Source organism: Trichomycterus rosablanca, chromosome 8, assembly GCF_030014385.1.
Source record: "Trichomycterus rosablanca isolate fTriRos1 chromosome 8, fTriRos1.hap1, whole genome shotgun sequence".
Lineage (NCBI taxonomy): Eukaryota > Metazoa > Chordata > Actinopteri > Siluriformes > Trichomycteridae > Trichomycterus > Trichomycterus rosablanca.
Window position 1 is genome coordinate 3,027,773 of NC_085995.1, and position 278,941 is coordinate 3,306,713.

Sequence of the window (278,941 nt, forward strand, 5' to 3'; positions counted from 1 at the left end):
AGGAGCTCATGCGTAACAGAGACTGGCACAAGCGTCCGTCCATCATACACAGTAAGTCACAGTAACCACTCCGTTATGAACAGTCAAACTGTCTGAAGAACTGGAGGAAATAAGGACGACCCCCAAACGACGCTCTGCCCACATCCCCGACCACAGACACCCAGCCAACACCGACGTCAGGGTTCTGTGTCCCAGCTTCTTAAAAGAAAAGGGGTAAGTCTGATACGATCAGAGTCACTTTTTGTAATCAGACTCTTTCTCCTCCTTCTCCTCCTCCTCCTCGGTGGGAGCAGGTGCTTCCTGATGCTCTCCCTCTGTGCTTGCTCTATCTATATACAACACAGGCTTAAAGACAGCGAATTTAGGATCTTTAAGGCATCAGTTCAAAAAGGCCGTAATCACAATATTCCAGTATTATTATTTATATCCAGATATGCTCAGAGTGTCCCACGATATCCATACATCCCCACAATGTCTTCCCAATATTCAGATATGCTTAGATTGCTTTGTGTCATGTTCCCATCCTTCTCATCACTTGATAATATGGCAGGAAGGTTTAAGAATGGCACGAACCACCTCAGTAGATTTTGTTCCCCCTCAAAGGCTACGGCTTTGCCATATGAAATGGATATTGTTTTGATATAAGGCATGTATAGATATAGATAAATGTATAGATATGTAGATATATGTCATTAGAACATTAGTGTTTATAAAACCTGCCTTAAGTGTGTGTGTGTGTGTGTGTGTGTGTGTGTGTCTGCCCTGTGAAGGACTGGCAATGATCAATCCTGTGATTATGGTTCAGACTGATTTAAATTAAGTGAAATGCAATGCTTGCTTTATTTAGAATGCATTTATTTATCTTCAGTAACTGCTTTATTCTACCCAGGGTCACAGTGGGTCCAGAGCACACACAGGAACGGTAAGTGCACAGCAGGAATGCACACCAGGGAATACGTTTATTGCAGGGTGTCACACACCCTTTTATACCCTTTGTACCCTTGTATGCCCATTATCTCAAAGCTAAGGACAATGTAGAACATGCAGGGCACCTTCCGTGTGCTTTTGGGAAGTAAAAGTTCATCCAAGTGGATGTGGAAAGAACATACCAACTCTCTTATCTACCTGCTGCACCACCGTGCCACCTTATATTAGAGCTTCACATTACTGACTCACATAATTAAGTGGTGCATCATATTTTTGTTTTCAAGACTATCCTGGACAGGCTGCCAGTCCATCACAGGCCACCAAACACTCATCTGATTATCTAATCACCTATGGGCAACTGAGAGCAGCCAGTCCACCTTCTGCATGATTATGGAAGAGTACAAAAACTGTGCACAAAGCAAGGGATGAACAGAGACATTTAGCCTGCTCATCCAACACCAGATGCTCTCTTGACCACAGACACACTCCAAAAACTTGTGGAAACCATTCCCACATGTGTGGAGGCTGTAACCAGCCCATAATGTTGGAACAGGATGTCCAACAAGTCTGAGGACATGGAACGATCAGTTTTGGATCTGATCCACACTAGATTTAGCAGGTACCCGCTTGTGTCAGATCAGAACACGCCGGTGAAAGCCGTGCATTGTTCCACGTCATTTTAAGAGATGTTACATAAACAAAGACGCATTAAATTAGCCATTAGCTACAGAAACATATCCCTGTTAGACTGTGAGTCTAAAAATAAAGAGCTTACAGGGATACGATTTAAAAGTCACCGGTGCAGATTTATTATTTTAGGAAATCCCCAGCCGCCGGCTACATTCATCTGATTGGCACCAAGACAGAGCGGAATAGTTTGTTTTATAAGCGTAACAATGCTTTGATAACTAATAACACCCTGCGCGGAGGGGCTTTGTGTGCACCTGGTCAATATAGTAACGATACAACAATTTATACAGCAAGATAAAAGCTGTGGTCAGTCATGCCCTCAGAAACACGGCCCAGTAAAAATGCACCAGTGTTGACTCATGCTCTTACACTCATCTTAAAATGCATTTCAAATCTTTTGATGCATATCTTATAATCAGATCTGCTCTTAAGAGCTACACTATATGCCCGAAAGTATGTGGACACTCCTCCGTATAAACCTAATGGACATTACTGGAAGAACGTTGATTGCTTGACCTCACAAATGCTCTTTTGCCTAAACTGATACACATTCCCACAGATATGTGCCAAAATCTTGTTGAAAGCCTTTCCAGAAGAGTGTTGGCTATTCTAGCTGCTAGGTTTTGAACCACATGTTCAAGTGTCCACATCCCCCTTCTGCCCTGTCCAGTATATACGTACATCCCAACATCACACACACCACCATAAAACACTAGTACCAGCACCTCACACACACTACCATTATAAACTCAAACCATCACACACCACAATAAAACACTAGTACCAACACCTCACACACACTACCATTATTTATTTATTAGGATTTTAACGTCATGTTTTACACTTTGGTTACATTCATGACAGGAACGGTAGTTACTCATTACACAAGATTCATCAGTTCAAGTTTAATTTCAAACGCAGTCATGGAAAATTTAGTATCTCCAATTCACCTCACTTGCACGTCTTTGTACTGTGGGAGGAAACCGGAGCTCCCACACAGACACGGGGAGAACATGCAAACCTGGAGATTGAACCAAGGACCTTCTTGCTGTGAGGTGACGGTGCTACCAACTTAGCCACCGTGCTGCTGCACACTACCATTAAATACTCATACCAGCACCACACACCACAATGAAACACTAGTAACTGCACCACACACACTATATTTATACACATATACCAGCACCAGGGTGGCACGGGGGCTCGGTGGGTAGCACTGTCACCTCACAGCAAGAAGGTCCTGGGTTCGATTACAAGGTAGAGCGGTCCAGGTCCTCTCTGTGTAAGGTTTGCATGTTCTTACCGTGTCTGTGTGGGTTTCCTCCGGGAGCTCTGGTTTCCTCACACAGTACAAAGTCGTGACTTTTGTGTTTAGAACGAGTCCCCACCCAAACAATATATTTTGAGTAATGGTCCATTGGTTGTCCCTTTTTATCCATTGTCATAGATAGCTGAACTAGAAGGAAGTGTGACGCAGATGTACCTGATAACATGTTTAAAGCACAATATTAATTCCAGTCAGTCCCAGAGTTCCCGGTGTGTGGATGTGTTGTTTCTTCTACAGTTTATATCTCCACCTGTGTACCTCCATCTGTTTTTCCTCAGCTCTCTTTTGTAGTTAATGTGGTGGATTTATGAGTTCTTAGGAAGGAAAAAACGAGGCATAGAAATGTTCTGAGCGGTGAGGAATAAAGATAATGACTGCAAGGCTTGTGATTAAACACTTTATTTATTACAGTAAGAGATTTACGCTCGGTTTATCGGTGGTGTGCAGCTTGCTTAGGAACTTCAGGTGTTAAATTCCAAGATAAAAGAGAGACGAAACATTACAGTAGAGCTACGTTACAATGAGTTATCATCAAATGGATGGGTACTTGTATTTATATTGATGTTATATACTTGTTTGTTTATTTGTAAGTTAAATTTTTCATATTTGACTTGCTTTATTTCTGAGACACCGATTCAAAATATGAAAATCACCTGCATGCAGTGCACACACTCAAGGTAGCAAGTTTTTTTAATAAAGCCATATGACTTTTGCTTTTTGCACATTATTCTTTAATATATCGGCTACTATACAAACCCTAAACTGTTCATATTCATCCAAATATGTTTTAGTTTTTTGGTCTTATCCCCTTCACTAAACATGTCTGAACATGCCCCTTGTATTTATTGTAATTCTTTGTATTTATTGCACTGCACTGTCATATAATCATATAATGCATTTGCAAGGCAGTACCGGGTGCCAATCCATCGACTTTCTCAAACAAAGCCAATCATGTCTGTGTAGATTCGAGCCCGGCTCTAGCGCAATACACCTCCCAGCCACCCAAGCGCCTCCAAACAATTATAGGGATTTATAGGAATAGAGAAACATGAATAACAAAATGTGGCTAACTTTAAGTCCATACTTTTTTAAATACTGAAGTATGCCACTCAGGTGGCGCAGCGGTAAAGTACGCTAGCACACCAGAGTTGGGGTTTCGAATGCATCGCATCGAATCTCGACTCTACCTCTACGACTGGGCTGGGCGGCAGCATGAACAACGATTGGCTGTTGTTCAGTGTTAGGGGTAAAAAGTCGGATCATAGGTCCTCATAACTGGTGCAACTGCAAGGCTGAGGAACAATGCTGATGGGGTGTGGCCCTCCGCACACAGTGCCCGTCGGTGTATGAACTCGACTCGTGCAGGTGAAAAATGCAGTCTGTACTGACTGTACGTGCCGGAGGGGGCGTATGTGAGTTGAGAGGCGTCCTCAGTCAGCGGTGAAGGGTCGAATCAGTATAGAGGATGCAATCAGGGTAACTGGACACAACTAGATTAGGGGAGAAAATTGGGGGAAAAAGTGGGAAAAATATATTAAATAAATAAATACTGAAGTATTTAAGTATTTAAATTATAAACACTAGAACATTAGAGGGTTAAACTGATGTCTTGGTATGTGAACACACCCAATGTGACCCTGTCAGGGTCCAAACAGACACGGTTTGATGACTTTGGTGTTAAGGAACACCATTAAAAATCTTGCAGCCTGACTTGGAACGTCTACTGTGAGACGTAAGGGTGGCCTTGGGGGGGGCCCGGTCTTAAAGAACGTCAGAACCATGGTGCATTTAAATCCGAATCCCCCTCTGGTTCCCGTGCTGGCCTATGATATCATCTGTTCTTATTTTACTTCTGTATCAGGGCCGTGGCCCGAAAGAACACTCCACCACGCGGAGTTATTTGCAGAGCTGGATTCTGTGTTATTTTATTCCGTTGTGGAGACATAACACGCTGGGTCTCCCCTTTCATGCAGGTGGTCCTCCCCGGCTCAGTCAAGGCCGGGTGGGCGCGCACACCCCACGGCTGAGTGAAGACACGGACAGATGCATGTGAATTTAAGTAACGGTGTGGCGTTTCAAGCGCTCGCTCGGTTCGGCCGTCCCGCACCCAGATAGTGTTAATTAATTTGTTTGGCTTTGCCTTAAGCCCTGAAAAATGCACTCTCGCCCGGCCACGGTTCTCATGTAAACCCAACATTAGTTATACAAATTAGATTCATACAGCTTATTCACAGTGAGGGAGGATGGATCGTCAAGAGCAACCCCCAAAGTTCTGCCCCGGTAACGCTGCCGCTACTTTTTCTTCAGTTTGAGTGTTTTATGTGAGTGTCGCTTGAGAATTCGGTCTGAAAGTTGTTTCTTCTACTCCTAACTTGTGGTTGGATATGTTTCCCGCTGTGTCTAGAGAAATTTAGAGGAACGTTGGGTGTAAAGTCTGAACCAGACATGAGAACTGGTGTGTTTTTTGATTGGCAGCATGACGTGCAACCGTCCTGATTCAGCCTCTGAGCAAGCGATTGTGCAGAGCCTAAAATTCTGTATTTTTATTTTTAGTCTGATTGTTTTATCCCATTATCAGACAGACAACTGTTTGGAAGACTGTGTTCCTGCTGACAGTCTGACCTGCAGGGGTTTTAACATCCATAAAAGTGTACGAACTGATTTACTAACAGCTCTATACAGACTCTATATCGCATTTTCCCTCAATCTTTCTTCCAATTTTTGTAGTTTCCAATCACCTGATCATATTTCACTTGACCGAGGTGGGCCATGACATGTGTAGTAGCCAACCGCTTCTTTTCACCTGCGCGAGACAGGTTCATATGGAGAAGCCAATCATTGTTTGTATAGGCGCTTGTTGCAGAGCTGAGATTTGAACTTGCAAGCTTGAGATGTTAGCTCTGGTGGGCTACTGTGAAAACTATGAAATGCCCGGTGCTCTACCAGAACGTCCTGCTTCATCCTGCTAACAAACTGAGAGTGAAAAACATCACCGTCAACATGATCTCCTTTAAAGCCTCGTTCCATATCTCAGTTTGGATTTGGACTTTACTGGTTATGCCCAGTAATGGACTGGCGACCTGTCTGAGATGTTTTCTGCCTCTCCCACTGAATCAGACCCACCATGACCCTGACTGGAATAAGCCCTGGTTAAACAGACAATGAATAAATGAATTATCTGGTTATTTAAAGCTAGTTTGCATGGTCATGAGGACAATCGTAGCCGAAATTGTTCCTCAAGCAGATGAGCTACAGTAGCTCGTCTGTTGGATTGGACCACACGGGCCAGCCTTTGCTTCCCAAGTGCATCAATAAACCTTGGCCGCCCATGACCGCTGTTCCTTCCTTGGACCCCTTTTGATAGATACTGACCCCTGCAGACCGGGAACACCCCACAAGAGCTGCAGTTTTGTAGATGCTCTGACCCAGTCCTCTAAGCCATCACAATTTGGCCCTCGTCAAAGTCGCTCAGATCCTCACGATCGCCCATTTTTCCTGCTTCTAACATCAACTTTGAGGATAAAATGTTCACTTGCTGCCTAATATATCCCCCCCACTAACAGGTGCCGTGATGAAGAGATAATCAGTGTTATTCACTTCACCTGTCAGTGGTCATAATGTTATGCCTGGTCGGTGTATGTTCGAAGACACAGCCTTCTAGTTGCTAACCCACAGCCCTACCCACTAGGCTTCCACTGATCCAAATAAACAATGGTATTGTTCCCACAAAAACCCAAACTGTCGCGTTATATGGTTCTTTCTCAGCCTGTAAGCCCATGGCAATTCAAGGCTTGCTTGACAGTGGACAGGATCACTCATGTTTCATCAGCTTCTCACTTAAGGCAGACCTGATTTTTGTTGGTTCTTATTGGACAATTCAGATAAATTTCCTTTCAGCGTAATGCAAATGTTTGGATTTTCTACTTAACCTAGACAAAGAGACCACTGTTCCATGTATTTGGTAGTGGGTGCATTTAAACTAACCCTAGTTTTTTAGACAAATTCTATTCTGTGTGGAGTTTGCATGTTCTCCCTGTGTCCGTGTGGATTTTCTCTGAGTGCTCTGGTTTCCTCCGACAAGTCCAAAGACGTGCAGTCAGGCTGATTGGAGCTACTGGAAATTGCCCCGTGTGTGTGTGTGTGTGTGTGTGTGTGTGTGCTTTGTGATGGACTGGCAGCCTGTCTGGGGTGTTTCCTGCCTTTCCCCCAATGAATCAGACCCACCGCAACCCTGACCAGGATAAAGTGGTAATAAAACAGGTGAATGAATGTAAAACATTAAGTTTAATTGCACCTTTTGGTTCCCTTTGAACATAATGAGCAGTTAGTGAGATCATTCCAGTCTCAAAGTGTTCTCAGTCAGCATTCCTGCCTGTAGCTGTAATTTCCGCTGATGGAACCGTGGGCACATTCCTGAAGACGTGTTTTACTTTACACTATATGAGCAAACGTATGTGGAAACCCCTCCTCATGCTCGAGTTCAGGTGTAGACATTAATAAATAGTCATGAAAAATAACCTTGGTCGTATAAAGGCGTGATTTTATGAGTTTGGTACGGAGAAGCTCTAGTGATCTGCTGAACTGTGATGATAGGATTACTGGAGAGGCAAGATGGCTCGGTGGGTAACACAGTCACCTCACAGCAGGACGGTCCTGGGTTCAAATCCCAGATGGAGCAGTCTGGGTCCTGTAAGCTATAACTACCTGTCCTGTCTTGAATGGAACTGAAGTCTGAAACATCACCTTAAAATCCTAATAAACGTGATACTTCCCACAGACACACTCAAAAATAAGCTTTTCCAGAGGATTAAAAGCAGTTATTAGAAGGATGCCTGTCTTTCCCCATGGGTTTTCTGTACTTCTACAGCAAAAGGCTACAGATCCACCACGTCCCTGATCAGGATGAAGCAGTAACTGAGTATGAATGAACGAACATGTTATTAACTGATTTTTAGTCAAGTCAAGTCAAATTTATTTGTATAGCGCTTTTTACAGTGAATATTGTCTCAAAGCAACTTTACAAAATCCAGGACCAACAGACCAAAAACTCCCTGTTGAGCAAGCCGAGGGCAACAGTGGCAAGGAACAACTCCCTTAATAATACAGGAAGAAACCTTGAGAGGAACCAGACCAGAGAGATTTTTAGTCATGTGCACCACAATAGCACCAAAAGCAACATGAATCCTGGGGACCTGTATGTGATACTTGCTTCTATTCACTGTCTGTGAACAGTTTGTCATGTTCTCCCCACATCCATGTGTGTTTTCAAGGGGTATTCGGAAATGAATGATTCCTTTTGGTTGCTCCCGTTTACACCAGGGCATTGCCCCCCCAAATTGTGTCTTTGCCCCCCCAAGCACAATGCAAGCAACGGCTATTTTTAAAATTATCTCTGAACCAATCACAAAAATGCATTTTGTTTTACAGTGTGAAGATATTTCCTTGCTTATTCCTGATTGGCTCTTTGAGTCATATAAAAATCGGCAGACTGCCCCAAACAGTTCAGTTCGGCAATATATGTTCTGTTAGTGTGAGCGAGAGGCAGGTATACTGGTAAACACTCTTCTGAGTTTAAACTGACTTCCACATGGTAATATTTGCTTAACTGTGGTTTTTCGTTGCTTTAATGTTACTTACCTCTTACATAGGTGTTGCTTAAATTATTTTATTAGCCGTTAGCGGTTAGGCTAATGAACTAATGGCAATTTAATGAAGGGGGCGTATTAAAATGAAATACAATTAGATAATCTTTTTTCTCCATTTACATAATCAACATGTATTTTTTAATCATTGGGTTTTAAGTTTAAGTTCGAAAACATGCATTTTTATTTCTTTACCTAATACATCACTTTAAGCCAGTATCAATAGCTTGGCTGTCATCATTCATGCACAAATCAAGCCTTGAATATATTTCTGGCTTCAAAAACATGACTATCAACATGCCCCCTCATTAGGTTTTACTGCCCCCCCAAGCAAAGCAGTCCAGAACTGGGGCTGGGTGTAAATATATAAGCAGGTTTCTACTGCACAGAGATGGTGACCTGTCCACTGTGTCTAGTGTTTCTGGGCTGTGGACCCACTTTGACCCTGACTAGAATACAGTAATTACTAGGGATATATAAATCAGTGATAATAGGTTTGAGTATAGGACTATTTCATGTTCTGGATTTGAAGCTGGTCACCCTGATGTCACTGTGAACAGGTCGGTCTCTATAAATGCACCTCATTTCCACTAGAGGGCGCGAAGTGGCTCGTTCTTTTTAAAGTAAATAAACTCAAGATCTGCGGTTGCTCCAAAACCACGAGCTGTCAGAATATAATGAACTGAGGCTTATTAGTTCATTCTGGTGGAAAGTTCACACGAGGGTGCTGCATGTAGGCTGTAGAATTCCAGAGAACCACAGCCGACTCACTCCGACGTTTTTTTCTCTCACCAGCTTGACCGTCGTCCACGTTACAGGGTTTATGCGGCTTAATAGTTCTGTCAAACACCTTGACCAAAATGCCTGGGCATTAAGGAGACTCTTTTGGGTTGGCTTTCCAGTGAGCATATATGATAGGATTTGTGGCCATTCAGTCAGGCCAGGCACTAGCAGAATATTAGTGGGGCGGCATAGTAGTGCCACAAAGAAATATTGGATCTTGAGACCTGGGTTTAATCTGGGAGGGGATCTTCTCTGGGCTTCCCTTGGTTTATCAGTCACTAAATTTACCTGAGAGTAGTAGGGATGCCACACAGCGCCACACAGCGCCCTGGAGAACTGATCATGAGCACCATCTGTAGTCACTGACTGTAGGAATTGCTCTTCATGTCTGATTCCTCCCAGTACTCTGGTTTCCATTCACCATCTAATAACATGACAGTACGTGGATTGGTATTGGACAGTACGTAAGTTGTCCCTAGAGGTGAGTGAGTGAGTAAGTAGGTAAATATATGGGAGATGTCTGTGATGGATTGGCACCTTTTTGTGCCCTATGTTTCCAAATGGCATCAGGCAAATTAAGCAGTTAGTAAATATTAATAAATAAATAAATATTTAGCAGAGGTGCACAGTGTAGGTTCTACTATGCTGTTTTTACACCCTATGCACTGACCTTATGTAGTAAAGCATGTAAAAAAATGTAGAAAACAACTTTTAAAATAAAAAAAAAAAATAATAAGGATAAACGTCTACTACTGCTTATGTTCATTTTGTCTACGCCATGGTGCTATCAGCCAGCAAGGCACCTATACAGACTGATTGGCTCGTCCGAGGGTGGGAGTGCTGGATGGGATTCCTCATAACTGCTGCAATTATGTCCATCTAAACATTAAAGTCATGATAATGAGGATCAAAGTGTGACTCTCTGTGTGTGATTAGGATCCCCATATGAATCCGCCACATGCAGGTGAAAAGAAGTGGCCTGCAGCAGTAGAGGTGGAAATATGGGCTCGTTACCATTCTACTGTTTAATTACTGAACCTTATGAGATCAAATTCAAAAGTGTTGTAAAGTACATTATAAACAGAAATTCAAGCCGACAGTGGTGGGGCTTGAACCAACAACCTTCTGCTTAGAAGTCAGGTACCTTAACTACTGAGCTATCACTGCCCACAAAACCTTCCAAAGCGACTTAAAGTATACGGTCTAAGCAAATGAGGGTTAGGGGCCTTGCTTAAGGGCCCAACAGTGGCAACCTGGCAGTGGTAAGGTTTGAACCAGCAACCTTCTGCTTACAAGTCAAGTACCTTAACCACTAGGCTACAATAAACCTTACCTTTTACTTACCTTATCCAATTAGGGTCGCAGGTGGATGGGTGGGTGGGAGCTTTTCAATGGGCGCAAGGCACATAGTAACACCCTGGACGGGGCGCCAGTCCATCGCAGGGCAAACACACATACACACATACACACCCATTCACCTATAGGGCAATTCAGTGTCTCTAATTAACTGCACTGTGGGAGGAAACCCACACAGACACGGGAAGAACATGCAAACTCCACACAGAAAGGACCCGGACCTCCCCGCCTGGGGATCGAACCCAGGACCTTCTTGCTATGAGGCGACAGTGCTACCCACCGAGCCACCGTGCCGCCCACTTTTATGTTTAGTAGTTTAATATCTTTGGAATGAAAAAGAACGCCGATCACCTGAACTCACAAACGCTCTTTTGAGGCACAAATTCCGACAGACACTCTCCAAAATCCTATGAAAGAAGTGGAGGCCAGTACAGCTGGTCTATACTAGTGGGCATGTTTTTGGAATGTGATGTCCTACAAGCGAATTCAATTCATATTGAACAAACACACAAACACTAGAGTTTTAAAAACAAACGCATAGACAAACATCACGTGCACACACTTTTATTTACACTGTTGCTATCAGAGACATAAAAACTCGTCTGTTTTATCTTAAACTCTGTTCCTGGCTACTCAGACGCCCCCCAGCACCCACTACTCCACCGGTTTTCTGAAAGACCTCATCACGAAAAATCCTATCATGGTTTTTGTTAGATCCCACAACTTTTTTTTTTTGGAACAGGCCCCACAATTCAGCGCACCTTTAAACAAAATTAAACAACAGGTGCCTTTGTCAGACTGGAGGGACGAGAGAGGGGCTCTGGGGGGATTTGGGTTTCACCCTTTGAAAGTGATACGGGGTGGGCTGCATTTCTCAGGCCTCCCCCTGCTTCCAGATCTGCCGCTGAAGGACGGACCACCCAACTCTCAGCGCTTTAAGGGAACCGTCAAGCACCGACTCCATCACTCGGCTTGGAGGAAGTCATTCATTTGGGCATTACATACATCACTGTGTGGCTGGCAAAACAGCCACACACACACACACACACACACACACACACACACACACACGCTGTGCTTAATACTATTCTATGAACATTATTCTAAGATTACAATCAATAATAATATATAGGTAGCACATAGCAACACAGCTTCTTAGGTACTTGTCTGTCAGGAGTTTTGTATGTTCTTCCTCTGCACACACCAGTGTTTTAGCTTAGTGCACTGGTTATCTTTCACCTTTCACATGCAGAAGGTGAAATGACGAGTCTAGATCGGTGTGAGTGAGTCCAGGATGTATTTCTGCACTGCGCCTTGTGTTTCCAAGTGGTGCTGGACCCACCACAATCCTGACCAGAATGGCGCAGTTAGTAGAAGTGAATAAATAAACATTATTTATGTATTTCTGTTTGATTTGACAGTTTAACTGGGCAATTCAGTGTCTCCAATGAACCAGACTGCATGTTTTTGGACTGTGGGAGGAAACCGGAGCTCCTGGAGGAAACCCGCACAGCACAGACACGGGGAGAACATGCAAACCACACAGAAAGGACCCGGACCGCCCCACCTAATCAAACCCAGGACCTTCTTACTGTGAGGCGACAGTGCTACCCACTGTGCTGCTCACAAAAACTTAATAAACTGAAGGTGTATTCAGCACTGAATACACACTGTTTAATGTGTGTGAACTTTAGCGCCCCCTAAAGTGCTTACCCTCTAACCACTTTCACCCCAGGTAAAAAAAACCTCGACTGTGTTATAAGAAAGGTTGAGAGTTTGAATACCCTCTCTGATCTTTAGCCACTGTTGGGCCCTTGAGCAAGGCCCTTAACCCTCTCTGTACGCTCTTTGACCCCAGATTCCAAATGAGCTGTGATTATATATTTAAAGGGGCGGCACGGTGGCTCGGTGGGTAGCACTGTCGCCTCACAGCAAGAAGGTCCTTGGTTTGATCCCCAGGTGGGGCAGTCCGGGTCCTTTCTGTGTGGAGTTGGCATGTTCTCCCCGTGTCTGTGTGGGTTTCCTCTGGGATGTGCAAGTGAACTGGAGACACTAAATTGTTCATGACTGTGTGTTGACGTTAAACTTGTGAACTGATGAATCTTAGTAATAAGTAACTACCCGTTCTGTCATGAATGTAACCAAAGAGTGTAAAATATGACGTTAATATCCGAAATATATATTTATTATTATATATTTATTATTGTACTGAAGACGTAAATCTGTATATATGACAAACAAAGGCGTTCTATTTTATTTTAGCTCTGTGAAATATACCTAAAGGGTGAAGCTTGATACTCACTGATCCTCCTGTTTTTGAAGCTGGTAAACATAAAAGACAGAGCGAGAAGGACCTGGACCGAGCGAAGGTCTGCTGTCTCACTGCGAGCCCACAGCAAGCCAAGATGCTCTCAGTCGTCCCGCCTGTAAAGCGAACCTTCGCCTGTGACAAATGGCTGTGGCATTTTCAACTCTGGCACCGGAGCCTCCTGAGGGAACCTTTTATGGTGCTAAGAGGGAACGGTGCATGAGGCAGAAAGTCATTATAAAGCCTACCAAAGACACCAGGGCTCTGCAAAAAGCCTCCGGCTACGTTCCACATTTTCCACGTCTGATCACGCGGCATACTGTTAGAACACAAACTCGATTTTGGACGTTAACCCTCGAAATGGATAATGCTGTGTTCAAGAACATCGTTATTTTTGGAGGTGAACAGAGTAGCTGAAAACCACTGGGATGATACGGAAAGATTAATAAGGCATAAATTCCCACAGGCACACTTCTCTTAAAATAATTCTGTGAGTTTGGCCTGCACAGAACCCCAACCTCAACCCCCTCCAACACATTTAGGATGAATTGGAATGCGGTTAATGTGCCATCAGTGCTAAGATTAAAAATAGAAGTAAATCTTTAAAGTCATAGTCCAAGGTTCCAGGTTTGATCCCTGCCAAATTAAAGTGGATTGGCCGCTCTGAACTGCCCCCTAGGAGTGAGTAAGTATGTGTGCATGGCATAGGATGAATTAGGTGCCCTGTCTGGGAGGTGCTGGGCCCACTTTGACCCTGAACAGGTTGTGACTAAATGGTCAGATTCTCAGATTTCTCTCACAATATGTCCGATATGTCCGACAGCAACACGGCCTCTAGGGACCTGGGTTTGATCTTTGTCTTTGGTTACTGTCTGGGTGAAGTTTGGTATGTTCTCTCTGTCTGTTTGGTTTTAATATCTATCTATCTATCTATCTATCTATCTATCTATCTATCTATCTATCTATCTATCTATCTATCTATCTATCTATCTGTGCCTGCCTGCCTGCCTGCCTGCCTGCCTGCCTGCCTGCCTGCCTGTCTGTCTGTCTGTCTGTCTGTCTGTCTATCTATCTATCTATCTATCTATCTATCTATCTATCTATCTATCTATCTATCTATCTATCTATCTATCTATCTATCTATCTATCTCTCTGCCTGCCAGTCTGTCTGTCTGTCTGTCTTTCTGCTTGTCTGTCTGTCTGTCTGTCTGTCTGTCTGTCTGTCTGTCTGTCTGTCTGCCTGCCTGCCTGCCTATCTATCTATCTATCTATCTATCTATCTATCTATCTATCTATCTATCTATCTATCTATCTATCTATCTATCTATCTATCTATCTATCTATCTATCTCTATCTATCTATCTATCTATCTATCTATCTATCTATCTATCTATCTATCTATCTATCTATCTATCTATCTATCTATCTATCTATGAATGTGTTTTCTGGTGGTACCGAAGCCACCGTGACCCTGATCAGAACACATCAGCTAGTAAAAATGAATGCACAATAAGCCACAGCCAGCGTTCACAGGTGCTCTAACTTTGTTCTGTAAGTCAGAACGGCGCTCGTGACACTCAGGGATGATGGATGATGGCTTAATGGAGGTTTTCACACTGCGTGCCAGCATTGGCATCCAATATTGAGTCGTTACTGTGATCAAGCGCAATAATCTGGACCAAAACCACGAAAAACTCTCACCTGATACGTCAAAAAAATCCGACAACCCCGTCGATGCCAGCAGGGAGATTTCTGCTCTGTCAGAAAGATCTGCTTTCTAAGCACCTTGGCACGGTTTGTATCAGCGCTTTTAGATTCGGACGCTTTTATCAGGCATGAAAATCTCATCCTGTTTGGGAAACCTGTCGTAATACGGCTCGAGCCGAAGACTCTGTCTGGTAAGACGAGCCTCGTCGTGAAATGCTAACCATATGTTCCGTGCCCGGCGAGATCAGAAACGCTGCTAAACACTTTCAAAATGCTTCAGAGTCGTTTAAGTTTCTAAACACCTCGCTAACACTTAACATGTTCCACCTGAAACTGCATAAACAAATCGTAATCCTCTCTGATCAGACAGGAAATCAAGTAAAAGCCTTTTTATAATGGAATGTTAAAAAGAAACACCCCAAAAATGAAAAGTCATTTCTGAATATTAAACTCAGGTGTTTCGGTGAGAACTCACAAACTTGAATCTCGGCTCTGCTACCGGCAGGCTGGGCGCCCGTACAGACAACGATCGGCTCGTCCGAGGGTGGGAGCGCTGGAATTACGACCTCTGCTGGCTGATCGATGGTGTCTGCATATGAACCCATCTCATGTAGGTGAAAAGGAGCGGTCAGCCAGTGCACACGTCAGAGGGGGCGTGTGTCAGTCACGGCTCTCCTCGGTCAGGAGTGAAGGTCTGTTGAAGGTCCTGGGTTTGATTCCCCAGCCGGACGGCCAGGGTGCTTTCTATGTGGAGTTTGCATGTTCTCCGCATGTCTGCATGGGTTTCCATCCACAAGAAACATCATCTTTTACACACCTTGGTCACATTCATGACAGGACAGATAGTTACTGGTTACACAAGATTCATCAGTTCAAGTTTAATGTCAAACACAGTCATGGACAATTTAGTATCTCCAGTTCACCTCACTTGCACGTCTTTGGACTCTAGGATGAAGCCCGAGCGCCCGGAGGAAACCCACACGGACTCGGGGAGAACATGCAAACTCCACACAGAAAGGACCCGGGAATCTAATCCAGGACCGTCTTGCTGTGAGGCCTGGAGATACTAAAAACTGCCCTAAGTGTGTGTGTGTGTGTGTCCTGTGATTGACTGACAACCTGTTTGAGATGTTTCCTACCTTTTGTCCACTGAATCAGACCCATCACAACCCTGACAGGATAAAGAATCAGAACCACCACTGCCGTCATGTCAGGATGTAACATATTGGGCTGGACGTGACGAGAGGGGGGCGGACACACACGCAGAGATGATTTAACAAAACGTTTAATAATAACAAAACACAAAACACACGACCTAAGCTGAATGCTAATCTAAAAACACAAGAAACATTAACCTAAACCGTCCTAAACCTAAGCTAACAATGCTAAAGCTAAACATGAATGAGACAATAACACTAATCAAGACCAAACCAAACTAGTCTCCACTGAAGGATACACAGCTGTACACACCTGTAACGAGGAGCAGCTGTGGATCATTAGCATCATCGACCTATCCCAATTGAGGAGGTGTAGACCTAAACAAAAGCCTCCTTAAACGTGTGTGCTCCCAGAGACATGGGCGTGGCACCTACACACTCAACATGCCCTGGGAGCACAGAGGGGGCTTAATTCGTGACCCTTGTCCTGCTTGAATAATTTTGGACTCACTGGCGTGATTATGTAGAGAATCAGGTAAATGATTTGGTGAACACACAATGTTAAGCATGTTAAGCGTGTTCATGGGAAGGTTTGTATGATGGTTTGAAAGCTAGACGTTACACACATGTGAATATGATGTGCGTATTCAAACCACGAATATAAAAAAAAAAACCTAGACATGAAGGAATTTTGTTACCAGAGTACCGTCCCAGCTGTACAGAATAGATGGCGTGTAAAAATCGAGCGAGACGTAAATCATTTGGCATCCGAAACAATAGCTCTGCTCATGGAAAGTCATGTCGGCGATTAATTTCTCTCTCTGAGAATTTTCTCATCAGAACGCTTACTTCACCGCCGCACTTTGTTCATTACAGCAGACATCTGGCCCACAGGTTTTTCTATCCTTCACAGCGCTGAGTTTCGACGCTGCGTTTCCAGAGCTGCGAGAGGAAGGTACTCGATTTACCAGATCTGAACAAACACCCATCTGCATTTACATCACAACACAGAGGCACATAGAGAAGACCAGGAAGCATCAGAAGAATCTGTGGGAGCACTGTCGCCTCATAACGAAAAGGTCCGGGTCCTTTCTGTGTGGAGTTTGCATGTTCTTCCCATGTCTGTGTGGGTTTCCTTCAGGAGCCCCGGTTTCCTCCCACAGTCCAAAGACGTTCAGGTGAGATGAACTGGAGATACAAAATTGTCAATGACTGTGTTTGACATGATGAATCTTGTGTAACCAGTAACTACCCGTCCTGTCATGAATGGAACCAAAGTGTAAAACCTGACGGTAAACCTCGCTAGCACACCAGAGCTGGGATTTCGAATGCATCGTATCGAGTCTCATCTCTGCCATCCGTTGTTCAGGGATGGAATGAGTCGAACCAGGGTTCCTCATAACTGGTGCAATTACGACCTCTGCTGGTTGATTGATGGCGCCTGCACAGAGTCACGGTATAATGCTGATCAGGGTGTGGCTCTCCGTGCACAAAGCTGATCTGCATATGAACTCGCCTCGTGCAGGTGAAAAGAGGCAGTCGGTACTGCACACGTGTCGGAGGGGGCGTGTGTCAGTTGCGAAGCTCGTCAGTCAGCGGTGGAGGGTTGTATTGATAGAGGTGAAGCATAACGCAATCAGGGTAATTGGATATGACTAGATTAGGGAGAAAATTGGTGGAGAGACACCCTAAGCTCTCAGGATCATCCTTCCCTACTGCAGGTCCCCCACCTATATATATATATATATATATATATAGTATATATACAGTATATATCCTATTCATTTTTAAGGCTTTAGGGCTTTACAGAACCTAACATGCTGTCAGTGTCGATCACTTTGGCTTGATGATAGTTTGCTATTACTACATTGCGCCTGGTGATTCCACGGACCCACTGCAACCCTGACCAGGTTAAAGCGGTGGTAAAACATCAGAAATTACAGCTGGAATTCAAACTCTGGATCACCAGATCTAGGCAGTAGTGGGGTAGCGTACTTTACTGCTGCGCCATTTACATTCACATTGTCGGCATTCGGCAGACGCTTTTATCCAAAGCGTGACAGTATATTGTTTAAGTAATTGAGAGATAAGGGCCTTGCTCAAGGGCCCAACAGTGGCAACCTGGCAGTGGTGGGGATTGAACCAGCGACCTTTGGATTACTAGTCCAGTACCTCAACCACTAGGCTACAACTGCCATCCTTCAAGAAGGAGAAATTCAGTCAAGGAGTCATTATAAACATCAGTCAGTCTGGTGTGAATAAAAAAGTGTTTCTTATACATCTGTGGAACAGAGCGGTGCAGAACAACACGCTCAGCGTGTTTTTCTTTTCATCTGTGGATGGATGAGAGAAAAGCTGCTATATGTTTGCATCTCAATTTCCAAAAATTTGTATTTAAAACAACCCCCTGGCTGTGGAAATGTGGAAAGATTAGAAGCTGTGGTATTTGATAATACAGAGGTACCTCGAAACTCGACGTCAATTGGTTCTGGGAGTGGCGTTGAGTTTTAAAGACGTTGAGTTTCAAGGTATTTTTCCCATAAGGATGTTTGGGAAACCTGTTAATGCGTCCATGGTCCCGTGGAACTGCAGATATTTTAGACTCATGTAAAATGATGGGGATGTTTTTGACACTTATAGACTAAAAATAACACAAATATAAAATAAAAACACTGGAATACAATTAAATCATAGCTTCACTTCTTTATTGTTTCCTTATGCTTCTTAATGGTGGAGATGCTTGATCTTGGAATACCGTATTCCGTTCAGTACCGGCGCATTTACATGAGAAGTGACAAAACCGCTTTTGCACTGCTGTGTCATTATTTCTTATAGAGCTTAACGTGACTTATTGTACACAAGTTTAAAAGTGAAACAGGGAGGAGAATCCAGATAAACACAGATACATGTGGAGCTTTCAGACTGGATCTGACGCTTATACCACACTAATGAAGATTCGTCTCATATTCACACTTTGATGAAGTTTTACCGCACATGCTGAGCGCTGAACAAAGCAGATGTTTATTGCTAATTCGAAAGAAAATGAATAAATAATAAAAGTAGCAGTCGCACACATGTCTAGTTTAAAGGTACAAATTTCTTGACAAAGGGCGTCGAGTTGCAAAGATTTCGAGTTTAGGGGACGTCGAGCAACAAGGTACCATTGTACCTTGTAACTTCAATTACAAGGTTTAATTACAATTACAACCAATAATTTCCCCCAGGATATCTATCTATCTGTCTGTCTGTCTGTCCGTCCGTCCGTCCGTCCGCCCGCCCGCCCGCCCGCCCATCCATCCATCCATCCATCCATCCATCCATCCATCCATCCATCCATCTATCTATCTAACTATCTGTCCGTCCATCTATCTATTTGTCTGTCGTCTGTCTGTCTATCTATCTGTCTATCTGTCGGTATATCTATCTGTCTGTCTATCTGTCTGTCTGTCTGTCTGTCTGTCTATCTGTACTTTACTTTCATTGCATTCAGCAGATGCTTTTATTGAAAGCGACTTCTAACTGGATACATTTCCTCACTCAGGGACCCAGCAGTGGCAACTTGGAGGTGTGGCATCTGACCTCTTACTATTTAGTATCTTAACCACTTTAGTTAAGGGACCTTGCCAGCATACTTCAGTAGTCTTGGACTACTTGGACTCTTTGCATGGCCTAATTCTTCATTAGTGGTGAGAAGGAAACCACAGCTAAGCAAGAAAAGCACCTGGATGATCCCCAAGACAAATGATTTAAAATCGGAACTTTTTAGCAGCGTCTCATTATTTCTGGCGGATACAGCGAGTTCTGAGTTAAAACGTTATACCAGCAGTCCAACATGGCGATGGTGGCGTGGTGTGTGAGGATGCCATGCTGCCTCATGTGTTTACATCCGAATGGCTAAAACAAAACTGATTTAAAGGTTTGGAGTGGACTAGTCCTGACTTAAACCTACCGAGCAGTTAATGCCTGGAAACCAATATTTGTCTGCAGCTCTGCAAAGAAAGTTGAAGCTACATTTCCTCTACAGCAAGGCCTTAATCACAGTATACACTGATCAGTCATAACATTAAAACCACCTCTACAATTACTGACTGTAGTCCATCTGTTTCTCTACATACGGTGTCCAGTCACTGTCCACTCTATTAGACACGCCTACCTAGTTGGTCCACCTTGTAGATGTAAAGTCAGAGACGATCGCTCATCTATTGCTGCTGTTTGAGTCGGTCATCTTCTAGACCATCAGTGGTCACAGGATGCTGCCCACGGGGAGCTGTTGGCTGGATATTTTTGGTTGGTGGACTATTCTCAGTCCAGCAGTGACAGTCAGGTGTTTAAAAACTCCATCAGCGCTGCTGTGTCTGATCCACTCATACCAGCACAACACACACTAACACACCATCACCATGTCAGTGTCACTGCAGTGCTGGGAATCATCCACCACCTAAATAATACCTGCTCTGTGGTGGTCCTGTGGGGGAAACAGATGGACTACAGTCAGTAATTGTAGAACTACAAAGTGCTTCTATATGGTAAGTGGAGCTGATAAACTGGACAGTGAGTGTAGAAACAAGGAGGTGGTTTTAATGTTATGGCTGATCGGTGTATATAAGTGAATGATTAAAAGAAAAAAAATAATTATGATAATTTACGCTATAATAATTAATAATTATATGGGGTGTGTGTGCCAACACTGGGCATTGATTTATTAGTAAAATATTTATACGTTTTTTTGAGTCATTGAGTCATCACTACCAACCTACTGCTATTAGTTAAAAATACATTTTTATACATACAAAAATTGTGAAATAAAAATCATTATTTGTGGTGTAGTGGTCTACAATTTAAACCTGTTTACCTCGACCCCGCTAGTGTTCTGGTCAGGTGGACGAGGACAGTTCCAGCCTGATTGAAGAACCACATTTGGACCAAACAAAAAAGTCTGAATTTACATAACAGCGTTCTCGACATAATGTTCACGCTAATGATCCTGTCGGTAAGTTGGCTCGCTATACCATCCTGACAGACAGCGACTCTAATGAGTGTTGGGAACAGGGTTTGGGATTTCGGGACGTTATAGTGATGAGCTAACGGTGTGTGTCAGTGTGAAACTATGAGTCGAGTAGCTGCATAAATGTAGGCGTACGATCTGTGCTTTCACTCGGGAACCGGCCGTTAATTCCCAGCAGCGCTGATGTATTTTCCACCCTCCATGGAAGTGCACTTTAAACAGAATGACCCAATGGAAAGGAAGATCCGAGCGCAGAAATTTGATGGAAAGATTTGATGGAAACCTTTATTGTGATGGAGAAACATCTAGGATAAAGGACACAGTGGGGAGAAAAATTAAAAAAATAAACTGCATATTTTTATGATGGAACAAAACCCAAAACCCAGTACACAACACCGCGTGACCACAATTCAAAGCTCAGAGTCTGATTTACTAAAGGTTTACATTTGTGAAACGTCTTTAATACATCAAAAACATGATAGATAGACTGACAGACAGACAGAGAGACAGACAGACAGACAGACAGACAGATAGATAGATAGATATAACTTTGTCATTGCTCAGTACAGGTACAAGGCAACGAAATGCAGTTAGCATCTACCAGAAGTGCAAATTGTAGCATATTCCAAAAAACAGAGAGTATCAGTATTATATACTTATAACTATAGCTATTTACGTCTGTGGTATTATGTCTATGTACATAATACTACATACATAATACAGTACAATCCCGTTATAACGGACTTCAAGGAGATAGTGTGGATTTCCACAATTTCTTGCTGTCATCTGTAAACTGCACGGTTGATTTGTATTTCCCAAGACCGTACTCGCGTACAATGTCCGCTTGTGTTTTATTTCTGTTTTTCAATAAACTAACAATCTTGTGTTTTCATTTTAATGTTTTTGAACGCCGCTTAATAGCAGACTCGCCCGCCATTTTTACAAAACACAGCACAGATCAGAGGTGTGCGCATGGGCAGTGTGAATTTTAAGACTGATGGGTCTTACTTTGATGAGTCAGACTGGTGCAAATGTTCTGTATGACACTGTCCGTTATAACCGAATAAAACAATGTGTGTTAGTGGCCACATGTACCTACATTTCAGTAAATTCTGTTATAAGCCAGTCCGTTATATCCGATGGTTTTCCTGAATATTTATATAGGCGATCAGCCGGGATCTCCGGATCTTGTCCGTTATAGCCAAGGTTCTGTTATAACCGAGTCCGTTATAACGAGATTAGTAGTAGTAGTAGTAATAATAATAATAATAATAATAATAACAATAATAATAATAACAATAAGCATTTGAACAGGAATTAGCTAAGTATGTATTATAATACATACCGAGCTAACCGAGCTAACACCGGATGCAAACGTTTCCCTAGACGGCTTTCAGATTCGGCGAGCGGACAGGACTAAAGACAGCGGTAAGAGGAAAGGAGGGGGACTGGCTGTGTTTATTAATGATAGATGGTGTAACCCAGGACACATCACTATTAAAGATCAAATCTGCAGTATGGATATTGAGCTGTTAGCAGTTAGCATGAGGCCATATTATTTACCTCGGGAATTCTCGCATGTTATCGCGATAACTGTCTACATTCCCCCCTCTGCTGACGCGAACTCGGCATGTGACGTCATCCACTCAGTCACAAGCAGACTGCAGACACAGCATCCACAGGCTCTCATCCTGATCTCTGGGGATTTTAATCATGCTCCCCTGTCCTCCACGCTCCCGAATTTCAAACAATATGTGAACTGTCATACAAGAGACAATAAAACACTGGACCTGTTCTATGCAAACACCAAGGAGGCATATAACACTTCACCTTTCCCCCCCTTAGGCAAGTCGGATCACAACCTGGTTCACCTTGTGCCTGTTTACAAACCAGTTGTTCAAAGACAGCCACCCAGTTTACAGGATGTAAGAAGCTGGTCTAACGAGGCTTATGAAGCTTTGAAAGACTGCTTTGACACAACAGACTGGGATGTTTTTCTTGAATCACACGGCGAGGATGTTGACAACCTCACAACCTGTATAACGGACTATATTAATTTCTGTGTGGATAACACTGTACCAACCAAAACAGTACGGTGTTTTTCTAACAACAAACCCTGGGTTACTCCGGATCTTAAGGCTCTTCTAAATAAGAAAAAGAGGGCGTTCAGATCTGAAAATAAGGAGGAAATGAGAAGTGTACAGAAGGAGCTGAAAAAGAAGATCAGGGAAGGCAAAGACAGCTACAGGAAGAGGATGGAGGACCAGCTGCAGCAGAATAATGTAAATGGAGTCTGGAGGGGCCTAAGAACAATCTCGGGACTTAAGGAATCCAACAGACAGTCTGTCGGAGACTTACAGTGGGCAAACGACCTTAACATTTTCTTTAACAGATTTGATCAGGCACTTGCTCCCCCCACAAACACCATGGATCAACTCTTGCAGCTGCCCCCAACATCTACTGTTTCTGTTATGCCTACCCCTGGGCTATAAACACTTCACTCTCAACTCCTTTGTTCATCTTCACTGCAACCTTCACCCACCACAGTTCAATGCTTCACACCTCCACCTTCAGCACCCAGCACCCAAGCCTGCTCTTCTCTATCGTTCACCAGTGATCAAGTGAGGAGGGAATTGAGGAAGATGAAGGTGAGGAAGGCTGCTGGCCCTGACGGCATCCACCCCGGGCTCCTTAGACACTGTGCGAACCAGCTGTGTGGGATAGTCCAGGTCATCTTTAACCTAAGCCTGAAACAGGAGCGAGTTCCAGTCCTCTGGAAGACATCATGTGTAGTGCCCATACCAAAGACTACACATCCCATTGATTTAAATGGATATAGACCAGTGGCACTGACCTCTCATCTGATGAAGGCCATGGAGCGACTTGTTCTGGACTATCTCCGCCCACTGGTCAAACCAGCGATGGATCCGCTACAGTTTGCCTACCAGCCAGGCATTGGGGTGGATGATGCAATCATCTACCTTCTTCAAAGATCCCTCTCTCATCTTGACAGGGCAGGAAGCACTGTGAGGATCATGTTTTTTGACCTTTCTAGTGCATTCAACACCATCAGGCCCACTATACTGAGGAACAAGATGGAGAGTGTAGGGGTGGATCATAAACTCACCACATGGACAGTGGACTATTTAACAAACAGACCACAGTATGTGCGGCTCAAGGACTGCGTTTCGGACACAATCCTCTGCAGCACTGGGGCTCCACAAGGGACAGTCCTGGCCCCATTCCTCTTCACCCTTTACACCGCGGACTTCACCTATAACACAGCAACCTGTCACCTTCAGAAGTTCTCCGATGACTCGGCTGTTGTTGGCTACATCCTGGATGGAGACGACAGTGAGTATAGGGAACTCGCCAAGAACTTTGTGGACTGGTGTGGACAGAACCACCTTGAGATCAACACCAGCAAAACAAAAGAGCTGGTGGTGGACTTTCGAAGGTCTAAACCACATCCACTGAAACCAGTGAGCATCCAGGGACGGAATATCGAGATTGTTAACTCCTACAGGTACCTGGGTGTTCACCTTAACAATAAACTGGACTGGTCAGATAATACACAAGCCCTGTACAAGAAGGGCCAAAGTAGACTCTATCTGTTGAGAAGGCTCCGCTCTTTTGGAATACAGGGGGCCCTTCTCAGCTCTTTTTATGACTCGGTGGTGGCATCGGCCATTTTCTATGGTGTTGTCTGCTGGGGCAGCAGCATGACAGCAGCAGACAGGAAGAAACTGGATAAACTGATTAGAAAGGCGAGTTCTGTCCTGGGCTGCACCCTGGACTCGGTGGAAGCAGTGGGGGAGAGAAGGATGATGACCAAGCTGTCATCCTTAATGGAAAACACTGATCACCCACTGCATGAAACTGTGACTGCACTGGGCAGCTCCTTTAGCGACAGGCTTCTTCACCCGCGTTGCTCAAAGGAGAGACATCGCAGCTCCTTTCTTCCTTCTGCTGTCAGGCTATACAACCAGCACCGTCCCAAACGTAGACAATTACCATCACAATAATTCACTTGGTTTTTAGTACTTCTCTGTGCAATTACTTTTAAATTATGTGCAATACTTGCTGTACCTGCTGTACTTTGTGCAATATTTTTTAATAACTGTGCATTTGGTTAACTTCATCTATAAATACTGTTTATATTTTTGTAATTTTTACTTTTGTAATTTTTTGTAACTTTGCACTTTACTGCTGTACTTTGTGCAATATTTCTAATAACTGCAATATTTGGTTTAACTGTTTATATTTTTGTAATTTTTATATATTCTTACTATTTAGTATATGTGTACATACATGTAAACATTTTGTAATTTTCTATTTTTTGTATTCTTGAAAGCTGCTGTAAACACTACAAATTTCCCCCTGTGGGATAATAAAAGGCTATCTTATCTTATCTTATCTTATAATAATAACAGTAATAATAAAGATGTGTAAAATAAATAACTATACAATTATATCTACACCGACAAAGCGTAACATTATGAGCACTGACAGGTGAAGTGAATAACACTGATTATCTCTTCATCACGGCACCTGTTAGTGGGGGGGATATATTAGGCAGCAAGTGAACATTTTATCCTCAAAGTTGATGTTAGAAGCAGGAAAAATGGGCGAGTGTGAGGATCTGAGCGAGTTTGACGAGGGCCAAATTGTGATGGCTAGATGACTGGGTCAGAGCATCTCCAAAACTGCAGCTCTTGTGGGGTGTTCCCGGTCTGCAGGGGTCAGTATCTATCAAAAGTGGTCCAAGGAAGGAACAATGGTAAACCGGCAACAGGGTCATGGGCGGCCAAGGCTCACTGATGCACGTGGGGGCTACTGTAGCTCAAACTGCTGAAGAAGTTCATGCTGGTTCTGATAGAAAAGTGTCAGAATACACAGAGCATCACAGTTTGTTGCGTATGGGGCTGCATAGCCGAAGACCAGTCAGTTAGGAAGGTGGTCATAATGTTATGCCTGATCGATGTATGTATTATAATAACAGTAATAATAAAGATGTGTAAAATAAATAACTATACAATTATATCTATAACTGTATGACGAGATCTGCAGCAGTAGAGAAACTAAAATGCGATCAGGTGATTAGATAAGACTAAATCAGGAGGAAAATTTTGGACATACTGTATAGTTCATGTCCTTTATTAAAATGTTATATAAATAACTTAAATACATCAATATTTATATGTTCTGTATATAAACTTTTGACCTCAGTTGTTTTTCATTTTGTTTTTTGTCCTTTTGCCCTCGGCTGGTATGTAAAACATCGAATGTTCCAGCTTGATTGTTTTGGTTTGATCTGTTAACACTATTTAACACTATTTATAACACTATTTAACACTATTTATATAAAAATGTGGAACACGTGAGTGATCGTCTGTTGTTTTCTGGCCCTCGCCGCCTTTCATGTGCCCGACATCTTTTAGACGGTGTAGGTTGTTTAAACGAGTCGAGGTTCTGTTGATTTTGATCTGATCCTCCGTTTTGGGGCGTTCGTCATTTTCCACCTGTTACCAGTAATGTGGCAAACATCTGCGCTGCTCTAGTGTTTGGAAAATCCACAACGTTGGCCAGTCTGGATATTGATATTTGTGCGGTATTGAGTTTGCATATGTCTCAGCTAGAAATTCATCTTAAAAAAAAACCTGACAAGCAATGACAGAAGCGGCAGCCCTGCCAAGCATAATCAGTATCTGAATTTCTCTCAGTGGGCCGCCGGTTCAAGCAGGCGCTTAATGAGTCGGAGCTTCCAGTTCATCTGTTGATTCAATTTTCTTTGGTTTTTTAAAAAGACAGACATGTTCTCAGGGCTGTGAGTCATTCCACTATGTGCTATGTGAACTTCTCCTCACCTGTTTAATCCTCTCCAGGCTTCCTGTTTGGGTAGAGAAGAATCTCAACCCTGTGTCTTCTGGAGGGCAGCGGTTCGTCAAAAGGCTTTGTGTTGGCACAGGAGGCGCGGCCGCGGTGCCACGACGAGCGTGGGATGACTGAGTAACACATATGGCGAGATACTCAGAGTCTCCTCCGACGTTCTCCAGGTCCGTCGGTGTCTCTCTAAATCATCGGCTCTCATCGCTCATAGCTGCGGCTTCACAGCTGTTTCGGAGGGGCGCAGTAAATTTGTCGGCTCTCGCGCGCGAAACCCCGCTGCCCTTGATGGATGAAATGGAGGAATGTTTATGATGGCAGCGTGCGTGTTCTCATCAGCTTGCGTGCTTCACCTAACGTGAAGATTATTAATGACGCCCTTCTACTGTAAGAGCGCTGAATTTAGTTCTGACTCTTGCTAGATGGCACGAGCCAAATTTAGATCTTTTTTTCATCGTGGCTAATTTTCTTCATCGTGGTTTCACGCGGGAATAAATATAGCCTGTAACTTTGTACAAAAGCTCAAGCAGCAGCCAGCGTTTAATAAAACAAAAGTCAACCTAACTAAAGAGGAGAAATAAAATAATAAAAAAAAACACTAGAATGGAACACCATTATAAATCTTATAGATAATAAACCAACAATTGGGGAAAAAACCCTTGTTTACAGTGACTACATCCCATAATGCCACAGCTAATAATGATTTTAGCACTCCAAATACACCGTAGCTAAGGCCCTACCTAATTCACGGCTGTGAAAATCACATCACGGACCACGAAATGATCCGTTCCCCGTGTAATACACAATTTGCTGTGAAATTACAAATTTTGTGCTTGTGTTTTATGATTTAACATTTTAATTTGTGTAGTGTATAAAATATGAGGCACAATGTGCAATATGAGGCGTCCTAGCAATCGTACGGTAATTACGTTAGTGTAAGAAACATATTAAGTTTTTTTTTCTCTTTGTCCATAATCAGTGTAAAAGTGTGCTTCTCTACACATGTGATCATCTCTGTGCTGCGCCTCAAAAGAACAAACCAGTAAAGTATTCTGCTCCCCATAGTTCGCCTATGTACAGTTTATTTCTTACTTTATAAACTCAGCAAACTCTGAAGACGCTCGGTTACACCAGCAATTGGTTAGACAAGATGTCAAAGTGTAAAGCAGCTATGAGGTAGCTTATGAGGCTGAGCGGCCACATGAACAACGATTGGCCTGTTGTTCAAATATGGGCGGGACTAAGCCAGATGGGGTCTCTCTCCCATGACTGGTGCAATTACGACCTCTGCTGGCTGATTGATGGCGCCTGCACAGAGATGAGGAAAGAGTGCTCTCAGGGTGTGTCTCTCCGTACACAACGCTGAGCTGCACTGCACTCGTCAAAGTGTAGGTGATAAGATGCATACGGCTGCTGCCCACGTGTCGGAGGGGGTGTGGGTTAGCTTCGTTCTCCTCAATCAGAGAGGGGATCGGCATTGGTGGAGAGGAAGCATGATGCAATCGGGCAATTGGATGCGCTTAAAAGGGAGCAAAAGGGGAGAAAATGCATGAAGAAAATAATAATAATAAAAAATCATCAGTAATGTTCTTTAATGCAGTTTATTTAGAATTGTGTTTTTCTGTCCGTTTGAGTTCGATCTCATTATAGGTGTGAACGCTGGCATCAATGGACTGTGATTTGAATTAGATCATCATGTATTGGAGCAGGTTTTGTTTTTTATTTGCACCAACACATTTAAAACGTTTGTATATAAACTAGTAAAAATGCATTTCAATTCTTTTGAAGTTAGATTTTTTTTTTTTTTAATGCACCTGCATTTTATGTGAACGATCCGTATCTGGACGTGATCCTAATGCGCATAAAACGTCCAGGTGTAAACAGGGTCGATGGTTCTGCTAAGGCTTTAAGGTCACCAAGACATTTAAGCAAACTATGAGAACTATGAAGGTTGAAAGCGGCTTCAAATCATCGGTTCAGGGTTCAGGACTCGAAGCTCCCGCTTTCATAAAGCATGCAAACACCATAAAAGGACAAACGTCATTAACTCTGCTTTGTTCTTAAACAGAAAGAATGTTTGCGCTCATTATCATCTCGTCGTCCTCCTGCTCGCCGCTCAGATCCGTCAGGTATTTGTCCAGCATCTGCATAGGTGAGGTTACCCGGGGGTCAGCGCTTTCTTTGAAGTGCTCGCTCGAAACAAATCTGGAGAAGTGCAGCAGCATGATGTCACTTTCATACAAATACAGCGAACAACAGCGTGAGGATAATGGCCAACATTAGTTACCTTTCCGTGCCTTCAGCTCGTTTCTCTACTCCCTCATCTTCGCCGCGCCGGGGTTTTTTTTTTTGTGTGTGTGCTTGATTTCAGATGCTTCCTCTTCTCTTCAGGCGTCGGAATTTGGATTGTGTTTTGGAATTTGGACCCATTCACATTAAGGCTCGTCATCTTTTCTAATGTTCGTAATAAATCATTTAGACTTTTATGTCTCATTTTTGTCTCGTTTTTGTGTCGATTGTTTCTGATTGGCTGGCAACCACTTCGCTTAATCACAGTATCATGAAATAATGAAATGCAAGTCATTTAACAATATATATATTTTTATTTATTAGGAATTAAAGATCATTCTTGAATAAGTGGCTTTTTGATGCCTGTGTTTAAACGTAAACAAGCCGGCTTGGCTCTGTGTTTCAGATTCAGTTACTCAGTGTCATGATACTTAAGCTTTACTTACATTTCTCACTCACTCACTTTCTTAACCGCTTATCCAATTAGGGTCACGGGGGCGGGGGGTGCTGGAGCCTATCCCAGCTTTTCAATGGGCACAAGGCACACAGTAACACCCTGGACGGGGCGCCAGTTCATTGCAGGGCAGACACATACACACACACACACCTATAGGGCAATTCAGTGTCTCCAATTAACCTGACTGCATATTTTTGGACTTGAATGCAACCCACACAGACAGACAGAGGGAGAACATGCAAACTCCGCACAGAAAGGACCCGGACCTCTCCGCCTGGGGGTCAAACCCAGGACCTTCTTGCTGTGAGGCGACAGTGCTACCCACCTAGCCACCGTGTCACCCCTACAATTCTACCTATTATCTGAATAATTCATTCATTCATTCACTATCTGTTTTATCCTGGTCAGGGTCGCAGTGGGTCTAATTCATTGGGCAAAAGGCAGGAAACACCCCGAACAGGTCGAATCACAGGGCAAACAAATACACACACACACACACACACACACACACACACACACACACACACACTTAGGGTCATTTTTAGTAGTTCAAATTAACCTGACTGTATGTCTTTGGACTGTGAGAGGAAACCGGAGCTCCAGGAGGAAACCCACGCAGACACGGGGAGAACATGCAAACAGAAAGGACCCGGACCACCCAGTTTGGGGACCAATTTGGGGCAATGTCTAGCAGCCCCAATAGCCCTCATTGCACATCTTTGGACTTTTGAGAGAAAACCGGAGCACCCGGACACAGGAGAACATGCAAACTCCACACAGAAAGGACCCTGGCTGCCTGGCTAGGGAATCAAACCCAGACCCTTCTCGCTGTGAGGCAATAGCACTTACTACTGCACTATTGTGCCAAACAATAAAACACTTTTAAATGCAAAAAACATTATTAATAATAATTAATTGTATTATCATGTTTATGTTAATAGGCAATTTAAACAGACTGTGTCATGACAAACCTGAAACCACAAGTTTTTCAATAAAACACAAATAAAAACACATAAATCAAATTCATACGGCCACAAGGTCAAAAGTATAAAGTCAGATCTCCTCTCTGGTGCTTCCTCACAAAGACCCAGACAAGTATGTGCTTTGAACATGACCCGTTCTCCTCGGAAAATGATGGTTCAGACCGAAAGGAATGTGTTTATAAAGAACTGTCAATCGCACAGATTGAGATATGAAGTAGCATCTTTCAGCGCCTCCACCGTCGTGCTAACGTCTGCTGCACGCTGCTCTTGTTCCTCATGAGCTCTTACAAACATCTTCAACAAGGACATGGAAAAACCTGCCAGAGAAACATCGTGACCTCTCGGGTCAAACAAAGTGTTCGAGACTCGAGTGATGATGCCTCTCGGGTCAAACAAAGTGTTCGAGACTCGAGTGATGATGCCTCTCGGGTCAAACAAAGTGTTCAAGACTCGAGTGATGATGCCTTCCAAAGAAATACCTCCAGCAGAAGTTTAATCTTATTAGTAAATAAGTATAAAAGTGTTTCTGTGAGAAATCAGTGGGACATTTTATTATAATAGAGAAATGATTTGTAGGCAGTGTGAACCGTGTCTAGAATTTCCGAAAAGTACAGTCATAATTAGGAACCTACTAAATTCACAGGAAAATGTGCTTAATTTATCGGACCTCGTTTTTCAAAAATCACAGATTTCACTGATTTTTAAAGAAAAGAGCCACCTTTCATGACGGTCATTAAATAATAGAATGAATTTGATGTTTTTGTTTACGTATTGAGTGCATTTTGTTTCTTTGTGGATTAATGTAAAAGTGTGTTTCTCTACACACGTGATCATCTCTGTGCTGCGCCTCAAAAGAACAGAGTAAAGTATTCTGCTCCTTTGTCTATGTTCAGTTTATTTCTTTCTTTATAAACTCAGCAAACTCGAAAGACGCTCGGTTACATTAGGATGCCTCATAGTGCAGATTAACCAGTAAACGTGAGGCACTTAACCCTATACGAATGAAAAACTATAAATCGCTAAACACAAACCTTACATTTTGAATTTCACAGCAAATTACATAGTACACAAGAAAAGGCTCATTTCATGGTCTGTGAAGCAATTTTCACTGCCGAAAATTAGGTAGGGTCTTAGTTATTAAGTATTATTATCATTATTATTAATGAATGAATGATGAAAATGATATACAACAAAAATTTTCAGTGAAACTCCTTGGAAACAAGAACTTATACTGTCGCATTCTGCAAAGAGCTCAGAACTCCAACTAAACATGTTTGGGACGATGTAAAACGTCTGCGATGCATTTTTCCAGCGCCGTACCAACTTTTTAATGCCATCAGCATAAAACGTTTTTGGTTGAGCGAGTAGCCACTGATGCAGCGCTGCTTTCACATTTCACTGGATCCTTTCCCAGCTTTTCAATGGGCACAAGGCACACAGTAACACCCTGTATGGGGCGCCAGTCCATCGCAGGGCAGACACATATACACACACACATACACACACACACACACACACACACACACACACACCTATAGGGCAATTCATTGTCTCCAGTTAACCTGACTGCATGTTTGTGGACTGTGGGAGGAAACCGGAGCTCCCGGAGGAAACCCACACAGACACGGGGAGAACATGCATACTCCACACAGAAAGGACCCGGACCGCCCCACCTGGGGATCGAACTCAGGACCTTCTTGCTGTGAGGTGATAGTGCTACCCACCGAGTAGAGAAAACAGTAGCAGTAAAATCACATAAAAAATGTACACTCTGCATAAGTACATGTACAGTATATGCATATTTATAAATATTAAATACTGTAAATAGTTAAAATAGTGTAAATAGTGTAAAGGTTTGGGTATATTGAATAGCTGTTCTCGTTAGCTGAGCAGTTCTCTGTGCAGCATCAGTTAAAGGTTCAGCTTAGGCAGAAGGTCCAGACCCCTCGTGATCTCTCGCTTCATGTTTCCAAAATGTGCAGATGGGCCAGAAGTGGGCTGTACTGGATAATGTCCAGAACTGATAGCGCTATCCACTTTCATACAAACCAGTCTGTTAGCCGAGGGTGTAAACTTAATGTTTGCTTTTTTAAAAACAAAAAAAAGCGAATCTGCATGGAAGGTTATCTATAGCTCGCTAATAAGATCCAGCGGAGGGTCAGAAGTTTTCTTCTGTTTCACTTCATGACTTTTGTCCGACCCAGTCACTGGAAACAGATGTCCATGAGATTCTTATAGTGTTGTTTTTTTATTATTTAACCTGGACTGAAATAGACGCTCGGGCTGACGACATCGCGTTTCGTCTTCTCTCAAAACACCTGCTGCACTTGGCGTGAGAACTCGGCACGCTCGAACTTTCCTTTCTTTTGTTTTTCTTAAGGAAACAGTGACCTTCAGGAATGCTGATAACATTATTCAGGATAAAACGGCTGCAAATTAGTTTGTACATGTAAATGATTTTAAGTGTGTACATCTGTGCACGCGCTGAGCCCAGAACCATGACGTAAAAGAGAAATCATACAGCAAAACTCCATTAAAAATGTACCGGGTGACATGAAATTACTCTGCGTGCATTAGAAATACCGAGGTGCGTCAAACTTCACAGCCATGTGTGTTATCTTTGGACACTCGTACTCACCCGTACCCGTAGTCTTCCCAAGACAAAGCAATTATTCTAACAGACCTGCCATCTTTTAATATTAATTTTAGTCCTGCATAGTTTTAACAGCTTTACAAAGTACAATAGCTCATATGAAACTCACCGACACAGGAAGGTAACAGAACAGAAACACTTTACACTCCACTTATAACAATGATAGTAATAAAATGTACTTTTCTGGTCACTGGGGTGGTACACTGGTGCGCATTCACATGAGAAGAAGCAAAAGCACCTCCAGTGAGACGAACTGTTTGATATGATGCAGTAAAAGTGACTCAGGCAGTACGAACAAAACTTAATGTGACATTGTACTAAAACAGCGAGTGAGGTATTTCATTAGTGGAGGAACTTATGAGCAGTAATAATGAAGAGAAGTTTAGTGCTCCTGTCTCCTTCTTTTACTACATTAAACCACGTTAAGCTTTATTTTGAACCAGAAGCGTTTTAGACTCTGGGAGAAGCTGATTCTAATTCTCACAATTTCTCAGAACCTCGAGCTGTAACACAAGTTTAAAAGTGAAACAGGGAGGAAAATCCAGATAAACACAGATACACGTGGAGCTTTCAGACTGGATATTCGCACTTTGATAACGTTTTACCACACAAGCCTCAGCACCCTTAAGGGTCTACCTTTAGTTTGGAGTACATTAATTTTATTTAAGGTGCACAATACACTATAGTGGGTGGCACGGTGGCTCGCTGGGTAGCACTATCGCAAAAATGTCCTGTGTTTGATTCCCAGACGGAGCAGTCATGGTCCCTTCTGTGGGAAGTTTGTATGTTCTCCTCATGTCTGCGTGGGTTGATTGTAAGTCAGGAGTCTCAGCGATGCCGTCCGGCTGGGCTGGGACGGCTACACGAACAGTGATTGGCTGTTGTTCAGGGTGGGATGAGCCGGACCAGGCTTCCTCATAACTGGTGCAATTACGACCTCTGCTGGCTGATTAGGGTGTGGTACTCCATGCACAAAGCTGATCCGCATATGAACTCGACTCGTGCAGGTGAAAAGATGCAGTCGGTACTGCACATGTGTTGGAGGGGGCGTGTGTCAGTTGCGAAGCTCCTCGGTCAGCAGTGGAGGGTTGTATCGGTAGAGGTGAAGCGTAACACAATTAGGGTAATTGGATAAGACTCGCTAATAAATCACATACAGGTATAAAAGTCAGCATGTAACATGAATCATGAACATAAACAAACAAACTGACACATGCCGTCAGGATTCCCCCTCGGTCCGGAGCAGACAGGATGACCTTTTCTCTTCACACGTTATGCAAACCATGTGTTTGTGCTTGATCAGGATAAAGAGGGGGTCTTTCCACACTTTCCATCGAACAATCTGCCATGTCACCGGTTTAACAACTCAATCAAATCCAATCTTGGACAACCATCGGCTGGATGTGTTAACGTGTCCAGAACGTTTTCCACAGGCTAATGCAATAATCCCACTCGGAATCCAGTGCGGTGATTTCTGAAGGACTTTTATCATGAACGTGGAGCAGATCTGAGCTGGAAAGAATGCTGGACTTGCTTTATTTCTTTAAACCGCTGATATAAAAGCTTTTACGATATGTGAAGGACAGTGCGGTTCAGATTTGTTGCTCTTTTGTGCGTACTTATAATACAACACATGGACTGATAATTGGGGGGAAAATATGCCGTTACTGTCCGGTTGCCATGAGATTTTGCTGTTATTTATGTGACGTGTATCAGACTTGAAAGCTAACTTTGTACTTGTCAAATAAAAGCGGTACGTGTGTTTGAAATTCAAGCTGTTCCCAAAAGCCCTAAATCATTCAAAGAAAACAGAGCAGACAGAACAAATTAAACACGAATTTTCAGTCCTGAGCACGAGTATTAGTAGTATTTCCATGAGAAAGTCATTACGGTGGGTTTTCAGGGGGCTTCCACTGGGCTGATGAACGTCATAAAGCATGCATGTGCTTGTTTTTACTGTAAATGACTTACAAATTACATACAGAATCCAACCTAAAGCCCAAAGCATCAACTGCCTCCGCCGGCTTGCCTCCTTCCCATAGTGCATCCTGGTGCTGTGTGTTCCCCAGGTAAGCGACGCACACGCACCCGGCCATCCACGTGATGTAAAAGAAAACGTGATTCATCAGACCAGGCCATCTTCTTCCATTGCTCCGTGGTCCAGTTCCGATGCTCACGTGCCCCATACACAACAAACTGTGATGCTCTGTGTATTCTGACACCTTTCTATCAGAACCAGCACGAACTTCTTCAGCAATTTGAGCTACAGTAGCTCGTCTGTTGGATCAGACCACACGGGCCAGCCCCGTTCCTTCCTTAGAACACTTTTGATAGATGAGCCACTGCCAGACCGGGACACACCCCACAAGAGCTGCAGTTTTGGAGATACTCTGACCCAGTCGTCTAGCCATCACAATTTGGCCCTCGTCATTTTTCCTGCTTCTAACATCAACTTTGAGGATAAAATGTCACTTGCTGCGTAATATATCCCCCCCACTAACAGGTGCCGTAATGAAGAGATAATCAGTGTCATAATTCACCTGTCAGTGCTCATAATGTTATATACGTATATATACATATATATATATATTGTTATCAAATGTAAACATAATACAAATGTAAACATAATACTTCTGAAATGAGGTTCCAACAAGGTCCTGGTCAGGGGTCTACATAATTTTGGCCATGTAGTGTAGGCTTTTTATTCCCTATTGGTGAAAGCATTGCTACTGGTCCCAAACCATAAGGGAGGCCAAATACTTCAACACATGTAAGCCATACAGCAACTCTGTTTGTCTGGATTGTTTAACAATTTTGACTTATATTATAATGAGCATTACATAATTGTATAATGTACAATAAGGTGAACAAGCAAACCACCCCCCATTCCTAATTCTAACTGCCTCAATAACTAATAACTACCCCCACCCCCAGCAGTCCCACTTCTGCAGCGTCTAATAAAGACTTTCTATTCAAAGACTTCATGTCAATAATCTTATTGTTTTTGGAAAACCCCACAAAAACCTTCGAAAGAGGTCAAATTTGAGGACATGGACTCTAAATAATGCATCTCTGAATAAATTGCTTCATGTCTGAGATGATAAAATAACTAGGAAATGTGCTTATTTACACCATACATCCTAAAGTGACCTCAATCTCCAGGCTTAACAGGCCAAACAAGCCTTGATTTAGCCAGCTAGCCCTTGTTAGCTCCCTGAGTGTTGGCCAGCCTCAGTTTTCAGTTTAATTTGTTTAAGAGGGCGATATAGTCACTTTGGAGGGAAAAAAGTTGAGCGATATCATCAGTCTGTCAACATCCCTGCTGTGTACGCCTTTAACTGAGGAATTTTCTCCTCCATTCAGAAAGAAACGCCAGTGAATCGTACAACTGTTAAACGCTGAAGGAGAGACGACACCCACACGACACCCAGAGCAGAAAAAAAACCTCAACCTCAATGTGAGCGAAGCACCCATCAGCTCTCCATCAACATGTCTTATTCTTCTTGGAACAATCTGGATCAGGCCGCTGCCGTGTGGCCAAACAAACCACGGAGATGGATGGGGAGAGATCAGACAGACACATCAGGCAACGACTGGACAGCAGCTAGCCTGGATCGGCCAAAACACATAATTATACAGAATATTTGATCTGGCCGATACGCCTAAACCTCGCTGTGAGTTTATCAGAGAGCTCATAAATCCTCTCCTTACTAATGTGTTGAATTTAAATAGTCGTGGACCGCGCTGACCACTCCAGAAGCTTTCAGAACGACGACTGCAAACTAGCAGAACCTTTGGTACTTAATTACTGTGCATGTGTGTGTGTGGCCTTTTTAAACCTCGAATTGGCATTTTACATTCACCACCCACCAGGATTATCATATCTTTTAGCATCGATTGTCCAAACACCTTAGGCGCACTATTATTACGTACATCATCGGCACTCTCTGCTCGCGTCGCTGGAGTACGATTTAGGACCACCTCTGAGTCCTAGCGGGATAATAGCAGGAAATATTTATCATCTGCCAACATACACCCCGAGAATAAATACACACTGGACACGATTCTCATTCCTTACGGTGTATAACACATCTATTATCTCGCTCGCGCATGAGGGTAAATTAAACAATCCACCTGCTGCTGTACTTTTGGCAGGTGGGAGAGACCGGAGTGCCAGAGGAAGCCACCCATGCGCAGGCCAGGAGGTGTAAAACATCCACAATGACATACACTGATCAGCCATAACATTAAAACCACCTCCTTGTTTATACATGCACTGTCCATTTTATCAGCTCCACTTACCATATAGAAGCACTTTGTAGTTCTACAATTACTGACTGTAGTCCATCTGTTTCTCTGCATGCTTTGTTAGCCCCCTTTCATGCTGTTCTTCAATGGTCAGGACCCCCACAGGACCACCACAGAGCAGGTATTATTTAGGTGGTGGATCATTCTCAGCACTGCAGTGACACTGACATGGTGGTGGTGTGTTAGTGTGTGTTGTGCTGGTATGAGTGGATCAGTTTTAAACACCTCACTGTCACTGCTGGACTAAGAATAGTCCACCAACCAAAAATATCCAGCCTACAGCGCCCCGTGGGCAGCGTCCTGGGACCACTGATAAAGGTCTAGAAGATGACCGACTCAAACAGCAGCAATAGATGAGCGATCGTCTCTGACTTTACATCTACAAGGTGGACCAACTAGGTAGGAGTGTCTAATAGAGTGGACAGTGAGTGGACACGGTATTTAAAAACTCCAACTCTGCGGCTGTACCATGCAGACTGGGGTTTGTGTTACGATCGTACCCGGTGTTTAGCGTCTCCAGCTCCCCACCAGTTGTGCCCATGCAGACGCGTGATCCTACCCGCTTTCCCTCCATTGTCTGCAGTGACAGGTGATGGCTGTGCGGGCGGCAAAATATTTCTCTCGGTTACCATGAGACGCTTGTCCTGTCAGAGCCGTGATGAAGACGGACTTCAAGACTGACACGGATCTACAGCGATAATCCCTGCACACTTCAAAACATCATGTGGGTGTCGAGATCCTGCCCGCTGACAGCGCCAGGCCATGGAGGATTAATAACTCAGCTCTGTGGAATGGAAAATCTTCTGTACAACAACAGACTGACTGCAGAGCTTCACTCATTCATACACTTCACTCACTGCTTCATCCTGATCAGGGTTGCTGTGGGTCCGGCACCAGCCTGGAAGCAGCTGATGAAAATAAAATGGGATTTAAATAAAGGAGCAGTTTCAGTCTCAGTGATTGGTCTTGGTATGTGTCAATCAAGTGAGAGGAAAAACAAACTGATGCTCTCCACATCACAAGCCGGATAAACACAGCAGCTTTCTGAATCCCTCCAGAAACGGTGCTTGCAAGCATTTTTGGAGAGAACTTACTGCAGATGTTTGTAATGTTTTTCAGACAGAATGGCATTTGTTTATTTTGAAACATTATTTTTGGATGAGCTTGAGGCCGTACGCTCTGACTCTGCTCTCACACCGTGTGTTAGAACCAGAACCGCTTTACTCTGTGTTTTATTGGGTTTTGGCTGGATGCCTCGGCGTCATCGAGCACACCTGCAGAGTGTGTTAGCTCGGGCGAACCGTGGGACCGGCGTTCTGCGTGGAAGTGCTGAGAGTTCCCAGCTCAAATGAGAGCGCACATGCTAATGTACTCACGCTCACTGTGCTAACTATGCTAAACCATGTATGGCTAGAGGAACTGGGTGGGGGTTTGTAGATGGTGGTGTTTGATTGGCCGTGAAGCGTTCTCCCAAGGCTCTCAGCGCTGACGGAGGTGCTCACACAGTAATGCTAACACACCCTGTACTGTGACGAAGAGCTAGCTTTATTGGTTTTAAGTGGGCTTGCTGATAATAAAAAAGAAAAAAGAAAATTAAAGTGTTCCCTGAATGTTTTAGTCCATATGAATTCTGGTCCACATACCAGACGTGGCACTGTTTTTATGCCGGATGCCCTTTCTGACGCTACCCTCATGTTTCAATCTGGGTTTTGGACTGACATTTGAGGTCGCATCTCAATGACTAGGCTGTTTTGGCCACCCCTCACCACCCTGGACATTAGGTCCATGCATGTGCCTGACCGGCTCATATACGTTTGACCACAATGTGTAGTTTTCAGCTGAGCCAGAACAGCCACCAAATACATATTGTATAATAGATAGTAATAATAGTTTGGGTTATTATGAACTGGGCGGCACAGTGGCTCAGTGGGTAGCACTGTCGCCTCACAGCAAGAAGGTCCTGGGTTCGATCCCCAGGTGGGGCGGTCCGGGTTCTTTCTGTGTGGAGTTTGCATGTTCTCCCCGTGTCTCGAGATCGTGCCGGTTCCTATTCTACAACATCAGAACGATTTGTCCATTTTTCTCCATGGAAGCTACTCAGATTCTGGTCCAATCTTGTAATCTCACCACTGGACTACTTTAACTCCCTCCTGGCTGGTGCTCCTATGTCCACTATTAAACCCTTGCAACTCATTCAAAATGCAGCTGCCCGCCTGGTTTTTAACCAACCTAAACACTGCCACATCACCCCACTGCTGCGTTCTCTTGACTGGCTTCCTGTAGCTGCCCGCATTCAGTTTAAAACACTGATGCTTGCCTACAAAACCAAAAATGGACCAGCCCCAAGCTACCTTCAAGGTCTAATCAAAGCCCGCTCTGTACCATGAAACCTCCGAGCCACTAGTCTTGCTCGACTTGATCCTCCACCCAGAACTTGAGGAAGACAAGCATCAAGGCTCTCCTCGGTACTGGCACCCTAGTAGTGGAATGAGCTTCCCCTGTCTGTCCGAACATCTGAGTCTCTTGCTGTCTTTAAAAATTTTTTAAAAACCTTCATCACCTCTTGACATGTACTTACTTACTTACTAACTTACTTACTAATGCTCTTATAAAAAAATCTATCAGGGTTTTAGCAGATTTGTGTTCTTGGACTGTTGTTTACCTAAACTAGAGTAGGGTAATGTTCACTATGGAAGCACTTCAGTAAGTCACTCTGGATAAGAGCATCTGCTAAATGCCAAAAATGTAAGTGAGCAAAATACCCTCCTCGGACACGACTGGAGTCTTCAGCAGTGGAAAACGAATCAGCTATGTTAAAATTGGGAAAAAGGGGGAAAAATGCATCAATAAAATAACAACAAATATAACAAATTAGGGTTTTGTAGGATGATTTCATGCCTGGTATGAGACAAGACTGTACTGCTCCATTAAAATGTCCCTCCATTATAACGTCCTTTTTGACTCTGAGTTTCCGAACTGTCAAGATCCTGCCATTCCCATCACATCTGCTGATCCCATCCACTCTCCTGCCTATTTATGAGAAAGCCATCCTTGTTCGCGTTTCTTAATCCCCCAGGCTTTCATTGTTCCTGCGAAGCTCGCTGTCACCATAGAAATCGCCAATCAGAAAGAGCAAAACAAAACAAGAGCGGCGCAATAATAACTGAAGGGGCAGGGAAGGAAAAAGAGAGAGAAGACGTCGTAACTCCAAAGGAACAATCGTGAAAATCTTCTAAAGGTCAAATCACCGGTAAAGAAAAGAAAGTGTCGGCATGGAGCATGTGACGTACCGGCGCAGCAGATCTGGCCTGCTGAGCAAATGGGTCTCATGGGATCTTTATATCTGATGCTTGACTACAACTTGGAGCGCCAACACAGTGATTGCATGTGCTAACCTGTGCCAGGACTGACAGGCTGGTTGAGGAACGGCGTAGGAGGGGATCGGAGGACTCCATCCACCCAGATGAACTCCGAAGGTGCTTGATGTCTTCACCACCCGTGTTAGGGTAGTTCAGCAATCTAGGTTTACATCTAGTCTGCCTGAGTAATTCTGGTTCCTCACACTTACATTTATAAATACCATTAGGACTCATTTATAAAAAGTATTGGGACGCCCCTTTCAGATTATGAATTCATGTGTAATAAATCATTTACGCCTTCATCCAAAGCAACTAGCTGAAAACCATAGCTGAAAAGATCATAAAGAGCTCACTGTCCATTTTATCAGCTCCACTTACCATATAGAAGCACTTTGTAGTTCTACAATTACTGACTGTAGTCCATCTGTTTCTCTATATACTGTTTTAACCAGCTTTCACCCTGTTCTTCAATGGTCAGGACCCCCACAGGACCACCACAGAGCAGGTATTATTTAGGTGGTGGATCATTCTCAGCGCTGCAGTGACACTGACATGGTGGTGGTGTGTTAGTGTGTGTTGTGCTGGTATGAGTGGATCAGACACAGCAATGCTGCTGGAGTTTTTAAATACCGTGTCCACTCACTGTCCACTCTATTAGACACTCCTACCTAGTTGGTCCACCTTGTAGATGTAAAGTCAGAGACGATCGCTCATCTATTGCTGCTGTTTGAATCGGTCATCTTCTAGACCTTCATCAGTGGTCACAGGACGCTGCCCACGGGGCGCTGTTGGCTGGATATATTTTTGGTTGGTGGACTATTCTCAGTCCAGCAGTGACAGTGAGGTGTTTAAAAACTCCATCAGCGCTGCTACCAGCACAACACACACTAACACACCACCACCATGTCAGTGTCACTGCAGTGCTGAGAATGACCCACCACCTAAATAATACCTGCTCTGTGGTGGTCCTGACCATTGATGAACAGCATGAAAGCAGGCTTCAAATGGACAGTGAGTGTAGAAACAAGAAGGTGGTTTTAATGTTATGGCTGATTGGTGTATTTGAAATGGGATGTTCGACATGCTCATGGTCAGCTGTATTGTGTACATATTTCATTTACATAAAATACCGAAGCCAGCAGAATGAGCTCAGTAGTAAATGAAACTGAAGCAGGTTGCTTGGTTGGTTGGTTTGTGTAACAGCTCAGTGTTGAAAGCATGGTTGCACTTTATTGTATAAGAGCTTTCAGAAGTCATTAGCTTGTGGTTAGAGTTTGTGGTGAATGTAAAACCCGCAGCTCTATAAAAGACGTTTTCTTTTCCAGTGGAAATAATGTAGTTTGATTTCTTCAACAGATCTTATAAAGTAAAATATAAAAATATCTTTATACTGCACTATCTCTGGCGAGTAAAGAACCAGGTGTGTTAGCAGCTTGAATCCATTGTGCGTGATTATTAACTGATTAGCGTAGCCTAGCACGTTCAGTGGAAGTCATAGTTATATAGAAAGGACCGATTTGCTCTCTCGCCCCTCTCTTTAAATAAAAGTGAATTTATAGGTACATGTGCTATAATGGAGCAGCCGGGCTTTGCTATGAAATTCAAGCAACAGACCTGCGTTCTGTTTTATACACGACGGGGTGAGGATCATACAGGACCTGAAGGAATACAGAGATCAAGAAGCTAAAAAGCACAGTCGCGATATTTTAGAGCAGGGGTGCCAACACTTTCGTGGCTTGAGATCATTTCAATGTGGATAAGCTTTGTTTACAGAGAGTCACACCCAGTTCACCATCAATGAGGAGGCGGCATCAATCAGCCAGTAGAGGTCGTAATTGCATCAGTTATGAGCAATCCCCTCCGACACCCAAAGCTGAGATTTCAACCAACTAGTTCCTTCCTGTTGCCCTTTCTGACGCCACCTATTTCTATCTGGGCTTGGGACCAGCACTGGTCTAGGCTTTTTGGCCACCCTGCAGATGCCCGGCTGGTTGAAAGCACCACTGACATTCAAACACTGGATCCCCAGATCTCAGCAGTAGCAGGCTACAGCGTACATTACTGCAGCGCCACCAGGTGTTTAATGATTTACTGTTGCAGTTTGAGTTGACGTCAGCGCTGGAGACGAGCCAGTTCTGCTACGGCTCTATTTTAGTGAAGGAGCACAGAACGTTTCTAGATCAGACCCCAGAACCAGCGCAGCACCTTATTGGTGTAAAAAAATGTTGAAGTGTTTAAAGTGCTCCGCTGTTCTGCTCCAGCTCTTCATCTGCCACATGCTTTCTGCAGATCCTGAGCTTTATGGCGGGTCCATCAACGTTTCCACATTTCTCCTGCAGGGAAAACATTAGGACATTTGAACATAAATAAAGGTAAAGCACGCGGTTTAAGTGCTCTGTGACATTTTGGAAACAGCAGGCCGCTAAAGTACAAACTCGGTGCCGCTCGACGGAAACATCGCCGCTTCTGAGCAGCAAGCAGCGGAGAAACGCATTAAACGTAACGGCCGCATCTTAATTTTTACGGCCTGTTTTAGTGTTGTGCGCCACGCCGATGCAGGAATGAGGCAATCCGAGCGGTTAGGAAAGCAGGAATCCGAATTCGCTTTGAAGTTCACACGAACGCTCTGGATTTTCCTTGTCAAAACCGGAGTATTGTGAAGAGCTTATGAGGTCAATCAAGCAATCGCAGGTTCCTCTGAGTGCTATTACACCTGCTGGCAGGTCACTGATAAAATACACTAAATGGCTAAAAGTATATGGATACCTGATTAGAGCTTGTTGTATACATTATTCCAAAGCTGAATTCCAAACTGACCACTATGGGTGGTCGATGTGATGCCTCCTCTCATTCATTCATTCCCTGTTAAAGGCTTTATTGTTTTCGTTACACCTTCATGATTACGTATGAACCTAAATTTGAGGGTTCTTCAAAATGTGTGTGTGAACGTCATTGTTTTACCAGCGCTTTATCCTGGTTAGGGTCGCAGTGGGTCTGTTTCACTGGGCCAAAGGCAGGAAACACCTCTGACAAGGCGCCAGTACGTCACAGGACACACACAGGGCAATGAACTTGTAGGAGAAAACCGGAGCACCCGGAGTAAACCCATGTGAATACAAGGGAGAACATGCAAACTCCACACAGAAAGGACTCTGGACGGAAAATATCAAACCCAGGCACTTCTGTCCGTGAGGCAGATGGCAGTTATATCCTGTTCACGGGACAGTTCACGGGACAGTTCGTGGGACGGTTGTGGCCTAGCGGTTAAGGTACTGGACTAGTAATCCAAAGGTTGCTGGTTCAAGCCCCACCACTGCCAGGTTGCCACCGTTGGACCCTTGAGCAAGGCCCTTAACCCTCAATTGCTTAGACAGTATACCGTCACTGTACTGTAAGTCGCTTTGGATAAAAGCGTCTGCTAAACGCAGAAAATTTAAAATGTTTTCACACCTTTCTAATTCTATTTATTAAGAATTTCAGAAACAAATGGCATCACTTCTACATTATCACCTTCAGATGCATTTTTCCAGCGTCGTACTTGCCGTCAGCAGTCTTCTTCCCTTGAAGCTTCTTTAAGTGTCCAAACAGGTAGAAATCAGACGGAGCTAAATCCGGACTATCCGGTCTCTCAGTCTCTCAGACACGACCGATTACTCCTCCTCCACCCTCGCCGCTTATAACCAAAATATAACTTTTTGAAGACCCGAGTCGTGTTTTTAGCTGCTGTAGACTTCGACATCTTGGCCATTTTGACTAAACGATTGCGAGCTGAATGGCCGTAGGATCGCTAGGAAGTACACTTGAATGCAACACGAGCAAAAAATATTACATCGCTAAACACAAACCTTAAATTTTGAATTTCACAGCAAACTGCATATTACACGGGAAAAAGCGTGTCGGGACTTTAACGGCCGTGAATTAGGTAGGACCTTACTTATAACACCTGTAATGTCATTTTGTTGTTTTTCTTTTAAATATGCTCATGTTCCTTGGTAGTAGAGCATCCTTGAGCATGGGAAAGCTGCTTTTTAAATTTAAGTGATGATGCCTTAATAGGAATTGGCACCCTGTGTACAGTGGCGATTTCTCTAAGACTGCAAGAGAAGCTCAGCTTCCCCTAAAATGTCAAAAATTAAATGGTCAAATATGTACAGTTGTGTTAACATTTCATTGACTACAAATGCGTTAGAACACGTTCATCTCGAAGACGAGTTCATTCAGAATCAGCTACAAATCGACTGACTCAATTTTGTTAACTTCTCATACATTCCCGGAGCGTCAATGCATTTTCCCGTAGAAGCTGAGTGTCTCTTCACTTCAACGGGGCTGCATGGAAGGGTTTTTTTCATTGCTTCGAAACTCGCTGGTCATTGGATAAATGCCACGATTTTGTGCCGCCCCCGGACGCTGAGCGTCTCTGGGAGTGAATGGAGCTGTGAGCGGGTCTGGACGTGGAGCTTCTGCAAGATGATTGGAGGATCAGTCGAAAGGCTGAATCCCGTTTTGATTGACAGCTATTTTGAGATCTACACCATCACTTAATCACTGGGAGCTTCAGTCCCATCGCAGATTTTGCGAAGTCGAAAGACAAACTGCAACCCATTTCTTGGTATTTGCTTGGTGAAATTACTCGACCATTTCCATTGTTCATTGTGTAAATTAAACACACTCATAGTATTTGTTTTAGTTTAACATAATTTCAACATTTCCTTGTTCGAGTTCAGGCCATTTTCTTGAAAAGGAACGGAGGGCAGAATTTATGTATAAATAAATTGACAAATTTTATGATGTAAGCCGACAATGAGCTTCCCCTCTTTGAAAGACCAGCAGCCGCCACTGCCTGTGTATTTTGGAATGTGGTGAATGGTTGTCCTGTCCAGGGTGTATTTCTGCCTTGCACCCAGTGTTTCTGAGAAGCACTAAATAGGTGACAGTAGGGCGGCACGGTGGCTAAGTGGGTAGCACTGTTGCCTCACAGCAAGAAGGTCCTGGGTTCGATCCCTAGGTGGGGCGGACCGGGTCCTTTCTGTGCGGAGTTTGCATGTTCTCCCCGTGTCCAAAAACATGCAGCCAGGCTAATTGGAGACACTGAATTGTCCTATAGGTACCCGGCTGCTATGATGCATAAAGCAGTGCATTGTGGTGCCAGTCTCTGCCTGGATAAATAGGGAGGGTTGTGTCAGGAAGGGCATCCGGCGTAAAAACTGTGCCAAATCAATATTGCGGATCACGATCCCCCGGCGACCCCTAACGGGAGCAGCTGAGGGAATAGAGATGCTGACCTTGTCTGGTGTATTCAAATAGAAGGGACACTAACCAGGATAAAGCAGTTAGTGGAGATAATTAAATAATACATGAGGTAATACATTAAACTCAAGATAAAAGGACAAAAGATTAAGAAAACAACTAACTTAAAATCTTATAAAATTTAAAGCAGTGTTATTTGTGATCTACTGTTCATATTGTTCAAAGTCGTGATATAAATAGACTCTCTAATCCCATTTGCAGCTCCAGGTTTCTGTACATACATGCATACGGGTGTGTGCGTTTGTGTGTGGGGTCCTCCTCCTGTACGCAATGATAACCCTCCAAGGCATAAAATGGGTCTCGCTGGAGTCCCACCATCACACGGCCCAGCACTCCATTACCAGCTATCGGAAAAACAGCTGTGCTGCAGGCCTCGCACATTTCTTCCTTTTTTTTAACAGAAAAATCCCTTTAGAACCGATTCCCCTCGTTTCTCCCCTTATTTTTATCAGAAATATAGAAATACCCACCCAGTTCTGTCATGTGTAACTGGTTCTCCTCCAAGTATGACATGCTGCACCTCATCTGGTTCTCGTTAGGGTGGGGCACGCTGTGGAGATGAAGTGAATAAAAAATGTCATTACAGAATCGATAAAGCCGCGTTAGTCCACTCGCGTGTTAATGGGACACGAAAGCGGCTACTTCGCCTTGATCACCAGAAGCTCTGCAGTTTATCTGAAAGGCCTCAGAGTCCTCGACTGTGCACTGGCTTTGGTTGATAAACAAACGTCGTTGCTGAGCACAGATTTCTCCGTAAACTGGATTATTTTACTGCAGGTGCCGTGAGCTTGTGTTGCGTAACGGTAACAATGCTGGTAACAGAGTCCCGGGGGTTTGAATCCTGGGCTGGGCTCACAAATACAGAAGGTCATAACATGTTATAAACCCAGCCATCGGGGGACACATATCAGTGCACCCTTAGTGTTGATCCCAAGCCCGGATATATAGAAAGACTTTATAGAACTTATTTTATTCACAGGGCCACAGTCCTGCTGGAACAGGATCTAGTAACAAATATTTAGGTCTAGTGTTTTAGATCACAGATTTTAAATATCTGTAAATATGGGCGTGGCTGAATCACCTGAACTTGATAATTATGTATTTACGTGCATTTGGTCATACAGAATGGATGCAAATAAAAACACAGAGTTTCTTTGGTATATTTTGACTTGGCAGGTATATAAAAACAACGTACCTGGCAGGGGCAAGACCATGATGAAGAAGGAGGTTCACCCGGGGCGAGGTGAATTCCCCAAATGTGTGAATCTCGACTGCACAATTTCTGATAGTGGGAGACTGTGTCCACAATTTATCTATCTATCTGTCTGTCTGCCTGCCTGTCTATCTGTCTGTCTATCTATCTATATATTTATTTATCTGTCTGTCTGTCTATTTATTTCCCTGTCTATCTATCTTTATGTCTGTCTGTCCATCTGTCTGTCTGTCTAACTATAATCTATCTGTCTGTCTGTCTATCTATATATTTGAAACACAGTAACTTGTGAAACACTCAAAACCATCTATCTGTCTGTCTGTCTATTTATTTCTCTGTCTGTCTATATATCTATTTATCTGTCTGTGTCTGTCTGTCTCGCTATCTATCTGTCTGTCTGTCTTTATTTCTCTGTCTGTCTATCTATCTATCTGTCTGTCTGTCTGTCTGACTCACTATCTGTCTGTCTGTCTGTCTGTCTGTCTGTCTATCTATCCATCTACCTGTCTGTCTGTCTGTCTGTCTGTCTGTCTGTCTTTCTATATATGCTTCTGTCTGTCTCGCTATCTGTCTGTCTTTCTGTCTGTCTATCTGTCTATATATCTATCCGTCTGTCTATCTATCTATCTGTCTGTGTGTCTGTCTCTATCTGTCTATGTATCTATCTGTCTGTCTGTCTGTCTGTCTGTCTTTCTATATATGCTTCTGTCTGTCTGTCTATTTATATATTAGTCTGTTTATCTGTCTGTGTCTGTCTGTCTATCTATCTGTGTGTCTGTCTCTATCTGTCTATCTATCTATCTGTCTGTCTGTCTGTCTGTCTTTCTATATATGCTTCTGTCTGTCTGTCTATTTATCTATCAGTCTGTCTGTCTTTTTGTCTGTCTGTCTATCTATGGTAAACCTGTGAAAAACTTAATAATCAAATCTAAAATTCTCTAGTTGTTGTTGTTCTCATGAGCAGGAAAGCTCTGAATGTGCAGAACTGAACTGAAATGGCAGCAGGTACACATGGCAGCCGACCTCTTCACCTTTGCATATCTGCTGTTCATAAAGGATGCGCTTTTATTTTGACCTGCTCGGTACACAAAGCTCTGGCAGTAAGATCTATTATCTTCGTGTCGGTTGGTGTTATCAGTGTTGATGCTCTAAACTTTTACGCTGCTCTGTCCACGTTTTACATACTGACACACTGTGTGATTGGATTGTTTGGAGATGATGAACCTGCTCACTCTGACTCTCACTTATGCAAGAAGCCCCCCCCCCCCCGCCCCGCATCTCCCCTTTGATTACGAGTGAGAGGAGCTAATAAGACGTCAAACTTGTTTTTCCGAGTATGCGAGTTCAAATGCAGGATTCGTTCCCGCTCTCGCTGTCAGCCTTTGATGCCAGCAGTGAGCAATCATTCTAATTGACCGTGGCAATACTGATGAAAACAGTCGAGCGCGGCCCGAAAAACATTGGAAATTTGAATCGATATCATTAATCATCTAAAGGAATCTTAGATTTAATCGCTTTGCCTTATAGTGGGAGCCAAACAGACAAGTGTGGGGTGACCTCAGCTGAGAAACGTCCCAATTTCAACAGAACGCAAAAAAATTCCACTAAATCAGCACCGGGCCAACAGAAGTGTGTAAAAATGCATATATAAAACGGATAGTTCCGGTCCGTAAAATCTGATTGGCTGAGCCGCGTTCAAAGCCGTTGTAAAATCCCTGATAAACGCACACCTAGGACCACCTCACATCATTCCATATTAATACGCCACTGAAAAGAAAAAGTTAATGTTATTTTCACTCTCATGTTGCCTAGCAACACTGTTAATCGAACTACCTGGCGTCGCGGAAGAATGCTTTATTGTAAGTTTATACACAATAAATACATTTATGAATTAAACATTGTTGTATTTATTGTATTTTATGTTGACCGCCATTTTATAAAAGCAATAAGCCACTCGAGACCGTGCATTACTGTTATGATTTTAGCACGGGGAAAGAACGTCATCCCCGTGCTAAAATCACAGTAATGCACGGCCTCTCGTGGCTTATTGCTTTAATATTTACTCTGTAATGCTAAAATTAGATGAGGTGTAGCTGTATTAGGTATATAAGGTACGCTACACTGCAAAAAGTATGTAGACACGCCCATTGCTAACAGGTGCATATTCAAGCACACAGGGACACTGAGGGTAGAACAGGTCAGACTGAGCAACATTTATACTTTTAATATGGTACTAATCATCATCTCCCCCCCTTCCCAAAAAGAAGTAGTCTAGCGGTTAAGGTACTGGACTAGTAATCAGAAGGTCGCTGGTTCAAGCCCCACCACTGCCAGGATGCTGCTGTTGGGCTCTTGAGCAAGGCCCCTAACCCTCAATTGCTCAGACTGTATACTGTCACACTACTGTAAGTCGCTTTGGAAAAAGGCATCTGCTAAATAATTTGGACTCCAGTCCAAAGACTCGTGACTTGACTTGGACTCCAGCCTAAAGACTCGTGACTGGACTTGGACTTTAGCCGAAAGACTCGTGACTTGACTTGGACTCCAGCCTAAAGACTCATAAGACACTTGACTTGGACTCTAGCCGAAAGACTTGTGACTTGACTTGGACTTAAGCTTAAAGACTCGTGACTTGACTTGAACTCCAGCCTAAAGACTCGTAAGACTTATGGCTTGACTTGGACTTTAGCCTAATGACTCGTGACTCGACTTGGACTCCAGTATTGCAGTCTGACTTTGTTATGCCTTATACTGAACCACATTCTGCTTAGCTTAGACCTGTTGTCCTCATTAGTAAACACTTTTATCTGCCATCTAGTGGTAGTAAAACTACTAGACAGTAAATGCGATAAAAACGAGATGAAAAATGCATAAAATGCATAAAAATTCAAAGCTCGGGAAGAGAAAAATTGTGATCTGAATTTTTAGTGCTCATGGGCGTCGCTCGGTGAACGACAGCGCTTCCTGCTCCACTTCGTTACAGATGGGACACAACGTTGACTTTGGAAGGCAGATGATACGGTCCTTTATCAGATCCTAAACAGGCGTAGTCGTCCTTCCTTCCACTGTCCTGGGTCGGGATGTCAGTAAATGGTTATTCTGGCACCACATATGAGTTATAACGGCTTTTAATTTGATCTGATTGACCCGAACGTTCTTAATTATACTATCTGTGAAAACAAGGCTCTCACATACTAAAGTATCTGAACAACTGGGCCAGCCAACAGCTCACACCTTCTGCACTGAACCAGGGATGAAGTTCTGGAACTACAGCTGATTATTAAATTTAAATTCATTTTTATAGACTTTTTGTCAAGTTTTTTTAAAATGTATATGTGATAAATCACACAGCCCGACACCCACTAGACAGGTACTAACTTCTCGAAACTAGAGACTAGACTCAAGTCGCACTTAATTCAATGGTTAGAATTACAGAGGGAATGGGGAAGGGGGGTTATACTTGTGAACTCCAGCCTAAAGACTCGTGACCTGACTTGGACTTCAGCCTAAAGACTCGTGACTTGACTTGGACTTCAGCCTAAAGACTCGTGACTTGACTTGGACTCCAGCCTAAAGACTCGTGACTTGACTTGGACTTCAGCCTAAAGACTCGTGACTTGACTTGGACTCCAGCCTAAAGACTCGTGACTTGACTTGGACTCCAGCCTAAAGACTCCTGACTTGAATTGGACTCCAGCCAACGTTGCTGGCACTCATCAAAACAATGTGCACACCTAAATGCCAACGATTATGCTTAATATAACCTGGGTGAAACCACACAGTCATTACAGGAGCAGAAAAAAAGGTAAAAAATTAATATGAGAGATCTTGAGCAAGGCGGCAAGAACCTGAACATAAAAGACCTTTAACAAGCTGCGCAGGTTTTTATGAGAGAACCGGTGTGCCTTGCATAAAGTGCCATAGCAGCCAGTGCCCCCATTTGAGTTCATCTCTAAATATCATGCCAGGCATGTAGGTGACCGGCGAGTCAGCCAGCAGGACAATAGCAACGACCAGGCGCTTCTTAACGAGACCCCGGCCACCTCCTTCATAATTCTGTCTGGAAACTTAAAGGCACCTTGTTAAAAGGGAGAGGCTGAGAAATGTTCAAATGCTGAAACTACCTCAACTGGAAAGTTCCTATGCAAATGCAGCTCGAACAGCTGCGCAGAACCCGAGCCGTCCGCTGCGCCCGCTGCCCACCTTTGAAGTGCGGCTTCTTATGCGCTATTTTTCTTGGCTTCCACCCGTGCATGGAAAATACACCGCAACAAAGTACTTGTCGCTGCCCGAGTTCATATTTCTCACTTTTATTTGTCTTTAAGGCACGCCATTCGAACATGCCACAGGCGGCTAATTCCCCCTAATCCCCCTCGACACCAGAACTTCACTTTAGCCAGATTTTAACAGAAACTTTTCACGTACCCTCGAGCAGAGATGTTGTTGCGCTGAGAGGATGTGCGGTTCACTCTCATCTGCCTGCGGTACTTATCCCAGGATTAATCCCACCAGTGTGATTATAGTGAGGTTACCAGCCGTAACATTAAAACCACCTCCTTGTTCCTTTTATCAGCTCCACTTACCATATAAAAGCACTTTCTAGTTCTACAATTATTGACTGTAGTCCATCTGTTTCTCTACATACTATTTTAGCCTGCTTTCACCCTGTTCTTCAATGGTCAGGACCCCCACAGGACCACCACAGAGCACGTATTATTTAGGTGGTGGATCATTCTCAGCACTGCAGTGACACTGACATGGTGGTGGTGTGTTAGTGTGTGTTGTGCTGGTATGAGTGGATCAGACACAGCAGCGCTGCTGGAGTTTTTAAAAACCGTGTCCACTCACTGTCCACTCTATTAGACACTCCTACCTAGTTGGTCCACGTTGTGGATGTAAAGTCAGAGACGATCGGTCGTCTATTGCTGCTGTTTGAGTCGGTCATCTTCTAGACCTTCATCAGTGGTCACAGGACGCTGCCCACAGGGCGCTGTTGGCTGGATATTTTTGGTTGGTGGACTATTCTCAGTCCAGCAGGGACAGTGAGGTGTTTAAAACTGATCCACTCATACCAGCACAACACACACTAACACACCACCACCATGTCAGTGTCACTGCAGTGCTGAGAATGATCCACCACCTAAATAATACCTGCTCTGTGGTGGTCCTGTGGTGGTCCTGACCATTGAAGAACAGCATGAAAAGGGCTAACAAAGCATGCAGAGAAACAGATGGACTACAGTCAGTAATTGTAGAACTACAAAGTGCTTCTACATGGTAAGTGGAGCTGAAAAAATGGACAGTGAGTGTAGAAACAAGGAGGTGGTTTTAATGTTATGGCTGATCTGTGTATATTTGAATGATCATATTATTATCATATTATTTTATTATACATTAGGCCTTTCAGTAAAACTCACAGCAGCACAAAAGCACCAGTTTTCTCTCAATAGAAATGTAATTTTGTAATAATCTGAGGAACGAGGTTCAGTGCTGCAGCTTGATGTTTGAGTTTCACTTATGAACAGAACAGAAGAACGACGTTCCGCTTCATCCAGACATGCTGAGTAAAATCTGCTCGCATTCCTTTCCACTATCATGTCACTCTGTGAGGAATTTAGTTTACCGCAGTGTACAGATCAAGTTTACACCCTCTTTCATGGGGTATGTGAGGTCAACCATCGTATGCTTTGTCTACCAACCGGCAATCCTGCGGCTAATACTACTACTACTGCATCTGCCAACGCTCACCACCGCACGACGGCCCATTGCTTTAGCAGTCCAGGAAAGCGGCTTTAAGGTTTAATGCCGAAGCCGCCACATTGTGTGTGGTTAACGACTCTTTGAAGAGCTGTGAAGAGCTGGATCGACATCTCATACCTGCTGCCTGGCATTAAGTGTCCTCTTTTACCTTGAACCACATTTGTTTATTAGATAAACCAACCACAAACTAATCTATCCATCCATCCGTCTGTTTGTCTGTCCATCTATCTATCTATCTATCTATCTATCTATCTATCTATCTATCTATCTATCTATCTATCTATCTATCTATCTATCTATCTATCTATCTATCTATCTATCTAACTGTCTGTCTGTCCTTCCGTCCATCCGTCCATCTATCTATCTATCTATCTATCTATCTATCTATCTATCTATCTATCTATCTGTCTGTCTGTCTGTCTGTCTGTCTGTCTGTCTGTCTGTCTGTCTGTCTGTCTGTCTGTCTGTCTGTCTGTTTATGTATCTATCTATCTATCTATCTATCTGTCTGTCTATCTGTCTGTCTATCTATCTGTCTGTCTCTCTGTCTGTCCGTCCGTCTATCTATCTATCTATCTATCTATCTATCTATCTATCTATCTATCTATCTATCTATCTATCTATCTATCTGTCTGTCTCTCTGTCCGTCCGTCTATCTATCTATCTATCTATCTATCTATCTATCTATCTATCTATCTATCTATCTATCTATCTATCTATCTATCTATCTATAGGTCTGTACATCCATCTATCTGTCTGTCTGTCTGTCTGTCTGTTTATCTATCTATAGGTCTGTACATCCATCTGTCTGTCTGTCTGTCTGTCTGTCTGTCTGTCTATCTATCTATCTATCTATCTATCTATCTATCTATCTATCTATCTATCTATCTATCTATCTATCTATCTATCTATCTATCTACCTACCTGTCTGTCTGTCTATCTATCTATCTATCTATCTATCTATCTATCTATCTATCTATCTATCTATCTATCTATCTATCTATCTATCTATCTATCTACCTACCTGTCTGTCTATCTATCTAGCTGTTTAACATGTTCAAATGCATGAATTGTCAGGTGTCCACACTCTTTTGGTAATGTACTGAACTATTTCTGTACCATTTTAGTTCCTGGGAGAATGATAAACAGAACTCTGTCCTTCAGTTAGAAGTAGGTGTGATAAATCAAGGCAGTGTGGGTGTCCACGTCTACACACCTGCTTTGTGCTGGATTATGGTGGAATATGTTGCACCTTCGGAACACAGGTGTGGACAAGTGTCAGTGATTCAGACGTCCAGATGAGATCCAGATGTAGTTCTGCGGTTTGGAATTAAATCCCTGTACGTGGAGGGTCGCTGATCCGAATGCAGGGTGGATCGCAGGTGGTGTTCAAAACCACCTTAGATAGGTGCAGGTGTCAAAATTACTGGCTGTAACCAGAGTGAGGGGTAAAAGAAAGGGCAACAAAAAGATGGAAACCTTGGATGAGTGGTGGAAGGTGAAGGGAACACACAGTGTGATTAGGGTGCGGTGGTGGGGTGTGCATGTGCTTATGTGGCATTTTATATACACTGATCAGCCATAACATTAAAACCACCTCCTGGTTTCTACACTCACTGTCCATTTTATCAGCTCCACTTACCATATAGAAGCACTTTGTAGTTCTACAATTACTGACTGTAGTCCATCTGTTTTTCTATATGCCTTTTAGCCTGCTTTCACCCTGTTATTCAATGGTCAGGACCCCCACAGGACCACCACAGAGCAGGTATTATTTAGGTGGTGGATCATTCTCAGCACTGCAGTGACACTGACATGGTGGTGGTGTGTTAGTGTGTGTTGTGCTGGTATGAGTGGATCAGACGCAGCAGCGCTGCTGGAGTTTTTAAATGCCGTGTCCACTCACTGTCCACTGTATCAGACACTCCTACCTAGTTGGTCCACCTTGTAGATGTAAAGTCAGAGACGATCGCTCATCTATTGCTGCTGTTTGAGTTGGTCATCTTCTAGACCTTCATCAGTGGTCACAGGACGCTGCCCACGGGGCGCTGTTGGCTGGATATATTTTTGGTTGGTGGACTATTCTCAGTCCAGCAGGGACAGTGATGTGTTTAAAAACTCCAGCAGCGCTGCCGTGTCTGATCCACACTGACCACCACCATGTTAGTGTCACTGCAGTGCCAAATAATACCTGCTCTGTGGGGGTCCTGACCAGCATGAAAGGGGGCTAACAAAGCATGCAGAGAAACAGATGGACTACAGTCAGTAATTGTAGAACTACAAAGTGCTTCAATATGGTAAGTGGAGCTGATAAAACAAGGAGGTGGTTTTAATGTTATGGTTGATCTGTGTATCTAACATTATAAATTAGAAGCTGTGTCCTTATACTTTTGCCATCATGTGGTACATGTCTCTTACAAGTTTATGTGTTTACTTTTCCTTTTTTCCTTTGTTTTTCAGTGGGTTTGTTCCTTTTTTCTGGTTGCTTAGGTGCCTGGTCAGGTCGATAGCACCACTGACTTAAACTCTCTGCTGTTTATGTTGAACTTTAGCCCAAAACGACACCTTTAGGTTGATTTAAAACTTCACCTTTGGGAGCAGACAGTGTAAGTTCTTGCTACAGAACTTTTCCCTCTGTAGGTTTGTCAGTGGGTTTGTTCATTTTCTGTCTCGTTCTTACTGAAAATGTTCATTTCCTGGTAATGGAACCCGTTCAATCAGGCTTTCATTTCCTTATCAGCAAATGTGCCACGGCGAGTGCTGACTGATGGTGCTCCGGTTGCTTCAGTAACATCTAAGTTGTGGAAAAGAAGTGGTAAGGAAAGAATAAAAGAAGGTTAGTGCAGGTAAACCAGACTGCTGAGACCTAACATCATCAGACAATGAGGCACTAACAGTCTGTAAAGCTCCGGCATGATGGACTTTCCAGTCAGCTTTCTTCTTTCTATCCCAGACGCATTAACGCGGCCCTCACGACGGCCCGGCTCGACTACAGCCGCTATTGTTGCTTCACTTTCTCGTCAGTCAACGGAGCGATGAGTATCAGCGCTACCGGCCACTTTTCTGGAAACATGATCAGGGTGCGCTGAAACTGCCATGAAGAGGTCGGATTCCTCTTTTGTTCCTGCCTGTCCCGGCACATGGAAGTATTATTTTTAGATCATATTTTCCAGTTGGTATTTTGGGTCCTGACGAAAGGGCTATGTTTAGATGTAGATCCACAATCAATGTTTCCAACGATGAGATTTTCAAACGTGTAAACAGGGATCATGGGGTGTCATTTTTCCCCCTGTGGCTTTTTCAGACAAATGCCAAATTTAATCCCAAACACAAAATAAATGTTGTGGATTAGTGAAGCGGATTTGCTTATAGAATGAACTAATGTGTAGAACAAGTGACTATTTGAATTTCAAAAATGCCACGGCAAGTCATCAAACACTACACAATGTTCCTTTTGTGTTTATCCAGTGGTCTTAATTATAAGCCTTTAATGTTGGATGGCATTAACTTGTGTTGGGTTCAAAAAGAGAGCGAGCAATAAACTGGTACCAGAGTTTGGCACATTTGGACATTTATGTCTTTGCATCTATCTATCTATCTATCTATCTATCTATCTATCTATCTATCTATCTATCTATCTATCTATCTATCTATCTATCTATCTATCTATCTATCTATCTATCTATCTATCTATCTATCTATCTATCCATCTATCCATCCATCCATCCATCCATCCATCCATCCATCCATCTATCTATCTATCTATTATCTGTCTGTCTGTCTATCTATCTGTCTGACTATCTACCTATCTGTCTGTCTATCTATCTATCTATCTATCTGTCTGTCTGTCTGCCCGCCCGCCCGCCCGCCCGCCCGTCCGTCCGTCCGTCCGTCCATCTATCTATCTATCTATCTATCTATCTATCTATCTATCTATCTATCTATCTATCTATCTATCTATCTATATGTCTGTCTGTCTATCTGTCTGTCTGTCTGTCTGTCTGTCTGTCTGTCTGTCTGTCCATCTGTCTGTCTGCCTGTCTGTCTGTCTATCTATCTATCTATCTGTCTGTCTGTCCCTACCTGTCTGTCTGTCTATCTGTCTGTTTATCTATCTATCTGGGTTTAACCTCTTTACTGTCTGTGCTCTGGATTCCTTGCACACTTCCCATAGATGTAAGTTAGTGTGCAAATGTAGTGAGTAACTAATTCCAGCAATGGAATGGAGGTGCAATCATATTTGGAACAAGACATCCATCAAGCCCAGGCTCAGATGTCTACAAACTTTTAGCCTCATTGGCGTGTGGCATGGTGGTTCTGCATGTATCTCCACTTTTTAATTTTAAGCTCTGGTTTCTATCTGTGTGGAGGTTGTTTGTGTCTCTGGGTATTCTGGTTTCATCCTGAAAACATGCCAGCTGATTAACTGGCCACTCATTCATTCAACATCCAGTATAAATGAATGCACAGTGGTGCAACCGGTAGTGTAAGAGCTGCCCAGCACCATGGTCCTGGACACTGTGTCCTTGTGCATTTATTTTAGTTACTATCCTACAACCTATCCAGCAAATAGTTCTGCCTTGCAAATATGTGAAGATCTTATGAAGATGAAATAATAAAAATGAACCAATCAGGAATAACTATAAAGAAAACAGACATTAAGGCCTTCATCACCTGTGCAGAAGGGTGACAGAGGGTCTCGATGAATACAAACTTTCCAAACTGAGTTCCATCCTGACTTGGATGATGAATTCTGTGTGCAGACACCGGAGCATGCAGGGAATGAAATGGGAATGCTATCACTCCGCATTCTCCATCTCCGAGTGATTCGAAAAACACCAGGCACGGACGTGAACCCGTGCCAAGGCACCGGTACAGAAGAGCCACTCAGGCAGACAGCTGAGTCTGGGAATGTAATTAAAACCTGACACTCGTTCGCCCGGACACTTCTTCATCCTGTCATCCACACCAGCACTCACTGCTTTATTCGTATGCATGTCATTAAAGCTGCAGTAATAACGTTTACTGTTAAGGGTAAAGGTCACAATTTGTTTGTTTATTAGGATTTTAACATCATGATTTACACACTTTGGTTACATTCATGACAGGAACAGTAGTTACTGCTTACACAAGGTTCATCAGTTCAAGATTTTAATGTCAACCACAGTCATGGACAATTTTGTATCTCCAATCCACCTCATTTGCACGTCTTTGTATTGTGGGAGGAAACCGGAGCTCCGGGAGGAAACCCACACAGACCTTAACATTTACATTTTTGGCATTTAGTGGACGCTTTTATCCAAAGCAACTTACACTACCGTGACATTAAACTGTCTAAGCAATTGAGGGTTAAGGACGTTGCTCAAGGGCCCAACAGTGGCAACCTGGCAGTGGTGGGCCTTGATTACTAGTTCCGTGCCTTAACCACTAGGCTACAATTGCCCTACGGGGAGACACGGGGAGAACATGCAAACTCCACACAGGGAATCCAACCCAGGACCTTCTTGCTGTGAGACGACAGTGCTACCCACCAAGCCACCGTGCCACCCCCGGGTCATCATTTGTTTTAACTAGCAGAAATTGGCACAGCATATCTCGAACTCATAAGTTTGAATCTCAGCTCTTCTGCCGGCCAATGATTGGCTCGTCCAGGGGTGGAAATGCCGGAGGGGATTCTTTATAACTGCTGCAGTTACGCCTCTGCTGGCTGATTGATGGTGTCTACACAGAGACGGGGAATAATGGAGATCTGTGATTGACTCTCCATGAATGGCATAGATCCTCATATTAACCCGTTTGTGCAGGTGATAAGAAGCAGTAGGCTACTGTAGGACCAGTGATAGCTCAGTGGTTAAGGTACTGGACTAGTAAACAGAAGGTTGCCGGTTCAAGCCCCGCCACCACCAAGTTGCCACTGTTGGGTCCCTGAGCAAGGCCCTTAACCCTCAATTGCTCATTGTGTAAGTCGCTTTGGATAAAAGCGTCTGCTAAATGCTGAAAATGTAAATGTAAATGCACACGTGTAGGAGGGTGTGGAGGTCTGCAGCAGCAAAATGGGTGATTGGATACCCACAAATAGTTTTTGGGTGGTAAGAAGACACCAGGGCACCCATGTGGAAGCCCATGCAGACATGGAGAGAACATGCAAACCTTTTGCTGATGATGACCAGTAGCAAGGATTGAACCCAGGACCTCAGGGTCCAGTTATTGACTTGCTACTTGACACAATCAGACAAAGACATATAATAATTACCTACAACTGATTTGACTAAGTGTTCTTAAACTAATAATATAAGGACAGTGGTGGCCTAGTGGGTAGAGCTTTGTGCTTTCAACCGGAAGATTGGCGGTTCAATTCCAGGCTCTGCTATGCAGCCACTGTTGGGTCCTTGAGCAAGGCCCTTAACCCTGTCTGCTCCAGGGGCACCATACGATGGCTGACCCTGCGCTCTGACCCCAGCTCCCAAACAAGCTGGGATATGCAAAGAAAGAAGTTCATTGTACTGTACACCTGTATATGTATATATGACAAATAAAGGATATCTATCATTAGTTAGTTGGAAATCTCATTTTAAAACCATGAACGTTTAATCTGTTGAAAATATTTTTGAAAAAGAGCATTTGTAAATTCCACAGAGTTCATTATGCATCATGAAGTAAAAAATTCTACCCAGGTAGACTTCAACAGGTAAAACACTAATGTTGGAGGTGGGAGGTGTAACATTAAGGCCGGTCATCAGACACTTTTCCTTCACCACATGCATCAGATCAATGGGGCCACAGTGTCTCCTCCACCAGTACATCAGCCATGGATTTGCCCAGACCTGCTGTACGAGCTGTTTATGTTTCACTTTACTGGGTAAATGTTTTGATTAAGTCCAAGTTACTATTATGATAGGAATAAGCGGATTGTGGTAATGCAGTAGTTGACGGGTTGATAGATGGCACCCATTTTTCCCTGTCTTCTCCCCTAAGGAAAGAACCAGAACACCTACCAGCAGAGACTGGGATTCATTTAAAAGAAGGAAAAATACTGATGCCTTAACAAAAGATGTCACATATTATATCATAGATCATACACCGATCAGCCATAACATTAAAACCACCTTCATATTTCTACAATCACTGTCCATTTTATCAGCTCCACTTACCATACAGAAGCACTTTGCAGTTCTACAATTACTGACTGTAGTCCATCTGTTTCTCTGCATGCTTTCACCCTGTTCTTCAATGGTCAGGACCCCCACAGGACCACCACAGAGCAGGTATTATTAGGGTGGTGGATCATTCTCAGCACTGCAGTGACACTGACATGGTGGTGGTGTGTTAGTGTGTGTTGTGCTGGTATGAGTGGATCAGACACAGCAGCGCTGCTGGAGTTTTTAAACACCTCACTGTCCCTGCTGGAGTGAGAATAGTCCACCAGCCAAAGATATCCAGCCAACAGTGCCTGTGGGCAGCATCCTGTGACCACTGATGAAGGTCTAGAAGATGACCAACTCAAACAACAGCATAGATGAGCGATCGTCTCTGACTTTACATCTACAAGGTGGACCAACTAGGTAGGAGTGTCTAATAGAGTGGACAGTGAGTGGACACGGCATTTAAAAACTCCAGCAGCGCTGCTGTGTCTGATCCACTCATACCAGCACAACACGCACTAACACACCACCACCATGTCAGTGTCACTGCAGTGCTGAGAATGACCCACCACCCAAATAATACCTGCTCTGTGGTGGTCCTATGGGGGTCCTGACCATTGAAGAACAGGGTGAAAGCAGGCTAAAAGGTATGTAGAGAATCAGATGGACTACAGTCAGTAATGCCTCAATCAAACCAAAAGCTAGAGTGAAAGACATGGGTGTTAAAAGTTATGCATCTTTATTAGTTCATTTCTATACAAATAACATTAAAGAACTTTATATTATCATTTAAGAATATATATATATTTTGGAGGATATCAGAGTGTGTATTTTGAAATTTGTGCTATTCAGTCAAAAGGGGCGGCACGGTGGCTAAGTGGGTAGCACTGTCGCCTCACAGCAAGAAGGTCCTGGGTTCGATCCCCAGGTGGGGCGGTCTGGGTCCTTTCTGTGTGGAGTTTGCATGTTCTCCCCGTGTCCACGTGGGTTTCCTCCGGGTGCTCCGGTTTCCTCCCACAGTCCAAAGACGAGCAAGTGAGGTGAATTGGAGACACTAAATTGTCCATGACTGTGTTTGATATAACCTTGTGAACTGATAAATCTTGTGTAATGAGTAACTACCGTTCCTGTCACGAATGTAACCAAAGAGTAAAACATCACGTTAAAACAAACAAATTCAGTCAAAAGAACAGTCGAAAGACCAGGCATTAATGTTCATGTGCCCTGTAAACAGGGTTGAGGGTTCAGGGCTCAGGGCTCTGTGCTCAGTCCACACAACTTCTCACACCAGAAACATTCTACCACAACCAATCCACCTACATGCATGTTTTGGAGGTGTGGGGGAACAGGGGTAGACAAAAGTCATGGTGGGAACATGAGAAACTCTTCACAGTAAGGATTTTTAGCCATGCTACTGAACATCACTGAACAGGAGAGCTTTCACCAGCAGTCTCCTGCTGTCACCTTTTGGTTTGAATGTGAAACACACCTGAGTCTCTAACAGTGCAGTTCAGGTTATTTCAGTAGGTTTACACGAAATAAATCCATATATGTTTTATTAATAATATAAATAATAATTGAAAGTTCAGGATTGAGAATGATCCACTGTAGCGACTCCTAAATATGGGAGCAACCAAAAAAAAAAATAATAATAATAATAATAGTAACTAAACTAGTAATTAATAACAATAAATAAAACAATTACCAATGATTATGTAATATTAATGACAACTAAAAATAACGATGATGCTACTACTACTACTAGTAATAAATACAATTAACTTGATTAAATTCTAATTTATGTGATACGTGTCAAATTATCCACCTAACAACAATTATTCTAAATAATAATAATAATAATAATAAACTTATAATGGTAAAATGTTAATTTTAAATCTACTTCTGTGTCATTATTAAGCACAAAGTTATGTTACACCTAAATATCAAATACATTTTTATTACTAAATAATAATAATAATAATAATAATAATCATAATAACAATAATAATAATCAAAATAATAATCATAATAATCATAATAACAATAATAATAATCATAATAATAATAACAACAATAATAATAATAATAATAACAACAATAATAATAATAATAATAATAATAATAACAATAATAATAATAATTAATACAATTAACTTATAATGTTAAAATGTTAATATTAAATCTACTTCTGTGTCATTATTAAACACTAATTTATATTACACCTAAATATCAAATTTATTTTATTTCTAAATAGTAATAATAACAATAACAATAAGCATCATCATCATCATCATTAATTAATTAATTGATTAATTCATTCATTCATTTATTCACTGTCTGTTTTACTACCGCTTTACCGTGGTCTGGGTCGCGGTGGGTTTGATTCACTGGGCGAAAGGCAGGAAACACACCGGACAGGTTGCCAATCTATCACAGGACAAACACAAACACACACACACACACACACACACACACACACACACACACACACCTAGGGGGACTTCAGTATATCCAGTTAATCTGACTGCATGTCTTGGGACTGTGTGAGGAAACCCACACAGACACGGGGAGAACCTACAAACTCCACACAGAAAGGGACCCGGACCACTCCACCTGGGAATCGAAGCCATGACCTTCTTGCTGTGAGGCGACAGTGCTACCCACTAATTACAGAGGTACCTTAAGTGACGTTGAGTTTAAAAGGCGTTGAGTTTTAAGGTATTTTTTACCCATAAGGATGTTTGAGAAACCTGTTAATGCGTCCATGGTCCAGTGGAACTGCATATATTTTAGGCTCATGTAAAATAATAAGGTTGTTTTTGACACTTATACACTGAAAATAACACATATCATATAAAAACACTGAAATAAAAAGCTGATTCTCACAATTAGGTATGTAGTTAGGTATGTAGGGTAGGTAGATAGGTTAAGTAGGTAGGGTATGTAGGTAGGGTAGGTGGGTTGGGTAGGTAGGTAGGGTAGGTAGGGTAGGTAGGTAGAGTAGGGTAGGCAGGAAGGGTAGGTATGTAGGTAGGGTATGTTTGTAGGGTATGTAGGTAGGTGGGTATGGTAGGGTACATAGGTATGTAGGTAGGGTAGGGTATAGAGGTATGATAGGGCAGGTATGTAGGTAGGTTGGGTAGCTCGAGCTGTTACACAAGTTTAAAAGTGAAACAGTGAGGAGAATCCAGATAAACACAGATACACTTGGAGCTTTCAGACTGGATCTGATGGTTATTCCACACAAATGCAGATTTGTTTCATATTCACACTTTGATGACGTTTTACCGCACCGCTCAAGCCAAGTGCTGAACAAAGCGACTGTTCATTGTTAATTAAATATTGTTAAATAAATTTAAAAAAAAATAAAAAAAACTGAACACGTTGAGTTTGAGGGAAACGTCGAGTTTAAGGGTACAAATTTCTCAACGAAGGGCGCTGAGTTTCAAAGATTTTGAGTTTAGGGGACGTTGAGATACAAGATGCTACTGTATATTAATTATTTAAACGCGTTAACTTTTTTAAATTTAAAATGTAAATAAAAATCTACATGGGCGGCACGGTGGCTAAGTGGGTAGTGCTGTCGCCTCACAGCAAGAAGGTCCTGGGTTCGATCGTCGGGTGGGGTGGGGTTGGCATGAGTCCTTTTTTGTGTGGAGTTTGCATGTTCTCCCCGTGTCCGTGTGTGTTTTCCCACAGTCCAAGATGTGCAAGTGAGGTGAATTGGAGATACAAAATTGTCCATGACTGTGTTTGATATAACCTTGTGAAATGAGTGACTACCGTTACTGTCATGAATGTAACCAAAGTGTAAAACATGACGTTAAAATCCTAATAAACAAACAAACAAGCTACACTGAATATAGTGCACTATGTAGTGTCAGTTCGCACCCTATCTAGTGCACTCCGCTTATAAATAGTGTGTGAATTGAGCGCTGTTCAGTCTGACTGAATCGATCTCAGATGCGCTTGAGTTGAGTGATTGGTGAGGATGGTGAGTAGATAACAGAGAGCGTGATGATGGGCTGATAATGACAGCGGTTGAAGATGGCGCTATCTGGAGGACTGAGGCTCTGTCAGAGGATTTTCTCCTGGATTCCTGTTCTTATCATCACCGCTGTGGCTCTGTGGTCTTATTACGCTTATGTGTTCGAACTCTGCTTGTGTGAGTATTGATTTAAAACGTTCATTAGTAAATTATTCATGTAGCTAACGTGCTAATGGCTGCTAGCTGTGGCTGTGTTTACATGTATAATAAGGAAGTGATTGAGGGAATGAGATGTGACCAGTGAGCTCAGAAATGTATTTATAAAGTTTATTAATTGTGTTTAATGTGTTTTTCTTATTACTAACAATATACGATATATATAAATAAGCCTAGTTTTAGTTCTTGGATCTTTTATTGTGCTTTAATAAAGTTTTTCACCCCCCTGATCTCTCCCAAACCCTTTAACAGAATTAATTCGTATAAAATAAATACATTTCACAACATAAATTTATGTTATACCTAAATATCAAATGTATTTTTATTACTAAATAATAATAATAATTAATAATAATAATCATCATCATTAAATCATTAATTCCTTCATTCATTCCTTCATTCATTCACTGTCTGTATTACCACCGCTGTATCCTGGTCTGGGTCGCGGTGGGTTCGATTCACTGGGTGAAAAGGCAGAAAACACTTCGGACAGGTTGGCAGTCCATCACAGGGCAAACACACACACACACACACACCTAGGGGACTTCAGTATCTCCATTTAACCTGACCTCATGTTGGAGGAAACCCACGCAGACACGGGGAGAACATGCAAACTCCACACAGAAAGGACCCGGACCCGGACCGTCCCACTTGAGAATCGAACCCAGGACCTTCTTGCTGTTAATCATAATTAATTAATTCATTTACTGTCTGTATTACCACCGCTGGATCCTGGTCTGGGTCGCGGTGGGCGAAAAGGCAGGAAACACTTTGGACAGGTTGCCAGTTCATCACATGGCAAACACACACACCTAGGGGACTTCAGTATCTCCATTTAACCTGACCGCATGTCTTTGTACTGTGGGCCTGGGTTCGATCCCCAGGTGTGGAGTTTGCATGTTCTTCCCGTGTCTGCGTGGGTTTCCTCCGGGAGCTCCGGTTTCCTCCTACAGTACTAAGACGTTCAATGAGTTGAATTGGTGAATGTAACCAAAGTGTGTAAAACATGACGTTAAAATCCTAATAAATAAATAAATTGGATTGTGGGAGGAAACCAGAGCTCCCGGAGGAAACCTACGCAGACACGGGGAGAACATGCAAACTCCAAACAGAAAGGACCCGGACCGCCCCGCCTGGAAATCAAACCCAGGACCTTCTTGCTGTGAGGCGACAGTGCTACCACTAACTACATTAATTATTTAAACGATTTAACATTTTTAAATCTAAATTGTAAAAAGAAATCTACAAGATACAAGCTACACTGAATATACTGCACTATGTAGGGTATTCATTTAACTGGAAACTTTTCTTAGGGTGTGTTCCAGGCCTTTTGGGTAGATTCAGGACGCACAGCGACCCTCGTTATGATGTAGTTCATGAAAATAAATCTCGTTAATGAAAAATTAATAAGAAATGTATTAGAACATACACATGATATAAAGCCAACAGACACTGGTCGATTTCATAGTCATTTCATTTAACACCTCAAGATTGGAGTCACTGTGGGGATGGATAGCGGTGCTATTAGCCGGCCAGGTGTCTACACAGACACGATGTCTGATGGACCGCGCCCTGTCCTTGAAATTCCTCCTTAGGATTCATTGTTACTTGGTGAAAGCAGACTCCTCAGAACAGGGGTGGGCAATTAAATTTTCCAAGGTGCGAAACTGGGACTGTTGTGAAGGGCCGGACCAAGAGGGTGAACTTAATTCTGCTCGATATTAATTGTAATTTATAACATCAACATTATTTCACTAATCAGCCGGAGCACGTTCAAACCCATGAAAATATTTTATAATACTTTATTCTATTAGATTGTCTATTTAAAAAAGGTTTACAATTCCAGGCTTATTTTAAATGAATGAGCTAATATAGCTCACAAACCATAGGCAGCCTGTTTTTCTAATCATTTGTTGATTAGTGTGTTTAATAATTATTTGGTGAGACTAATCTGGACCTTTTGTGTTGCAGTTACTGTACAAAATACATTTGAAAAGGGTGAGTACCTGTTTCACTGCTTTTTGCAACACTTATGGTGAGTGTCATCTGGTGTCGGTGCTTTTCTAACTGAGTAATTATTGACTGATTAGAAATTTAAACCTATTTGTCTATGAAAGGTTTTCATCTTTCCTCATTAAATGGGATTTTTTTAAATTAATGTGATCAACTTCTTTAGGAATGCTCACTAAACAGCAAAAATATAAAATCATTTGACTTATGTATTGTACAAATGCCTTTTTGTTCTTTTTTTTTGTGCCATTTTATCCATACATACTCTATTGGCCGGTGGATAGATGGAGCATCTGCATGGACATGATTGGCAAATGTCTAGGGAAGGGGGTGCGGGTGGCTGGCCGAAACAGCCTAGCTATTGGGAGGCATACTTGTTAGTGTGGAAGGGCACCTGGCGTAATAACTGTGTCAAATCTGGTGGTGTGCAGTCCATATCCACGGTGGCTGCCTCTATACTTAAAATATACACCTACTCTGAGCTTAGTAACGACATCTGATCTGGCTTTTTCTGCAGCGGCCTACCTGTCGTTGTTCCATGTGTGCTTTGTGATGTTCTGCTGGACATACTGGAAGGCCATTTTCACTCCACCCGCCTCACCATCCAAAAAGGTGAGGCCCTGAGAACGCTGCTTAGTTCGTTTAATTTATCAGTAAATTAGAGTAGCAGCTTTGATGGTTTGTGTTCTTGGTTTCCTGCAGTTCCATCTCAGCTACAGGGATAAAGAGAGATATGAGATGGAGGAGAGACCCGAGGTGCAGAAGCAGATTCTGGTCGACATCGCTAAAAGGCTTCCCATCGTCACACGAGCTCAGTCAGGAGGTGAGCACACACGAACATGACGTCTCATTACGTGTGGATTTAGAAATATGAATGCAGGGATTTGCTTCCATTTAGTCACAAGAAGATAAAAAGAAGGCTGAGCTCACAGTCAGCATTCTAATTTACTCTAAAGGTGATGGATGTGTTTGAGGTCAAGTTGTCTTATATTAAATTTACCAAGCAGATACTTGGGTGGAGCAGCGGTCTGTTACACTCGCCCACCACTGCTGAGTTCAGGGTCCAAATTTCAGTTGTACTACAGAATGCCTTTATTCGTCATATATACATATTCAGGTGTGCAGTACTAGAATATTAAATGAGGCATTTCATTTAAGGTGACATTATTTATAACATGATTTGTTTATTTTTACAAACCATTACTATAAAGTTCTGTAGAGGAAAATCCAGTTTAACATTTCCCTAGCATGCCTAAACTGTGTTTGGCTGGTCAATCTGGGTTCCTGTCATGTCCTTTAATAACAGCTTATTTTACTTTCCAGAGAAGAAAATCACTTGGCTAAGAATCTGCTAGGTAGGGTAGGGTGGGTAATTAGGTAGGTATGTAGGTAGGGTAGGTAGGTAGCTTGGTATGTTGGTAGGTACAGTACAGGCCAAAAGTTTGGACACACCTTCTCATTCCTGTGGTTTCTCTTAATTTTTTTAAATTTTCTACATTGTAGATTAATACTAAAGACATCCAAACTATGAAGGAACACATATGGAATTATGTAGTAAACAAAAAAGTGTTAAACAAACCAGAATATGTTTTATATTTTAGATTCTTCAAAGTAGCCATCTTTTGCTTTAATGACAGATTTGCACACTCTTTGAAATGTTCTCAACCAGCTTTATTAGGTTTCCACCTGGAATGGTTTTCAATGAATGTTTGTGCCTTGTCTAGAGTGAATTTTTGGAATTTGTTGCTTTTTTAATGTGTTTGAGACCATCAGTTGGGTTGTGCAGAGGTAGAGTTGGTAAAATATAAAACATATTCTGGTTTGTTTAACACTTTTTGGTTCACTACATAATTCTTCATAGTTTGGACGTCTTCAGTATTAATCTACAATGTAGAAAATAAAAATAATCAAGAAAAAACATTGAAGAGAAGGTGTGTCCAAACTTTTGGCTGGTGTGTCCAAACTTTTGGCCTGTACTGTAGGTAGGTTGGTGACGTTTTGTAGGTAGGGTAGGGTAGCTAGGTAGGCAGGGAGCATAGGGTAGCTAGAGAGGTAGGGTAGGTATGTAGATAGGTAGGTATGTGGGTAGGGTATGTATGTAGGGTATATAGGTAGGTGGGTATGGTGGGGTACATAGGTATGTAGGTAGGGTAGGGTACATAGGTATGATAGGGTAGGTATGTAGGTAGGGTAGGTATGTGGGTAGGTAGGGTAGGTAGGTAGGTAGGTAGGGTATGTTTGTAGGGTATGTAGGTAGGTGGGTATGGTAGGGTACATAGGTATGTAGGTAGGGTATAGAGGTATGATAGGGCAGGTATGTACGTAGGTTGGGTAGTTAGGTAGATAGGTTAGGTAGGTAGGGTATGTAGGTAGGGTAGGTGGGTTGGGTAGTTAGGTATGTAGGTAGGGTAGGTATGTGGGCAGGCAGGGTAGGTGGGTTGGGTAGGGTACATAGGTATGTAGAGTAGGTAGGTATGTATGTAGGGTAAGGTAGGTATGTAGGTAGGGTAGCTAGGTAGGCAGGGAGGGTAGATAGGTTAGGTAGGTAGGGTAGGTAGGTGGGTAGGGTACATGGGTAAGTAGGGTAGGGTAGGTAGGTAGGGTATGTATGTAGGGTAGGGTAGGTATGTAGGTAGGTGAGTAGGGTAGGTAGGTAGGTTAGGTAGGTGGGGTATGTATGTAGGGTAGGGTATGTAGGTAGGGTAGGGTACATGGGTATGTAGGGTAGGTATGTAGGGTATGTAGAGTAGGTAGGTTAGGTATGTAGGTAGGTGGGTAGGGTAGGTTAGGTAGGTAGGGTATGTAGGGTATGTAGAGTAGGTAGGTTAGGTATGTAGGTAGGTGGGTAGGGTAGGTAGATAGGTTATGTAGGTAGGGTATGCATGTAGGGTAGGGTAGGTATGTAGGGTAGGGTAGGGTACATAGGTAGGTAGAAAGATAGATAGATACTTTATTGATCCTGAAGGAAATGAAAGAAAAGGAATTTTCAGCCTTTATTATGTGGTCAGCAGCCTAAAGACGCTGGAGAAGCCCTGACATCATGCCTGATTGCACATATTGATCTGTGTGATAGTTAGAACAGCGCCTGTGGTCTGTAGTAACACCGCCGTACTTACCCGACTCTCTGTTTGTGTTCAGCCGTCAGATTTTGTGATTACTGTCAGCTGTTGAAGCCGGACCGCTGCCATCACTGCTCAGTTTGTGAGAGGTAAGTTTCACCTCTTTCGCTCGCTCTGAAACCTCCAACCATTCTGCCTAATGAACAGGAAGAGGATCGGTGTACACGCTGTACACGCTGTACCGGTGTAATCATCAGAAGCTGTTTGTCGCACAGGAACCTGACCTTATCAGAGCAAGAAATCTCACTTCAGCTCAATTTAATTACTGCTCTGTGTGTTTCCTTATTGCAGGTGTGTTTTAAAAATGGATCATCACTGTCCATGGTGAGTTTTCGCACAGGGTTCATGTCATGTAGCATTATTCATTTATTAATCTTCAAATCGCCGGGTGTCTGCACAGATATGATTGGATATGTCTGAGGGGGGGGGTGCGTCCAGTGTTTCCTGGTAAATTCGGACCTGCCATGACCCTGAATTGTCTGCTACAGGCGACAAGAGGCCTAATGACTTGAAATTAGGAAGCATGTACACAACACCACGATTGTCTGTTTGTGTGGTTACGCAGAAACACAAAGACAACAAGTACACAGACAACACCTGAACAGTTTTAATCTACCTCGCAGCCATTAAAATAAAATAAAAAGATAAAATGGACCAAAATATAAAGACAAGATGAAATGAACAGACCTGTTAAATGACACATACACTGATCAGCCATAACATTAAAACCACCTCCTTGTTTCTACACTCACTGTTCATTTTTTGTAGTTCTACAATTACTGACTGTAGTCCATCTGTTTCTCTACATACCTTTTTAACCTGCTTTCACCCTGTTCTTCAATGGTCAGGACCCCCACAGGACCACCACAGAGCAGGTATTATTTAGGTGGTGGATCATTCTCAGCACTGCAGTGACACTGACATGGTGGTGGTGTGTTAGTGTGTGTTGTGCTGGTATGAGTGGATCAGACACAGCAGCGCTGCTGGAGTTTTTAAACACCTCACTGTCACTGCTGGACTGAGAATAGTCCACCAACCAAAAATATCCAGCCAACAGCGCCCCGTGGGCAGCGTCCTGTGACCACAGATGAAGGTCTAGAAGATGACCGACTCAAACAGCAGCAATAGATGAGCGATCGTCTCTGACTTTACATCTACAAGACGGACCAACTAGGTAGGAGTGTCTAATAGAGTGGCCAGTGAGTGGACACGGTATTTAAAAACTCCAGCAGCGCTGCTGTGTCTGATCCACTCATACCAGCACAACACACACTAACACACCACCACCATGTCAGTGTCACTTCAGTGCTGAGAATGATCCACCACCTAAATAAATAAATCTGTGGTGGTCCTGACCATTAAAGAACTGACCATTAAAAAAAAGTATGCAGAGAAACAGATCAGATTCAGTCAGTAATTGTAGAACTACAAAGTGCTTCTATATGGTAAGTGGAGCTGATAAAATGGACAGTGAGTGTAGAAACAAGCAATAAGCAACAAACAATTTGATTTTTTATTTACATCTGTCGAATTCACATATGACCAAGCAGATTTGGTTATATTTTTAAAACAAAAATAATAATCACATAAAATAACTCAACACATCTTTTAGTGATTGTCATAAACAAGGAACCTGAAATGATTAATGTCCTGAAATCGTACTGCACTTTCTCTTTTAGGGTAAACAACTGTGTTGGCTTCTCAAACTACAAGTTCTTCTTGCTTTTTTTGTTCTACTCGATGCTCTACTGCGTCTTCATTGCATCCACCGTGTTTCAGTATTTTATTAAGTTCTGGGTGGTGAGTATTAACAATCACTTCAATTTCTCCAATGCACAATGTTCTACTTGAACCTAAAGTTTTAAAGTTTGTTATTATACTGTGTGTTTATGTTTAGATAAATGTAAACCATTTTCTATATTATTTTATTATACAGTACACGTATGAGGCATAACATTATGACCACCTTCCTAATATTGTGTTGATCCCCCTTTCGCTGCCCCATACGCAACAAACTGTGCTGCTCTGTGTATTCTGACACCTTTCTATCAGAACCAGCATGAACTTCTTCAGCAGTTTAAGCTACAGCAGCTCGTCTGTTGGATCGGACCACACGTGCATCAATGCATCAATGAGCCTGTCGCCGGTTTACCACTGTTCCTTTCTTGCTGCAGTTTTGGAGATGCTCTGACCCAGTCGTCTAGCCATCACAATGAGTCCTTTGTCAAACTCGCTCAGATCCTCACGCTCGCCCATTTTTCCTGCTTCTAACATCAACTCTGAGGATAAAATGTCACTTGCTGCCTAATATATCCCCCCCACTAACAGGTGCCGTGATGAAGAGATAATCAGTGTTATTCACTTCACCTCTCAGTGCTCATATTGTTATGCCTGGTCGGTGTATGTAATATGTTGACACCTGCACCAAGATAAAATATTAAAGAACTTTAAGTATTTTTTCCTTTTATTTTATTTTCCAGGGGGAGATTTCAAACGTTCACGCTAAGTTCCACGTCCTGTTTCTCTTGTTTGTGGCTGTCATGTTCTTTGTGAGTCTCATGTTCCTGTTTGGTTACCACTGCTGGCTGGTGGCAAAGAACAGATCCACACTGGGTATGACCTCTTCTGGGCATTATTTTATTATCAGTACATTAATGATTTGAACCTATTTACCCATTTAAGTCAAATAAATACTAACTGAATGTCCTAAATACTTACAGCAACGAGAGTCTATAGCAATTCCTAAGACTATGAGTAAAAAATTGGTCTGAAAGATCACATCTAAAGAGCAACACTTGACAAGGACTATAAACTGAAATATGAGAATTACCTACCTTTCCTGTCGTGAATATAAATAAATGACTTGTTATTAGAACTTATATAAGTATAAATGTAGTACAATTGTTGTCCTAATAAATGTACATGCATTGATGAGCCAAAACATTAGGACCACCCCCAAATATGCTGTCAAAACAGCTCTGACCCACTGAGACATGGACTGTGGTACTATGTGGTACCATGACATTACCAGCAGGTCCATTAACTTATGTAAATTGCGAGGTGGATCGTCTTTAGACACTGTTTGTAGTCAGTTCGGCTCGTGTCTGCATGTATTTCCTTTCAAACACACTGCAGTACGGGGATTGGCTCCACCAAATTGCCCCAGGTTTCAGAGAGTGATTGAATGTGTGTGTGTGTGTGTGTGTGTGTTTAGTTGCCCGTGTAAGTAACACCTAAACTGAGTAAATAAGTGATTGGGTGAGTGGCTGAGTGTGACGAGTCTCTGCTCAATATTTCTGGGTTGGGTCTAGACCAGGGGTGTCCAAATTCCTCTTGTTGGGAGCTTGATGGAGTAAAAAATACACAAACTCAGGGCCACACAGGGACTCTTATAATAAAACAAATAAAAATATACCAGAGCTCCTGATTACTAACAATTCCACTTCCTCTTTATTTGAGTGACTAATGATATATTGACGACAGTGTCGTGATTTCACTCACCAGTTTATAATCCTAACGGGAAGATTATTCTACTTCTTTAAATTAAACATACCCACTTCCCTCTGAAGTTCATGAAATTAATTTTGTTTCATGAAACTAGTTTTTGTTTCTTCGGAGCCGCCGCGTTTATCCAAAAACTCGTGAGCGTTAATGTAGGTGTGACGTTAATGTTTTGAGTCGGGGAGAAAGAAGACGGGGAGAGTTTTAGACTTGTTTTATGTGAGAGCGCCACCCAGAGTTCAAACAGTTCAAGCAGTGGGCCAACTTTAATTTTATTTCTAAAATACCTCGCAAGCCGTTTTAAAAATAACGGGTAACGGGCCACAAATGGGCCGCAAACCTTCCTCTAACAGCTCAGGTAAAGTGGTTAGTAAAGATGAACGCAATTTTCCACTAAATATATGTTATAATTGTTATACTTGTGGCGCCACAGTGGCTCGGTGGGTAGCACTGTCGCCTCACAGCAGGGGTCCTTTCTGTGCAGAGTTTGCATGTTCTCCCCGTGTCTGCGTGGGTTTCCTCCGGGAGCTCCGGTTTCCTCCCACAGTCCAAAAACATGCAGTCAGGTTAATTGGAGACACTGAATTGCCCTATAGGAGAGTGTGTGTATGTGTGTCTGCCCTGTGATGGACTGGCGTCCCGTCCAGGGTGTTACTGTGTGCCTTGCGCCCATTGGAAAGCTGGGATAGGCTCCAGAACCCCCCGGCAACCATAATTGGATAAGCAGTTAAGAAAATGAATGAATGAATGAATGAATGTTATACTTGTTGTATTTGACCAAATTAAATGTACAAAACAGAACCATGTAAGGCAGGATTACTTGGACAGGGCGCCAATCCATTGCAGGGCTTTGTACACACCCGGCTGGCCGATAGCACCACTGAGATTTGAACTTACACAAATAAACCCAGAAGTAAATAATACAGAAGTGTTTATCGTGTGTTCCCAGAGGCGTTCTCTGCTCCCGTGTTCCAGAACGGTCCTGACAAGAACGGCTTCAATGCAGGAGTGCGCATGAACCTCCTCCAGGTGTTTGGAGACAATAAAAGGTTCTGGTTGGTTCCGATCTTTACCAGGTGAGTGAGAAACACGTCACTCTGGTAGTTTAATCGTTACCTGCAGTATAATACTGATATAATCCATTTCCCAGTATGAGAGCAGTGTAGGTGTGGAGAGGATTAACAATACGCTTTCGCTCTTTAGTCAAGGTGATGGGCACCATTTCCCTCTGCGCACCCTGAACGAATGTCGAAATCCTTTATTGGCCAGTGAGGGGAGGTGGGAGGACGACGGCGGCTCGGATGATGACAGCTCAGGTAAGTGAGATTTAACAGGGGGGCAGAAAGTGCAGCTTCTGGCTCTTTTCACTAAAATAATAATATATTATCATTCTGAGTAAACTTTGCAAACCACAGTGGGACCAGATTGCCACTGTTTTCTTTAATGAAGTATGATTTGTTCTGTGTTTCATTTTGATGCATCGTTTGTGTTGCCTGGGTCGCAGTAAACCCCTGGGCTGGACTGCTGTGCTACCCAAGCGCCAGTGTTAACCATTTTGTCTCTGTTTTGTAGATGCTGAAATGGGAAACGGCCTTTCAGTCGCTGTCGATGTTGAATAATCCCAGTTGAGCTACATTCCTTAGTAAGTATAAACATTATTATTATTATTATTCATACTGGATTAGAGAAAATGTAATATTGTAGAAGGTTTACATGCTCAGTGAGCTAGAATTGATGTCCAAAAAACTGATGTTTAATGTTTTGGCTGACCAACTTGATTGTATTTTATGAAAGACATTTGAAAGCACATTTTAAACCAGGTGTGTCAAACTCATTTTCACCGAGGGCCACATCTGCATTATGGTGGCCCTCAAAGGGCCGATTGTAACGTATCCTGCTTTGATTGCAGTCGCCTTTTAAATCTTGGAGGCTAAATTCTGTGTTTGGTGTCAAAATGCCAAATTTATCCTGTATATTTATAACGTATATCTACATTTATATTGTCCTCCTTTACCACAGACACGGCCTCATAATACAAAAGACGTATCGGTTTCTCTTCTCGAAGCACAAACTTGTTTTCACTTTCACATCTTTCATTAAATTTCCTCCTTCTGCTTCAATTGTCTCTTCCTTTACATTTTGGGATCATTCTTCTCATATTTCTCAACATCACTTGTTGGAAAACCGCCTCAGTTAAACGCTGATGTAGAAACACTGCCATCTAGTGGCGGGATGCGGTCGCTTTACGGGTCACAAAATCGGCATGCAGTTTATGTACGATTTTACAGTGTATTTTAGAACAATCATAGAATCAATAGAAGCTCTCGGCCTTGAGTTTGACACGTGTTTTAAACAAAACGGAGGCAAAATAAGTGTGACAAATGTATAGAACATTTAAGTAGCACTATTCTGAAACGTCCTGCAATAAGCAGGTGAATTGGGAACAGGTTAGGGAATCCTGAAAGGATAAAAGGAGGATCAAGTGTTTGTAAGCAAATAATTTGTGGCAAACTTCATGCATCAGTTGAAATAGAACGTTTTCCAGTGCAAGATTGCAAATTATTTAGGTCTGTTACCATCTACCGAACATAATATTGTGAAAAGATTTAGTGAGTCCAGAGAAATCTGTCTGTGTAAGGCCAGTGTTGATTTGCATGATATTCGAGTCTTAAGACGCATTAATGATTCGAGTTAAAATTCAGATCTGTTTCTATTCAGCTGAGAAGCACTTTAATCTGGAAGCCAGTAAAGAAAAGCATGAATGTGGGACGAGCAGACGACGTTCCAGATGCCGGACCACTCCAGAACCAGAGGTTCAAACGGTTGAGGGACCATTAAGTGGCTTGTGTGTTGTTTTATATTTTTAACTTATTCGTTCTGGATTTTTATCACTCGCCAGCACTTCTGTCCTCTGAGAGAAGCCAAGAACAGTTACCGACCGGCTGGTTCTTCAGGCCTGGACTTATTAAGCATTATCTCTTCATTTAATAAATGTACATCACAAATTCTGTTCTGTTTTGGCATTAATACTCAATGGCAGGAGTTAATACTCTTATTTCGATGTCTTTTACTTTAAAAAACACTAATAAATATGATCGCCTAAAGTATGTGGACGACCCCTGTGACCCCAGCAAAAGTTCTATAAGTCAATTTGTTTTTTCAGTTGTGCTGTTATTGTCAAAATGTCTAGCTGGCACAATTGGCAGTGCCTGCAGCAGACACACTCACTCACTTTCTTAACCGTTTATCCAATTAGGAGGGTGCTGGAGCCTATCCCGGCTTTTCAATGGGCGCAAGGCACACCGTAACACCCTGGATGGGGTGCCTGTCCATCGCCGGGCAGACACAAATACACACACATTCACCTGTAAGGCAATTTAGTGTCTCCAATTAACCTGACTGCATGTTTTTGGACTATGGGAGGAAACCGGAGTTACCGGGGGAAACCCAAGCAGACACAGGAGAACATGCAAACTCTGCACAGATCGAACCCAGGACCTTCTTGCTGTGAGGCGACAGTGCTACCCACCGTGCCACTGAAGGTACAAATGTACCTCCACTAGAATCCACTTTCTAACATCTATATTTGATTATTGTGATCTTAATTATTTTGATTTTTGAGCTTCTTGCACCTTATCTGCTGCCATCTTCCACTCGGTACTCTTTCACATTAAAAACAGTATTTCTTTATGCAGATTTGCATTTCCTGCCTTTTTGTTCCCCAAATTGTACCGGATTCATTGTGTCAGAATGTATTGAGTCAGGAACTGAATCAGAAGACGGTAGTAAACGATGTAGTACTGAATGAATGACCGACTGACTGACGTATTCCAGGTAAAAGCAGACCTGACCCGTATTTTCTGACTGACCGACGTATTCCAGGTAAAAGCAGACCTGACCCGTATTTACTGACTGTCCTCAGATTTTTTCTCTTTATAGAGGAAGTCATTTTTGCACTGCAATTATTATTTAAAGAACCTTGACATGCACTAATGACTGACTCACACTGACGTTCAGCCTGGTCTCGTTTCTTAAGAAGTCTTTTAATGTCATTTTGTAATTGTGTAAGTTTATGTACTTCCTGTTACTGAATACTGTATTTCTGTATGTACATCACATGTTCCTTTGTCATTTTCTCATGGATTTTATTATTTTTTAACATTTTATTTATCTGTATAACCGATTCTGGTACAATTTATGACATTCTTGTACATTTATTTTCAACGGTACAGATTAAACATTACAACAAATAAATTAACGTGATTTCAAGTTCTTTCAAGCCTAGCGGTTAAGGTACTGGACTAGTTTTCAGAAGGTCGCTGGTTCAAGCCCCACCACTGCCAGGTTGCTGCTGTTGGGCCGTTCAGCAAGGCCCTTAACCCTCAATTGCTCAGACTGTATGCTGTCACAGTGCTGTAAGTCGCTTTGGATAAAGGCATCTGCTAAATGCTGAAAATATAAATGTAATGTAAATGACTGAGGAATATAAGATAAATATAGTTCATTTATTTATTCTTCTATTTATTATTATTATTTTCTTGATTCTGATAGGGGTTGTGATGGGTCAGGAGGTAGAAATGAGTTATCACAGGGTATCACACAGGAGCAGTTTAGAGCTGAAGGCATTTTTTGCTGGTGTGAGGAAGCTTAAGTAACTGAAGGAAACCTTCATGAGAACGATTTCATCTTTAATATAAACATTGATCAGCCATAACATTAAAACCACCTCCTTGTTTCTACACACACTGTCCATTTTATCAGCTCCACTTACCATATAGAAGCACTTTGTAGTTCTACAATTACTGACTGTAGTCCATCTGTTTCTCTATATACTGTTTTAACCTGCTTTCACCCTGTTCTTCAATGGTCAGGACCCCCACAGGACCACCACAGAGCAGGTATTATTTAGGTGGTGGATCATTCTCAGAACTGCAGTGACGCTGACATGGTGGTGGTGTGTTAGTGTGTGTTGTGCTGGTATGAGTGGATCAGACACAGCAGCGCTGCTGGAGTTTTTAAGTACCGTGTCCACTCACTGTCCACTCTTAGACGCTCCTACCTAGTCGGTCCACCTTGTAGATGTAAAGTCAGAGACGATCGCTCATCTATTGCTGCTGTTTGAGTCGGTCATCTTCTACACCTTCATCAGTGGGCACAGGACGCTGCCCACGGGGCGCTGTTGGCTGGATATTTTTGGTTGGTGGACTATTCTCAGTCCAGCAGTGACAGTGAGGTGTTGCTGATCCACTCATACCAGCACAACACACACTAACACACCACCACCATGTCAGTCACTGCAGTGCTGAGAATGATCCACCACCTAAATAATACCTGCTCTGTGGTGGTCCTGTGGGGGTCCTGACCATTGAAGAACAGCATGAAAGGGGGCTAACAAAGCATGCAGAGAAACAGATGGACTACAGTCAGTAATTGTAGAACTACAAAGTGCTTCTATATGGTAAGTGGAGCTGATAAAATGGACAGTGAGTGTAGAAACAAGGAGGTGGTTTTAATGTTATGCCTGATCGGTGTATGTAATGTATTACACTTCTAATGAAATAAAAAGGCTCTTTAAACTGGTCTGGTCTCGCTGGTAAATCAGTTGGTCCCAAAGTATTTCTGTCCGAAGTGAGTAGGAGCTGCAGAATGAACCTCAGTGGTCAGGATTGTGATTTCTGGAAACTCCTGGATGATGGACGTGGCTCCTGGGACGACAGAATGAAGCGTAAATAAATAAACCGGTACAGATTAATGCTGCCTGATGGGACGTGGTGCAGTTATTTTACCATGAGGGGTGGAGAACAGACTCAGGAGGATGATGTGTGAGGGCTGGACACCATGATCAATCAACAATCGCACTGCTTCAATAACGACGTTTCCGCTACCTGCATCACAGTCACACAGAGAGGTGATGGTCATGGTATATACAATTCATGGCTTAAAGTATGTGGGTTAAGGGCCTTCCTCAGGGGCCCAACAGTCAGAACAGGTAATTGTCCCTTTAAGCCAAGTTTATATGGATCATTACTTATCACATTATATAATTATCTTGTGTTATTTTATGATACCGGACGATATAATTGCACTCAATGTCAGATAAATAAACGTACAGTGGTACCCTGTAACTTGTACCCTTAAACTCGACGTTTTCCCTAAAATGTATGTGCGATCTTGTCGCTTCTCATGTGAATGCGCCGGTACTGAACGGAACATGGTATTCCAAGATCAAGCATCTCCACGATTAAGAAGCATAAGGAAACAATAAAGAAGTGAAGCTAAAGTGCAGCTTTTATTGTATTTTTAACCTTTTTTAATTGTATTTCAGTGTTTTTATATTATATTTGTGTTATTTTCAGTGTATAAGTGTCAAAAACAACCTCATTATTTTACATGAGCCTAAAATATCTGCAGTTCCACAGGACCATGGACACATTAACAGGTTTCCCAAACATCCTTATGGGAAAAAATACCTTGATACTCAACGTCTTTAAAACTCGACGCCTCTCCCATAAACAATTGACATCAAGTTTCAAGGTACCACCGTATTTTGAATGAACACTTGTTTAAACAATGGTATTACATATACACCGATCAGGCATAACATTATGACCACCCTCCTAATATTGTGTTTGTCCCCCTTTTTGCTGCCAAAACAGCCCTGACCCGTCAAGGCATGGAGTCTGACACCTTTCTATCAGAACCTGCATTAACTTTGAGCTACAGTAGCTCGTCTGTTGGATCGGACCACACGGGCCAGCCTTCGCTCCCCACGTGCATCAATGAGCCTTGGCCGCCCATTGACAAGCTCCTCCCGTGTAATTCTGGACTGACCTCACCTTTCTTAGAATCATTCTTACCCCACGAGGTGAGATCTTGCATGGAGCTCCAGAGTGAGGGTGATTGACTGTGATCTTGTATTTCTTCCATTTTCGAATGATCGCACCAACAGTGGTCTCTTTCTCACCAAGCTTCTTGCTGATGGTCTTGTAGCCCATTCCAGCCTTGTGCAGGTCTACAATCTTGTCCCTGACGTCCTTTGATAGCTCTTTGGTCTTGCCCATGGTGGTTGAGAGATTTGAACGGAAGAAACTGATTCTGTGACAGGAGTCTTTTATACAGGGACAGGACTAATTTGTGTGCCTCATGGGCACATAACCCGTCTGTGGGGGTCAGAATTCTTGCTGGTTGGTAGGGGATCAAATACTTATTTTTCTTAATTAAATACAAATTAATTTATAACTTTAATTTAATGTTTTTTTTCTGGATTTTTTGTTGATATTCTGTCTCTCTCTGTTAAAATAAACCTTCCATAAAAATTATAGACTGTTCAAGTCTTTGTAAGGGGGTAAACTTACAAAATCAGCAGGGGATCAAATACTTATTTCCCCCACTGTATATATTGTAATAACTCAGGCTCGATTACTGATGCTTTAGTTTGGTTTGATCAGGGGTGGAACTTGGTCTTTTCCTGGAAGCACTGCTCAGTAGCATTACAAATGCTCAGTGTTTAACTGATCCTAAATATTATATTTAAAAAATCAGTGCTTATTGTTTATTTAAAACTCGTCCCATAATTAAAACTTCGTTCCACAAAGAAAAGAAAAGAAATCTTGGATAGTATCTGGAACAATGATATTCAGTAATAATCAGAGCCATTGTTTACACATCTGATTCATACCTACAGTAAATTTGAGGTAAAAATGTCTCTTTAGTGACGGATCTGGGTCGTTTTAATCCAGCATTGTTGCCTCCTGTCCTGCACACTCACACTGGTGCTTGTTTTGGATAGACGTTCCCACTGAATGGATGAACGTAACGTAAATAAATAGCTCTGCTCAGTCTGATCATGGTGATTTTTACAAACACTCAGTCTGATTAATCAGATTAGACGTACGTTGGAAGGATGAGTGTGTAGTAAATACGCTCTCCTCACCTCACCGTGAGTGAGTGAATGTTTTTGACGCGCTGTGATGAAGACATTTTACATGCTGGCGCTCGACTCAGACAAGAGTACAGCGGTTAAGTGTATTAACGGAGGGTATAAACCAGACTATTTTAGGGATCTTCCATGTGCTATTCAGCACTTTGTGCTTAAGTGGTGGCGCTGTATAATTTCCTCCTGATAGCTGTAATTACACTGGGTGGCTGAACGAGCTAGAAACACCGAATTATACGTAAAGGTCAGCTGAAGCGACGGCCGGGACGGGGAGGGGGAGGGAGGTTGTACATTTTTAACACTTAGCAGCAGGCTGGAAGGCAATTACATGTCAGGAAATGATGGAAAAATATTAGATTTATTAAAAATTATGCTGACGATAGGGAGGAAGTTGTGAATTGCTTTTGCTGAACACTTTAGAAGGACATCACGGTAAAAAACAGACCCACTTAACACTGTGGGTGAGAAATTTGTAGATACATTTAAAAAGTAAAGAAAAAAAATTAATTTTTGGTTGTGGATTTTGACCAAATGGATCAGGACTAGATCTAAGTTAGAACTGTAAACACACCGGTGTGGTCAAACGTTCTACTGACACAGTTTACTGTGTCTAAAACCGGATCATGTATTAAAGATCTTATTAATTGTGCTGTCACAGAATCCAAAAACAATTCTTATAAGCAGCACAGATACTTGTACCACATTACATCAACCAGTCAGTAGTGTGGACGCACCTAGTTACAGTAAATGAAATGTTTCTGAAAGAATGGAGCAATGGAGTGCAAATGATGGAACTTCTTTAAAAAAGACAGGTGATGTGGGTGGCACAGCCGTCTCATAAGCTACCAAACTACCTTTGACACTCAGGTTTGAGTCTCTGAAAATATGCAGGTGCCACCAGCCTGGTCGGGCACTCTTTTCCAGCCAAATAATGCCATGTTCAACACATATGTGTCATTTTAACTTTTTAATGCCGTCAGCAAAAAGTGTTTTTGGTTGAGCTCGTAGCCACTGATGCAGCGCTGCTTTCATCATCATCATCACATGAAAATCTTCTTCCCCTTAAAGCTTCTTTGAGCGTCCAAAAAGGTGGAAATCAGATGGAGCTGAATCCGGACTATAAGCGTCTCTCAGTCTCTCGGACACGACCGATTACTACTCCTCCTACTACACCCTCACCGCTTATAACCAAAATATAAAAGTGCGGGAACTTTTTGAAGATCCCTCATACATTATGTTTCTTATATCTAGTCTTCATATTTTGGGGCCAAGGTCGCCATGTAAAAAACTAAAATATTAAGCGGTGTAGCACTTCTGGTTCACTGTATATTTTCTCAGGTTATTCTATGGTTTGACAGGTAGTGTATGTACTATTTATTCCTTTATCATTTGACCTCCTGACTGAGGAGAGCCGTGACTAACACGCCCCCTTCTACACATGTGAAGTAGCTGACCACTTCTTTTCACCTCCACAAGGCGGGTTCATATGGAGATCCGTATTACGCACGGAGAGTCACACACTGATCTGCATTAGTCTTTGTGCAGACGCCATCAATCAGCCGGTTGGACAATGATTGGTTGGTCCGTTTTACCCAACCCAGACCAATCATTGTCCAGCTGGCTGGTAGCAGAGCTGAGATTTGAGCTCACAAATTTGAGATATCAGCTCTCATGAGCTAGCATGTTTCACCGGAGGAGGAAACCCGTACAGACAGGGAGAGAACATGCAAAACAAAACCCAGGTCCCCAGGTGAGGCACCATCAGCACCGGATTAAAATCCATTTCCTGTCTCCTGTTATAGCTGTTTCTGATTTGATCATGCCATACTCACTCAGGTTGGGATACATGAGCAGGATCTTGCGTCTGTAGATATCCGGGGGGAATTTAGCGTAGTAGACTTTAGCTTTTAGCGTTTCCTCGTCACTCTGGATGAGAATCTTGCCAATGCGGATGGAGCGGCAGCAATCCCGCAGACCCTGCTCCATCGCCTCGCCTGGACATCAGTACAGAAACGCACCACGTCAAACCAAAACTTGTATTCAACCATGTGTAGAATTGTTAAATAAAGGAGATTTGACTGACCGCTTCTCATTATACTGACACCACAGTTTCCTCTCTTGAACCTGACACCTTCATACTTGTGTCCTGGAACACAGAGTGGTGAAAAAATCAAGAGATCTAGCACTCAGAGCAGAAGAACGCATCACATCGTCTTGCTTTTTACCTGCAAAATGAAAGCGAATCAGTTTAGTAATCAGTGTACTTACCAGTAGGTGTGATCACTGAACATTCAGTATAAGGCAGCTGGTTTAATCCTTCCTCGACTACCAGTCTAATCTATAAACAGACCAACAACAGTGTTCAAATCAGTGTAAAATCATAAATTACAACCACAATCCACACCCAGGACTGGGCACCAGTCCATCACAGGGTTTGGGTTCACATATTTACACACACCAAGGCTTACTAACCAGCTAATTCACCTTCACCTGGGAGGGACACACAGTACCTATAGAAAAGCCTATGTGAGGTTCAAGTCCCTGTCCCCAGAGCCCTGGTGCTTTGCTGCACATACACTACCAGTCGTCCCAGTACGCAGCTTTCTGTGAACCTTGTGCAGGCACCTCGACCAGCCAGCAGAGGCTATCATTCCTTCATCGTGGACCTTCCTTCCATCAGGCAGAGCCAATTATGTCTGGGTGGGTGCCCGGCTGGTTAATAGCACCACTGAGACGTTAGATCTCAGCAGCTTTGGATTAAGTCATTTACTTATAAAGAATCATATTTAGCATTATGTAGAAGTGCTGCTTGCTTATCTTTAATTATAGGGGCAAAAGTGAGTGATATGCCGCAATCAAGCCCTGCTAATGCAGCATTTTGTGACAGCTCCTCCTAATGACCACATAAATAACACTTTAACTCCAGTTAGCTCTGTGACAACCAACCCCAATACGCCCAACTCGCTTAGACGCAAATAATTGATTTGATTAATCTCACCAATCTGTCAGCACAGAAGACAAAGTCTCCTCTACTTGTGCTCCTGTTGGGAAAATGAACACGTTATATTAAATTAGATTAGATTCAACTTTATTGTCATTGTGCAGAGTACAAGTACAGAGTCAACAAAAAGCAGTATCAGCCATAACATTAAAACCACCTCCTTGTGTCTACACACATTGTTCATTTTATCAGCTCCACTTACCATATAGAAGCACTTTGTAGTTCTACAATTACTGACTGTAGTCCATCTGTTTCTCTTCATGCTTTGTTGGCCCCCTTTCATGCTGTTCTTCAATGGTCAGGACCCCCACAGGACCACCACAGAGCAGGTATTATTTAGGTGGTGGATCATTCTCAGCACTGCAGTGACACTGACACTGACATGGTGGTGGTGTGTTAGTGTGTGTTGTGCTGGTATGAGTGGATCAGACACAGCAACGCTGATGGAGTTTTTAAACACCTCACTGTCACTGCTGGACTGAGAATAGTCCACCAACCAAAAACATCCAGCCAACAGCTCCCCGTGGGCAGCGTCCTGTGACCACTGATGAAGGTCTAGATGATGACCGACTCAAACAGCAGCAATAGATGAGCGATCGTCTCTGACTTTACATCTACAAGGTGGACCAACTAGCTAGGAGTGTCTAATAGAGTGGACAGTGAGTGGACACGGTATTTAAAAACTCCAGCAGCACTGCTGTGTCTGATCCACTCATACCAGCACAACACACACTAACACACCACCACCATGTCAGTGTCACTGCAGTGCTGAGAATGATCCACCACCTAAATAATACCTGCTCTGTGGGGGTCCTGACCATTGAAGAACAGGGTGAACGCAGGCTAAAAAAAAAGCATGCAGAGAAACAGATGGACTACAGTCAGTAATTGTAGAACTACAAAGTGCTTCTACATGGTAAGTGGAGCTGATAAAATGGACAGTGAGTGTAGAAACAAGGAGGTGGTTTTAATGTTATGGCTGAGTAACGAATGAGAATAAATAGAGTATATAAGTATAGCAGATATATACAATATATACATTATTGCTTGTGTGTGTATAAATAGATATATATAGTGCATGCACACTAATTATCACAGTTATTGCTCACTTGTCTCTGATTATGGTCTGCAGCTCTCGGATTTGGTCATTAAGGGGCAGCAGTTTGAGTTGAGGAGGGATCTGAAGAGGTGAATCACAGCTCAGTACGGATTCACTTTTTAGATCCCGGGACCCTGAAACTCCACCGTTAACAAACCTGACCTGCTTCATTCCTGCCTGTCCACCTTCACTCCAGTCGGCCAGGACCTGCTGATCAGGACACGGCATGATGACCGATAAACCGAGCAGCACAACTCAACTCACACCGATCACACTGACCTGAACTGTAACCACGTGTTTCCGTACCAGCACTTGACAGTCAGGGCCACGTGTTTAGTGCAGAGAGTCACTGCTGCGCACATTTACGCATACGATTATTAAAAATCTTACATAAATGTGTGTTTTTATGATTTATGTTTTTTTATATTTTAACTGTTGTTAAGTAATATATAAAAATGTCCGAAGAAGCACAAAAAAACGTTTTTACTGCACAATATTTACTGCACAAGACACTTTTATATTACATTTCTTTATTATATTTATTACCTACAAGTATTGTACAGTAATACTTACCTACTTAATATTTTTTCCTAATGTACCCTGAGCCTTTTACTTACTTACTTACTTGGGCGGTACAGTGGCTAAGTGGGTAGCACTGTCGCCTCACAGCAAGAAGGTCATGGGTTCGATCCGCAGGTGGGGCTGTCTGGGTTTGCATGTTCTCCCCGTGTCTGTGTGGGTTTCCTCTGGGAGCTCCGGTTTCCTCCCACAGTCCAAAGACATGCAAGTGAGGTGAATTGGAGATACAAAATTGTCAATAACTGTGTTCAATATAACTTTGTGTAATGAGTAACTACCGTTCCTGTCATGAATGTAACCAAAGTGTAAAACATGATGTTAAAATCCTAATAAACAAACTTACTTACTTCATATTTTTTTCTAATGTACCTTGAGCCTCTTACTTACTTACATATTTAATTTTTTTTCTTACGTACCTTGAGCCTCTTATTTAATTACTTACTTGCTTACTTACTTATTTACTTAATATTTTTTCTAATATACCTTGAACCTCTTATTTACTTACTTAATATTTTTTCTAATGTACCTTGAGCCTCTTATTTACTTATTTACTTACTTAATAATCTTTTTTTAATGTACATTGAGCCTCTTATTTATTTACTTACTTCATATTTTTTCCTAATGTACCTTGAGCCTCGTATTTACTTACTTACTTAATATTTTTTTCTAATGTACCTTGAACTGCTGTAATGCTTCACTTTCCCTTTGGGGATCAGATCTATCTATCTTTTTGTTTTTTTTTAGTATATAAAGTTGTTTAAGTAAAAGTTCAAATTAATATGACTTGTCATTTATGTTTACCAATGTTGCAAACAATTTTGGATCCAACTGTACAGAGCATACTTTTGTACAAATATTAGATATGACTATGAACTAATATGAATATTTCTCAATGCATAAAAATCATAGATTATTGTAAATTCTCTATTAGTTTACGGAATAGAATATTTTTTATATTCTTTGTTGTTTTTCATTATGTATAATATCTAATATCGTTATACAGTAATGTTTTCTTTAGACTGTTTGAATTCCCCCTGGTTAAATTCCATGTTTTGGACTATATGCACAGGATAAATTTCTGAGAGAGACATGTTTTAATGCAATATTACTTTAAATTTGCTAGCAATATTTAATACAGTGAAGAAAATAGACCTAAAGAGTTGCATTTTCCAAAATGTTAAATTCACTAAATAAACAGAAAATTGTGCTCCATCCCATTTAGAAAAAATGCATTATTGCACTTTGTGGCCTGTAAATGATGTTATTTAATCAGTTGTATCCAAAGGTTTTAATTAAACTGTAAATATTAATTTGATGTTACAGTAATATATTCACCTCGACATGTTCGGTTTGCATGTCTAATACGCATGCGCAAATTTCTACGCATGCGAGTTTGGGCTTCAAGCTTCAACTTTTGACAGCTACAACAATTTGCATTACAGTGGAGTTTCTCTCCATCATGGCGCCGCTCCTGGTCCCGCTGTGGTGCAGTTCACACATTCAGAGACGGAAATTAGCGCTTCTTCTTCAAAGATCTTCTTCTTATTCTGTCTGGAGCCACACGAATAAGAAACAGAGGAGAACATATCAGGTACGCTGCGTAAACCTTTAATAACCTACCTGAGCTAACGGCTAACTTTGCTACCCTGCTAACTTAGTGCAAGGACGGATAAGCTAAGTGCTAACTGGCGTTACCGGTGGTTTTGTCCTAAATCGCGTCTTCTTGGAGACGAAGTGAACCTACGTAGGGAGCGAAGGACAGTGTGTTGTTTCATATGTAGTTAGTGTGCTACAATGTATTTGGGATGCAGCCTAGGTGAACGGCTGTAAATGTGTGTACTAAACGTTTTAAATGATATGTAACGATGTCAATAGATATTTGATGTCATTATTGTGTATTTACACTGTTAGTAAGCTCAATTTAGTTTTAAAAATAGAAGTTATTTGTTATCTGGGAAGTTACTTTTCCAGCTAACTTATTTTACAAACTTCTGAAACTTATTGCATTTTATTATTTTAGTTCTTTAGTGATTTTTATTTTATCTCGGTTTGGACTAAATAACTGACACATCAGTCTTTAAATCTTGTTCATTTTTATAAGTATAAATACTATTAAAGTTACTTGTTTACTGCTATTACAGAGAATACTATTAAAGAAACATGTGACCTAATGATTACATCACATTCTGCTTAGTACTTTAAAAATCATTATACAATTTGAGTTCTGTTTAAGTTCCCTGAAAAATCAAGGTCTCAAATGTACATCCAGCTACTAAGATTATAAATGTGGTGTTGAAGAAAGATCTAGGATGTCGTTTAATTTTGTGCACAGCTAATACAATAGAATAGAATAGAATAGAATGCATTGATTTATCATATATACATATACAGACGTACAGTACAATGAAATTCTTTCTTCGCATATTTACCCCAACATCAGAAATAAACTAAAAATGCACCAAGGAAAACGCACAGATCAAGTGATATATAGTAGATGCAGAATAGGCCATAGTAGATTAACACACAAACACCTATTATTAGGAGAAGGACCCACACCTTGCATAGACTGCCATACACCAATCACCATAAAACACATCCTGACAGAATGCCCAAAATATAACTGTGAAAGACGTAAACTACATATGCCCAATACATTAAAATAAATCTTCACTCAAGATAATTCAGAAATAATCCTAAAGTACCTTAATAATATAAAACTGAACACACACACACACACACACACACACACACACACACACACACACACTATATATATACAGTGTATCACAAAAGTGAGTACACCCCTCACATTTCTGCAAATATTTCATTATATCTTTTCATGGGACAACACTATAGAAATAAAACTTGGATATAACTTAGAGTAGTCAGTGTACAGCTTGTATAGCAGTGTAGATTTACTGTCTTCTGAAAATAACTCAACACACAGCCATTAATGTCTAAATGGCTGGCAACATAAGTGAGTACACCCCACAGTGAACATGTCCAAATTGTGCCCAAAGTGTCAATATTTTGTGTGACCACCATTATTATCCAGCACCGCCTTAACCCTCCTGGGCATGGAATTCACCAGAGCTGCACAGGTTGCTACTGGAATCCTCTTCCACTCCTCCATGATGACATCACGGAGCTGGTGGATGTTAGACACCTTGAACTCCTCCACCTTCCACTTGAGGATGCGCCACAGGTGCTCAATTGGGTTTAGTCCATCACCTTTACCTTCAGCTTCCTCAGCAAGGCAGTTGTCATCTTGGAGGTTGTGTTTGGGGTCGTTATCGTGTTGGAAAACTGCCATGAGGCCCAGTTTTCGAAGGGAGGGGATCATGCTCTGTTTCAGAATGTCACAGTACATGTTGGAATTCATGTTTCCCTCAATGAACTGCAGCTCCCCAGTGCCAGCAACACTCATGCAGCCCAAGACCATGATGCTACCACCACCATGCTTGACTGTAGGCAAGATACAGTTGTCTTGGTACTTCTCACCAGGGCGCCGCCACACATGCTGGACACCATCTGAGCCAAACAAGTTTATCTTGGTCTCGTCAGACCACAGGGCATTCCAGTAATCCATGTTCTTGGACTGCTTGTCTTCAGCAAACTGTTTGCGGGCTTTCTTGTGCGTCAGCTTCCTTCTGGGATGACGACCATGCAGACCGAGTCGATGCAGTGTGCGGCGTATGGTCTGAGCACTGACAGGCTGACCTCCCACGTCTTCAACCTCTGCAGCAATGCTGGCAGCACTCATGTGTCTATTTTTTAAAGCCAACCTCTGGATATGACGCCGAACACGTGGACTCAACTTCTTTGGTCGACCCTGGCGAAGCCTGTTCCGAGTGGAACCTGTCCTGGAAAACCGCTGTATGACCTTGGCCACCATGCTGTAGCTCAGTTTCAGGGTGTTAGCAATCTTCTTATAGCCCAGGCCATCTTTGTGGAGAGCAACAATTCTATTTCTCACATCCTCAGAGAGTTCTTTGCCATGAGGTGCCATGTTGAATATCCAGTGGCCAGTATGAGAGAATTGTACCCAAAACACCAAATTTAACAGCCCTGCTCCCCATTTACACCTGGGACCTTGACACATGACACCAGGGAGGGACAACGACACATTTGGGCACAATTTGGACAGGTTCACTGTGGGGTGTACTCACTTATGTTGCAGCTATTTAGACATTAATGGCTGTGTGTTGAGTTATTTTTAGAAGACAGTAAATCTACACTGCTATACAAGCTGTACACTGACTACTCTAAGTTATATCCAAGTTTCATGTCTATAGTGTTGTCCCATGAAAAGATATAATGAAATATTTGCAGAAATGTGAGGGGTGTACTCACTTTTGTGATACACTGTATACTGTATAATGCAAAACAAATAAAACTAGCATGAAACACCGATTCCTGCCGTGACTATCATAGATATGACAACATGACGTTACAAAAACAAACAAACAAACTTTCTTCGCATATCCCAGCTTGTTTGGAAGAGAGCAGGGTCAGTCATTGTCCGGCGCAGATGTCATGTAGGCCGATAGCACTATGGAGATTCGAACCAGGGCTGCAGTAATATACCACATTATATTATATTATATATTTTTGCATTTCATAGTCTCTTGGGATTATACCATCAACATACAATTAGTGCACACAGTATCTTTACACTTACATTACATTTACATTTTCAGCATTTAGCAGACGCCTTTATCCAAAGCGACTTACATTAAGTCAAGTCAAGTCAAGTCAACTTTATTTATATAGCGCTTTTTACAATATACATTGTCTCAAAGCAACTTTACAAAATCCAGGACCAACAGATACAAAAACCCCTGTTGAGCAAGCCGAGGGCGACTGTGGCAAGGAAAAACTCCCTGAAAATTACAGGAAGAAACCTTGAGAGACATTTACAGTTACAGTATACAGTCTGAGCAATTGAGGGTTAAGGGCCTTGCTCAAGGGCCCAACAGCAGCATCCTGGCAGTGGTTGAGGGCTTGAACCAGCAACCTTCTGTTTACTAGTCCAGTACCTTAACACTAGGCTACTGCTTGCCCCATCTTTGATGACCCTTTACCAAACAGTTGAGGTGATTGTAATTTGACATATAGGTTTCTTAAAACCATCTACCAATATTTTTAAGTTTAACACACAACCAAGGAGTAGATACGGCCCAAACAAGATTATTTAAATACAGCTTATTATTTTAACCCAAGTATTTAGACTCGAAGTAAGACCATTAAAGGGTTAAGTAGGAACCCACTGTTACTGCTTTGTTTATCAGCAACACACTTTTTAAACCTTTATTTTTTAGGTTTCTGTTTTAGAGCAGGAGTCATGCAAGAAAAAGAGCCAGACTCTAAAATCACTAACTACAATTTATGGGTAATCAAGTGAACACGGACAAAGCCGTCGGGAGGAGAGTTTTTAGTCAAATGAAAGCGATATTATGGCACCACAATGAGCAGAGGTTTGTTTGTAGGCAGAAGGAGAAAGGTGCAATAGGAGAACAATTATTAAATCTGTCTCAAAGACAAATTGTTACCTTAAATATTAATAGTAATAATAATAATAATGTTTTGACCATGGGTGGCACGGTGGCTAAGTGGGTAGCACTGTCGCCTCACAGCAAGAAGATCCTTGGTTCGATCCCCAGGCGGGGAGGTCCGGGTCCTTTCTGTGTGGTTTGCATGTTCTCCCCGTGTCTGTGTGGGGTTTCCTCCTACAGTCCAGAAACATGCAGTCGGGTTAATTGGAGACACTGAATTGCCCTATAGGTGAATGGGTGTGTGTGTGCGCGCGTGTGTGTGTGTGTGTCTCCCCTTCTATGGATTGGCGCCCCGTCCAGGGTGTTACTTTTGAACCGCACATTAAAAACATCTGCAAGACAGCCTTCTTTCACTTAAGGAATATCTCTAAGATTCGACCCTTCATCTCCCTTCCTGCTGCTGAGGCTGTCATGCATGCTTTTGTTACATCTAGAATTGACTATTGTAATGCTGTGTTGTATGGACTCCCGGCTCGGCTGTTGAACAGGCTTCAGTATGTGCAAAACTCAGCTGCGAGGGTCTTAACTAACACCAGATCCTGGGAGCATATTACTCCTATTCTGGAACATCTTCATTGGCTCCCTGTTCAGTACCGTATCCAGTACAAGGTAATTATCTTGGTGTTTAAATCTTTGTATGGTTTTGCACCATCGTATTTAAGTAGTCTGCTCCAGACCCACTCTCCTGTACGCACTTTGCGCTCGGCCGAGCAGCATTTGCTTAGAGTTCCTAGCAGTAAACTGTGCACGGTTGGTGACAGGGCTTTTAGTGTAGCTGGGTCAAAGTTGTGGAATAGTCTGCCACTTGAGTTGCGTGCCTGTACATCATTCACTGTATTCAAGGCTCACCTAAAAACCCATTTTTTCCAGCTGGCCTATAGCTGAGTTTTATTCTCACTTTTATCTACCTTATTTTATCTACATTTTCTATTTTATCTACATTTTCTTTTATTGTCGATGTTGTATTTTATTATAATTTTATTATACATTATTTTGTTTTTATTATATGGTCTTATTGTAAAGTGACCTTGGGTGTCCTGAAAGGCGCTTGTTAAATAAAATGTTGTTGTTGTTGTTGTTGTTACTGTGATAGCTGGGGATAGGCTCCAGCACCCCCGTGACCCTGATTGTATAAGCGGTTAAGAAAGTGAGGGAGTGTTATGACCATCTTAAGCACAATAAAACTAGCAGCAAAATTAGGCGCTATAAAGAAAAATAAAATGCCAGTATAGTATTTGGAGTTCTTATTGATTGTAACTGTTAGATTTGTGCTCTTGTGTTTTTGTTTATTTCAAGTGGCTGAACAGTTGTGGATGGTATGACTGTATCAAACAGCACTTGCGTCATTGGCTGTGTGTCGGTACATTGTCCTGATCAGTTTGCATATATGTTTGATCAAGAGCATTGACTGGTCTAGAATTTACCAACTTACGTCACATTCTACTTTTTTTTTTAACTCTGAGCAAAGTGCACGCTGAACCACAAGCGAGCGAAAATGTCCAAATCAGTTATTATTTACAGTGAACGTCTGCTGAAACGGAAGTGAACTGTACATTACTTGGCAACCGGGACACTGTATTACAGGAGATTTTGTGATATGGCTAGAAAATACCACCTATCTGCTTTAAGTTCTGTTTTTACATTACAGTTGTACACCTTGACATAAGACCAGTTGCCTTTGCACGCGTTTGTCACAGTCTGGGAGCTGTACTAGGAGATAAGTGTGTAAAAGTCGTCCCTCCCTTCTCAGAAGAGATTAAATAGCCACTTTATATTTTGCTTCGTGTCAGCAATGTTCTCTGCACAAAGCACAACATTGTACAGTATCTTTTAATAAAGACTCACAGATTATGAACTGTACCAGCCAGATACTTTCATTTATTGGTGGGTTTTGCTATTTTTGCCACTTTTTATTAGGTTAATAATTAATAGGGATTGTTTTTTTTTAACAGAGTGGAGCTTCTTCTGAGCTTCTGAAATGCAAAACCACCGAGTAGAAACATAAAATTAACTGTATAGTCAAAACAAAAGTCTGAGTCACCTTCCTTACACACCCAGTCACGACAGGTTTCTGATGCAGAAATCCAAGCATGAAATTCCGTTCATTCCAGTGAGATTTGCGGCTTCAGTGAGAATAAAATCGGAATAATAATAGTACGTTCAATTTATATAGCGCCTTTCGAGGAACCCAAGGACGCTTTACAATCATGGTGTGACACAACGAAGAATCACAAACATCTAGGGGAAAAAGGCAGGGAGAACAGGTAAGAGTTCCAGAGATGAGGGGCAGCAAAACTGGAAGATCTGCCACCAACAGTTTTTAGTTTTACTCGAGGAGCAGCCAAGGAACCGGAAACCAGAGACCGATTTGCATGAAAACAAAGTTAAAATTTGTCAAACTTCATGCAAGTTCACATCTACACCCAGTAGGACAACCAACGTTCTGTCGCGTTACCAGATTTACTGCAACACTACTCACTAAGTACACAATCCTGAACAAAAAGTAGGAACAGGTTCTGATGATGGTGCTTTAACTGCCGTCAGGGCGGCACGGTGGCTCGGTGGGTAGTACTGTCGCCTCACAGCAAGAAGATCCTGGGTTTCGATCCCCAGGTTGGGCGGTCCGGGTCCTTCCTGTGCGGAGTTTGCATGTTCTCCCCGTGTCTGGATGGGTTTCCTCCGGGAGCTCCGGTTTCCTCCCACAGTCCGAAAACATGCGGTCAGGTTAACTGGAGATACAAAATTGTCCATGACTGTGTTTGATCTTGAACTTGAGAAGTGATGAGTCTTGTGTAATGAGTGACTACCGTTCCTGTCATGAATGTCAGTCAGAGTCAGAGTCAGAGAGGTTTTATTGTCATTTCAGCTACATACAAGTACATATTGAAACGAAACAGCGTTCCTCTAGGATCACGGTGTAACACGGTACATGTAACCAGCGTGTAAAACATGACGTTAAAATCCTGATAAATAAACGCCGTCAAGTGGTTTCCAACTCATCATGACCGTATAGATAATGATTCTCCAGAAGATCCAGTCCTCTGCTTGGTTCTTTAGTCTTCTTCATGGCTCGTTCATGACCAACTTACGTAATTAATCAATACTTTTGAACCTTGTAAATTTGAGCTCCTCATCAAGAGCAGAGTTACTCGAGGTTGAAACAAGACTCTTGTTGAGGGCTGGCGTTTGCGTTCAGGTTTCTTCTTTAGCGTGTTACCTAATTAACCTTTTCTCGGCGCTTGTTGTTAGTAGGTGAGAGTCCATACAAGATAAAAACAAACGTACAGATAGAACAGATGTGCCGTTCCACTACGTACAGGAACTGAAAACTGGAGATCTGTGGTCACTGTGGTGTAAAGGTCAATCTTTTAGACAGATTGCATAAGCAGCCATAAGATTAAAACCACCTCTTTGTTTCTACACTCACTGTTAATTTTATCAGCTCCACTTACCATATAGAAGCACTTACTGACTGTAGTCCATCTGTTTCTCTGCAGGCTTTTAACCTGCTTTCACCCTGTTCTTCAATGCTCAGGACCCCCACAGGACCACCACAGAGCAGGTATTATTTAGGTGGTTAGCTATTTAGTGGGGCTTATGTCTAGAACAGGTCAGGATAGGGCATCCCTAAACTGTTGCTCCTAAACGGAGTACTATAAGCTGTATAATAAACACCACAGCTGAAACTGTGCTTCTGTCCATCCACACGCACATCAGAATCAAACCTGACAGTGATTTTAATGAGCTTGTCAAACTGAAAATAAAATAACTACGTGCGTCGTGAGTCTTCTGGCACTTTGTTGCTGAAATGATCCATGTAGAGCAAATAAATGATTTAAAATAATATTTGCTGGTCACGGTTTTGATGGGTTTTATATAAACACTGGGAACAAGGCAGCGGAACGATCTGGACATGGTGCCAGTTCAATGCAGGGCGTCACTTACGTACTCATCCATTACACATTAAGGCAGCGAGAGACATGGAGAACATGCGTAACTCCTCACAGGTTGTGACAGGGGGTGGGAATCGAGCTCAGGTCTCAGCTCTATACACTATATTGCCAAAAGTATTTGGACACCTGACTGTAAACTTGTTGGAGATAGTTAAAAAACAAATGGCAGTAAAATAGAGTGACCTCTATGTGATCTTTACCTATAACAACAGCCACTCTTTTGAGAACGTTTTGCATAAGACTTTGAAGTAGGTCTGTGGGAATTTGTGCTGGGCACTGATGTTGGTCAGGAAACCCTCTATCTAGCCTATACACAGATAGTGACAGGGGGGCGAGAATCGAGCTCAGGTCCTCACATTTATGTTGCTATACAGCCTGGCCGAGATCCTGCGATGGATTGGCGCCCTGTCCGATGGATGGATTACGTGTCATTACATTGCATTCCGTGATTCAAGGAAACACTGGACCCACCGAGATCCTGATCTTGGTCATAAAACATGAAAATAAAAGGGGAAAAAATAATGCCTACACGCCGATGAACAGGAACGCCTTATTTTTCTTGTTTTTGAAGTAAAAGGTCAATCATTCTTGCCTCCTTTTTTTTTTTTGGTAGTTACAGAGTCCATATCTGACGTCATCGACATGGACGACACATCGAGGAGAAACCAGCCGGCAAATACTGGAAGCTGTAAAAGTGAGTTCAGTGAACTTTCCTCCTTTAATTCTTTCAGCATAAGGCACAAAGTGCAGTGTGAGGAAATTCTGCATATCGCAAGAAAATAGTGCATTTTTAAAATGTATTTATTATTAATGCATGTTGTGAAGTGAGTTAGATTTAGTGTTTTTAATGAGCTCTTTATCTAACAGTTATCAGCTCAGTTTCATCCTCTCAGTACTGGGAAATTTAATAAAACGTACATTTTATTTTACAAGGTCTAAATCACAAGATTATTTGTTTTCATTTGCACAATACACGCATCAAAATGATTCTCTGGAACATTTTGGCTGAATAACATGTACAGAGATAAAAATCATAGTAATTCACCTCATTTACCTCTTACAGACAGAGAGAGAGAGAGAGGTAGGTAGGTAGGTGGGTAGGTGGGTAGGTGGGTGGATGAAGGGATGGATGTTACTGAATCGTGACCAGTGATTCTGAGGAAGCTGGACCCACTGTAACCAAGACCAGTATTAACATTCGAAATAAATATGATACCCAGGCGCACCCCACACACAATGTGCCGTGTCTGAGGGAGGGAAGGAGAAGCTCAGCAGGTTCCTCTGCTCGGTTAAAACTGGGAACTCCGAGTTCATCACTGTACAGTAAAACAAAGCATCTGTAAGCTGTGTGTGTCATCAAATTCTTTAATAAAATAAGACTAAAAACATATATATATATATACTGTATATATAATACAATACAAGACCAACAAAACAGCATAAAACACAGATTCCTGTCATGTATATCACAAATGTACTGTAGTTTACTTTTACATTTTCTTTAGCAGACACTACTGTGACAGTATACTGAGCAACTAAGGGTTGAGGGTTCTGCTCAAGAGCCCAACAGTTGCAACCTGGCAGCGGTGGGGCTTTAACCTGAGACCTTTCGATAACTAGTCCAGTGCCTTAACCGCTAGGCTACAACTTTAGTACTTTATTATGTAGAATATTAGAAACACTGAATAAGTTGCCTGATTGGAACCTTTTTCTTTTATTGGTGTTTTTCAGCATTTGCAGATCCCAGAGAGAACATGCTGGCATGGAAATGCTGGGGGCAACCTGAACGCAGATCCCAAAAATGTGGTAAGTTTGATTATATTTAGGGTCCTACTGAATTCACGAGAAAATGTGCTGAATTTCACTGACTTCGTTTTTCAAAAATCACAGATTTCACAGATTTTTAAAGAAAAGAGCCACCTTTCACAGCGGTCATTAAAGTACACTCATAAATTGAATGATAGAATAAATAGAAGCTACAATACACAGCACAGCCTACCTTAAATAGTTGAATGTAAACCTAGAACATCCAGCGACGGTCTCAAAGACGAAAATTCCCGTCCGTGTTTTGACCCCTCTCTGCATCCACAGAATCGGTTGTTAGTTTTCCAAACTAAGTTACCCGAGTCGTGTTTTTAACTGCTTCACATTTCGACATCTTGGACATTTTGTCTAATGCAACCGAGCGTCTTTAGAGTCTGCTGAGTTTATAAAGGCAGAAATAAACTGTACATAGACGAACTATGGGGAGCAGAATACTTTACTCTGTTCCTTTGAGGCGCAGCACAGAGATGATCATGTGTGTAGAGAAGCACACTTTTACACTGATTATGGAATCCACAAAGGGACAAATGCACTTAATACGTAAAAACACACATCACAGCACACTACAGCACAGAAAAGTCTGTTACACTAACTGCATTACCGTATGATTGTTAGGATGCCTCATATTGCATATTGTGGCTCATACACAGATTAGGCATAACATTATGACCACCTTTCTAATATTGTGTTGGTCCCCCTTTTGCTGCCCCATACACAACAAACTGTGCTGCTCTGTGTATTCTGACACCTTTCTATCAGAACCAGCATTAACGTCTTCAGCAGTCTGAGCTACAGTAGCTCGTCTGTTGTTGTTTTTTATTTGGGGTGCACTTGCCAGTGCGCTTTCAGTGCTGGTCCCAAGCCCAGATAAAAAACATAAGGATGGTAGTGTCAGGAAGTGCATCCGATGTAAAAACTGTGCCAAGTCCCGTAGTACCGGAGCACCGAAAGGAAAGCAAAATAACAACGGTTACAGTTTTGCCACAGCATCAGCAACAACAGTGAAAGGAGAGACTGCAAGAAGAAAAATGCTTAACAAAACAACACTTTACACCAGGCTCATTAGGAGTGTGTGTGTGTGTGTGTGTGTGTCAAACTCGTTAAAGTGCAGCAAGTAATAAACAGTACATTAAAAGCTGTTCTTCAAACTGATGTATTCATGTAGGCAGAAATCACACTTATTTAATACGACCGATTTATTCCATGAGTTCATTATCGAGCCCGTAATAAACGGAACCAGGCGTGTTTAAAAATACTCAACAACACACGCTGCGAGTTCTGCAGAGCCAGACTTTGACACCTACGTCCTAAAACGACTACAGACAAATACGTTTAATTAAAAAGAAAGAACGGCACAATCCGACGCTCTGTTTGTCCAGATCCTGAGTGGAATCATGGTTCATTTTCGTTTTGTAGAAGAGATGTTAAAAAGCTTAGCTGTGTAAAAAGTCAACAAGTAATCAATGCTATTTATTATTTTCAGTTCCTTTTATTTAAATATGTGAACATATTATTTTGCTCTAGTTAACAGAGGTCAATTCGACGAAGATCCTCTCGGCCATGTTGGCGTACGTTTGGCCCAAGGATCGTCCGGACTTGCGAGCCCGGGTGGCGATCGCGCTCGGCCTGCTTGCTGGAGCCAAGGTGAGTTTATGTTATTAAATTGTGTAAAATATATATAGTCAAAGGTATCGGGACATGGTGCCCAAAATGATTTGCTATGAGCCGGAAGCTTTGAGTGTTTATCAAAGCAGCCGGTGTCGGATTCACCTGGGAAAACAAACCGTGTATGTAGAGTCGCGCTGTGAGTTATTTGTACCTCCAGGTGGGTAGCACTGTCTTGTGTAATGAGTAACTACCGTTCCTGTCGTGAATGTAACCGAAGTGTAAAACATGATGTTAAAATCATAATGAACAAACATAGGGTCAAAAGAGCATTTGTATGGGGCGCCCAGGTGGCACTCCCGAGTCCGAATCTCAGCTCTGCTACCGGTCAGCACCCTCTAGCAGGCACAATTGGCCTTCGATCTGCTTGCTCAACAGGGTAAAGTTGATTTGAGACAATGTTCATTGTAAGAAGCACTATAGAAATGAGTCTGACTTGATACACATAACTTATTCTGTACAATATCTGCACATCTGGACATTATAAAATTATTCTAATTCTAAACTGAAACGTTATATGCCGGAATAATACTTGAAACATTTACATTTGCATATCAAAAATATGTTTTTTCTACCTCACCCATCATTTACCATGTACTGACCAGTCCGATCCTTCCTCAGAAACGCAGTCCGCTCCTTCCACAGATCCTTCCCCATTTGAGAGCCATGAGAGAAACTTTAAATTAAACATGTTCGCCTGGGAGCGTTTTCACCTACCCATTTCATGACTTTTTATAATTGCGACATTATAGGCGTTCGGGTGGCGCAGCGTAAAATCATTAACATCTTGGGCTGGCACGTTTGAATCTCGGCTCTGCTACCTGCCAGCTGGGCGCCCACGCAGAGAACGATTGGCTCGTCCGAGGGAGGGACGCCGTCGGGATCGATGGCGTGTGCACGGAGACGGGGGATAATGGAGATCAGTGTGCGACTCTGCGTGCGTGATGGCGGGTCTCTATACGAACCCCTCTTGTGCAGGTTAGTTTTCGGCAGGTCTGCAGCAGTAGAGGCGGTGATACATATCGGGTATTTAAATATGAGATGATTGGGAGGACAAGCTGGGGGAAAATTATCCACACCAACTGTGTAAAGTCACAACTCCATGGGTGAGGAACCCCCCCTCCTCACAGTCTTTATCTTATTTTATGGAGTTCCGTTTTAACCACAAGGATAAACGAGAAGAGCTCTGAGTGACAGCAGGCACCCGTTCTTTATCTTTTCTCGACCAATTGTTAAGCAGATCGGGAAGCTAGTGTAGGAACGTTAAATGACTGGACCTTCTGACCTCTAAATAGCTTTCAGAGTTTAATTATCCATCAGACTTACAATTATCATTGAATACAATTTGAGCAATTGAGTGTTAAGAGCCTCGTTTAGGAGCCCAAAAATGGCAGCTTGGTGGCGGTGGGGCTTGAACCACTGCCCTTCTTTGCAGTTATTGCCTGTTATCAATATAAACACGTCCTCTAACCAATCGCAGCAGTGCTACGACTTCGCCGCTCTGTTTTGCTCGTTACGATTCGTTGCTAATTTGCACCCGGAGACAGATCGGCATGTTGGCGCCACCCCCCATGCGCTCGTATCCGCCTCTTCTCACCCAGCGTGATTACGGTGACCCTCTGCTGCTCCTCACTCCGCTCTATTGTTCTCCAGCGACGAGTCCAATCACTGTAAATACGCCCCGCGTCCGACGATCAAAATAAAAGATAGTGATTTTTTTTTTGCCCCCCCGGCGTGCCACCTCTGTTGCGCCCCGAGAGATGCGGGTGGGGTGGGCTTCGCGCCTCTCAATCCGTTCACGCCGTGGTTCAGGAGAGGCCGTATCTGGAAAGCAAGATAAAGATTGACAAGCATGCCAGGCGCTGATAACCCCCCTGTAGTTTATCAGCCTGTCTGGGTCTCTGCCACCTTATCACGCTGGGCAGAGCCGAAAGCGCCGAGAGGAACGTCTGTCGTGTTGTTATTTAGGTATAGAAGCAGGAAGAAAAATCTTAGGAATTTTGACAATCCAATGTTACTGTCACAATGAAGTTGAGTAAGTAATTAAAGCTGCACTATATGGCCAAAAGTATTTGGACACCTTAAAATATAGTAGCTATAACTTTAAAATATGTTGGTGGGAATTTGCCACATTCAGTCAGAAGAGCATTTGTATGGGGGATAACCTCGACTCTGGGTTCGAATCTCGGGTCTGGGTTTGATTCTCACGCTCAGATCCACTGCAGTATGGGTGAATAAGAAGGGATGGGTGGACTGCACACACGTCGTGTTTGATATAACCTTGTGAACTTATGAATCTTGTGTGATGAGTAACTACCGTTCCTGTCATGAATGTAACCGAAGTTATGTAACACGTCGGAGGGAGTGTGTGTCAGGCGAATACACACAAATGCATAAAAAGAGTGTTTGTATATGGCTGGGCAGTGATATTGCTCAAGAAGGCCTCGATTGAGCGCAGTTGTAGCCTAGAGGTTAGGGTACCCCACCACTGCCAGGTTGCCACTGTTGGGACCTTGAGCAAGGCCCTTAACCCTCAATTGCTTAGACTGTAATTCGTTTTGGATAAAAGCGTCTGCTAAAATGCCGAATATGTAAGATTGATGTTCCGGTCCACTCCAAAGCCGTTCATTGGGGCTGAGGTCAGGGCTCTGTGCAGGGCAGGCCGCTTGAGTTTCTGGCACAAGTAAGGACCCTCCTTAAACGTTTTGCCAGTTGGCGCAGCGGGATAATCTTGGCTCTGGGTTTCGAATCTCGGCTCTCGGCCGGTCGGCTGGGCGACCTCTAGCAGACACAATTGGCTAATTTAGCCTGCAGCGGACAAAATTGGCTTCCAGTCTGCTGGGTGGGAAAGATTGGACTAAAGGGGTGGGGTTATCACCCCAGGGACCTTGATTGCCCAGGGTGCCTGTACTGAAAGTAAAGGAGCGCAGAGATCGGGGCGTGGCTCTTCATACACAAAGCTAACCTCACGCTCAGTATGGTTGAATAAGAAGGAATTGGTATGTGCCTTCTTGGACGCCGTCGGGGTGCCCAGCGGTGGATTGGCTATGCTAAGTTGGGAGATAAAGGGGGTTAAATGCATAAAAAAGAGCGTTTGTATTGCTGGGCACTGATATTGCTCAAAAAGGCCTCGATTGAGGGCAGGTGTAGCCTAGAGGTTAAGGTAATAGACTAGTAATCAGAAGGTCGCCGGTTCAAACCCCATCACTGCCAAGTTGCCACTGTTGGGACCTTGAGCAAGGCCCTTAAACCTCAATTGCCTAAACTGTAAGTCGCTTTGGATTAAAGTGTTTGCTAAAATGCCGAATATGTAAGATTGATGTTCCGGTCCATTCCAAAGCCGTTCATTGGGGCTGAGGTCAGGGCTCTGTGCAGGGCAGGCCACTTGAGTTTCTGGCACAAGTAAGGACCCTCCCTAAACTTTTTGCTGCAAGGTTGGAAGCATATAGGCTAATTTCCTTTATATAATTGTATCATTGCACCGGTTTGCAGCTGTCATGGCTGGAAAACACATGAATTCAGTAATTAGAAGGTGCGTCCCAATACTTTTGTCCACATGCAGCCTGTTTGCACCTGCCTGAAAAGGGCACAGTGATAGAATCAGCGAGGTGAGACTCAGTGGTGATGGGTTATTATGGTGCAGGGTGTTGGCAGCACCGTTTCTGTTTCTATTTTTTATTTATTTTTTTGTATAACCAGTAAATCTCGGCTCTGATTGGCTGGTCGGATCTCCTTTGTTTCCTGCTTGTTTCCAGAGCAGCTTATTAGATGCGAAGCTCTTCATGAACCTGTATTATTATTATTATTATTATGGTTTAACCACAAGAGGGAGATATTAGCATTGTAGTTTGTGTGCGTTGCATCAGTTAGAGTGTGTTAAAATGGTCTGCACGTAAAGATACGTACTCTGTATAGGGCACTCGGGTGGCACAGTGGTAAATTGTGCGAGCCCGCTAATGCTGGGATCTAAGGTTTGAATCCAAGGTTCGGTGCTATTGGTTGGTCGGGTGTCCACATACGTACATGCTTGGCTGTGTCTAGGATTGGCTTAATCCTGATCAGGGTCGCAGTGGGTCTGGTTTCTTCGGAATCACTGGGCGCAATGCAGTAACACACCCTGTACAGGCTACTAACCATAACATAGCCAACCGTGTCTGTATGTAGACATCCGAACGTCCGAATTCGAACCATGAATCCCAGTGGTACTGGGATAGATACAAACCTCAAATCCCAGCGGTACTGGGACAGATACAAACCATGAATCCCAGCAGTACTGGGACAGATACAAACCATGAATCCCAGCAGTACTGGGATAGATACAAACCATGAATCCCAGCAGTACTGTGATAGATACACAAACCATGAATCCCAGTGGTACTGGGATAGATACAAACCTCAAATCCCAGCGGTACTGGGACAGATACAAACCATGAATCCCAACAGTACTGGGACAGATACAAACCATGAATCCCAGCAGTACTGGGACAGATACAAACCATGAATCCCAGCGGTACTGGGATATATACAAACCTCAAATCCCAGCAGTACTGGGATAGATACAAACCATGGATCCCAGCGGTACTGGGATAGATACAAACCTCAAATCCCAGCGGTACTGGGACAGATACAAACCATGAATCCCAGCGGTACTGGGATATATACAAACCATGAATGCCAGCGGTACTGGGATATATACAAACCATGAATGCCAGCGGTACTGGTATAGATACAAACCATGAGTCTCAGTGGTACTGGGATAGATACAAACCATGAATCCCAGCAGTACTGGGATATATACAAACCATGAATGCCAGTGGTACTGGGATATATACAAACCATGAATCCCAGCGGTACTGGTATAGATACAAACCATTAATCCCAGCGGTACTGGTATAGATACAAACCATTAATCCCAGCGGTACTGGGATAGCAAGCACCTTGAAAGAATACTCACTCACTCACCCACTTTCTTAACCGCTTATCCAATCAGGGTCGCGGGGGGGTACTGGAGCCTATCCCAGCTTTTCAATGGGCGCAAGGCACACAGTAACACCCTGGTCGGGGCGCCAGTCCATCACAGGGCAGACACACACACACACACACACACACCCATTCACCTATAGGGCAATTCAGTGTCTCCAATTAATCTGACTGCATGTTTCTGGACTGTGGGAGGAAACCGGAGCTCCTGGAGGAAACCCACACAGACACGGGGAGAACATGCAAACTCCGCACAGGAAGGACCCGGACCGCCCCACCTGGGGATCGAACCCAGGACCTTCTTGCTGTGAGGCGACAGTGCTAGCCATCAAAAGTCTAAGATTTTAGATTCCGGTTTTGCCGAACAGCTGCTGTTGGGTTGCAAGGTCCTAAACCCTGTCAGGTCCAGGGGCCCCAAACAACGACTGACCCTGAGCTCAGTGGGTAGCACTGTCACGTCACAGCAAGAAGGTCCTGGGTTCGATCCCACAGTCCAAAACGTGCAAGTGAGGTGAACTGGAGATACAAAATTGTCCATGACTGTGTTTGATATTAAACTTGTGTAACGAGTAACGACCGTTTCTGTCATGAATGTAACCAAAGTGTAAAACACGACGTTAAAATCCTAATAAATAAATAATAAAATACTGGAAATAGCTCTTCTGCTGGATTCTGTCACACACACAAATGCTCACACGAGACAAAAGAGCTAAAACTAATATAGGGCTGCAAATGAAAGTAAAGTGGCGTAGCGCGCGCACGCTCCGGTCCGTCTTAATGCGAGGCGGAGCTCGACAGTCGAGCAGCTGTCCCCAAGCTTTTAATTAGCTTTAATAACCATTTCAATTGCATTAGCGAATGCATCAAGCTACTCATTTTCCGGAGCGTCTGTAAGATCGTGCACGAAAACGGCGCGTCCCTAATTCGGCACAGACTCTTCACGTCGTCACGTCGGCTTCTTTCTAACCGTCTTACCGTTTCTGTTTCTGTTTCTGCCCCGCAGCTCACCAACGTGATGGTGCCCTTCATGTTTAAATATGCCGTGGACGGCCTGAACCAGATGTCCGGACACATGTTGAACCTGAGCGACGCGCCAAACACGGTGGCCACCATGGCAACAGCGGTCCTGGTTGGCTGTGAGTAGCACCCACACCCCTCTCCCCCCCCCCCCCTCCCCTCCTGGCAGGTGTTTGGCTTTATCTCGGGACGAGCGGCGCGGCGTACGAACCGGCTGACCTTTACCTTGAGAGATTCTTATCCGTATCGCATTTAAAGCTGTTATTGTTTTACTGATGAGTCTGCACATCTGTCTGAGCAGCTGTTAACCTGATTTGCTTTATTGGAGTTTTATTTTTTCATTTGATTCTGTTCTATTTCTGATTATTATTATTAAATGCCATCAAGTCCGTTTCGTGTTCCGCTCGCCATATGGATGGCGTTTCTCCAGAACATCTTCAGGATTTGTCCCGGCTCGTTCATTGTGTCCATCCTTCTCGCTGCTGGCCGTCGTCACTCTCTCTCTTACCTTCTACTTTTTTTTTTTTTATGAATTGGTCTCCTATTACCATACAAATTCATTAATGCAACTGGGCAGAAAGTTCGACCTCTGATATACAGTTACAAGACATGGGAAGTATTCAATTACTTTTGTATAAATGTAATATACAACATAACATTATGACCACCTTCCTAATATTGTGTTGGTCCCCCTTTTGCTGCCCCATACACAACACAACTGTGCTGCTCTGTGTATTCTGACACCTTTCTATCAGAACCAGCATGAACGTCTTCAGCAATTTAAGCTGCAGTAGCTCGTCGGTTGGATCGGACCACACGTGCATCAGTGAGCCTTGGCCGCCCATGACCCTGTCGCCAGTTTACCACTCTTTCTTCCTGGACCACTTATGATAGATACTGACCACTGCAGACCGGGAACACCCCACAAGAGCTGTTGAGTTTTGGAGATGCTCTGACCCAGTCGTCTAGCCATCACAATTTGCCCCTCGTCAATCTGGCTCGCCCATTTTTCCTGCTTCTAACATCAACTTTGAGGATAAAATGTTCACTTGCTGCCTAATATACCCCCCCCCCCCCCCCCCCACTAACAGGTGCCATGATGAAGAGATAATCAGTGTTATTCACTTCGCCTGTCAGTGGTCATAATGTTATGCCTGGTCAGTGTATTTATAAGCATAAATGAATGTACACTTTATGACCAAAAGTAATTGGACTCTTGACCATGAGCTTTCAAAAAGAAATGCTATTAAAACAGAGTGACCGCTTTGAATAGGCTTTCTGTCCAGGCAGTGCTGTATTCGTGCCACAATTACAAAAAGTAATTGTATTTGGGGCGTGATTAATGGGCCTGCACGGACCAAATCAATCCTAATTGATCACAGTTTACTAAAACACACGGTTCCGCTGCAATGAGGGGTCCATTCTGTAGGTCAGGGTTTTTCAAACCCTGAGCCAAAAAAATGGGTCGCAGAGAATCAGAATCTTTATTCTTTGCCAAGTACCAGATGTGCAATGAATTTCTCTTGGTGCAGGTGTCAACAAACATACATAAAATATAAAAATAGAAATAATACAAAAGGAATACTATATATAGGCATAGAATAAAATAAAGAAATGTGGCAGTGACATGAACAGCAACAGGCACTGTGCAATGGAGATATAAAGTATGGTACACTGACGGTACACTGACAGACCTAAGTATAAAATAGAAATTGTATATTATATATAAACATAGATAAGAATAATTTAGCAGCGACATGAAACGGCATCAAATGTACAGTGAATGTAAGCTGTACGTCCACTGACAGACTTCAAGTAATTTCAAGAAAATTGTGCAATAAAGATTATTTACTGTAAATAATCTTTATTGCACAATTTTCCTTAAATGTACTACTACTTAAAATTTACTACTACTTGAAGTCTGAGAAAAATTATAATTAAATAAATTCATTTTAACAGGCGCATAAACAATAAATTAACTTGTACACAAGCCCCCTTGTGTGGAGGCTTTACGTTACATCTTGTAAACCACAGTGGGACCAGATTGCCACCAATTTGATCAGTTAAGTATATTTCATTTTGTGTGGCGGCACAGTGTCTCAGTGGGTAGCACTGTCGCCTCGCAGCAAGAAGGTCCTGCGTTCGATTCCCAGGTGGAACGGCCGGTGTCCTTTCTATGTGGAGTATGCATGTTCTCCCCGTGTCTGTGTGGGTTTCCTCCCACAGTCCAAAGACGTGCAAGTGAGGTGAATTGGAGATACTAAATTGTCCATGACCGTGTTCGACATTAAACTTGAACTGATGAATTTTTTTGTAACCGGTAACTACGTGTCCTGTCATGAAGGTAACCAAAGTGTGTAATAGATGACGTTAAAATCCTAATAAATAAATAAATACATTTCCACTGTAGCAATTGCATTTCAATTAGGCACAAATTTCTCTCTATACAGTTACCTACATTGATAGGAAGCAAAGGCAGGAGAAACGACCCCAATTAGCAAGTTTTTAATGTATACAATTCTAATTGGTTCAGAATTCTACACTTTAAATCATGTTTAAAATAGAAATACTTGAATGTTTGAGGTTGTGCATTTCTGATTAGCTTAAACTCAGAACAGTTCCATCCTCACTGCCTTTTATTTTCCTGCTCAGATATTTAAATGCTGCTGCATTAGGATGTAAATATTTACCGTACGCTGTATATATTTATCTGTTTGTGAACACACAGGCTGACACCCCTGTGAACGTGTCCCTGCGTCCTTGAGCAAAACTCGAGCGGCTTAACGACCGACGCTAACGCTAGCCTTGCAAGTCATTGTAGCATGCGGTTAAAATGTATTGTCACTTCTTCCTGTAGCTGCAGATTTAATGAGAGCCATTAGGGTCTGAGCACACAGACGTTAATTAAAGCTCCCCGTCTGAGCCCCTGCAGATACTCCAGCCTTTTCTGATCCGGCGTACCTGAACAGAATTCGCCTTCACAGTTATTGTGTGAGATGTTCAAAAGCTTAAATCCCGAGGCTGAACGCTTTCATTCCGTCACATTTATTTCCATATTTCTGGGTAACTGGTGCTGAATTCATTTCCTAGAGATCACAAAGCGTTGAAATTGAAGTGCTAGTTTAATATGTCAGCTGCTTTGCTCTGGACTAATTCAGTAAGATCATTATTAAAAGTGTCGATCTGGATCTGATCTTTCATTCGCTGAGCTCATTCTCTCGGGGTGAGGACGACTGAAGAGCATTTGCCTTTTAATAAAATCATGATTATCAAAATTACAGAATTAATTTGATGCGTTTTGTAAATTAAATGTTAAAAGTTTATAGAACAGTTTCTATTTATTTGAGCATTTTCTCCCTTTTTCTCCTGATTTAGCGCCATCTAGTGGATCCCGATTGCGTCCGAGAAGGTTATATTCGCTCGTTCCACGCCCCTCCGACCCCTGTGCAGTCCCTCGACCCCTTCTTTTTTACCCGTGCCTCAGTGGATTTGCACATTGTACAGCATTTAAAGACCCCGCCCACTTTTATTAGTCCGGTCTTTTCCCACCCACCAGACTTGATGACCGATTTGTATCTGCTGCACTGTCTGCACTGCCAGTCGTGCCCGCTAGATGGCGCCCAGTCGACCGGTAGCAGAGCCGTGATTCCAACCTGGAGAGTTCAGAATCTCAGCGCCGGTGTGCTAGCCTCAAGTTACAGTTTTGATACGTTCCACAATAATAAAGGTATCATGACTGGTTATAAAATGACGATCCGGCAGCACTCGGGTGACACAGCGTGAGAGATAAACTCAAACTGGCCCCGATTTGATTGGGTGATGCTGCCTGTTTTGGGGCAGTGGTAGCTAGCGGTTAAAGTACAGCACTAGTAATTGGAAGGTCGCTGGTTCTAGCCCCACATCTGCAAGGTTGCCACTGTTGGACCCTTGAGTAAGGCCCTTAACCCTCAATTGCTTCAGCATTTTCAGCATTTAGCAGATGCCTTTATCCAAAGCAACTTACAGTAAAGTATACTGTACAATCTGAGCAATTGAGGGTTAAGGGCCTTGCTCAAGGGCCAAACAGCAGCAACCTGTTGCTACGTTGCAAGCCGTAGCCTAGTGGTTAAGGTACTGGACTAGTAACCAGAATGTCGCTGGTTCAAGCCCCACCACTGCCAGGTTGCTGCTGCTGGGCCCTTGAGCAAGGCCCTTAACCCTCAATTGCTCAGACTGTATACTATAACTATAATGTAAGTCGCTTTGGATAAAGGCATCTGCTAAATGCTGAAAATGTAAATGTATCTGGCAGTGGTGGGGCTTGAACCAGCAACCTTCTGATGACTAGTCCAGTACCTTAACCGCTAGGCTACAACTGTCTTGTATACAATGTATACAGTCTTGATTGTAGGCGTCTGCTCAATGCTGAAAATATGAAATGTATACTGTATGTTTGTGCAATCTGTGTATAAGTAAAGGAAGGCTGGAGGTGGATTGACCTCCTTGTTTCTGCAACAGCGACACCTACTGTCCCGGAGAGTGTAGTGTGGCTCAAGCCGAACAGAATGACAGAAATACTCTTTAATGCCAGTCTGGTTCCTCCAGCCTTGTAGGAGTTAATCCGGTGAACACATTTGCACATTTCTCAAGTGTCTTAACTACAGGGTCTCATTCTAGTTCAGAGCCGAGTGTCCTTTCGTGCTACGTTTAATCCTCCAAGCCGTTCATGCCAATTCACCTCTAGTAATCCAGACCGACTCGAGATGGAACGAGAGCTCACGGATGCATCTGATTTGCTGAAACCGGGAGAGGTTTTAATGAGCCGGAGGGTGAGGAGTGCCACGGCTCCGTGCTCAGAGGAACAGAGGAATATCCTCGCCCTCATCACGCTGGGCGTTCGAGCATCGTTCAGCTCTAATTCAGTCGGTCTGACTTCCGGCAGCAAGATTTTCTCCTTAAACTCGGTTTGGTCCTTTATTGTGCTCGTGGTGGAGTAGTGGCATCCTGTCAACACAGGCATCATCTGAGAAAAAGGGGAGAAAATACTTAAATAAAAATATAGAATAAAAATTCAGGCTCCTGTGATAGATGTCGCCACACCAAAGAACACCAAAGTGTTTAAAGGACATGTAATGTGACATAGTGTTAAACATGATCCTGTCCTAAGTTTTTTTGGAAACATGTTGCAGTCATTGAATTTAAAGTCAGTGTGTATTTTAGCGACAAAAAAACTGAACCAAAACTAAATTAATTTTTGTACCGTTTTCAATAAATTAAATTAATATATTAGCCTTTAACATCCTGTCCTACTGTATTTCAGAATGAGGGTTTGTATAAATGATGTTTAAGTAACGGTAGATGATGTACGAGCCTCACGACGACCTCTCCTGTGTGCAGACGGCGTCTCCCGAGCAGGATCGGCGCTCTTTAATGAGCTGAGGAACGCCGTCTTTGGCAAGGTGGCCCAGAGCTCCATCCGGCGCATCGCCAAGAACGTCTTTCTGCACCTCCACAGCCTGGACCTGTCGTTCCACCTGAGCCGACAGACGGGAGCCCTGTCCAAGGCCATCGACCGGGGCACGCGCGGCATCAGCTTCGTGCTCAGCGCCCTCGTCTTTAACCTCGGACCCACGGCCTTTGAAATGGCTCTGGTCAGCGCCATCCTGGTAAATGCCCGCCGGTGGTTTGACCTCTGATGTCTTGTCATAGCTAGGGATGAGAGGAAGTGTTTTGAAATAGTGAACAGTGCTGGGTGGGATTATTTCAGTCATTACTGCCCTAAATGTAATATGAGTGTCACTGGGCCAGATTTATACTGATGAGATTCTGAAGAATCTGTCATTTTTGATGCAAACCGAGACTCCTTAGACAAGAAACAAGCCAATACGTAAACCTCAGATGGTAGTGGGCAGCTGTAGCTTTTAGTGCTTAAGGAACTGGACTAGTAATCAAAAGATCACTGGTTCAAACCCCACCACTGCCAGGTTGCCACTGCTGGGCCCTTAAATTACATTAAACATTAAAACCACCTCCTTGTTTCTACACTCACTGTCCATTTTAGCAGCTCCACTTACCATATAGAAGCACTTTGTAGCTCTACAATTACTGACTGTAGTCCATCTGTTTCTCTGCATACCTTTTTTAGCCTGCTTTCACCCTGTTCTTCAATGGTCAGGACCCCCACAGGACCACCACAGAGCAGGTATTATTTAGGTGGTGGATGATTCTCAGCACTGCAGTGACACTGACATGGTGGTGGTGTGTTAGTGTGTGTTGTGCTGGTATGAGTGGATCAGACACAGCAGCGCTGCTGGAGTTTTTAAACACCTCACTGTCGCTGCTGGACTGAGAATAGTCCACCAACCAAAAATATCCAACCAACAGTCCACTGATGAAGATCTCAAAGATGACCGACTCGAACAGCAGCAATAGATGAGCGATCGTCTCTGACTTTACATCTACAAGGTGGACCAACTACTGTAGGTAGGAGTGTCTAACAGAGTGGACAGTGAGTGGACACGGTATTTAAAAACTCCAGCAGCGCTGCTGTGTCTGATCCACTCATACCAGCACAACACACACTAACACACCACCACCATGTCAGTGTCACTGCAGTGCTGAGAATGACCCACCACCTAAATAATACCTGCTCTGTGGGGGTCCTGACCATTGAAGAACAGAGTGAAAGCAGGTTAAAAAAGGTATGTAGAGAAACAGATGGACTACAGTTAGTAATTGTAGAACTACAAAGTGCTTCTGTTTGGTAAGTGAGTCCATTTTATCAAGTCTATTTACATGACTTGATTTGGCTTGTTCACGCTGTTCTAATCCAAGTCTTGACATCCTGACTGACCTCAGGCGTTAAATCTGGTATTACGAGACTAGAAATGAGAGTGCACCTTTAATATGTTCTCTTCTGAATAAGAATAATCTAAGGAGTCGTTAACTGCTTAGTAGATAGCATGTAAGAGCAGGGATTCACTGCAGGCTTGACCGTTCATCAGATAAATCTCAGTGTATTCATGTGTGTTTTCTTCCTGTTTGACAGTATTATAAATGTGGCGGTCAGTTTGCGCTCGTCACTCTGGGAACCTTATCGGCGTACACGCTCTTCACCATCGCATTTACACAGTGGAGGTACGGTAACATTCTCAGATGACGTTTTCCCCCCCTATTTTCTGTGTTATGCTTGTTTCCCCCCATTGTTCCACCCAATTTAGTCATATCCAACCACCCGATCATATTTCACCTCTACATTTATACATTTATAATTTACATTTTTGGCATTTAGCTGATTTTTTTATCCAAATCGACCAACAATTGTGACTGTATACATTGCAAGCAATTAAGGGTAGGGGCCTTACTCAAGGGCCCAACAGTGGCAACCTGGCAGATGTGTGGCTTGAACCAGTGACCTTCCGATTACTAGTCCTGTACCTTAACTGCTGAGCTACCTCTACTGCTGCAGTCTTCCACAACTGACTGTGGCAGGTAACACGGCCCCTCCAACACGTGTTTCTTGTCTCCTTCATGAGGTGGGTTCATATGGGGATGCGTATTGCGCACGGAGAATCACGCACCGATCTCCATTATCCCCCGTCTGAATGTGCAGGAAACCCTGTTCAGCCCGTGTCCCACCAATTGTGTGTCTGTGACATTCAAGCTTTCATTAGTCTGACAGTTAATTCTCTGTTCTATACCCTGTTTTTGTAGAGTACAGTTTTTTATTATTGTATTGTGGCTTATAGGTAGATTTTATTGCATTTACTCCCCTTTGCATCCATATCCATGTGATTGTATTCTTCTCTGAGTTTGCTTGTGTTTTTATTGCTTTTACAATTATAGAGGCCATTTAGAGTTCATGTTACCCAATATTACATAGTACACAGTGTGTGTGTGTGTGTGTGTGTGTAAGTACACATTCAAAAACACTCATCTGTATATTCTATGTTCGTGATCAGGACCCAGTACAGAATAGCGATGAACAGAGCAGATAATGAAGCAGGAAACGCCGCTATCGACTCGCTGCTCAATTACGAGACTGTAAAGGTGAGTCTTTGTTCCTGTCCCGGCTTTACTGCTACTAATACAAGTATGTCGAACCCCCTCCTTTAATTTTTGGATTTGGGTGATTTAACCACAGACTTTGCTACCAGAGTATAAAATAAATTACAAGCCAAATTCCAAAAAAATAAGACTACTGAATAAATAAATAAATTGAATAAAGACAAAGAGTGGTGATTTGCATGTTTCATATCTGTATTTAATAAAATTTGCATTGTTTGTGTAAATTTGATGGCTGTATAACAAATTTACTTTCATAATTACACATCCAAAAGGATTAGTAAATTTTTCCAACTCTTTTGGAATTAAATTTGTACAAAAAACAGTAAAGTTGATTAGATTAAATATATAGTCTATCTTCTATGTGCTGCTTTTAATTAAATACATTTTAAGTAATTGCCCCCTTGTTACTTGGATTTTATTGGTAAGCCAGTTGAGCTTATTGTTTTTGAAATCTATTAATTAACTAATTAATTTAGTTTTAATTAACCTTACCTGCAAAGTCAGTCACTAGTACCGCTTTTCCACCGATGCGGATCCGGCTCGGTTCCGGTTTGCGAACTTGATTTTGAACCGGTTCAGCATGTTTCCACCTAAAAAAAAAAAAGAGGTTCCAGACAGCGCGAACCGTGACATCATCTGTGGGTGTATCAGAGTGTAGAGGTTTGGACACTTTCAAGAGACGTTATAATTTTATATAGAATTTAAATCACTTTCATCTTTCAAGTTCACCTGATTAAATTTTGATCCAGTTTGCCGCTGATATTTTCAAAGAGATAAACTGTGTGATATGACGTGGTAAAAGTGACCCGGACAGAGCAAACGACGCTTAACGTGAAAAATAAAGCGTAACGTGGCTTGTTGTACTAAAACAATGGATGTTTGTGTCGTGGAACTTTGATGATGTTTTATTGCTCAAATCGAGCGCTGAGCAAATCGGCTATTGGCGCCGAGGGTCGTGGTGAGAGCGAAGCACAAAACGCTTCTCACGTCAATGAACTAAAGAAAACAACAAGCTGATAGCTGATCGATGCTTTTTGCATAGAATGAACATCTGTAACAACAGCACAAATCCCCACAGGTAATCTACACGCTCCATCATCATGTTACTCTTTACTTTCGTTGTGTAACGCCCACCGTTGATGACGCAGGCTTGGTTCTCAAAAACGTGGTGGAAACGCGGGTCGATTCTCCACAAAACACCAAGGTTCGAAGAAACCTGAACAGAACCGGTTTAAGAACCAGGGTTCTTTTGGTGGAAAAACGCTATCGGATGTTTCTACAAGACCGGTATGTCACCATCAGTCAGATCTGGAGAGGAAGGTCCAGCACAACAATCCAAAATACAATCGACTTCACATCTGAATGGCTGAAAAGCGAAAAGCCATCATGTTTGTGTAATTGCTTTTTCCAGTCTTATTAATCTATCTTACAGTCACGAAAGCTTATGACAACACCAACCCCCACCACCCAGCCCCCCCCCCCCCCCCTCCTGTCCTCGTTCCCCAACACACACACACACATGCACACAGAGGGATTTGAAAAAGTCATTTCCCGCTTTTGATTTCCTCTGGTACTGAATAATTTCAGTTCATTAAACAAAACGTATAACAGGCGTTTGGGTGGCATAGCTGTAAAGTACCCCAGCCCACAACCTCTGAGATCCGGGGTTCGAATCACAGCGGTGCTATCGGACGGGCTGCATTGGCATGACACAATTGGCCAGTGTCTTGGGGGGGTGGCCGAACAGTCTAGCTATAGAGAGGCGCAACTGTCAGTGCAGGTCCCAGGCCCGGATAGAAATAGGAGGGTTGTGTCAGAAAGGGCATCCGGTGTAAAAACTGAGTCTGGTATGTGGATCAGATCCACTTTGGCGACTCCCAATAATTAAAATATAGTAATAATAATAATTAATAATTTGGCGACTTTTAATTGTAGATTTTGTAGTATATATTATAAAAAAAAAAAAAAAAAAAACGAAACGTATAACACTAAAGCTAATTCAAATGCCTCTAAAGACTATTTACGAGAATTTTGCTTTCTGTACCTGAAACTGGGTTTGCATGAGCATCGATTTTTGTGGCAACAGTTTAGGGAAGGCTTTTTCCTGTTCCAGCATCACTGTGCCTTTGTGCACAAAGTATAGGATACAATAGAACGCCTTTATTTATCATATGTACATATACAGGTGTACAGTACAACGAAATTCTTTCTTAGTGAACCTCAGCTCGTTTGGAAGCTGGGGTCAGAGCGCAGGGTCAGCCTTTGCACAACGCCCCTGGAGCAGAGAGGGTTAAGGGCCTTGTTCAAGGGCCCAGCAGTGGCTGCATGACAGAGCTGGGATTAAAGTAAGCTCTATAAAGACGTTTTGATGTGACTGAGCTCCAGTAAGGTTGAGCTTAGGGCTCAGTGAGAACCACTAAACACCTTTGGGATGAACTGTGTTGTCTGACCTCACGAATTATAAGCGTCGGCCGCCCCCAGAGGCTCAGCAAGAAGGTCCGGGGTTCAATCCCCAGGTGGGGCGGTCCGGGTCCCTTCTGTCTGGAGTTTGCATGTTCTTCCCGTGTCTGTGTGGGTTTCCTCCGGGAGCTCTGGTTTCCTCCCACAGTCCAAAGACGTGCAGACGTGCAAAATTGTCCATGACTGTGTTTGACGTTAAACTTGTGAACTGATGAATCTTGTGTAACCAGTAACTATCGTTCCTGTCATGAATGTAACCAACGTGTAAAACATGACGTTAAAATCCTAATAAATAAATAAACAGACACTCTGAACTACAATTATTGGTCTCCATTAAGGCGTGGGGGCCTGGTTTTGCCAGGGTATGTTCAACAAGCTCACTGTCAGGTGTCCACATACTTTTGGCAATACAGTGTACTCCCTCTGTTATAAAGCCGTGTTTTATTAGCATGCCTTACTGAAAATAAATCTGATGAGCATTCGCTTTTCTTAGCCCAAAGGTTTCTGTCTTACCTTCTGTAGCTTAACTGCAGCTAATCTGCCTTTAGAATTGAAATCTACAGCAGTGTGAAGCGGCGCACGGACCGCAGCTCCGTTTATCTGCCGGAGCTTTTGATGAACGCTGTGCCTGTGTGACGGTTCTCGACTGGTTCTTCCCCTCCGGCTCTCTTTAATTCCCTCGTCGCTCTCAAGCTCAGATATTTTCTGGCCTTTATTTCGAGTTGGCTGGATTGTGTATCACTGTTAGCCAGTGTGCATACATAATTACATCTCCACCCACTCTTAATCCGTTCTACATTCACACACACACACACACACACACAGCTGTGAAAAAGTAAGTGCCCCCTTCTGATTACCTTTCCATTTACATTTTCAGCATTTAGCTGACGCTTTTATCCAAAGCGACTTACAGTACTAAGACAGTATAGTGTCTAAGCAATTGAGGGTTAAGGCCAGGGCCCAACAGTAGCAACCTGTAAGGGCAGTTGTAGCCTAGTGGTTAAGGAACTGGACTAGTAATCTAAAGGTCACTGGTTCAAGCCCCACCACTGCCAGGTTGCCACTGTTGGGTCCTTGAGCAAGGCCCTTAACCCTCAATTGCTTAGACAATATACTGTCACGGTACTGTAAGCCGCTTTGGATAAAAGCATCTGCTAAATGCCGTAAATGTAAACCTGGCAGTGGTGGGGCTTGAACCAGTGACCTTTCTGATTACTAGTCCAGTACCTTAACCACTAGGCTGCAGCAGACCTTTCCCTGCATATCTTCAATAAATCTATTCTAGATCTATTGATTCAAGAAGAGTGAAGCTCGACTTCCTCCACAGTGATGTAAAAGATTCTGGATGTGTTTAGTAGCAGGTTTTCACCTCCTCTATTACTGCAGACCTTCATTCTTTTTTTTTTCTTTTTGTCTTTAGTGTATCCAATTACTGCCCGTCAATCATCCTCTCACTAATGCTGGTCCACGCTCCTGTTTGGGGAGAACGAGGCCACCCCACGGCCCCTTTGACACGTGCACAGCAATCGAACATCTTATCACCTACACTTGACGAGTGCAGTGCGGTACAGCGCTGTGCACGGAGAGCCACACCCTCTACCGCACTCCTTTCCCATCTCCGTGCAGGCGCCACCAACCAGCCAGCAGAGGTCGCAATCACACCAGTCTGAGAGAGAGTCCCCATCCGGTTTAACCCGTTCTAGGGCAGTGGTAGCCTAGTGGTTAAGGTGCTAGACTAGTAATCGAAAAGGTTGCTGGTTCAAACCACTGTTGGACCCTTGAGCAAGGCCCCTAATCCTCAATTGCTTAGACCTTATACTGACGTAGTACTGTCAGTCGCTTTGGATAAAAAGCGTCTGCCAAATGGCGTGAATGTAAATAAATCCCTATGGCTGGACTTCCTTGAACGAGCCAATCATTGTTCGTGTAGGCACCTGGCTGACCAATAGCAAAGCTAAGATTCAAACTTGTGAACTTGAGATGCAGCATGCTTTACTGCTGTGCCATCCGAGCACCCTTAAGGTTGCAAAAGTTGGACATCTTGTCAAATTCAGCATGGAATTGTGCACCAGGCCTTTTTATTCAGTATCAGTCTTTGAACTTATGAATGTTTTTTGACACAAATTGGGCACAAATCCTCACAGAGACACTCCACATATGGGCCAACTCTGGAATAGTATGTCTAGCAATCTCAAGGTTAGATGTCCGCATACTTTTGATCATGTAGCGTGTACCAACACGCGTTCTTTTCTTTAGTGCACGATTATCTCCTGACAGCACAGAAATTGTTTATGAAACACCTTGACATGCACCTTTGGCTCCCACAGCTAATTGGCGCAAGACGTTCTCACCGAGTTTGACGCACTCTAATGAATTCTTCTGATTGTCATTACGGTCCAGGAGACATTTTGATCACGATGCCAGCGGAGGCCGCCACGCACACACCCAGTGCGCTAATGAACCTGACGAGCACTCTCTGCATGGGAGTCTCAAAACACACTCGCCGTGGACCGATATTGGCACGTCGTCTTTCTTTCTCTCTTTGCACTGCGTTTTTTTTTCTTCTGATAAGAGCGATTCGTTGAATAAGCCACGTTATCGCCTCACCTCCGTCCGTCGTGTTTTGAAGCTAATTAATTTGGCCGTAATGCAGTTCTATTTTTGAACGACAGTCCAGGGGAAGCATTGTTTCTTGTTTGCTTGTGTATTCAGCTTTCTGGATCGGCTTTGGGAGCCCACAGACCTTTGGCCATTTAGTGTAGTTTTTTTTTCCAATGCTGTTCATCCATACAGATGTTCTTTGCATGATGTAATGGTTTAGTTTCCAACCTTAGCAAGAGACTACTCTTCCATGTACTTTGTAGTTAGGGATAATTGTTGTATACCAGCTTTGAATCCTCGTACGGTGTGGATTTTTCATATACCGCCATATCGTAGCACAGTAAATTTTAAGAGCTGTAGGCTTCATATAATATTGTTTGCTGCTGAAAGCGCTATGCAGATTAGATAAAGCTCACTAGTTAGCCAGGTAGCTTTAGCATGACCGTGTTAGCAGATGAGAGAGGTTTCCTCGATATGGTGGGGAAAAAATATAAAAAAAAGACCTGTGGTCAAGTTGTACAGTGGAGTTTGCAAACGTGGTTTTATTTGTTAAAGGGAGAGTTAAGGGTAATTGTACAATACTTACATATTAAATAAACAATGACAATTGTATTTATTGCACCTATTACACACATACTGATTCCATCATATATTGTGTCATTTTGTGGGGCCAAGCAAAGCTTATAGTCCTCAAACCTTCATTATATACATGGTGAAATTACAACTGTTTATATATATATATATATAATATGTACTTATGACCGTAGAATCAGTCACAGTTCCCGTAATCATTAAAATCCCAAAAGTGCTATGCCACATAAATCCTTTCAACAGTATGTAAACTTTTTGGCTCGACTTGCCTTGTGTTTGTCCTTCTGTGTCCTCAAACATCAGAAGGTTTTCTGATTCGGCCCTCCGGCTACCTGACCCGCCCTTTTGTTCCCTCGTTCCTGACCGGACTCTTTCTCTCTGCCTCCTGTTAGTACTTCAACAACGAGAAGTATGAAGCAGAAAGATACGACAACTTTCTGAAAATGTATGAGTCCTCCTCACTGAAGACGACCACCACGCTCGCCATGCTGAACTTCGGGCAGAGCGCCATCTTCAGCGTCGGTCTCACAGCCATCATGGTGCTGGCGAGCCAGGGGATCGTAGCAGGTGAAATATACCTATATTCTACACCGAATTATGACACTGATTATCTCTTCATCACGGCACCTGTTAGTGGGGGGGATATATTAGGCAGCGAGTGAACATTTTATCCTTAAAGTTGATGTTAGAAGCAGGAAAAATGGGCGAGCGTGAGGATCTGAGCGAGTTTGACGAGGGCCAGATTGTGATGGCTAGACGACTGGGCCAGAGCATCTCCAAAACTGCAGCTCTTGGGGTCAGTATCTATCAAAAGTGGTCCAAAGAAGGAACAGTGGTAAACCGGCGACGGGGTCATGGGCAGCCAAGGCTCATTGAAGTTCATGCTTTTATGTCTTAATAAATAAGGTGACATTAAGCCCTTGGATTTGGACAGTTCAGTCACTTCTGGGTAGATTCACCACTGTTCCAAGTTTCCTTAATTTAAAAATTATATATTATTGGTGTAGTCTGGCGCAGCGGGATATTCCGCTAGCACACCGGCGTCGAGATTCTGAACTCCTCGGTTCGAAACTCAGCGTTGCCACCGGTTGGGTGGGTGCTATCTGGTGGGCATAATTGGCAGTGCCTGCAGCAGATACTAATTGGGTGGGACGACCGGACTATGTGTGGGTGGGTGTGTGGGTGGGTCTTCATACACTGTGTAAGGACCCTGATTGGCGGAAGAGACGCCTGTGCAGAATGCAGGGGCGAGAAGAGGAGGGCTGTGCACGTGTCGGAAAGAGGCGTGGCCAGTGACGTGCTCTCCTCAGATGCAATCGGGTATCTCTCAGCAGCGGAAGACAAATTGAGTCGCTAAATCGGGAGGAAAATGGGGAGAAAATGCATAAAAAAAAGAAATTGGTGTAGAAACTTTAAGGCTGAACAAAGGTTGCATTTGCGGAGCTGGTGGATGTGTGTGTGTGTGTGAGAGATAAATATGCAGTAGTTGAGGCAATCAAAGAGGAAGCAATTTCTCCCAGACATCACACTGTGTCCTGGTCTTTATTTATTTATTTATTTATTATTTTTGAGTGTGTCGAATGTGCTTGCATTTATTCCAATGATTTAATAATGACAGCGGTACAAATCCTGACGTTGTTGCTCATGTTCACCTACAGGAACCATGACTGTGGGGGATCTAGTGATGGTAAATGGGCTACTCTTCCAGCTTTCGCTACCTCTGAACTTTCTGGGTACGGTGTACAGAGAGACCAGACAGGCCCTCATCGACATGGACACCCTGTTCACCCTGCTCAGCGTGGACACCAAAATCAAGGTGACATGATCTGGTAACGTCACATGACCTGCATTCACACTTTCTGATTTGACTCGTAACCACTGTATTTATTTATTTATTTATTTATTTATTTTAGTCTGATCGATTAGTAGGAGCTGCTTGATCAAGTCACGAGGGCATTCTCACATGAGAAGTGCGGCGATTAAAATTAATACTAAAGCAAATGTTATGCAAGTTCTTAATGCCGTCAAGAGTTCGGGTAAGAACACGTGACTGTTGCTGGAAAGCTCTGACATTTCAGAGGATCCAGAAGAATAGCGTCGAGGCTCGAGCCATCGTCACCAAAACAAGCGATTCAAAATCATTTCCAAGGGCGCGTTCACATGAGTGCAGCAAAACCGCTTTGTCGTAGGCTGTGCCGTTGTTTCCTATGGAGTGTGGCGCTGCTGCTTAGTTTGCCGCTGTGCTTCCACTTTTGGCATGTTGGGTTTATGATCACCTGATTTGACTTTGACCCAGTTTGCTGCTGACTTTTCAAAGCTCCTCCAATAAGATAACTGTTTGATATGACGTGGTAAAAGCGACCGTACAAACAACGCTTAACGTGACTTATTGTACTAAAACAACAAGTGAGGAATCTCATTAGTGGAGGAACTTCTGAGCAGTAAGAATGAAGAGAAGTTTAGTGCTCCTGTCTCCTATTTTTTTTAATGTGTTTTCTCCCATTTTATTGTAGTCAATTTGTCTTCCGCTCCTGGGGGGTCACTGATTACAGTCGAGGAGGGTATATTGCTGCTCACGCCTCCTCCGACCCGCGCGGAGCCCTTGGCAGAACCCTTTTTCACCCATGCACTCTGCACAGGTGCCTCTCTATCTGCTAATCAGGGTCCTTACACAGCGTTTGAAGACCCCAGCCACATAGTCCGGTCATCCCGCCCAGTCTGCTGCAGGCACTGCTAATGACGCCCAGCCGATCGGTGGCAACGCCGAGTTTCAAACCGAGGAGTTCAGTATCTCGGTGCTGGTGTGCGAGCGGAATATCCCACTGTGCCACCTGGGCGCTACCCTGTGTCGTTCTTTTAGTACATTAAACCACGTTAAGCTTTATTTGAACCAGAAGCGTTTTAGACTGATTCTGATTCTCACCATTTCTCAGAAGCTCGAGCTGTAACACAAGTTTAAAAGTGAAACGAAGGAAAATCCAGATAAACACAGATACACGTGGAGCTGTAACACTGGATCTGACGCTTATTCCACACGAATGCAGATTCGTCTCATATTCACACTTTGATGATGTTTTACCGCTCAAGCCGAGCGCTGAGCAAAGCGAGGATTTGAGCGAGGCACCAAACGCTTCTCATGTGAACGCGCCCCCTAGAAATGATTTTACATTTTCAGCATTTAGCAGACACTTTTATCCAAAGCGACCTACAGTGCTGTGACAGTATACTGTCTGAGCAATTGAGGGTTAAGGGCCTTGCTCAAGGGCCCAACAGTGGCAACCTGACGGCGATGAACCAGCGACCTTCTGATTACTAGTTCATTACCTAAACCACTAGGCTACAACTGCTGCATTTTGATTTGATATAGCTTGTTTTGGTAACGATGGTATGAGCCCTGAGACGTTATTCTCCTGGATCCCCTGAAATGTCAGAGCTTTCCAACAACAGTCACGTGTTCTTACCCTGGCTCTCGCTGGCATTAAGGATTCGCATAACATTTGCTTTAGTATTCATTTTAATCGTCGAACCATTTTTGTTGCTTTTTCCTTGTGATGATGATGGGGGGTGGAAAAAAAGCTGTCGGAGGGAAGGTGGAGGGGGGTTCAAATGCATTCAAGACTGATGAAGCCTGGTTTTCATTGGCTAATTCACTATGAAGCTTGTAATTACTGCGAATAAAATGTGTCCAATTGTTCCCAGTAATGTTTTTTTTTTTCTTTGTTTTCCTCTTGGCTCTCTGCATGACTGAACAGCCCATCACACCATTACAGGGAGCTTAAATTTGATTTCTCAAATAACACGGCTATTTGTGACACTTTTGGATGGGGGAAAGCACTCAGCATGTCCGCTAATTCTGCCATCGCAATCTCGCTCAAACAGCAGTTGGGATAGTGCGAGCGGTGTTTTTTTCTTCTATGCATTAGCGATACGGGCTTTTAATTCAGTTTTATGGCTGTGAATGAGTCGTAAGGCTGCACAGTATATTGTTTGGCTGTTATGATCACAATATTGACCTTTCTAATACTGACGGCTAGTCCAGCGGTAAAATATGGTAACGCACCAGAGCAATGATTTCCAATACAGCGTATCGAATCTCATCGGGCAGCCACTTGAACAACGATTGGCTCTTGTTCAGGGATGGGATGAGTCGGACCAGGGACCAGGAGTCGAGGAATAATGCTGATCAGGGTGTGGCTCTCTGTGCACAAGGCTGATCGCATATGAACTCGCCTTGTGCAGGTGTTCGTGTGTGTTGTGCTGGTATGAGTGGATCAGACACAGCAGCGCTGCTCGAGTTTTTAAACACCTCACTGTCACTGCTGGACTGAGAATCATCCACCAACCAAAAATATCCAGCCAACAGCGCCCCGTGGGCAGCGTCCTGTGACCACTGATGAAGGTCTAGAAGATGACCGACTCAAACAGCAGCAATAGATGAGCGATCGTCTCTGACTTTACATCTACAAGGTGAACCGACTAGGTAGGAGTGTCTAATAGAGTGGACAGTGAGTGGACACGGTATTTAAAAACTCCAGCAGCGCTGCTGTGTCTGATCCACTCATACCAGCACAGCACACACTAACACACCAGTTCTGTCATGACAAACCCGTCCCTAATGGAGATCAAATCAAAACTTTCTTCAATGATGGGTTTCGAATGGAAAAACAGAAAACCGTGTGTGTGTGTGTGTGTGTGTGTGTGTGTGTGTGTGTGTGTGTGTGTACTGTGTGTTGTAGGAGAAAGAGCTGGCCCCTCCCCTGCTGGTCACCCCTCAGGATGCCACTATCAGGTTCGAGGATGTGTACTTCGAGTATTTAGAGGGACAAAAGGTGCTCAATGGGGTTTCTTTCGAAGTGCCCGCGGGGAAGAAGGTGGCTATTGTTGGCGGCAGCGGATCTGGGTAAAAGCACAGCTGCACACTTTACTCCCGGCTCACAGAAAATAATGTTTGGTGATTTTTTTCCTCAGTACTATTGATAGACATGTTTGTTTTTTTTACAGAAAGAGCACAATCATGAGGCTGCTGTTTCGATTCTACGAACCGCAGAGAGGAAACATCTACATCGCGGGTCAGAATGTTCGAGAAGTCAGCCTGGAGAGTCTGAGGAAAACGTTGGGCGTGGTTCCTCAGGTGAGCCGTGCGGATATACCACAACGATAGAGGCTTGTTTTAAAGATTTAAGTCTGATCTGAACTTTGCTTTGTGCTTTAGGATGCAGTTCTCTTCCACAACAGCATCTTCTACAATCTGCAATACGGCAACATCCACGCTTCACCAGAGGAAGTGTACGGCGTGGCTAAGCTGGCTGGCATCCACGATGCCATTCTGAAAATGCCACACAGATACGAGACGCAGGTCGGAGAGCGAGGCCTGAAACTTTCAGGTAGACCAAACGAAAATGTGCCTATGAGCCGGTGATATTCATATTAAAGTAATTATTTATTGTTTTTACATGTACTGCATTTCGCAGATGCTTTTATCCAAAGTGACTTACAGTTGTGACAGTATACAGTCTAAGCCAATGAAGGTTAAGGGCCTAGCTCGAGGGCCCAACAGTGGCAACCTGGCAGTGGTAGGGCTTGAACTGCCAACCTTCTGATTACTGCTCCAGTACATTAACCACTAGGCTACAACTGCCACATTACATTTCTTACATAACACACACTTCATATCTCAAATTCTTTACATTTCTCTCAAATTGCTATCAGCCGGCTGGGCACCCACCCAGACGCACAACTGGATGTGAAGCCTGCCTTGCATTCACTGTTTCTGGCTGGTAGTGCCCACCCACAACCCCGATGTGGATGACGTGATTACAGAAAACAATTAATATTGTTCTTTAAGAAGTGTATTTTTTTTACTTACCTAGCGGTTAAGGTACTGGACTAGTAAGTAGAAGGTCGCTGGTTCAGACCCCACCACTTCCAAGTTGCCACAGTCGGGCCCTTGAGCAAGGCCCTTCACTCTCAATTGCTTAAACTGTATATTGTAAGTCGCTTTGGATGAAATCGTCTGCTAAATGCCGAAAATGTAAACGATAACCTGTAATAATCCTGGGTGCAAACACTCAAACCTTACAGTGTCTTAGTGTGTTTAGTTTCTTTGGCTTGGTGGGTAGCACTGTCACCTCACAGCAAGAAGGTCCTGGGTTCGATTCCCAGGTGGAGTGGTCTGGGTCTTTTTTGTGTGGAGTTTGCATGTTCTCCCGTGTCTGGGTGGGTTTCCTTCGGGAGCGCCGGTTTCCTCCTACAGTCCAAAGACGTGCAAGGGAGGTGAATTGGAGATACTAAATTGTCCACAACTGTGTTTGACATAAAAAAAATTACTTGAACCAATGAGTAACCAGTAACTACCGTTCCTGTCATGAATGTAACCAGTGTGACGTTAAAATCCTACTAAAATACAAATACTGACCACTGCTCACTGCAACAACGATCCAAGTAGTTATGTTTTGATATTAATATGTATACATACAATGGATATATTTGCACACATCATGTCTTTTGATTTACATGAAAAATAATGTATGGATTTAAAAGCATTAATCAGTGTTTGAAGAATAAATTAAAGGAATGTATTTGCTCTCTATGTTGGTGATTCTTGGTGCCCTTGGTAAAACACTTTTGGTTAATAAGGACCTTTTTTTTTTTTTTTGTAATATACCACTTATTGATGGAGTCATGTGTTTTGTTTGGTGTTTTGATAGGTGGAGAAAAGCAGCGTGTGGCTATCGCCCGGGCGATCCTAAAGAACCCTCCCATCCTCCTGTACGATGAGGCCACGTCTTCCCTCGACTCGATCACTGAAGAGGTGCAAATTTACTCATCTGATTCGTATTTACACCAACCAGGCATAACATTATGACCACTGAGAGGTGAAGTGAATAACACTGATTATCTCTTCATCACGGCACCTGTTAGTGGGGGGGATATATTAGGCAGCAAGTGAACATTTATCCTCAAAGTTGATGTTAGAAGCAGGAAAAATGGGCTCGGTCAGAGCATCTCCAAAACTGCAGCTCTTGTGATAACAGTGAGGAACAGTGATAAACCGGCGACAGGGTCATGGGCGGCCAAGGCTCATTGATGCACGTGTGGTCCGATCCAACAGACGAGCTCAAATTGCTGAAGAAGTTCATGCTGGTTCTGATAGAAAGGTGTCAGAATACGCAGAGCATCTCAGGTTGTTGTGTATGGGGCAGCAAAAAGGGGACCAACACAATATTAGGAAGGTGGTCATAATGTTATGCCTGATCGGTGTATAGTGGTAGTGGATTTCATGTAGACTATATAGATTAAAGTACGTATGAAGAGCTTTTCTGGTGGAACCAGACCTGCCGTGACCCTGACTAGGATAAATCTGTTGATAAAATGAAAAAATAACAACAATAATATCAGTTCTAGAGCTTTTTGTGTAATAAATTCCATATATTTAATTTATTATATTTATTATATTTAAATTTCCTCTCACTATATTTGATACTTTCACTGCCATTGTGCACTTTTAAATATTAACGCTCAGGCAGCAAGGCAAGTTTTACTTATTTGGACGAGGCCGTATAGGTTATTACACACACACACACACACACACAGAGGCAGTATTGACTCCAATGCCTTTCACTGTTTTATTGATCTATTTATTTTCATAGCCGCATCGTCAAAGAATCCCTCATATAAATCCTGTCAGTCATCTCTGAGCTCGTTATTGCACCCGGGCGGAGAAACTTCAGCGCTCTAATCCAAACACGCTCTGATAGACACATCAGTGTGGGAGCGTGTAGGCTTTATTCTGATGCTTCTAAATTTGTTCTACGAGCCTGACCTGATTCGAGGTGGTCTCCCTGTTGCTTTCTAGAACATTCTGAGCTCCATGAGGGAGATGGTGAGGAACAGGACGTCGGTTTTCATCGCTCACCGACTGTCCACCATCGTGGATGCAGATGAGATTATTGTACTGAATCAGGTAAGATCACTCGTCCGGCTCAGCGTAAATAAACAAAGGATGTGTGTGTATGCTTAAACACTTAATGTTTGTGTCAAATAATGGTATTCATTACTGTATGCCCAAAATTATGTAGACATGCACCCTAATTATTGAGTTGAGGTGCTTTGGCCACAAGAATTGCTATTAAATGTAATTAAGATTAAGATTCCTTTATTCATCCCCATGGGGGGAAATTTGAGTGTTACAGCAGCTCCAGCACAGAGTAAATACAATTAAAGAAAATAAGAGAGTAGAATACAATACAAATATTGACTATGTAGTGGCAATTACTATTATACAGTATACGACAATTGATATATATTATTAAATGTGTGTAGTATGTAATGTAAAGTCTAGTGGAGGGAAAAAAAGGTGGAGGAGAAAGATATATGAGATATTGCTGTGGGAGGGGGACTGTCTGGTCAGTGTGAGGACAGCCTGTATATTCTGCTATTGTTATGATTATATTGTGAGTATTTTATAATAGAACATTAAAGTCAATGTAAATAAGGTCAATAATGCAATCGTATTGGTTTATAACAGGGTTCCCGCCAAGCTTAGGGTCAGGTGTCCACATATTGTACCCATATGCTACTCATTAGTCATTACAATCATGACTTTTGCGCAATACTTACGACTAAGGCCCTATTTAAACTGTGTAAGGAGTTGTTTCTCGTGTAATATGCAATTTGCATTTGTCATTCGTGTAGCGTTCAAGTGTCTCACGTTTGCTGCTTAATTTGCACTACGAGGCGCCCTAGCAATCCTACGGCAATTCAGTTAGCAATTGCTTAGTCAAAACATCCAAAATGTCAAAGTCTAAAGCAGGTGTGGAGGGTCAAAACACGTACGAGAATTTTCGAACATGAATCCTTGCGTCGTCGCTGGATGTTCTAGCTTTACATTTAACTATTAAGGTAGCTGTGCTGTGTATTGTAGCTTCTAGTTATTCTATCATTCAATTTATTAGTGTAATTTGGCATGAACAACAATTGGTTGTCATTCATAGGGTAGGATAAGCCGGACAGGGACTCCTCATAACTGGCTGATTGATGCCGTCTGCACATAGTCGAGGACTAATGCGATCAGGGTGTGGCTCTCCATGCACAAGGCTGATCGGCAGATGAACTCGCTTCGTGCAGGTGAAAAGATGCAGTCAGCTACTGCACACGAGTCAGTCTCGCTCTCCTCAATCGGGGCGGGGATCGGCATCAGTAGAGAGGAAGCGTAACGCAATTGGGTAAAATTACAATTAAGCACATTTTCTTATGAATTTAGTAGGGCTCTGGTTATGACCTTTGACTGTGGTCAGTCTGGAACATTGCTAACACATTGCCAGATTTGCCAAACTTTCATAGTCAGGTGTCCACATAGTTTCAGCCATGTACTGATTGTTTATGTGATGTTACTACAACTGTAACCAACTGTAATACTTTAAAATTAATAATGAACTTTTCAGACAAGTTTGAGAGTAATATTAGTTTCATTTACATTCGTGGCATTTAGCAGACACTGTTCTTCAAGAACTTACGATCAGGTATAAATACAATTTGAGTAACTGAGGATTAAGGGCCTTCATTAGGGGCCCAGCAGTAGCAGCTTGGCAGTGACAGGGCTTGAATTGGCAAACCTTCTGATTACTAGTCCAGTACCTTAACCGCTGAGCTTACCTCTGCTGTATTTTAATAAAAACCATGTGATAGCAAGCCGTAAAAATTTCTTTATAACTATTTATAAAGAAGCAGAGATAATTAATTGAGGCAGAGACGTTACAGTCTGTATCAACATGGGATTTAAAGATCGCAGCTACACTGAACTAGCCAAAACATTTCGACTTCCATTCACACTCGATGTGTAGAGTTTGCAAGTGGGTGAAAATTGGCAGTGACAAGATTTGAAGAAAATAATAATGAAATAAATAATATTAAAGTTACTTCAGGATGCACTGGTTGCTGTTTTGAGAGAACGTTGCATTTTTTAGCGCTGCTCATTATTGCAAACTGAATTGGACAAATGATTCAAACTATTTTGGTCTTTGATTTTAAATCCAACTCAGTCGTGTGTAAGTGGAGGCAGTCGCTTCTTTTCACCTGCCAGTGACGTGTGCAAAATACGCAGTCACATACACACTAAAACCGTGAAAAATACACAACAATTGGGAGACCAGGTGTCGCAGTGGGATATTCCGCTAGCACACCAGCGCCGAGATTCTGATCTCCTCGGTTCGAAACTCGGTGTTGCCACAGATCTAGCGGGCATAATTGGCAGTGCCTGCAGCAGACACGGTTCTGCTAGGGCGGCATGACCGGACTATGTTGGTGGGGTCTTCAAACGCTGTGTAAGGACCCTGATTGGCAGATAGAGGCGCCTGTGCAGAACGCATAGGTGAAATGGGGCTGCGTGCGGGTCAGAGGAGGTGTGAGCAGCAATATACCCTCCTCGACTGTAATCAGGGATCCCCCAGCAGCGGAAGACAAATTGACTATACTACATTGGGAGAAAATGCATAAATAAAATAGAAAAAAAATACACAACAACTTAGTCAGCTGGGCGCCATCTAGCGGGCACAATTGGCAGTGCCTGCAGCAGACAATATTGGCCACAGAGTCTGCTGGGTAGCGAAAAGGCCGGACTAAGTTTGTGGGGTCTTCAAGCGCTGTGCAAGGACCCTAGTTAGCAGCTCGAGGCGCCTGTGCAGAAGTGGAGGAGCCTCATGGGTTAAAAGAAGGTGTTGAAGGACTGCACATGCATCAGAAAGGGCGTGGAGCAGGCAAATATACCCTCCTCGAATGCATTAGGGATCCCCATGACCGGAAGACTAATTGGCTACACTAAATTGGGAGTAAAAGGGAGAAAATGCTTAAATAAATAGAAAAAAATATATAAAGTATAAGTATAATGTAAGTATATAAAGAAGTGTAGCAGCATTGCACATGTGCAGTATTATTGCACGCTTTGTAAAGTTATTGCACTTCAGTTTACAGTGATATTAAGGTGGGGCAGGGGCAGGAGGGCAGGTTTTACTAATGCAACAAATAGCACTTGGAAAAAAATATATAGAAATGACATTTAGCAGAGAATGTCATTTCCAGAGTGCCATTGTCCCTCCCTCAACAGACACAGCCGATCGTGTGTCTGTATAAGCGCCTGGTCGGCTGATATTCAAACTCGAGACCTCAGCGCTGGTGGCCTAGCGTTGTTAACCGCCTGACATGAATTGCTTTGATTGCTACAAACAGCAACGTTCTAATGCGTGTTTCTCATTAATCAGATGCAGCTGGAAGCGTTGTGCTAATTTATTCCTGTTTACAGTGATTTCCTTCAGAATTAATGCTCAGCCGTACAGGTTTCCAGGCTAAGCCGTAATTGAACTCGTTTCCAGGAAGGTTCTTGTTTTTTTTTTTTTTTCTTTCTGTGCTTTACATAAACAGCTCGGAGACAAACGCCCTTCTTTCATTTGCAGCAGCTCATCTGAGACGTAAAGCTGATCGTTAAGGGAGGAGAAACATTTCTTTTATTCTTTTATTCTTTTATTTTTTTATTTTTTTTATATTTTTGATCAGAGAACAGCGAGCGTTTTAGCCTGTAGCAGTGAGACAGCCTTGAACATGGAGCCGAGGAGACCGAGCCACTCTGTGAATCATGTGTACTCTGTCTCTTCTAAAGCCGACCTCGAGGAAACAAAAGGGCCTTTTTTCACCCATTTTATTAGCGAAGGTGGTTCAGACCGGCAGCGGGAGGAGGAAGGACGTTTTCTCTGGAAACACGTTTGAAAAAGCGGAGGCTAAAGATTTTAAATAGTTTTGTTCCACACTGGGGGTCCGCTTTGTCTTTCTTAGTATCTTATCATCAAAAGCTTTAATGGCATGTTCTCAGATTCGGTGTCCTTTGGTAGGTTGCTTTATTATTAACGCTGGCTTTGATGATTTGGTTCTTTTGCTTCTTTACTCATTCATTACCTCTTATTGCACACACGGTTGCATCCATTACACCAGCCAGCGAAGGACCGGTGTGCCACGTATGGAGGATCACACTACTGTTTCTGTATTCCTCCTTCGCTCTGTCAAATACCAATCTATATATATATACTGTATACAGTGGTATGTAAAAGTTTGGGCACCCCTGATATTTTTCATGATTTTCCTTTATAAATCATTGGTTGTTCGGATCAGCAATTTCAGTTAAATATATCATATAGCAGACGAACACAGTGATATTTGAGAAGTGAAATGAAGTTTATAGGATTTACAGAAAGTGTGCAATAATTATTTAAACAAAATTAGGCAGGTGCATAATTTTGGGCACCCCAACAGAAAAATTACATCAATATTTAGTACATCCTCCTTTTGCAGAAATAACAGCCTCTAAACGCTTCCTATAGCTTCCAATGAGAGTCTGGATTCTGGTTGAAGGTATTTTGGACCATTCTTCTTTACAACACATCTCCAGTTCAGTCAGGTTTGATGGTTTCCGAGCATGGACAGCCCGCTTTAAGTCACACCACAGATTTTCAATAATATTCAGGTCTGGAGACTGAGATGGCCATTCCAGAACGTTGTACTTGTTCCTCTGCATGAATGCCTTAGTAGATTTTGAGCAGTGTTTAGGGTCGTTGTCTTGTTGAAGTATCCAGCCCCGGCGCAACTTCAACGTTGTCACTGATTCTTGAACATTGTTCTCAAGAATCTGCTGATATTGACTGGAATCCATGCGACCCTCAACTTTAACAAGATTCCCAGTACCTGCACTGGCCACACAGCCCCACAGCATGATGGAACCGCCACCAAATTTTACTGTGGGTAGCAAGTGTTTGTCTTGGAATGCTGTGTTCTTTTTCCGCCATGCATACCGCCCCTTGTTATGTCCAAATAACTCAATTTTAGTTTCATCAGTCCACAGCACCTTATTCCAAAATGAAGCTGGCTTGTCCAAATGTGCTTTAGCATAACTCAAGCGACTCTGTTTGTGGCGTGTGCGCAGAAAAGGCTTCTTCTGCATTACTCTCCCATACAACCTCTCCTTGTGCAAAGTGCGCTGAATAGTTGAACGATGCACAGTGACACCATCTGCAGCAAGATGATGTTGTAGGTCTTTGGAGCTGGTCTGTGGGTTGACTATGACTGTTCTCACCATCCTTCGCCTCTGCCTATCTGAGATTTTTCTTGGCCTGCCACTTCGGGCCTTAACTTGAACTGTGCCTGTGGTCTTCCATTTCCTCACTATGTTCCTCACAGTGGAAACTGACAGCTGAAATCTCTGAGATAGCTTTTTGTATCCTTCCCCTAAACCATGATGTTGAACAATCTTTGTTTTCAGGTCATTTGAGAGTTGTTTTGAGGCTCCCATGTTGCCACTCTTCAGAGAAGATGCAAAGAGGAGAAACACTTGCAATTGGCCACCTTAACCCTGTCTCATAATTGGATTCACCTGTGTATGTAGGTCAAGGGTCAATGAGCTTACAAAACAAATTATGTGTTCCAATAATTAGTGCTAAAGGTATTCAAATCAATAAAACGACAAGGGTGCCCAAAATTATGCACCTGCCTAATTTTGTTTAAATAATTATTGCACACTTTCTGTAAATCCTCCTATAAACTTCATTTCACTTCTCAAATATCACTGTGTTCGTCTGCTATATGATATATTTAACTGAAATTGCTGATCCGAACAACCAATGATTTATAAAGGAAAATCATGAAAAATATCAGGGGTGCCCAAACTTTTACATACCACTGTATACACATTAAAACCACGTCCTTGTTTCTACACTCACTGTCCATTTTATCAGCTCCACTTACCATATAGAAGCACTTTGTAGTTCTACAATTACTGACTGTAGTCTATCTGTTTCTCTGCATGCTTTGTTAGCCCCCTTTCATGCTGTTCTTCAATGGTCAGGACCCCCACAGGACCACCACAGAGCAGGTATTATTTAGGTGGTGGATCATTCTCAGCACTGCAGTGACACTGACATGGTAGTGGTGTGTTAGTGTGTGTTGTGCTGGTATGAGTGGGTCAGACACAGCAGCGCTGCTGGAGTTTTTAAATACCGTGTCCACTCACTGTCCACTCTATTAGACACTCCTACCTAGTCGGTCCACCTTGTAGATGTAAAGTCAGAGACGATCGCTCATCTATTGCTGCTGTTTGAGTCGGTCATCTTCTAGAACTTCATCAGTGGTCACAGGACGCTGCCCACGGGGCGCTGTTGGCTGGATATTTTTGGTTGGTGGACTATTCTCAGTCCAGCAGTGACAGTGAGGTGTTGCTGATCCACTCATACCAGCACAACACACACTAACACACCACCACCATGTCAGTGTCACCACCACCTAAATAATACCTGCTCTGTGGTGGTCCTGTGGGGGTCCTGACCATTGAAGAACAGCATGAAAGGGGGCTAACAAAGCATGCAGAGAAACAGATGGACTACAGTCAGTAATTGTCGAACTACAAAGTGCTTCTATGTGGTAAGTGGAGCTGATAAAATGGACAGCGAGTGTAGAAACAAGGAGGTGGTTTTAATGTTATGGCTGATCAGTGTATATAATACAGAAGTATGACAACAAACGAACGTCCTTCGCTCATGCCGGAACTTTAAACTGATAGTAGGAGTTACGATAGCCGCAGGATTGGGGTTATTCCCCATAAAGCCTTCCCTCCCTTAGACACAGCCGAGTCTCTTGAGCGCCGTGTCGGTGGCACCATTGAGACCCAAACTTTAGCCTTGGCGGTGGTCAGCTGGCACGTTTGACTGCTGTGCCACCCGAGTGCCCTGAATTATTGTATTATAAAATGCATAAAAGCTAAATAAATGATTATAATATATGCAAAACTAAAAACATGCGCTCAGCCTGTAGTTCTCGGTCCGGTGTGTCCTGACATGCTGCAGTTCAGATTGTTAAATGTTTGAATTGTGGGAAAAACTCCCACACGCGTCTCTGTAGACGCACACAAATATTTGTGTTATGGTTACATGAGAAGCCGGGCACGATGAACTGCTGGCTGCGGCGGAGCATGCGGCAGAGCATGCGGCAGAATTGGCAGAGAATGCGACGGTTAATGGCGTTAAACATCTACAGACATTTAGGCTGATTTTAACATCTCATAACAGAAATGTGAGATCAGTCCAGTTATAGATCCTCGTTTCTCGTTACTTTTCCTGTACGAGTTGTTGGAATGAATTTACAGAAGCGTACACACACACACACACACACACACACATACACATACACGCACACACACACACACGGGGTGTTCAGGAGGGATGGTGTTGCTGGAGTTCATTAAAATAATGAGCAGTCCTTTGTGTCTGGTAAATCTGGCACCTCTGTGCATCTCTCCTGGGTCGAGACCTTTCGTGGAAATTGGTGGAAGAATTGAGACGAAGGTCAAAGGTCGGCCGTCTTTTGTTCTGAAGGTCACAGATCATCTTCGCAATCGGTTAGGGATGCACGGGTGCCATTGTTCTGTTTTCAGCACCGAGATCAAATCACTGGGTATTGACGGATACACATAATGAGCGTGTGATGTAGCCAAAAGTATCTGGACACCCGTTTTGTATCGATTTATTTAGATTTTGCAGACACACGCATTGCTAAAGTGAGATTATTATCAGTTATATAATTTATATTTATGGCACGAAGCGGATGCTTTTATTTATAGTGACTTACCAGTGGGACAGAATGTAATGCAAGCAGTCGATCACTGGTCCAGTATCTTCACCACTAAGCTACCACTGCCCTGTATAATAAACTGTATGCCGGAGAATCTCTTTACTGTTCCATCATGACTATGCATGAAGGAAGGTCCATAAAGACGCAGATATTATGTAGGTTACTGGTATGGAGGAACATCAGTAACCCACATAGCGCACGGATTGTTCCCGTCCAACATCAGATCAGTATTTGACCTCAAAAATGCTTTTTAGACTCTTTTTAATGGGCTCAAATTTCCACAGACACACTTTCTTTTATATCTATCTGTCTGTCCGTCCGTCCGTCCGTCCATATGTCTATCTGTCTATCTGTCTGTCTATCTATCTATCTATCTATCTATCTATCTATCTATCTATCTATCTATCTGTGTCTGTCTGTCTGTCTATCTGTCTGTCTATCTATCTGTCCATATGTCTATCTGTCTATCTGTCTGTCTATCTGTCCATATGTCTATCTGTGTCTGTCTATCAGTCTGTCTGTCTATCTATCTGTCCATATGTCTATCTATCTATCTGTCTATCTGTCTATCTATCCGTATGTCTGTCTGTCTTCTGTCTGTCTATTTGTGTCTGTATGTGTGTCTATCTGTCTGTCTCTATCTATCTATTTTATCTGTTTTTCTATCTTCTGTCTGTCTGTCTCTATCTATCTGTCTGTCTGTATCTGTCTGTATCTTTATCCAAAGCGACTTACAGTACTGTGACAGTATATCGTCTAAGCAATTGAGGGTTAAGGGCCCAACAGTGCCAACCTGGCAGTGGTGGGGCTTGAACCAGCAACCTTTCGATTACTAGTCCAGTACCTTAACCGTTAGGCTACAACTGCCCATATCTGTCTATCTAAAGTTTTGTAAAAAGCCTTCTCAGAAGACTGGAGGTTGTTATGGATGGAAATAGATTGTACTACAAGCTCACATTCAGGTTTTTACACACGTTTGGCCACATAATGTGTTTCAGACTGCTAGATATGTGGGGCAAAACGTGGAAAATATGCCAGATTCAGTACCAGTTTAGTCCCGATTTAGTGGTGTGAACCAACAATGAACTGATTCCAGCGTTCAGTATCAGGGCGTACAGACGTGTGTTTACTGCTGCGTGAGCTGCTCTTCCTGTGAAACACTTCCAGATTTGTATCTGAAAAGGAAGGCTGTGTATCACGAAATGGGTCAGAAGCTCCTAAAAATACACTCCGTACTATAGTGGAGTAGCAATTTACAGCAGTAACTAGAAAACAGCCCAGAGACACATTCGGTTGTCATTGTGGGAGATAATTCCATACATTCTCTCTTTCTTTCTTCCCTTTTTTTGTTGCTTTGTTGCTGGCAGTCTTTTAAGCTCGGGCGCTGCGAGTGCGCCCACACACAGCCTGCGAGAGCCTGCTCAGGGCCGCTGTGTGCGCTCGCTCTCTCTCTCTTTCTATCATACAGCCTCTCTCTTTGGCACGTCTACTGTTGCTCCTCATCTCTCATTCGCTTGACGTTTATATTCGCTTAATGCCGACGATGCTCAGGTGAACGTCACCATCACACCCTTACACCCTTTCCAAATGCCGCCAATGCAAAATCTGCTTGATGTGTGTGTGTGTGTCTGTCTGTCTGTCTACATTAAACACCTTATAATCGTGAACATTTTCAAACGTCATCTCTTTCTCCCCTCTCATCTCCGTCTTATTTTCTGTGATGTTTTAGGGTAAGGTGGCAGAGCGAGGGGATCACCACACCCTCCTGAACACCCCCGGCAGCCTGTACGGCGAGCTGTGGAACACACAGAACAGCAAAGTGCTGAACAGTAACGGCGCACAAAGCCGGACAGCCCCGCCGCACGTGTCTCAGAAAGAGGAGGAACGGCGAAAGCTGCAGGAGGAGGTCCTCAACAGCGTCAAGGGCTGCGGCAACTGCTCCTGCTGACGGGGGCACTCTTCCACTCGAACATAGGGAGGCAGACTTTTTGAGAATGAATGTTTTTTCTGTGATAAACATGACAAAGGTTCTGCAGATGTTTTCTATTTTAAAACCATAACGTGGTGCTCTGCAGCGTCGGTGAACTGTCTGCTCAGATATCTCTGTCACTGAGGAGAAACGGCCACATTTGGCTGTTTTTATTTGATAGAAACTCTTTCTAATGCCAGAACTTTACTGTTTTCATCTCAAATTCATAGTAGAGCCAGAAATACCTGGACCAGTGATACATGCATGTGTAACATGCGAGGATAGAACTGTGTCTGACTCGTGCAGGATGGTGCAGAAGGTCCAGACAGGGTTTTTACTTTCTTTTACCCTGTTTAAAGCAGACACCATGATGTCCTTGGTCTAATTGTCTTCTTAATCCACATTTCTACAGCTCTGACATTACACCACATTTTCTACTATTATAAAACAGCCAAATTGGACTCGTTCCCTTTAAATCTGTTCAGGACGTGCACACCAAGGTTGCTGTTCATTCTGAAGTGAACATTCCTACGGAAGGCACTTTCAAGTGGGCTACCCAGCATTATGCTAAGTGGACATTGATGTAAGCTGAGATCGTACATGCACTCGGCAGGCACGTGTTTACCTGGGTAGTGTTCGAAGTTCTGTGGTTTCTGTGACTAAATATTATAAAAACAAACAGCAACAGATCATACGAGGGTTCTTCACTGTTTAAACTCAGTTTATTAAGAATTTCCAAAACAAATGACGTCACTTCTCTACATGTTCACTTTCCGATGCGTCGTACCAACTTTTTAATGCCGCCAGCAAAAAAAGTTTTCAGTTGAGCGCGTTGATGCTTTCACATCATCATCTCACAAAAATCTTCTTCCCCTTAAAGCTTCCTTGATGGAGCTAAATCCGGACTATAAGCATCTCTCTGTCTCTCAGACACGACCGATTACTCCTCCTCCCACCCTCACCGCTTATAACCAAAATATAAAAGTGCAGAAACTTTTTGAAGATCCCTCGTATTATATAGGCCGCCGCTCTGTTGGCGCCGTTATCTAACGTGCTGGCACATCACGGCCGAGCGCTGGAACTTGAGAGATCGGATCGAAGCGGAGTCGCTGACCTGGCCGGGCATCCACACAAACGCAAATGGTCGTGTTTCGGATACGCAAATGAAGCATAGCGTGATACGGCTCTGTCCGGAAAAGCAATACTGGCGGGTGATGAGAAGTGGCCGCAGATTGGACGTGTTAAAAAGGGCGTGGAGCAATCAGATCCGACTCCTTGATCCTTGATCAGATCGGGACTCGCAGTCAGCAATTGGAAATGACTAGATTGAAAGATTATTATTGTGGTGACCTGTCCAGGGTATTTTATACCTCTCGCTGGGTAAATTGTACCCACCCGGACCCTGATTGGATAAAGTGGAGGTAAAACGACCTTGAGTGAGTGAATGAATAATATGGTGGTGCAGAGAGCTTTATAAATCATTTAACTTGGTGGCACAGCCTTCTAACTCAATAACTGTTTAGAAATCATATTTGGTTAGAGCTGTAAACTTGACTGTCCATATAAAAAAGGTTTGTCCGCTCACGGAGCATCTTAAAGCTCGATGAAATTGATTAAATGAAATTGTTACTGCTTATTAAAAACAAGAATAATAATAATATTAGAGGCTCTTTTCTTTCCAGAAGTATGTGGTCCAATCAGTCACAGAAAGCTCTGAAATCCTGAACCTGTCATGTGTCAGACTGCTGAAGAATCTGATTACTGAGTTAGAACGACCAAGTGTCAGTTTTTCCAATATAATAAAAAACAACGTTCAAATCAGCCTTATAATCAGATCGTGGCTAAATTAAGATCCTGTATCAGTTGTCGGATTTGCTCGGTACAAACAAACACGCTCGTTTGTTCGGTGAGATTAGAACCCGTCAATGTACAGTAGGTGTGTGTGTGTGTGTGTGTGTGTGTGTGTGTGTGTATCATGGATGTGTACATATTACCGAAACATGGTGAGTTTGTACTGTACAAATGCAGTTGCGTCTGATAACTGGTTTGTGATTAAAATATTTACTGGATTTGGATTAAACTGTGAAATATTCTGTGTAATATAAACCGACATTATTTATTTACACAACTGGAGGAGGAACAGAGGTTCTCTGTGTATAGAAATATACTGATGTGCTATTCATCACAGTCCAGACGGGTTCAGTTCTGTTCTGAATACGATCTATCAGGCCAGGAATTTGATTTGGTCTTTATTATTATTGTTATTATTTTTGACCCATTTGATAGAAATTCTGACTAAATTAATAATGAATACACAGTTTGTGTGTTATTTATCCAAAAGTAAATTATATGTATTTAAATAGTCCTTAATGGGTGGCGCAGCAGTAAAGTATGTCATGCCAAGTTCACACTACACGACTTTCAAGTGGTCAGGTCGCTGTACAGTTTACACTAAACGACTGGATCTCTTGTAATCGGGAGTCTTTTATATCGTTGTGGATTTCACACTACACGACTGATCGGCAATAGTGGGTCACACACTACATGATCTACCATCATGAGGAATCTCAGACGAGTCTGTCCGGTCTCCCAAACACACGCAAGAAGTGACGGGTTTAATGATACCACGTCCAAAAATGCACGGCAGCAATAAGCAAGCGATCAAAGTTGTTTGGGCGCCGATGTGCAGCGTAAAAGCTGGGTGAAGGCGCGGATTGGGCTACGCAGCCAGCAGGGATCGTCTGCTCTGTTCTGCAGAGAGAGTTGAAAGTCAGATAAATATTTTTTGCATTACAACGTTGGTATTATGGTTTGGCGTGGACGACAAGTCACAAATACTGTAAAGCTTGTACTGTAAAGCTGTAAACTCCTTCACCCAGGTTTCCCTTTCTGTATCTTGCGTTTATAACAATCACAACCTGATCGCAACACCTTTCACACTACAGGATTTTGAGTCGCCGACAGGTCCAGATATTTAACATGCTAGATATTGTTCTTGAGTCTGCAAGCCATCGTCGAGCTGCTCAGATCGAGTCGTTAAACAGTTCACACATAGCGATCAAGTTTCGATCCCAGAGTGAACGCAGGGTTGCCTCAGAGCTGCCACATCTAACCGAGCGAAAATCATGGGAAAATCGTGTAGTGTGAACTAGGCATCAGCCCACTGCTGCTGAGATTTGGGAATCCAGGGTTTGAATCTCAGTGGTGCCGGTGGGACGTCTGCATGGACGTGATTGGCTAATGTCCTAGGGAGGGGGGTGCACCCGTCAGTGCACTCTCAGTGCCGATCCCAAGCCCAGATAGAAATAGGAAGGTTGCATCAGAAAGTGTGGATTGCAGAACACAAGCCTTAATGAAGCGAAAACAGGAGTCTTACAGTAATATATTGTTTGTTAAAAGCTGATTTAATTATGCAGGCATGTAAAATAAATAAAGAGGAAAGTGCATTAATGGATGTAAAGACAGAAGCGAAAGTTCCTGCTGTTTTACACAGAAAATAAATCATTAAACGCAAATAAAAATGTAATTGAAAGCCGAGCTGAGACGAACGTATCGCTCCGGTTAATAATCGATGTCTGAACGTCACTGTAAGTCTAATTCGGGAGCACTGGGTAGGTGTAGCGCTGGATGTTATCAGACCAGATGTTCTCAGATAATTGCACACACACACACCTTCAGGAATCCATATGTTTACAGGCCAAAGAGGCACAATTAGTCTGCTTTTGATTCTATAAAGGATTAATTCACTGGGCTAGAAACACCACTTTTATATGAAATGAAGTTTTAATTAAACTTAAACTTTATTAGTGGGGGAGGCACTATTGTTTACAGCAAGAAGGTCCTGGGTTCGGTTCCAAGGCGGAGCGGTCCGGGTCCTTTCTGTGCGGAGATTGCATGTCCTCCCCGTGTCTGTGTGGGTTTCCTACCACAGTCCAAAGACGTGCAAGTGAAGTGAACTGGAGATACAAAATTGTCCATGACTGTGTTTGACATTAAAAGACTTAAACTGATAAAAAGAAAGTGTGTAAAACATGACAATAAAATCCAAATAAATGCTGCTCAGGTGGCGCAGCGGGAAAAACGCACGCTGGAACCAGAGCTGGGATCTCGAATACATCGTATCGAGTCTCAGCTCTGCCTGCCGGCTGAGGCTGAGCAGCCACATGAACAACGATTGGCCTGTTGTTCAGATATGGGCAGGACTAAGCCGGACGGGGTCTCTCTCCCATGATTGGTGCAATTACGACTTCTGCTGGCTGATTGATGGCGCCTGCACAGAGATGAGAAAAGAGTGCTGTCAGGGTGTGTCTCTCCATACACAACGCTGAGCTACACTGCACTCGTCAAAGTGTAGGTGATAAGATGCATACGGCTGCTGCCCACATGTCGGAGGGGGCGTGGGTTAGCTTCGTTCTCCTCAATCAGAGCAGGGATCGGCATTGGTGGAGAGGAAGCATGACGCAATCTGGCAACTGGACGCGCTAAAAATAAACAAATAAAAAATCCAAATAAATAAATAAATAAAACAACTACATAAGAAATAAGAAAGGGTGTCCACATACTTCTGGCCATATGGTGTAGGGTCATGTAGACATGGTTATTGCGTAAAAGATGCCGTTATACCCAGACATAGGTCAAAGTATTGTGAGAAGCCTTCTCAGACGAGTGGCTGTTGTTATTCTCTTTAATATTGGTTGTTTTTTAAATGGCATGCCTGATAAGCTCATGGTCAGGTGTCCAAATACTTTTGGCCATACAATGTACATGACCCTCTTAAATCTCATGTGCAGTAAAGTACGATGATAATGAACTAGCCGTGTCAAATGTGGGATAAAAAAAAGTATTAAATTCAACCAGAAATGGGTGAATAAGAATGGACCTAGAATAGAGCCTTGTGGAACTAAACTAGAGTTAGATGCAATAGAACAGAAAATAGTGGACACTCTTAGTTGCTGATCTACTGTGTTCACTTGGGTTGCTTCATTCATGTGTTCATTTAAGTAACATGACTCTTAGAAGCAAGAGTTCATCCAGCTTAGCACGAGTAAACACATCACAAAGAGTTTTTCACTGATGTCGAATCTTTTATTACTCATTCATTCTTCTTTATGTCATTCATATTGTACCGTCATTTCATTAAAAGGAAATCTGGCCCTAGGTGGAAGCCTTGACCGAGACATTTCATTACATTCTCAGCTTGGAGGTTAAAATGTTGAACAAAATGTTCACCCAGGAAAACACAACACGGCTAATCAGGAAGAGACAAAAGCAGAATCTGAGAGCAGAAGCTGAGCATTAATTAAAACATGCAGCCGTCGTTACCAAACACATCTGATTAAAATTCAGCAGTTCATGAACTCGGGTTCACCGAGTCACGCGTGTTAAAGCTGCAGAACAGAATAAATATTTAGGATTATATAATCTACATCAGTTATTGTAGCTATAGCATGTTATTAAGTGTAAGATTTTTGATATCTGGATTTTTTTGGCTGATCTGGTCATTCCAGACTTGGCACAGTTTTTACATGGATGCCCTTCTTTACACATCCCTCCTATTTTTATCCGGGCTTGGGACCAGCACTGAGAGCGCACTGACACTTGCACCTCCCAATGACTGGGCAGTTTCAACCACCCCTACTTCAGGCATTAGCCAATCATGTCTGTGCAGACGCCCAGCCGTCTGATCCCCAAATCTCAGCAGTAGTGGGCTAGGTACCCCTGCGCCACCCAAGCGCCTCAATAAATATTTTAAGGCTTCGTTAACAGTAATAATCTAATCATAATATAAACAATAATAAAACCCACTATATGAGTTCCGTTTAACAATCTACAGCATCTATTTACTGACCCTTCCAAGGTCCAGCTTGTCTTCCAGCACTTTCTAATGAAGTAACCGAGCAGTGGAATTGAATCGTGCGATCATGCTAATGCAGTTATGTCCCCTGGATGGAATTTAAAAACAGTGAGGAGGAACAAAAAGGTAAAAATATTGTGAGTGAGAAGAGGAGTGAATTAAATCACTACATTATTTTTTTAAACTGTTGTGTGTTTGTTTTCATTGTATAAAGCAGAAGGTTCTCAAACTTTTTATCAAATGAGCTGAGACAATAGCAAAACAGGCCACACACCTGACCATAAGCTTGTCACATCAGTGACAATAAAAAGGGGAAAAGTGAGAAAGAGTGAGAGAAAGTGAAAGTGAGATTTAGAGAACAAGAGTGAGAGAGTGACAGTGAAAGTGAGACAATGCAGGAGTAAGAGATAGAGTGAGAGCAAGAGAGTGAGAATGAAAGAAAATAAGTGAGAGAACTAAAGAGAGTGAAAAAGAGTGTGGCTGTAAAAAGAGAGATATAAAATGAGAGATAGAGTGAGTGAGAGTATGAGAGTGAAAGAAAATGAGTGAGAAAATAGCAAGCGAGAGTGATGTAGTGTCTGTAGAGTGAAATTGAGAGTGTGAGAGAGCAAAGGTGAGAGCAAGAGATTTAAAGTGATTAAGAGGAGTATAAGAGTGAACGTGCAAGAGCAAGAGATTTAAAGTGAATGAAAGACTAGTATGAGAGTGAAAGTGCAAGAGAAAGAGATATAGAGTGAGAGAGTGAGAGTGGAAGAAAGTGAGAGTGAGAGAACAATAACAAGCGAGAGTGATCCAGTGTGTGAAACGAGTGAAAGTGAGATTGTGAGCAAGCAAAAGTGCAAGAGCGAGAGATATAGAGTGAGAGAGTGAAAGAAAATGAGTAAGAGAAGGACAACAAGCGAGAGTTTGAGAGTGATGTGGTGTGTGAATAAGAGTGAATGTGAGAGTGTGAGAGAGCAAAAGTGCAAGAGCGAGAGATATACAGTGAGAGAGAGAGTGAAAGAAAAGGAATAGTGTCTGAACAAGAGTGAAAGTGAGAGAGCGTGAGATTTAAAAAGAGAGAAAGAAGAGTGTGAGAGTGAGAATGAGAGCAATAGTGAGTCATATAATGTGAGTGAAAAGAGTGAAAGTGAGAGTGTGAGAAAGAGAAAGAAAAAGTGAAATTGAGAGAGTGGGAGAAAGTGAAATTGAGAGAGAGACAGAGAAAGTGAAATTGAGAGAGTGAGAGAAAGTGAAATAGAGAGAGAGAGAGACAGTGAGAGAAAGTGAAAGAGAGAGAGACAGTGAGAGAAAGTGAAATAGAGAGAAGAGTGTGTGTGTGTGTGTGAGAGAGAGAGAGAGAGAGAGAGAGGCAAATGGGTGCAGGCGCTCGAGCAGCCGGTAGAAGAGACGGGAGCGCGCGGGAGGTGGAACCGTTGCGCGAGCGAGGACGCTTTCTGTGAAGGCGGATTAAAGACGCGGAGCTGCTCGTCCTCGCACCGCTGTTCCTCTGGCATGGAGCGCTGATCCTCAGGGGAGAAGGTTCGGACTGGTTCGGTGTCGGGGTGTCGGTCTCGGGGTATCGTTGTCGGTCGGGGTCTTCATCAGTGGGAGGCGCGTGCACCTGCTCGGAACGGAGGCCCGCGCTCCCGGTGTGAGAGGGAAGAAAAAACAGAAGAAGCAGAAGCATGGAGGAGTGGAGGAGCTGAAGCAGAAGCAGATTTGTATTCCAGCGGGCCCCGGGTTTGGGTTTATCCGAGGAACAGCGACATCCGAGCGGCACAGAGGTAAGAGCACAACCGCGTCTGCTTCACATCCCATCAATACAGCTTCTCTCCTGGACAAACACACGCATTATATACATGTACTGCATGTGGAGGAGCTATAAACACTTTATCCTGATGGATTAAATATCCAGTGTGCATCTATAGACAGGAACAATCCCAGACTGTCCCGTTATAACGTTCCATGGTTGCAGCTCTGGTTTGGTGCTTTGGTTGGTCTTCATAGCATCCTGTAAGAGCAAACATCTACACAGGACCTTATTAAAGGGCTAATTTGAGGTGCAGAACACCTTTCAGAGATGGGAGAAGTACAGATGCTCCTACTAAAACCCACAAATCACCCCAAGAACCAATGAGGAACCTTTATTATTCCGTATCTGCTTTGTAAAGGGGCCGTTTCTTTTGTATGTAGAAACCTAGAACAGTAAATGCTCCAAGCAGAACCATTTAGTGACAATTAGAACCCTGACATTGTGGGAAGGCTCAAAGCAGAACTCATAGTAGATCTTTAAAGGTGCAAAGAACCATGTGGGAATATGCTTTTCACTCAAGAACTAGAACCATCCCAATGAACCCTTTTTTTCAACCATACACAGACAGATAACAGGGCTTGACACTTACAAAAGGGGGTTGGAGTGTAGAAACCCAGAAAAGAAAGCTATAAACTAGAACCATTTGGAAAAGTGACAAGTACAAATGTTCTACCCAAACCATTAGCCATGTCTTACTAAACTAAGAGTTGAAATGTTTGGTCTAAAATGGGCTTTATACTCTTAGGAACCTACAAGAGAAAAGGTTCCAAGTACATCACTATTTGAGGTGCAAAGATCTGTCCAACCATTCCAACAATCAAGAACCTGCAGGAATCTCTTCTGTGCCATAAAACATACAAACTGTGGTTCTAGTAGCACCCAGAAGGTTCATAATGCACTGTTCCTTTTGTGGAACCCTCTAATGGGTCTTCAGAATCCTACAACTAAAAGCTCCAAAGTAAAACTTAAAAATACCAAGTTATATAATTACCAAATTATGCGCATGTAGCTGGTTGTTGTAGGTTTCTTTGGTCTCAAGCTCTCCTCTTTCTTGAGTTCTTGGGTTAGTCAATCTTGGCAGGGGGTGGGGGGGTTGTTCTGGAGGACATTAATAGGGGAAAAACATTTGGAGCAATGCCAGCTTGGCCAAGATGAGATTGATCGTCTTTCTCTTCCAGTTGGTAGTCCAGAGCTTTAACCTGATTGCCATTTGAGGTGCTAAGAACCCCAAATATGCACCTACAGAAACTATTACATTACATTTACCATGAAACTGTTGGCCTTTCTAAACCGTAGGCATTTATTTGGAGTACGCCCCCATGAATAGCCCCCCTGCACCCAAGTGTCTGTGGGAATATGTTGGTGTTGGACAAGGAGAACTGACTCACAATCAGTGTCCAAATGAATCTCAGGTGTATTCAGAGGGTTTGAGGAGTTCTTGTCCACTGGAGTTCTTCCACACCAGATTCATTGAACCATGTCTTTATGGCTCATTTATCATTCACCTAGAACCATTAACCATCCACCTAGAACCATTAACCATTCACCTAGAACCATTAACCATTTATCATTCACCTAGAACCATTAACCATCCACCTAGAACCATTAACCATTTATCATTCACCTAGAACCATTAACCATCCACCTAGAACCATTTACCATTCACCTAGAACCATTTACCATTTATCATTCACCTAGAACAATTTACCATTCACCTAGAACCATTTACCATTTATCATTCACCTAGAACCATTAACCATTTATCATTCACCTAGAACCATTAACCATCCACCTAGAACCATTTACCATTCACCTAGAACCATTAACCATTTATCATTCACCTAGAACCATTAACCATTCACACAGAACCATTAACCATTCACCTAGAACCATTTACCTAGAAACATTTACTATTCACCTAGAACCAGTAACCATTCACCTAGAACAATTAACCATTTACTATTCACCTAGAACCATTTACCTAGAACCATTTACTATTCACCTAGAACCATTTACTATTCACCTAGAACCATTTACCTAGAACCATTTACTATTCACCTAGAACCATTTACCTAGAAACATTTACTATTCACCTAGAACCATTAACCATTCACTTAGAACCTTCTGCCATTGACCTAGAACCATTTAACCATTTACCACTGACCTGGAACCGAGAACCATTTACCATTCACCTAGAACTATTTAGTGAATCTACAGTTTGCATAATAGCAGCGTCTCTCGAAGTCTCCAAGATCCATAATTGATAGTGGGATATAAAGGCAGTGTGTGTGTGTGTGTGTGTGTGTGTGTGCGTGTGTGCGTGTGTGTGTGTGTGTATGCGTGTGTGTGGGAAGACTTGGCCCAGTGCTGCCATTATAAAGAGTTTAAAGCCTTCAGGTCACAATCTGGACTCTTCACAGCTTTTATATGAGAAACGCACAAAAATATTCACATATTATTCAATATCTTCTCGTCATCCAGGCTGTGACTATGAGGCAAAACAAGACCCAGACAAACTGACTTACACTGTATGACCAAATATATGTGGACAGCTGACCATGAGCTTGGTGGACTTTACATTCCAAAACCTTAGACATTATTATAAACAGTTTTTCCCTTTCAACGAGTTTTGAAACATTTGCTTTGATTAAACTGTACTGACTGTTGGGATGTCCATCCATCCATCCATCCAGCCAGCCAGCCAGTCATTCTTCCATCTATCCATCCACTCATCCAGCCATCCATCCATCCAGCCAGCCATTCTTCCATCTATTCATACATATACTCATCCATCCGTCCATCCAGCCAGCCAGCCAGCCATTCTTCCATCCATCCATCCACTCATCCACTCATCCATCCCACTCATCCATCCATCCATCCATCCATAAAACAATAAAATATTGACCAGTGATCCTTTACATCATCTATTTTGGACAAATTTACCTTATATGGCCAATATTATTACTATATTATTATAAAATATAACTGCACCTAAAATCAATTCATATTTGTCTGTAATTTTAATGGAATTGTTTATCAAATGGATCATCCAAAGGACTGAAATAATGTCACTTGATGTCTGATAAAAATAAGTCTGATAATAGATGGTCTTATGTGTTAGAGATCGGGGTTCGAATCTCAGATGTGCTTGTAGCACAGACATAATTGGCTGTTTGAGAGGGTGGCCAAGTATTCTTGTTTTGCACCTAGTGTTTCCCAGTGAAAGCTGAACAACATCGACCGTGACCAGGATAATCTAATGATGTCTTAAATGATCAAAAATGATTAATACCCACCTCAACTGACAAATATAAGTTACATTACAGGCACATGTCTTTATTTAAGATGTTTCCACTCACTCATTTCTCATTTTGTGCTGTAAGTACTGGTCTGTAGTAAACACAGAAATAATAATAATAATCCCCCTCCGCGTTGGAGAAGGATGAGAATTGTTTTTGCCTCCTCCGGTGTGTAAATATCATGCATAAATCCTGTAGCCGTGGTGAGAGACGATCAATGAGAGCTAAATAAACCGGCGTGATGGCTGATGGTTGGTTATATCACTCCCGTGTTCTGTTCACCGACTGACTCACAGGTCCATCCGTGGGACTCGCTATATTTTTCTACTATTGAGTCATGTGCACTTGTTTGTTTTCCCTGTGGTCAGCACAACAATGGTCGCCTCAACCAACGGTGCTCATGAATATCGCTTCATTTAGAGACGACCAGATGGTGAAATGTAATCGCGGGTGAACCGGGAACCGGTCTGAGCTGAAAAACACAGACCTGCTTATGGAAATGAAGAACCGAGCAGATGCACCAGATTTTTTGTCCAGATTCATCACCATTCTGTAACAGTTCCTGCATGATTGGACCGTTTTCCACCCGACATGGCGTAAATAAATCATAACATCAACAGTGTTTGTATTCTGATACAGGAAATGGCCTTTCCCAAACTGTTGCCACAGAGTTGAAAGCATGTAATCGATTGACGGTAATTGATTGACCTATTAGCAGCTGATGTGACTAAAACACCTCAATGAAAACAACTCAATAATTTGCAGATGTGCTGTTAAAATAAACAGGATTGATTTTTGGACCTGCTGACGTCCGAGTGAGTTTTAAATGGTTTAATCTAATTGGCTCGGTTGAAAACTGGACTCTGGCTATTATCAGCCGATTCTTTTAAATCGATATTATACAATATATACGGATGACATTTTCTGGTCCTCAGAATCGACTGGTGCTGAAATCAGGAGCTAATATTGATTCCGACGTACCATGCGTTTAAGCCGTCCTGCCTTACAGATGAGCTTTTAGTGTGTTTGTGTTTCTTTTATTAGATTATTGAATTCAGACCTGCTACACCAATTAGGTCCTGCTGGAGGAAACGCTCCCTCGTTCTGATGGTCTCGGTTCCATTTGTCGTCTCTGGATTTTGTTTTTCTGGATCAGAAAAGCTCATTAAAATTTTATTTTATTTTAAAGAGAAATAATAAAAGGAAACTTTTTCATAATTTGTCTTCAATCGATTGTCAAAATCGTATCATGAACCCGGTATCGTGAATTGCATTGCATCGTGGGTAGAGTGTATTATTACATCTTTACTTTTAAGCTTTTAAAAGTCTTTAGGACCAAATTTTAAATTCGCTTAACAAATGTTTAAGTTTCAGTACAAACGTTTCTATTTCTAGGTTCCAGTTTTAAAGTACCAATGTTTTCATTTCTAGAAAGAGAAGATTCTGCTTTTAGTGCCAATGTTTTACTTCTAAAAACACAGTTTTACTTAATATTATGAAAGGTCTCAGTTTTAGTTCCAAAGTTTTCAATTCCAGTGATAGTGTTTGAGTACTAAAGTTTAAATCTTTAAAAAGAAAGATTCCAGTATTAAAGTTTCAAGATTAAATGTTAGGAGCCGCTCATGTGGCGCAGCAGTGAAATACGCTAGCACACCAGAGCTGGGATTTTGAATACATTGTATTGAATCTCAGCTCTGCCATCCGGCTGGACTGGGCGGCTATATGAACAACGTTTGGCTGTTTTTCCCCCATGGAGGGAGCCGGATAGGGACCTCATAACTGATTACGACCTCTGCTGGCTGATTGATGGTGCCTGCACATAGTAGAGGAATAATGCTGATCAGGGTGTGGCTCTCCATACACAAAGCTGGTCCGCATATGAACGCACCTCGTGCAGGTGAAAAGATGCAGTCGGCTACTGCACACGTGTCAGTTCGCTCTCCTCAATCAGGGGTGGTGGTCAGCAACAGTAGAGAGGGAGCATAACGCAATTGGGTAAAAATTGGACGTGCTAAAATCGGGAGAAAAAGGAAGAAAATGCATTAAAGAAAAAAAAAGATGAAATGTAAGGTTTAGAAAGGTGGTTCTAGTTTTTGTACCAAAGCTTTCATTTTTATAAGCAACCTAGCAGTCATGCCAAAAATGCCCCTGATTGTGAAATGAACAAGTTTCAAGTGTTAAGGTGCTGATTTTGGAACATGGGCCGTCTTTTATGGATGCCAGCTTCTAGGTCTGTTGTGATATGAAGCTTTCTTAATTGTGGACTGTATTACCTCCGTTCCAGCATCTGATTCATGGCAAAGTTTGATTGATGGTTGGGTTTGAAAGATGGTTTCTAGTTTTTCCAGTTTTAGAGGCACTGGAATGGTTGTGCACTGGTACTGGTGTTTTCATCTCTAATGTGGTAAATAAACTAGAATTAAAGTGTCTCTGGTTGTCTTTGTTATATTGATTTAATAAACTAATTGTGTATTGTGTTTTACTGCCTTGTATGGTAAACATGGTGAAAATTTGGGATCTTATGTACGAAGCATCTTCTCAGGCTGAAGGTTCACACACTTGGATCTAAAAAGCATCTTTATTCTTTGATTCTGTCAGCGGTACACATGCCGCCTCTCGAAGGGTTTTTCCCGCGCTGTGTCAGACGACGACCAGCACTAAAATGTTTCTAAGTGGGTCACGGATGTCGTCCAGAACGCTGAGAGCAGCTTTCCTGTTTATGCAGGTTTGCTCTCTGTCAAACGCAGCGTTACAAATGAGAGCAATATTGCACCTTTACCCATAATGCAACCCCCATGCATCCTGTATGCAACCCCCATGCATCTCGCCATGCCATGTCAGATCCCTGCGCTCCCTGTGGCAGTGTCTGTCGGAGTGCTCTGTAATTAAACAGGGGTGAGATCCAGGAGAGATTCACTGAGCGGCATGATTGCATTTTATAACCACAGGCTCACTGCACTCACCGACGTTCTCCTTCTGGCTCCAGTCCGTGTTTATTCAAATACTTTTAATTGATTTCTGCAACTGTTCTCATTCTGTGACTGAATGACTGGAACCAAACCTGAGGAGAACCCATACTGTCACTGAGATGAAATTTATCTCGTTGGTCAACTGTAATCCAAACACCAGCACCAAAAAAATAAAATAGAGAGGTAAACAGGTCTGCCATTCAGTGTGTGAGCTGATGTAATAAGGTGAGCTTAACTTTACCACAGAAAAAGAGGCTGTCCAGTCAAAAATGCCCCGTCTGCAGATCCTGAGAACATAGGTGTTAAGGTGCTGATTTTGGGACATGGGGCGTCTTTTTTGCCTGGCAGCTTCTAAGCCAGTTGTGATATGAAGCTTGCTTGACTGTGGACTGTATTACCAATATCCATTATCTGCTGATTCATGGCTAAGTTTGACTGATGGTGATTCTTGGATCATCTGGGAAAAAAATATCTCAGCTTAAGGTTTAATTTTACGGGTTTTGTTTTTGAGACGCCTGTTCCAAGTACTTATTTTTATTTCCATGTGCTTATTATTTATTTTAATTGAGTGTTTCTGAGGTCCATTGTACAGTGTTTAGGTAAGAGATGTAGCTTTGGAGCTTTCAGCAAGACAGAAAGCAGATGAGCACTGCTAACAGAGAGTTATCATACACCAGTAACAAATATTATACCCTCCTTTCCCTTTCCCTTGTGTTAGCCAGAGCTGCTTATGCCTAGTTCACACTATACGATTTTTGCCCTGATTTTTGCTCGCCGACTGGTCGCTGCTAGATGTGGCAGCTCAGGAGCAACTCCGCGTTCGCTCAGCGAGCTCTCGCAGACTGAAGAAAAATATCTAGCATGTTAAATATCAGAATCAGTACCAATACAGCCAATGATAATGCCAGATACAGGGTGAAGGGTAACCTGGGGGAGGAGTGTAAAAAGGTGGGACAGGGGCATAATATACAGAATACATCAGCACACACACAAGCAAAAAATATTTATTAACCTCCAACTCACTACAAAACAGACAATCCCGGTTTCATTAAACCCTTCGTCACTTCTTGCGTTTGTTTTCATGACAAAACGTAGTTTGGGAGACCAGACAGACTCGTCCTGGTGATAGATGGTGTAGTGTGTGACCCCCTATTGCCGATCAGTCGTGTAGTGTGAAAACCACGACTTAGAAGACTCCCGAGTGCAAAAGTTCCAGTTGTGTAGTGTGAACTGTACAGCGACCTGACGACTTGGAAAGTCGTGTAGTGTGAACTTGGCATAAGATGCTGTTGATGTTGTTGTTGGTTTTGAGTAAAATCCAAACCTGGAGGTTTTTCTAAGCATTTTACATCATGGAATTTGTAAATGTAAAAAAGCATTTTCTGGAATTTGTAATTATTAGCGCATTAGCTTTAGGACGTGAACTAGAAGCGAATACACCATGCTGTTAAAGCTGTTGTTGTCATAGGAAATACAAACAGACAGCATTGATTTGTCACTCTTTTACATCTATTGAAAGAAAAATAGAATATTAAAGAAAAAAAAGATGGGTATTTCACCATTTTCAGGGCATAATATCATCAATAACATCTCTGAGAATAACAGCAGGAAATGTCTGAATGTCTGTGACCTTTGTGCCCTAAGTTGGCTGCAATTATTTTAAAATTTAATACTAAAACATGGACCTTCGTCAGTAAACGTGTTTGTCACTGCGTCGACAGATGCAAGGTAGGAGGAAGCCATACGTCAACAACATCCAGAAATACTGCTGACTTCTCTGTACATGAGCTTATCTGAACTAGACAAATGCGTATTGACGATACGACACCAGAGCTTCTTAACGTTGTACAGCTGTGGCTGTACAGAATTAATTGGTATCTTCAGTCAAAACTAGGTGCTTTTAAAAGGAAAGGAAATGTAACAGTGTTAAATGTGATTTGATTTCGTCCCTAATGAGTGTATATTCATTAAAAAAACTTAAAAGTTAAAACATAGTCAAGGTAAAATCTTTTGTGCTGTTTCTAATTAAATGAAATTAACGATCAATGCTTTTCTTAGCATTTGACATCATGTCCCAGCTTTTATGGAATTTGTAATCATCAGCGCATTAGCTGTAGGACGTGAACTAGAAGCGAATACGCTGTGCTGTTAAAGCCGAGCGAGTTTGGGAGTGATGTTTCCTCCGCGTGAAGCGTGTGGGCTTTTACACTGCATGTAAATGACTCTACTTCAGTCGACGTGGTCAAGAGCCGCTTGATTAAATCATGTTCTCATCACGAGACGCTCCGGGGTCGAAACGACTCGGGCTGCAGGTGCACAGAAGTGGATTCTAATGCGAGACGGAAAAAAAGGAAGACGACGGAAAGGTTGCGTCTTCGGCGGTGTGAGAATGAATCGTCCTTCCCGCCGCCGACTCTGCTGTTGCATCATTATCACGTTAAATGAACGTGGAATAAAAACACATCACGTTTGGTGAGCTGTAATTCCATTCATTTAAGAAACAAAGGTATCCAGCACTCAGACAGACTAGCACACGCCTCCTTCCAACACGCGTGAAGCCATCTGGCTCTTCTCTTCAGCAGCCAGAGGTGAAATAGAGCCATAACACACACCGGGGAACAAGCTATGCTCTGTGTATTCCTCCACGGCTCAGACAGTGAAGATGCTCTGGCCTCCGTCACCCCGTCCCCCCTCAGACACGGCCAGTAGTGTCTGCATTATACATTTTCATTTAGCAGACGCTTTTATCCAAAGCGACTTACAGTACTGTGTAAGTATATAGTCTAAGGGTCAGTTGAGGGTTAAGGGCCTTGCTCAAGGGCCCAACAGTGGCAAACTGGCAGTGGTGGGGCTTGAACCAGCAACTTTTTGATTACTAGTACAGGTCATCATGGCTTTATTGGTTTTAATTGGCTGCACTGTCACAGCAAGAAGCTGCACTGTCACAGCAAGAAGGTTCAGGGTTCGATCCCCAGTTGGAGCTGTCCGGGTTCTTTCTGTGTGGAGTTTGCACGTTCTCCCCGTGTCTGCGTGGGTTTACTCCGGGTGCTCCGGTTTCCTCCTACAGTCCAAAGACGTGCAGGTGAGGTGAACTGGAGATACAAAATTGTCAATGACTGTGTTTGATATTAAAGTTGTGAACTGATGAATCTAGGGCAAGCCTTAGCCCAGTGGTTAACCCTCAATTTCTCAGACTGTTACAGTCACAGCACTGTAAGTTGCTTTGGATAAAGGCGTCTGCTAAATTTCGTATCTCTACGAACTGTGGACTGTGGGAGCTCCTGGAGGAAACCCACACAGACACGAGGAGAACATGCAAACCTCACACAAAAGGACTTGAACCTAGGGTCATCGTGCCACACTATGGTGGAATAAAAATATGCTGGAAAAATATACGGGTCTGATCCACCGTTTGTTAAAAAATGATGAATAGTTAACAGTAAAGCTGAAAATGTCTGTAATAAAAATAGATTTTAATGTGTAATGTTGTTTGTTATAATAAGAACTAAGACGCACTGATCTCGACGACACTCGTCTTGTTTAAAATGCGTCATTACATGCTATGAATATATCGCATGATTAATCCCGCACCAATAAATCCTCCAGCTCCAGTTCTAGTACTAGGTGGTGAGGTTTGTAGATCGCAGGTTTTTAATGATCTCCCCTTCCCCCCCTCCACCCTTCAAAAAGGAAAATTACCTTTGTTCGAGTGAGCGCTGGAGGGAGGCGGTGCACACCCCTCTCGCGGGGCATTGTGAGATTCGGGAGAGGGCGAGTTGATTCCTTCAGAATGGGGCGGTGGGCCGGTCCTGCGTGAGAGAGGATCAGAATTTTAGAATGACAGGAGCTCCTTTGTGTACCTCGGGCCCTTCTTGCTGCACTCTTGTTTCAGGCTTTGGCACGGGGGCCAGCGGGGCCGTCTTTAAAACAGGAGGGAGCGGAGAGGGGGCAGAGGAGGGGGACGTTGTGGGGATGTTTCCTGCACTTGGCGTTCCTCTGTATGAGGTGGTTTTGTCCTCGCGGACTGGGGCTCGATTCAGGAGAAATGTGCAGGAAGTTGGAGGCCACTTCAGTTCTTCATTAAAGAGACGACAGAATTCTACAGCAGTGCTATCAAAGAGGAACACCTAACATGGCCAAAAGTATGTGGACGGGTTGTCTATTATGGCATTTAGCAGACGCTTTTATCCAAAGCGACTTACAGTACTGTAACAGTATGTTGTCTAAACAATTGAGGGTTAAGGGCCTTGCTCAAACTGGCAGTGATGGGGATTGAACCAGCAACCTTTTGATTACTAACCCAGTATTTTAACCACTAGGCTACAATCCAAAGTAGTGTACAGTTATGACAGTATACTATGGCAAATGAACGTTAAGGTCCTTTCTCAAGGCAACAGTGGCAACTTTGCAGTAGCAGGGATTGAACCGGCAACATTGTGATTACTTGTCCTGTACCTTAACCACTGATATATACTGTTATATAGGTTTGTATGTCTGCTTGTTGAACCTCTAATTTAAAATCTATTGAAATTCATCTGGAGTCGGTGTTGGTGCTGATGTACGAGCCTCCACGAGTACTTGTACTTTGGAACAAGACTGCAGGGATTCATTTCCATTCAATATAAGAGCGCTAAGAGAGGTCACAATTGCAGTCGGGAATTGGCTATGTCTATGTTGAGGATTGTCTATGTATACATGTCTATGTATGCCTCAGAAACACGATTGATGGTTGCAGTTGTATAAATTATGTGCAGGGACAGTTTAAAACCCAGTAGTGAGTGAACTAAGTCTGTTTTACCACCTGTTAATCCTGGTCAGGGTTGCGGTGGGTCTGATTTATTGGGCAAAAGGTAGGAAACTTCCAAGAGAGGTCACCAGTCCATACACATTCACACACACACACACACACATTCACACACACACACACACACACATTTAATTTTAGTTACTTACATGTTTTTGGACTTGTGGGAGGAAACCGGAGCACCCGGAGGAAACCCAAAAAGACACGGAGACAAAGACAAAGGACCAGGACTGCTCCACATAGCTGGGATGTTGTAGCCTAGTGGTTAAGGTACTGGACTAGTAATTAAACGGTTGCTGGTTCAAGCTTCACAATCAGCTAGGTTACCGCTAGAGTTAAGGCCCTTGAGCAAGGCCCTTAACCATCAATTGCTCAGACTGTATGCTGTCACAGAACTGTAAGTCGCTTTGGATAAAGGCGTCTGCTAAATGCCAAAAACGGAAACCTTGGAATTAAAATCAAAGCCTTCTGGCTGTGAGGTGACAGTGCTACCCACCAAGCTACCCACCGAGCTCCACCCAGATGGTTTTGAAGTGTGTTGTAATTCATTTTTTTGAGAGTTTGTGAGGCTTCTCGGCTGAGCTGATGTTGCTCCTAGACGTTTCCACTTTACAACAGCAGCGTGTACAGTTGACTAAAGCAGCTCTAGTCGGGCAGAGAACGTACTTGTCTGTAATGTATGTTGGTGTTCACTCGTTCATGTGGTGATCATGTGACGTATTATGTGACGTGTTCAGAACCCAACCTCGGTACCTGTTGAATTAATAATGTAAAGTTCACACGCAGTTCTCACACACGGCAGTGACTCAGAGTTTAAACCGACTCACCGCAGCACTAAAATATCCCAAAAAAATACATGTTATTTATCAGAACATCCGACAAACAGCGATTTAACACGACTGTGTACAGGAAGTACAGGAGGTGACACGCCGAGCTCAGAAACACGTCAATTTCATGCTCAGCCGCACATGCGAGAGGTTTTCCGTCAACATGCGTTCATGTAGAAGCAGATCCCAGCTTCTAACGTCCTCCTCGATTTCAGTTTGTAATTAATTTATGCATTAATTATGCTTGTAAATGCAGGAATTGTAATTAGCCACATTATGGCATCGGATTAGGTTAATCTAGTTCACATTTTAAATAAAAACCATAAACTAACTAAAAATTTATAGTTTGGGCAGGTTGATTTAGGACTGGATTTAGTTATTATTTATTTATTAGGATTTTAACGTCATGTTTTACACTTTGGTTACATTCATGACAGAAACGGTAGTTACTCATTACACAAGATTCATCAGTTTAATATCAAACACAGTCATGGACAATTTTGTTTCTCCAGTTCACCTCACTTGCACGTCTTTGGGCTGTTGGAGGAAACCGGAGCTCCCGGAGGAAACCCATGCGGACACGGGGAGAACATGCAAACTCCACACAGAAAGGACCCGGACCACCGTACCGCCCAATAAAACATTTAATGAAATGAAAAACAAATTAGTAAAAATTAAATGGCCACCCAGTAATAATTACGAGGGATCTTCAAAAAGTTTCCGCACTCTTATATTTTGGTTATAAGCGGTGAGGGTGTAGTAGGAGGAGTAATCGGTCACGTCTGAGAGACTGAGAGACGCTTATAGTCTGGATCTAGCTCCATCTGATTTCCACCGTTTTGAACGCTCAAGGAAGCTTTAAGGGGAAGAAGATTTTCATGTGATGATGTGAAAGCAGCGCTCATGGCTACAAGCTCAACCAAAAACATGGTACGAAGCTGGGAAAAATGCATCGGAAGGTGACGATGTAGAAAAGTGATGTAGATTGTTTTTGAAATTCTTAATAAATAGAATCTCAACACTAAAACGAAAATTTTTATCTGCTTTAAGTTACATTTTCATGATGTGACTCTCCAGAACTGTAATGTAAGAATAAGGGATCATACAGGAGCGATTCTTCACTTGCAGAATTTAATCCAACACCTTGTTTGTGCCAGTGAACTGATGATCTTTGGTGTAGATATTTGTTGTATCTTGGTAATGATGTTCTGTACCGTCGTGTTTAGCTGCTATGTTGCATCATGTGTTTTTAACTGCCGTGTTTTCCACCCCGGCCTTGAGTAATGAGCTACGTGCGTGGTGTACATGCTGCTTTATGAGCTGCATAGCATTTTATATACAGTATATACTGTATATATACATATATATTCAAAACTATGATTTATTCAGGGTCTTTCTGACTCAATATTTATCTCCAGAACTTCACAGCAGAACGAGTGTTTTTAGTTTTTACCTAAAGACTTAAAATCTCTCTCAAGATCCAGAATGTCAGATCCGAGGCATAAAATACACCACATAGGCAAAAGTATGTAAACACCCCCATAATCATCACAGTTAGGTGTTTCTGCCAGTTCAGTAAAACATATTGTATGCTTCAAAATTTGTGACAACAGTTTGGGCTCTTGAGCAGGGCCCCTAACCCACATTGCTCCAGGATTGCCGTACAATAACTGACCCTGCACTCTAACCCCAATAATGGTTTTTGATGTCTTGATTATAAACTTATTAGTCCGTTTTGCTTAAACCACAGACTCTTTGTACCTGAGAACAGGTGTAAAAATTGTATGCTTCAAACTTTGTAGCCATTTCCAGTTCTAGCCTGACTGTTCTACTGCGCATAAACAAGGTCCATAAAGACGTGTCTGGAGGAACTCTTGTGTCCTAAACAGAGCCCTGACCTTAATCCAACTGAACACCTCTGGGATGAATCGGAACATCGCTTGTGAGCCAGGCCTTCTCGTCCAACATCAGTGCCTGGCCTCACAAATGTTTTTTGACAGTCAAAAATCTTGAGGAAGTGCCGCTCAGGTGGCGCAGCGGTGAAATACGCTAGCACACCAGAGCTGGGATCTCGAATACATCGTATAGAATCTCTGCTCTGCCATCCGGCTGGGCTGGCCGGCCACATGAACAACGATTAGCTGTTGTTCATCCATGGAGGGAGCCGGATAGGGACCTCATAAATAAGCGAATTACGACCTCTGCTGGCTGATTGATGGCGCCTGCACAGAGTAGAGGAATAATGAAGAGCTAAAAATCGGGAGAATATGCATAAAAAAGTAGAGGTTGAGAGGTTGACCGTGAGGGTTTTACTGGATGGCTGGTGTGGTCCAGCTGGAATTAAACATCATGCAAATTCTTCCCCATTAGCTTTAGTTCCTCATTAAAATTTTGGGGTGAGAGAATGGTGCGACGTTCGACGCAGATTTGCAGATGGTAACAGACGCAGCAGATGCGCACATGTGGGTGGAATCAAGCTAAATGAATTTATTTATCCCACCGAACAGGAATGAGTCATGATTTTGGAAAGCAGAGCCTTTTTTATCCACCTTTTCTCTCGACACCAGGACCAAAATCACAATATATCAGTTCCAAAAAAGTTGGGACAGTAGGCCGGCGCTCGGGTGACGTAGAGGTAAAACTCACGCTATCTACTCCAAATTTCAGTGCAGTCTGGCTGGAACACAAAAGGATAATGATTGGAGGGTGGGAGTGCTGGAGGGGGTTCCTCAAAGCTCCTGCAATTACGACCTCTGCTCTGTGACTCTCCGTGCATGATACGGATCTCCATATTAATCCTCCTCATGCAGATGAAAAGAAGCGGTCGGCTACTGCACACGTGTCAGAGGGGGCGTGTGTTAGTCACGGCTCTCCTCTGTCAAAAGTGGAGGTCTGCAGTAGTAGAGGAAGCGAAATGCGATCATACTTGGATATGACTAAATTGGAGGAACATTTGGGGGAAATGCATTAAAATAAATAAATAAATAAATAAATAAATGTGGACTGAGTGCACATGATTAACATGATCAACATGATTAAGCTCAGAAAGCTTTCACCTGTCGGGATACCTGCTGGTTTGGAAGGAAACCTCGACCAGCTTGGTGAAGCTCGGAGGAAAACAACATGTGTCGCCACTTTGGGACCTGTCAACAATTTACTGTCAGAGACTGAACGGTCGGGTGATGTTTTTTTATTTATTTATTTATTTTCCATCCCTCTCTCACTTTTTCACTCCAAGAAAGAAATATACAGAAATACAGTCTTGGTCAAAAGTTTACATACACCTATAAGAACGTGTGTGGTTTTACGTGTTTTAGCCACACACATTTATAACAGGTGTATAACCTCAGTTATTTAACTTCGGCTATATGCCTCCAACTTATCTTGAGCTAATCTTTCTACACGCATCTCTAGACGCATTTTACGTCATCCTTCGCTCCTGAGAAGAGGGCATGTCTAAATTCTTAGATGCTTTAAAATACTGTCTAATAAGGTACCTTAAATTTGAACGGTATTCTGACGGAATAACGAGGGAGCGTCTGACGCTTCCTTAGCGGTGAAGGCAATCCCAGCATTCAGTTCGGCATGACTTTTCTCACAAAAAATTACAAATGCGGCGGACGTTTGAAATGCGGAGCAACAAACTGAGTTCCTTTCAAATCTTAATAAATTCTCATTGATTTTTAATTTGTATAAAGGTGCACCAGTGTCGTTTATTTACATATCCGTCAGGGACAATTTAACCGTTTTCGGTACACGGAGGGAGACGTTAGCTGGCATTCTAGTGCGTTGTGTTACCTCATCCCATTGGTTTGAATGGCATGAGGCTAACTGTGTTAGCTTAGTAAGCGAAAACCGATGTAATCGCTGTCTAGGTAGCACGTCCGAATAACCTGATTTATAAGTCGATGTGTTATTAGAATCCTCTCTCCTGAGGCAGCTGCCTATGTGGGAAGTAGACAGCAAGGTTGCTCACTAGGTTTTCGAACACACCCTCTGTGTACATGAGAACAGGTGTAAAAAGCTTAAATTAAAATGCATTTGCAGCTACTAATTTATCAGGACATTGAATTGAAGTCAAGCTCCTCATCCTCTGACGTGCTACATGGTTGCTTACCAGAGTCGAGCATCGTTACATCACGGATCTGCAGCTCCAGGCTTCGACTCGGCAGTGGGACACATGGGACAGACCCGGGTAGAGAAAAAACACCCCCCTTCCTTTGTATTTTCCACCCCCAAAGAAACGATCCGATGGTGAAATGATGAGATGAACAACACCCCCTCATTCTTTCCCTTGTTTATCTGCTGCATTATGGGTGACGCACCTTTAATATCCTCGTGCAGGAACCGAAAGGACACGACGCTGAGCGAAATGAGCAGAAATAAAAATCGAGTCCCGGCGTAACGAGCCGGGAGACGGAGGAGGGTGTGAGAATCGGTGTGCGAGCGCCGGGAGATGGCCTTTAGCTTTAATCTTTAGCACATGAAAGTGAGGGAAGACACACACAGCTCTGGGGATTTGGAAGATCCCTCCCGGCTCCCGGCTCTGTTAATGAATGCGCTTCGTTTATTGCGGTGGTCCGATAACCTCGCCTCGCAGGATTCTGGATTCTCTCCTGGAACCTGGCGCACACAGATGCTTGATGGGTGACACGGTCGCCTCTTTTGGACGGGCAGATTGTTTCTGTAAGCGATGACTGACGGTGGGAATTGGAATCGCAGTTGCTCAGTTCGTATTTTCTGAAGTGTGGCGTTGAACGAAGGATTCGAGATTAAAATGAGATCCATATTTGGACCATGTGACTTGTGCGTGCACCACTAAGGGAAATAATTAGCCTGGCAACCCATGGTGCATTGCTCAGCGCTGGTGGGTTTGGGTTTGGCTGGTACAGTGAATGTCGCAAAGTTTATTTTTATAATCAGCTAAAATATTCTTGCTGTCGCCTCACAGCAAGAAGGGCCTGGGTTCGATTCCCATGCTGGGCAGATGGGTCCCTTTTGTGTGGAGTTTGCATGTTCTCCCAAAGCTCAGTATGTTCTGGGTTCTGAGAAACACTATATGGCCAAGAGTGACCTCTGTGTGATCCTTTTAGCTAGAACAACAGCCCCTCTTTTGAGAAGGCTTCCTACAAGAATTTGAAGCATGTCTGTGAGAATTTGTGCCCACTCGGTCAAAATAAGACAGCGTTTGTATTTCAAGAATGGCTCAGTTGATGTTCCAGTTCATTCCAAATGAGGTCAGGGCTCTGTGCAGGACACTGGAGTTTCTTTAAATCGAGCTTTTCTTAATGGCACAGTCATGATGGAACAGGAAATGACCGTCCCTAAACTGTTGCTGCAAATTATATACAGCGGTACCTTGAAACTCAGCGTCAGTTGGTTCTGGGAGTGGCGTCGAGTTTTAAAGGTGTTTTTTCCCATAAGAATGTTTGGGAAACCTGTTAATGCGTCCATGGTCCCGTGGAGCTGCTTATATTTTAGGCTGATGTACAATAATGAGGTTGTTTTTAACACTTATACACTAAAAAAACTAGAGATGGGCCCGATCCGATCCTGGATCAGTATCGGGTTCGATATTGACGTCATATACAGATTGGATATCTACTTATATATTCGCACTTTGATGACGTTTTACTGCACCGCTCAAGCCGAACGCTAAACAAAACGACAGTCGCTCACACGTCAAGTTTAAGGGTATAAAGATTTAGAGTTTAGGGGACGTCAAGTTACAGGTATCACTGTAATTGATTTATTACACCTGTGAGCACATCTTGTACTCATGCTCACCACAGACTTTTTGTCAGCTCACACCGGTCCTCTCTGACCTCTCGTCCGCCCACGTGCACCGTCCTGTCCGAACTCTCGCGGTATGCATCCCACAGCAGCAGCAGCAGTTTCTGACCAACTGAAATGAGCTCAGCTGGCACTAACGATCACGCCGCGCTCAGAGTCGCTGGCATGACGTTTCTGTTGGTCGTGATGTTTGATGGGAATATTGACTGAGGCCGCTGATCCGTGTCTGTATGATTTCATACCACATGACCGGGCGACGGGAAAATAACACGAATGTGCAGGTGTACAGATGTTCTTATTAAAGTGCCTGCTGAGAGTATTTCAGCTGTATTTTATTTATGTGTGCTCAGTGCCGGTCCATTCATTCATTCATCCATTCATCCATTAATTTGTGCATTCATTCATTCATCCATTCATCCATCCATTCATTCATTTATTTATTCTTTAATTTATTCATTCATTCTTTTATTTATTTATTCTTTAATTAACGCTCTCATTCATTTATTTATTCTTACTTTTCTTCTTTTATCCATTCATTCTTTTATTTATTTATTAATTCATTCATTAATTCTGTTATTTATTAATTAATTAATTCATTTATTTGTTATTTTATTTATTCATTAATTCTTTTATTCATTTATTCATTCATTCTTTTATTTATTTATCTATTTAAAGTTTTTTAAATGTATTTATTCATTCATTTTCTTTTATTTATTTATTCATTCATTTATTCATATATTTATTTATTTATTCTTTTATTTATTTATTTATTCATTCTTTTATGAATTTTTTTTATTCATTCTTTTATTTATTTATTATTTTGTTTATTAAATAATTAATTAATTAACTTATTCATTTATTTATTCATTCTTTTTTTTTATTTTTTCATTTTTATTTATTAATTGTTTAATTAATTCTATCTTTTATTTATTCATTCATTCATTGTCTGTTTTACCACCGCTTTATCCTGGTCAGGGTTGCTTTGGGTCTGAGTAATTGGGCGACCTTCAGTAAAACATCCCGGACTAGTTGCTAGGTTATCACAGGGCACAAACACACACACTTAAGCCGATTTTTAGAAGCTCCAGTTAACCTGACTGCATGTCTAACCGGACCACCAGTAGGAAACCCACACAGACACAGTGAGAACATGCCAATCCAAGCTGTTCTTGCTGTGAGTTTATTATGCTCAGCATTTAGCAGATGTTTTTATCTAAAGCGACTAACATTACTGTGACTGTCTAAGCAGTTGAGGGTTAAGGGCCTTGCTCAAGGGCCCAACATTGGCAACCTGGCAGTTATGGGGCTTGAATCAGCAACCTTTCGATTTGTTTATTTTATTTAATGTCATACTACTGAAACAGGTGAGATCAGATGTCGAAAAGTGGACTTAACATGACTCTACGCCATGCTTACATTTACATTCACATTTTCAGCATTTAGCAGACGCTTTTATCCAAAGCGACTTACAGTACAGTGACAGTATACAGTCTAAGCAATTGAGGGTTAAGGGCCTTGCTCAAGGGCCCAACAGCAGCAACCTGGCAGTAGTGGGGCTTGAACCAGCGACCTTTGGATTATTAGTCCAGTACCTTAAGCGCTAGGCTACAACTGCCCTCGCATGAGGTTCGTTGTTGATTCCTCCCTCAGACACGGCCTGTTTTGTCTGTCGAGTTCAAACTCAAACTAAAGACTCCAGTCTGTCATGTTGGGCTGCATAATAAACTCCTGCCCCACCAGATCATCCGTTTCAAGCACAGAAATGTACGTTTCATTTTCACTGTGCACTCTGTATCAGAACGGTACTTAACACAGATCTTTATTGTAATTTTCGTGGAGCTGTGATCCCCCGCCGTTCCCCGGCTGATGAGCTCCAGATTCCCCCGGAGACTCCGGCTTTTCCTCCTCACTTTGTAAATCAATTACATTTCCTCCTCCCCTGCGTGTCTGCGTCTCATCGGACTCGGAGGTTCAGTCCCTTTCCATTCACTGGCATTTTTTTGCCTTTCCGGGCCAGTTTGGAATGAGTAATGAACCCTTGGGAGATTTGAACCCCTGTGCTTGGCTGCTGTTGCTTCTCATTTAATTGACTTTGGGCATCGAACACATGCATCGTAACTCCTGCTCCACGATTTGTGCAGTTCTCGTGTAGTCGGGAAGGGGGGGGGGGGTGTCTTCAGTCCCACAGATGCTTTGACACGATGCAGCTTCCTCACGTACGCCGAGGTGCACTTGTCCGAGGCAATTATCGTACGTGTTCTTGACGTCTTGCGTCTTATTTTAGCGCGCGGCAGGTAGGCGGATGGCTTGAACCGTAGCGGCTCTCTGTGCAACAAAGTCTGCTTCTAATTAGTTTGTCTAATTATGTCTTTGTGCTGGAAATTTCTCAAATTAGCGGTATCATGCGGAATGTGAGGATGCTTATTAAGGACGCTGAGGCGCTTGGATTCGTGCTATCGTGTTCCTGCTGGCTCTCCGAGGAACCCGTACGGATGAGGGTCTTCCTCTGTTTTAACCTCTCATTGTTTCCAATCACCTGCACTTACAGACTGATCCTGTATTATTTTTAGAGCACTGCAATCATATAGACTATATGGACAAAAGTATTGGGACGCGCCTTCTAATCTTTGAATTAATGTGTTTCAGCCACAGCAGTTGCTAACAGGTGTAATAAATCAGTTATATAAAGGAATTTACATGCTTCCAACTTTGCAGCAACAGTTTAGGGAAGGCCATTTCCTGTTCCAGCATGACTGTTCCCTAAAGACTTGAAGAAAAGCTCGATTTAAAGAAACTCCGCTGACCTTAGCCTTACTGAACAGCTCTGGAATGAACAGCTCCACTTACCATATAGAAGCACTTTGTAGTTCTACAATTACTGACTGAAGTCCATCTATTTCTCTACATACCTTTTTAACCTGCTTTCACCCTGTTCTTCAATGGTCAGGACCCCCACAGGACCACCACAGAGCAGGTATTATTTAGGTGGTGGATCATTCTCAGCACTGCAGTGACACTGACATGGTGGTGGTGTGTTAGTGTGTGTTGTGCTGGTATGAGTGGATCAGACACAGCAGCACTGCTGGAGTTTTTAAACACCTCACTGTCCCTGCTGGACTCAGAATAGTCCACCAACCAAAAATATCCAGCCAACAGCGCCCTGTAGGCAGCGTCTTGTGACCACTGATGAAGGTCTAGAAGATGACCGACTCAAACAGCAGCAGTAGATGAGCGATCGTCTCTGACTTTACCAACTAGGTAGGAGTGTCTAATAGAGTGGACAGTGAGTGGACACTGTATTTAAAAACTCCAGCAGCGCTGCTGTGTCTGATCCACTCATACCAGCACAACACACACTAACACACCACCACCATGTCAGTGTCACTGCAGTACTGAGAATGATCCACCACCTAAATAATACCTGCTCTGTGGGGGTCCTGACCAGAGAAACAGATGGTCGACAGTCAGTAATTGTAGAACTACAAAGTGCTTCTATATGGTAAGTGGAGCTGATAAAATAGACAGTAGATGTAGAAACAAGGAGGTGGTTTTAATGTTATGGTTGATCGGTGTATATGTATTTCTTTGACTAAATAAGCACAAATTCCCACAGACACACTCTGAAATCTTGTGGAAAGCCTTCCCAGTAGAGTGGAGCCTGTTATTGTGGCATAAAGGTGCCGAGGGCATCTTGCATATAATGCCCCTGGTTTTAAAATGGGATTGTGTCCTTGTCGTATGTACATGACGTACAGCCTGGGCTCTCTTAGAGCAGCCAATCCAACTTCTGCATGACTTTGGGACACAATAGTAAACATAAGTGCCAGGATGAAATCCACACAAGTCTTTCAGACAGGGACCGCACTTGCACGTCTTTATACTGTGGGAGGAAACCGGAGCTCCCGGAGGAAACCCACACAGACACGGGGAGAACATGCAAACTCCAAACAGAAAGGACTCGAACCGCTCCACCTAGGAATCGAACCCAGGACCTTCTTTCTGTGAGGTGACAGTGCTACCCACCGAGCCACCGTGCCGCCCCCTCTTTGCAGAAGTAACGACGTAAAAGCAGCGTTTATCGTATCACAAATATAAAGACGCGCGCTCGACACTGAAGTGAAAGTGCAGATAAGAAATGTAAACAGCGTCCATTAGGTTCGACTTTTGAACCGACATGCACACGAATCCGTAGCTTTTAGCGAAGACTCCTGGGTAACCTCGTACCAAGTGCATTTACCGAGTTCTGTTCTGAAAAGAAGGTGGGCAGCTCGTTCCTCTGGCTTTCGGCGGTACACACACGGGCATCATGACCCTCATTATGGCTGCTTGGGAGAGCGTGTAAACGCGCCGGTTTTAACCATAATTCCAAAGGGCAGCAGGATGGAGGCGCCTAACCTTTGAAGACGTCGACCATACAAATAACTCATTAACCTTATCCACTTAATGAAACGACCCCGATTCCGCCTGTATTACATTTGTTTAATTGGCCATAGAAGGGAATAAAATGGCAGGTTCCTTTTACGAGGCGGTGAGAAAGTGGAAAGTGGCGCAGGGTTGCTGTGGAGGGTCAGAGGGTGAGGGGGTGAGGGGGCGAGACGGTTTTTCGTGCAGCTTTGAGCTTTTTAAAGAGCTTCTACTGTCCCCTTGTACCAGTTTGTCATGGTTTAAACATTTTGGATGATGGTTCTGATTATACTCATGTTGGGTTCTGTGTACTGCAACAAACACTACATGGCCAAAAGTATGTGGACACCTGACAACAAGCCATTTGGACAATTCTATTCCTAAGTCACTGGGCTCAGTGAGAAATATCGATGTAAAAGCAGCGTTTACCGTATCAAAAATATAAAGATGCATTCGACTTTGAAGTGAAAGTGCAAATGAGAAATGTAAACAGTGTCCATTAAGTTTGGCTTTTGAACTGAAACTGAAAGTATGTGGACACTTAAAAACGATTGAACATAAAGCGGGGGATCTGGACAGGGGTAGAGCTGGGGGGGGGGGGAGGGGGTGATTGGGTTTTTGCCAATCTAAAACATTCCTGTACCAAGAACGAAATTAGGGGCAGTTTTAGTGGACTAGTAATTGAAAGGTTCAAGCCCCACCACTGCCAGGTTGCCACTGTTGGGCCCTTAAACAAGACCCCTAACCCTCAATTGCATAGATTGTATACTGTTACAGTACTGTAAGTCGCTTTGGATAAAAGCTTTGTGGGTAGTTGTAGCGTAGCGGTTAATTAAGGTACTGGACTAGTAATCAGAAGGTTGCTGGTTCAAGCCCCACCACTTCCAGGTTGTCACTGTTGGGCCCTTAAACAAGGCCCTTAACCCTCAATTGCTTCATCTGTAGACTGTAAATTTAAATTGTAAATAAAGCAGGTGTTCTCAATTAGGACTCAGTGACCAGAATAGGCTCCACAGTCACCACCACCTTGACCAGGAATAAGCAGTTAAGTAAGGATAATGTATTAGCAGCCAGTCAGTACCCGGAGGTGTCACGCCTTGTGCAAAATTAAGTGTTGCAAAGTGGGTGTGGCACGGCAACAGGACTCCTACGATCCTGGGCTTGAACCTGAAGCAAGGTGAGGAACCTGTGAGGAACATTTCATAATCTCTATTACTGTGCAGCTCTAAAAATACTTTTAAACCCCAACACTCCCTTTTCACCACAGTGGGTTCAGGGGTCGCCCCTCAGCTGTGTTTTGGATAACAGTGGGGTATTGATCAGGGAGGGAGGGTTCAATACTAAGGCACTTTTAATCACCTCACTCAGAGGCGTTATTGTCCTGAGGCAGCGCAAATAAAGCTGCCTAACACCCTCATAGTATACACACTGATCCTGCACACACACACACGCACACACACACGATCAATACGGTTGATTAGGAAAGGGGAAACGCAGGTACCGTGCTCTGATTTGTTCTCCTGAAGGCTTGTTCCGCAGATACGCGGCTCCCAGCGTAAAGCGCACTTCTCCTCTCAGTCCGGAATTTAATTTGTGTTTCATTCGTGTTAACATGCACTAAATTTAACCAGCGATAATTTAACGATCACGATTCTGCAAAGATTATATTTACGAGATCAAGCTCAACGAGTTATTAACTTACTCTGTTTATTATAGTGCAGCGCGTCGTGCTAATAATGCATTTCATCAGCCTTCATCAGTTATAAATCATAGAAAGTAATAAAAGTTTATAATAATAATTATAATAATAATCATCATCATTTTTATTTATAGCATTTTTTATAAGCAGCAGTTTGAATAGCTTTGCAGGGCACAAATAAAAACAGTACACTATGCGCCCAAATGTATTTGGACACCTGACCATGAGCTTGAACAGCAGCTTCTCAAATGACATTGAAGTATGTCTGAAGGAATTTGTGCCCATTCAGTCAAAAGAGTGTTTGTCTGGCTGGATCGAGTTGGTCAAGAAAGGCTCAGTTGATGTTCCGGTTTATTCCAGAGCTGTTTAGTTGGGCTGAAGTCAGGGCTCTGTGCAGGACACTGGAGTTTCTTCATGTCATTATAGAGCTTAGTCATGCTGGAACAGGGCAGGGCCTTCCCTAAAGTGTTGCCGCAAAGCTGGACGTTGATTTATTACGCCTGTGAGCCATTCTTGAGGACGAAACCCTTGAAGCCAGCACAGTAACGCCACACTGACGCCACTCGTGCTCATTTTATGATTTGCTCTGTTCCATAGGCTTTTTTTTTTTTTTTAAATAAACACAGTCGTCATGGATTAATTGAGCTCTTTAAATTAAAAGAAATAATTTTCTCCACCTTGCTGACTGACATTCTGTCTTATTTCCTTTCACACCCATACAGTGAATGGCAGCCTGCCATCTAATGAGCTGCCAGCTTAAAAATACCAAAAAATGGAATGACATGAAAGCTGTAAGTGCCTGTCTACACTGATAGCGCACTGCCAATCTGTTTCAAACAGAGGATTGTCTCAGATGTGTCATTTAGAAAGGGCTCGTTACAAATACTTACAGAAAATAAATGAAAAGTAAAAGAAAATAAATAATATATACATGTTTCAGAAGGCCAGTAGCTAAGCAGCGTCATTAGGATGCACACTGAGCGAAGACTGAAGGTCCACACGTCTGTTAGAGTCATGCGTCAGGAATGAAATCAGAAGCTACGACAGAGCCAGCAGTGCCAAGACGATGTTTTAATCTCAGAAAGAAAAGCTGAACCTGTGAAATTAGCCTCTCATTGTAATACGAGCCGCGGTGATGCCAGCTGTACCACCTCTCTCAAGCTCTGGTAACAATCTGGAACACAGAACAAAAAGGAATATATATAAAACATTAAAACCACCTCCTTGTTTCTACACTCACTGTCCATTTTATCAGCTCCACTTACCATAAGAGCACTTTGTAGTTCTACAATTACTGACTGTAGTCCATCTGTTTCTCTGCATGCTTTGTTAGCCCCCTTTCATGTTTTTCTTTGATGGTCAGGACCCTCACAGGACCACCACAGAGCAGGTATTATTTAGGTGGTGGATCATTCTCAGCACTGCAGTGACACTGACATGGTGGTGGTGTGTTAGTGTGTGTTGTGCTGGTATGAGTGAATCAGACACAGCAGCGCTGCTGGAGTTTTTTAAACACCTCACTGTCACTGCTGGACTGAGAAACGTCCACCAACCAAAAATATCCAGCCAACAGCGCCCCGTGGGCAGCGTCCTGTGACCACTAATGAAGGTCTAGAAGATGACCGACTCAAACAGCAGCAATAGATGAGCGATCGTCTCTGACTTTATATCTACAGGGTGGACCGGCTAGGCTGGAGTGTCTAATAGAGTGGACAGTGAGTGGACACGGTATTTAAAAACTCCACTCATACCAGCACAACACACACTAACACACCACCACCATGTCAGTGTCACTGCAGTGCTGAGAATGACCCACCACCCAAATAATACCTGCTCTGTGGTGGTCCTGTGGGGGTCCTGACCATTGAAGAACAGCATGAAAGGAGGCTAACAAAGCATGCAGAAAAACAGATGGACTACAGTCAGTAATTGTAGAACTCAAAGTGATTCTATATGGTAAGTGGAGCTGAGTGTAGAAATAAGGAGGCGGTTTAATGTTATGGCTGATCAGTGTATATACTGTATGATATGTCAGAAAGTAATTAAATCATTTCTTTTTTTAGCAGTCTGAACATGAGTTCTCATATTTAATTGTCTTAGTGGAAATGAGAAAATAAATGACAGTTGCGTCTGGTGGATGAGAGGAATTTATTTGCATCACGTAGATGTGCACGGATGCAGCGACGTGTTTTTATATAATTACTGACAACCTGATTAAAAAATGGTTATAATTTATGGCTGGTTGATATTACATTCAAGCCTTATTTTTTACCAGTTTAGTGTACAAAACGTGTCAGGTCACCCCATCACGTAACAGCTACACTATATGGCCAAAAGTATTTGGACACCTGAGCTTGTCGGAATTTGTGCCCATTCAATCAATAGAGCATTTGTATGGCTGGGCACTGATGTTCCAGTTCAGGACACTGGAGTTTATTTAAACTGAGCTTTTCCTTTGTCTTTATATAGCTACAGTCATGCTGGAACAGGACAGGACCTTCCCTGAACTATTGCTGCAGAGTTGGAAGCATGTAATGTCCTTATATATAACTGATTTATTACCCGTTAGGAATTCTTGTGGCTGAAATACATGATAGAAGCACTCAATATACAAATGCGCTTATATTATAAGCGACTTTCAGCTGTGACTAAATATAATACAAACAATTAAGGGTCAAGGGCCTTGCTCAGGGGCCCCACATTACTATTGTTATGTATTTAACTGCATCACATGAAAATCCCTCGAATATACACCGACCAGGCATAACATTATGACCACTGACAGGTGAAGTGAATGACACTGATTATCTCTTCATCACGGCACCTGTTAGTGGGGGGGATAAATTAGGCAGGAAGTGAACATTTTATCCTCAAAGTTGATGTTAGAAGCAGGAAAAATGGACGAGCGTGAGAATCTGAGCGAGTTTGACGAGGGCCAGATTGTGATGGCTAGACGACTGGGTCAGAGCATCTCCAAAACTGCAGCTCTTGTGGGGTGTGTCCCAGTCTGCAGTGGTCAGTGTCTATCAAAAGTGGTCAAAGGAAGGAACATGGGTCATGGGTGGCCAAACCTCATTGATGCACGTGGGGAGCGAAGGCTGACCCGTATGGTCCGATCCAACAGACGAGCTACTGTAGCTCATATTGCTGAAGAAGTTCATGCTGGTTCTGATAGAAAGGTGTCAGAATACACAGAGCATCACAGGTTGTTGTGTATGGGGCAGCAAAAGGAGGACCGACACAATATTAGAAAGGTGGTCATAATGTTATTCCTGATTGGTGTATGTGTGTGTAAGTAGACGTTAAATACATTATAGTCTGTAGTTTTAGAAAAGGATTCCCAACAAGCTCATGGTCTGGTGTCCATATAGTTAATAACCATATATTATATTTTCTAATTATGATTTATAATGAAAACGAGCGCTGGCTGAAGTTCAGATCAGATACGTTCTTTTATTATAGTAAAACAGAGAGAGGGATCAGATTTAAGCCACGTTCACCTGCAGCGCGAACACGGCGCTGGAGATGTCGTGGGTGAAACAGCTGGTGGTTCCTCTCTCAGTGCTGCTCGGGTAGATGTTGGATGGGTAATTATGATTGCTGCTGGGTTTGAGGAGGGGGGATGGTGGTGGTGGTACAGTTCCTCTCTCTTCCTCTCTCTCTCTCTCTGTGTGTTTCTGTGTCTCTCGGTCTTTTCTGCACCAGTGGTGGATGGTGAACGTAGAGGAAATTAATGATCTGAGGGTGGTGAGATGTCCATCTGTGCCATTAAGCAGCAGCTACTGTTCATTTGGAGCCGATAATCTATGCACTTGTCATATATCACGTCAGTGTGTGCTGGAGGGGAAAACACAGACCCAGAATTATACACACGGCGTTCAGGCTACAGCGCAGGAACAAACAGGACTTATAACAGCTTCAGATTATTAGCTGATGATTTTGATAGTATAATTAATGGACTTTATTTATTTATTAGGATTTTAACGTCATGTTTTACACTTTGGTTACATTCATGACAGACTGGAGTTAGTTTTTACACAAGATTCATCAGTTCACAAGTTTAATGTGAAACACAGTCATGGACAATTTTATATCTCCAGTTCACCTCACTTGCACACAGACACGGAGAGAACATGCAAACACCACACAGAAAGTACCCGGACCACTCCACCTGGGGATCGAACCCAGGACCTACTTGCTGTGACCTTGCCGCCCTAGTGGACTTGATATGGCCAATACTAAATGGCCTTAAATATGTGGACATTTGATATCTGAGCTTGTTGAACATCCCAGCGTCCCATTCCAAAACCATGGGCTTTATTATGGACCAACACACACACACACACACACACACACACACACACCACAGTTATAACTATAAATATTGTGAATATAAAAGCCTGGCTTACTATTGATGTTCCAGTTCATCCCATCTGGGTTTACTGGTGTTCGGGTTAGCCAGTTCACCTTCTGCATCTTTTGGTATGTGGGAGAAGATAGAAATTATTCATTCGGGGGATGGGATATGACATGGAAAAAACATGCCAAACCCAGGTCCTTGTTGGAACTACACCGATCAGCCATAACATTAAAACCACCTTCTTGTTTCTACACTCACTGTCAATTTTATCAGCTCCACTTACCATATAGGAGCACTTTGTAGTTCTACAATTACTGACTGTAGTCCATCTGTTTCTCTGCATGCTTTTTTTAGCCCCCTTTCATGCTGTTCTTCAATGGTCAGGACCCCCACAGGACCACCACAGAGCAGGTATTATTTAGGTGGTGGATCATTCTCAGCACTGCAGTGACACTGACATGGTGGTGGTGTGTTAGTGTGTGTTGTTCTGGTATGAGTGGATCAGACACAGCAGCGCTGCTGGACTGAGAAAAGTCCACCAACCAAAAATATCCAACCTACAGCGCCCCGTGGGCAGCGTCCTGTGACCACTGATGAAGGTCTAGAAGATGACCAACTCAAACAGCAGCAATAGATGAGCGATCGTCTCTGACTTTACATCTACCAGGTGGACCAACTAGGTAGGAGTGTCTAATAGAGTGGACGGTGAGTGGACACAGTATTTAAAAACTCCAGCAGCGCTGCTGTGTCTGATCCACTCATACCAGCACAACACACACTAACACACCACCACCATGTCAGTGTCACTGCAGTGCTGAGAATGATCCACCACCCAAATAATACCTGCTCTGTAGTGGTCCTGTGGGGGTCCTGACCATTGAAGAACAGCATGAAAGGGGGCTAACAAAGCATGCAGAGAAACAGATGGACTACAGTCAGTAATTGTAGAACTACAAAGTGCTTCTATATGGTAAGTGGAGCTGATAAAATGGACAGTGAGTGTAGAAACAAGGAGGTGGTTTTAATGTTATGGCTGATCTGTGTATATTGCTGTGTTTTATTCATTCATTCATTTACATACTCATTCACTCGCTCACTTACTCACTCATTCACACACACTAATGGTTAATTAGGTTTAAAAAGTTGGAAGGAAACACAAAAAGCCTGAGGGCAAGAGGAGAACATGCCAAACTCGCCACAGATCAGAGGCTAGGGTTCTGCTTTAATGTATATGTTCTGGTTAAAGACTGTGACAGAGTACCTCATTTCTTATACGCATTTCAGTATTGAAACTGTTTTGGCTTTCTCAGAATTGGCTTGTTTGAGATGGATAAACCCAGATCGGTTCCCACTTAGGCATTGGAACTTCAAGGCTGGCACTGTGAGCCTTTGTAACAGGTCATAGGGGGAAGGGTCAGTTCAGTTCAGACTCCTCACCGAATAGCCAGAAAAATGTATGCACATGAATTTAGTGAAGAATTCAGGATGCACTCGTGGAACATCGGTTCGTGCCAGGATTTTTTTTGACTGCCCTGACTCTGCCGTGCAATCATTGTGCAACCTTTTGTCTCCCTCGCTTTCCTGCACCGAGTCCAATAACCCTCCCTCTCACCCTCCCTCCTGTCATCCGAAATGTGCCCTGCATAAATGGAGGCAGCTGCTGGAGTGCAGAGCGAGAGGAGAGACGAGAGGCTGAATCACAATTAGCCAGGCTAGTGGGTTATAAACTTAGCAAAGCACGCCGGGTGCACAGGGGCTATTCAGCCACGTCGATTGAAGCGTTGACCGCGTGTTATTACTGTGTGTTTTATTTCTGCGATGCTTGTGTTTAGGAGCCGCAGCTCCCCTCGTTCTCCGTTATTATTTGCACATATCGATCGAAGCAGCAGCTCGGTGCGTGTTTTTTTAATGGAATTTTAATGCTGCATTTGTAATTGGGACAGTTTTTTTTTCCTTCTGTAATTTGTAGACGTGCAGACAGATCTTTTAAATAGTAACTGAAAACTAAGCATCTGTTGCAGATGGAATTAGTGGCGTTTGCCATATGGGAGAAAGTATTTGTGTGTGTGTGTGTGTGTGTGTGTGTGAGCAGAAACAAAAAAAACAAGTATTCAGAATACAGGGGGGTTGTGTGAGGACCTACATTTGATCTTTGATCTTCAGGTCACTGTTTGTTGGAAGATTGGCTTGTTTCCCCCCTGTCCATGTAGGTTTCCCCCAGGGTTGTTTAGTATGATGCCCTGGCCTGCCCTGCCAAAAATTGCCACCCTGTCCAGTGTGTGCTCCTGCTTTGTGTTCTGTCAGTGTTTGTGGCTGGCGAATCTGACTTCGACAGAGGGTGGCACAGTGGCTTTGTGGGTAGCACTGTCGCCTTACAGCAAGAAGGTCCTGGGTTCGATACCCAGGTGGAGCGGTCCAGGTCCTTTCTGTGTGGAGTTTGCATGTTCTCCTCGGGTCTGTGTGGGTTTCTGCCAGGAGCTTCGGTTTCCTCCCACAGTCCAAAGATGTGCAAGTGAGGTGAATTGGAGATACAAAACACACACCGGGAACCCGGTGAGCATTAGATAATCATAGAGCATTAGAAAATATCTATACTGGCAGGGAGAACATGCAAAATACTGTATAGTGACTATAAGAGAGGATAGAATTGGGGTCATATCTGGACAAATACACTGTGTGTATATATATACTGTATATATATTTATATATATATATATATATATTTAAGATATATAAGATGTATAAGATATACTGTATATACATTTTATGCTGGTCAGGGTTTCAGTGGGTCCAGTAGCACCTGGGAACAACTGGCCAAAGCAAGAATACATGCTGGACTGAGTTCAAATTAATTGCAGTTCATAACTCACTTACTTACTCACACCTAGGGGCAATCTAGAGTTGCCAATCCACCTTCTGCATGTTTTTGGAGGCTGGGAGAAAACCTGAGTACCCAGAAGAAACCCACATGGGCATATTTGGTTTAAAGTGTCAGACTATAATATTTATTTTTGAGCTATGAATACATTTTGTCTATTATTTTGTTTCAGTACTGCTGTACTAACTAAAAGCTGAACAGTAAGCACGTCTGATGGGTGTGTTTGTGTCCGAGAGTGCAGAATTACTCAGTGCCAGTGACGCACGGGGTCGTTAGCGCCTGTCAGTCAGAGCGCTGGCAGACTGGATGTAGGAGGTTGTGCTGAGAGGAAATTCATGGTGACGGTGAGGATGTAAAGATGCTGAAAGCAGTAAGTGAAGTGGCTTTTAGAGACCTTGATGCTAGTTAGGAGGAATATAGTCCTGCTAGCACGCAGTATTGTAGCTTCGGTGTTTACAGTGTGTGTGTAAGTAATTAGTTTTGCACTTCTGAGGGCTTCTGGGTAATGTGTGTGCTGGTATGTGTGTGTGTGTGTGTGTTGGTGTTTTGTGTTCAAGAGTGTTAAGCTTGGTCTGTATGTGTGTTTGCTGGGTTGTAGGGTTATGAAATATGAATCCGGACCTTGACTCTGACCCTCATGTTCCAGTATGTTTCTTTACTATTGAGGCAAGTTGTATGAAACATAACGATGCTAAAAAAACTAGCTCAGAAAATAAATATAGTCACCCAAACTTAAGATAGCTTAGCATACAGGATCAGAACCAACAGTCAATAAATATTAAACACTTAAACATCATGTTTCTGAGGTTATGGGCACTTAAAAAAATACCTGCCTTTAATTTCTTTCTGATAACTGCATTAGCATCCTGCTAATCTGACTAGACATAATGCTTATGTGCTAACACGGTTTAAAAAGTCTGTTTTTTTCTAACATTTGTAAACAGTGAGAATTCACATTTCTGTTAAATATCCAAATATGCTGTAATAAAAAATGAAACTCTTATGAGCTCCTGAGAAACACTTTTCAGTTCCACTCCACATTAGCTTCATTAGCAGGCTGCTATAGAATGAAGTGGTAAACAGACCTATTTTGTGTGCTAAGCTAGCTTAATTAAGACACGGCTGGGAAAAGCAAAATGGCTTTAGCTCATCTGGTGTTGAGAGTTCAGCTTCTGTTAAAAAGATCACAACATTTGTTTTCGAGACATTTTACCACAGGAGTTTGTTTTGTACTGTATGTAGTATTTGTGTGCTAATTCTGTAGTAATGTGGTAGTGGTAGCCGATTGAAAATAATTTAATTGCACTGTACACGTGTATCTGTATGTATGATAAATAAAGGTTCTTCAGAACTCAATATACACCCATCAGCCATAACATTAAAACCACCTCCTTGTTTCTACACTCACTGTCCATTTTATCAACTCCACTCACCATATAGAAGCACTTTGTAGTTCCACAATTACTGACTGTAGTCCATCTGTTTCTCTACATGCTTTGTTAGCCCCCTTTCATGCTCTTCTTCAATGGTAAGGACCCCCACAGGACCACCACAGAGCAGGTATTATTTAGGTGGTGGATCATTCTCAGCACTGCAGTGACACTGACATGGTGGTGGTGTGTTAGTGTGTGTTGTGCTGGTATGAGTGGATCAGACACAGCAGCGCTGCTGGAGATTTTAAACACCTCACTGTCACTGCTGGACAGAGAATAGTCCACCAAACAAAAATATCCAGCCAACAGCGCCCCGTGGGCAGCGTCTTGTGACCACTGATGAAGGTCTAGAAGGTCTAGCAATCGTCTCTGACTTTACATCTACAAGGTGGACCAGGACTCTCTAATAGAGTGGACAGTGAGTGGACACGGTATTTAAAAACTCCAGCAGCGCTGCTGCGTCTGATCCTCTCATATGAGCACAACACACACTAACACACCACCACCATGTCTGCAGGGATGGATGACCGGAATATGTGGGCGGGGTCTTCAAAGGATCCTGATTGGCGGATAGAGGCGCCTGTGCAGAGTGCATGGGTGGAAAGGGTTCCGCTAAGGGCTGCACTCGGGTCGGAGGAGGCATAAGCAGCAATATATCCACCTCAACTGCAAAAAATCAGGGATCCCCAACAGTGGAAGACAAATTGACTACAATAAATTGGGAGAAAATGTGAGAAAAACATAAAATTAATATAAAAAAAATAACGTTTTACTTTCAGCCACTGTTGTTGTGGGTGTGAATGCAGGAATTAAGATACAACCAACTTACTTACATTTGTTTAAACCGCCGTTATTTTATTCATGTTATGCACCAGCAATGCTAACGTTACTTATTGCAGATACATATTCTGGTGTGTACACGAGTTTCTACATTTTCTTTTAATCTCACTAATGTATTTCCATTAATGTCCCTAATGGAATTTAAATTAGTGTCATCTTTTGAAGTGGCTTACTTTAACACTGCTTAATTCACAACCCAGAGTGTAAAGAGGGGGTGATATAACCCCCCTCGGATCAAGCAAAATGTTTTACACTTATTGCAGAAAGTGGCATCGCGGCTGTGGGTCAGCAGGACTCTGTCACCTGCTAATCAGCCTGCGCAAAGCACAACACGCCATCATACACACACACACACACACACACACACAGGTCTTTGTAGTGTTAGTGCAAAATGGGCACGATGTTTTTTTTGGCAGTGCCAGAACACAGTGCCAATTTGTGATTGTCTCTTGGTGTTTTTCCAGCCGTAGTTTTTTCTCTCTCTACTCTTTCATGACTGTCTGTTCTTTTTTAAATGATTTTGGCCTTCAGTTACAACAGTAAATGTTTGTTTTTTTTCTTTAACGTGACTTCGTTATGTTGCAATGCTTGATTAAAAATTGTTATATTATTAGATTTTTTAAGATTTTTGCATTACATTCAATCAATAAAGTAATCAATCATTAAGTTAAAGCACTGCATTCTATTAGATCTCTGATTCCAGGATCCTAAATCCATCACCTTCTGTACCCCACTGCTGAAATATTGCCTATTTTAAAGGCCATAACAGATTTATTGGCATATATGGTTTGATAATGATCCAAGAAACAAAAAAAATGAGAAACAGGCCTCTTAAACATTCTTAATTTTCTCTGTCTGCAGTCAAGTGAGCTTGACAATGCCTTGGTCTAGGAGACTTCTGTGCAAGAACATAGGGATGTAATTTAATACACAGTGGTACCTTGAAACTCAACGTCAATTGGTTCTGGGAGTGGCGTTGAGTTTAGAAGACGTTGAGTTTCAAGGTATTTTTTCCCATAAGGATGTTTGAGAAACCTGTTAATGCGTCCATGGTCCTGTGGACTTGCATATATTTTAGGCTCATGTAAAATAATGGGGTTGTTTTTGACATGTATACACTGAAAATAACACAAATATAATATAAAAACACTGAAATAAGAAGCTCATTTTTACCATTTCTCAGAACCTCGAGCTGTAACACAAGTTTAAAAGTGAAACAGGAGAAAAATTCAGATAAACACAGATACACTTGGAGCTTTCAGACTGGATCTGATGGTTATTTCACACAAATGCAGATTCGTCTCGTATTCACACTTTGATGACGTTTTACGGCACCGCTGTTCATTGTTAATTTGACATTAAATAAATACATTTTTATTTAATGAAGGTTGTTTTGTTTCAAAGATTTTGAGTTTAGGGGATGTTGAGTTACAAGGTACCACTGTATTTAAAATGCAATTATAATTTTATTAAAATGCATTAACTTTTGAATGGGCGTTGGGTGGTGTGGCGGTCTGTTATACTAACACACCAACGCTGAGATCCAGGTTTGAATCTCAGCGGTGCTATCAGCTGGATGGGTTGGCACCCTGTCCTGGGTGTGTTACGGCCTTGCACCCAGTGTTTCTGGGGAACCGGACCCACCACAACCCTGAGAGTTGTATTTGGAAGTTCACTGGTTTAAGTTTTACCTATGCCAAGTGGGGGCAGCGAGTGATAACCACAGCGAGAAGGTTCTGGGTTCATCATGGGGAGTTTGTCTGTGTGGGTTTCCTCTGGGAGCTCCGGTTGTCATTAAAATGAGGTGAATTGGAGATACAAAGACTTTTTACTTTAACTAATGAATCATGGGTAACCTGTAACTACCTGTCCTGTCATGAATGGAACCAAAATGTAAAACATCACCCTAAAATCCTAATAAACAAACAAACAAACAAACAACTTTCAAGTTGCCTGTAGCCCTCAACTGCTCGATTGTTTACTGTCACGGCAAGGTGGCTTGGTGGGTAGCACTGTCGCTTCACAGCGAGAAAGTCCTGGGTTTGTTTAGCAGGTGGAGCGGTCTAGGGTCTGTGTGGAGTTTGCATGTTCTCCCCTTGTCTGTGTGGGTTTTCTCCAGGAGCTCTGGTTTCCTCCCACAGTCCAAAGACATGCAAGAGGTTAAGTGGAGATACAAAATTGTCCATGACGTGTTTAATATTAAACTTGTGAGCTGAAGAATCTTGTGTAACCAGTAGCTAACGTTTCTGTCATGAATGTACCCGAAGTGTAAAACATGACATTAAAATTCATATTTTATTTTGAAGTCCTGAAGTCGTTCAGCAGCTGAATGCTAATTATTACACACATTCATTTCTTACTTAGTGTGTCAGTGTTAGATTTGATGTTGACTGCTGAATGGAGAGCTACAGCCGGGCCGATTCGGCGGTGCTAAGCATGAATAATTACAGGGGCTTTCGCCATCGAGGCCGAGCTGCTGGCACAAAAGCCGGCACGTGTTGGCGAGGTCGGTGGTCAAAAGCGGCAGAACGAGTTGGCACACAATAGAAGGTCAGAGTGTAGATCTGCAGCTTCAGGCAGCTCTGTACACATCAGCCTGTCCTAACCAAGTGCTTCACACTAAACCTGGTAACACCTTGACCCTGCACCGCTCAGTCTTCATGGTTCAGACCGATTGTTCGACAGGCGTCTTACTAACGAGACGTCGTTTCAATGCAAACGTGCAGGAGGGAGAATTTTTGCACTAAAGCAGAAATGAAGAGTTAAATAAATCCGCTGTGGTCATTTAACCAGAACACAACACAGTTGTGGTCTCTAAACAAGCTTTTCTGCTGATCTGGGTTTGTTTAAACATTTATAATCACACAGTAATAATAAATAAAACAAATAGTTGATCATTAGTACAGTAATTACTGCATGGCTTTATAGTTAGTTTAGTTTTAGTATAGCTTGTAGTTATAGTATACACTGATCAGCCATAACATTAAAACCACCTCCTTGTTTCCACTTTGTAGTTCTACAATTACTGACTGTAGTCCATCTGTTTCTCTACATGCCTTTTTAACCTCCTTTCACCCTGTTTTTCAATGGTCAGGGCCCCCACAGGACCCCCACAGAGCAGGTATTATTTGGGTGGTGGATCATTCTCAGCACTGCAGTGACACTGACATGGTGGTGGTGTGTTAGTGTGTGTTGTGCTGGTATGAGTGGATCAGACGCAGCAGCGCTGCTGGAGTTTTTAAATACCGTGTCCACTCACTGTCCACTCTATTAGACACTCCTACCTAGCTGGTCCACCTTGTAGATGTAAAGTCAGAGACGATCGCTCATCTATTGCTGCTGTTTGAGTCGGTCATCTTCTAGACCTTCATCAGTGGTCACAGGACGCTGCTGGCTATATGTTTTTGGTTGGTGGACTATTCTCAGTCCAGCAGTGACAGTGAGGTGTTTAAAAACTCCATCAGCGCTGCTAACAGCACAACACACACTAACACACCACCACCATGTCAGTGTCACTGCAGTGCTGAGAATGATCCACCACCTAAATAATACCTGCTCTGTGGTGGTCCTGTGGGGGTCCTGACCATTGAAGAACAGCATGAAAGAGGGCTAACAAAGCATGCAGAGAAACAGATGGACTACAGTCAGTAATTGTAGAACTACAAAGTGCTCCTATGTGGTATGTGGAAACCTTTGAAAAATGAAGCTCTGAAGCTCATGATTGATTTAAAGTGTTTTCATTAGTAGTTTTAACCCTGATGGTAGAATTGTGACCCCCGACAGAGCATCATTTCTACACAAAGCGATGCACATGTAGGCATTAGCGTGTTTATGATGTATGCTAAAGTGTCCTTGTGCACCCAGCCTAAAGGTCTGGCTAATTGTTTCCTTTTTTATGCTCCACGCTGGTCAGCGCGGCGTCCTGCAACAGCCACATTATCACACTTCATCACAATTATTCCTCAGACCTGCCAGCTTCTTTGTGGGGAAGCTGGGTCTGCGAAGTAGGCGACTGGCACGCGCCCAGGGGCGAGCGACAACCGCAGATAGCGGAGCGGGATCGGAGTGGATGTGCCAAGTCTATTCTTCTGAGCGGCACGCTCATGCCAACCAGTGTTTCCTCAGTAACTAGACATCAGAGAAGAGTGAAGACAAGTGAACTCAACGTACAGAGTGAAAATAAGTTGCATTTTCCTTCATGTGCCAGCGTTTGAAGATCCTTTGCCTTGAAATAGAACCTTGAAATGTTGCATTAATTTTAGACCTCAGCAGTGTGATGGAAGATAATTCAGATATAAAAATTATTGCCCACATTCAATAGACAGCATGTTAGTTCTCCTTCCCACATGGGCTTCATCCAGGTACTTTGTTTCCATCTCCTCAAAACCTAAAGAAGGTGAAATAGCCACGATAAAACTGGCATTATGAGTTAGTGAGTGAATGGATGAGTGTCTGATGCCATGTTGTAGATGCCAAGCTCTCTCTGTTCCCACCACAACTCTAAATTAGATGTTTAAATGAAAACACATGTGCATTTACATTTTCTGCATTAGCAGACGCTCTTATCCAGACCGACTTACAGAAGAGCTTCCACAGTAAACATTCTATACTCTAGTTTAAGTAAACAACAGTCCAAGGATACAAACAAGATACTATAAAAGGTTATGAAGAAGTGATGAAGAGGCCGCTCAGGTGGCGCAGCGGTAAAAACACACGCTGGAACCAGAGCTAGGATCTCGAATACATCGTATTGAATCTCAGCTCTGCCTGCCGGCTAAGGCTGAGCGGCCACATGAACAACGATTGGCCTGTTGTTCAGATATGGGCGGGACTAAGCCGGACGGGGTCTCTCTCCCATGACTGGTGCAATTACGACCTCTGCTGGCTGATTGATGGCGCCTGCACAGAGATGAAAAAAGAGTGCTATCAGGGTGTGTCTCTCCGTACACAACGCTGAGCTACACTGCACTCGTCAAAGTGTAGGTGATAAGATGCATACGGCTGCTGCCCACGTGTCGGAGGGGGTGTGGGTTAGCTTCGTTCTCCTCAATCAGAGCAGGGATCGGCATTGGTGGAGAGGACGCATGACGCATTTAAAGACAGTGAGATGAACTACGATCATTAACTATTGATGTTTTACAATTTGAATTTTCATTTATTCTTGCATGATATGAGATTTCAGCTGCTCAACAGTCCTTGGTCGTCGTTTCTGATTCTCCTCTTTATGATGTGCCATGCATTTTTAATAGCAGGCAAATCTGGACTGCAGGCAGGCCAGTCAAGCACACGCTCTCTGTTTCTACGAAGCGTGCAAAATGAGGTCTGTCACTAGCAGATATCTCTCTAAAATTCCAGTATAGTGGCTAAGTGGGTAGCACTGTTGCCTCACAGCAAGAAGGTCCTGGGTTCGATCCCCAGGTGGGGCGGTCCGGGTCCTTTCTGTGTGGAGTTTGCATGTTCTCTCTGTGCCTGTGTGGGTTTCCTCCGGGTGCCATGCAAGACATCCAAGTGAGGTAAATTGGAGATACTAAATTGTCCATGACTGTGTTTGATGTAACCTTGTGAACTGATGAATCTTGTGTAATGAGTAACTACCGTTCCTGTCATGAATGTAACCAAAGTGTAAAACATGAGGTTAAAATCCTAACAAACAAACAAACACACCTTAGCACTGCTTGCGATTTCTTTGGTTCCATTTGAGGACAGTGAGAGACGCAGAAGTTTGAACAGACGGGGGAAGTTTGTTCTACCACTCGGGTGCTGGTACAGAAAAGAGCCTTGATGCTCGTCTTGCATTAAATATTCATTTTAGGTGTCATGCTTCCACTGCTGGTGGAGTCCTGTGGACCTGGATTTTGACCAATGAATCGTGCCCATTACTGATGCCTGTTTTATCCTCCAGAGATCCTCCGACAGTTCTGTTACGTAATGTACAAGAGAAACAAGAACTTATTTAGGGTGAACTGGACATGTTCTCTTTTTTGGACCTAACAAAGGCATCCGGCAGGGATTCAGCTTTTGTAGTCTGTGTGCGCTGTTCTTTGTGTGTTTTCTCTTTAGATCCCACCTTCTCGCACGTCTCTTAAGAAAATGCCCAAGTGCAAATTAAAATCTACAGACAAATAACAGAAAGAAGTCTGTGTTTTTGTCTCGGTCGGGATCCTTGGGAAGCAGAATCATGACCTATAAAGTGTCCAACAAATGTGCCAGTTCAGCAGAACACAAAACTGCAGATAAAAGAGAGAGTTCGTCAGGTAAAAAGGGCAGTTGGAGCCTAGTGGTTAAGGTACTGGACTAGTAAGCAGAAGGTCGCTGGTTCAAACCCCACCTCTGCCAGATTGCCACTGTTGGGCCCTTGAGCAAGGCCCTTAACCCTCAATTGCTTAGACAAGCTATTCTCACAGTACTGTAAGTCGCTTTGGAAAATAACGTCTGCTAAATGCTAAAAATGTAAATGAGCTATTTTGTGAGATCGGGTAACACAGAAGATGATGTTACTGCTGCAGAGTTTTTTTCCACCACAAGTGTCCAGATAATGTTGAAACTACAACCCCAAATCAGAAAAAGTTGGGACAGTATGGAAAATGTAAGGGCCAGCTGTAGCCTAGTGGTTAAGGTACTGGACCAGTGATCAGGGGGTCGCTGGTTCAAGCCCCACCACTGCCAGGTTGCTGCTGTTGGGTCCTTGAGCAAGGCCCTTAACCCTCAATTGCTCAGACTGTATACTGTACTGTACTGTAAGTCGCTTTGTATAAAGGCGTCTGCTAAATGCTCTAAATGTAAATAAAATAAAAACACAGTGTTCCTTACATATACTTTGACTTTTATTTGATTGCAGACTGTTTGAAACCACAGTATTACATGTTTTATCTGCTCAACTTCATTTTATTTGTTATGTCATGGTATGGGGGTGTGTCAGTGCCAGGGTCTGTCATGGTATGGGCGTGTCAGTGCCCTTGGCAAAGGTAATTTACACTTCTGTGATGGCAGCATTAATGCAGAAAAGTACACTGAGTTCTTAGAGCAACATGTCGTCTTTTCCAGGGACGTTCATGCATTTTTCAACAACACGATGCAAAACCACCTGCTGCACACATTACAAAGGCGTGGCTGCGGAAGAAGAGGGTACGGGTACTGGACTGGCCTGCCTGCAGTCCTGACCTGTCCCCAATAGAGAACGTGTGGAGAATTTTGAAACAGTGATGATCCCGTACTGTTACACATCTTAAGACGTGTTTGCAGGAAGAATGAGACAAAATAAAAGCTGAAACACTAAATCACTTGGTCTCCTCCACGCCAAAACGTCTTTTAAGTGGTGAAAAGGAACGGCAACATTACAAAGTGGTAAATGCTGTACTGTCCCAACTTTTTTTGAAATGTGCTGCAGGCCTGAAATGCAGGAATGAAGGTTTATTAATAAATGAAATGAAGTTGACCAGACAACACATGAAATATCTCAGGTTCATCCTGTCTGACAGCAAATAAAAGTCAATGTAAGAAACTCTGTGTTTTTTATTATTTGCATTTTCCATACTGTCCCAACTTTTTCTGATTTGGGGTTGTACTTTTTTTTTATATCTAACAGGACGGTTGCTACATAATTAGCATTGCTTCCCTACAGTAAACACTGAACCAACATAATAAAGCATTTCACAGCTCATCTGACTGAGTGAATTCCTATGGAAGCAATTTAATTCTGAAAGGTGAAGTTGTTCCCCGTGTATCTGTTTCCTCGCACAGTCCCAGACAGTGGAAATGCTAGCGCCTGTAACGCTAATAAAATAGCACACTGTGTACGAGCGGCTCAGACGTCTCTCTCTGTGCGCTTAGCGGCTTTAGCATGATTTAAAGTGATTTACAGAGGGAGAAGAAAAGAGACCTCCCTCGGAGGAAGCTGTAAAGCCGGAATAGCCGGTGGGTTGTTTTTCACGGCCTTGTACATATTCCCTCAGTGCATTGTGGGTTAATTAACTCCAGCCCAAGATAGAGCACAATCTATATAATATAGAGAACTGCGTTTAGATGTTAGTTCAATACACAATGTGCATCGCTACACTTACACACGTACACTGTGTACAGTCGAGCACGAGCTTGTTTTATATCTAAACCGTGTGCAGTAATACAGAGCGGCCTTCCCTCTTCTCTTTAATTCTACTGAAGCTTTATTGAACGGACAACAGTACAAAGAAAAGCTGTTCCATGTTTTTACTGACCAACTTAATTAAAGCTTGTAAATCTAACCACATACTGTACATGCATACCTGCATAATTATATACCCATTTAGATTATGTATAATTATTTATATACATTTGTGTAGTTATTTCTATCTGTCTGTCTGTCTGTCTATCTGTCTTGACGTTTGATAATCTTTCCACAATATTATGTACGGTAGATGGTGAAAGACCTTACATTTGCATTGGGGTTGTGCATTGACAAACGTATCACATGCAGACATACAAAGAGACTCTAAGTACTCAGAGAATACCCCTCCTTACCCCACCTCGACCAGGCAGCAGAGGTCACAGTTGAATAGCAGTCGGTAGCATTTACATTTTCGGCATTTAGCAGACGCTTTTATCCAAAGCGACTTACAGTACTGTGACAGTATATTGTCCAAGCACTTGAAGGTTAAGGGCCTTGCTCAAGGGCCCAACAGTGGCAACCTGGCAGTGTTGGGGCTTAAACCAGCAACCTTTTGATTATTAGTCCAGTACCTTAACCTTTAGGCTACAAGTGCACCACCCGGTGGTGTGCTGGAGCATTAGGACGCTGTGCCACCTAAGCGCCCATATTATAAACGTTTCACTCTTGTTTTGGTTTAGTGTGTAGTGTGTAGCAGGCATCAAATTCAAAATTTGCTTATATTTATTAAATACTCTTATTGTAGTTAGCCAAGGCTTCAAAAATCCTTCATTTGTACTTTTGTCAGTTAAATAAAGGTTCAGGAAGATTTTCTTTTTCTGTAACTGTTTGATTTTATGTTACTGATTTTTTTCACCTGTTTGTGAGGAACAGGTCAGTAATTGTCAGTAATTGTAGTTATGTATTGTACAATATGTTTGTATTTTATTTATATACATGATCCATACATAGGAACTGGATTCATATTAAATTTATAGATCTAAAAAATATATTTGCCTTTTTGGCCTGATAAAAAGTGAGTGTGTAAATTTCTTGGCACTTTTATCTGTTTGTGTTATTGTGCTTGACTTCTTTTCCTTTTTTTTCGTTCCTCTATCCCCTCTGTTTTTTTGGCATCAGCGCTGACGTTGCCAGGGCGCCTGTTGCACCACAGTTTGCTCTCTCTGTGTTCGGTACACTTTACCATGCGCCGCTGAAGGAGCGAGAATGTGCCATTTGGAGATTCGTTGTTATTCCAATCACACTTCAGATGCAGAGGGGTCCAATAAATTTGGCAGTAATTGGCTGGCGGCTACGGCTATAGACGGCACGGACCGGAGCCCAGGTGGAGCTGTTCAGGAGGATTTATTAGAACGGTGGTGTCATTAATTACTATCTCCAATCAGTCTGATTAATCAATACAGTGATGTGAATCCAGCCTAGTGAGATTAAACGATCAATGTACTCGTAAATTTGTGTATCATCTTTGAACAGTGCGGCTATGAGAGCAGTTCTGCTTTTCATTTTGTGTATGATTATGTTTGCCATCGCAGTCCAGTTGGTTTGGGGATGTAACCAGTTTAAAACCACCTCCAAGAATTGGCCAGGGTGGCACTTTTTATTCCTGCCATTTGATTAGACATTGTCCTTTGTTCTATTATTATTATTATTATTGTCAAGTCAAATCTGACCCCTGCCAACCATATAGATAATGTTTCTCCAGAATGCACCGATCAGCCATAACATTAAAACCACCTCCTTGTTTCTACACTCACTGTCCACTTTATCAGCTCCACTTACCATATACGTAGAAGCACTTAGAAGCGTTCTTGTCCACTCTATTAGACACTCCTACCTAGTTGCTCCACCTTGTAGATGTAAGGTCAGAGACGATCGCTCATCTATTGCTGCTGTTTGAGTCGGTCATCTTCTACACCTTCATCAGTGGTCACAGGACGCTGCTCACGGGGCGACCTTCTGATTTCTGATAGGCTACAACTTCCCTACGATTGAATAACCAGGAAAATATGAATAAATTAGTTACTGTTCGTTTGTTTCTATTAGGGTTGCACGATATTGGAAAAAACTGACATTGCGATTTTTTTTCCTGCAATATATATTGCGATATTAAAAAAGCGCAGGAATTTTCAGCACATTATTAATAATATTAATAATGCATGTATCTTACTCTAAATAAGGGGCTCATATGTGAAAAAGGGTGGTGCCTACAAGGGATACAAAAGATTATGACAAGCTACATCTTTGTACTCGGTTGAAACTGAGCATTAAACTAAGAAAGCTTCAATATCACATGAGGGAATTAACAGGATTGACAAAATGGGTCATTTAATATTTTATTTCACAATCAAAACCTCTTCAAGTAGTAACATTATAAAAAAAAAACTATACAAACAAAAGAGCAGTTATACACCTGTTCCAAATCCGAGATGCCTTACTAAGCTCACTACTGAGGCATCTTAATATTTCAATGTTATTTTGACTCAAGAACGAGTGAGAATCGGAAGCGTCCTTAGTGATGAAGGCAATCCCAGAATTCATTGCGGCATATTTTCTCTCACTGAAAAATAAACATGGCTGATGGTGCGGACAAAGTTATTTTCAAACGTAAATAAATAATTATCGATTTTTAACGAGTATTTTTATTTGCAAGTTTGGGCTTGTCAGCAAATGTAACCGTTGATTTGCATTAAGTGACATCGCACGTCCTGCGATGTGACTATTGCGCATGCACACATCACGATGACGATGCTGAACTGATATATCGTGCAGCCCTAGTTTCTATACAGTACAAATCAGTAGTAACTTAAAACAGTGGCATAAATCATTACAATCCCAAAACAGGAAGCAAATCTGGACTGCAGGCAGGCCAGTCAAGCACACACACTCTGTGTCTAAGAAGCCACACTGTTGTATTGCATGCAAAATGAGGTCTGTCACTGTCCTGCTGAAATAATCTGCCAGAATGAGTTTCCACAGCGCTGGAGCTGATGTTTAAATAACGTGAATACTTTGGTCAGGGGTCACGCAGTAAACGATCGAGCAGCGTCTCTCCCCCGAGAGCAGATAAAATAGAGCCCCGTGCTGCCGGCTGATTCGTGCTCGCTCGTCAGTATTCCTGAACAAGACATCATGCCCCTCACCCACCGCCCGAGAGCCCATTTCATCAGCGTCGCCCCCGACACGCAGCACCGCGGCCGATCCCGCTCCGGAGGGAAAACCCTCAGTGTCTGATTTACATTGATTTCAGTACAAGTCATCTCAAAATTGACTGCAATTCCCTCTCGCTGGCCTCGTCAATGCGAGGGTGCGCGTTCCTCCTCACCTCTGCCGAGATGTTCAGTCACTGCAGCAAATGAAGTGTGACTGACTGGTGTAAACAGTTCTGAGGTCAGAGTCACTAAGAGGAACGGCGCAAACTGTCACTTGGGGTAAAACGTCATCGAAGTGCGAATATGAGACGAAATTGCGTTTGTGTGGAATAACCATTAGATCCAGTCTGAAAGCTCCACGTGTATCTGTGTTTATCTGGCTTTTCCTCCCTGTTTCACTTTTAAACTTGTGGTACAGCTCGAGGTTCTGAGAAATGTCTAAAGCGCTTATCGTTAAAATAAAGCTTAATGTGGAGACAGGAGCACTAAACTTCTCTTTATTATTACTGCTCATAAGTTCTCTCATTGTTTTAGTACACCGCGTCATATCAAACAGTTCGTCTCATTGAAGGAACATTGAAAAGGTCAGCAGCAAACTGGGTGAATTTTAAGCGCCGCGGCAAGAGCAAAAACGCTCCATAACGCTCTTTCTTAAAGCTTCTGGTGTTAGCACACATTTTTGGGCTGTTAAGGGTGGCATGGGATTTCCTCGGCTGCTCCCGTCTTTATCTCTTTTAGCCAGTGACCCTTGTTTGTAAGGTGCAGTGGTCAAAATCTTTCCAGTTCTTTCCATTGCAGACGTGGCAGGCAAAAGCAGCCTCCAGAAAACGCAGACAGAGACCCGGCTGGCGTGTTTTGATTCCTTCTACTAGTCATGCCCATAAAGACAAACACAGTCATGGACATGTTCACCTCACTTGCACATCTTTGGACTGTGGGAGGAAACCGGAGCACCCGGAGGAAACCCACGCAGACACGGGGAAAACATGCAAACTCCACACAGAAAGGACCTGGACCCCCCCACCTGGGGATCGAACCCAGGACCTTCTTTCTGTAAGGCCACCGTGCCGCCCGGATTACAGCGCAGATAATGTATTATAAATGCAAACCATTTAGCAAGGTAGTCCTCCATGTTTTCATTTGTGAGCAAGATTGTGGTGATGTGATGCTCCTTGTGAGGCTCCTTGGGTGGCACGGTGGCTCGTGGGTAGCACTGTCGCCTCATAGAAAGAAGGTCCGTTTCATTACCAGGTGGGGGGGTCCGGGTCCTCTCTGTATGGAGTTTGCATGTTCTCCCCGTGTCTGTGTGGGTTTCCTCCGGGAGCTCCTGTTTCCTCCTACAGTCCAAAGATGTGCAAGTGAGGTGAACTTGTCCATGACTGTGTTTGTCCTTATGGGCATGACTAGTAGAAGGAATCAAAACACGCCAGCCGGGTCTCTGTCTGCGTTTTCTGGAGGCTGCTTTTGCCTGCCACGTCTGCAATGGAAAGAACTGGAAAGATTTTGACCACTGCACCTTACAAACAAGGGTCACTGGCTAAAAGAGATAAAGACCCCCTGTCTAAACATGTGTCCTGGCATGACGGACGCCCCCGTCTATCCTGAGACATTCTGAATTACACCTGCACGTCCCAAAACATTAGAGGAACAGCAAGTTCCTCTCTGGAAGATATAAACGACGATTAGTTTGCAGGCGGCTCACGACAGGCAGAACAAAGTGGCGGTAATAAAAAATATTGATCAAGTTTTGCCGTAATGTCGACCCGACAGCACGTGAGCAGAAAACGGCATTGACTGAACGCCCCGGCCGCCTGCAACACCTCCAGGACACGATGTGTCTCGTATTAGTGAAGATCAGTGCAGCATTATTGCACAATGAGGCCCTAACCAGCCCAACCCGAGCCGAGCCGAGCCTGATTTGGATTCAGGCGAGCAAACAGAAATGCTGTGCAGATCACCAAGCCTGCGAGCAGGATAATTACATCTCAGATAGATGACCTTTTTGCCTCCTGTTAGACATCGTTTAATGCACATGGTGCACACGGACGTCATTATTACCACCATGATGCCGTAGTTTTCCCTGCTTGATCCAGACAGAAGAATGTACCAGCGCTTTCCCATCAATTATTATAATTCTCTGGATGCAGTATTCGGTCAATCAGTGTACCGACACGCTGCTGGACCCTGTCCAGACCCTGGTGACCGGTCAGAGCGGCGCCATTACCCGAATGCAGCCGGCTTTGGCTCATTAACTGTAAGATCGTGGGCCGCTGGGATGCCGGCGCGGCCCCAGGTAGGTGACCTTTATGCACCTAATCAACTTATAACACCTCACTGGATCTCATCACCCAGTCATAGGAGGGAAGATGGTCAGGAACACGGAACGATCAGCTCAGAAAGAGTGAGTCATGGCAAACCCTTCACCGGAAGTGCATCATTCAGGAAGAGATCGTTATTTATAGGGCCTTCGGATCATGCTAGGTGGTTTTAAACCAAAATTTGGTCTTTCATCTTTAGTTTCTAGAATGAGACAGGATTTTAGCTGCTATTAGAAATGCATGGTAGGTGTGGGGGATATAAAACTCCATCAAGTGCTCTAAGATTGAGCTGTATTGACGCTGCCTGTGGCCACGATTGCATTTTATCACACAATAAAAACACACTGTGCTCAGTAACCTTCAATCCCCTTTGTAAAATAAATAAGCTGTACTGCTAGTACTTCTTGAACCTTTCCAGCTACCAGCAAGTCCATGCTTGTGGTATTTTAACAGTGGCCATGGCACGTCATGGCTTCTGTTTGGCTCTGAATTTCCAGCATCACCTTGACCTTTGTGCTTTGGGGCCACATTAAGTAAAATAAAGGTTATTTGAACATTACATTACTACAATACCACAACATTAGATCTGCAGACAATCACAAGAGCTAGTGCGGGTGTATCGAACCCTTCTGTGTACGAGGCTGCGTAGTCACATGCTACACTGTTAGCTACTGTCCACCATCTAAAGCATCTACGATTGGCAATCAAGCGTCAGAACTTGACACTGAAGCAGTGGAATAAAGTCGACTGGTCCCTGCTAGCTTCTGTCAACCCTCTGAAGCATCTAAAATGGGTATGCAGGCATCAGAATTTGACACTGGAGCAGTGGAATAAAGTTGACTGGTCCATGCTGAGTCCTGTCTACCATCTAAAGCATCTACGATTGGCACGCAGACATCAAAACTGGACATTGAAGCAATGAATAAAGTCGACTGGTCCATGCTAAGTCCTGTTGACCACCTAAAGCATCTTAAATGGGCACACGAGCGTCAGAACTGGACATCGAAGCAATTAATAAAGTTGACTGGTCCATGCTAACTTCTGTAAACCATCTAAAGCATCTAAAATGGGCACGCAAGCATCAGAACTGTACATTGGAGCACTGGAGTAAGCCGAGTGGTCCAACAAATCTTTCTTTCTCCAAGACCATGTTAAGATGTAGCATCACTATACACTGTAGGAAGTTACACCTTAAAATTAAGGGACCTGCTGGTAACATCCTGGTACTACACACCAAACGACTCCTTCAGATGTCTTGTGGAGTCCAAGGGTCTGTCCGAAAACCTAGTGATCTCTCTACACAGATGCATTTTATGTCGTCTTACACTCCCGAGAAGAGGGCGTGTCTAAATTCTTAGATTCCTTAAAATGCTCCTACTGAGGCGCCTTAATTCTGAGTGATAATCTGACTGAATAACGAGTTCGATGTCTTATTAGAATCCTCTCTACTGAGGCAGCTCACTAGGTTTTCACTCAGACCTCGTGCCTGGGTGGGTTATAATCGTTTGACAGCATATTAACTGGGTGGATGTAATGTTTTGGCTTATTGGTGTATATTCCTTGCTCCACTTTGGGTACATCCATTTTCTCTGAGTTCCTAAACCCCCTTACTCTTGCACAGCACTCTTGTTGATCAAGCAGGGCTATAGGGCTCCTCTTAAATTTAATCTAACATCCAAATCTGGAGGAACATGCTATATCTGGTGTATTTGTGTCCCTTGTCCCTTGTGTCAGCATCCTGAACACACAGTAGGGCTCGCTGCAGCAGCAAAAACAATGAGATTCCACATCTGGCCTTCTCTCCCCCAGACACAGCCAGATGAATAGATTGGTACAGAACAGCCATGCTGGTTTTATCACTCACACGGGGCACCAATAATGTAAGTACCGTTGGTGATACACAATATTGTAGAAGGAAATACAATAAAACAGTGACAGCGGTGTAGAGTACGTGCATATGTTGCTGTGATTTACCACCTAATAAAGAGAAGGACTTAAAGGTCTCAGGGTTCATAAAATGTAGACCCCAGGAAGGTTGCGGGATCTCTTCTGTTTTGATTATATCAGGTGCTCGGGGAGGGGTCGGGTTATGCAGGGGGATTTGGTGATAATTTGTCGCGCCGCTGCCTTTGCATAAAGAAGGAGCGTCTCAATTCTGAAAGCTATTGTTAGCGCCCGCCGCCGCTCCTCTCTGCCTCCTTTATTGCTGCGCTGCATCGCTTGTCAAAACCCCCCCTCACAACACGGTTTTATCAGTATTGTCATCTGTCAGAGGTGAAGGCTTTGTTGGAAACGGAGAAATGCGTCAGAGAAAGAATTAAAGGGGTGTAATGAGCGCTCGGCATCTCGGCGTGCAGCGTACACAGCTGGCATTGTTATCCTTCCCGACGACGCTTCTGTATTCGTCAGTACGCTGAGCGTTTAAACATTAGGATGCCAGGCAGACATGACAAAACTACCTCCACTACCTCTTTTTTTTTTAGTAGAGTTATGAAAGCACTAAGAAAGCAGCTTAGTGACGGCAGGTACACGCACCCCTGGCTGAGCTTATTCCGCTTCTCTTTCTTGACCTTTGGAAAAGCAAACAATGAGGATGCTTTATGATTGCTCGGCGTACACACAGACCTTTCCGTCAGATCCTCGGTGCGGCACGAGGAGAGCCTCTCAGAGCTACCCATCAATTAATGAGTGAATGTCAACAGAGGGATAATGAGAGGCAGATAAGAACAGATGGTGAAACTCAACCCTTCCTCGTCCCCTTGGCATGAACACACAGACCGACATGGAGCACCAAGGCTGACTGGATCGATTGAATAGTACGAGATGAACGATTTCTCCCGTGTTCAGGATGCACGTCCTCTCTAGTAAAGCTTCAGAACACATTTTGGCGTCTTTCTGTGCTAACAATGCTAAAAATGTTCAGTCTGGATCCTGACGTAGTTTAACTACAGAAGAAGTGTTTACAAAACTCAGTGCATTTCAATCACATCAAGGTTTTTTCCTCTCACGATTCTCCTGTTTCTCTTTATTTAATCATGTCTGATTTCTCAATGCTAGTCCTTCACCACATCTAGTACACACACGCTGTCCAAGGAAGGCTGCAGGCTAGCACAGACATGCCAATATTATTAGCGTATGAAGCATCACGCTATGTTCTTTGTATTTCCGACCTCCCTTCCTTTAGAAATGTGCAGGTTTGTCTGTTTACGCAGTACCATGTGGTGATGCTGCTTAGACTCGAAACTGGGCTTTGTGCTAGCACATTAGACCGCTGTGTGACCTGAGCGGCCTGCTTTTATTTATTTCCTTATTTATTTTCTATTTATTGATGCATTTTCTCCCTTTTTCTCCCGATTTAGTGTAGTCAATTTGTCTTCCGTTGCTGTGGATCCCTAATTGCGTTCAAAGAGGGTATGTTGCGGCTCACGTGCCCTCCGACCCGTGCGCAGTGCTAACGAACCCCTTATTTACACCCGTGCTTCTGCACAGGCGCCTTCAGGGTCCTTGCACAGTGTTTGAAGACCCCACCCACTAAGTCCGGCCTTTTCACAACCAGCAGACACGGTGGCCAAATTGCGTTTGCTGCAGGTACTGCCAACTACGCCCGCTAGATGACGCCCAGCCAACCGGTAGCAGAGCCGAGATTCAAACCGGGGTGTGCTAGCGGAACATATGTTGTACGGTATTGTTTCACCTCTACCTGACTTCAAACTAGCCTGGATGTCCACAGTCCTGCTACAGGATTGCATTTATCCAAAGCGACTTACAATTGAGACAGTATACATTGCAAGCAATTAAGGGTTAAGCGGCAACCTGGCAGATGTGGGGCTTAAACCAGTAACCTTCCAGTTACTGCTCTGGTACTTTAACCACTAAGCTACCACTGCCCTATTAGGATTAGTCTACTGAATATGTATTGTAAGTGGACAAGATCATTTCTTGTACTTTCCATGTCCTGTGCTGCATGCACCACCCCCACGTTGGTCGAGAAGAGTCGCAGACTAGCACCCACGCCCTCCGACACTTGGGCCAGTGTTGGAGACACGCAATCCCTCTTCACGCTACATGTCCCTTCATTACTCGTCCTGATGCTTGTACCAGAGAGCGAATGCTGCATTTTTGCGTCCTCGATGAGTAGAATTTCCATCCAACCCTCCCTTCAGAAAAGGCATTTGTGCCTGTTGAGCCGCACCGCTGAGATCTGAACGTCGGAGCTTGAATTCATTTTGACAATATTTAAAGGGGGTAAAAAATAAACCATTGCGTCAAACCTTTGTGTCTACATTTTTTCCATGCTACCAAATACACATTCTGACGTGTACGGCAGTGAATCTTTAGAAGAAGAGATAAAAGGCTGAAGGCACTTCATACTTTTTGCTTGACAAACCGTGTGATTGTACGAACGCGATTGACTCGTCGGATACGGAGAATATCTTTTGTACCGCGCAGCTCAAATGGCGTGTGGATAATAGTCTATTATGTTTCGAGTGCCATCTTCTACATGGCACCACTCATTCCTGCTAACCCCAAACCAGTTCTATCAGTCAGCTGATCTGCCTCCAAATAACCAGGCGATCATTAAATCTGATTAAATCTGCTCCGCGCGTCCGTCGACTCCCGAATGGGGGGGGGGGGGGTGGACTAGGTTTAGAGTCGGTACTTCTTTGCTGCTATAACAGGTTTCATTTCTGTTTATTCACGAGAGTATTGGTAAGGTGGAACTATGATATTAGATAACACGAGCTGGCAAACATTTGGTGTTTTTGATTGAGGTTTTGATTGGGAGTGATGTGAAGGCTTTTTATTTCTTAGGCCAATCGGTTCTTCCAGAGGCTCACCAGCTTGCTTTACGTGTGTGTGTGTGTGTCAGAGATAGGGACTTGAGTCCGAGTCGCACGTAAGTTGCACACACAGTGACTTCAGACTTGACTTGGAAAAATTTAGAGTCATGACTCGCAAAAAATGACTCGTAAACAACAAAAGTCCCTTATATATATATATATATATATATATATATATACCGATCAACCATAACATCAAAACCACCTCCTTGTTTCTACACTCACTGTCCATTTTATCAGCTCCACTTACCATATAGAAGAACTTTGTAGTTCTACAATTACTGACTGTAGTCCATCTGTTTCTCTACATGCTTTGTTAGCCCCCTTTCATGCTGTTCTTCAATGGTCAGGACCACCACAGAGCAGGTATTATTTAGTTGGTGGATCATTCTCAGCACTGCAGTGACACTTACATGGTGGTGGTGTGTTAGTGTGTGTTGTGCTGGTGTGAGTGGATCAGACACAGCAGCGCTGCTGGAGTTTTTAAATACCGTGTCCACTCACTGTCCACTCTATTAGACACTCCTACCTAGTTGGTCCACCTGTTAGATGTAAAGTCAGAGACAATCGCGCATATATTGCTGCTGTTTGAGTTGGTCATCTTCTAGACCTTCATCAGTGGTTACAGGACGCTGCTCACGGGGCGCTGTTGGCTGGATATCTTTGGTTGGTGGACTATTCTCAGTCCACCAGTGACAGTGAGGTGTTTAAAAACTCCAGCAGCACTGCTGTGTCTGATCCACTCATACCAGCACAACACACACTAACACACCACCACCATGTCAGAGTCACTGCAGTGCTGAGAATCATCCACCACCTAAATAATACCTGCTCTGTGGTGGTCCTGTGGGGGTCCTGACCATTGAAGAACAGCATGAAAGTGGGCTAACAAAGCATGCAGAGAAACAGATGGACTACAGTCAGTAATTGTAGAACTACAAAGTGCTTCTATATGGTAAGTGGAGCTGATAAAATAGACAGTGTGTGTAGAAACAAGGAGGTGGTTTTAATGTTATGGTTGATCGGTGTATGTTGTATATTTAAGCAATAGAACACGAGAGGGAGTGTGTTATCGCGAATAACATCACGGCTGTGAATTGGTCGCAGGCACGAACTGAAGGTGACCTCGAGTGTTCTATTGCTTTTATACAACAGTTTTTACAAAATAAAGAAAGAAAATAAATCAAAGAAGCCCTGAATTTCATATTAAATGTGCTTTAATATTGACAATACCTTCCACCAAAAAGTAGTTCCACAGCGAGTTTAACACTACAAAGCAGACATCCCAAGTTGCAAAAACTCATTTCAGGGAGGTAAGAAGAACAAGAAGAAAGCAAAAACCTGCGAAGGGAAAAAAAGAAATAAAAAAACCTCTCGCACACACCAATGTCTATGGATGAAAACAGAACTACTACGAGCTGCTAACTGGCTTAACTAACTGTTCGCGTTACAAACACATTAATGTTCCCTAAATAGTGCACTAGATTGTGCATCAGATCATGGATATATGTTCCCTACATAGTGCACTAGATAGTGAATTAGACAATTGGTTATGTTCCCTACACAGTGCGCTAGATTGTATATCAGATAACGGATTTAAAACGCGACCGGGACAAAAAGTCTGTGTTGCCTGCGTGCGCGTTTGTGTGCATGAAGCTTGTCGTTAATGGCAACGCGTCAGCGGAGTAATACAGTTGTGGTGTGAAAAGACCTGCTGTTATCACGAATATCAGCACGTTCAGAACGCTTCTCAACCAATCAGATTGTAAGGTCGGAACTACCTGTTGTATATATTATATTGACTCAGACTTGTATTTTGTGACTTGTGAACATCACCTAATTTTACATTTACAGCCCAGTTAAATGTTTCTCTTCATATTTGACTGCCTGAATTACACAGAGAAAGAGGTGCCAGCGCGGTAATTCACCAGCTTTTATTCAGCATTTTAAAGCTTTTCATTTAATAAAAATAGAAAAAGATCATTGCTCTGAATTAGAGCTTTGAAAAACAGACGTGCTTGTACTGTGACACGTTATTTTCATTAAGGGCAGCGTGCTTTTTAAGAAAGAGCGCCCACTTCAGTGAGATTACGTCAGTGGGTGCCGACGCCTTCTGTCCACAGCGAGAATTTCCCAAAAGCCTGAGCGCCCTGCAGATAATGCAGCCCCACCGACGCTGCCGCACCGCCAGATTTTAGTCCAATTAGTCATGAAAGACGTGCAGTGAAAAAAAAAAGACTTCTTTATTCTAGCAGAGGAAGGAAAGGTTATTCACGGCTGTAAATGTGCACTTACCGTGTTTTAATCTAATCATTTACTTAGCATGACTTCACCACAATGGTCATTCATTCATTTTTAATAACGACTTCCTTCAGATCAGGGTCACAGTGGGTCCACCACTACCTGGAATCGCTGGATACGAGATGATGAATACACTTTACATAGATTCACTCACTCACTCGCACCTTGAGGGCAGCAAGTCCACCTTCTGTATGTTTTTGAAAGTGGAGTATCTAGGAAACCCATGCACATAAGGGAAGAACATGTAAAACTCCTTATTGATGCTGATTCAGCAAGGTGTAAACCAACTGTTGGCATTGTGAGTGGCACAGGGAACCTGGGTCTGATTATTGTGCTTGTATAGCTTTACTGTACAGCTCATAGAGTACAAGCCTGTAGGCACCTTGAGGGCTGCCAATCCACCTTCTGCATGTTTGTAAAAGTGGGAGGAACCTGAAGTATCTAGGAAACCCATACATATAAAGGAAGAACATGTAAAACTCCTTATAGATGCTGATTCAGCAAGGTTTGAACCCTCTGTTGGCATTGTGAGTGGCACAAGAAACCTGGGTCGGATCATTGTGCTGTTATAGCTTTACTGTACAGATCATAGAATACAAGCCTGTAGGCACCTTGAGGGCTGCCAATCTACCTTCTGCATGTTTTTGAAAGTGGGAGGAAACTGGATTATCTAGGAAACCCATGCACAAAAAGGAAGAACATGTAAAACTCTTTATAGATGCTGATCTATAAGATCTATGTAGATGCTGATTCAGCAAGGTTTGAACCCACTGGGTCTGATTATTGTGCTTTTATTGCTTTACTGTACAGATCATGCAATGCAAGCCTGTAGGCACCTTGAGGGCTGCCAATCCACCTTCTGCATGTTTTTGAAAGTGGAAGGTAACCAGAGTATCTAGGAAACCCATGCACATAAAGGAAGAACATGTAAAACTCCTTATAGATGCTGATCTATGAGATCTATAATGTTAAAGATCCAAGATGCTGATTCAGCAATGTTTGAACCAACTGTTGGCATTGTGGGTGGCACAGGGAAGCTGGGACCTGTGTCTGATCATAACCCAAGTGACCAAATATCAAAAAATAATGAAAATCAAACCCAGACCTCCAGAACCCATACTGTTGTGGGGCGCACAGGGCCTAGAAAAACTACTCATCCCTCAAAAGTAGGGCTACAACGTGGGATGAGTATCAGTTTAACTAAGATGATGAATTTAAAGTTGGATCTTTCTTTTGTGCACTGAAGACTAAAATATTTGACTGTATCTGATTAAAATGACCGGGCCTCGAAAATGCTTTTTGACTCTATGGGCACAAGTTCTTACAGATACACTCCAAATTTTGTGGAAAGCCTTCCCTGAAAAATCGAGACTGATAAAGTTATAGTGAAAAGGATTGTATCTGAATGTCCTCTGTGATTATATTCAGTTTTTAGTCTTCTAGTTTTTTGGTGGCATTTCTGTGATGTGACCTGAACTAAAATCCTCTCTAGTCCTAAACATAAATAAAAGAAGCAGTGGGGGATTCGGTGCTCATTAGGAAGAAACTCCATTTCTTTACTTTTCACTCCTTGTTTGTTCTGCTACTTTTTGCCGACGCTCAAGTTCATTTACTTTTCCCAGGGTCACAGAGTTAAAAAATCTCTAATTACTCTTAAGCTTCTTTTGTCTGTGATTCAGAGCCTCTTCTGCTGACATTTAGTCCAGAGTTCCTCCAGAATAACTGCATAAAAATACCTTTAGAAAAGCCATGTTTTCTTACCTGTTACTTATTTATTAATAATTCAAATCAAATCACTTTTAATTAAAAATTATTTATGCGTCATCAGGATAGTTAAGCACTTGAACAAATGAAAACCTAAAATGTTCCAGTTTTTTCAGACTGTGAGATGGTTTGTGGTTGATCAAACACGGGGATCAAACACAGAAATCAAATACGTGGATCAAACACAGAGATTAAATACAGGGATCAAACATGGGGATTAAACACAGGGATCAAACACAGATCAAACACATTAAATACAGGGATCAAACACAGAGATTAAATACAGGGATCAAACACAGATCAAACACAGGGATCAAACACATTAAATACAGGGATCAAACACAGAGATTAAATACAGGGGTCAAATATGGGGATTAAACACAGGGATCAAACACAGATCAAACACAGGGATCAAACACATTAAATACAGGGATCAAACACAGAGAATAAATACAGGGATCAAACACAGAGATCAAACATGAAGATCAAAAACAGGGATCAAACACAGAGATTAAATACAGGGATCAAACACAGAGATTAAATACAGGGATCAAACACAGAGATTAAATACAGGGATCAAACACAGAGATTAAACACAGAGATCAAACATGAAGATCAAAAACAGGGATCAAACACAGATATCAAACACAGAGATTAAATACAGGGATCAAACACAGAGATTAAATACAGAGATTAAACACAGAGATTAAATACAGAGATTAAACATAGAGATTAAATACAGAGATCAAACACAGAGATAAAATACAGAGATCAAACACGGATCAAACAGAGATTAAATACAGAGATTAAATACAGGGATCAAACACAGAGATCAAACACAAATACATATTGAAGAATGAAGCATGCAGAGAAACAGATGGATTACAGTCAGTAATTGTAGAACTACAAAGTGCTTCTATATGGTAAGTGGAGCTGATAAAATAGACAGTGAGTGTAGAAACAAGGAGGTGGTTTTAATGTTATGGCTGATCAGTGTATATTAGATCACATGATAAATAAATCTTGTTTATTTGTCAGTATAATCATGAATATTAACATGATATAATTATTTTGTGGTGTTTAGTGTTTTTAGGGCTTTTAGAATAAAAACTCAATTCATTTTATTTGGCTTTAAAATTCATGTTTTGTGGAACTTCATGCATCATGTTGTGGAAAATATTTCCCTGAACAATCACCCGAGTTCTTATCAGACTATTAGAGCTCACTGCCGTATTTATTCAGGTGGAAATGATTCCCTGCGGGACGAGAATTTGCTCACTAAAGCATAATGTTCTATTTTAGATTTCAGCATCAGAGCATCGGCGCTTCGAGAAATAGAAATCATGTGGAAATATGTCACTCAGAAACGACGTTCATGTGCAGGTGTGTGCTGAAGATTTTGGAGCGTGTCTGTGGGATTCGGGCCCTTTCAGTCAAAAGAGCATTTATTAGGTCATGAGTTAACACTGGGTGAGAATGCCTGGCTCACAGTTGATGTTCCAATTCAACCCAGCACTGGGGTTTAGGGCTGTGGTGTTAAAGTCAACTGAGTAAAGTTCTTCCTCTTTATGGAGCTTGATTTAACAATTCAGAGGGCAATCATTCAGTAATTACAATCATTAGAAGCGCTGTCCACATACTTTTGAACATTTAGTGTAAATTCATTAAGTCCACCGTCAGTACCAATGTAAGATTTTTAGTAAGGATGAATTGGGACGCTAACTGTAAGCCAAATCTCATTAACTATTATTAGTACACAACCTCACTAAAGCACCTGGGCTTGTTTGGAGGTAAATTCAGGTAGTAATGTTCCAAAAGCTCAGGTTGAAATTACCCACTGACCCATTGGCTCTGTGCCGGGGTAATAGGCGCCCTCGGCCACGTCGTGCATAACATCCTGTTATTGTTTATTAAGTGCTGTTTTTAATGTTTTCAATTATTCTTCAGGGGTGGTACGGTGGCTCACAGCAAGAAGGTCGTGGGTTCGATCCCCAGGCGGGGCAGTGTGGAGTTTGCATGTTCTCCCCGTGTCTGCGTGGGTTTCCTCCGGGAGCTCCGGTTTCGTCCCACAGTCCAAAAACACGCAGTCAGGTTAATTGGAGACACTGAATTGTCCTATAGGTGGGTGAATGGGTGTGTGTGTGTGTGTGTGTGTATGTGTGTGTGTGTGTGTCTGCCCTGCGATGGACTGGCGCCCTGTGCCCATTGAAAAGTTGGGATAGGATCCAGCACCCCCACCCCCGTGACCCTGATTGGATAAGCGGTTAAGAAAGTGAGTGAATTATTCTTGCCACCGCTTAAACATGCAGAAGGTGGATTGGATGCTTTGATTCACTCAGTTCCACCTAGAGGGTGATTAATAGTAGGCATGTGGGCATGGAGGAAGCATGCATCATGTGACCTGAGCTCAGGATGGAACCCAGACCCTGGAGCTGTGCGACACCAGCACTACCCACTGTGAAATTTTGTGAAGTGCTGATTTGAAGCTATAGTTTACTACAGTATAAACATATGCGGTGTGGCGAAAAGTATGTGGACACCACTCTTATTTATCAAATTCAGGTGTTTTAGTCACACCCATCACTGCACTGCTGCAACAGGTGTATAAAATCTGCAGCCTCCAGCTGTCTTGTTCCAGCATGACTGTGAGCCTGTGAACAAAGCGAGCTTGATACAGACCTGGATTGATGAGTTTGTCCTGGAGGAATGGCCTGCACGAGCCCTGGACTTAACCTTACTGACCATCTTTGGGATAAATTAGAGCATCGATTCCTCTTTAGAGCCTGAAATCACAAAATGGCACAAATTCCCACAGACACACTCCAAAAGTTTTGTAGAAAGCCTGGCCAGAGGAGTGGATGATGTTGCAGTCGTACAAAGTGGGAAGGCAACTCAACGTACAGCAAGCTCATGATTAGGCGTCCACATACTTTCGGCCACGTCGTACATACACCTGCGCATTCACGGTTGCTCTGATCTTAGCGGATGATAAATTGGGCGTTTGAAAGGCCGCAGCAGTTGCTCCAGCTTTAAGAACTTGGTTACGTAGATCAGTTTGTTCTTAATTGGCCGTCCCAGTAAAGGTTAAATTAATGCAGCCGAGGAAACGTTTGAGTGGCAGGCCTGCACAACACAATGCCAATTATAGAGCGGGTGCCAGTGCCGAGGAAGGGGGGAGGGGTGAGGGGCATGGGGGGGGGGCAACATTTTCGGATTTATTCTCCAGCCGAACGTATGAGCCAGAGGGAAGCTATTCCACATAATCAACATCCCTCAACTGACATTTAATACAATATGTGCACGGCTGCAGTGCCCGCTTTCGCCCGCCAGAGCTTTAGGCATACGCGCTGACAGCACACACACACACACACACACACACACACACTGTAATGCAACATACAAACTGAATTATTTTGGCACCGTGGTTGACTTTTCTCACACAGGTTTATATTTTCTCTAGATTTCTTTTATTCATCTGTTTTAACCAACTGCTTTATGCTGGTCAGGGTCGTGGTGGGTTAGGTGCCACCCAGAAACACTAGGCGCACAACATGGCCTCCTAATTTATCACTGGTGATTATGATTGACTTAGCTGGTGACTTTTTGTGCCTACATACATTTACATTTGCAGCATTTAATTTTTGAGCAATTGAGGATTAGGGGCCTTGCGCAGGGGCCCAACAGTGGGCTAAGGTGGGGCTTGAACCGGCATACTGGTCCAGTACTATAACCTCTGAGCTACCACTGCACATACATGGATTAGGTGGCCGCATATATTTTGCTGTTGTTGCTGTTTTTAACGTGGTTGGATATTATTTCCAATTTAGTCATATCCAATTACCTGATCACATCTTGCTACCTCTACTGCTGTATCTCCATATGAACCCGCCTCATGCAGGTGACCACTTCTGACCACTTCTTTTCACCTGCATGAGGCGGGTTCATATGGAGATCCGTATCGCGCACGGAGAGTCATGCACCGATTCTTATTATCCATCTCAGGTCGTAATTGCAGCAGTTATGAGCAATCCTGATATCACTCCCACCACTGGACAATCCAATCATGGTCCATATAGGCGCCCGACCCGCCGACAGCAGTGCTGAGATGCTGCACCACCCGTTTATTGCCATTCTTTGTGGTAGAAGAAGGTAGATTTAAAACTTAATCTTCGTCCTCTCGCTTGTGCAGAGCTGCAGACTTCAGACGAGCTGGGTGTACAAAACCGCTCCACCTTTAAATACTTTAGGATAAAATGGAAGCTATATTTACATATTAAGGTTGCGGAGGTTAACAACTATAATGTCGATGTGAAATTGAGATTAAAGCCGAGCGTGATGAATTGTGCTGTTGCCGTGGTGATGAAGCTGCGCATCTTTACAAACTTCCTCCCTCACAAACCGAAAGGTCACGACTCAGGTGAGATGATAAAGTGGAAATAAATCAGCGTACGTATCCGCATGCTGCAAATAAAGCTTCGTTTCTCCCAGCTGCTCTTCAGTCAAGTGAAAAAGTTTCAACCTTTTATGATTTTTATCAGTTTTTTATTTACATTTTATTTACAAAAGAAATGAACTCCAGTAAGAACTTTGTGCAACCAAATCTATTTTTACATAGATTTATATTTATAAAATTTACATTTAATTTATATTTATACACCGATCAGCCATAACATTAAAACCACCTCCTTGTTTCTACACTCACTGTCCATTTTATCAGCTCCACTTACCATATAGAAGCACTTTGTAATTCTACAAGCCATAGCCTAGTGGTTAAGGTACTGGACTAGTAATCAGAAGGTCGCTGGTTCAAGCCCCACCACTGCCAGGTTGCTGCAGTTGGGTCCTTGAGCAAGGTCCTTAACCCTCAATAGCTCAGACTGTATACTGTCACTGTACTGTAAGTCGCTTTGGATAAAGGCGTCTGCTAAATACTGAAAATTTGAATGTAAAATGTACAATTACTGACTGTAGTCCATCTGTTTCTCTGCATGCTTTGTTAGCCCCCTTTCATGCTGTTCTTCAATGGTCAGGACCCCCACAAGACCACCACAGAGCAGGTATTATTTAGGTGGTGGATCATTCTCAGCACTGCTGATGAAGTTTTATAGCAGTTCTATATGGTAAGTGAGGAGAAACAGGGAGGTGGTTTTAATGTTTTGGCTGATCGGTGTATATAGGAGTAGTACAGTTTAAATAGTATCCCACCAACACTGCTGCACCTGATGCACTCATACCAGAATAACACACACTACATTATTAACATATTAGTGCTATTGCATTGCTGAGAGTCCAGTCATCATCTTGTCCTGATGATTTGATTGATAAATGGAATACAGGGGGTGGCAAAGTGTACTATGTAATAAATGGCCCTCATTCAGTAATTGTATACCCACAGTTTATCTGTATAGTTGGTGTAGCTTATAAAAGACTACATGGGATCAGATGTTCACAGAAACACTCCAAAATCCCTTTAAAGCCCTCACACAGGAGTGGAGGCTGGTACAGCTGCAAAATAGGGATTTCATGCCTGTGCTTTTGGAAGGGGGTGTAGAACAAACGCATGATCAGGTGTTCACATACTGTTCGTGATATAACAAATCTGAACCTGGACTATTAATCACTTTTTTACGTTGCATAAAAAACAAACAGGAGCAGTCGGGTAATGGATACGACTAGATTGGGAGGGAAATTGCATAAAGTAATTAGTTAATTAGTAGAACCCAACTTATTAAGTTTACTCATACATGTATATTTTATTTCTCTTTATAGATGGGACAGTGGAGATGATGCTGTAAATGAAACGTCGTCTACAGACTTTTTGTGCAGACCACACCGGACTGAGCTGGTAAGGATAAAAGGCCTACTTAAATACATATGTATATATATTTATATTTTATTTTTAATGTAACTTCTCTTAAATTTAATTGCTTCTAGTTGTTAAATAATAGTATATCTACTTTGTGTGACTAGAGCTACAACATGGCATTGCATCTTTTGTGTTAATGAGAGGGACAGTAATGCTGTCATTTCTATCTAAAGCTCAATAGCGGTTCCGCTCTTCTACACTTTCTGTTGAGTCAATGGGGACTTAAAATCAGTAAAGATGTGTTCCAGTCATTAAGTCAGAGAAAACAGTTGCAGAAATCAGTCAGAGACTACATTACTTATTAGTGAAAACATTAAGATCACGCAACTATACTGTACATGCTGTAAAAACAGCTCTGACCTCCATGAGACATTTGAAGCAGTCCTGTGATATCTGGTACCAGAACATTAACACCAGGTCCTTTAACTTCTTTATGTCCACCTAATCCTGGAGAAAACTGTCCAGTTTCAGTTCCTGAGTGCCCATTGTAGGTGCTCTTGACTCTGGACATCAGTTAGCATGGGCGCTTCGACTGGCCTGCGACTATACAGCTTCGTACACAGAAGGGTTCAACACATTCATCTCATCACAAGGATTAAAATGATCTGCAATTTTTGTCGCAGTCTATTCCAGACACCAAAACCTTCTTGTCATCAGGCATCGATGAGTCTTGGCTGCCCAACAACCTGTCAGCGGTTCCTGGTTTGTTCCTCTTTGGGCCACTGTTGGTAGCTACACACCAAGGCTGCCTGTGATGCGCCCCTCACTGTTTGTAGGAAACTCAGGTCTTCATGCTTCATGCTATAAAATTTAAGAAATTAGAACATTATAATATTTAAAATATAAGACATAATAACATTATAAAATTTACAATAAAACATAAACAACAATAAAAATTAAAGATAAAACAATAAAATTCATCATTATTGCATCTTAAATGTTCTTATAAACAAAGTGTAACTGAAGTAGGGCTGCAACTAATGATTATTTTGATAATTGATTAACTATTGACCGTCTTTGGTTTTTTATATGAATATAATATATTCTAAAAACGAGTCTTGGCTGCCCAACAACCTGTCAGCGGTTCCTGGTTTGTCCCTCTTTGGAGCACTGTTGGTAGCGCCCCTCACTGTTTGGGGGAATCTCAGGTCTTTATGCTGATCATTTTTGCTGCTACCATCAGATCAATATTTGATATTAAATATTTAATAGAACTGTGACATTTAAGTGTTACGAAATAGGCAGTGTCAGGCAAATTTTTGGGGGTTGATCCTAATATTTTGACTCATTGACTCACTTTTTTTTATTAAAGTACTTCCTCTGAGACACGTCAAGCCACCGTTTCATACATGTGGTCTAATACAGGGTTTTTTTTTTTTAAGCAACCCATATTGTGTTCATGATCCAGGCAACACAAACAATGCATCAAAATGAAATATAGATAATTAATAAAATTGGTGGCAATCTGGTCCCACTGTGTTTACGAGATGTAACATAAAGCCTCCACAAGGGTGCGTACGTGGACTAGTTCATTTCGTGTTTATGCACCTGTTAAAATGTATTTAATTGTTCGTATTTTTCTCTGCGGCCGTTGAGTGTTTGAAAAGCCCTGGTGTAATAGATTGTCTTAATGAGGAGACAGAAATCCCGGCCATGTTCAAAGTTGGAATATCTGCATAATAGAATGAATAATTTTATGTTGTGCTCTTTTGTCTGTGCTCTAAATAAGTCGTTCTAATCAGGCTCAGCAAACTGTGAGGATTTAACAATTTAAAAATCATGTTTCTGAGTCCAGGGCAGAATTTTAAGTGCCACTAAAAAGGAAAAGCCTTAATTTTGTGTCCTTGTGAGTTAATAATAGTCATTATTCTTTTGAAAATGTAGAACAGAAAAAGCTTTGTAATTGTGCAACTAGCATGAAAGTCCTATTCTATTTCTGTTCAGTGGTTCAGTTGCCGTGTTCCAGCTCCGGTCCTGTACCTCCTCTGTGCCGGTCGTAAGCCTGTCAGGCTTCACTTTATTACAGGCTCGACTCCGGCTGAGGAATCCGGAGTGCAGGTCTGATCCGACCCCACCGTCACTCTCGCAGAGATAAGTAGTGCAGCAAGTCTGTACTCTGAACAAATGAAAAACAGCTCAATTCAACTCAGAATCAGGGCTTTTTTCCCCGGAAAGAACAGCAATGAATCATCCCGCAGTTACTCTCCTCTCATTACCAACATCCGGTGTGGATAAATTGATCTTTCGCCACCATTCAGAAATGCCAGAGTCCATTAAGGGCTGGACTGACAGCAGCTTTAACAAATACCCACGTTTTTCCACACCTCTGGAATTTAAGTGCCTGGATACTGTAGAGTCGGGTGAGTGAGGGGAGGAGAAGACAGAAATGTCAGAAGAGAGAACGTTTTTATCATAGTGTGGGTTGTATTATGTGGATGGCTTTAGTTATAGGGTGATGTTCCTGGTCAAATGCAGCTTAACACAAGATAATGTACACATTTCTACGTTTAACGTCATTCATACATATACAGCACAATAAAACATTTTTCTTTCTATATAGTAGCTCCTAGAATCAGAGCACAGGGTTAACCATTGACACACTGGAGCCAAAATGGTCAAGGGCCTTGCTTTAGGGCTGAGTCAGGATTTGATTCCTCAACTTTCCAGTTGGGCAGGACCAGCACTGAGTTTTCGAGCAGCACAGTGGCTCGGTGGGTGGATTCACATCGTGATCTGGCATAGAACAAACCAGGACTGGTACCAGAATTAATGAATTGAAGAAGGTGGCCTGGTCTGATGAATCAGGTTTTGTTTTACATCACATGGATGGCCTGGGGAACACATGGAATCAGGATGCACTATGGAAAGAAGGCAACCAGGCGGAGGCAGTGTGATGCTTTGGGCGACGTTCTGCTGGGAAACCTTGTGTCCTGCCATCCATGTGGATGTTACTTTGACATGCATCACCTACATAAGCATTGTTGCAGACCATGTACACCCTTTCATGGAGACAGTATTCCCTGATGGCTGTGGCCATCTCGATCCAATCGAGCATCTGTGGGACGTGCTGGACAAACAAGTCCGATCCATGGAGGCCCCACCTCACAACTTACAGGAGTTAAAGGATCTGCTGCTTCAGGGGTCTAGTGGAGTCCATAATAATAATAATACATTTTATTTATATAGCGCTTTTCAAGATACTCAAAGACGCTTTACATAAGACAAATAATCAAAACAAATACGTACATACACCATACAAATCATAGTACAAAATCAAAATAGTACATCAACATCAAGAATAATTAAGATAAAAACAAAGAGAGCAGCATAAGACAGTTCATTAAAAATTAGCTAAATTATGAGAGAGAACAACAAATATAGAACAATTTCTTAAAATTAGACAGAAGCAGGACAGATTTACATGCAATCAGGAAACTGAAAACTTTACAAGTTTTAGGATCTAGGACTTCACATTTCTGTCGTGATCTAAGTATAAAAACTATTAAAAAGAATAGCAAAAATAAAAGCATTTATTTTGTGTTGTTACAAGTTAAATGCCACTCTGAATAGATGAGTTTTGAGAAGTGACTTGAATTTGGACAGGTCAGGACAATCTCGTAGGTGTTTGGGGAGAGCATTCCATAAAGATGGAGCAGCTATGGAAAAGGCCCTGTCACCCCAGGTCCGGTGCTTGGTCCTAGAGGGTATGGACAGTAGGTTAGCCTCAGAAGAGCGAAGGCTACGGGAGGGAATGTGCTGATGGAGCAGGTCGGTGAGGTAGGATGGGGCCTGATTATGGAGAGCTTTGTGAGTGAATAGAAGAATTTTGAATTGAATGCGTTGAGCAACGGGAAGCCAATGAAGTTTTTGTAGAACAGGTGTAATATGATCACGGGAGCGAGTATGAGTAAGGAGGCGAGCAGCTGAATTCTGGATATACTGAAGTTTTTTTAGGATTTTGTTAGATGTACCATAAAGGATGCTATTGCAATAATCAATTCTGGATGTAATAAAAGCATGAATCAAGGTTTCGGCGGCAGAAAAGGAGAGTGATGGACGTAGACGTGCTATGTTTTTTAGATGAAAGAAAGCAGTTTTGGTGATGTGATTTACATGGCGGTCAAAAGAGAGGTTGCTATCAAAAATTACACCAAGATTTCGGATGTTAGAAGACGGAGACAAAGTGTCATTATCAATGGTAATTTGAAAATTTTTTGTGGTTTTTGCCAGGGTTGTAGGACCTACGATGATCATATCTGATTTTTCACAGTTTAATTTGAGGAAATTAGCTTTCATCCACAATTTCATTTCAGTGATGCAATTTGTCAGAGTGGAGTGAAGTTCAGTATTAATGGATTTGGAGGAGATGTAAAGCTGAATATCATCAGCATAGCAGTGGAAATGTAAACCATGCCGACGTATGATGTCACCAAGGGGGAGCATATAAAGAATAAACAAAAGGGGACCTAACACTGAGCCTTGGGGAACGCCTTGGGACAGTGGAGCAATGGCAGAACTACAATTGTTGATATTAACAAACTGTTGTCTGTTTATGAGATATGACCTTAACCACAAAAGGGCAGTACCAGTGATGTTGACAGAGGATTCAAGGCGGGACAGAAGAATGGAGTGATTAATGGTGTCAAAAGCTGCAGTAAGATCAAGGAGGACGAGAATATTAATTTGTCCAGAGTCTGAGGAAAGAAGAAGGTCATTTGTGACTTTGAGGAGGGCTGACTCAGTGCTGTGCTGGGGGCGGAAACCAGACTGAAATGATTCAAATAGATTATTGGAATTTAGGTGATCTTTGAGCTGTGAGGCAACAACACGTTCCAGTATTTTCGACAGAAATGGAAGATTGGAAATGGGCCGAAAGTTACTCATAATGTTAGAGTCAAGTCCAGGTTTTTTAAGTATGGGAGTAACAGCAGCCAATTTGAGTGATTGAGGGACTGAGCCAGAACTAAGAGAGGAATTGATTATCTCTGTGATAAGTGATGAGATAACTGGAAAACAACCCTTAACAAGTTTTGATGGAGCAGGATCCAAAACACAAGTGGAGCTTCGCATCCCTGTTAAGATCTCAGATAGGTCCAAAAGAGACACAGGTGAGAACTGAGACAGAGGCTGGGTAATAAATTGAGATGAGATAGGCGGAGAAACAGAGATGACAGGGGAAACTGTCAGAAAATTGTGGATATTCTCAACTTTTGTTTGAAAAAATGAGAGGTAAGAGTTACACTTGTCAACTGTAAAGGAATTGGTAGTATTGTCAACTGGTTTGAGAAGTTTATTTATTGTGGAAAAGAGAGTCTTAGGATTTGTTGATCCAGCATGTATGAGTTCGGAATAGTAAGTGGATCGGGCTGCCGTAAGAGCGTCTTTGTAATGTTGAAGATAATCAGAATAAATCTGATAATGTACTGTTAGACCGGTTTTCTTATAAAGTCTTTCAAGCTGGCGTTTACGGGATTTCATTTGGTGAAGCTCAATTGTGTACCATGGTGCGGAATGACTAAATGAAACAAATTTGGTTCTCAAAGGAGCCAGCTCATCAAGACATGAGGCGAGTATGTCATTATAGTAATCGACAAGGTCAGATGAATTACTAGACAGTACAGGACAGACAGACATCTTTTTAACAAGAGAATCTGAGAAAGCAGAGGGAGAGATATATTGAAGATTCCTGAAGGATATTTTACGTTTAGCTCTAGTGATGGGCCTAGTGACCTCAATGTCCATGATGATTGTCAAATGATCAGAGACAGTAAGGTCATGGCTGGACGGCTGATGAACTAGGACACCAGTAGAGCAGACAAGGTCAAGAGTATGACCTTTTTTATGAGTTGGAAAATGTATATGTTGTGTGAAATTAAAACACTGTAACAATTCCAAAAATTCCCTGGCAAATTTACAGTTGTTGTCATCAATATGGATGTTAAAATCACCCATAAGCAGTACAGAGGATGAGAGGGCACTAAGCTGGGTTAAAAAATCTGAAAAATCAGAGAGAAAGGAAGCGTTTGGCTTTGGCGGACGATAAACTACAGCAGTGACCAGAGGAGTAGGCCCTGACAACTTGAAAGCCAGGTGTTCAAAAGAAAGAGCAGCAGGAAAAGACAAAGTGGTTATTTTAATATCATCCCTATAGACTGCAGCAACACCACCACCTCGCCCTTCCATACGAGGTTCATCAATATACGAGTATCCCATTGGCGTGGTCTGATTTAACGTAAAATAATCCAAGGGTTTATGCCAAGTTTCAGTGAGACAGAAAAAGTCTAGTTCACTGTCAGATATAAATTCACTGAGTACAGTACTTTTTGTGTTGAGTGAACGAACATTAAGCAATGCCATTTTCAAGTGGTATTGTTGTGTAGTTGGCTGTGAGGAACGAGGAAGAGAACGGAGATTTGCTAAGTCCACTCCGCGTTTCCCATCCCACTCCGTGGACAGCGTTGTCATGGAGACTACACCGCTACTGGTGTGCAAGGCAGCAGCGCTCTGATGACGTGTTTGCGGAGCGACAGTGCGCACGGCTGACCAGAAGGATGGAATAGCGTTACCGTTTCGAAGATAAACAAGCTTTCTCCGGGAGCCCCTGTGAATATAACGAGGCCGGCGAAGGAGTCCAAGCTGTTTGATGACTGAAATACACGATGGAGTAGTGCAGTTGTTGAACTTCCTCAGCTGGTCAACGGAATAGTTCAACATCGTGCCGATCCCAGGAAAACTCATCCACCGTTCACCACCGGCCGCAGACGCGATGTACAGTAGAAAGAACAAAAAGTATCAAAAGCACAAATAAAAGTATCAAAAGTAACATAAAAGAAATAGATCCACAAGGTGTGTAAAAAGATGAAAACGAAAAACGATAAAAATACAATAAAATACGGTAAAATACGGTAAAATACGGTAACGGTAGCGGCAGCCAAATGCGCCAGCGTCCACCATCACCATGCCTCGATGGGTCATGTCCCTTCTGACTGACCTACAAACTGTGAGTGTTTGGGAATCTCAAACAGGGTTTAAATCACTAATAAACCAACAATAGCTGTTTTGTAGTATATTAAATAATTTTTAACCAGAATATCCAGTCTTTTATTTAGAGAACAATGCTTAGGTGGTTCAGACGTGTGTTTTGAAGTAAGAATCTTGCCATTAATGAGACTCAGAACATACACAGCCTTACATTTTTCCAAATATCATAATCCTTTATATATTCCTATATGACTACATGAAAGCACATGTAGAATAAATTATCAGCTCTCTCGAATATCCGTTTATAAACGAGTCTACAATGAAGCAAACCAGGGTTTCAGATATTGGGCAGCCAGTGAAAGAGTGACGCCAGTTCCCTTTCACCCTGCCGTGTCGGAACCAATTAGTGTGCATGTGCTGCTCGGCGTGTTACTCAGCTTTACAGCTCGACTGAAAGAGCAGCAGCCGCCGCCTGCTAGAACAGCTGAGCTTTCAGCACCGATGCTCAAAATCTGCACCGAAACCCGTCTGTACCATACTGAATCACTGCTGCTACACACATCCAGCTCCAGAATTACTGCCACCCCTCGTACAAATGTTTAAAAAAAGATCTGGGGGCGGCACCGTGGCTTGGTGGGTAGCACTCTCGCCTCACAGCGAGAAGGTCCTGGGTTTGATTCCCACGTGGAGCCTCCGACAAGTCCAAGGAAATGCAGTAAAATTGCCCTGAGTGTGTGTGTGTGTGTGTGTGTGTTTGTCCTGTGATGGACTGGTGACCTGTCTGAGGTGTTTCCTTCCCTTTTGCCCAGTGAATCGTACCCACTGCCACCCTGATAAGTATAAAGTGGTGGTAAAACAGACTGAATGAATAAATTATAACATTTAAAATATAAGAACAAATAACATTTAAAATATAAGAAATAACATTTAAAAAATAAGAAATAATAACATAATAACATTTAAAATAAAGTAAATTATAACATTTAAAATATAAGAAATAACATTTAAAATATAAGAAATAATAACATTATAACATTTAAAATAAAATAAATTATAATATTAAAATATGAGAAATGATAATATTTAAAATAAAATAAATTATAACATTTAAAATATAATAAATTCTAACATTTAAAATATAATAAATTCTAACTTTTAAAATGTAATAAATTATAGCATTTCAAATATAAGAAACAATAATATTTAAATATAAGAAACAATAACATTTAAAATATAATAAATAATAACATTTAAATTACAAGGAATTATAACATTTAAAATATAAGAAACAATTACATTATAACATTTAAAATATATGAAATTATAACATTATAACATTATAATATTGTAACATTTAAAATATAAAAATTATAACATTTAATTCAACAAAAGGAAATTAAGTTAAATAAAATCTACAAAAAATATATATATTTTAAATCAGATCACATTTCATCATTATTGCATCTTAAATATTTTAATAAACTAATGATTATTTTGATAATTGATTATTCTATTGATTGTGTTTGATTTTTTATATAAACATTTTAAAAACAAGAATAAAAAAATCTAAATTAATTGCAGCATTAAATAAAATATAATTTACAATGCCATTTGTAAGTTTGTATGTGTATCTCTGTGTGTGTCTCTCTCTCTCTCTCTCTCTCTCTCTCTCTCTCTCTCTCTCTCTCTCTCTCTCTCTCTCTCTGTGTCTCTCTCTCTCTGTGTGTGTGTGTGTGTGTGTGTGTGTGTGTGTGTGTGAGCACTTTATTAATCTAATCTATTAAAACCTTTTTGGGGTCACACAGACAGTACAGACAGTTTCTTCTTCTGCAATTTACAAGCACCAGTAAACACACTTTTCTTCCATCTCAGCATCATCGAGCACATCTCATACTGTCTCCTATCTACAGAACAATCACAGAACTGAAACACAGATCCCTTCGGGCGTTTTCATTTACTGTAAGGAAGCAGTTTGTTTAATGTTAGTTCTATTTCGGTGCTTTAGGAGGACACGGTGTTCATGATAAGCTAGACGTGTAAGATACTTGGAGTTATTAAGCTAAATTGATCTTTTTTACTGGCTGGGTCATTTTCATAAACAAAACTCTTCCTGTACAGCAACATCATAACTCATTTTGTACTGGGAGCTTCTACTCAGCAGGAGAACCAAGGTGGACCCAGTGGGTATGAAAAGCTTTCTGACTGCAGGGGTCGCGGGCCCTTCTCTTATCGTTCACATGACACATGATGTGGGAAATATAAACCAGCCCTTCAGACCTTTAGTCATCCATTAAATTCTCTGTGAGATGAGATGAATTTGCTTTTTCACCACAATGGGAAGAATTGAGAATACACAAATCTTAACAGCTGACTTTCATTTATCAGGAAATCATAAATAAAATCTACACATATTAAATGTCAGTAGTTTATGGTATTAATAAAGAACTTAGAACATCTAGAGCTGTACCTGGCCCCACAAACACTGAAGAGGATGGTTCAGTTTTCTCCAAGGTTCACGAATCACTGAGGATGGAATATTTTGGTGGCATCTCCTGAACCTCATTGTTAAGTATGGTAACGGATCTGTGATATTTTACAGCCTGTTTTTCCTACAGATCCCATAAGAACCCTGTACAAATAGATGGCATTGGGCTCTATAAAGTACCAGGAGATGTTAAATACAGCTCTGGCTGTCTGCGCAGGAATACTGAGGTTGTAGTTGATCCAAAATAAATGTCTGGGTCCACACAAAAAGGTGTAACGAGCAAAGAAACGTTCCGGTGCCCTGAAGTCTTGGAGCTTGGGGGATCTGGCTGGATTTTGGATGAAGGAGTATCTTTAGAATATATTATTATTATAATTATTATTATTGTTATTATTATTATTATTGTTATTATTATAACCATTATTATTGTTTTTTTATTGTTAGCATCATCATCATTATTATCATTATTATTATTGTTATTATTATTATTATTGTTGGTGTTATAATCATTATTATTATTATTATTATTAATATACTAATAATCAGTGTTGTTATTGTTATAATCATTATTATCATCATCATCATCATTATTATTATTATTATTATAGTTAATAATATTATAAGCGTCATTATTTTTTATTATTATTAATATTAATAATATTATTATAATCATCATCATATTATTATTATTATTAGAATAATCATCATCATATTATTATTATTATTAGTATTATCATTATTATTATTATTATTATTATTATTATAGTGAATAATATTATTGTAATTATCATCATCATATTATAATTATCATTAGAATCATTATTATTATCATTAGAATCATTATTATTATTATTATCATTACAATCATTATTATTATCATTACAATCATTATTATTATCATTAGAATCATTATTATTATCATTAGAATCATTATTATTATTATTATTATTATCATTACAATCATTATTATTATTATCATTACAATCATTATTATTATCATTACAATCATTATTATTATTATTGTTATTATCATTACAATCATTATTATTATCATTAGAATCATTATTATTATCATTAGAATCATTATTATTATTATTATCATTACAATCATTATTATTATCATTACAATCATTATTATTGTTATTATCATTACAATCATTATTATTATCATTAGAATCATTATTATTATCATTAGAATCATTATTATTGTTATTATCATTACAATCATTATTATTATCATTAGAATCATTATTATCATCATTAGAATCATTATTATTATTATTATCATTAGAATCATTATTATTATTATTATCATTACAATCATTATTATTATTGTTATTATCATTACAATCATTATTATTATCATTAGAATCATTATTATTATCATTAGAATCATTATTATTATCATTAGAATCATTAATATTATTATTATTATTATCATTAGAATCATTATTATTATCATTAGAATCATTATTATTATTATTATTATTATTATTATCATTACAATCATTATTATTATCATTAGAATAATTATTATTATTATTATCATTACAATCATTATTATTATCATTACAATCATTATTATTATTATCATTACAATCATTATTATTATCATTACAATCATTATCATTATTATTATTATCATTACAATCATTATTATTATTATTACATATGGGGAAAGCTGTGGATTATCAACTAGAGGTTGTGGTTTAAGCAAGGCCCTTAACCCTCTCAGCTCCAGGAAGAATTAATCTTCTTTAGTAAAGGATTATAATTATTAACCACAGAGAAAAATTTTATTTAAGCTTTTTACGGTAATATTAATAATAATTATGGAGCTGGATGTATAGCAGTACATGGTTTAGTTCTGTACTACCTTCTCTAATCCTCCTCACAATGCTGTATTATTAATATAAAGAATTAAAAGCTTTATTACATAAGCCATCGAAATCCGAAACTGATGGACAGACGTGATGGAAGTAATAATGGATGGAGAAAAAAATGTTTGGTTGTTAGAAAGCTGATTTATTTATTATTTATAATTTAACTGTGAGTTATTTGGTGAGTTTTGCCTCGTTTTATCCTTTAAGACGAAGATTGTGCTTGTTTTAATACTCGTCTCTGAACATTTTGTTCTAACTCGCTCATATCCAAGGACGTGTGGGGGAGTTCAACACGGTGGCTTTAATACTGATGTGATCAGATTTATGATTAATCTTGGTGCCTTAGGAGAAAATAGATGTGAAGTGTATGTTACTTTTATCAAGTCTGTACAAAAGAAATCACACGGTACATTATTTATTCATTCATTTATTCATCCATTGTTTGCTTTACCATCCTGGTCAGGGTCTCGATGGGTCTGATTCATTGGATGAAAGGCAGAAAACACCACATACAGGTCAACAGTTCATCACAGGGCAAACAACTTGTGACATGCACAGAGAAACGAGTTACACTCGAGAACTTGCTTGTCCAGAGTAGCTGCAGCATTATGGTGATACCACAACTGGCTTTCCCTCCCTCAGACACAGCCAATTGTATCTGTAGAGCCCTCAACAAGCAGCTCTAGCGTAATGGAGAGGCATCACCACCTGAACCAACCCTACTTTTAATATGAAACCCTGAGGTAAAAAATAATGACAGAAAATAATGAGTTTTGATCAGATATAGAAAAACAGACTCAGTGTGACTGTTCCACTTTAGCGAGTCCAAGCGTGAAGCAGCATTTTATACATGACAAAACAAACAATAAATAAAGAGATTAAGCAAACAAAGACTAACAAAAAATCATTTCTGCAAATGCTGAACTAATTTTAAGCTTATGACCAAATGCACGTATGTACATAATAGTTCTTTTATTGCACCATATTTGTTACCACAGTTAAACACAACCACCTTAAATAAAGAGAGTTTTGTGGTGTGATTATGATGCATTTATAGCGCCCAGGTGGCGCAGCGGGAAATTCCGCTAGCACACCAGCTCAGAGATTCTGAACTCCTCGGTTTGAAACTCGCCGTTGCCACCGGTCATCTGGGTGCCATCTAGCGGGCATAATTGGCAGTGCCTGCAGCAGACACAGTTCTGCTAGGGCGGGATGACCGGACTATGTGGGTGGGGTCTTCAAACGCTGTGTAAGGACCCTGAATGGTGGATAGAGGCGACTGTGCAGAGTGCATGGGTGACAAATGGTTTAGCTAAGGGCTGCATGCGGGTTGGAGGAGGCGTGAGCAGCAAATACACCCACCTCAACTGCAATCAGGGATCCCCCAGCAGCGGACAGATTGACCACACTAAAATGGGAGAAAATGGGAGAAAATAAAAAAATAATGCATTTATACAATCAGTAAGTATTTTTTCAATTACTTGAATTTCTGTTTTACTTCACTTCTGTTTTACTTGTCGCTGAAAGTATGTGGACACTTGACCATGACTTGCTGGACATTTTATAACAAGCCCATGGACTTCAAAATGAATTCGGTCAAGGTAAAGGACTGGGACGGAGGCGGTGGTTTCATTTGCAGAAGCTTAATAAGATACGAACAGTCACCAAAATACAGGGCATAAACAACGGGGAATCGGAAAAAATGCAAGGTCATACCTGGAATTAGAAATGGGCAAGGATAGAAACAATTTTGGTTTAAACCATTGTTAGAATTCCTAAAACTCTGCCCTCCGGTGGTTTACATATATCAGCTTTCTTTCTTTCTTTTTTTTTCTTGCTTGCATTCTATTTAATGCTATAAATTATTTTTCCTTCCTTCCTTCTTTCTTTTTGTCTTAATTTCTTTTTTCTTGCTTGTTTGATCTATAATGCTGTATATTATTTTTTAATAAACAGCTGGCAGATGATAAGATAAAATATTGAGGTTGGGAGGTGGATTCAGTTTTGGTTAATAATGCTAATGCTGTGTAATTTATTAATGTATTTATGTTTACCCTGTAATGTGTATACATCTCCTCCAGCTCTCCGGCTGTCATGTACTAATTATTTAAAGCAAACAAACCCTCTCTCTTAGTGTAAACTACTTTCAGACCTATAACCGCTGTCTTCTAATGATGTGAAGAAAAATAATCATATCTTGCTCAGATTTTCTGCTCGCATTTTTGTTCCTGATGTTTTGTTTGCTTTTCTTCCTCTAGGATCACTTTAGCTGAAGCTGTATATATCTGAAGCTATATGGTGCTGCAGATGCCGTCTATACGTCGTCCTCATCTGCTGTATAAAGAGGTCGTTCGGATGGTCAGGGCGTGGCCTTGGTGTTAAGCGACTCCTGCCTTCAGAGCTCACCTTCACCACAGACTTTACCCGAGGCCCCTGCCAATGAATTTTTCAGCTGTTCCATAGCTCTTACATTTTGTGTCACCGAGGATGTGAGTGCCTGGTCCCGGGAGGACACTAACAAGCCAGCTTTCACCATGATGGAACCAGTGGGTATCTCTGGGATAACTGAGGACTACTTGATTCAGCCGAGCCGCACTCTCCTGGGCTGCATCATTGAGACCAAAGGTGCGCCGAACACCGAGCCGGGTGTCAACCTAAAAATGGCTGACGTGGACAGAGAGTTTGACGCTTGCTCCATGTCCAACATTAGTATGCAGTGCATGGGCATCAGCGAGACAGGTAATTATGGAGAGCAGCTCCTGCCTGACCAGCTTCTGAGCTTTGCCATGCCAAAGCCTCAGACCGAGGAGAAAAGGGATGCAGAAAAAACAGAAGACGACCCGGATCAGACCTCCAAAAATATGTACGAAGGCCTTCTGGACAAGTGCAACGGAGAGGACAGTCTGCTCACCAGTTCGAATCAGGACTGGGGTTATATCGAGTCTTTCATTAGCGAAAGCAAAATGGAGCTGCTGGACCTCTGTTCGAAAAACGAGCTCTCTGTGAACCTCTTCTCGGAGGAGGACGTCGACAACTACATGTTCGATGATGACGATGAGGATTCCACCCTCAGTAGCGATATGTGCTCGCTCAAGATCAGGTACGAGTCCTTCCAGGACAACATGAGGGAAAAGACGAATGTCCTTCACGAGGAAACACAGTTAAACTTTTTTCCCAGCGTCCTCGTGAACGATTCAAAAACGGAAGAAAACGTGGTTAAGAGCGAGGACGGAGTTTTAGATAAAGCTGAAGACTTAGCACTAGAAAGTGATAGTAAAGAAGAAGACGACGGCTTTTTAGAGCGCACGTCTAGCCCGAAAGTGAACTACTTCATCGATTCCAGCAACTCGGCCGACGACTCGGGGGAGTTCGGTGTCGACAGCTCCAGCTCCCGGTCCTCCTTTGAGAGTTTTCATGAGAGCAATCATAAGAACTCATTTTCTCGAAAGAATATCTGCTCCTCGAGCCCTCTAAACTACGCATTACGGGAAAAGAGAAAAGTCCGCTACAGCGACGACTACCTGTATGACGTCGACTCGATTGAAAATGAAAAGAATCAGGAAAAGCGCGAGCAGCCACCTTCCGGTCCGAGAGAGGAGCAGGACGACGACTGGTGCCCTAAAAAGAGAAAAAAATCCTCCCGCAAAGAGCCGCCTATGATCATCAAATACATCATTATCAACAAGTTCAAAGGGGAGAAACACACTTGTGTGAAGCTGGGTAAAATTGATCCAGAAATCACCACGGTAAGCCTAAACAAGGACGCGATTACCGAATATGAAAAATTGGCTCCTTTAAAGGATTTTTGGCAGCAGAAGCAAGAGGAGCAGCTCAGGCTGGCTGCCGAAGATAAACACAATTTCCAACACGACCGCCATCGACTGCTTAGTTCCAGACCTACGAGTAGGAAACACAAGCTTGCAAACAAACTACGGATTCAGAGGATTCAAACTGTGCAGCGAACAGACCTCAAGCAGGAATCCTGTCCTTCTGATCCCGTGCAGGATCCCGGATCTGAAGGAAACACGACCGCCACAGCAGCATCGTTAACAACATCGGCTACTGCCTGTGCTAGTACATTAGACCCAAATGGTATCGCACACACTGTTACCCCCAAGAGCCGATCAGAGGAGATGGAGGAAGGGCAAAGAGAAAATAAAATACTCAGAATGAGGAAGGCCAAAAGCGAAGCCGGGCTAAGGAGCGAAAAAATGAGAGACGTGGAGCCGGGCACTGACAGCGTGACGGAGCAGACTGATGCCTCTGATGGGGAAAAAAATAAAGACATGGCAGCGGGCGGCGAAGAAACAGAAATCAACTCGGATGCACACAGCCCTCTAAGTCATACAGCCTCTGAGGGCAATGAAAAATACGCCTACATGCCTACTCCCTGCCCCTCTAACGAAGCCACGTCATCAGATGTTGACACGAGTATGCCAGTTATCCCCGGAGGTTACCTTCAGACATTGCTAGACGCCTCCGATTCCTTGAGCGGCTCGGGCATCTCGCTTTTATCTCAGCAGACATCCAGGCAACAATCGATGGGTCTTTCCTTGGAGGATCAGGACTTTGCGTCTCTTCAGATAGCTCAGAGTTGCGTACTCTCCCCGCCGTCTGAATCAGAGCTCCAACAGTCGCCCCACAACTGCCCGAGTCTTACCCAGATGTGGCATTCCCAGCTTGGTTCTAATCAGCAGTTTGCTACTGATTTACCTGAGCAAACTATCCTGCCGAGTAACTTCTCAAACGCCCTGCCCATGCCAATGTCAGAGAATCTGCCAGTTCCAGAGTACACTCAGCTGAGTCTCGACGGAAACAGAATGCTTTATGAAAAGAATTACCTCCCCGAGCGGGCGTCGCCAGCCGAAGCGGAGTTTCAAACGTGTCAAGTTCCACGCATAGAGAACCAGCTTCAGTTTCAAAGAGGAGCTCTGCACGACGACAACGGAAGGCTTATCAGCTTCGACCTGGTCGGCTCGCTGTCAGCGACTCCCAGCAATTACCAATCGCTAAGTCTCAAGTCCCGCAACAAGGACGGAGACGAAGGCGACGTGAATGAGAACTTTCTATCTCACTGCAGTCCGAAACTGGTGACTCAGCAGAGTACCGAGGCGGTCACCCCACTGAGGGAGTCCACAGACTTGCTGGATATCTCCAACTTCACCCCGGATAAATTCAGACACGCGTCGCTGTCTGCAGAGCTCTCGCCCCCCGAGACGCCCAACCTGTCCCCGCAGGTCACCGGACGAGAGATGAAGACGGATGAAAAGCCGCAGGTCCTTCAGAGCGGTCCCGAGGTCACCCCGGAGGGTGGACCGGAAATGAAATGGTACTGCGATGTGATGGAACAGCAGGACAATTTAGGCGGATTTGCAGTCGATAATCGACAGTATCAGTTGCACAATTTTACTAACGACAACCAGCTGGAGAAGGATGTGAACAAATCAGAGTTTGAGCCAGCTGTGAACATCATCAACAGAGATGCAAAAGTCTCAAAGTCGAAAAGAAAGAACGGCGCCAAGCAAGCTGCAGGACAGACTCAGAGAAAAAGCAAAGCAACTAAACCAAAAGCTTCAAAGGGAGACAAGGTCAAAGCCCCGCGACAGAACTCCCGGGCATCCAAGAAACTAAAAGCCTTACTAGATGAAAAGAGCGGTAAAGCACAGATTGGTGACTCAGCGCAGCTGACTAATAGCAGTTCCGAGGACTGGCCAGGAATGGGCTTCTCCGAAAACAACAGCCAGACTGACTATCAACAAGAGTTCGAAGAGCCGTCGAATATCCTGTCTAACATCGTGTCAGGAATGGCGGAGGTCCAGCGCTTTATGATGGCCTCGATCGAGCCCACGTGGGGCCCCGCGGCGAACATCTCTTTACCTTCCGAATCGAACAGTCTCAGCTTAAAGACTCTTAAAATATTAGCAGGGACCGCGTCCGACCCCAAGAAGAAAGGGGCGTCGTCCGCCGGGGGAACCAAGGCCAGGAAAGGTGGAGGGCAGGGGGGCAAAAATCAAGCCAAATTCAATCCTCTTTTCCCTCAGTTGCCGCTCGGTTGTAACATGTTCGAGAAGTCCGGCCTCGGCGTCCCCGGGATGAACGGCCCGGCGCACAAGAAGATGTACCGCCACAAAACCAGTGCGAAATTCCCTCGGATCGAGAACTTTAAGGGCAAGCAGACGGAGAACCAGAGTGACATAGAGCTGATGGCCTCGTTTGAAAAACTGAGGTAATATTTCGTAACTTGCTGCTGATGCACGTCCCTCACCTTCCCCCTCACTTCCTGCTCAGCCCCGAATCTTTGACGCACCTGCACACTGACTCAAAGCCAGAGATGCATGGAAGTTCCCCCTTGCCCCACGTTACCTTATTTTTTGCCCCCCGCCGCCCCCTCAGAAGAAGATACGTAGATATCTTGCATGGCGAAACTCCTCGTGCTACCTATTGAGTGATTCTAACCTACAATGGCTGCATTTCCTTCTTGCTTTCGCTGTTTTATTTCCTTGTAGTCGTTTTGGGTTATTTTTGTCTGAAGAGAAAAACAAAACTCATGCAATGAGAGATGCAACGTTTATTATTCTTGGGAACCATTTTTTCTAATAAGTAAGATTTGCTAATTGTATTTGAAACATGTAGCTCTTTGGATAAAATGCTGTTGTGAGAAGTAAAAACAAGCACCCGTATAGATTTTGTATGCAAAACAGGTGAACCTCTCTATGCCGTCACCCTTCTACTGTTTCATTTTACGGTTTAAGATTTAACCAACATTTTTTTAAGTCCTAAAAAAGATTAATAGCACATACGGGGACTATTTTATATAAAATACATATCAAACGTTTTGTCCTGTTTTTTTGTTGTTTTGTTTTGTTTTGTTGTTGTTCCTACCAGTGGCATGAAATTTGATGATAATTTTCTTATTTCTTGCTTTTACTATGCTTTTACAGGAGTATTACTGGAACTTATCATAGAGGGACATTTCTAAGCCATGGAAAAATCACTTCTTGGGTGTCACAACCCAGAAATGCACTATTTACTGACAACACCAATTCTAAACATCAGTGTGCCAAATGTAAAACGTATTATCAGCACAGGAACGGCTCGTTTATCTGTTACTTTACTCTCTCTACACGTCTTTGGCGGACTGACGGAGATGACATTCCAGATTGTTGTTTTCATGTTTTTTTGTTTTTTTTGGGGGGATCTTATATTGAAGTGAAGAGCGTTTGCAGCTGACAGTGGTACAGAACCACTCACCGAACCAAAACAAGACTTTCCTCAAGGACTCGGACAAGGTATTTTTCTCTTACTCGCAAAATTCCATTTTTACCTCAGTGCAAGACGGCATTGGAATTCAAAAACAAAAACAAGGAGCACAGATGGATTCTGGGTACATTACACTTAAATAATGAGGGTAAGCATGGTGATGATCATATTAATATTAGAGTGAAGTCAGATTCACACAATCAGATATATTTTTATTTATCATTTTTTACTAACTGGTCAGGGCCGTGGTAAGTCCAGAACCACCTGGAAACTGGGCACAAGGCTGCATGTGTACAGGTATTATTAATTCCTTCTTAATGACTGCAGAGAGATAAAGCAAGCAAGTCTTTTCTTATAAAGAAGGAACTTGCGTGTGAATTATGTTTCAACCTAAAATTGCACAACGAAGGTAAAGTTCAGAATTTAAAGACTAGACTGTGAAAAGATTTAGTATTGAAGTGATATACACCGATCAGCCATAACATTAAAACCACCTCCTTGTTTCTACACTCACTGTCCATTTTATCAGCTTCACTTACCATATAGAAGCACTTTGTAGTTCTACAATTACTGACTGTAGTCCATCTGTTTCTCTGCATGCTTTGTTAGCCCCCTTTCATGCTGTTCTTCAATGGTCAGGACCCCCACAGGACCACCACAGAGCAGGTATTATTTTGGTTGGTGGATCATTCTCAGCACTGCAGTGACACTGACATGGTGGTGGTGTGTTAGTGTGTTTTGTGCTGGTATGAGTGGATCAGACACAACAGCGCTGCTGGAGTTTTTAAATACCGTGTCCACTCACTGTCCACTCTATTAGACACTCCTACCTAGTTGGTCCACCTTGTAGATGTAAAGTCAGAGACGATCGCTCATCTATTGCGTCATCAGTGGTCACAGGACGCTGCCCACAGGGCACTGCTGGCTGGATATTTTTGGTCGGTGGACTATTCTCAGTCCAGCAGTGACAGTGAGATGTTTAAAAACTCCAGCAGCGCTGCTGTGTCTGATCCACTCATACCAGCACAACACACACTAACACACCACCACCATGTCAGTGTCACTGCAGTGCTGAGAATCATCCACCACCCAAATAATACCTGCTCTGTGGTGGTCCTGTGGGGGTCCTGACCATTGAAGAACAGCATGAACAGATGGACTACAGTCAGTAATTGTAGAACTACAAAGTGCTTCTATATGGTAAGTGGAGCTGATAAAATGGACAGTGAGTGTAGAAACAAGGAGGTGGTTTTAATGTTATGGCTGATCAGTGTATAGTCACTGCAAATAAATAAATAAATAAATGTACTGGGCCGTATGCAGTCTTCTCCTAAAGTTTCAACAACTCTGGAAATATACTAACATTCTAACACGTAATATTTGATGTTTGTTTTTCCACTATGTTAAATTCAGATGTTATAAAGGTATCAGGCACTAATATTTAAAGAGAAAAATATAACACATATCTAAATGTGTTTCCTCTTGAGGATTTGTTACATTATTTTTACTTAGATGGTGGATTTTCAGCTGGAGTGTCCAAACTTTTGCTTTCGGACTTTATTAACTGATTAAACAATGTTGTGTGTAATATACAGAAACACTGATTGCAGAGCTGATGCAGGATTTCATTAAAATATCACTAAAAGATTTTAAGAGTTTTAGATGATGTAAATGTATTAAGTACTATTAAGTACACTGGAGCTACATGCTACATTTTTTACCTACATTTGTGAACATCATATGTGAGTACCAGGATTTGATTGCACCAACTGGTCATGTTGGACTCTACATGTCACACCAACTATAGTTACACAACAATAGTAACAATAATAGTTGTTTAGCAAATTTCCAAAAGTAATAGGCCTAGAAGTAAAAACAAAAACCCACAATATCATAATCAAAAATGAAAAGAAACAACATTTTATAAAAATAAAAAAAGATGAGGCCACTCAGGTGGCGCAGCGGTAAAAACACACACTAGAACACCATAGCTGGGATTTCGAATACATCGTATTGAATCTTAGCTCTGCCTGCCGGCTGGGCTGAGCTGCCACATGAACAACGATTGGCCTGTTGTTCACATATGGGTGGGATATTAAAAGCCAGATAGGGTCTCTCTCATAACTGATGCAATTATGACCTCTGCTGGCTGATTGATGGCACCTGCACAAAGACGAGGAAAGAGTGCTGTCAGGGTGTGTCTCTCCGTACACAACGCTAAGCTGCACTGCACTCGTCAAAGTGTAGGTGATAAGATGCATACGTTTTCTGCCCATGTGTCTGAGTGGGCGTGGGTTAGCTTCGTTCTCCTCAATCAGAGCGGGGATCGGCATTGGTGGAGAGGAAGCATGATGCAATCGGGCAATTGTACGTGCTAACCAGGAGAAAAAGGGGAGAAAATGCATTAAAAATAAATAAATAAATAAATAACAAAAGAAGCTGCTAATAAATGTACAGATATAGAAGAGAAAATAAAAACTAAGAGCTTGGGAAGTGTCCATTCACAGAATTCTTCTACAGCTTTAAGCTTCGAATAGATGTGAATAATAGTCACTTGTCACTCAGTGTAACTTTTTAACACCCGACAGATCTTCCCAGTGACCCTGTCCACATTTGGTCCGACCTCAATATCAGCACTGAGAGTCCAGCAAATGTAGCCTGAATTTATTCATTTTAAAAGTACCTCATATCACCACTATTAACTACAGTGACCCGACTGCAGTCTGACCCGACCGTCATCTCTTCCTTTGGGTTTTTGCCATTTCGGCGTGGATGGAGAGCTTGTCAAAATGCTTTCGGTGTGATCCGGGGAACAGTGACATTTTAAAAATATCTGTTTTTATGTGGACAGGGTCTCAGCAGGGATAGCTTGTGAATTTTGTTAGTTAATTAGACAAACCGAAAAGCGTGAAAAACTGAAGAAGGAACCAGTTAAAATTGTGATGAGTTTCTTTGGCTGTGAAAAAATAAAATGACAAAATTACTCTTTAAAACGACTTTATTTTGGCGCCTGTTAGAGCGTTAATAATGAAGTATTTTAGCATCTTACTGGGGTTTAAACCTTTTAGGGGTAAATACACCAACCAGGCATAACATTATAACCACTGACAGGTGAAGTGAATAACACTGATTATCTCTTCATCACGGCACCTGTTATTGGGGGGGATATATTAGACAGCAGGTGAACATTTTATCCTCAAAGTTGATGTTAGAAGCAGGAAAAATGGGCGAGCGTGAGGATCGGAGCGAGTTTGACGAGGGCCAAATTGTGATGGCTAGACAAATGGGTCAGAGCATCTCCAAAACTGCAGCTCTTGTGGGGTGTTCCCGGTCTGCAGTGGAACAGTGGTAAACCGGCGACAGGGTCATGGGCGGCCAAGGCTCATCGATCCACATGGGGAGCGAAGGCTGGCCCGTGTGGTCCGATCCAACAGACGAGCTGTTGTAGCTCAAACTGCTGAAGACGTTAATGCTGGTTCTGATAGAAAGGTGTCAGACTCCATGCCTCGACGGGTCAGGGCTGTTTTGGCAGCAAAATGGGGACCAGCACAATATTAGGAAGGTGGTCATAATGTTATGTCTGGAGAGACATCAGGGACAGAATCAGAACTTTACAGTATGTTTGATTCACTTTGGTGTAAATTCTGTGTAATTTTCATGCTTATGACCTGATAGAATCCACGTTGGTGCAATCAGAACTGTGATTTAATTCTACATCGATACAGTATGCATTTAATATCAAGATCTGATTTAATTATGAACATAATTAGACATAAACGAGCGTACAGTAAATAAGAGAAAATGCCTTAATGTCTCGACATGCTTGATCACGACTCCCAGATGTATTTTAGTTTTGCTCATTTGTTGTGTCCGGCTGACCGTGTTTACGGACGAAGATGTTGGTGTTGATGGCACAACTGCACACGGGCACTCGTGCCCACTTCAATGCCTTCTTTCATTTCCGATTGAATGTACTCGTTCTCGATTGGTACAGTGTGGCACTGTCGAGCTGCTTCTTCTTCCTGATGTTAGGAACGTAAACATTCCCTCACCGATGCGACAGAAATCTATACATATCTATAGCAGAGAAGATCCTAATCCTGATCCTGATCCTGATCCTCTGTTTGTGAATGTAGGAAAAATATATGAATGCTTATGTTTGATGTATTCACGATTCCTTAATTTCCTTATTTGACATGGATCCGGGGTACTTTTCGATCAAAAAGATTATGAAGCTTTATAAATATTGTGTAGAATTGATATCAGAGGGATTATTAACAAACTCTTGACATTACAAAAAAAAAATACTGTATATTTTTCTCTGTGCCAATTTGTAAGATATTTTGTAAGTGTATATTTTTCTTAGAAAGTGCTGTGAAGTATTAGTGTGTATGTGTGACCTTTTTTGTGCCTCTACAGGCAGTGAGAAGGATCTATAATAAAAACATCTCTGGTTTTAAAAACCAAAACATCAGTTAACCTTAAAGAAGAAAACACAGATCTACATTTTGTGGGGAGTTTTGTATGAGGACCTTGACCTTGTGGTGGGAGTGTTTGTGTTATTGTGGAAAACACACAGAAGAAAAATAAAAGAGAAAAATCTCGTTTGTGATCTATTTGCTGTTTTCTAGATTTTTCCATGTAAATGATTCTGGCATATTTTGGTTTCTGTTGTCACTGTTGCAAAAGGTTTGAAATATTTGTGACGCCGCCTGTATGGTGATGATGTAATAATCTTGGTAACATGCTGAGTTTTGTAATAATGTTTATGGAGTAAATATACAAATTAAAATACCATTTTGAATGCTGCTTTCGGAAACACGTCTGGTCACTTTATTTTCTTTGAGCCGCTGAGATCTTGCGGCTTGCTCGGCCTGTGAGACCGAGCGATAACAATTCACATGCTGTTTTTAATCAGAGGGCTGATGAACATTTGCTACGTGGGTGCGCTGACTGCCAGTTTTAATTTCGCTCATTTGCAGTATTAAATTTAACCAGGCAGAGATGGTGCTGCAGACGTTTCGACTCTTCAGATTTAATAGAATTTGAAGGTTTTTCAAGGCGACGCTGTGGTGTCAAAAACTCAACTTGCAACATACTTTAACTAAAAACATCAAACCACCACCAGAAGTAGCAGAAAAGGTATAGATTTACTGCATATCACAGCGAACACACAATAAACCGAGCCATCCCGGGTAATGACTGACTAGCATTGCCTTACCAACTTCACAAAGGTGGGCTTAGGTGGGTCTTGTTTTACCTACTCCTATTTCAGGAACGAACATACAGACTAGTGGTGTGTGATACTGCAAAATTTGGTATCGATCTGATACCAATTAAACACAGGGCCAGTATCACTGATACTGATACTTTTTTAATAATTAAGGTAGATGCATCATCAAATTGCTAAATCTGAATGAATTTTCATTACAGTAGACCCTTGAGTTACGAACGGTTAACCATACAAACACTTTGGGTTACGAACAATCTTTTTCAACTTAACGTACGAACAAATTTCCGATTACGAACCGAAATTTGCGAAACACGTGACGTCACGAACACGTTCACTCAGATAGTCTCTCTCTCTCGCTATACAGTCGAATCCGGTTAATTGGACCACCGGTTAATCGGACCAGCCGCTTATTCGGACCGAATCCTAAAGTACCGAAACAAATCCTGTTATGTACGTGTAATGTTATTCGCTTATTTGGACCAAAATTCAGTTTAATCGGACCAAAGAACGTGAGAGCGAATAAGAAAAAGAAGCCACAAGTCGCCACTTAGAGCGGATGCAAAGCGGGTCAGCGAGATATGGGAGGATTCCTGGGCTCCCCGGGAGAATTTATGCTTTTATCAAAGGTCAGGAAATCCGAAAAGTTGTGTTGACAAGAGCAAAACCAGCGGGAGGTGAACACGCCCACCACTTTCTTTCCCACAACGAAGCACCCAGTAGCCAGCAGCGTGGTTATTGGATCCATCTGCATCTTTAGTAAGAACTTTTTTTTTATTATGCTTCTGCTTCGCATGCTGAGTACCTATACATTGTTTGCAAATTTATTTTTCAATGAACAAAGTTCGTAAGCAACAGTAGTTCTTGTTTGTACGTTCGCTATACGTGTACAGTATATCGCACAATAAAGGTTTAATAAACATTTAATATGTTACATAAATTATAGCACGTCCCTTCTTGTAACATAGGGCGTGTTCGTGTAATCGGACCAGCCGGTTATTAGGACCAAAACGATCGCGTCCCGATGTGGTCTGATTAACCGGATTCGACTGTATATATACATATATATATATATATGCAGTGAGCGAACATTTGGACAGCGGACGGTGTTTTTCCGGTGTTTTCTTTATATTTTGTAAAATTCTATATTAAAATGGCCCCAAAGAATGTGCGGAGAAAGCGTAGTGGAGAGAAAATGAAAATATCTATTACATTTGTTGTTGTATAATTACTCCTGCCAGTAGGTGTCACTGTGTATCAGACAGAGAGGACAGTGAGTGAGAGAGAAGAAGGAAATCGGCTCAGTAAAGTATTCTTTCTTTCGTGCAATTACACCTACAAAATACAACACTATTAAAGTAAAGAAGGAAATAATAGAGAAATATGAGTTATTGTTGTTTCTGGTAGATACATTTTATAAAAAAAAATAGGAAATGTATTATGGTGTATGTTACAGCACACGTACTGTACTGAAATGTGATGTGTGTGTTTTTTATGTACAGTACAGTACTACTGTGTATTGTTGTTTATTATTGTTTATTACAGTATTGTATAATTTAAGGGAAAATATACTTGTATTTATAACAAAAAAGAGAATTTAAGACATTAGAAAGATTAGGTAAGGGGGGGGTTTGGGAGGTCTGGCACGGATTCAATCTATTTACATTATTTCTTATGGGAAAAATAGGTTCAACTAACAAACATTTTGACTTAAGAACAGCCCTTCGGAACCAATTAAATTAGTAAGTCAAGGGTCTACTGTACCTTTAAGTGTATTATTGTAATGCATACATTGTTAGTAAGTAGCTGCTCTCAGTAGGGTTGTAGATAAATTCAGTTGTTTAAAGGGGTCCGATTTCTTGTTTCTGGTGCTTTACTTTCTCACAACGTTACCATCATGGCGTATTACCACCAAGCGGCTAACTCATACCACATAGTTGTGTTTGCTGGGTGAATAAATTGGTACATTTTTAATAGTGACCGAATATATGTGTCCTTGTTAATTTAAAATAAAAATGGATGCTAATCTGTTTACATGTATAAGCACAAAGTCAAAAGAAAAGAGCACTTATTTATCAAAACACAAACACGCGGAACTAGAGCCTCACTACGCATGCCTCGTTTTATTTACGTTTTTTGCATCGTTTTATTTACACTATCATTTCCATAAAATTGACCCTATTTCAGTATCTGCAAAGCAAAGTATTCAAAAACTTACAATCTTCCAATGCCTACTAATGTACTACTGATGTCTGTTAGGATTTGAACAACGTGACGGTACCACAACAGAACCCAGCAGAGCAGGAGGGGAGGAGCGAGGTGTGCATGTAAGATGTGAGAGGAGCGAGTCTGTACATACACACATGGTCTTTACTTTCTGACACAACAGGAGAAACGTGCTGAATGTCGAAGTATCGATCCCATCACACTATCGATTCGATACCAATACCAACGTTGGTATCGATAATATCGATATTTGGATCGATCCACCCACCACTGATACAGACCCTGTATTTCATGTGAGCCATTCCATCTTGTCACTTGTTTATGACATGGACCCCTCTTTCCTGTACTTTACGGTCTCCTTAGCATTTGGTTTCCATAATTACCCACGTTGAAAAACAATTACAATGACTGACAGGTCCAACTGTGTGTAATTGTCTCTCTCGCACATATACAAAAGCAGTACAGAATATGACCAGAGATAAACGCATCTGACTATTGGTGAAATGTAAGTTGCTTTGGATAAAGGCGTCTGCTAAATGCTGAAAATAGAAATGTATATTGTTAAAATCTTTAACTGAAAAGTCACTTCACTACCCCGTTAGACTTAATGAAGTCTCACAAACGCCTTTTTTTTTTTAACTTCTGAACGGATTGTGTATTTGAAACGATCACTTCGACTTCAGCCTGCTGTACTGATGAATAACTTTTTTATTTATTTTTATTCCTAACAGCCAACGTCGGACTTCGTTTGGCTTGATTAAAGATGTTTAAAGTAAAAGAGCTTATTTATTTCAGTTGATTAATGTCTGCCTGTTTGGTATCCAAGAATTGCTTTTTGAGTTTTCAGTGCAGCCATCAGACTAATGTAGCTAACAAGTAATTACAGCCCGACGACTGATTAGCATAATGCACACTGCATTACAAAATCAGCATTAAGTAAACTGTGTTCCAGTGCTGTTTTTTTCCACTCGTGACTCAGAATTGCATATCAGCTGCAGCACACAAGTGGCCTTTTTGCACCATGAAAAAGAAATTTAATCTTTCTTCAATTAAAATGATTAATTAATTTAAAAAACCTTTATTAACACCATGCCACTATTAATGCCCCCTTCTTTTTTCCCCCAATTTTCCTCCCAATCTAGTCATATCCCATTACCCGATTGCATTACGCTTCCTCTTTACTGATGCTGATCCCCACTTCTGATTGAGGAGAGCGAGACTGACACACGCCCCCTCCGACATGTGTGCAGTACCTGACTGCATCTGTTTACCTGCACGAGGCGAGTTCATATGCGGATCAGCTTTGTGTCCACATCCCTCGACTCTGTGCAGGCACCATCAACCAGCCAGCAGAGGTCGTAATTGCATCAGTTATGAGGAGTCCCTGGCTCCCACCCTGTATGAACAACAGCCAATCATTGTTCATGTAGGCGCCCAGCCCAGCCGGATGGCAGATTTGAACCGACGAGTTCGAAATGTCAGCTCTGGTGTGCTAGCATGTTCTATTTTTTATCATTAACATAAAGTGAAGTTTTTTTTAGGAACCTTTAATTATCTCATATTCCTGTTTCACTGGGGGTAAAATATAAGGTGACAGAGGCCAAAGACATGCAGACATGAATAAACACAGAACAGATAAACAAATAAACAAATTCACAGTAACAGTTATGGGCACTTTTATCCAAACCATCTTACCATTGTGAACACAATGCAAGCCATGTAGAGTCTTGCTCAGGAACCCAAAATAGCAATTTAATGTCCTTCTTATCAATAGTCCAGTAACATAAGTGTTGAGCTACCACTTCTACTCGAGCCTACATACAAATGTAAGCAAGACAAAAGTGTGTTGACTTTTTTGAATTAAATAATGTTTATACAAATAGCAAATAATCTGAAAATGTCCTTAATCTTAATCTGATCATCTGGGTAATAAATAAAATCATCCTGAATTGTAATACACCCACCTGGAAGAGGATAAAAGTGTCATTTGAACCTAAACACAGTGAGGAGAATGGTTAAAGTGGCAAAATATTCTCCAAGGATCATAGTTAAAGATTTATAGAAAGTTGTTACCAGTTTGGTTTAGTTTATTTCACTAAACCAGGTGTTTAGTTTATTTATAAAGTAAAAACTTTCCTTTTAAGATAAGATGGATAAGATAAGATGGCTTTTTTGTCATTGCACAGTGTACAACGAAATTGAGCAGCAACCCAGTGGCGCTTACACATACAATAAGTAAACAAAGGAACAAACGGTATATACATGTACACAATACACAAACATGTATGTGCCTAAAATAATTGCACACTTTAGAAACAATAGTGCAGTCGTAATAAATATAAATATGGACAAAATAGAGTGGAACATTGTGCATCACAGACAAGTACATAGGGCATCACAGACAGCAAGAACATACAAACAGACAATAAGGAAAAGACCTGATGGAGGGGCAGTCTAAGCTTAAGGCAGGTTATACGCAAGTGTAAAGTGGTACGTTTTAAGATTAGATTTAAATACAGAGAAAAAATTGGACTGTTTGGCCAGTGTATGGTTGAATTTAACAGCTTCAGACATAAAATGATGTCTATTAGTGGGACATACTGTACTTGCTCCTATTGTTTTTTCAACCACTCTCTTTGATTTTTGCTATCAGAATCAGAATCTTTATTGTTCGCCAAGTACCAGATGTGCAATGAATTTCTCTTGGTGCAGGTGTCAACAAACATACATAAAATATAAAAATAGAAATAATACAAAAGGAATACTATATATAGGCATAGAATAAAATAAAGAAATGTGGCAGTGACATGAACAGCAACAGGCACTGTGCAATGGAGATATAAAGTATGGTACACTGACGGTACACTGACAGACCTAAGTATAAAATAGAAATTGTATATTATTTATATATAGACATAGAATAAGAATAATTTAGCAGCAACATGAAATCAGCATGAGAGTGGTTGAAAAACAAAAGGAGCAAGAAGGTCAGTTGTAGCCTAGTGGTTAAGGTACTGGACTAGTAAGCAGAAGGTTGCTGGTTCAAACCCCACCACTGCCAGGTTACCACTGTTGGGCCCTTGAGCAAGGCCCTAAACCCAAAATTGCTCAGACTGTATTGTGTAAGTCGCTTTGGATAAAAGCGTCTGCTAAATGCCGAGAATGAAAATGTAAATGTAATGAACGTGTGCAGTACGTGCACTGACAGACTTCAAGTTATTTAAAGTTGTGCAATAAAGATCATGACTTTTGAGCGTTTTCTTAACCATGAAATAATTTCCAGTTTTTGGAAACCTGACAGATGTGAGAATAACATGTAAACATTTAAATAATGAAGATATAAACTTCTATTGCTGAGTCTGTCACTGAATGCTTACTACTTACTTAAAACAGTACAAAATAAAAGTCTTTTGTTGGTTGCTCTGGCATCGTGAAATTTGCAATTTGACAAAATATAAATTATGCACTAAATGTTTAAATTTTACTAGTTTTAACTTAATGTTTTACCACAGATTAATAGAAAAAGAGTCATTAAGGCTACTTTTATCTTGTAGTGCTTTTACCCAGAATCCTCAGTGAGCGGAAACAGGGAGAAGATAACGGCCGCTCTAAAGCACTGCCGTCGGGACAAACACACTATTCATTTTCATAAACTCACCGTGTTTATATATTATTATTATTTTCCTGTTTACAGCACTTTTGATAATATTAAAGAAAATACCAACGGAGAATAAAAGGTGAGACCTGAATTCGCTTTGATTCGCTTTAACCGATCGCGAGTTGCTAAATGTGTTAGCCATGCTAACACTGGCTAGTTAATGTTCTGAATCTCCTGCTCAAACTGTAAATTCTGAAACTACACAGTACACAACTCTAATAATACTCTTACAATACTCTCACAATACTCGGTGCCGTGTTGCTGTCACGTAACGTCTTTTATTTCAACAGTACGTGTTTTTAACACTCAGCCTCGGCTTTCTGTTGTTTATCGCTAGCCGGGTGAATCCCAAACCGCTTCATGCTCCCTTCACTAGTGCACTACTTAGGGAGAGTGGTAATAGATTGTGCTGCAGATGAAGTGCACTCGGTGCTGAATGGAGCGGTATTTGGAATCGAGCCCCAGTTTGCGTTGGAAGTGTCGGAAGTAAGCAGGCCGCTTAGTTGCTACTTAGCTCCGTTGCTCTTTCAAAACCGACGCAGTTGATTAGATTAGATAGAAATGCAACCATACAGGTATATTGTTTATTATTAGGGATATTAAAACCTTATCAATAAATTACTCTTACCTAATGCGTACTAAATCGCCGTGTAAATCATGTGAAAACGCTAATACACATATTGCACTCATTAGCTTTGCTACTATTAGGATCCGTCAGTGTTCATTTACTTTTTTGGCATTTAGCTGACGCTTTTATTCAAAGCGACTTACAGTACTGTGACAGTACACTGTCTAAGCAATTTAGGATTAAGGGCCTTGCTCAAGGGCCCAACAGTGGCAACCTGGCAGTAGTGGGGCTTGAACCGGCAACCTTTCGATTACTAGTCCAGCATCATAACCACTAGGCTACAACTGAGGTTAAAATACACATCAGTTACAGGGACACAGGCAGGATTGTTTTAGAACATCAGGACCCCCCTCCAATGTTCAATTCATGGCTACAGCCTTATATTAGTGTCATGAAATATTAATGATTTTCCTAAATCTTCTGCGACTGAATGACTGAAATAATTCGAACATGATCAATAAATGTCCTTATAGTATGCCTTTATTTGTTATATATACATATACGGCATTTAGCGACTTATAGTACAGTTACAGTGTACAGTCTGAGCAATTGAGGGTTAAGGGCCTTGCTCAAGGGCCCAACAGCAGCAACCTGGCAGTGGTGAGGCTTGAACCAGCGACCTTCTGATTACTAGTCCAGTACCTTAACTGCTAGGCTTCAGCTTGCAACAAAATTCTTTCTTTGCATATCCCATCATCCCAGCTTGTTTGGAAGCTGGGGGTCAGAGCTCAGGGTCAGCCATCGTACCGTGCCCCTGGAGCAGACAGGGTTAGGGGCCTCGCACAAGGGTCCAACAGTGGTTGCATGGCAGAGCTGGGAGAAGATCTCTCAACCTTTTTAGTTGATAGCCCAAAGCGCTACCCACTAGGTTGCCGCTGTCCCTAAATGAAAAAATGCTACGCTGCGACTACGCAGTCACGTCTTCTTAATACAGAAAGGTTTTAAATCAGTTTTGTTGTAGTTTAATGGAACTCCTTCCTCCTGTATCTTACTCCACACCATCTATTATTACTTCTTAAATATGGGATGAGTTCACACCAGAAATTATGGATTAGTTTCACTCAAATCAAAGTTCTGATTCTGTGAAACAGACATGAGTGGGTCCATTGTAGATCATCATTTTTGCATTAAACCACAACAAAAAGCCCCAAACAATCAGCTTGTCGCCTGTAAGTGAGGATAGTAATTTTCTAGTAGTGACACATTTGTTTTTTCTACACGCAAGACATAATTAAGGACAGCTCTGGTAGCAGCAAGAAGGTCCTGGATTCGATCCCCAGGTGGGGCGGTCTGGGTCCTTTTCTGTGTGGAGTTTGCATGTTCTCCCTTTGTCTGCGTGGGTTTCCTCCGGGAGCTTCGGTTTCTTTTTTCCCACAGTCCAAAGACGTGCAAGTGAGGTGAATTAAAGATACAAAATTGTCCCTGACTGTGTTTGATATAATCTTGTGTAATGAGTAACTACGGTTCCTGTCATGAATGTAACTAAAGTGTAAAACCTGACGTTAAAATCCTAATAAACAAACAAACAAGTGGCCTCAGTGTACACATGGCATTAAAAACCCAAATATACTTTCTACACAGTTTGGGTTCCCTGTTTTAGATACAAATGCTTTTTCTCCCTAAAGAATAATGACCTCTTTTTTATATTTGCTGGCTGTACTTTGGTTGATTTGCTGATCTCGTTCTCTCCAGGTGCTGCTGACGTTTTCCTTTCAGCTCTTTCTGCAATGGAAGGTTCAGATAATGCAGATCAGGGGAGTAGTGAACAGTCCGATTCACAGCGCAGGCAACAGCAGGACCGGCTCAACCGCGAGGAGGACTACTACCAGTTTGTTAACAATCTGAGTGAAGAGGACTACCGGCTAATGAGAGATAACAATCTCCTCGGCAACCCAGGTAACTTTGCTTGTTCCTACTAATAACCATTAAGCTTGATGAGTGATTTTTTTGTAAGCTTTATACATTGTGATTCGGTTGACAATCAAAGGAGCATGCAGAGAAAATACAGTACAAAGGTGCTAATGTTGACTTTTCCTTTTATAAGACTGTATTAATCGTAATGGGTCTTAATAGCTATGATGTTCAAGACTTGGCAATGTATGAGGTTAATTTTATTATGAATATTAAGAATGTTTTGGCAATGTCCTTTAACCGATAACTGACCATCATTAGTCGATGGTTAACTGATAATCAACAAGCTTATAGCATCCCATCAACATATAAAGCACATTAATGAGCTTCATGCTTTATCGATTAGGACAAAGTGTATCAGCAAACGTGCCAGTAATGTAGAAAAGTATAATGGCGGATTATCTAGCGTGTATGAAGACGGCTGTGATGCAGATATGTAATGTGTATGAGGATGTATCGGTAAGGTGTAAATACACCGACGAGGCATAACGTTATGACCACTATCAAAAGTGGTCCAAGGAAGGAACAGAGGTCAACCGGCGACAGGGTCATGGGCGGCCAAGGCTCACTGATGCACGTGGGGAGCGAAGGCTGGCCCGTGTGGTCCAGTCCAACAGGGAAGTTAATGCTGGTTCTGATAGAAAGGTGTCAGAATACAAAGTGCGTCGCAGTTTGTTGCGTACGGGGCTGCATAGTCAGTTAGAAGGGTGGTCATAATGTTATGCCTGATCGGTGTATGTAGCTTGCTGTTTGATGGATCAGATTTAAAAAATCCTTTTTTTTTTTTTTTTTACTTTATCTAAAACTTGCTTGGTTGGAGCAGTGGTCTGTTATGTTAGCCCACACGGTCAGCCCACTCCATGAGCAGTACTGTGGGTGGGCTGGACATCTACATACACATGACTGTGTCCAAGGGTGGGGGTATGTGTGGTTGGGGCCCTATGATGGATTGGTGGCCTGTGCTTCCCAGTGCAACAGGACCTGCCGCAATCTCAAATCTTTAAAATAAATAACAAGTGTTAGACGTGAACGTGTATTATCACCATTTTAAGCTGCGGTGTGTGTTTATCAGGTGAGCTCACAGAGGAAGAGCTGTTAAACCGTCTTCAGCAGATCAAGAATGGAGGTGAGCAGCCCCCCAACAACAACAACAACAACAACAGCAGCAGCAGCAACAGCAGCAGCAGCAGCAGCAGCAGTGGTAGTACTGAAGTCAATAGAGAGGAGCCCAGAGGTAAATCATTCATTCTGTATTTATGATGATGATACCACGTGCCAGGCCTGACATGATTGTTTTATTATCGTCAGATAAACAGATTAAAATGATATTCTGAAAACACATATACACCGATCAGCCATAACATTAAAACCACCTCCTTGTTTCTACACTCACTGTCCATTTTATCAGCTCCACTTACCATATAGAAGCACTTTGTAGTTCTACAATTACTGACTGTAGTCCATCTGTTTCTGTATTATTTGGGTGGTGGATGATTCTCAGCGCTGCAGTGACACTGACATGGTGGTGGTGTGTTAGTGTGTGTTGTGCTGGTATGAGTGGATTAGACACAGCAGCGCTGCTGGAGTTTTTAAACACCTCACTGTCACTGCTGGACTGAGAATAGTCCACCAGCCGACAGCGCCCCGTGGGCAGCGTCCTGTGACCACTGATGAAGGTCTAGAAGATGACCGACTCAAACAGCAGCAATAGATGAGCGATCGTCTCTGACTTTACATCTACAAGGTGGACCGACTAGGTAGGAGCGTCTAATAGAGTGGACAGTGAGTGGACACGGTGTTTAAAAACTCCAGCAGCGCTGCTGTGTCTGATCCACTCATACCAGCACAACACACACTAACACACCACCACCATGTCACTGCAGTGCTGAGAATGATCCACCACCTAAATAATACCTGCTCTGTGATGGTCCGGTGGGCGTCCTGACCATTGAAGAACAGCATGTGCTTTACAGTCAGTAATTGTAGAACTACAAAGTGCTCCTATATGGTAAGTGGAGCTGATAAATTGGACAGTGAGGGTAGAAACAAGGAGGTGGTTTACTCATTTACTCATCACTTTCTTAAAAGTTTTTTCTTCTTCCCCCCAACCAGCCCCCGAATCGGAGGGTACAGAAGAAGCCTCTAACGGCGACACCCTCCTCGACTGGCTGAACTCTGTGCGCCAGACCGGCAACAGCACACGAAGCGGGCATCGCGGCAACCAGTCATGGCGGGCCGTGAGCCGAACCAACCCCAACAGCGGAGATTTCCGCTTCAGCCTGGAGATCAACATCAATCGCAACATAGCCGAGCAGCAGACGCAGACCGAGGCCGAGCGCCCGGACGGGGAGCCGAACCGCCCGGAGGGAGAACCGAACCGCCCGGAGGGGGAACCGAACCGCCCGGAGGGAGAACCGAACCGCCCGGAGGGAGAACCGAACCGCCCGGCTGAGGAACCGAACCGCCCGGCTGAGGAACCGAACCGCCCGGCTGAGGAACCGAACCGCCCGGCTGAGGAACAAACCCGCCCGGATGTTCCCGCGCCCGAACCCGAACCCGAGGCGCCTGTGGAGACTGCGGAAGTGGTGGAGGAGCCGGTAGTGGAGGAGATGGCTGTTATCGTTGAGCCGGAACTTCCCGAACCAGTTACCCCCCCGCCTGTAACCAGACCTCCAAGCCCGTCGTCCCTGAGTCATCTCCTGGCTTCTTCGCTTCCTCGCCCGGCGGCGCAGAGAGGGCGGATTAGGGCGCGTAGCCCGAGCCCAGAGCAGCGCAGAACCCGGGCTCGTACAGCCAGGAGTCATTTAGCCGTGAACCTCGACCAGTTAGACGGGCTTCCACAGGCTATGCAAAATCCCGAGCCCCTGCCGGACGCTCAGGTCGAGGGCAGTTCTAGGACTCGGCTTCACGTTTTGTCCAGGCAGACAGAAAGCCAGGAGCCTTCGGAGCCGGCGCAGCCACGACAGGAGACCGAGGCGAGCTCCGGAGAGGCCCGGCGTCCTCCCACGATAATGCTGGACTTGCAGGTCAGACGAGTCAGACCAGGAGAGTACAGAGAACGGGACAGCATCGCTAATCGCACCCGGTCTCGCTCTCAGACCTCTAACAACACGTTTATGTATGAAAGTGAGCGCGGAGGCCTGCGCAGGACCTTTTCCCGCTCGGAACGGGCAGGAGTCAGGACGTACGTCAGCACCATTCGCATTCCCATCAGGAGGATCTCCAACGACGGACTCGGCGAGGCGACCTCCATGGCGCTGCAGTCCATGATCCGGCAGATTATGAACGGCTTCGGCGAGCTCAGCTACTTCATGGACTCCGATTCGGACTCTACGGACTCCAGCCGCGCCTCCAATACCTCCTCGGATCTCGCGGACGCCCCTGGGAACCCAGAAACCGGAAGTGTGTCTGCGCCACCCGAGGCTGTAGCCGCCGCGGAAGGTTCGAGTCAGCCCGGCTCAGAAGCTAGAACTGACGACACCGAGGACGTCGGCGCGGCTCAGAGAGAGAGCAGGCCGAGACAGAGAGTGCCCATCAGTCTGGAGGAGTCCGGCTCGCTGCCCTTTTTACGCCTGGCGCATTTCTTCTTGCTGAACGACGACGACGACGACCAGCCCAGAGGCCTCACCAAAGAGCAGATCGATAACTTGTCCATGCGCAACTTCGGCGAGAGCGACGCGCTCAAGACCTGCAGCGTCTGCATCACGGAATACGCCGAGGGCAACAAGCTGCGCAAACTGCCCTGCTCGCACGAATACCACGTGCACTGTATCGACCGCTGGCTCTCGGAGAACTCCACGTGCCCCATTTGTCGTAGAGCGGTTCTCGTCTCCGCCAACCGCGAGAGCGTCGTCTAGTCACAGCAGATTTCTTTTACTACGCTTTCGGTACCTGGTAGACTCCTATTTTAAGCCATGGGTTCGTCCGGATGTGCAGGAAGGCACATCGCGTCGCTCTACTTTCTTTGCTTGTGCTTAAACCATGACTCGTACCCACCGAAGGTTCTAACGAGGACTAAATGTTATTTATCTTCAAGTTTTGATTCCCCTGCAACCCTGTAACCATCAACTGATTTGTGCTCATACGTGAAACTGAGTGCAATTCCATTAAACGCTGTTAGATTGTGATAGCTGAAGGGTATTTGTATGCAGTCTGCTCCAGTCTGGACGAGCAGTGGCGCTTGGTCTTATTCAAAAAGAGCTCCAAGCCTGCAGGTTAGCATGAGCTACTCAATCAGTTGGTCTTAGTTATGTGAAGCTCCTGCATGGTTGCTATGAATACCTGCAGCCACTGTGGCTCTTTATGGATAAAAGCGAGTATCACTGATATTAAGTTCTCAGCAAACGTTAGGGATGGGCATTTTTGCTTTCTGTAAGTCTGCTTCGGACTTCAATAGAGCATCAAACAAAAGCCGCCTCAACACCGGTGCATTGTAAATAAATTAACGTTATTTAACATGAATGACTAATGAATCGACTACATGTAAAATAACTCGCACACAAACCAGTTGCAAATTCGGACACCCAAAACGACGTCCACGCTGCTCCACGTCTGTTATACTGTACTATGTTTAAAACAAGTGTAGATTAGAGCACTTGATTAATTACTTCAGGTGAAATGTGGTGCACTTACTTCAAACTCCCCACGGTGCCTCACAGCAAGAAGGTCCTGGGTTCGATCCCCAGGTGGGGCGGTCCGGGTCCTTTCTGTGTGGAGTTTGCATGTTTACTCCGGGTGCTCCGGTTTCCTCCCACAGTCCAAAGACGTGCATGTAAGGTGAATTGGAGACACTAAATCGTCCATGACTGTGCTCGATATAACCATGTGACCTGATGAATCTCGTGTAATGAGTAACTACCGTTCCTACCCCACAGAACATCATGCAGGTGAAGAACACACAAAAAAAAGAGTAGAACAAATGAGCAGAAGCCAAAAATAATCAGCAAAGAAGTCGAGACGTTTAGACAGGCTTTATGGAAGTCTGAATGAAGTCTCGATGATAAACAAATTCAAGATTTATTTGTGGCTCAAGTTATTATGATCGTTTAGGCATTTTTTCATAGCTTCATATCACCCGGGATCGTTAGACTGGTCGAGTTTTTGCTATTAATACTCATGTCTCACTCGAAGGACCAACTAAGCTAAATGTTAGTATTCCAGATCTAATATTTATTCCCCTTTACGAACACGATGTTGAGAATATTCAAACTAAATTCTGTATGTTTTAAACAAGATCAATTTTTTTTCCCCCTGATGTACCCAGAATTTACTCCCTTGATATGAGTACATTTATGATGTCCAAGCAAGCACAGTTTATCAGATCTGGTCATATTCAGCTTTGATGAATGAGGTTTATTAATAATTAAACGGTCGTCTCACCGGTGATATTTCTCATGTTCAAAAAGGTGAACCAGCACTTGGACGTTTTGTAATGCTCGGATTACTAATCTCAGTCGTATTCAGAACAGGAGCAGCAGGGTTTGCCTTGTTCTGTTCATAAGTAGCTACGATTACATAAAGCCTAATCAAATGGAGATTCAATAAGCACCTCTGTTGGCATGTTGGTACATAAGTTTATCTATTCAGCAAGATGAGCGATCATTTTATTAAGCCACTAATTAGAAAATAGCCATGATCATTAACTTGTATATACGTGAGAGTAAACAACAAGATGCTTCACATCTACAGAAAATACAAACATCATGATGCATCTCTAGCTGTTTGTAGGGTGGTGGGTGGTGCAGTTGGAATCATTAGTGCTCAGTGGTTCGATCCTCGGCTTCAGTCACTCGTAACATGGCACGTTTGGCATGTCGTCTGCTTTCCGTCCACCTCACAAAACACGCAGTGGGTGGAATGGCTTCTTTAAATCCCTCCATCTGTGTACATTCACGTCTGAATGTGTGAGGGTGTAATGCTCTTCAGTAAACTGTTCCCCTCTCAGGATACATATTTGTCCTGCGACAAACAGTCAAGAGAAAATAAATTAATTGGCACATGCACATACCTTTAGGTGATGTTCCTTCCAAAAAAATTATAGTTTATGATGTATGATACCAAAAATATGTTCTTAAATGAACATTTGTGGCATTCGGGTGTTGCCACATCTATAAGCTGTGCCCCTCTACACAAAATAGGGTCTGAAAAGACAACCTGACCTCAGCACTGATGAACACCCTTAAAATAAATTGAAACTTTGACTGTCGGGTTAACAAAATCAGTACCTGACCTGATAAACGCTATTTGTGCCAAATGTGCCATTCCACAGTGGCTTGGTGGGTAGCACTGCTGCCTCACAGCAAGAAGGTCCTGTGTACGATTCTCCCTGTGTCTGTGTGAGTTTCCTCCGGGAGCTCCGGTTTCCTCTCACAGTTAAATAACATTCAAGTGAGGCGAATTGGAGACACAAAATCGTCTGTGACTGTGTTCGAAATCTTGTGTAAGCAGTGACTACCTGTCCTGTCATGAATGAACCAGAGTGTGTAAAACATGACGTTAAAATCCTAATAAATAAATAAATAATGCAGAAGGGTTCGAAATAGGATAAAATGTTCAACAAGCTCCTGGTCAGGTGTCCACATACTTTGAGTTAGTCAGGGCTTTGTTGAATTTGAGCCTACTTGAACAGGATTTATCAGGTGAAATAAAACCTTTTGTTTAAACAGTGACGCGTCTCAATTTGCTGTTTGCCCAGAGCAGGAACCTCCCCGAGCTGAGCAACGTTTGCTGAAATCTGGTGCACGTCGCCGCTCATCAGTTGTTTCCATGTGCTGCTGTGAACTTGCTGTCCAATCAAAACTGCATTTTATTGTAAACAACACTGATTTCATTGTTATTCAATACAAATGTAAGTGCTGAACCTTAAATAAGCCCTAAAATAATTAAGAGTGAAGCTAGTCAAAGCTTTTTTATATGTGGAGAGGTTTGTTTTTTCATGCCCATCCCTACAGCGTACAGAAGTATAGATAAAGAAGTATTTGAATTGCTGTGTGTAGGCAAGCTGTGTCATTCGGCCCAACAAATACCATTATAACAGGGTTGGATTTATTATTTTAAGCAGCGTTCTACATCGGCGTTCTAATTCTTTAATGGCAATTTATCATCTGTCTCGGAGCAGAAATAAATGTATGACTATTTTAGTGTAGCTAATTTAATTAAAGATCGAGGTTGCGTTCATGGTGATCTACCAAGATACTAAACTTTCATTTTTGTGCAGAGATGAGAAGAAAGACTCACATATCACGAATGTTCGTGCAATATAAACACATGGGAAGACTGTACAGATAAAAAAACCTGTTTAAACCTGTCGTAGACTGTGAATATTCACGTAAAAAATGAAGATTTATCTCCTAAAAAAACAAAGAGGTTCTTTACAGGTTGTGTAAATTGTAACAGCACTACTCTGAAACACTTAAGGGTATTTTGTTCTATAATCCAATGGTAGGTTTTTAATGTATTTGAATAAAGTTTCTGCTTGAAGTTTCTGCTGTAGAAAAGCTAAAGATTCTTAAAGTCTTAATGTTTCCAAAGTGGAGCCCAAGTCCAAGTATTATCATGTAGAGTTTTTGCAATTCATGTTAATATTAATGCTTTTTGGATATTGAATTTAATCTGATATTTAAAGAATATAAATGATTCTTGGTGGAATTTAAGGAAACATCTGTGATTTTATTTAAAGAACTATTTTTTTCTAGCTAACTCAGCAAAACAAAATCAGCCTCTTGTTCACCTCAAAGCCATTTTTTTTTTCTAATTTTCCCGCTTTTTTCCCCCCAATTACCCTGATTGCGTCCTCTATACTGATTCGACCCCTCACCGCTGACTGAGGACGCCTCTCAACCGACATGCGCCCCCTCTGGCACGTACAGTCAGTACAGACTGCATTTTTCACCTGCACAAGTTGTGTTCGTACACCGACGGGCACTGTGTATGGAGGGCCACACCCCCATCGGCATTACTCCTCAGCCCTGTGCAGACGCCATCAGTCAGCCAGCAGGGGCCGCAGTCGCACCAGTTATGAGGACCTATGATACGACTTTTTACCCTCTAACCCTGAATCCAAGCCAATCGTTGTTCATGCTGCCGCCCAGCCCAGTCAGAAGGCAGAGCTGAGATTCGATACGATGTATTCGAAACCCCAACTCTGGTGAGCTAGCGTACTTTACCACTGTGCCACCTGAGCGGCCCCTCAAAGCCAAATTTTTATTAAAACCCAGGTGTTTTACAGTCCTGTAAAAAACCTTCTTGGTTAATTGGTGACCTCCGTCACAACGCTACCCACAGTACCCTAATCATCCATCCGTTATTAATTCCTCCAAACATTTTTTTCTTTTTCTCTGAACTTCCCCCAATTTTCTTCCCTAATCTAGTCATATCAAATTACCCTGATTGCATTACGCTTCACCTCTACCGATACAACCCTCCACTGCTGACTGAGGAGCTTCGCAACTGTCACACGCCCCCTCCGACACGTGTGCACTACCGACTGCCTTTTTTCACCTGCACGAGGCGATAATATAATAAAGGTTTCACCCCCACCCTGTCCACCATCAAAAGCACCTACAACAGGCTTGCAGGCACTGGAACTAGACACAGAATCAATGGATGATGGTCAACTGGTCAGATGAACCGTTTCCTCCAGGATCATGTGGACGAAGAACTGGCACCTGGGAGCGCTGTAGGACGATCCATGTCACAGCATACCAAAGTTAATGGACCTGACACGTGTGCACTACCGACTGCCTCTTTTCACCTGCACGAGGCGATAATATAATAAAGGTTTCACCCCCACCCTGGGGTGAAGTGTCCAACACCCACTGCATGTTTCAAAATAGTGAAAGACCTAAATGTTTAACCTAACTGCCCTATTTTTGCTTTGTAAACAGATTAGACTAAAGTTTTTATGGGTCATATTATGTCAAATAAGTTTCAATTTGAATAAAGTTTCATATGCGGATCAGCCTTGTGCATGGAGAGCCGCACCCTGATCAACGCATTATTCCCCAATGCTGAATAATGACACCTTGGGATCAAAGACTAGTTCTAACAATACGTAGACACCGGAAACCACTAATCAGCAAACCACACAAGTTACTACAGCAAGAGGCCTGACTTAAGACTAGGTTCTAGCACACGTTAAAACAGAAAGTATACTTAAACAAGAGACCTACCTTAACCAGGAGTAGAAGTGTATACAAATGGAAGACTACAGCACTGATAGCTAAGATGTCAACACAATCCCTTTATACTGAGCTTAGTCCTGCCCCCAACTGACACCTTGGGATCAGAGACACCTGAAACCACTTAACCAGGAGTAGAAGAGTATACAAATGGAAGACTACAGCACTGCGCAGGCGCCATCAATCAGCCAGCAGAGGTCGTAATTGCACCAGTTATGAGAAATCCGGCTCATCCCACCCTGTGACAGCCCAGACGGATGGCAGAGCTGAGATTTGATACGATGTATTCGAGATCCCAGCTCTGTTGTGCTAGCGTGTTTTATCGCTGCGCCATTTGAGAAACTTTAAATACTTGACTTTGGATTTATGTAGCTCGTTTTTCACTGACCTGAACACGATTCTTTACACAAAAACGCTCATAAATTTGAGTTTATTGTTGGTTTTATGCAAATGATTGCTGTTAATGTAACATTGATTTTTAGTGTAAAGAATTGAAATGAGAAGTTTGTTGGTCGTCTTTGGCTAATTTACTTATTTTAATTTTTCTAAAAAATTCTAATCCTATTTACTGTCCACACTAAACATACTTGGGCTCCTGATTGATGCAACTAACGATATCTTTGCCTCTGCCAGTTTGAGCATGAAATCCTCGATCATTTATGACTGGGGGTCTGTGGACTGTTTCAATAGTTCATTTTATTCAGTCCTAACCAGCAGGACACACCAAGTGACCCAGATCTCGATGTTCTGCAAATTAAATCGAGTGCTTCTTTCCTGCGTGGTGATATCTGATAATTTTAAAATGTGGGGCTCCTTGAACCGGGATAAAATGAATTCTAGTCTTGCACATTGTCAGTATTTTTTCTGTTATTAACCTGAATGAGTCACGTTATGAGTTTCTGGCCTTTAGAGTAGTGTGTGTGTGTGTGTGTGTGTGTGTGTGTGTGTGTATGTGTATGTGTGTGTTTGAGTGTGTGGATGGATGGATGGCTTTGTGTGGGTGCAAAATTAAATAGCAAAACACTGTTTTAACCAATAATAGATGTTTTTGGAAAAGTTGTGTGGTGTTCTTGGCTAGTTAGTTTATTTGGGGGTGGGGGGTTGTTGGCACCACATGCATTTTTCAGCCTTTTCAGCTGAGAATCACAACACTACTACATATAAATATGTTACAATATGAGCAACCACAAGGGTCTAATTCTTTATATGAGGATTTCTGTGTCCATGCCATGAAACTGATTTCTTTATTGTATTTATTACAATACCTTCCAGTTGGTGGCCATTTAACTGAAAATACTTTAATTGTATTAGGCCAGTTTGCATCACCAGACTTAAAAGGTTTCTGCTTTTTCTACATCTTTTACTATACAAGTGAATCTCAGCAGTAATGCTCCTACAAATGGTGAAGTACAGGGGTTGGACAAAATAACTGAAACACCTGGTTTTAGACCACAATAATTTATTAGTATGGTGTAGGGCCTCCTTTTGCGACCAATACAGCGTCAATTCGTCTTGGAAATGACATATACAAGTCCTGCACAGTGGTCAGAGGGATTTTAAGCCATTCTTCTTGCAGGATAGTGGCCAGGTCACTACGTGATGCTGGTGGAGGAAAACGTTTCCTGACTCGCTTCTCCAAAACACCCCAAAGTGGCTCAATAATATTTAGATCTGGTGACTGTGCAGGCCATGGGAGATGTTCAACTTCACTTTCATGTTCATCAAACCAATCTTTCACCAGTCTTGCTGTGTGTATTGGTGCATTGTCATCCTGATACACGGCACCGCCATTGGATGCACATGGTCCTCCAGAATGGTTCGGTAGTCCTTGGCAGTGACGCGCCCATCTAGCACAAGTATTGGGCCAAGGGAATGCCATGATATGGCAGCCCAAACCATCACTGATCCACCCCCATGCTTCACTCTGGGCATGCAACAGTCTGGGTGGTACGCTTCTTTGGGGCTTCTCCACACCGTAACTCTCCCGGATGTGGGGAAAACAGTAAAGGTGGACTCATCAGAGAACAATACATGTTTCACATTGTCCACAGCCCCAAGATTTGCGCTCCTTGCACCATTGAAACCGACGTTTGGCATTGGCACGAGTGACCAAAGGTTTGGCTATAGCAGCCCGGCGGTGTATATTGACCCTGTGGAGCTCCCGACGGACAGTTCTGGTGGAAACAGGAGAGTTGAGGTGCACATTTAATTCTGCCGTGATTTGGGCAGCCGTGGTTTTATGTTTTTTGGATACAATCCGGGTTAGCACCCGAACATCCCTTTCAGACAGCTTCCTCTTGCGTCCACAGTTAATCCTGTTGGATGTGGTTTGTCCTTCTTGGTGGTATGCTGACATTACCCTGGATACCGTGGCTCTTGATACATCACAAAGACTTGCTGTCTTGGTCACAGATGCGCCAGCAAGACGTGCACCAACAATTTGTCCTCTTTTGAACTCTGGTATGTCACCCATAATGTTGTGTGCATTGCAATATTTTGAGCAAAACTGTGCTCTTACCCTGCTAATTGAACCTTCACACTCTGCTCTTACTGGTGCAATGTGCAATTAATGAAGATTGGCCACCAGACTGGTCCAATTTAGCCATGAAACCTACCACACTAAAATGACAGGTGTTTCAGTTATTTTGTCCAACCCCTGTACTTCCCAGGGGAGTGGAGGCTGAGTTTGAAGGTGATATTTGGGTGAAACCTTGGTGGCACTCCCCCCCCCTACAGTACAGTTACAGGTGAGGTGTGCGGGTTATTACGGTAAAACGTAGCGCACTTAGAAATTTGAGTCGAAGGCTTTTTCTCCACAGAAGGAACTTGAAGAAGTGCTTTAAATCGTGGAATAAAGTAAGAGATCCTGAACGCTGTCATGGCTTTAAGGTTCTCCGGTGTGTTCCGTCAGATGATCTACACATCGGTAAAGTATCTGTACGGTTATTTACGGTATTTACTCGGTTTGGTTGTTCTGTGCGGTTTCGTATGAACTCGGATGATGATAAAATTCGAGTAATTTGATCACCAGCCTGGTACAACATGTATTAACCATGTCATTATGTAAGCATCTATTAATAATACAAGTTTATTTAGGCTTAAATACTGATATAAATTAATGAACGAATGAATAATAAACGCTCACTGGAACTCGTTGTTTCCGTGTACCGTAAATATCAGAGTAGACCAGCATTAAAAATCATACAAATTAAGCAATGAGGTGCGAATGAAAAGGGTAAAACCAAAATAGTTCATAAATAACAATACTTAAAAGTTTGACCATTGCCTTTATTCACTACGTGTTACATTGATTTTGAGTCATTTGAGGCTGTGCCCAGTCAGTCAGAGATACATTTGTGAGGTCAGGTAGTGATGTTGTACTTTCCAGATGGTGTTTACTAGGGTAAGGGTCAGGACTCACTGTGGGCAGTGATGGCTCAGTGGTTAAGGTACTGGACTAATAATCAAAAGGTTGCCGGTTCAAGCCCCACCACCGCCAAGTTGCCACTGTTGGGCCCCTGAGCAAGGCCCTTAACCCTCAATTGCTCAAAATCGTGTTCAGTCATAATTGTAAGTCGCTTTGGATAAAAGCGTCTGCTAAATGCTGTAAATGTAAATGTCTCTGTGCTGGCAACTGGAGTTCCTTTACAAGCAACATTTTTACTGAAACGGGAAAGGTCCTTCCTCAAATTAATTATGGTCAGGGTTGCCGTGGGTCTGTTTCATTGGGCGGAAGAAAGGAAACACCCCAAACAGGTCACCAGTCCATCACAGGCCAGACACACAGACACACCTGGGGCAATTTTAGTAGATCTGATTGTGCTGACTGCATGTCATTGAACTTGTGGGAGGAAACAGGAGCACCCGGATGGAGGAAACCTATGCGGACACAGGGAGAACATGCAAACCACACAGTGAGAACCCTGGCAGCCCTTTCAAAGTCATCAGTATTGCGTGGTCCGGTTCAAGCTTGTCTAAAAAGTTCCTGTCCAGTCCACTCACTCAGTTCTACTCCTCTGTCCTGGGAATGGAGGTGGTATCATAGCTGGCCAAGGGATCAAACCCAGGCCCTTTCTGCCGTGAGGCGACAGTTACCCACTGCGGCACTGTGCCACCCTTTATAAAATCAAATAAATAAAACATGTTGGTACACCTGATTAGGCGAGGTGTCATGTCATATGCACCGTTTATTTGCTCGTATGGTGTTTATGTACTGAATTGCTAAAACTGTGTGTCTAAAATGTATTTGTTTACCCAAATATATTTCTGTTTGTCTCATGAAGTCATCAGTATTACGTGGTCCAGTTCAAGCTCGTCTAAAAAGTTCCTGTCCAGTTCAGATCAGCCACCTGGATCACCTGGTTCTGACGGTTCGAGATCTGAAGACAACCACTCAGTTCTACTCCTCTGTCCTGGGAATGGAGGTGGTATCATTTAAGGTAGGTCCGGTCCATTTCTGGACTTTTGGCATGATGGGTGACCAGAGCGACACCCCAGATTTTTGATGGATGACAACTGGGTGCCACTTTTTTAATGTAGACCTAACTGACTAAATACAGGATCAGACTTCACTTGTAGTCACTCGTAGTCTTTGAGAAGTTTTACATGTTCTCCCTGTATCTGTGTCATTGTTCTCTCAGTTCTACTCGGTTCAGTTGGTGCTTAGCCCATTTAAAGTGGTTACTAAATATTAATAAATAATACTAATAATGACAATAATAATAACAATAAAACTGAATATAATGCTTCCTCTTATGCATCCAAAACTATAACACATATTGATGTCTCTCAAAGTAACCGTGGTCGACCCCTCTTGATATTTCAGGCATCCTTGTCCGGGTCGTGGTGGGTTTGGTGCCAGACTATATGCCAGTTTGTGGCAAACCAGTGCTTGCTTGTAGTGGCCAATTAAAAGCCCAAATTACCCAAATTATTTGCTTCTCTAATTATTATCTTAAAAATCTTTATTACTTTTTTAATAATTGTGTAAAGAAATCTAATCACCACAAGGTGGCGGCGTTGTATAAATACTGCACTGTCTCTCCCCCCCCCCCAACCTATAGAACTTTAATACGATAAATGGAAACCACTGTAAAGTGCTGGTGTACTGATTGTTCATTCTCTTGCTCTGTTTCCTTCAGGGAAATCGTAAAGCTCTGAGTTTTGGAGATCAGAAGTTTAACCTGCACGAAGTCGGGAAAGAGTTCGAACCAAAAGCTAAAACTCCCACGCCGGGTTCTGCAGATCTCTGCCTCATCACCAAAACCCCACTGGAATCAGTGGCTGCTCATCTGAAGGTAATTTGGGATGATTCAGATATTTCAGGACATTAAAACATTCTGGATTTGGGTTCTCGGGTCTAACAGACGAGTCCATCATCACAAAGAATTGGGTTCTTGGGTGCCACTGGCCTGGATGGGTGCTTTGCAGGCTGTGTCGTATCTGTGGAAGGTCTTTTTGCCTCTGCAACAATGCCTGCTATGGGGATAGTCAGACTGGTACTGGGGGATTACAGGTACTGGCATTAGCTAGGAATCTAACCTGGAGTTTTCTTCTGGCCTGGCATCTATCTAAGTCCAGAGTGATATAAAACTTGCTTGACTGTGAACAGTGTCACCTATATTCCAGCATTCTCCGGCAGATTCTCTGGAACTGTGTATTTATTGATTTTTTAAAATTATTATTTAAATCTGACCATTTCATTTCCAATTTGTCTCTCAGTATGGTGAAGAATTAGGAGGTCATGTTTTCTGATTTAAAACTAAAATACTAAAACAGATTTAGAAATGATTCAAAATGTTAGGTCTGTATGGGATTTTGATTGGCGTGTGAAATGATCTTTTTGGGTGGGCACAGCCATGCTGGAATAGGAAAGGGCCTTCCCCAAACTACTTTCTTTATGATTTATCATACATGTAAGCAGCTGGTGTTGGTGAAACATGTAAACCCAATATTTACGAGGGGTGTCCACATACTTTAAGTCTTACAGCGTATATAGACCAGATTAAGTATTATGAATTCTTTATTTAGAATAAACAGTGCCACAGTGGATCTGGTCCTCACACCAGACTTGGCACAGACCAGCACTGGGAGCACACTGACGAGTGTATCTCTCGAAGTCTGGGCTGTTTCAGCCACCCCCTTACTCGGGCATTAACCAATCATGTCCATGCAAATGCCTGACTGGCTGATAGCACTGCTCAGATTAGAACCCTGGGTACCCAGATCTCAGCAGTAGTGGGCGAGTGTACTTTAACGCTGTGCCACCATGACTAAGAGGCTGCAGACTTTATATAATGTATTTTGATTAAAAATAAAAGCATTATAAATGTATTTGTTGTTTTATTTCTATTAACAGGAATGTGGAGTGAAGATCGAGGAAGGGCCGGTTGAGAGGACGGGAGCGCAGGGTCCAATCATGTCCCTCTATTTTAGAGACCCTGATAACAATCTGATCGAAGTGTCCAACTACTCCAACAAGTGCTGAAACTCAGAATTCATGACTGATGGTTCTGATTTTATACTGATTATACAGGGATCTGATCAACACTAGAACCAAAAACACGTCTGTAAATGAAAGAGCTTAATGTAATATAGTTTTATTAAAGCTGTTTTAACACAAATTATATGCATTATTTATTTTTCTTATTAATTAAACAACAAACATTTTTATACACGGTTTAAAAATGATGCATTAAAAAGCTTACAGCAAAAGTAAAATAAATACGCTTAAAACGAAAATTAAAGTAAATTTCATTCATTCTTTAATTTTTTTATTTTGACTTTCAGTTTAATCCTGGTCAGGATCGCTGTGGGTCCGGTGCCCCAGGGCCAAAATACACCCTGTTCAGGGCTCAAATCTAAGGGAACCACTTTCATACACTCACACTCTCGCTCACATCTAGGGGCAATTTAGACTGACCAATCCACCCCAATACACCCTCTGCATGTTTTTGACGGGTGGGGGAAAGTGGGACATCTGAAGGATTCCTTTGTGGACACAAGAAGAACATGTCAAACTCCTCACAGACAGTGACTGAGGATTTACATTCATATAAAGGGGCGTGTATGCTGTATGGCCAAAAGTATGTGGACACCTGATCATGAGCTTGCAGTTGATTATTTAAGGAAACAATAGTGATAATGATTAGACAATTTTTATAAAAAATAACTAAACGTTTAGTAGTGGAAGATGTTTTTTAAGCCTGATGGTGGAGCTGTTTGCTTTCATATTGTAACAATTGCTTAAAAAGCTTTTACATGTAGTGAGGAGTATTTGTGTTCTCGCATTAGGTAATAAATATTATAGTGGGTAATAAATATTATATTTATTTTCTACAAGTATTGTATATTTTTTTTTCTAATGTACCTTGAGCCTTTTACATCTATTACACAGATGGAATTTGACATAATTGCAAATATCAAGCACTGATGACTCTAGTTATGCACTAATTACATTCTTATCTTATTAAAATAGAAATATCAAAACGTTTTACATGCTTTATTGAAGAAATAATAACCAAAACACGGCACGGTGGCTAAGTGAGTAGCACTGTTGCCTCACAGGAAGAAGGTCCTGGGTTTGATCCCCAGGTGGGGCGGTCTGGGTCCTTTCTGTGTGGAGTTTGCATGTTCTCCCCGTGTCTGCATGGGTTTCCTTTCACAGTCCAAAGACATGACAAGACTGTGTTTGATATAATCTTGAGAACAGATGATCCTTGTGTAACCAGTAACTATCGTTCCTGTCATGAATCTAACCAAAAGTGTAAAACATGATGTTAAAATCCTAATAAACAAACAAACAAACGAAGCATTGATGTGTTAACTGATATTAACTTGGAAAGAAAAAAATGTGGATCATCGTCTGAACATCAATTAATAAATTCGTCTGCAAATATTCACTCCACACTTGAATGAAATCAAAACTTGAACAATTTTTTTGGTTTCTTAGGGCAGTTGTAGCCTAACAGTTAAGGTACTGGAGTAGCAAGTAGAAGGTTGCTGGTTCAAACCCCACTACTGCCTTGAGCAAGGACCCTAACCCTCAGTTGCTTAGACTGTATGCAGTAAGTCGCTTTGGATAAAAGCATCTGCTAAATGTAAAATATAGTTAATTTCCTCTTTATAATGCTCAGTAACTGTAGTAGTCCTGATTTATAACGTTTACAGCTCTAAACGATTTATTGTTTGCACGTTCTGATCTCATAAAGCAGCACAGGCCTTGGAGATCCGGACTTTGTGCAGGTCACTTCTGTGTAATGTGAGAACACACTGCAAATATTTCCTCCACACCAAACTCATAAAACTGTATATTAATATAACCTGATTCATGCTGTCACAGTTTATAAACCTGTTACTAAAATCACAAAAGACTTCACTGTAGGACTGATGTAATCTTGGTTTAGCACAAGGAACAAGGATCTGCTCGGTTTTAATAGTTTATCAGTTCGATACCCAGGTTTTTGTACTCACTGAACTGGTAAGTGGGACTTTTCCACAAGCCCAGTCACTCAGACGTTTCCTTTTACTATAGTAAATCTATTATTCAAATTCCTTAATTAAAGGGTAAGTTGGTAATTATAATAAAGGAAACTCAGCTATCAGATAAAAACACCCTCGACTCTTTAAACACTGTATTATTTGTTACAGGTCTTAGTAAATGAGGAGGAGTAGGATAGGTGTTTCTGTGTGGAGTTTGCATGTTCTCCTCATGTCAGTGTGGGTTTCCTCCAGGTGCTCTGGTTTCCTCCTACAGTCCAACGACGTGCAAGTGAGGTGAACTGGAAACACTAAATTGTCCATGACTGTTTGATATTAATCTTGTGAACTGATGAATCTTGTGTAATGAGTAACTACCGTTCCTGTCATGAATGTAACCAAAGTGTGTAAAACATGACGTTAAAATCCAAACAAACAAAACATGCTAGTAGGTGTGTTGTCTGCTCTAAGTTGCCCCCAGATTGTGTATGATGCTTGTCCGCTCTGTATTTCAGTCTTGCACCCAGGAACAGTGATGACTGAGATGTTGTGGTACAAATAATTGACTGAAAGGTTGAGAGTTCAAGCACCACCATTGTGAAGCAAGATGCCACTTTTGAACCCTTTAGTAAAGCTTTTAACCTTCAGTTGCTCGGTTTGTATCCTGTGTGTCTGTCAAACGCCTTAAATATAAATGTGTTTATGGGTCAGGGAATGAGTGGATCCAAAATAAATGATATTTTATCTGCGTTTGCTACTGTATAACAATAGCAGAATACACAGGCTGTCCTCACACTGACAAAGCCCCCCCCATACAATAACTCAAGATCCCCCCACCCTTTTCCCCCAGCACTGGACTCTACACTATACATAGAATATATAGTGTTTTATTTTTATTATACAGATGTATAATAGTAACTGCATCTCATAGCTAATATTTTATATTATTTCTTATTTTTATTTTATTCTATTCTATTTTATTTACTGTACTTACACTGTACTGGAGCTGCTGTAACACTCAAATTTCCCCCATGGGGATCAATAAAGGAATCTTATCTTATCTTATTAGTTTTTATTTTTATTTAATTTACATTTACAGCATTTAGCAGATGCCTTTGTCCAAAGCGACTTACATTACAGTTACAGTATATTGCCTAAGCAATTGAGGGTTAAGGGCCTTGCTCAAGGGCCCAACAGTGTCACACTGGCAGTGGTAGGGCTTGAACCAATGACCTTTTGATTACTAGTCCAGCACTTTAACTGCTAGGCTACAACTGCCCTTGAAAATCTCTTTCATTTTCATGTCCTACCACTGCTCTAGGGTGGGGGCTCCCCAGAATCTGGGCACAATGCAGTAACACACCCGAGATAAGATGCCAATCCAGTCCGGGGTTTTCGCCATCCCCTAACTCAGATGTACCCAATCGTGTCGGTTGATAGTTGATAATACCTCTGTGGATTTAATCCCTGGATCCCAAAGTTAGTGGGCTACCCCTGCGCCACCCGAGCGCCTGCTTTATTTATATTGTATGTGCAGAATGAATGATACATCAAATGGCCCAAAACCACAGGACACATGCAGTGGGTGTTTACTTTTGAATGCCAGGTTAATTACATGAGTAAGAACATTTATGAAGATTATAAACATGTCAGAAGTAAACACAAAGCACTCAGCGCACTCCTCAAATATTGACTCAGTGCATTTAGTTACTCTAGTGTTTGACCGTAACAAAGAAACGATGAAGTAATTGTCGTGAAGTGCACTTAAAACCTGAGTTAATAGACTGAAGGTAAACTATATGAGGAAACTGTGTACACACAAAGCTGGGCAACACCTACACCAGGCATTGATTTCTTTATGTACAAACGAGGCCACATCATGTTAATTCCCCCGACATCATTCATCTACTGACAGGAACATAGTTAAACACTTGAAGTTGCGGGAAATTTGATGAAACCCTTGAGTAGTTTCTGAGTAATCGCCAGAATTTCCTTTGTACACGTTTACTGACGTCTCAGATATCGGAGATATTTTTACTGTTAAAAATATTAAAGGTGTTGATGTCACGGTATTGAAGCATGTGAGTACAGGAATCAGGTCAGGTCAGTAAGGTGAGATCTTCCTGGAAGAAATACACAATGCACACATTAAATCCTTACTAACTATACGTGTTATGTCTAAAAATAAATCATCATCTAGTTTCTGATTACTAGACGTGTGTACGGATAACTTAGAACAGCTTTGATTTCATGTTTTATCTGCTCAACTTCATTTCATTTATTAATAAACATCCATTCCTGCATTTCAGCCCTGCAACACATTCCAAAAAAAGTTGGGACAGTAAAGCATTTTGGCACAGAGGGGACCAAGTGATTTAGTGTTTCAGCTTTTATTTTGTCTCGTTCTTCCTACAAACATGTCTTAAGATGTTCAACAGTACGGGCTCGTAGTTGTCGCATTTTTCCTTTCAAAATTCTCAACACGTTCTCTGTTGGGGACAGGTCAGGAATGCAGGCAGGCCAGTCCAGTACCCGTACCCTCTTCTTCCACAGCCACGCCTTTGTAGTGTGTGCAGCAGGTAGTTTTGCATCGTCTTGTTGAAAAATGCTGGACGTCCCTGGAAAAGACGACGTCTTGAAGGCAGCACGTGTTGCTCTAAGATCTCAATGTACTTTTCTGCATTAATGCTGCATCACAGAAGAGTAAATGACCTTTACCAAGGACACTGACATGCCCCCATACCATGACAGACCCTGGCACTGACACACCCCACACCATGACAGAAAAAGACCTGAAATGCTTATTCATCTGACCACAATACATGTTTCCACTGTGTGATGGTCCATTTAGATGTGTCTAACAGTGGCATTTGTGCATGTAACTCATTATTATAGTGCTTGACAAAGGTTTGGCCTTTACGCACTGACATTCCTTCTGATTCCTTGAATGGTTTAATGATATTATGCACTGTAGAGGGAGAAATATGCAAATCCATTCCGATCTTTCTTTAAGGTTTATTGTTTGTAAACATTTCAATCATTTTCTCACACATTTGTGGACAAACTGGATCCTCTGATCATCTTTGCTCATCAAGGACTCAGCATTTCCTGGATGCTGCTTTTGTACCAAACCATGATTACAATCACCTGTTTGGAATCACATCATTATTTAGTTTTTTCACCTCATTACTAGCCATAAATTCCCCCGTCCCAACTTTTTTTTGGAATGTGTTGCAGGCCTGAAATGCAGGAATGGATGTTTATTAATAAATGAAATGAAGTTGAGCAGATAAAACATGAAATATCTCTGACATCAAATAAAAGTCAAAGTAAATGTAGGAAACTCTGTGCTTTTATTTGATTTGCATTTTCCATACTGTCCCAACTTTTTCTGATTTGGGGTTGTACATTTGTATTTTATTATCAGGCTGCAAAAAGTATGCAGTATGTTTCAGAATGGAGTGGACTGTGTCCTAATGTTTCCAAAAACTCCTTTAACAAACCCATGTTCCCACTTGAATGTCCATTTCTGGCTTTATTGATATGCACTCATTCAGATGATCCAGCTGTTCTAATATTGAGAGATGTGTTTTTTGGGGTTATTTTCAGAATGAATGTGTTTCAGTTCTCGTCACCTTGATCTCTGTCCACATATTTATTCTCAACACAGCACAGAGTGGACAGAGAGGAATGAGGAATATTTCCTTTTTAAAACATGAACCTCTCCCCATGTTCCTAATAACACTGAGCTGAATCAACTGAGCACATTTCATTACAGGCAGGGTGGCACAGGTTGTTAACCAGGGCCGCACATTAACATGGGTCCTGGTAACCTGGTTTAGGAACCTATAGGTACTTGAAGAAACTGCTTTATCCTGGTCATGGCAGGTCCAGTTCCACTGGGAAAAACTAGGGCAAGGCAGAAATACCCTGGACAGGGCACAAATCCATCTCAGGGCTAAATAACAGGTTAACAGAATTAACAAAAGTACAAAGAAATTACTTTTAACGTTTTAGCTGATCTACTTGAAAATTTTATACATATAAACAAATGCTGAATTTGTCTGCAACATGCTCAAAAAATAAGGACGGGGCAAAATAAGAGTGAAAAGTCCATCCATGGGGATCTTAGAAACACACATGTAGCCATCAAGGTCACATCTTTTCCAAGGAAGTACCTGGTTATTTCAGCAAGACATTTATATTTTCAACATTTAGCAGATGCTTTTTATCCAAAGCGAATTACATAACTGTGACAGTATACAGTCTAAGCAATTGAGGGTTAAGGGCCTTGCTCAAGGGTCCAACAGCAGCAACCTGGCAGTGGTGGGGCTTGAACTAGCAACATTCTGACTACTAGTCTAGTACCTTAACCACTAGGCTACCCTATCCCTGGGAGACAAGGTACAGAGTGTGCGCTACAACAGTGTGGCTTTGTAAACACAGAGTGCTTGTGCTTGACTGGCCTGTCTGCAGAGCAGATTTGTCTCTTATTAATAATGTATGGTGCAGCATAAAGAGAGGAATCAGAAACAATTACTGTCCCTACTTCCCAAACCATTAAAAAATGCAATTAATAGAAAAGGTGATGAAACACTCTGCTGGAGTGCATTGAAGGCATCAAATTTATTTATTATATTTACAAAATACAATAAAGTTAGTCAGTGAAAACATGGAAATTCTTTTGTTTGTACTTTTATCAGTTAAACAGATGTAACAAATAGTGTACATTTAGGGACATTTTACCTTCTGTATGATTTTATGAGACCAGAGGATCCTTAGAATTAAACCAAGGTCTCCAAATCAATGTTGCTATAAGGTTCACATATTTATAACATATTACTACCACAAAATTACAAGTATTATAATATGATAGGACAGAAATGAAGAAAAAAAACAGATCCCAGTCCTCAGTATATTTAAATATTTTATTATATTCATAACTTAATTATGTTGCTATTTATTATATAACAAACCACACAATATCATATGGATTTTTACAGTGATATTTACAAATCATTACAGTACCATTTTTTTAGAGACGCTGTTTGTTTAATTTGCAGTTCCTATTGTTTAATGGCTGTGGGAAAGAGATCACTGCTGCTGACTTCAACGTCAAGTCTTCACTGTCAAGTCAAATGTTCCATCATTACAAAACAAAGAACGATAATAAAAGACAAAAATCTGTAAATTAATCATTTTTTAGATGTTTGTAACAACTATACAGGTACAAAGTGGAATTTTAAATAGAGACACAGTATTAATCTTTCAATAGAAAGTATATAATGGTTCAATGTTGGAATCTATTTAGAAACAAGGGGTTAAATAAAGGCGTGGATGATTGAAACCTTTGACAGGGTGACACGTCAATTTACCAGGGTGTACTGTGGGGTTTAATGCACTTGTGCTGAAAGTAAACCAGTAAACCACTGAACAGGGACTGGATCCCTAAACCAGAAAATTTTTGTTACTTATGGCTCATTTTGGCTGCTTATCTGCTCTTATACCTTGAATTTATCCCCCAAATCTTGGGCTTTATGGTGCCCCGAGGTTTCATGTGTAAACAAAGTCTGTCTTTGATTTTTACCAGAAACCAGGAAACACAATCAATGCATCAAAACGAAACACAAAGCAAATATACCTAATTAATGAAAATGGTGTCAATCTGGTCCCACTGTGGTTTACCAGATCTAACGTAAAGCCTCTACAATCTGGCGTTTATGTACAAGTTCATTTTTCAGGTGATTTGACACACCGTATGTAAAAGGACATCTGTCATTCTCATGAAAGTTCTTATTAAATTACCATTTGAAGGCTGTAAGTGTAAATTCTGCAAGGCTACAACAATACCACTAATGTTATATTGGTAGTTCTCCAGCATTTCCCTCCTAAACATACTTCTAATTCATTTACTGAAACTGATCCAGCAGTGGTCTGCAGTCAGGCAACAACTCAAGCTCTTTCACAGCTTCCACGATGCCCTCCACCCTGGCTGAGGTTAGCACGGTGCTCGCATTGCCGCGGAACTTCTTGCGCAAGCTTTCATCGCTCAGCGGGTTCCTCCAGTGGCCGTAGAAAGTGTCACAGTGGCCCAGCAACACGTCACCACTCACCAAAGTGACCTGGACCTCACCGTACATGCTGTCAAAGTTTGCCAGGTTGTCTTCAGGGTGCTCGACTCGGACTCGGGACAGCAGCGCGTGAAGCTCGGGTCTCAGCAGCGTTTCAGGGTGGAACGATTCCACCGTGACTTCACCGTCCAGCAGTGTGCTGCAAGCATTGAACTGGAAGGAATGGCGTGCCTGGTGCTCTGACTCGGGAAAGGGCCTGTCAATGTACTTGGACCGTGGCACTCTCAGCAAGATCTCCTGCACAGAGCTTGGTGCGATGCTTCCTCCAGAGACACCCATCAGAGCCTTATGGACGATGGCAGCAGCGTCAGACACCCAGTGCATCCCCAGGTGGGCTGGGAACCTCTTAAATGCGATGTCCTGGGTCTCCAACAGGAAGGTGTGCTCCTGCTCTTCAGGAGAGGCTAACATACTTGGGTTGTAGTCTTCGTAAAAGGCGCTGAAGCCTGCGACTCCGGGGACTGAGTCCAGGACCAGGGGGCTCGCCTCGAGGCCACGGGAGGCAAGCAGGGCCGCTTCGAGACCGAGGCGAGAGGCATTTCCGATGTGCAAGGGCTTGGATTGAGTGGCCGCATTGGCCATTGGAGCGCCCGCCAAAGACGCAGCGATCGCCAAGGAATGGCTGCACTGAGAGTGGTTGAGGGAAAGGAGACGGGCGCAGGCGGCAGCGCTGCCCAATGTGCCTACCACACTGGGAGGGTGAAACCTAGGAGATAAATTTAAAAGGATGTTAAACCCAAGCTTTTTTGTACCATGTGTACCTACACTGTCACGTACAAACAGCTTTTACCTGCATGTTTCTTTCAAGTGACTTTAATTTTTCCAAAAGTGGATTAAATCAGTCTTGTCAGGTTTAAAACCATCACTAATATTATATTTCTCCATGGTGTAAATGACTGACAGTGTTTGGGCAACTGAGTCCTAATTTGCTATGATTATTATTACATATAATGACATGATATAATTATGTGGCATTAACCACTTGACTGTAAGCATCATCCAAATCAAGCAAAGAACATTTAAAGAAATAAATTATAACCCATTTTATTTCACTCCAGGAGTCAGAATAACAGTAAGAGGGCACTGAGGGCAATATAAACAGGAGTGCTTTGTATAAACACCAGTCTCATGGAGCTGGTGGAGAATGCCCATGTTGTTCACCACAGAGCCGGCGCTGTTGTGGCCGCCCAGGACTGTATTTAGTAAGGTGGTATCCTGTTATGACCATTAGCCTTGTTTTGGTCTAGAGGACTGTGTGTTCCGGAAAGACAAATGTCACCTCTTGGGAATGTTGTGGGCCTCGTTGGAGAACCTCATCAGGCGGCCTTGGATCTCGACACCGACGTTAAAGGCCATCAGGAAGTCCTGACCGCTCGGCTTGCTGTTCTTGGGTAACATGTCGCAAACAGCCAGGAGGGCTGGAAGCACCGCGCCGGACGGGTGAGTGGCCGGGTGCCATGTGTCATCAAAGTCCATGGAGTGAGCCTGGAAGAGACCAGGTAAATCAATCAAAATCTGGAGCATTGCTGTCATCATGAGGTGGGTTTGTGTTCTGGGAGCTGCTATTAAGGGAAAAAGGTCTACTAAATTACACTGTATAGTTAAATGATAGCAGCACTTGACCTCATTCGGGCTTATAACAATTCCATTGTCAGTGTGGCATTAAAATGGCAAATACAAAACTCATAAGGAACCTCTAATGTGCCATAAATGACCACCCATTAAAGCCAGACCCTCATAACATGACAAACCCAACCTGCCTGATGATTCATGTTTATTTTCCAGTGTCTAAGCAGCAGCCAGAACAACAGCAATTAATTTCCAGTACTCAGAGTAAGGAACTGTACCCACCGCTACACCGTTAACAAAGGCGGCCAAGGTCGGGGAGAGCTTGGTCCGGCTGCGCCCGTACACGAAGCTGATGTCATCTGGAGCGTACATTTGCTTTGGAAAAAAGGAAAGGAACAGTCACTCAGTAACCGGATGACAGACCCTGGGTAAGCACTGTGTACAGAACGGCGTCTGTCCACATCACAGCTAAAGCCTAGGAGTCCAGATGAAGCACAGATGTATTAAATTCTAACAGGATGAAGTGTTCTCCATTCATAAGATTAGATACGGACTGTTTGATTTACTCAAAAACAGCTTCTTAATTTATAATTCATACATGTAAAAGTTTACCTAATTCTGTAGTTTATATACACTATATGTCAACACCTGACCATTAGCTTGTTGGACATCTTATTACAAAACCAGGAGCATTAAAACCACGTCCCTCTTGTGGCTTTAACAATCTCTTTCCACCAGCTCTTAAGAGTTAAGCAGGCCTGAATTGCAATAAATGATCTAATGACACCAAACTTGTCAAACCATGTCGTTATGGAACTTGGTTTGTATTCAGGATAGAACAGTAATTGTGAAACAGGTACCATGGCTTCATGTCTCCAAAATGTTGCCACAAGAATCACAAGACATGCCAACATACTTTCATTAACAGTGAATACAGCTTGTTCTGTTTCATTAAAGTTTCTGTTTACTCATTCCTTACCTGGCAATACTGCAGGGCCAACTCAAACACCTCAGTGGTGCTGCCCAGAAGCCCAACACCAATATTATCCAGCACCATACGTTTGCTTCTCTGGAGCACCACTGGTGAAAGATGCCTTGGCTGGACACCCTGGATGAAGCGTCCAAAGCTGCTGGTCACTGTCTCCTCTAGGGCCGGTCTCTCCACCACTAAAAACAGGTGAATGAATGAAATAGATTGATGGAATTGGACATTAATGATGATTTAAGGGCTGCGATGAACATCTTGTTAAATCGTCAGCTAATGACTCACCATCAAGGGCTGATTTATGGAGCCTTCTGACACCCGGCAGGCTGGATAGTGGTCTGATGGATCTCTGGACAATATAAAAATGTTTAAAGTTCCTACAAGTCATTTTAAACGTGTCACGGCTATTTGAGAGCAGTTATGAATGAGCCACGTGCCGTGTGGGACTAAAGCATTGTTTGGCCAAGCAGGTTATTTTATCTAGATGTTTCGAGATAACACTCGAAAAGGTATCATTACATTCACAAAGCATACAAGGTATTTCCTGATAAAGCTGGTGACTAGACAATGCATTAAAGAAGCATTTAGAGCTGTGGGCACCATGCCAACTGTTACAATACAGGCAAGAGAAATGTGATTTAAATAAACTATAACAGATCAGGTAAATATTTACCCTGGCACAAGCAATCTGGCACAGATTCCCTCTTATATCAATACAAACTCATTTAGAGAGTGCAAAGTGTATTTACCTGTACCGTGAGCAGCATATCGTCTTCACGAGTCAGATCTTCTTCACAGTGTGGACTGATGGCGTTCTAGGTGATGCTCTCGCTGTTCAGGTGAGTCCTCCTCTCATCCCTCTTTATATAGCACGATTCTCTGAAAGGTTATCCGACAGAAACAGGGCTGGAACTTCCAAAATCTGTGGTTTTTTTAGCACAAGGGGTGGAATTTCCTGGTTGAGGCTCTAGATCTTGAGCGCTGACCAGTAACCTAACTGTCTTAGAGCAGCCAATGATGTCATGAGACCAAGGGGTTGGATGGTGGCACCTGGGAGCTCCTCCTATCTTATTTAAGCATGTAAACATGAAGGCATCCTTCCACTGGCATCCTTCAGACCGTCAAGAGCTTCACCAGGTAAGTGCCACCATGTGTTGCTAGATTTGGTCATTTTAGAGCTTAAAAAAAGGCTTTAATTAAAAACAGAACATTAGGCATCAATGCTTCTAAACAAATCAATCAGAGATAGGTAAAATGGAATGAAATCACTTACCGAGAGCCATATGTGGTCCTACCTTAATCTGGGCTCTTGTTTAGATCTGTACAAGAACAGAAGTCACTTTATTAAATCAGCAGTCTTGTATTCCGCCTCTGCGTGGAGCTCTGAGGTCAGATTGCCGGAGAACCATGTCTGGTTCCTCCCGTCTGGCTGGTGAACAGAAAGAGCTCAGAACGTGTGTCAGCTGGGCAGGGCACAGCAGGAAATAAATACACCTGTAGGCAATTCATACCTGACTGATTATACAACGTGCTCCGGAGGAGAAGATAAAATTGTGTACTTGTAATTGCAACAATAATAACTAAAATAACAATTATATTTGCTTCACATGGATGTGTTAAAGATGTGTTTATAGAACATGCTCGGTACGGCAGGGCTTTTCAGCTCTGTTGGCATGTAAACCACATTAAGAACATAAGATGGACCTGCTGTGTTTAAACCTACAATAACACTACTAGTAAACACTGAAGTATGATAATAATCATCCACTTTATTACAACTGCATGCTATGTGAATGTATCTCAAGTGTAAATTACTTTAGTTGCTGGAGCCTATCCCAGCTTTTCAATGGGCGCAAGGCACACAGTAACACCCTGGACGGGGCGCCAGTCCATCGCAGGGCAGACACACACACACACATTCACCTATAAGGCAATTCAGTTTCTCCAATTAACCTGACTGCATGTTTTTGGACTGTGGGAGGAAACCCATGCAGACACGGGGAGAACATGCAAACTCCACACAGAAAGGACCCGGACCGCCCCACCTGAGGATCGAACCCAGGACTTTCTTGCTGTGAGGCAACAGTGCTACCTACCAAGCCACCCTTATTGCAATCTACTAGATTTTATTTATTATTTATATTTTATTTGGTTTTAAGCTTCTAAATACATTTAAAACAAATTAATGGCAAAACATTTAAATTAAAAACAGAAATACATGATGTACTTCATTACTTCTCACCACTTTAGATCCAGGTGAGATGTAAAAGTTTAAGGGTTTCTGTAACAATACATAATTGAACTTTAATTACGATCATTTACAAATCTTTAGACTTCATAGCAAAGTTATTTAAATATAGTTGGACGTCTCACAGTCACCCAGTCCTTCATTCATTCATTCATTCATTCATTCATTCATTCATTCAGTAATTAATTCAGTAATTCTTGAAGCTACATGTACTGATTATTCAATAACTGGAAATATTTGAACCTAAATAAACAAATAACTACACAACTGATGGTTCAGACACAGCAGAATATTCACTCATCACTCAGTGTGATTATAATCCTGCTTCTGGTCTGACCTGTATTTGTTCATTTTATCTTCCTGACTCATCAGACACGATGGCATCAGCGAGCGGCTTCCCTGCCAGTTTCTACAGCGAGCCCGGCGTGCTCGGCTTCCTGGCTAACGGCATCAGCGCATTTCTGGTGCTGCTACAGAACTTCCATGGAGCCAGGACAGGAGTTCCAGCTTTTGGAGTTGAGAACATCCTCGCAGGTTCTTACGGTTTCTGAGATTCATTTGTATATTAATAATAATCATAAAGTCACATGAATTACTTTCTATGTACAGTCAAGGTCAAAGCACATTGGTATTCATTTTTTCCTTCCTTTTTCTCCCAATTTAGACATATCCAATTCCTCACTGCACTCACAATTTAAGCCAAAACATATGTATTTATATTTCCTACAGATGTGAGTAGACTAGCCAACGCTTTACTCATTTAAAAACAAAAGAAATGATCCTAATAACGACTTGGCTAGAAATAAGAACTGCTTCATGAAAATTAATACTTAAGTAGCACAAAACTTCCACAGTATCAGAATAACATTTCAGAACAGTGGAGATGAGAGACAAAAACCCAGTGTAAATAAACTAAGAAAAACATGTCAGTAAAAGAACATGTATCTTAGTACCTGTTATTTTAGCTCTATAAAAAAAAATAAGGGGTGGCACGGTGGCTAAGTGGGTAGCACTGTCGCCTCACAGCAAGAAGGTCCTGGGTTCGATCCCCAGGTAGAGCGGTCCGGGTCCTTTCTGTGTGGAGTTTGCATGTTCTCCACGTGTCTGTGTGGGTTTCCTCCGGGAGCTCCGGTTTTCTCCCACAGTACAAAGACGTGCAAGTGAGGTGAACTGGAGACATTAAACCTGAACTGATGAATCTTGTGTAATGAGTAACTACCGTTTCTGTCATTAATGTAACCAAAGTGTGAAACATGACGTTAAAATCCTAATAAACAAAAAATAATAAAAACGAACAATTTAAAAACTCAAGTAAACAAACACACAACAAAATAAATAATAAATAAATAAATATGTTTGTTTATTAGGATTTTAACGTCATGTTTTACACTTTGGTTACATTCATGACAGGAACAGTAGTTACTCATTACACAAGATTCATCAGTTCACAAGTTTAATATCAAACACAGTCTTTTACAATTTATATCTCCAATTTACCTCACTTGCATGTCTTTGGACTGTGGGAGAAAACCGGAGCACCTGGAGGAAACCCATGCGGACACGGGGAGAACATGCAAACTCCGCACAGAAAGGACCACCACCTGGGAATCGAACCCAGGACCTTCTTGCTGTGAGGCGACAGTGCTACCCAGTTAGCCACTGTGCCACCCTAAATAAATAAATATGAGTGAAGTGTCAAGGTCATCTGGATGATCAAATGTAATTAATAAATACTAAGGACAGTCAAGCCAGCTTTCCATTTATTTATTTATATTTAATTTACAATGAACCACCTTTGCTTTGCCTTTTAGCATTTATATATTTGGGGATTCCACACTGCCTCCTCTTAACAAGTGCTCACTACACAGAGTAGAACATAATGACATTGTAGATTTTACATAAGGCACCAAATTAAATAGCAATAAGGTAGCAGTTAGAAGAAATATAGAAATAGTAAAGCATAGTACGACCTACCTACTGTTATAATTTTTTTTATTTAACAGAAACAAATACAAATTGATGGTTGATTCCATCTGTCTATGATTAAACTGTTAATCAAGGATTTGCAGCAAAGTTTCCACATTTTTATCAGTTTTATTTTCTGGATCTCTTTAGGTGTTCATTTGATTCTAATCGGCGGGGTGTGCCAGATGATCGCTGGCCTGTTGTCCTTTCGTAAATACGATCATCTGAGCGGAACATCTTTTATCGGCTATGCGGCACTCTGGGGAAGCTACGGCGCCACCAGAATTTATCTAGGAGCAAATCAAAATATTTCAACCCTGATAAATGACACTGCGGAGAACTCTGTACCTATGTACCTCAAGGAGTCGGCTATAGCCGGGCTGGTGCCTTACATCCTGCTATCCTTGCTGTTGGCATTCTGCTCTGCCACTGTGAATTACATTATGCCATTTGTTTTTGGGTCCATCACCCTGACACTAGTCTTTGAAGCTGTAGGATTGGTAGCTGAATGGGCACTGGTGGTCTCTGGAGTTTTAGAGCTTCTCATTTTGCTTTTTGCCATTTATGGGTCAGCGGCGTTGCTCATCAAAGGAGTTGCTCAACGTTACGTCCTTAAGGGGTTTGGAAACCCGCTCTTTAACGTGCTTCTTCTTGGGACAACCAATGCCAGCAGCGCCAAGAGTCTAGGCCAGGAGAAGAAAAAGAACACCAAGTATGCTGAACCTATGGCATTAGGATTCTTCTGCGACACCGTCTCGCCATTCATATTTGCCTTCTATGTCTTCGGGTACTTCCGATCAAACTCAATAGCTGCAATTTGGATCTCCATCAACTCTGCTGCCCAGCTCCTTTCTAGCTACTATGCCTACTTGCGTCAGGATTGCTACCACGCCACCAAATTTGGTTTGCACTGCACATTTTGGCTCGTCAAGACATGGGAAGAATTTGTGATATCCATCCTGACTGGAAGGGCTGAAGCATCTACTGCAAGGCAAGCGATGGTTGGTGACTGGTTTTTCCTGGCAGCATCTCTGATCCTCTGCATCGCCAGTCTAAACATGGACACACTGGAGCTGGTGCACAACACCTTCTTTGTCCTGCTGACTATCTCAACGATCCCTCAGATCCCTCTCGATGGGTACTACATCTTCTTTGGAGTGGCTTGTTCCCTCTTCACAGCTCTCTCACTATACGGCACCTTTGCCCGTCTCATCAACACCATCGCTGAGAAGTCCCTGATTCCAGTCGGACCCCAGCCTGTCTCAATCGATCGACTCCAGAAAGGCCTGGGTTGTCTAAGAAAGTCTCAAACGGCAGAACAGGCACAGCAAGGAAAGGGTTGCCAACTCACGGACGCTCTGTTTTATCTCACGAACGGCTTGGCAGCTCTATCGGCTATTCACAACAGCCAGCCCCACATGGGCTTTCTGGACCTGACGGTACCTTGGGTGCTCATTCCAGGCGCCATCATCCAGGGCTACGTAAGCCGTCTGCAGGTGCGAGGAGGACAAAGGTTCGGATCGGTCGTTCCATCCTGCTATGCTGCCGTCTGGGCCACATGGACCTGGTTCAGGTTTGGAGGTATGTGCATGTGTTACATGTTGGCTAGGGGTCCAAGTGAGCATTAATCAGCACTTCTCTCTTTTCACACTAGCCAATCAGGGGCGATTGTGAGCTTATGAATATAAAAATGCAGTTTGTGTGTGTATGTATGTATGCAATTAACACTCCCATTATACAGTATAATTGCTCTACTTGAGCCGCTGTGGCTTGCTCGGCTTGGCTGGCAGCGTTCATATAAAGGAGAATTAGCTAATGTATTATAATTGGGGAAACATAATAACAAAAACAATAATTTATAAGTATTATAAGAATTACAAACAACTTTGAATCAAATTAAAGGTTTGATTATTCCTACCAGGACACCGTCTGCAGATTTCCACAGCTAATGGGTTTACAGCAGGAGCAATCGCCTTCCTGGTCATCAATGCTTTCCTCATACTAGTTGGTAAGTTCATTTATTTATTATACACTGATCAGCCATAACATTAAAACCACCTCCTTGTTTCTACACTCACTGTCCATTTTATCAGCTCCACTTACCATATAGAAGCACTTTGTAGTTCTACAGTTACTGACTGTAGTCCATCTGTTTCTCTGCATGCTTTGTTAGCCTGCTTTTACACTGTTCTTCAATGGTCAGGACCCCCACAGGACCACCACAGAGCAGGTATTATTTAGGTGGTGGATCATTCTCAGCACTGCAGTGACACTGACATGGTGGTGGTGTGTTAGTGTGTGTTGTGCTGGTATGAGTGGATCAGACACAGCAGCGCTGCTGGAGTTTTTAAATACCGTGTCCACTCACTGTCCACTCTATTAGACACTCCTACCTAGTTGGCCCACCTTGTACATGTAAAGTCAGAGACGATCGCTCATCTATTGCTGCTGTTTGAGTCGGTCATCTTCTAGACCTTCATCAGTGGTCACAGGACGCTGCCCACGGGGCGCTGTTGGCTGGATGTTTTTGGTTGGTGGACTATTCTATACTCAGTCCAGCAGTCTCAGTGAGATGTTTAAAAACTCCAGCAGCGCTGCTGTGTCTGATTCACTCATACCAGCACAACACACACTAACACACCACCACCATGTCAGTGTCACTGCAGTGCTGAGAATGATCCACCACCTAAATAATACCTGCTCTGTGGTGGTCCTGTGGGGGTCCTGACCATTGAAAAACTGCATAAAAATGGGCTAAAAAAGTATGTAGAGAAACAAATGGACTACAGTCAGTAATTGTAGAACTACAAAGTGCTTCTATATGGTAAGTGGAGCTGATAATATAGACAATGTGCAAAGAAACGAGGTGGTTTTAATGTTATGGCTGATCGGTGTATATGAGGCATTGCAAACCTGCTCACAAGTTCAAGTTTAAGTTTAGTGTTTGTTATTTGCAGCTGCCTATGGCAATCTTGTTCTGCTGGCATTAACAGTCATCATGGAGGTCAATCTGGTGTGCCTGCTTCTCTCAACTCTTGATCGACTGCCCTACCAGCTCGAAAGTAAGTTAGTTGACCCTCTGATATTGTTTAATTTACTTGACTGACCACACAAGGTCACGTATTGTTTCCTTTTCAGTTGCCATGCTTTCCATATTTACCATCGTTTGCTTCTACGGGACTCTGGCGTCGCTTATAAACTGCATCTTTTCCAAGACGCTGATACCAGTCGGACCTGCGCTGATAAAGGTATTTTTAAACATGTCTCATTATTTGAGATTATAGACGCGGTAACTCAAACTTGGCAACTTACTTTCAGAAGATATATGGCCAAAATGCATGAAATAAATAATTAATTAATAATAGATAGGCTTTAAACATTTTAGCCCTTGCCTGTTAGGGTATAACTTTGCCCCTGTGCAAGATGCAAGGTCCATGAAGACATAGTTTAAAAAGTTGGTTCTGGAGGAACGTCAGGGCCCTGATCTCAACGTGAACACTTTTAAGCCAGGTCTTTCCATCTTATAGAAATGCTTTTTTCAACAGAATGGGCACAAATGACCCCAGATGTAGTCCAGGTGGCTATTATTTTTATTCTTTTATTCCTTTTTTAGAATAATAAGAAAGCGAAGACAGTAAGAGCGCCATGTCCGATTCCATCCTCTCGCGGTACCAGTGGGCTCCTTCAGATCGCCAAACTGCTAGAAAACAGTGGGGTGTGCGGCATCCCGACAGACACAGTTTACGCCCTTGCTGCTTCCTGCAAGGACCCCAGTGCGATTGAGAAGATCTACAACATCAAAGTGAGTCCAGATAGCACAGGTCCAAATGCCTGATTACATCCAGTGCTAGATATTAGATTTAAAATGACATGTTGCATGTTTTTGCCCGTGCTCCCCAGGAACGTCCCGCTGAAAAGCCGATCTGCATCTGCATCTCCAGCGTGGACCAGCTTGTTGAAGCGAAACCTCAGTTTAGTCCGCTGCTCTGGGAGTTCATGAGGAACGTTTATCCTGGAGGCATCAGCTGCATCGTCCCCAAGGGTGACTGGCTCCTCAAGCTCGGTAAGCACGCGCACTGGTGGGTAAATATCACCTTTATCAACTTTACTGTTCTAGTAATTAAAAAAGGTTTGTTTTTTAAGGTGTGGGAGCTGCATATGAGCGTGTGGGGACCAAGGACACCATCATGATCCGTGTACCTGATCACACAGTCACCTGTCACCTGTGTGACATCACCGGGCCGTTGGCTATAACATCGGCGAACCCAAGTGGTGAACCAGACAGCACCCACCACGACATGGTTATAAGGTCAGTTATTGATCATTTAAATGATTATAATGTGATTAAAAAAAACATTTATAGCACCCAGGTGGCGCAGCGGGATATTTTGCTAGCACACTAGCGCCGAGATTCTGAACTCTTTGGTTTGCCACCGGTCGGCTGGGTGCCATCTAGCGGGTATAATTGGCAGACATGGTTCTGCTGGGGGGGATGACCGGACTTTGTGGGTGGGGTCTTCAAACGCTGTGTAATGACCCTGATTGGCAGATAGAGAGGCGCCTGTGCAGAGTTCATGGGTGAAAATGTGTTCCTCAAAGGGCTGCACACGGGTCCGAGTTCTTCATTGTTCAGTCCAGTCTGTGATAAAGTCTGTTGTATGTTATGTAAGTTCTAGACATTTTTGGTGCCAACATGGCAGGTTTCCATCCCATCTAGTAGGAGCAGCATTGTTGGCACTGCAGTCTCGACTTGCAGTCTTTAACCTCGAGAGGGTGAACAGGTTTCCGTCAGAACCACATTTCTTTAAATGCTCCTCACTGCACTTTCCTGAAATTCTATATGGAAAAGAACAAAAAACATACTGACATTAGTGCTTTTATTCTCCTGGCAGCCGCCTTGGGCAGAAGATCCAGGGAGTTTTGTGTGACGGAACTTCCAATGAGCTGGTGGGATCAACAGTGGTGAACTGCATGAAAATAGATGAAGGTAAATCAAGCCTAAATATAAAAATGTACTGTCTAATTTTCTTTACTTACTTATTAATATAAAGTTTTTGTCATTACTACAGGTACCATTAGCTTTCTGCGTGAAGGATGTGTTCCTGTAACGAAAGTGCAGCAGATTTTCGAGCGGGTGAAGAACAGCATGCTGTGAAAACGAAAGTGTCCGTTGATACTGGAGGGATTTATTTAAATGCTAATCTGATTTAGTGAAGTATTTATGGTTGTATTCATTAGCAATGAGCAACACATGCACATGAAGCTACTGTTAATTATTATTTTGTGCCTATTTAACACAATTTGCATTTGTTTCACTTTTGCAGATGTAAAAATGTACAGTAAATGATTTTAGATTTGCTAAAATACTGATGTTTCCTTTTGCATATTGTAAAATTATATACATGTTAAATATAATATCAGATTAAATGGTATAAAGGGCCACAGTGGGACTGTATATGTATGTTGGCATGTGTGTAATTTGTATTAATAATTGTTGTTTATTTATCAAGTGTGCTCTAATAAAGGTTTAAAATTAGTGCATACAGCCTGAGTGTGCTTTATTAATAAAATATAATATGGTGAATATTTATGGTACATAAAAAGAACTGTGTGACTTCCACAGCATGAATATTTATTTATTTATTTATTAGTATTTTAACGTTTTTTTTACTGTAGTTACATTCGTGACAGAAATGATTTACACAAAACTCATCAGTTCAAGTTTAATATCAGTCATAAATTTTGCATCTCCAGTTCACCTCACTTGCACGTCTTTGGACTGTGGGGGGAAACTGGAGCTCCCGGAGGACCCCCTCAACATGAATAAACCATAATAAATAAAAATATTCACATTTATCATGTCATCAACAGTAATAATAATAAAATGTGTTTTTTTTTCTTATTTTTATCAATTTATTTGTAAACCAACAATTGAATGTGAGGTCATAAAAAATGTCTTATAATAAATAATAAACTAAAACAAATCCTAAACAAATAATAACTATAAATACCAAGATATATATTTATAATAAATCTCACAGTACAGAATTCCTGGCATTACACCAACTAAAACACACTCTGTGGCCAAAAGTATGTGGACCCCTGACCATGAGTTTGTTGGACAGCCCATTTCAAAAGCATGGACATTAATATAGAGTTGTCCACTCTTTGTGGCTATAACAGCTTCCAATGTTCTGGAAGTCTTTCCACATTAATCTGGAGTTTGTCATGACAATTTCTGCACTTTCAGTCAAAAGGCAATGATGAAAAGAAGACCTGACTTACAATCGTCATTCCAGTTCATCCTAAAAGTGTTTAAAAGGGTTGACATAAGACGATGTTTAGGACTGTGTACCAGCCACTGGAGTTCCTCCACACCAAACCAAAAACAAACAAGGTCTTTATGAACTAAATGAACATCATGAATTAAATGCTTTTAACTTTTTAATAACAGTTTTGGGAAGGCCTTTTTGTTTCATTATTTAATACAGTATAATTACAATTTATTTTTGCATGATGGATTTTTGTCATGCATTTGATTCGATTCAAGTTTTTAGAACTAGTAAAAATCTACAGTAAAAGTTTATACATTCACATAGAGTATATTCTATCAATTCTCTATTGGATTTGCCAAAATATAATATGCAGACTTATTATATTTTATAATATATATACATATATATATATATACAGCCTGGTTATGATTTTATACCAAAACATTAAAACCCCAAAACAGCGGTGGCTCCTAAGAGTGGATAAAAATGTAACTTTTCCAGTATATAATTTATTTATTTATTTATTAGGATTTAAACATCATGTTCTACACACTTTGGTTACGTTCATGACAGTTCACAAGTTCAATGTGAAACACAGTCACAGACAATTTTGTATCTCCAATTCACCTCACTTGCATGTTTTTGGACTGTGGAAGGAAACCGGAGCACCCGGAGGAAACCTACAAAGACACGAGGAGAACATGCAAACTCCAGAAAGAAAAGACCCGGACCGCCTAATCTGGGGATCAAACCCAGGATCTTCTTGCTGTGAGGCCACTCTACAGTATATAAGAGTGAAGTGAACATCATGTGAAGCATCTCAGCTGTTAGTTCACATTTCCGCTTGTAATTTACAAATAAAGTGCAAGTAAAGTCTGTCATCAACTTATTAAAGCTATTTACTGAATTGTCTTTTAAAAGCAGATTATTAGGACACTAATTTCCGACATAAATTAGTCAGAATAATTAAAATAAATTATTTCTGAAATCATGCCAAGCAGTAAACATTTGAAAGTACAAAAGATGTAATTAAAGTAATAATCTAATTAAAGTAATAAACATGTATGTATGTGAATAATGGGAAACCAGTGTGGAAAATACGTTCCTTACGCGTCCATTCATACCTAAAAGTACTTTCCTCTTTAGATGGCTTGTTATAAAGAGGTTATGTAAACCTAGAATGTATGCTTTCTTTCTCCTGTTGTTCTCACAAGCTCTGATTTTCCAGTAAAGCTTCATTACAGGCAAACATCCACACCCTGCTGCTGCTGCACCCAAAAGTGTCAGGAGTTAAAAACTCAGCCACGAAACAATCACCTGTGGATTCTGTTACGTCAAAACGTTTAGAGAGAAAATAAATCTGATCTGACATTATGTTTCCATGGCTTAGTTTAGAAGATGGAACTTCCCTGCTGCTCCTCTACTAAACACTGTGTGTGTGATGTAAAGATGCTCGTCTTCATATTGACCTATTTTAAACCGAGGTAGTAATTAAAGTGGTCATTTTACTGTTAATAACATTTTTTTTTTTTTTTTTTAGTGTTAGCAATGGGTTTTAAAATTGACTTTTATTTAAATGCTTTATTTTAGCGGCACGGTGGCTCGGTGGGTAGCAAGAAGGTCCTGGGTTTGATCCTCATTTTGATATTTTTGATTCTGTGTGGAGTTTGCATGTTCTCCCCGTGTCTGTGTGGGTTTCGTCCGGGAGCTCCGGTTTCCTCCCACAGTCCAATAACATGCAGTCAAGTGAATTGGAGACACTGAATTGCCCTATTGGAGAATGTGTGTGTGTGTATGTGTGTCTGCCCTGCGATGGACTGGCGTCCCGTCCAGGGTGTAACTGTGTGCCTTGTGCCCATTGAAAAGCTGGGATAGGCTCCAGCACCCCCCGCGACCCTAATTGGATAAGCGGTTAAGACAGTGAGTGAATGAGTGAGTGCTTTATTTTAGTTTTTTTTTGTTGAATATGTTGTAATTTTGTTTTAATTTTTAAATGCATTGTTTTTTTTATTTTAAATAGGCTATTTTATGATATTTGTCATATTTTATCTGTTAAAATATCAGATTTGTATGCAAAACAAGCTGAATTTACTTGGTTTGTTTTATTAATATTAATTGAATTTTAAAAATAAAATTTTTCTTTCTCATTTTAGGTAGTTTTTACAAAAAGATTTTAAACTTACTTTACGTCTTTAATTTGAACAATTTAACCTTTTAACCATTTTTATATACAGTATATATATATTTAGCGTAGTCAATTTGTCATCCGCTGCTGGGGCCTCCTCCGACCCGCGCGCAGCCCTTAGCGGAACCCTTTTCCACCCATGCACTCTGCACAGTCGCCTCTATCCACCAAACAGGGTCCCTACATGGTGTTTAAAGACCCCACCCACATATTCCGGTAATCCCTCCCTGCAGGCTCTGCCAGTTATGTCGCTAGATGGCAACGACGAGTTTCGAACCGAAGAGTTCAGAATCTCGGCACTGGTGTGCTAGCGGAATATCCTGCTGAGCCACCTGGGCGCCCTACCATTTTTAATTTTTAATAGACATGTCTAAATCATCTCCTGCTTTTAAACACCATTCAGTCTGGCTCTTCTTTTTACCAGTCAGTGACACAGTTCTACAGAGAAGTGTAAGATGCATGAACTATACATCACTATACTCCAAGTATTCCTTCATTGCACCAGACAGTAGAAGTCGCTGTTGCAGCAGCATTGAGGTGATGCCCCATCCGGCCTCCTGTTCCTCACGTGTGGCTTATTGTGTGTATAGTGACCTGAGTCTCAGCAGTAATGGACTAGTGGAATAGACCGTTACGTCGCTTTTTTTTAAATATTACATTTTTAGTGCTATTTAAATTGAATTTTGATTTTAGTTCTTTAGATTAAAATAATATCAGTTAAAGGTTCAAAATAAAGGTTTGAGAAAACTGGAATAGACAGAAGATACAAACATGTGGGACTCCAAACACCTCATGAGAGCTCCTGTGGCACAACCTCATGATTTCCAGCCTCTGGTGGGTAACAATAAAAAACTCAAACTGAAACTAAAACAAAGCACAATTTGATGATAAACAGCAGTTTAAGGAATGGGTGAGGCTGAAAGTCTTGAATTTTTTAATGATGAGGGAATGTCATATAAGTTTATCGTGTGCATGAGTCAGGTTTAATTGTGAAAAAAAGGTAAAGCAAACAAAAGAATCAGAACATGTTTGCTTTATCAGGTTTCTGGTTTAACTGTTTTGTTTCCCTGTTCTGTTTCCCAGCAAATGCACGACTTCTTCTGGTTAACCCTAAAACTACATGAATATGAGGTCGTTTAAAATGAGACCCAGCTAATTAAAAACAATGGAAAATAATCAAGGTTTTATTTTTGAATGATAAAACCAAATGATTTGTTTCTAGACTTTCCAACATCTGACTCTGCCAGTCTATCACAGGGTAAACATACTCACCCACAAGGGCGGCACGGTGGCTCGGTGGCTCGGTGGGTAGCACTGTCGCTTCACAACAAGAAAGTCCTGGGTTCAATCCCCAGATGGAGTGGTCCGGGTCCTTTCTGCATGGATCTCCTCCAGGAGTTCTGGTTTTCTTCCCACAGTCCAAAAACAAGCAAGTGAGGTGAATTGGAGACATTGAATTTTCCCTGACTGTGTTTGACGTTAAAACTTGTGAACTGATGAATCTTGTGTAATGAGTAACTACCATTTCCGTCGTGAATGTAACCAAAGTGTAAAACATGACATTAAAATCCTAATAAACAAACAAATACACACACACACACACGTATACCTAGGGTGATTTAAGTAGCTCCAATTAACCTGATTGCAGGTCTTAGTACTGTGGGAGGAAACCCACACAGACACAAGGAGAACATGCAAACTCCACACAGAAAGGACCTGGACCACTCCACCTGGGAATCAAACCCAGGACCTTCTTGCTGTGAGGTGACAGTGCTACCCACCGAGCCACCATGCTGCTAAATGAATTAGAGTGCAAAGGGTGAACAAAAAAGGAAAACAGCATTCGTTTACTTTTTTGTTTCCTTGAGATTAAGATTAGACTTTAGTTTAATAATGTGTTACAAGCTTACAGGGAATTGCTGTTTTTCAGTAAATGCGTGACTTCCTGTAGTTCAACTGCACAGAAGTCAGTGGTGTAACTAGGAGCTCATGGGCCCCAGCGCAAAAAATAAATAAATAAAATAAAATAAATAATAATAATAATAAATATATATATATATATATATATATATATGTGTGTGTGTGTGTGTGTGGGTTACACTTGATAAAATACAACTTGTTTTAGAGCAATATGATGAATACTTTAAACGCTATTGAAGTTATTAATAAAAATCTGTTTTTATTATGTAATAAAGGGTGACAGTGTCAGTATAAGAGTTGTAGTATGTAATGTGGGTTACACTTGATAATATACAACTTGTTCTGGAGCAAGATGACGAATACTTTAAAAGCTACTGA

At 42.3% G+C, this 278,941-nt stretch overlaps 7 protein-coding genes across 11 annotated transcripts; 5 read left to right on the forward strand and 2 right to left on the reverse strand.

Annotated features, from left to right (window-relative positions):
• The first annotated feature begins 64,306 nt into the window (after nucleotides 1-64,306).
• zdhhc15b (zinc finger DHHC-type palmitoyltransferase 15b) lies at nucleotides 64,307-77,347 on the forward strand. Of its 3 annotated transcripts, XR_010013488.1 has the most exons (13): nucleotides 64,307-64,424; nucleotides 66,435-66,461; nucleotides 66,991-67,085; nucleotides 67,176-67,296; nucleotides 69,612-69,681; nucleotides 69,884-69,916; nucleotides 71,272-71,392; nucleotides 72,073-72,205; nucleotides 74,043-74,169; nucleotides 74,297-74,409; nucleotides 74,666-74,735; nucleotides 75,812-75,906; nucleotides 75,993-77,347. XR_010013488.1 is itself a non-coding variant. In XM_063000375.1 (12 exons), exons 1-11 carry the CDS (start codon nucleotides 64,307-64,309, stop codon nucleotides 74,710-74,712), a joined length of 1,005 nt encoding a protein of 334 aa, XP_062856445.1. In that variant the 3' UTR covers nucleotides 74,713-74,735; nucleotides 75,812-77,347. The 3 variants fall into 3 exon arrangements, 2 of the variants coding, with proteins under 2 accessions (XP_062856445.1, XP_062856446.1); XM_063000375.1 differs by having other exon boundaries at nucleotides 75,812-77,347; XM_063000376.1 differs by lacking the exons at nucleotides 75,812-75,906; nucleotides 75,993-77,347 and adding an exon at nucleotides 75,113-75,180.
• A 1,236-nt stretch (nucleotides 77,348-78,583) lies between these two features.
• LOC134318768 (uracil phosphoribosyltransferase homolog) lies at nucleotides 78,584-85,425 on the reverse strand. Of its 2 annotated transcripts, XM_062999698.1 has the most exons (8): nucleotides 85,292-85,424; nucleotides 85,140-85,210; nucleotides 84,028-84,070; nucleotides 83,298-83,367; nucleotides 83,113-83,175; nucleotides 82,862-83,023; nucleotides 78,880-78,978; nucleotides 78,584-78,798 (listed from the first exon to the last, which is right to left on the reverse strand). In XM_062999698.1, exons 1-8 carry the CDS (start codon nucleotides 85,355-85,357, stop codon nucleotides 78,692-78,694), a joined length of 681 nt encoding a protein of 226 aa, XP_062855768.1. In that variant the 5' UTR covers nucleotides 85,358-85,424; the 3' UTR covers nucleotides 78,584-78,691. The 2 variants fall into 2 exon arrangements, with proteins under 2 accessions (XP_062855768.1, XP_062855766.1); XM_062999696.1 differs by having other exon boundaries at nucleotides 85,140-85,425.
• A 1,735-nt stretch (nucleotides 85,426-87,160) lies between these two features.
• On the forward strand, nucleotides 87,161-138,109 carry abcb7 (ATP-binding cassette, sub-family B (MDR/TAP), member 7). Of its 2 annotated transcripts, XM_063000377.1 has the most exons (16): nucleotides 87,161-87,299; nucleotides 95,830-95,910; nucleotides 96,948-97,022; nucleotides 98,565-98,684; nucleotides 104,689-104,821; nucleotides 110,079-110,347; nucleotides 111,730-111,818; nucleotides 112,643-112,730; nucleotides 118,793-118,967; nucleotides 120,059-120,216; nucleotides 123,137-123,300; nucleotides 123,402-123,531; nucleotides 123,613-123,784; nucleotides 125,108-125,211; nucleotides 126,256-126,363; nucleotides 135,790-138,109. In XM_063000377.1, the coding sequence occupies exons 1-16, from the start codon at nucleotides 87,168-87,170 to the stop codon at nucleotides 136,006-136,008; spliced, it is 2,217 nt and encodes a 738-aa protein (XP_062856447.1). In that variant the 5' UTR covers nucleotides 87,161-87,167; the 3' UTR covers nucleotides 136,009-138,109. The 2 variants fall into 2 exon arrangements, with proteins under 2 accessions (XP_062856447.1, XP_062856448.1); XM_063000378.1 differs by lacking the exon at nucleotides 104,689-104,821 and having other exon boundaries at nucleotides 87,211-87,299.
• A 5,181-nt stretch (nucleotides 138,110-143,290) lies between these two features.
• nexmifb (neurite extension and migration factor b) lies at nucleotides 143,291-223,157 on the forward strand. The gene is made up of 3 exons (XM_063000379.1): nucleotides 143,291-143,649; nucleotides 205,270-205,345; nucleotides 218,974-223,157. The coding sequence occupies exon 3, from the start codon at nucleotides 219,250-219,252 to the stop codon at nucleotides 222,943-222,945; it is 3,696 nt and encodes a 1,231-aa protein (XP_062856449.1). The 5' UTR covers nucleotides 143,291-143,649; nucleotides 205,270-205,345; nucleotides 218,974-219,249; the 3' UTR covers nucleotides 222,946-223,157.
• Nucleotides 223,158-235,062: 11,905 nt separating this feature from the next.
• Nucleotides 235,063-242,570, forward strand: rlim (ring finger protein, LIM domain interacting). Its single transcript, XM_062999699.1, has 4 exons — nucleotides 235,063-235,168; nucleotides 237,410-237,613; nucleotides 238,701-238,862; nucleotides 239,741-242,570. Exons 2-4 carry the CDS (start codon nucleotides 237,445-237,447, stop codon nucleotides 241,483-241,485), a joined length of 2,076 nt encoding a protein of 691 aa, XP_062855769.1. The 5' UTR covers nucleotides 235,063-235,168; nucleotides 237,410-237,444; the 3' UTR covers nucleotides 241,486-242,570.
• Nucleotides 242,571-249,594: 7,024 nt separating this feature from the next.
• On the forward strand, nucleotides 249,595-253,430 carry glod5 (glyoxalase domain containing 5). Its single transcript, XM_062999700.1, has 4 exons — nucleotides 249,595-249,733; nucleotides 251,091-251,246; nucleotides 251,949-252,104; nucleotides 253,166-253,430. Exons 1-4 carry the CDS (start codon nucleotides 249,686-249,688, stop codon nucleotides 253,292-253,294), a joined length of 489 nt encoding a protein of 162 aa, XP_062855770.1. The 5' UTR covers nucleotides 249,595-249,685; the 3' UTR covers nucleotides 253,295-253,430.
• A 7,764-nt stretch (nucleotides 253,431-261,194) lies between these two features.
• On the reverse strand, nucleotides 261,195-264,737 carry irg1l (immunoresponsive gene 1, like). Its single transcript, XM_062999701.1, has 6 exons — nucleotides 264,720-264,737; nucleotides 264,256-264,319; nucleotides 263,965-264,152; nucleotides 263,268-263,360; nucleotides 262,696-262,901; nucleotides 261,195-262,122 (listed from the first exon to the last, which is right to left on the reverse strand). Exons 1-6 carry the CDS (start codon nucleotides 264,735-264,737, stop codon nucleotides 261,195-261,197), a joined length of 1,497 nt encoding a protein of 498 aa, XP_062855771.1.
• Between the last annotated feature and the right edge of the window lie 14,204 nt (nucleotides 264,738-278,941).

What these genes read in the sequence shown, in the direction of transcription:
- irg1l (XM_062999701.1), bottom strand. An exon ending in CCTTTGTTAACGGTGTAGCG is followed by an intron (nt 262,902 to 263,267) that starts GTGGGTACAGTT and finishes GGTCTCTTCCAG; the next exon opens with GCTCACTCCATGGACTTTGA. An exon ending in GCCCACAACATTCCCAAGAG is followed by an intron (nt 262,123 to 262,695) that starts GTGACATTTGTC and finishes TTTATCTCCTAG; the next exon opens with GTTTCACCCTCCCAGTGTGG.
- glod5 (XM_062999700.1), top strand. Translation starts at nt 249,686, where the DNA reads ATGGCTTTAAGGTTCTCCGGTGTGTTCCGTCAGATGATCTACACATCG. An exon ending in GTCAGATGATCTACACATCG is followed by an intron (nt 249,734 to 251,090) that starts GTAAAGTATCTG and finishes TGTCTCATGAAG; the next exon opens with TCATCAGTATTACGTGGTCC. An exon ending in TGGAGGTGGTATCATTTAAG is followed by an intron (nt 251,247 to 251,948) that starts GTAGGTCCGGTC and finishes TGTTTCCTTCAG; the next exon opens with GGAAATCGTAAAGCTCTGAG.
- nexmifb (XM_063000379.1), top strand. Translation starts at nt 219,250, where the DNA reads ATGATGGAACCAGTGGGTATCTCTGGGATAACTGAGGACTACTTGATT.
- LOC134318768 (XM_062999696.1), bottom strand. Translation starts at nt 85,357, where the DNA reads ATGCCGTGTCCTGATCAGCAGGTCCTGGCCGACTGGAGTGAAGGTGGA. An exon ending in CAGACCATAATCAGAGACAA is followed by an intron (nt 84,071 to 85,139) that starts GTGAGCAATAAC and finishes TTTTCCCAACAG; the next exon opens with GAGCACAAGTAGAGGAGACT. An exon ending in TCTGTTCTCCACCCCTCATG is followed by an intron (nt 78,799 to 78,879) that starts GTAAAATAACTG and finishes CTGTCGTCCCAG; the next exon opens with GAGCCACGTCCATCATCCAG.
- rlim (XM_062999699.1), top strand. Translation starts at nt 237,445, where the DNA reads ATGGAAGGTTCAGATAATGCAGATCAGGGGAGTAGTGAACAGTCCGAT. An exon ending in CAATCTCCTCGGCAACCCAG is followed by an intron (nt 237,614 to 238,700) that starts GTAACTTTGCTT and finishes TGTGTTTATCAG; the next exon opens with GTGAGCTCACAGAGGAAGAG. An exon ending in CAATAGAGAGGAGCCCAGAG is followed by an intron (nt 238,863 to 239,740) that starts GTAAATCATTCA and finishes CCCCCCAACCAG; the next exon opens with CCCCCGAATCGGAGGGTACA.
- abcb7 (XM_063000377.1), top strand. Translation starts at nt 87,168, where the DNA reads ATGGCGCCGCTCCTGGTCCCGCTGTGGTGCAGTTCACACATTCAGAGA. An exon ending in GTTGGCGGCAGCGGATCTGG is followed by an intron (nt 123,301 to 123,401) that starts GTAAAAGCACAG and finishes TTTTTTTTACAG; the next exon opens with AAAGAGCACAATCATGAGGC. An exon ending in TCGACTCGATCACTGAAGAG is followed by an intron (nt 125,212 to 126,255) that starts GTGCAAATTTAC and finishes GTTGCTTTCTAG; the next exon opens with AACATTCTGAGCTCCATGAG.
- zdhhc15b (XM_063000375.1), top strand. Translation starts at nt 64,307, where the DNA reads ATGGCGCTATCTGGAGGACTGAGGCTCTGTCAGAGGATTTTCTCCTGG. An exon ending in CCGCCTCACCATCCAAAAAG is followed by an intron (nt 67,086 to 67,175) that starts GTGAGGCCCTGA and finishes GGTTTCCTGCAG; the next exon opens with TTCCATCTCAGCTACAGGGA. An exon ending in ATGGATCATCACTGTCCATG is followed by an intron (nt 69,917 to 71,271) that starts GTGAGTTTTCGC and finishes TTTCTCTTTTAG; the next exon opens with GGTAAACAACTGTGTTGGCT.